At 45.3% G+C, this 217,673-nt stretch overlaps 3 protein-coding genes across 3 annotated transcripts; 2 read left to right on the forward strand and 1 right to left on the reverse strand.

Annotated features, from left to right (window-relative positions):
- Positions 1–77,833: 77,833 nt before the first annotated feature.
- On the forward strand, positions 77,834–137,970 carry NPAS2 (neuronal PAS domain protein 2; the record flags this gene model as incomplete). The annotated part of the gene is made up of 20 exons (XM_082013722.1): positions 77,834–77,987; positions 83,420–83,568; positions 86,689–86,780; positions 90,066–90,155; positions 96,229–96,349; positions 97,371–97,484; positions 106,843–106,961; positions 109,261–109,343; positions 110,261–110,367; positions 111,544–111,691; positions 112,298–112,379; positions 113,079–113,220; positions 113,972–114,078; positions 114,265–114,357; positions 120,655–120,801; positions 132,651–132,845; positions 133,926–134,083; positions 134,681–134,773; positions 136,425–136,611; positions 137,794–137,970. Exons 1-20 carry the CDS (start codon positions 77,956–77,958, stop codon positions 137,968–137,970), a joined length of 2,436 nt encoding a protein of 811 aa, XP_081869848.1. The 5' UTR covers positions 77,834–77,955.
- A 3,870-nt stretch (positions 137,971–141,840) lies between these two features.
- On the forward strand, positions 141,841–145,922 carry RPL31 (ribosomal protein L31). The gene is made up of 5 exons (XM_081999288.1): positions 141,841–141,852; positions 142,553–142,669; positions 143,269–143,394; positions 145,182–145,294; positions 145,851–145,922. Exons 2-5 carry the CDS (start codon positions 142,563–142,565, stop codon positions 145,880–145,882), a joined length of 378 nt encoding a protein of 125 aa, XP_081855414.1. The 5' UTR covers positions 141,841–141,852; positions 142,553–142,562; the 3' UTR covers positions 145,883–145,922.
- Positions 145,923–147,002: 1,080 nt separating this feature from the next.
- Positions 147,003–199,243, reverse strand: TBC1D8 (TBC1 domain family member 8; the record flags this gene model as incomplete). The annotated part of the gene is made up of 20 exons (XM_082010830.1): positions 198,887–199,243; positions 184,948–185,103; positions 180,509–180,627; positions 178,468–178,696; positions 174,497–174,737; positions 166,339–166,546; positions 164,953–165,147; positions 162,877–163,059; positions 162,318–162,468; positions 160,425–160,639; positions 159,464–159,581; positions 154,874–155,159; positions 154,228–154,357; positions 153,829–153,927; positions 153,184–153,252; positions 151,419–151,659; positions 149,769–149,834; positions 149,067–149,156; positions 148,803–148,903; positions 147,003–147,461 (listed from the first exon to the last, which is right to left on the reverse strand). Exons 1-20 carry the CDS (start codon positions 199,011–199,013, stop codon positions 147,003–147,005), a joined length of 3,483 nt encoding a protein of 1,160 aa, XP_081866956.1. The 5' UTR covers positions 199,014–199,243.
- Positions 199,244–217,673: the final 18,430 nt, after the last annotated feature.

Genomic DNA, 217,673 nt, shown 5'->3' on the forward strand with positions numbered 1-217,673 from the left:
GAGGGGGATGGAGCTTTCTCTGATGTGCCGGAATAAATTTTCAAGTGTTATTTTCCCAGTCTGCCCTTTCTCCCTTCCAAAAGGAATCAGCAGGCACTGGGGCTGCAGCTTGCCGCGACTGTGCTCAGCTGTCAGGAGTGGGTTTCCTACGGGCTCAGGGTTGCAGGCAGCGCTTTCGTTCTGAGAAAAACAGAGGTGCTTTGATTTTTGAGAGACCTTGGCACTGGCTGCCCAGCTCGACCCTTTGCAGAGAGATGATCCTGCTCTACTTGGAAAAAGGAAAAGCACAAATGCTCCATCGATTTTGGGCCTGCTATGTGCATTCTGATTTTGGTGTCCCCCCCCGCGGCTGTCCCAAGTCTCATCTTGGGTAGGTCTTTTTTTGCAAACAGGAAAAGCATCAGGAATGACTGTCAAAACAAGGCAGAGTTTTGCCTGCAGGAAGATGAGTGATGTTGCTGTAACTCACAGTCCGATGCTATGTGAAATGCCAGTTAAAATAGAATTGTTTGCATAAAATGAAGCACAAAGTTTTCGTAAAGCCTGATGTTATTTACATATTTATCCCCTGAATAATAAACCCTGGGCACATATAATTTGTAAAATGACAAAAAAGTCAAATGATCACGCCAGTTTATGTTCTGCAGTGGATTTTTGGCTTGCTCATTGTCCCGACTATTAAATAACACCTCTGTGTTTCTGAATGTTATCAACAACTACCGTTTCCTTGACCAAACCATAAGAGAGAAATAAATCTCATAAAGAGATTGCTCGGCAGCTGTTCGCCAATGGCTAAATGCTTGCAAGAGTTACACAGTATTATCTCTGTGTTCATGCAGCTCAGCACTTGACTAGGAATCAGGGGATCTCGGCTCAGCTTCTCCAGACCACCGGGCTGCCTAGCAAATTTTGGTGCATTTACCAGCATTGGATCCCTTTCTAATGGAGTTACAAACCCAAAATCCTTCTGCATCAGTGCAGACAAAGACTCAGGACCCTTAACTGCTAATATACAAGTGCTTTTCTGTATAATAAATGAATGTATTTTATTTGGTAGGAAACTCTGTATGCTATCATGGAAAGCTGCTGCACAGTTTCTGCTGTCATGAAGCAGATCTTCCTTCCTGCTATCCAGCAAGTACATAGAAACAAGTATAATGGGGCATCTAGCACTCAAGAAAACTGCCGGCGGAGCTTTGGCGATGCCAGCGGTCCAGCAGGCAGCTGAACTGGACAGCAGCGCAGGCATAAGTGCGCCTGTGCTGCCTGCCTGCAGCGTCACACAAATGCAGGGACACAGCAGGGAGCTCAGCCCACCTCCGCCGGCCACCAGCCAAGGTAGCCCTGCTGACACCAGGGATGCTAGCAGCAAATCAGCCTCACCGTGGGTCGTGGAGCAGAACGGTGCCTGAAGGGGACGGCTAATCTTTGGGTACGCTGGGCAGCCCCGCCGGCCGCAGCTGCAGTCCCAGCGTCACCTCGCTCAGCGTCACTGCCGACTCGTGCGAGCTGAATGTGCTTGTCAAACCGCAGCTGGAGACGCTACACAACGGGCGATCGCCTGGGGCTCGGCTTCTCCATTGCTCCACACTGACCCCAAGCCTGTGCCGCCACCGGTGGGGCTGTGCATCCCTGCCCCATTCCTCGCGTCAGCACCAGGCAGCCGGCGGGGACCCCCATGCTGAAACACACCCCCTCGTCGCTGGTGAGTGGGCCCAGGGAGAGCACGTGGCCAGCGAAAGCGGGATGGTTGCAGCATGTCTGTGTGTGGTCGTGAAATTGCCCCGGCTAAATGAGAGCGGCAGCTTGCTCTCTCCAAATCCAACGATGGCTCTGAGAGGCTGGAATCTACAGTGGTAGATGGGGATGGTCTGCCCGGGGATGGTGTGAATCCCCGTCTCCAGTGAATTTAAAGAGCAGGCCATACAAATCTCTATTAAAAAGGATTAGAGTAGTGTTGACCCTGTCTCGGGACTAGAAGTGAGACTGGATGTCTCTCCCAACCATGCCTTCTATACTGGGGTCCACCAAAATGTTCATATAGGCAGGCAATAAAATCATTGTACAAATAACTGTGGTGCGTTACTGTTCCCTTAAAAGCAGAGCTGTAAGAGAAGACTTAAACAAAGCAGATTTGGGTTAATCAAGTGAAGCTACGCCAGTCTCATGCTTGACATATGCATGCACTCAGGCATGACTCACCCTTCAAACAATGATTCATCATTAGTTTTTCTTGTGGGTTTCTATGTCTTTTGTCCATCCTTGTTACAGTCTCTTGCCATCATCTCACAAGTGCAGTGATGATTAAAACAACATTAAAATTAGACGTTTCACTGGGGCCTGCTCTGTGGCACACGTGGTGAAGGACGGCGAGGTCGTGTGCCTTTTGTTCTGCTGAGAACTGAGGAAGCAGGCTGAGGTGATTTTGAGCGCGGGATGGAGAGAAGGAAAGAGGCTGAGGCGACTGTAGAAGTGTTGATGCTGGAAGGACAATGTTGCCAGGCAATGTGATCATACATTTGGTTGCTGCATAAGGAGCTGCAGCAGTTTGGTGAGCTTGAGAGGAGTGATTAAAAACCACAGGACCTGCGTAAAGGCATTCTACATTTTGCACTACATTTTCTTTGCACAAGTTTGGAGAGATAAGTTGTGCAGCTGACCCCCAGCCCGAGAGCCCAGCATGGTGCTCAGCAGGGATGACCCAGGACATTGTCTGCAGACCAGGACAGCACGCTGCTTAGACCATGGCCTTGGCTTCTCCTTTTGGGGTTGGCAACTCCCTCCTCCACAGGAGCAAAGGCTCTGCAGCCTCTGCTCACCGGGACCATCACCATCACGTGCCCTTGCCCAGCTCCTGTAAATGTGTGTGTGTGTGAGCAAGTCATATCCTCTGGACGCGCGGTGCTCAGACGCGTGCCAGATGAGACAGCACTGGGTACCTTGAAGTTCTTGGCTTCTTCCCTCCCCTGCGCAGCACGGTGCACGGCTCCTCTGCTGTGGGTGCAAGGGAGGAGCAAAGAGCCTTCCAGGAACCTGGCTAGGGGTTGTGCTGGGAGCAAGCAGCTCTTCCAAGCCATCTTATCACTTGAAAAGGAACTACCCTCTGCCAAATTGTTCAGTAATCCTCCACATGCCATTCAGTGGTAGTAAACAGAATAGGCTACTACATCTCCTAATAGTGGAGATATTGAATAGGACTATTTTCATTTTAGACAGACCCCGCAGCCCAGAATTTTAACCATTTGTCCTTTGGGAAGTGAAATTTGGCCACAAGAATAAGGGTCTCCACATGAAAAGAAAGAAAATAAAAGCCTCCACTTATTTCAAGCACCCAGGTCTGTTTGGGTAAGCAGAGGGTAAGAGTTTACAGTGGATTACAGGTCATCATTCGTAATGGCATTTGCTCTTAAAGGGTTACCAGCTTTATTATCTGTGGCCATTAAAAGCAGATTTGAAGGAAGGGATATTAACAGCAATGCCAGACCGTACATATGTTTCGTCTCATACTGTACAGTTCTAAAGAGAGAAATGAGCTCAGTAATAATTTTTTTAATCCAACTTCTACATTTAATAATATTTTAAAACTATGTTACATGCCCTGTTTCCTTTTGTTCGTCCTGCTTCCTTTTTCCACTTCATTTTCTTTTGCTCTCTATTACAGTTTATGCTTCTGCTTTTGTGTGGTAAGCTTGTCATGTGTTTCTTTAACGTGTTTCTTCAGATTCCAGTACTTTCCCCCCTTAGAATCAGCCTGCTCTCATCTCTCTTTCTCTGCAAGGAAGTCTCCTCTTTCTGACTGTGGCTTTCTTTAGCTCCTTGTTCCCCATCTCTTTCCTATTTAATACATTGCTAAGACTTGCTTTTTCTTCCCTTTGTTATATGTCTCTCCTAAGGTACTTGCTCCTCTTCTCTTTCCCATCTCCTCTTGCTCCCTCATTTACCTGCTCTTTCAAATGCTCAGAGTTTCTCCCCTTTGTTCTCTGCTTTCCATCCTTTCCACTCTTCACCTCTCCTTGTTTTCTCCTCACCGCAGCCTCTCCTTTCCCTCTCCTCACCCTCCTCTTGTCTCTTCAGCATTGCACACACTTTTCTGCACGCTCCTCTACTTTTTTCCCCCCTCAAGGAGGTGATCAAAGCCTGAGCACTCCTTTTCTGACTCCCCGGGGGTCGTTGGGGAATTTATCTCTGCTTCCAGAAGACCCCCCCAAAAAAGGAATATCAGGAGAGCTGGTGGGATCTTCTTTGTATTGCCCAAGATCCCGGGGGAGGATAAAAACTCGTGACTTGCTGAGAAAGTTTCTTCTCCAGGTCTGTGGTCTCTAAGCGTGAGCAAGGGCAAAGGCTTCTTTGGGACCACCCCACAGCCGGAGCAAGCGTCCCTCCTTACCAGCCAGGCGGGGACCTGGCCCTGGCCGTCTCCTCCACGCTTCCCAGCAGGAGAGGTCCAGCAGCGGGGCGCGATGGTGGCAGCAGGTCCACCTCTCGCTCTGCGCCTCGGTGCAAGGGACGCTCGCCCTTCCCCTCGGCACGGGCAAGCGGCAAAGCTGCCCCACAAGCCGCAGGAGCATGCATGCTCAGGGGGGCAGAAGGCAGGCAGGGCAGGATGGGGTTCGACCCCTCGCCCCACGTGCCACCTCCGGGTGACGGTCGATGCCCCAGGCTTGCCGTCGGAGGAGACCTGGGGTTGCCTTGTGCTTCTGTAACTGATTTCAAAATAAAACTGGCAGGCGTCTGGGTGGTGAGGTCCTGGGAAGAAGATACAGGCTCCTGCTGTTCGCGTTGTGCAGCACCACAAACACACGGGGCATAAGCAAGTTTTGGACATGTTTCTGTAACAACAGGAAGCAGTAATAAACAGAAAAGTAATGATTTATCGCTGCCGTACTGCTAAAGAAATTAACCTTCAGCATATCGCGCTGAAAGCGCCAGGAGGGACTGAAGAGAGGGAGTGGCAGCAGATGAGACGAGGCCACGGAGAAGAGAGGAGAGCGGCAGAGGGGAGCAGAGGCGCGGGGCGGCGGCAGAAGGGTCTCACCGCGCCCCGGGCTCCCTGCGGCCTGCTGCCTCAGAGAGCGCTCCCGTTTAGCCAGCGCGTCTAAGTAAAGGCTGAGCAATTACCGCAGGACCGAGCCAAGTGTGCCATGAAATTTAATTAAGGTCAACGGGCTCCGGTGTCTGATGGGGCCTGATGAGAGCCCTTTCCCCGCGTGTGCAGAGCAGCCTGTCATTATCGGTGTCCCGGCGCAAACAGCCCATTAAAAGTCGCTGGAAATGCTCCTGTCCCCTCGGTGGCTTTTCTGTCAGGCCTAGTGTGAATGTTACAAATTAAGCAGAAACATGCAACGAGATTCCCTGCAGACTCTTAATTAGCCTTCGCGCCGTGGCATTTCTCATCTGCAGACCCGCTGGTTGCGGCGGAAGCGGGGTGGGTGCCGAAAGCCGCCTTTCGCAGGGCTGGCGCGGCGGCACGGCCGGCGGCGGGCGGGGGACACCGAGCGCCATGCGTGCCGGTGTGCCGACGACCGCGGCACTGCTGCGTGTTTTACGGCAGCGCAGCAAGTTGCCAAAAGCATGACGGGCAGCGACAGGGCATCGTCCCCACCTCCAACGTAACTTTGGCGTCAGGAAACTTTGGGTCTGGGAGCAGACCCCATGGCGGGCTCGGTGGGGACAGGAGCGGTGCGGAGGACCGGGCTGCCCTGCACCTGCGACGTCCTTTCGTCACAGGGAGAGCTGCAGCGGCTGCTCCCTGAGCCGTCGGTGCTGCCCGCGGGGAGGCAGGGCCTGCTCCCTCGGCTCCCTCGGCTCCCCCTTCCCCATGCCCAGCGCCCACTTCCAGACCGTGGTGGGCAGCCTGAAGCCGGTCCAGCTCCGCACACAGCACCACGGGGGCCAGCAAAGAGAAGCACAGGTCAGAGAGCTGAAGGAGACAAACCAGGTTCCTCACAGAGTCTTTCTAACTTACAGGATCAGTATTTGTGTAATATTCATGTCGTAGGACTAAATATTTGCTGTAGGATTAAATCTTTCTGCACAGCTTTAGCGACTTCGCTGGCCTCTGGTTCCTGGGGCTGCCGGTGACGAGCTGGAATCACACACCGAACGGAATTGTTATTACTAACACGTTTAGATGCAGCCTCATACCTGATGAATGACACCTGCTGTGAGAAATGAGTGATGCTATTTTCGGAAGGTATTTATCTGCTGTTTGGAGGGTAGCTTTAGACGTACGCAATTCAAATGTATTTCTTTAGGTAGGATAACGATCCATACATTATCATATGCAATGAAAGTGTGTCTACAAGTACGTGTTCTGTATGTGCTGTATGTGTGCAAAATGTGTATCCTAGATACCTAATGGCAATGGCAGATCCAAGCTGTAAATAAACTGATAAGTCAAATGCGTATTAGTGAGCCCAGGTCGCTACAATCCGCACGAGCTTGGTCTGGAAATGAGCGCAAGATTGTATCAACTGTAGTGAAGACAAACGTTATTATTTCCTTTTTGGAAATTAAAGCAATATTACAGATAGATAGGAAATCAGATGACATTTTGCACACCATTCGGAAAATCATGTTGCAGATTTGCCAAGGCACTTTTAGCTTAAAACCACCTTATGGAAAGGTTCTTGATATTTCTTTTGAAAACTGCAGGTACATTCCCCCTCTTCCTCTTTCTTCTACGGCCCTTGCTCCTTCCAGTCGTGCTCCACAAGTAAAACAAAATAAACTGATAAAATACTTAGAGCCAATATTTACACCAGTAGGGTTTTTAAATTTGTATTTTTTCCTGACTTGCAGGGGAAAGTGGAAATTATTGGGGGGCACGAGTGTGTTTGCACAGCTGTCTTGCTTGATCCCTATTGATACAGACATTACCTGGACAACATTTAGAGAAGGCTTGAAGTGGGATAATGTGGCTTTTGCGATTTCTTTTCTCTAAAGTACTTGGACTCCTCCGCCCCTCTGTCACCAGGCCCAGCAGAGCCCCCCGCGCTGGAGACAGGAGCGGGGGACGCGTGCCTCGGCTCAGGGCTGTACGAGGGTGGCTGCCTGGCTTCCCAACTGGAGCTGCCCACCGGCCACAGTCCCAAGAGCCGGCAGTGCCTTTGCCCACAGTGCGGTGCGCGGGTGCATGCTTAGACTTTCTGCCCCAGCCATTGGGATAAGAGTGCTCGCATCCTGTTCAGAACCCGTATTTCTGTGCCTCACAAACCGTGGGTTTATTCCCGGTGTTTTACTTCGTAGCCTACTTCCATATGAGCGAGAGTTGTCTATGGAATGACATTCAACAACATGCTTTTGAGATGCACATGGTTCTCTTGCAAATTTGGGTTCATTTTTTCCCTCCAAAAGACAGCTAGGCTTTTATTCCCATTTTTTTTCATCAGCGTAGTTCAAGACAATCATTTTCCTCTTCTTAATTAGCAAATTGCTTATCAGCAAAGCAAAAATGATTTTACACAATTTAATTTCACAATTTCTTCTCCTTAGCGTCCAAACTAAACACCTTGCTTCACAAAACTCTTTTTCACAATGCCGTAATGGTTTATTATGGGATCTCAGATTTCTCTAAACAGCCGTAGGTGCTTAACACATATACTATTTAAATAATGTAATTTTACTTCTCACAATGGGAAGCAGGCATCATTCATAAAGCTCTTATTTCCTCAGGAGGTCAGCACCAACTAATGCTCTGTACAATTAAATATTTTAATATATGAGAGGTTGAACCAGGCACTTTTTCCAGACTGGGTCATGCTTTGAAAAACTGTAAAAAAGGCAAGTGCTTCAGTAAGCTAATTTCTTTAAAATGGTTCATTTCCCCATCCCACTCAAAATTTATCATATAATATAGCATGTCCCAAAAGAAAGGGTTCAGTGAAAAGCTGTGGTCCACTGATAGACTGATATGCATAGATCCGGGAGTCATGTGGGAAAAACAGGGCTTTTACACCAGCAACCCAAATTTGAGATCCCGAGTTTTAATTCAGACATGATGAAAAATCTGTGTTCTAAAGAAAATTGAGTCGTCTGCAATTTATGCTATGTTTATCAGTACTAATTTCTCATGCTCATCTATCAGTTTCCAATCTTCCTCTCAGAAATCTGCATTCAATTTTTCAGTCCATATTCCTGTTGACTGTTGAAATTATCTCTTGTAAGTACTGCTCAGTAGATCTATTAAACACATTAGAAGTATTTACTGTAAAGTTCACCTGAAATTCTTCTAGTTAGTTTCCTTATGTTACATTAAGTAATGTGTGAATAACAAAACAACAGAAACAGAGTATCTTCTCCTTATTTTACCACTGAATAGCACATTTACCCACCAAAATGACCTAAAAAAATAGATGTTCCTCAACATACAAAATGAGACGTACACCCTTTATCTAGAATTGCAAGTTAATGACCATTAGGGTCGTGCATTTTATTATGGCTGTATTCAAACTTTCTGTTAAGCGTGATATCCTGTGAAGACTGAAACTTGTTAAGGCTTTAAGTTAATGCGACTTATACAGACACAAGCTTTATCTAAACTAGTGCTTTGCGATATCCATTTACAAATATTTCTCATTTCTTCATTCCTTAGAAATGAAAACTGAAGATACCACTAGTAATGCATTCAGCTTGAGGGGGTTTTGTGAATGGATAAAGTTTTCATACCTTGGATCTCAAGTGAGAATTAAAACAAATGGAGAAAGAGACTGTAGTCATCTTCCGTCTTGTTTCACAGGAACCGACAACTCATGTACTGAGAATGTCTGACCAAATCAAAGGACTTTGTTGGAGGGAAAACCAGTGTTAGATCTGTGAAGGTAATTTTTTTTACACAGATATTTTATATTCATTAGGGATGTCTTCCCACAGTGAGCTCTCGTTCAAGTTCCTGGAGCTGATTCTCATATAAACTAATGTCTCTTCAAACGTTTGCAACTCATTATAAACAACATTTGTTCTGGCAGAAAGAAACTACAATAGACTTCTATAAAATCTGAAAAGTGATGGAGAACGTGAGTGGGCAATGATAGTTCCCTGTTTCTCCAGATGCTAGAACAAGGGAGCACCTCTGAGGAACACATCTGAGGCAAACCAAGGGAACGCCCATTTCACACAGCGTGTATTTAAATTGTGGAGCTTACTGCCACAGCAGTAGGGCCTGAATTTCTCATCCTGAAGAAATGCATGTCAAAGGGGTCCAAGGCATGAACAGATTCCAAAAAAGCTTCACGGAGAAGAGAGCAGCACTGCTCAAAGCTGCCTGGATGCATTCTCTTGGGCAATACCAATTGCCCAAAGGGTTGTTGATTGCTGAAGTTGCAATGGCACAGAAGCAGAAGGATCACTCCTTTTTGGACTGTGTCCTGACTGTCTGCATTGAAAAGTGGGTGTGAGGTTGAATGGACCTTGACTCTGGTCTAATTCAGCCTCTATTGCAGGCGTTGGTGGCAATAAGCACCGCTATTTAAAGATGACTATTTCAGGATCCTATTCTTTGAATGGTGCATTCAGGTATTCTTTCAGACATTTAATTGTAGTTCTCAGGAATTTGAAAGTTCAAATACATTTTGTCTATATAAAGCATATTCTTCAAGCAATTTATTCTGTTTTGAGACCTGTCACTTCAATGTTCAGTCTTGACAATATGAGAAGTTCTGCACTGAAATAATGCACACAGAAGAGAAGGCCACATACCTGCCCATATGAGTCTGACCTAATAAGACTTATAGAGGGGGATTTAGTTGCTGATATAGATACCTAAATTTAGGTGAATGCAATATAGATACCTGTATGTGGGCTAGGTGTCTAAGCTTCCATTAGAGTCAATGGAAATTTAGTCAATAGGGGATGGAGGAGAGAGAGATAATTCATAGTGTTACAAGGTAAGCTCCATCTGGACACCCACAAGTCTATGGGGCCTGATGGGATCCACCCGAGAGTACTGAGAGAGCTGGCGAAGGAGCTTGCCAAGCCACTCTCCATCATTTATCAGCAGTCCTGGTTAACAGGGGAGGTCCCAGAAAACAGGAGGCTTGCCAATGTGATGCCCGTCTACAAGAAAGGCCGGAAGGAGGATCCTGGGAACTACAGGCCTGTCAGCCTGACCTCTGTACCGGGGAAGATCATGGCGCGGTTGGTCTTGAGAGTGCTCACAGGGCACCTGCAGGACAACCAAGGGATCAGGCCCAGCCAGCATGGGTTCATGAAAGGCAGGTCCTGCTTGACCAACCTGATCTCCTTCTATGACCAGGTGACCCGCCTAGTGGATGAGGGAAAGGCAGATGTTGTCTACCTGAACTTTAGTAAAGCCTTTGACAGCATCTCCCACAGCATTCTCCTGGAGAAACTGGCGGCTCGTGGCTTGGACAGGTGCACTCTTTGCTGGGTGAGGAACTGGCTGGATGGCCAAGCCCAGAGAGTTGTGGTGAACGGCGTTAAACCTGGCTGGCAGCCAGTCACAAGCGGTGTTCCCCAGGGCTCGGTTCTGGGGCCGGTCTTGTTCAATATCTTTATAGATGATCTGGATGAGGGAATCGAGTGCTCCCTCGGTAAGTTTGCAGATGACACCAAGTTGGGTGGGAGTGTTGATCTGCTGGAGGGTAGGAGGGCTCTGCAGAGGGATCTGGACAGGCTGGATCTTGAAGGTCCTTTCCAACCTTAGTGATTCTGTGATTCTGTGATTCTGTGATTTGCTTAGCTGAACTACTCCTGGCTCCTCTGACTGTAGTCTTTAGATCTCAAGTGACTACTACAGAAGCTTAGACACCCAGCTGACATGTGGACACTTAAATTTGGATTTCTTCAATGGGGAGCTGGACTCATTCGTAATTTCCATTAAACCCTATAGAGTTACAAATAATTAACCTATGCTGGATGGGTTAGGTATGTTCAGGAGTCTCAGATCTCTCCCACACCAGTCCATGGCTCCTCCTTCCACGAAAGGAACAATTTCTTCAGGAGAGCTCAGTGCTTTAAGATGTATATAGTTCATCGAATTTCCTTCGTAACATCAGCTAGGAGTTTAGGTTAAACTAGCCCTGCTTGGTACAGAGAGGGACTCTACCTTGGCATCAGGAAGCCGGACCAGTAGTTGACAAACAAATGACTAGATATCAGGAAAAGTTTCTTTGCTGAGAGAGTGATCAAGCATTGGAACAGGCTGCCCAGGGAGGTGGTGGAGTCGCCATCACTGGAAGTGTTCAAAAAGCATTTAGACGTGGCACTTCGGGACATGGTTTAGTGGGCTTGGTGGTGTTGGGTTGGTGTTTGGACTTGATGATGTTAGAGGTCTTTTCCAACCTTTATGATTCTGTGATTCTGTGAATTCCTGAGGTTGCATGTAAGTCTTTTTTTCTGACTTTTTAGAAGATTGTTTAAATAGTGGATACTGCCTCTCTGAAAGGAGATACACTATAGCTATGTCTACATAAACAGCTTGCAATTTCCAGATGTGTTGGAGTCATTATCTGAAAGTCTCTAACACTGATTAAAACTTGACCTTGTCATTGACAACTGACTCTGAGCGGACATGGGTGCAGCAGGCAGGACTGGAGTCCTAGTTTGTGGGGCCATTTGAATGGAGAACATGCTCAGGACCCAAGGCTCAAACTGCAGCGCTTCGTCACTGTGCTGTGTTCATACGATGCTCAGCCTTTGAAGCCAAAGCCTATGTAAACAAACAAATCCACCAGCGCATTACAAGGTGCATCATCACATGCATGAGAACTGAAACCACACTTGAGTACATCCACGAGGACATAGCCTAGCTGATTTTGATTGTTAAAAAATAATCACAAAGCAGCACCGGCATATGTTGCTCCCTGAGTACTATTAAAGGAGCAGTTTAGGTCATTGTGGTCTGCCCCATCACACAGGAGGTGTTTCTGAATGTCCCGTCCTTCTTTAGCAGCCAAAGACCAAGAGAGATGGGCTTTATGTAATTCAGCTGTCCTACATTTATCTCTACCTCTCAATGACTTTGTCATACTGGCTGCGTGCTGCACATTCTGTACCTCATCCCCAGCATTGCTCTCACTGCATTTAGAGCTGAGAATATAACGATGTCAGATCTTCTGCTCAAAATCTGGCTGAAGGGAGCTAATGTCATCTCATTCCTTGCCTCTAATCCACACAGAATCATCTCACATTTTGACTCAGGCTCTGTGTCCTCATCTTTAAGTCCCAGCAGAATTTATCTTTCTTTTCCCATCTCTTGACAATTTGTTCTTGATGCTGATTTGATGAGCAGGAAAAGATGGGGGAAAATCTGAGACGTGGGGAGGTGAAGTGACTTGCCAGAGGCAATAAGGCAGCTCACTGAACTTCAGGCTTATGCTCAGATCTCCAGGGTCTCAACAAAGTGTTCACATCACTAAGTCACACCAAATCCCTGCAAGACCTAGCCCATACCTTCCACCAGCCCTCTGTGCATCTCATCCTGGCTTCTTGCCCTCTCCTTTTCTCAATGCCCCACAGGTCTGCAGATGGCCTCTTCACCCCTGCTTCATGCCCTGCCAATATATTGTCAGTACTGTTCTCTCCACCTGCCTTTCCAAAAGCTTCCTTCTCTACCAGGCAGGAAGGAGTGGCTCCATGCCATCTTTCCATGTCCATCTCATATTGTTGCAATTGCACAACACACTCAGATTTCTGTTTGAGTAGCAAACTGCTACTCAGCTTCCACTGTGAATAGTGGCTGCCTAGGGCAGGCATGCTCACAGAAAAGATCTTTGCCTTCTATCTTTCTAAAAATAAAAAACCAAAGAAAGGGAAAAGTCAGAAGCTCATCATGCCCCAAAGACATGTCTGCGTCTCCACGGAAGACTTACAAATACCTAACCCAAGACAGAGTAGTAGGGGTAGGAAATTTGCAGATCAAAGGTTTCGAAAACACAAAGTTCTGTTTGTGTGATGCAGACCAGAGCTATTTGCTCTTCTCAGAAGTAGTGAACAGGCCAGCACACTCCTGCCAATACAGCGTTGCCATCAGCTTTTGAAAGCTGAATGTCACTGCCAATTGTTGCAAGTAGAGTTAGAGCAGGGATTATTTTAATTGAAATGAAGCTCTCAGGCCATTTCACTTGCTCTCATAAAGTAGCTGGGGGGTACTTAGGCACAACTTTGGAGAGACATTTTAAGGCACAGATTTAATATTTGCACCCCATGGCACTCAGCTTGAGGCTATCAGACGAATGCCTCGGTGGCAGCAGGCAGTATGGCTGCAGGAGGAACTGGTGGAAAGCCTGAGGGTGGACATCGGCTGGGGGCTTTGGTGGTTTGCTTGGTGGAGCCAAGTAGGAAATAGGTATCGGTTACCCTGGAAGGAGGAAACATCACACAGAAGCTTAGCTCATCACTGCTGATTTTCTATAGTGCCTTGTCAGTCTTACTTAATAGCACCAGCCCAGATTAGATTACATTTGTAAGACATAAAATAATATACCTAGCAAGATTGTGAAATTAAAAGGGAAAACTCGGTAATTATGATATTTACAACAGTTTTCACGTAATACAAACATCTGACTACATCTTTAAGGGAAAGGAGGATATTTTTAAATAAACATGCTTCCTTCCTGCAAGTAATAGATTGCAATAGCAACTGGCAGAAGGATTCATCTGTTATTTTAGTTGTTTTCATGGTTTCATGGGGTTTAGCTCTAACAAAAATATTTAAAAGAAGGAGTACATTCTACTGCAGGGAAATTGTCAAAAATTTTTTTTTATATTATTCTATTCTATCTTATCACACACTCATTTTCACAAGTTTAAAACATTTTGAAACATTTCCTTTTGCTGTTCAAGATTTCTGTGATTGATCCCCCTTCCCCCTTCAGCATGGCTATTTTTTGTGTACATCACTTAAATATAGCTCCTCCAGCAATCTTGGAAGTTACAATGAATAAGGATACATTTTCTCCTTAGCAATATCCTAGTCATTCTTTTCTTACAATAGAACTAAATCTGTAGATAAGTTAATACAAATTTCTATTATTTTGGATTGGATTCAGCAGGGCTATTTAAAAAAATGTAAGTGGAAAAAACTGTTCTTGAGCTCATGTAACAGAAAACTACTATGAATCTGAGAAGATCTTAAAGACACAAGAGCCATTGCACCATGTTAGTAGTTATGACAGAAAGAAAAGTAAGAACATCATCATGCACCTATATAGATTTAGCATGTGCGCACTTGGATTGCCTATGTACTATGTGCAGTCCTGGTCCTGACCTTAAAGGAAATATACACTGGAAAATATTCAGAGAAGAGCCACAGGGGATGATCAAAACCATGGAGCAGTTTCCATACTTCAGCTCTTCAGCTGAAAGATGAAAAGTGATGATGAAGAGATGATATGGCACATGTCTATAAAACCATGAGTAGCACAAAGCGGGTGGAGGGGGATTGATTGTTCCCCTTCTCTTCCAACACAAGAATGAAGGGGAGCCAAATAAAGCTAGCAGGTTCAAAATGAGCAAAACCAGATGGCTCTTTGTAAAGTGTATAGTTAAGCTGTGGGGTTCCCTGCAGGAAGATGCTGCCCGTGGTGGTTACATGGGCATAAGGGGAGCTCCTGAGCATGAACTATTGATGGCTGAAAGAGCACTCCAGGGAAGCATATGCATGTGCTATTCTTATTCACTTCCTCAGACTTGTCTTTCCAGCAGCATACTTTGGTCTGTGCCTGCATTGCTGTTCTTATCTTCATAATTTCTTCCTGATAAAACTGTCCAAGTCCCTTTCTTTGCCCCAGCTACATCCACAAACTCAGGTAGGAATAGGGCTGTTATTGTGGATACATCTGTTTGTAAAGGGGTGCTGATGTCAATGATTTACTGAAATACACACAGTAAATCTAATCAGCAAACTGCTTTGGCATTAAGAACAGGAAAAGATGATAAGAGTGTCAAGAACGACGGAGTAATTCAGTTATTTTAGGGTCTTGCAACAACTGGCACGGCAACAATGCAGCCTGTGAAACTCTTGTTTTCAAAAGAAGGAGTCTTTTTCCATGTGAAGTTAGAGCCATCATAATATAAATGGTGGACTGCTGTCGTCTTTAATCCATCCCAGCAGAAATATGTGCTTGACCAATGTTAGCATTAAGAAGGCTGAGACTCACTCCTCGTCCAAATCACAAAGGTGCAGACTTCCCTTCAGAGACATACTTCCCACACAGAGCCTATAAATAGCCCTTTGGCAAAATATTTTGCTGTATTTAGCATTTTATTAAAAGCATTGTGTAAAATGAATTCTCCATTACTCTGCGCTGTTCATCTGCATGTAATACCAATGGTAATTGATTTTCTGATGGTGCATGAACTGCTAATATAAAACCTCTGCAGAAGACTTAAAGGTGGTATCTGTTTTCCCCGCAGAAAGCCTAAACAATCTGTTTTTATACAGGAGAAGTACATCTTAAAGGAAGCGGAGGGGACTGCAGTTCCCGCATCCCAGATACTGCTCCAACCTGTGGCGGGGAGGTAGGTACCTGCTCAGCCTCCCCATGCCCTCTGCAAAGGTGGCAGCAGCAGCCGGGCAGTGGTGATGGTTTAAACACTTTTTATTCAGTATTAAATTGCTAAGAAAAATTTCCACCAGCAGCTCCATTAAATACATATTCTTCCACTTAGGCCGTGCATTTGCATCCGCACACGCCGCTGTTTGTGCCTCTGTGCCCACCACTTGCACTCCCAGCGAACCTCCCGGCCAGACGCAGCTCCCACTTCCAGTGGCAGGGAGAGGGAGGACATGGGCTGCCACACTGGGCTCACATCTGGGCGCAATCCATGCGACCACATCAGGATCAGGCCCCGCGGGCTGAAACAACTCGCCGCCCTTCTCTTCAGATGCAGCTGAGGGCAAATATTGCCTACAGTATCTGCTGATGCTGGAACACTGCAATTACTTCTGAAATCTAACCTAATTACAGTTGCTGAAGAATTTTTCTCCATCCTCTCTGGCTCATTTACAGTTCTCCCACATTCTCCTTTATGTCTCCTTTCTTTGAGTCAATATTTACCTTTTTAACACTTTCTCTTCCTCTGCTTCCTTCCCTCCTGCGATGCTCCGTGCAAGCGGAACAGCGCAGCCTCTGTCAGCAGCCGTGTCTGCGCGCAGCCTGCCCTAACAATGGAGGCCAAATACACCTTCCAAGCTTTTACAGCCAAAGCTCTTACTTTGCAAAAGCAACGGAACACCGTACCTGATTTTGCATTAGCGAAATTGTTTTTAAGGGGTTGGTTTGTATTTCGACGCTCTCCTGGGGTGCTCACAACAAAATCAGAACCACGTTTGCATGAATATCAGGGAGAGGAGCTGACAGCCACTAAAAAGGAAGAGCAGTCCATGAAGCAGCCCGTTTTCATTGACAACATAGAAAGGAAATAACCTAGCTCAAAGGAAAAATGTTTTCTGGAATTCATTTTTTTAACTGTATGACTATGCTCAGACTCAGACTTTAAAACAGCAAAGTAAACTGTTTTGAAATGCATGATTTAACTCGGGGGGGGGTATTGTTACTAGGAATTTAGCATCTGTTTGGACAGGGGTGAGCACATTGCAGAATACTCCTAGTGCCTCATTGACATCTAGTGCCTACTGACTGCTGCAGTTTAAGCAAACCAGTCAAAACACGGAGACAATGAAGAAATTAACCCTTTTTTTTTTTTAAGTCAAGATCAATGTCTTTTTAAAACATGACAAGAAGGTACCTGGCCAGATGCACCAAGAGGAAATTTTATGTCCTGGATTTGTTCAGGAGGTCAGAATCAATGGTCCTCATAATCCCTTCTCATATGTAGGGCTATATAAGAGAAGATAATGAGAAAGATCTGAGCACGTATGCTACAAACATCCTGGAACAAAACCTTCTGAACTGATTTTTTAAAGTCAAGAAGTTAAACTCAGGCTTACACATTGTCTTGATATAGACAGTTGCTTACTGCTTTGAAAATCATAGATGGCAGAGCTGTATAGACAGTCAGGGCAGATCCATATACCCCCGAGTATGAAGACTTTTTCTATTTCCTGTTATTTACTTAACTTTCACATTTAAATTTTCCATATTTTTACTAACGTGTGTCATTATTAATAATAACATAATGAGCCTAAGATAGGTGCAAGAGTAGAGTGCTGCACGGAATCAAAGCAAGTTGGGAAGAATTTGAAAGAGCGACTGTGTGGTGGTAAGTAGTGTAACTAACTCCAAGGTTGCGAGCAAGAACAGTACTTGGGAAAGAAGAGAGGAGGGAGCAATTAGTGAAGAATTTGGAAAACTGTGCAGAATCCTGAAAGCAAGGATGAACTCCAGGCCTAACTCATCTCCTGCTGAAGTCAGTGGAGAGGGGGATCAGGCTGCCTGTTGTAAGGAGAGAGGTGATGGTTCACTACACCTTCCTGCTGCTCATCAATTGCTTCTGGAACAGGTAGAAGGTCTCTGTGAAACCAGCCAGGAATTAAAATATTTGTACAGATCCATAGAGATTGTGTCTTGCAAAAAAAAAATTACCGCAGTCCAACATTAATGCAGTTGTTTTTCTATGTCAAGGTAAATCTGAAGATGCTGCGTTTGCATTCAGACTTCTCCCAGCCATTCTTAATTCAGCTGTGGCACTACAACCCTTTATTATCTTCTGTTTCACCATGAGTTCCAGAGAAAAATAGCAGATCCTTTACTCCTGGATTTCAGTTTGAACTTAGTTTGAACTTCATTTTCTTGAACAGCTCTCAAAGCTGAACGAGCTCCATCAGCCCGATTTGAGACCAGAGCCTTTCTCCCAGGTAGAGCCAGGCCATAACTCCTCATTTGTATTAACCAGCGCAGTTCCACTGAAACCAGACTTTGCCATGAGAGGTGTTCCCGTCCTGCTGCGAGTGAATGAAATGTCTTGGATGGGCCAAGAGGTGCACTGGCACAAAGGCCACTGTCATCCAGAGGATAAGTGGATCATCTCTTTCTCATATGAGAAGGAATTATTTCCACAGCCTTGAGCTTTGGCTCGCCTGGCTGACACACACACACAGTATGCTCCGTGGCAATTGAGTGCATACGTACAGCTAAGGCTGCAGAGAATTCTGTTTCATAGGAAGGCTGTAAATGCTCAGCCACAAGATTGTCAGGCAGAAAGCTTTAGGGCTTTCGCAGCACCCAGCAGCAGTTTTAGTCCTGGCAGACATTAAGTCTACTCAACGTTTAGTCACTAATTTTTCAACCCATGCCTTCTTCCTCCCCACTCCGTGCATTAACCACCTAGAGAAAACCTGCAAACCCTTTTTTGAATAAGCTGTGAAAGTCAAGCCCTCGGGTAGGTTGTATACATGACTAAGTTCTTCAATGAAAACCCTGGCAATGGATAAATTTTTACTTCAAGATAGATCAGACTAAGGTAAGTTCAAAGCAGCAAATTGGCTCTTCTCCTGTAACAACCACACAGGAAAACAGAGAGATTGGTTTTCTAGCTGAAGAGATCCTGAAGACCCATCAGACATCCTGCTCCAGTGCTTGGGGCAGCACCAGTAGGATGCATCTGAAGTCCATTTCCCTGTGGCATCTCTCTGCCTTTCCCTGATTCGGAGGCTGTGCTGCTGGTTGATAAGTATGCACTGCCTCTTCCTCCCTCAGGAAGCTGCAAGCCACAGGATGAAAAATAATGTTGATACTCTGAAGACTGTTTCTCTCTGCAGAAATCCCTGCCAAAATCGGTTACAGACGTGTGTTACCCAAAGAAGGAGCTCCTCACATCTGTCCTTGTGCTCCCATGCTCGCCAGCCCTGCTGGGACGCAGCGCAGCGCTCCCAGCAGCCACAGCTGGTGTGACTCCTTTGACTAACAGAAGCCACTAGATTTTTTGCCATGTATTTGTCCCTGTTGCTCTCTCTTTTGTCACGGAAGGTAGGGAGACAAGTGGCCCAAGGTCCGTCCTGCCCCTTAATTAATATTAATCCAATTTATCCTTCTCCATCTCCTTCTTACTTACTTGAAAACTTAAGAGAATAATTTCCTATTCTGTGCCATTTGGTCAGCTCTTTGAGAGTCCTTTATTCTCTTTCATTACGCCCCTCTCTGCCTCGGTGCCATCCCTAACTTTTGCACCGTTGTTGTCATTTATGTTGCTTAGAGGATGATTATTTGGGTGACCTCTTTTTACTTTTACACAAACACTAATCCAAATGTAGGCTTCACATTTAAATCAAGGGCTGCAAATTGCATCTTATTTCCCCGCAGCACGTATTCGTGTCTGTTAAATGTTAAAAGAGTTGATACTGCTATGGTAATGCCTATGCTTCTAGGTTGTGGTGGCCGGGCTCTGGCTCTGGAGCTGGGCGATGTCCCAGGTAGCTCCTTCCTTGAGGGTTACGTCATGCGGCAGTGGCGGCACCGCGTGATCTGAATCCCTGGCAGTGGGAGAGAGCAAGGCAGCAGAGTTAAACCCGGTATGTCCAGCCTGAACTCGCACCCAACCCCACATCCCTCCCATCGGGCTTGCCACAATGGAGCAGTGGGGTCCCGGGGGAGCCGCTGTCCTCTCCCGCTCTTCCCCTTGGCCCTCCACCCTGGGAGGCACCTAGCTTGTGGTTCTTGGCCCATTGAAAGCCCTGCAGCGTCATTTCTCGGCCGCGAAGGTTGGCCAGCCTATTCTAGTTGAAACAAAAGGGATTGCGGCTTTGGATCACAGGGTCCTGGTGTCTGAAAAGTCACTTACTGATATTTCATGATTATAAAATGCTTTCATTTTTTTAAAATTGGACATTGGGCTCCTGCCCTAAAGTTCTTACATGTGGCATCTAGCGTAACCCTTTGGTTAATGTCCAAACCAAACGCAGTATTGACAGTATTGGGTTATTTTCCAGTTGGGCTGAAAGAAAGGCTGTATGTTTTGAATGGCTCGTGTTTCGCAACGGCGCTCAGGTATGCGCCGGGAAAAGCCTGCCTCACCCGCAGCCAGTCTGCTGTTTGTTGCCCTAATTAAAGTTTACACTGGTAACCTAGGGAATGAATTAAGAAACAAACCTTAGCCAGTCTCACTTCTTCACTTGTGCAACGGAGTCCTTAGAAATTCACAGGGAAAATGTTAAACCACGGTAGAGATGTAATTTCCTATACACACCCTGTGTCTCTCTGATTGCCTTTCTCAAAGTGGTGTTTTCCTCAGGGTACTTGGTTTCCCACCTTTTGAAAGTGTACAGTTGTTTTGGGGGCAGGGTTTTGGTACGTTTCAAAAAAACTGGAATATCAAATCATGTGGTGTATACAATCATGGGAAGTTCCTTTTCTCTATCCTTACAAGGCTTGAAGATTTTATGTTATACTTCATTGTGCAACACAAGAAAAATACCTCAGGAACAGAAGTGTCTTTTATTCCACTCCCCATGTATCTGATGCTTTATTCCCTCAGGCACTACTTGTTTGCCAAAGGATTGTTTAACCACTGTTTGACAATTTCCAAATGGGAAAAAATGCTGGGTTTCATCCAAAGGAAGGGAGGAGCTTTTCAAAGTTTTGTATTTAATCTTGGTTAAAAGTAAACAACTTTACCCTTTCAACATTAGTCATGCCTGTTGTATAAAGTACGGTGTAAAAGTGGTCAGCAAAAGAGCACAACGTTTTTCCATACTTTGTAATTATTAACATTTGCATTTGGCATTGAATCGGATAACTGGCTGGAGGTGGCGTACAGCGAGGGGGGCAGCCAGGCGTCACAGCAGGCTAACTGGGTGAACTGGGTGGTGGGAGTACTGGGTAGCCCCAGCAAACCCTCAGCTCACACGCTGCACCCACACACACACACCCCGCTGTGGGCAGAGCGGTCTTTGCTGGCTGCTGTTTGGCAGGGATTAACCTGGCTTTAAAAGGGAGGAAGAATGGACTGGGGGAGATGGGGAAACAGCCCCCAGCCCACCACCCAAACTCTGCTGGCACAGGTATGGCAGTGCAACCAGGCCCTTCTGGTGGGGCCAGAGCTTGCACCAGCTGAGGGGGCTTTCCCCTCCCCAGGAAATTCCTTCTCCGAACAAAAAAAAATGCAACTCTCCTAAAAAGCAAATACTCCTTCCCAGGAGGAGACCCCTTTTGCGGGTGGAAGAGGTGCCTACTCCAGGTGGCTCTTTGGCAGCGCTATGGGGAGAAGGGCGGGGGGGCTGGCCGGGTGGGCACAGCAGTGCCAGCAAGCCCCGGCTGCAGAGGCGGTGCGAGGGCGACAGCGGGCGGGGGGCAACGGCCGGCGGGGCCCGGCGCTGCCTCTGGCAGGAGGCGCAGGGGGAGCGGGATTTGGGAGGGACGGCGGGGATATCAGCGGGCTGCGTCCAAGCCGTGCCCCCGCTCCCCGGACATTTCTGCCCTCCTTGGGGGAGAAGGGCAACCCCAGATCCCGGAATGGCCCGCCGAGGCGAGAGCAAGCCTTCGGATCAACAGCTCCTCCCCAGCCTCCAGCACGCTGCCTTATCTCTCACTGGCCACTTTGCAGGAGGAGAAGGGGGGGGGGGAAGCAAAGTGGGGAATAAAAAGAATGACCTACTTTACAACCAAAAAAAAAAAAAAAGGAAAAAAAAAAAAAAGAGCTCCCTGTCAAGGTTTTGCTCTAATTGCCGGTGCGGTGTTGCATAACCAAACTGGGAGCTCCTGCCTGTGCCCGGGGAGGCCGGTAACCTGCCCCGAGGCAGCGCGGTGCCCTGCCCCGCTCCGGCTCGGCCCCCGCCGCCGCCGGGGTCGCGGGCAGCGGCAGGGCGCAGGGTCACCCCCCAGGCCGAGGTCCGAGCGCAGAAGGCGTCCCCCAGCCCTGGGAGCCGGCGACCAGGCACCTGGGCGCAGCCCCGCCCGGCGGGGACGGCGGCACCCTGGCCGACTGGCGTGGCGTGGCGGCGGCTCCCGGTGCAGTGCGGGGATGTCGCTGTACACACATGTACAGGCGGGCACGCTGGGGTTTGCTCGAGGCGTTGTGAAACCATCGTTGATGCGGCGCTGGCTTTTTGGTTGAGGTTTTTATTATTTCCCCCCCCCCGCGCTTCCCCTTTCGTTCTCTTTCCAGCTTCTCCTTTTCTTGGATCCCCGCCTGTCTCCTCCCACAGAACGAGAGAGAGAGAAAAAAAAGGTCACGTATGTTTGGAAAAATATGTAGGTCAGTGGAACATTCCCTGCACTTGTGCACAGGGAGCCGGGGCGGGAGAGCTACTCCGCAGCCCTCTCGCTACCCGCCGCCCCAGCCAGGCCCTCCCGCAGTCCGCCGCGGCGACGGGGGGAGGCGAGCGCCGGGTTCCCTTTCCCCCTCCCTGACCCATTTTGCGCACCGGCCTCGGATTTGGGCTCTCCCCCCGCGCCCCGCCGCCGCCGCCTCCCTGCCGGGGAAGGCGAGCGAGCGGCGGAGGAAGGCGGCGCGGGCGAACGGCCGCCGGGGCCGCGGCTGCCCATGGGCGCGGGGCGCGGCCCCCCAGCGCCAGCGGCTGAGGGCGCGGGGCGGCGGCCCGGCGGCGGGGGCGGCGGCGGGCGGCGATGAAGGGCCGGCGGAGAGGATGCCCCCGCCTCACCCGCCGGGCTCCAACTTCACGGAGAACTACCGGCCCCGCAGCCCCCGCGCCCGCCCTGCCTCTCCCGGCCGCGCGTCCAACTTAATGCCCCAGCGGGAGCCGCAGCCAGCAGCCCCCCTGGCCCCCGGCCTCTCCCCACCCCCGCAGCAGCCCGGGCTCCCGGCGGCCTCCCGCTGCCGGCGGAGCCCCTGGCCCCGGCGCGCGTGGGTCCCGCGGCGCCCGGGGCGGCGGCAGCGCGGCATGCGGCGGCCCCGCGCACCATGAGACACGGCACCGGCACCGGCGGCAGGCAGCAGGCGGGCAGCGACCGCGGCTCCTCGTCGGCAACGAAGAGTTTGCCGGCTCCCGAGGCCGGCCTCCTGCGCGGCTGGAGCAGCGGCGGCCGCTGCCGCAGCGGCACCGGCAGGCACCGGAAAAGCGGCGGCACCCAGCCCGGCGGCACAGGCACCGGCGGCACAGGCACCGGCACCGCCGGCGGCTCCCGCGCCCAGGTGGCCACCGCGGACAGCAGCAGCGGCGGCGGCTGGGGCTTCCCCGCCGCGCTCCCGCAGCACCGGCACCCCAGGTAACGCGCGGCACTGCGGCCCCTGCCCTTCCTCCGCCCCGCGGAGCGCCCACTCGCGACACCCGCGCGAGGGGGCGCCCGTCCGTGCCCCCCCCCCGTGCCGCCCACCCGCGCCCGCGGGACCCACGAGGGATGCCCGCCCACGCGTGACTCCCCTTCCCACTCCCCCCCGCGGCGGCGATCGGGGTCAGCTCCCCTCCGTCCCCGCTGCTCCCAGGCGCCGCGGGGGTGGCGGAGGTGCCCGGCGGTGCGGGGTGGCATCGCCTCTGCCGCGGGAAAGTTTCCGTGGGGAGAGTGCCGTGTGCGGCGTGCCTGTCCCGGGCGCGCTGGCGGGGTCCGGCCGGACTGGCCCCTCCCTTTGGCAAAATGAAATGCCCCCCACTCTCTCTCACCCATTTCGGTGGGATTGGCAGGTTCCTGAGGTTGGGGGTTCATTTAGGCTAGACTGGCACAGGGGCTGCGATGTGACCGGGCGGCGTTTGGTCAAGGAAAAATTTCCAGTAAGACCAGTGGGATTTTTGAATGGGTGAAGGATGCTGGTGAGAGCAGAGGTTGTCTGGTGTGCCCGGAGAGCCCCGCTGCTGCGGCAGCCCTGCGCCGCTTGTTTCCCTTGAGCGTGCGGAACCAGGGGGGAAACGATAAATAGACAGCTGAGCGGCCACACAGGACTGCTTTTACGAAGAGTTGTGCGGTGGTTGTTTTCCTCTCTGGTCACCGGCCTGATTTGTCAAGTAACAAGCATGCTCATCCAGAAACTTTCCTCCGTGCTCCTTAACTGTCTACAGGATGGCAGTTTACTTTCACTCAAGTGACTCAGACATAATTAGCGGTTATAAGCCTCACAGCCCGCAGAGGAACTTTAATCTTTTCACGGCACTAAATCTCCAAGAAGGGCTGTAGGGTTCCCTCGGACGGGGCACGGCGAGCCTGAGCATTCAGCTCAACAAGTGGCCGCCTCTTGAGGTGGAAAATTCTCTCGCTCTTACCCCGGTGTGAAACGTTAATTTGTGTCCCACCGTGGGTTTAGTTTGTTTGGTGATACTAAATAATTAGCGTTCACAGTTTCCAGACCCAGCCAGCTCAGCCGCTGATCCGTGTCTGATTCCACGAGCTGTCAGCTGGCGGAGGGCCCGATCCTGCATACATTTCTGTAGATGAACACGGACGCGGAGTTCCTCGGCAGGGATGGCCTGGAAACAGGAGTATTTGGAGGACCTAAGTGCCAAGCTGTGCACTGTCTCACTGAACATGTGAAAACGAAGGTTTTCCAGAACCAGATATCCGACACCAGGCTAATTCTCCCAAGCTGGCAGCACTTCTGTGCCCTGCTCCAAAGCCTGGAGATGATAGACTTGGCTAAAACTGCTTTCCCTCCCAAATAAAGGTGCCGCCCTGCATGTGTGCAGGGTTGAACCCACAGACTAGACTTTGCAGAATTATGGCTATTGCCCCATTTTCTAGCCTAGAGCATGCAAGAGCACTTGAAGGAGTTGTTATTTCATCATAGACAGTAATGTTGTCTACAGTTAAAATTACCTAGTGCTTTCCAGTACAAAGCTCTGCTTTCAGGTGCTTGTGCATTTGCTAAGCTTAAAACTAGGCTGACATTTTCCATGTTGCACGTTTGCTGAAGACAGACTCTTTGGGAAGTTTCATATAAAATGGTTCAGCTATTTTCTGAGAATGTGGCTAGAGGGAAATGTATTCTTTGGCCACGTATCTGATGAAGATGGTTTAATGCAGGATGCATTATCCTGCATTAGGAGACCTTGATATTTCTTTTTCTGTGAATGTGCATTTTTTGGCTATGTTGAGAAACACTTTCATTGAGACTGCTGAATTCTTGTGGCTTTGTGTTTTGGAGCAGGAAAAAGACACTTGGCTTGGGAACAATCTTGTGATGGGGGTGTGCCTTATGTTGAGCCTACAAAAAGCTTCCAGAACTTGTCTCAATTATCATTTTGCCACAACGCTCAGGTTGCGCGCTCTCGGTGAAGGGATGTTGAGGGCTTGAACATTGCACTCACTCACTGAAGACAGTCTCAGCATGGAGCACACCAAACACCCCAGCGTTGTTAGCAGATCAGCAACTTCTCATCTTCCTGGGAAGCATGAGAGCTCTTCAGCTGGTGGCTGAAGGGCTCAGTGGATTTTCTCCCGCAGTTTTTCTTCCCTGATGTTACTGCTACAGTGAGCACCGTAAGAAGGGAGCATTGAAGACTCTCAGCTGTGTCTTTGGTGGCAGGGTGTGCCTGCTGATGCAGAGGCAGGGTGGAGAAGGAGGAGGAAACTGCCTAATTCACACACATGGTGATAAGCAATGGTGGGGCTAGAATGGAGAAGAAGGAGTATTGGTGAAGGAGGCATGGGGAAAGTGAAGAGCAGGGACCTCAAATTAAGTCGAAGGACTTGATGGGGTCATAGATGACAAAGCTTGGGAACAAGGTGCAGGGAACGGTAGATAGAGGTGGAAAACCCAGACCAAGAGAAGGAATGGTGGGCAGAAAAAGGTGATGAGAGACTTGTGATGGACAGGGACAGGAGATCTGAGCCTACAAAAGCAGTGGTTTCCAGTCTTTCAATGATCAGGTCATGGGGCTACCGTGTTTTCATCCTTCTCATCTTCCTCTTCAAACTACCTACTGTGTTCTTCAGCTCTTGCCTCTGCTTCTTTGCCCCTCCGCTGGTCCCTTCACAGAAATTGTTGCTGTCTCCATGCCATGAGGAGCAACTGTTGTTGCTCCAGTTGTGAACCTTGGACCTGGAGAGGAGCTATCTCCATTGTGGAGCCTTGGCTCTGGAGTCACGCTGAGCCCATATGGCTGTTCTCCTCCTTATCCTGTACCCCACCATCAGACAGTACCCCAAGGAGCAGGACCTGGCACCAGGGGCAGTCTCAAGCCTCCACTGCTATGTCTGCCCACCTTCTCCTAGCACTAGGTTTGCCATGGACAGCATAGGAACTTTGTATGCCCCAATTAAGTCTCACACTATTTTTTTCTGCTGCGGCCTTAAAGGACTCAACCCAGTTGGTGACTGCTGTGGTAGGCTAGGGTGAGTTTTCCACTTTTTAAACTGGAGGAAGAATTTACAGCTCAGTGTATTAACAATACATCAAAATAGTGAAGCCCTGTGGAAAAAAACAGCATGTAATCATGTAACTGATGTTGCATTGTAATAAGATCATATAAGGAAGGAAAATCAAGATCAACAGCTGATAGTTTTGATTTCTAGCTCTAGCATTCTTTAAGGATAGGATGTTTTGCGCAGCAAATATAATGATTTAAATAATCATTGCCTGTGTTCAGCCGTAAGTTTTGAGCCATCAGATTACTCACCTCACTATACAATTGATGATTGTAAATATCATACAGTTAAAAATGACAGTCAAATGTGTGTTTTATACGCACCTCATTGCTTTGTTTTCTATGCTGGACAGTACAGAATTTAAGTAACTTTCATTTGTGTTTATAGTTTTGCTTTCAGGCTCTTAGGGCAGATGCACTTGAGTTACAGATTTTGTAGGGGGATCTGTATAAAAACCAGTCATTTTCTTACATTTGGCTTAGCTTTCTGTTGATCCTTGATCTTATTAAAACTTGTTTTTGAAAAAACTAGGCTGAGGCCATGCAAATATCTGTATTTTAGGTAATTTAATTCAGTCAGAAATCAGCATCGGCTGATAGGCTGACTTTATGAGACTCATTACTGAAGTTTGAAAGGGAGACACCACTACTTAAATAGTATTTAAGCAGAATGCATAGGTGGGGGTGGATTTGTTTATGTAGCAGTGCTTTTGTTATTTCACAGTTTTTTGGGAGGGACTAAAGCCATTACTCTTTGTTGTAACCTGCTATGGGCCACACAGGATATGTATACACCAGTACACCGCCAGCTGAATTCAGAAATACAAGAGTTGCAGGCAGGAAAGACATGGAGGTGAGAAGGGATGTGGTGCTGTAGGCTTGTGTTCTGAGTAAGCAGCTAAGAAAGTGCAGACATGGTTTACTCTCTGCTCCTTGCATTTATCTTGCGGCGGCTCAGGGATGTCGGAGATTAGGCTGAGGGACTTGGGGGCATGGCTTTCTTGGACTTGTGCACATAAATTCAGTGCACATTTTGGGGAGGTGGCGGGGTAAGTACTGTTTTTTATGCTTCTCTTCCTGTGTCTCTTCGCCCTGAAGGCAAACCATGAAGCACAACCCAGTCCAACCAAAATGTGGTGTTTAATTACGCTTCAGTAAAAGACATTTCTGTTCCTTTATCCAAGGACCATGGGAGAGATCAGTGTTTCTTGCATGCTGCCTGCCACACTTGGGAGGAACAGCCTTATGCACCCCCAACGCTAGTTTTATTCCTGCTTCAGTCTGAAGCTTCACCTGTGGCTTCAGAAAAATAAAACTCTTGCAAAAGTTAAGTCACTGGTGAGCTTGCACCTTTGTAGTGAAAAATAGTATAATGTAATGATAGTATAAAAATATAGTATAAAATAGTATAAAAATATAATAATAGTATAAAAATAGGAAATAGTATTGCCACATGCTTTGCCCCATACTCTGTCAGTACCTGCCTGCTGTTCCTTGTCCTGTCTTCTGCCTGCAAGCTCTCTGAGGCAACGCCATCTCTTCTGTGCCTGTGGTAGCATGGTAGCATGTGCCATTCTGTGGTAGCATGCCCAGGGCTCCAAGGTACTCCAAAAATGACCATGTAAATGGTGGGAACAGGGAGGTTATCTCACCTTCTCCTGCTTGGGCAGAAGTATGTGTAAAACAGCTGGTCTTCTGCTGGCCTGATTATGACAGAAGGTGTTTTTCATCTGTTTTACCACCGTTCTTAGGCATATGTGCATAAAATAGAAGATTTCTAGTCAAGTGAAATTATGATATGGGAAAAAATGTAAAGGATGCGTACGTGTATTTGAGACCAGAATGGAAATTTGGAAGTTCGGGTATGAAACCTCTTTGTCATTTCAAAACATACAAGAAGTGCTAGCATGGCAGAGCATCATCTACTGGGACATTTCAATCACCCTTTCTCTTTGAGTATCTTCATGTCAGATGAATGTAATATGTATGTCAGGTTGAAAGTTAATAGAAAGAAGTTTATGTATAATCATATATAAGTATATATATAATCGTAGAAATTCAGTGCTGCAGGTCACTGAAGATGCAGAAGCTTGGACAAAATCTTCCATAGGCAACTCAAAAAAAATCAGTGCAATGTTCAGATGTGAGCTTAAAAAAAAAAAGGCAAATAGAACATTCGGGTTTATTTAAAAAAGGATGGAAAACAATAAATTTCACTGCATAAACAATGGTGTGCCCACATCTTCAGTGTCGTGTGTTGTTGATTCCTTCACCTCAGAGGTGTATAGTGGCGGGGGAGGCAGCAAAGGGGATCGGAGGAACAGAGTGGCTCCTGCCTGAGGAGGGACGACGCTGATAAAGCGATGCAACAGAAATCTGTGGAATTAAGCAAAGCATGGAGAAGGCAAACTGGGAATGACTGTTCACAGTGATGGCAGCGGAGGCCGTCGGGTGAAACAGGCAGTCGTGGGGATGGAAACAAAAGGAGGTGGCTCTTCACGTGGCGTGGTTGGGCTGCCGAGCTCCTCACCACAGGATGTGGGCGCTGAGAGGTTACATCAGCTAATGAGGTGACTGGATGAGTTCATGGAAGAGAAATTCATCAAGGGGTATTAAATACAAAACCACTGCCTCTGGCTTAGGAAGTTTGGAGCTGCAAATTCTTGGAAGCTCAGTGAGTATCCTGAGGAAGTATCACCGTTGGTTTGCCTTGTTCTTGCACTCGCCCCTCGGCACCCGTGTCTGGCCACGGCTGGGAGGAGGTGCCGAGCCAAGTGGTCCCCTGGCTGTGTCCGCTCTGGGAAATGAAGGGGGTCGTTGTCTGGCCCCCCTGAGGCTCCCATGGCCAAGGGGCTTCCGGTGGCTTGCACCTTCACTGCCCGGGGCTGGCCCCGTGATAGCACTCTGCCGCGGGAAGACCTGGTTGGGAGAAGCCAGCTGAAGGGCTCCACAGCAGAGCCGGGCCGTGAGCTAAAACTTCAGCAGTGCTGCAGAAAGCCGGGTGCGGTGTCCGGGCTCACTCCCTGGTGTCCTGCTATGGAGCTGTGCCGGCACGGCGAGGATAGACAGCCTTGTCTCCTTGGGTCCCAGCAGGGTCGGAAAGCAATCCCCTCCAGGGACAGCAAGGTGCAAGGCCTGGGTGAAGGAGCCTCCGCTGAGAGACTGCAGCATTGCGAGGCGCCTGCCCTGCTCGCGCGGGCTTCCCCGGCCTTTGCTGCTGCCCGGTGTCAGGGGGAGGATTTGGGGCAAGGTGGTTGTCTTCCCTGACCTGGTGTTGCTGCAGTTACAGTTTTATGTCTGTGCGAGACCAGGCTTTGAAATTCTGAACTGAGAATGTGCGGATGCGCTGGAAATTAATTTTCTTCAGCTACCCACTGCGCTTGAGCACCGGTTAGAGCAATAGCGGTGCGCTGGCTGCTGTTTACTAAACCAGACAATTTGCTTAATCATCTGAAAGGCAGATTTTAAAGCCCCAGATCGTACTTACCACGGCTGTGCTAAACCAAAGCCTGTGTATCGCTGTTCACGTAAGCGGCGGTCAAAGCGGAGTGTATTCAAATGTGGCTCACGCCAGGGTATTTGCTAGCTTTTAGGTGAGATCTACTGCCATTGAAACGACGGCAGCAATCCCAAACTCAGCAGCGTGTAGGTCCTTCCGATCATTTCTTAAAATTTCTGGATGCTCACTGGTACAGAAACTCCAGGGCAGCACGTCAGCGAGCTAACCGCTGCCGAGCCGCGCTTTCGAGCCACCTTATGTAATGCAATGGCAGGCCCTGGCACTGCCTGCGCGCGCCAGGTTGCATAAGCAGCCCAGGGAAGCAAGCGGAGCTCCCGGCGCCCTCCCGAATCTCACATGTCGCGTTTGATCTCATTTAACGTTATTTAATAAGCGACGTTAACCTCTCCCCCCGCCCCCGGGCCGTCGCACGGCAGCGATACCGATTCAATTTCGCGCGCAGACCTCGCTTTTTAGAGAAGTCATCAAACTTTTCAGTCAATTGAGCAGTCTGATGTCCGGGTAGCCTTGAATTTTCTGTAATCAGCACTCAATACAGTTAAAAATAAAAACACATTAAAAACAAAACCTTGAACGGGAAAATACTTGTTTTTCATTCTCGGTTCCCATTTAGTAACCATACTTAAAGTTCATCACTATGGTTTGTTCTATCTTAGGAAAAACAATTTATTATTCAAGCAACTATTTTTTTTTTTTCTCTTTAAAAATAGACAGTACTGTTCAATCATTGGGAAGAAAACCAGCACAAGAAAATCGTAATCAACTTTAACAAGCTTACAGATGGCAATGAATTTATTTAAGCATAATTTTAGCTCTGCAAACAATAATAATTGTATTTGATTATTATTATCATTTTGTCATTGATGAGCAGAACCAGACTGTTTTTCTCTCGATCCCCTCTGTTAGGTGTGTCAAATTTTTAAACTGGAGAGCAATTTTAATAAGGCAGTTCCCACCTGTAATCTCTAAATCAACAGGTGGATGTAACTCTGCAAAACCTGAGAATTACTGTTTATCTGGTTGGGTCAATGGCTGAATGAATCCAACTTTGAGCGTGTCCTATGCTATTGTTTTGGATGGGACACCTCTGATGTCATGGAGAGTTGACATGGTATTTCCCATGCTATGGGTAACAACGGTATGCTTGCAAAATCTTGTCAACAAGAAGTGTTATTGCTGCAAGCAACGTGGTCAGCTGAAGGTGGGATATTTTTCTGCTATTCCTAGTTCTCACACAAAATATCTGCCTCGGTGTTTTTATTGGTAATTCTGCAGATTTTACGGGTGGTATTTTGTCTGTTCCTGGTTTTGACATCTAAAACAGTAAAAGGTTTTAAATTGGAGACTTTGCATTAGACATACCCACATTCCAATTACACTTTCAGTGAGAGGTCCTTTAATTTATGATTTATGAAGGGGAAAACAGCTACATGGTTTCTACATGGACCATTAAGGCCACTACTTACTTAGGCAGAATCTTCGTCCTGTTCATCAGATGAGCATTGAGGTTTTTTAATTTGCTTTATCTTTTGTTACCAAGCTGAGAAGAGTATTTTATTCTCCAACCTACTTATCTTAGGTTTCCTTTTCAATGTATTACTACAATATTTGGGAAAGGTACTTTCACACAAACAGCCTAACCAAACAATAGTTCTGTGAACCAGATGGGTGCATTTCCAACAATTTCAGCAAGAGCAACACTTGAATAATAAATGAATAGGTCACTCATATTAGCTCCTGGGTTTACTTTTTTTTATAAGAAGGGCTGAAGAATCTTGCTTGGTTTATGGGCTGTCACTGGAGTCAATGGAAACTTTGCTGGAATAATCCTGGACCTTAAATTTGACTGTTTGCAAGGTGGCACGCATCAGTTTTTAATTTTTTTTTCTTTCTTTCCAGCACAAAGGACCTTACTGTCAGCTGATGCACACTGATGTAACTCAGCTGGTAGTAGCAATTATATTTATACTGCCTGGCCCCTAATATCCATATTTCTTCAAAAATGCATCATCTTTTTCAACAACAGCATATCTTGCTTTTATTCAAGTAGAAGAAATAAAGCTGCATTTGGTGCCTATACTGCTGTCCTCATTAAGGCAAAACTCCCACTGAAATCAAGGAGAGTTTGGCTTGACAGGGAGTTACGGGCTTGAGCTTCTGAAAGGTCTAAACTTCCTCTGCCACTTTTTGGTTTTGAGGTTTTGGTGGGATTTTGTTTGGGTTTTTTTAAATTTTATTTTATTTTTAATCTCACCTTGTATTTTAACTATTCCCCTCCTTCTTTTTTATTTATATTTTTGAATCTTTACCTTCCTTCACTAGGATCTTTTTTACTTGTACTTCAGTTAGGCCTTAGGAGCTGCTACTTCCCTCCTTGCCCTCCCATCCTTTCTTCTTTCCTCTTACTATTTCCCTCTCTCTTTCAGTTATCCTCCTGTTATCCTCACCTTCACTGACTACAGCACTGTAAACAGTTTGTATACATCATGCATGTGTCCAGGACTCTGGTTTAGTTTGTTTAGACCCCTTCTACTTACAGGTGCCTATATCCAGGTCCTCGCCTTAGGGCAAAGCAGCCGTTTGTAAGATCGGTGCTATAGACAGAGATTTATTTGCACAATATTCATCTCTGTAATCTTTCCTCCTCTTCTGGGCAGGATCTTAGAAGTTCCTCTGAAGTATTCATGCAGGGTTTCAGCAGTAAATTGAGTTTTGGACTGATAAAATAAATGTTTGGCGTAGGATCGCAGTGATAAAAAATACTTAAGGATTTTGAAGTCTGTGTAAAAGGGGTTTTGTTGAGGGCAACAAAACTGGAAATCTCCAAAGAAATGGGTTTTATTCATAAATCTTCTACTGTGCAATGCTACAAGCTTAGACCACAAATGTGATGCCTTTGTGCATCACTTCTCTAATCCGTGAACTGGGGCAGCTTTACAGAAGGTCGTAGGCTGATCAACTCCAGGTGCCGTTCATAGCCAGGTATGGGAGGGGGGCACGCGGCGAGGGGCTCGGGGGGGCTAAATATGTCGCTGGTGGAAAGAGGAGCCACGGCGAAGGTTTTTTGGGGCGCTGGTCCATCTCGGTGGCGAGGCTACATTCGGCAGTACCTCATGCACCGCTTCGCTTCCAGCTGTGCCACACCTGACGGCGCTGGAGCTTTGCCCGGGTGTCCCGGCTCCGTCGGTGACCTGCAGAATGCCTCGGTTCCCCCCTGCTACCTCTTAATTATTTGCATTTTTCAGATGGAAAGCGTTTTGAAAGTGCCACGTATTGTTATTTTCTTGCAAGCTTGACTGAAATTCAAGTTCTTTTCCAGAAGACCCAGTTCGTGCTTGCGACATAAATAGTAGGTGTACAGCTTCTTAATGTATAGCGTAGCATTTCAAAGCAATGTCATCAGCTTACTGTTTCTTAGCATCTGGATCCCTGCAGACATGCTTCTTAAAGTAAAAGGTGTAACGCTGAACTTGCTTATTCTCCCTTAAATAAGCAAACATATTTTCTCTTATTGTAATGGTTACAAATAATTTTTCATGGTGTCCAATTGCCTGTGACTCTGGCAAACCTAAAATGTATCAAAAACTAGGCTATTTATAGAGTAATTCCAGTTAAAGAGGCATTTCTTCTTCTTTAATGCAATTTCTGTTCGATTTTCTCAAAACCCTCTTCTTCCAAAGAACAATTTAAACCACATCAGAACAATCGATTTATTGTTGTCGACTGAATGTGAAATTTGATAAAGATAGCTTTTCGATTTCATTAAAAATAGATTATTTTTTGGAGGACCTAAGGAAATAACTTCAATTTTTGACTTTGAATTTCACATTTCATTTGCCCGGTCCATAATATATATATTTGCAAAGTCCTAATTGGCATTAGACTTGGCATATTTCTCTGCTTTTTTTTTTCTCCATGTGAAACTACTAGGGGGTCATTATGCTGGTTAATGAAAGAAGGCTGACATTCTCTCTAAGTCTCGAGCATTTAAATATTCCTCTATGCAAATTTTGCCTTTTCATGAAAAAAAATGTTTAAAGAGACCTCATAAAAGAATTTCCTTAGAAGTGTTGAAAAATACAGGTTACATTCATTCAAAATCTAGATATCCAGTGGTGGGAGGTGATGACACATTTCAAATTCGCTACTGTATAATTAAGAGGGGATTCCATGTAGGAGATATAAGCATAAAAATCGGGTACGGCTCTTCACAATGCTGCTAGTTTTGCAGCTGAATTCCTCGGTACTTTTCTTAAGAGTGTGTAATCAGTTACGCTTGTGCTGATTTAATCAATTATTCTTGTGCACAAACAAACACGCACAAACAAAACCCAGTTAATTTCAGACTGTCTTTGAAACATCAGAACTAGAGATTTCACTTACAATGAAAGAAATATTATTTTCAAGCCCCTAGAATGATTTTAAAAATGGCAAAGATATATTTGGGAAGTATCATACTTTTGGGTACTGGCAGCTGCGTATCCTTATGCAAAAGTGGATTTGGCTGAAAGACCGATTCATAAATATTGTATCTGAAGATTGCAGCAAGCTTTCATATTTGCAAGAGATAATGTAAAATGTGCAACATTTTTTTTCTTCACCCTAAGAAGTTTCAGCTTAAACAGCTCAGTCTCCCAAATCTAATGAGTAATGGCCAACAAACAGAAGTGCCCAGGGCTTCTTGAATCGCGGGGGCCGGGGACCGTTCTGTCCGTGGAGGAGGAGAGGTCAGCCTGCTGCGGTCAGTCTGAAAACCCTCCTGCGGCTGCCGAGCCGCGAAGCGGCTTGGAGGTGGGAGATGGCAATAAAAAAACTTGACTCCTGCGCTCCGTAGCTCCCCACCTCACAGTCTAGGAGCTTCCAAGCAAGCAACAGACGGCTCCGAGCTGCATTGCTTGGAGGAGCCAAGTGGGAGATGGGGGAACCTCTCATGTCTTTGTTAGAAAAAAATCTTTTTTTTCCCGCTGTGGTCTGCTGTTTGGGGAAGCGAGGGCTGTGGTGGGGGAGGTAAGACTTATCTTTGATCCGATGGCTCCTTTCGTTTTGGGCTGCTCTCCAGGAAAATCTTCTCCCCCTTGGGGATGGGACGCAGCATTTTTCACGGCAGAGGCTCTGCGAGCCAGCGCGCTCTGGAGGATCCTGAGCTCGCCTGACGTGCGCTTGACATTTTCGCGCAGATTCAGCAAAGCAGCTTTATTCAGGTAAACACTTAGGCACATGCTTTTCATTACACATTTGCTCAGAATTTCATCTGAGTTTCTCTCCTGAATATGGAAAGACTTAAGCACATATTTAAGGGCTGAGTAGGTCCCCGGTCTGACTCACGTACAGCGTGGCGGGGATGGGTTGGATGGAAAGGGAGCGGTCATCGCGGTGGCGTGGCAGCTGGGAACTGGGACGTACTGGCTGAAAACGAGTATGCTACAAAGGGGCCTTGTTCTTTTGGGAGGCAGCTTTTTATCTGGATGTGGCCCCGAGAAGAGGAGCAGGCCTAGACTTTTTACTTTCATCTGCCCATTCATTCTCCCATTTCGCTCCCTTTTGAATTTCTCTGCATAGGGCTTGGATGATCTGAAGTCGGTTTATAACTAAAATTCGTTTGGTTGTTCTGCAACCTCGTGTTTGGCAGTTTTAAGATTTACCCATCCGGCACCGCGAAAAGAGGACAGCGTTCTTTTGCAGAATGCTTTGGGTGATCTTTGTGTAAAGGCGGTGCTGGATGCTAAGTCCTCTGAGGATTACTCAGACCGCGTCAGCCACGGAAGATTTCTGAAAATTATTAAGTAGCTGTCAGAAGTGAACACATACCCGAACCTTTTGGCTCTTTCTAGCTACTTTATTCATGAAAAATGTTGGTTCGTGTGTTTGCCTGCAAAACTTAAATTGGTTCAGGCATTGATGTAAGCTTTTTTGCTTCTTTTCAGGATCTGAATTATGAATCTAGATTAATGTTTTGCAACACAGAGAAGGAAAGAGAAACACGCTGCAGAGCGAGCTCAGAAATGCTTCTGCAGGAAGGTCATTTTGGCGAGCCAGGTCTTGTCTGCTGTTAAAGGTCTTTGCTGACAATAATACATGTAAGGGCACAGTGGTAACGTTCTCTAGCCAATACATATTTTGTATGCCATTACTTTACTGGCAAAACTAAACTGTTTTCCCCAACAGAATGAGCTATCACGGCAGAAAGTTGTTTGGGGCCAGTATAGTAGAGTCGGCACAAAGATGTTTCCAACACAGGGTTCACTGGAAGTTTTTCCACATTCCTCACTGACAATGCCACCCAAAATTTGAACTACAGACTACACCTGAATAGAATATGGATAATGTGTTCCAAAACCTCATCTGATGAATAGCTTTAATGGTTGCACTTCTTGCAATTTAACCAGGAGCGTGACTACAGTGGAGGTCGCATGTTTTTCAGGGATTATAAGGTAGGAAGTGGCTCGCTTCAGGCCAGCCTTTTTTTCTGCATTTTAGTCTGGAGTTAATAACTTTTGGGATGTTTCTCCCTAGTCTTGTTTCCCAGCTAGTCTACAGGTTTCTTTTGGAGAAGTTTGTTTGATGTGAAACTCCTCTCACTACCAGAGCGCAACACCTCTTGTAAGACAGTTGTCTTAAAGGGCAAAGCAATAACTGGGGAGTTGTGAGACATTTCTGGCATGAACTCAGGCAGCACTGCCCCCATACCATATTCTTCCATTTAAGACTCATTTTCCATTGCTTTATCAAATCTTACTCATTTTTGCTAAAGCCATAGTTGCAAGACTGCTTTAATCCATGGAAGTCTCTGCTGCTGCTGCTGCAAAGGATGATCCTGCCTTACTCCCAATTCTGGACACTCATTTCTGTTATTTCCCTCATCCTGGACCAGTAGGCCAGAGCCAGAAGCTGATCTTGCTGAAGTTTAACCTTTCTGTGTGTGGATGGGTTAATTTTCAGCTGTTGTGTTTCCTAAGCTGGTTCACTGTGCAGCCACACAAATGGTGGTGATGGGGTCAAAGGAAGAAAGTGGGACTTGCTTTGGGTCCAGGGTGGGTTTAAGCCACTTTACTGTGTCCACTGAACATTTTCCAGGACACACGAGTGTCATGGAGAAGAGAAGTGGGGCTGGGGTTTGTCCTGAGGGAAGCTGGTGAGAGGAGAAATGGAGGCAAGGCTGAGACTGACTGAGGGAAGTTGTACAGGTCAGGCAAGGAGATAGTGAGCTGGGGAGGAAAATGGACCAGCAGGAGAGGGAATGCAGAGAGTGGATGGAGTAAAAAACGATTACCAGCAGGAGAAGGAACACGGACAGTGGCTGAGGAGCAAGGGAGACAAGGAAATTCGAGCTGCAATCCATGGCGGTGGGGAGAAAGGAGAAAGGAGGGATGGAGAAAGAGCACCTAGTACAAGCTTGGATAAGGAGGGGATGCTGTGGACAACTGGAGAAAGAGAGTGCCGGGAAGGGAGCGAGCATGGAGCTGAGCCTGGGAGAGAGAGATCATGGTGTCAACATGGGTGCAGCACAGTAGGGAGAAAGAGGTTGGAGGAGAAGCCAAGGCTTTAGGCTTTTGCTCAGCTTTAGGCTGAGCAATGTCTGAAAGTGGGGCTGGAAAGCAAGGGGTGACGCTCAGAGTTGCTTGGGAAGCACCCAGGACTTGGAAAGCCAGAAATAAAGATGAGCACATGCTCATCCTGAAGTGTGGGGCTGGAGTGAGGAGTCTGAGGTACAGAAGGAGCCGTCAGGCTGGAGGTCGGGGGACAGGCAGGGGCTGCTCGCTCACGCGGGCACCTGGGAGCGGAGCCCAGTGCTGGCAAACTTGGTGCTCCTCTGCTGCCTCAGAGCCCAAGGGGAGAGCATCTCATCCATGCCTCCCACTGCTCCCCCTTGTCCCTACCAACAGCAGGACCCTATGACCAGTTCAGCTGCCACAGCTTGTTAGCTGAGGTGACTGGAAGACTGCTGATATTTTGGAAATGTCACAGCAACGCCGAGTAATGAGGTTTTCCATTTTTTTTAAAAGACCTAGCAAAGTCCCGCACTCACAGAAACTGCATTAAATGTTAACCGCCACGGATGCAAAGTTGAGCACTCAAAAATTAGGAAATAGTATCATTAAGTCTGCCTGTGCAATTTTAATTTATTCACTTCCTGCATATTCATTATGATTCAGTACTTAATGATTTAATGATCACACTATGATCAAATAATTTTTTTGTTTTGTTGTTGCCCGTCATTTTAAGTCAGGTTAATTCACTGTCAGTTCCCAATCAGTTCACTGAGTCACTGCACAACTGCTGGCGTAAGCTGAGGGGGCAGGGGAAGGATGTGACCGCTTTAGTGCCAGCAATGTTAGCTTAGCCTGGCCCAAACCAGTCCTGAAATGACAACATTAATCTCCATGTAGTAGGGTGACGACTTCAGTTTTATTAAACTTTGGCAAATCCAAAGGCAGATTTTTTTAAAAGGGGTTATCCTTGTTGCGAAGAGCCCACACACCTGCAAAGCAAGGACTAACTTTTCTCAAGAACGTATAGTCTCTACGTCTTAACTCTTTTGGCTGAAATCAGGAATAATTATAATTCCAAGGCAGACACCAGACTGCAAACTTTCAACCCAAGTGGTCTGATGATGGAAATGTTCTGTGTAACCAAGAAAGGTTCTTGTAACTGGAAGAACCAGGCAAGCCTTCGGGGCAGGCGCTGTCCCCAGACCGCTGCCTGGAAAAGGCAAGAGCTGAGGGAGGTCCCATGAGGCTGGCCCTGGAAAAAAATCAGATTTCCTGCAGCCAAATACATGAGCCTAAGTAAAACTCTGAAGACTTCAGATTGTCTCCATGATCATTCTGTGAAGCTGTAGGTGCGTTTACTGAGCAAAGCTTTTCTTAGAGAAGCTCCTCCATTTTCCCCTTAAACTTATTGTTTCTTTAACTTTGGGTCAGAGGCAAAATGGAAGGATGAAGTTCGTTTGTAGATCTACTGGCTGCAAGTGTTCCTGTACAAAAACAGGGCTAAGAAGTGGTATTTTACGCGCAACACAGCTGAATCGTGAAGGGCAGTGCCAGAGTACCTACTGCAGGTAGGGAGTAGGCACGCTCAACGGCTGCCACCACTAACGGCAGTGCCTAGCTCAATTATTTTAGCTGCTAACAGGCCCAAAAGAGAATTTGGAAGAACAGGATGAGCACAACGCAAAGATATTTCTGGGTCACGGCCAGTTCCCTTATATCCCCCGTGCCGCAGCAGGCAGGGGAGACAGCGCGTGGTGGCTGGCTGAGCTTTCCAAGCCGAGGCATTTCCAATGACTAGCTGCTGGGTTTAGATCTCCTTCGCACCAGGCGAGCAGGGACAAGCACACTGAAGATGAGATTCTGGCTCCTTTGAACTTCAATGTGACCAAAATTTTGCCTTTGTGACCCAGAGGCTTGGGGCTGCGCTGACGCCATTAGATGCTCTTTCCTGATGTGCTCTGTTCTTTCTGCTGCTTCTACTTTCTGCTACCCCTTTCTGCTACTTCGACTCAGCACGCAACATTTTTCGGCCTCTGTTTTTAAAAGCGGAGCTTTGTGGTTCAGCAAGCTTGAGGTACGTCAAAGGGGGAAAAAAACGCATTTTGTTTAACTGCAAAGCATTTCCCTGGAAACTTTGTTTCTAGTAAGTTATACAGTTAAAAAGCAAGCTTAAAAGATTAAATTTGACGTAGAATCTGCAGTCTGTATTTTGAAATGTTGATAATTGAGAAATAATAAATATTGAGCCCACAATGCTAGTTCCTTGTTTGTTTTCATGTGTTTCTGCTACTGTGGGATGTGTTTTGGTATGGTTAAATCAGCCTTTCGAGATTTTAAATTTAAAATTCTAACTGGTTTAAATAGACATAAAAATTTCTCTCACTAATAGCTAAAGTAATTTTTGTGACTACCTTAGTGATATAATTTTCATTTTAAAGAACTATGCACTATTTTTATATCTTAGAAAATATCAGTTGTTCACATTCAGAACTAGATAAAGCTTCAACAGTTCTTCTTTCTGATATGAACTAGTTCAAGTTTGTCAGTATGTAACCAAACTCTTGAGATCAAACAGACTTTCTAATTAGTTTTCTGATCTTCTAATTACATCTTTTAGAAGCAGATTGACAGCATTAATGAAACTCTTTATGTATATTTATAATTTACTCTCTACAAAACCCTTGTGCAAAAGGAATTTTATTGTCTGTTCATATACTCCTTAACCTAAGGAAATACAAAGTTTAAGAACCTTGCTGTAATGCTGTTGCTTCTTTCTTGCTGAGCTGGAGTTGCATGTGCTGTGTTGTATTATATCTGTAATACAACAAGGCACTAAAACTTGTGCTTAAGTTTGAAGTTATTTTTGTTGTTGAAGTGACTTGATTACTCTCATGCATCAATGTCTTCAGGAGAGTAATAGGTCTTGTTTCTATCATATATTTTTACGCTCCAAGCCTATATGTATGCAAAATATCATCCTTTAGTTGTGAGCTGTTTAAGAACAAATGTTTACACATTTCTCTTCTGCTGTGCAAGGCTGGAAAGCTCTGAGAAGTAGAATAATGTAAACAGTAAGAATAAAAACCTTTGTGATGTCCATATGTCACATCCTGTCAGACTGATGCATTAACTTGCTGGATTATGGACTTCAGTCAGCAAAAAGCAAAGCAAGCTGGTAAATAAAAGTTTGACCTGGTTTTCCATACAGTTAAAATAGTCAATAAATTTAAAACTGTTGAAAAGCAGTGGACTCTGCTAAAAGAGCAGGCAGAAGTTGAAAGCAAATATAAGTTACCTCTCTCTTCAGGAGAAGGAGTCATTCTTTCATTTATCCTGGTATATGGAGACCACAAGCTCCCCCGTGGACTTTCGAGGGATCCAGTTAACATCTGAAGTCCATCTATTATAGCTACAGTAAATACATTGTTGTCATGGTAATGCAATGATCAAAGTCTGAGGGAAAAACTCTGGCATTTCTATGGTTCATAGTGTGGGATGAAAGGAAGGCTTGACAAGAAATAAATTTGAATTGATAAGCATTTAGTTTAAGTTGATTTTGCAACCTTCCAGAAAGACGTTATGACTTTTAATTTTAAATTAAACAATTGAAATTTAATCATGCGATTTTGTATAGTTATTCTGATATTTTTAGTACTCGGAATAATCCTGTCGCTGTTGCCTAGGAAAGGTGGTGGTTTTCTTCTCCAAATCAATTTCTAATTTTTCAGGGCAAAATTGACCCAAATTGACCCAGTTTGGCCCCTTGCGAGGCCATGCAGGGAAGCAGCCGTGAGCAACTGGGATGATTCACAGGCGGATCTACCGAGGGATGAAAGGTGAGGTTTCACAACAGAATACAGCTTATTTACGTCCACCCTACCACTGAGCGCACTTAAATGGTGGAGGGCTGGTCCCATTTGCAACAAATCCTTCCCTCTGGCTTGTGAATCCCACCCCAAGGTGGCCTGCTTGCCCCGTTACGTTGCCTGGGACACCTGATTCAGGCTTCTGATTTCCACTCCAGAAGGAGCTGCTGGAACATCGGGCCTGGCTGCACAGGATATTACCCGGCTCAGATCCCTTTCCGGAGGAATCGCCTCCTTTGCCAGTGTCCTCACAACGTGTTTCTAGCCCCAGTCTACCATTACTTGTTCACAGCGAGTATCTCGTTACTCCAAAGCTGCGTCCTTCACTTGAGTGGTGTAGCTTAATGGGGCGTACGCATGCGTGCCCATAAATCTTGATGGATCAAGCTGTGCAAGCTTTAGTCCTGGTGGAAGGGGGTGACTCACCTGATGAAACGCTCACTAGTCAAAGCAAAAGCCGCACAAAGGAAATCTTAAGTGTTAAAATAATCTTTTGTCAGCAGGGACAGATTCTGGCCTCCTTAATCACAGTGACTGCATCTTACAAGTAGTCCCAATGAATGAACTGAAACTACTTGCAGAGTAATAAAGTAGCTCTCCTGGGAGAAATGGTACCGAATTCCAGCTATAGGTCGTCAACCTCCTGTTAAAGTCTCAGTCCATCTAGTTGATGTCTCATGGTTAATGTTCCGTGACAGCCTTCTAATACACAAGAAAACAGCCTCATCTGAGAGCGCGCTCCTGGCACGCTAGAAGTTTAATCAGCATCGAAGGGACCACTGAAATTGCAATTACAAAAAAAGATGTGAAATATCACATGACATGGTGATGATCAGATGCTGAGCGCCTTCCTAGCTTATTTCCTGGACGCTGGAGTAGGCCCACAGCCATTGCCCAACAGCCTGAGATAAAGGGATAAATACGGAGGGGAGGGCAAACACAAGAGCAAATTGAAAGGATAAAGTGCGAAACCAAAAAGGAAAGTAGTAAGGGAGAATTTCACTTCCAAAGTGCTTGATTGTCTGAACAGAATTGATGAGAGTTTTGAAACCACAAGGGTGGTCTCCATGCAGGATTAAGACTGCTTTCTTTGTATTTTTTAAACATAAGCAGTACAAAAATTGAGTGCATGTGAGCCATCGTGCATAAGACCTGTATAAACACTGTGACTACTAATCTGGAGCCCTCCCTGGATTTTTTAAGAAAACCCCTGACAGAAAAGGACTGGTGACTTTGATGTTATTTTATTCAATAGTTACTGTGTCAAAAAACAATTTAACTCTGCAGACCTAAATGATGAGAAAGTGCTTGTCCTGAGGATATTACTGCCTCATGCAGTTTTCAACCTAAACAAATAAGAGAAAAGTAGTTTTCTCTGAGTAGGGACTTTATGATATGCCCCAGAGGAATTAAAACTCCAGGAAAGGAAATGGAAAATTCTAGAAAATGAAGAAAAACAAGTACTACAATTTAATAGCATGTTTAAAGCATATACTTATTTTAGAATATGTGCTCAACCTCTTCCCTTACTGGGTGTTTAGGATGTACAAGTAAGCACCAGATGAGGTATATTGCTAAATTGCAAGGCAAGGGTCAATAAAGGTATCTGCAAAACTTGCATTTTTCCTGGAGTGCAGCCTGGATATGCAAAAAAATAATTAAAAGGGAACAAGGAAATGAAAGTATTAAATGCACTTTTTAACCTCCAAATAGACTGCAAATGAAGCATACAAGAAGCTTTCCATCAGTCTTAAGGAAATCTTAAGCATCCAAAAGGAAAGATCATCATTTCCAAGATGCACCCACTGTTCTCATTTGTAATTTATCCTGTAAAAATACAGCAGCAGATAAACAGAGATAAAAAAATACAGAATGTTAATGCTCTTTGGTTCGTTTTTTAAAACTCAAGAAATACTGAAGTCAAAAGGACATGTTCAGTCTGACAGCCTGATATTTTTTAAGAATGAACTCAAAGTGATTTCAGAGACTTCCCTTACTCCTGAATCCCCATCTCGTGCTTTTGCGATTCTGCTTCTGAGCATTTAATATATTATTTTTCTCTCTGTTTCTGATAGGCCCATCCAAGCAGAGGGCAAGCTAAATGCCAGGCCACGTGTATGAAGGAACAGTAAAATAAGGGGTCATCGTATAAACAAAGGAAACTTTAAAAAAAAACCAAAACCAACCAAAGATTTCTTTCTTTTCCTTCAGATGATTGTCCTTGTACATTTATGGAGGGGAAGAGAAGAATTGCTAGCCTAGGTGAACAGGCTGAGGCCTGAAAGAGGAAAGAAGAGGAGTTTGATTTGTTTAGGAAGGCGAGGAAGCGTGCACAAGAAAAGGCAGTAATGGGGTTTCCTGAGATCCTGGGGAACTAGAGAGGGGGAGAAGGGCATGAGCCTGAGCCTGGTCCTTTACTGCCAGCTGGCACGTCTCAAGCATGAAGTATTTGATCGGTTTTGATAACTCTCTTAAAATTAACTGTGCCCTAAGAGTTCCTGTTTCTCTCCGTTGACTACAGAGGCAGTTCTGACAGTCACCCCTGCTGCCAGCATCCATGCTGCAAAGAGGTGTAGTTAGGTGAGATGAGTCGCAGCCCAGATGTATAAAAGTTAGACATTGTTACCTCCAACTTACTTCAAGATTAACAAAGATTAACTCTTTGTTAATCCTTACAGGGCCCAGTCCTTGCAGCCTGCCTGGTCTGGGTATTGAGGTAACAGCGATGATTTTTCTTGGGGCAGTGAGGACCATCTGGTCATGTTTAGTGTATGTGGTTGGTTGTGTGCATTTTGTGTGTGCCTGTCTGGCTATCTTCTGAACCTGCTGTCCAAATTGTTAAGTTTGAGGAAAAAGGTAAAGATCTCAAAACTACTGAGTTTCTTCAAGTTTTGTGACAACAGATACCTGCCTGTGGACACTAGAGAACCTGTACCAGAGCTTTCTGATGGAAACCAGCAAGCCATCAGCCTGTATTGGTTTACTGCTCCCAAGACTTAATTTATTATCTGCAAATGCTTCTTTTTGGATCTGGATTTGGTGGAGAATTAAGTGGCTCACATCTGCTGTGAGTTGTTCCACACCTGTAACATTGCTCTTAGTGCAAGTAAGGAGTTTTTTGGGAGTAAGGTGACATGGAGCTGCTTGCTGCTAGTGCTTGCTTATGGCCAGCCTCTGCCTACAGCCATCCTTGACGTGGGTCCTGTCATGCCTAGGAACACCATATTTTTGTGCATTTGGTTTTAAAAGATAAACATTTTAAAAAGAAAAAGTCAGCAACCAGGAAAGAAAAGAAGTAGGAACCATTTGGAAATTAGGAAAGGTAGATGGGCATAGGGCCAGGTTTCTTGAGTTCATGGTGGTAACAGTTTTGGCAGATGAAGCATTATAGTAGTGGTTGCTCTGGAGAGGTTTTTGTGCGGTGACTGCACACTTGGTCTCCTCTGGCCACAAAAAAAGAAGTCACAAGTGGAAGGGATTACTAATGGGAAATGCTGTATTATTTTCATAGGTCTAATAGATGATGCAAAAAAGTGAATGCTCAGGGAAAACCAAAGTCTCTATGAACACTGCAGCATTTAGACCTGCTCTTGGCTAATTGCTGTTCTAGAGACATTAAAAAAAAAAAAAAAAAAGCTAGAAACGTGGTGCTGTTGATTACATCAGTAGGATCCACCGATCTGGGGACTCACAGGCTGGCTTCTCTTTGACCTTTCTGAGGACAGCCTTGTCAGTGGCACATGAACTGGGTGCAACAGCAGAGAAAGGCAATCGTGATGGAAAGTGAGGAGATAAAGAAAACGCCTGCTGAGCGCTGAGCTTGCTGCTCACAGAGCCGATGATAAATATCATGGGTTTTATGTGGAAGGTCCAAGGTCTTCCCCGTGACAGATTTATAATTTTTCTCCTCCTCCGCTGCTTAACGTTTCGGTTCCCCTCAGAGCAAGCGGGAGCTGGCTACTCCACTTGCCCTAGATGAGTCACTCCTCTAGATAAGCCTGACTGGCTTCAAAACTCAAGTTACTCTGCATCGAGTGTAAAATGTTGAGACAGAAAAAAGCAGACTGTGAATGAGGAAACGCTCCTGCCAAATTCCAGTCCCCGTCACATAAAGCCATGCTATTTCATGTGTGAGGTGACGTGCTGTTTTGAACTGACTTCAGCTGATCATAAAACAAAAATGATGTTGTAATTGCCACATAAAGGCTCCTGACATAGCAGGGGAGAAGACTTCAATCTGTCGCAACCTGTTCTCTTTGAGGAAGAAAAGGTGACTGAGAAAGTGTTAGTTCCCACAGAACAGCGAATCAGAAGCAGAAATACAGTCCTCTCTCATTTTCTGGAAGCATTTACACTTGCTAATATGCCACTCGGTGCTCTTAAAAACTCAACTCTTCATTCCTACCTGGCAGCAAACTGAGAATCTACTTTCCTAGAAATGTGCCAGAAAAATTCAGCTTCTTCAGAACCAAAAGTTTCAGTCAAATGTGCAATACAGCAATTAAAAAAATGTTTCACTGACCCACAGGCAGGCTGCTCTCCATGTGGGATGTCCTGGCCAGGGAATTCGTGCACAGACGTGAAGCAGAAAAATTGCCCTTGCCCCTTCCCATCTCTGCACTTCTAAAAGTACCCAGCCCACTGCCAGGAAGGTAGTTCATGTGACAGACGGGGCTCAAGCAAGATATAAAGGTGGCTATTCAGGCCCTCAGACTTTGGTTATAACACCTACTTTATCTTTAGGAAGGCTGGGGAGGAGCGGGGAACGTCAGTGTAGGACCGACAGTGAACCTTCATAGGAGCCTCCTGAAGCAGAGCAGTACTGCTTTATAGCAGTGCAGTCAGACAGCACCAGGCAGCCACGTCACCGTGAAGGATACGAGCTGGGGCTTATTCAAAGGAATTCTCCGATGAGTCAAAAACTGAGTGACATTTATTTGATATTTTTTCAGAGAAGGAAGAGAAAGAGGCTGTATAAAAACATTTAAAATCTCTTCTATATTCTAAGCATAGCCATAACCAGGCAACATCCTGGATCAGAAGAACTTGCAGGACATAGCAGTGAATTTAGCTCTTCAGTCTCTGCTTCTCCTAATCCTGACCACAGGCCTACCCATAACTATATGGCCCCCACCCAGCTGAGACTGTAATAACATGCACGTCTTATAGCACCCATCAGTGAACATAACCGCCCCGGTCCCAAACGCTCATGGTCAGATGGTCCAAGTCAATAAGACATACCACGCTTTATGCTACTCTCAGCCCTTTACTCCACATAGACCAACTTCTCTGCTTGGCCTTGGGGTATAAAAAATTAAAACTAGGATTAACATTCAGGTTATTGCTAGCAATCACAGGGGCAGAAGAATTCGGTTTATTGCTACAAGAAATCACAGAATCACAGAATCGTTACGGTTGGAAAAGACCTTTAAGATCATCAAGTCCAACCACCAACCCAACACCACCATGCCCACAAAACCACGTCCTGAAGTGCCACATCTACACGTTTTTTGAACACCTCCAGTGATGGTGACTCCACCACCTCCCTGGGCAGCCTGTCCCAATGCTTGACCACTCTCTCAGTCAAGAAATTTTTCCTAATATCCAATCTAAACCTCCCCTGGTGCAACTTGAGGCCATTTCCTCTCATCCTGCTGCTAGTTACTTGGGAGAAGAGACCAACACCCACCTCACCACAACCCCCTTTCAGGTAGTTGTAGAGAGCGATGAGGTCTCCCCTCAGCCTCCTCTTCTCCAGACTGAACAACCCCAGTTCCCTCAGCCGCTCCTCATAAGACTTGTGCTCCAGACCCCTCACCAGCTTCGTTGCCCTTCTCTGGACACGCTCCAGCACCTCAACATCCTTCTTGTAGTGAGGGGCCCAAAACTGAACACAGGATTCGAGGTGTGGCCTCACCAGTGCCGAGTACAGGGGCACGATCACTTCCCTACTCCTGCTGGCCACACTCTTTCTGATACAGGCCAGGACGCTCTTGGCCTTCTTGGCCACCTGGGCACACTGCTGGCTCATATTCAGCCGGCTGTCAACCAGCACCCCCAGGTCCTTTTCCACCAGGCAGCTCTCCAGCCACTCCTCCCCAAGTCTGTAGCGTTGCATGGGGTTGTTGTGACCCAAATGCAGGACCCAGCACTTGGCCTTGTTGAACCTCATACAGTTGACCTCGGCCCATCAATCCAGCCTGTCCAGATCCCTCTGCAGAGCCCTCCTACCCTCCAGCAGATCAACACTCCCACCCAACTTGGTGTCATCTGCAAATATACCGAGGGAGCGCTCGATCCCCTCATCCAGGTCATCAATAAAGATATTGAACAAGACCGGCCCCAGAACCGAGCCCTGGGGAACACCACTTGTGACCGGCCGCCAGCCGGATTTAACGCCGTTCACCACAACTCTCTGGGCTCAACTCTCCAGCCAGTTCTTTACCCAGTGAAGAGTGCACCTGTCTAAGCTACGAGCCGCCAGTTTCTCCAGGAGAATGCTGTGGGAGACGCTGTCAAAGGTTTTAGTAAAGTCCAGGTAGACAACATCCACAGCCTTTCCCTCATCCACTAGGCGGGTCACCTGGTCATAGAAGGAGATCAGGTTGGTCAAGCAGGACCTGCCTTTCATGAACCCGTGCTGGCTGGGCCTGATCCCTTGGTTGTCCTGCACATGCCCTGTGACCTCCCTCAAGATGAACCTCTCCATAATCTTCCTCTGTACTGAGGTCAGGCTGACAGGCCTGTAGTTCCCGTATCCTCCCAGATCACTGGGGTATACTTTAATACTAGATGATGAGAGGAAAACCTAGGTTTATTGCAGATTGAAGCCCAGCTCTTGGAGTTGTAGGTGCAGAGGCTGACAGCCAGCTGTGGAGGAAAGGGGGAGATACTGGGCAACTTTTACACAGTGTTTGTGTTAGGAGATATGGTTAAATTTTAGATGTGGAAATACTGAATGAGGAGATATATTCCTGGATTGCACAAGGCCAGAAGGCTGGTATGAAGGGACAGCTGACAAGACCAAATGCTCTAAGGTGAATTTTGGCCCCATGAGGGTTGCTGCAGGACAGGTAAGGAAGTGTGTGGGTACACGAGGAGTGGGGCTGAGTGGTAAGAATTACAGGGATGGGCAGTTCAGTTTGTTGCTGGATCCTACAATATCTGTAGGGGGACAGGCAGATGAGGCAAGAGTCAAGCAGTTTACATTTGCTTTTTTAACTGTTAGGAGTCTTCAGGTGATAATTAAAGATAGGATTAGGCTTACGATGGTGGTTACAGTTGAAAACAGGCAGGACTGAGGTGCTCAGTCTGCTGGTTCAGCCAGCAGGGCCTGTTGGGCTGCAGTGAGAGCCAGGGACCTTCGCTGAGACATAGCTGTTCTACTGAGTACTCTACTGAGTACTGGCTTCGTTTTGGTTGGGGTTAGGGGAAAGAGGGTCCGAAGGGTTTAATTAATTTTTGGGTCAGTGAAGGCCCAGGGTGGTAGGATGGTAGCAGCTTCCCCCAAGGTGCTTAGAGAAGATTAGTTTTCATTTGGGGTTTAGGGGGGACTGCAGAAACTGAAGCCCCCAGATTTACAGCCACAATTAATCCTCGGTCATTGGCTCATTCTTGCCCAGGCCTTGTCCCAGCCTTACGGATCCAGTCAAGTATGAGACTCATATCTCAGTTGTATCTCTAAACCTAATGTCACATCAAAAGAAGTTCACGTGCCCTTCCTCACAGTACAAACTACCTGTTCTTCAGCCCCACCAGCTGCTGTCATCCAGCCCTGCTGAACTTGCAGGGTCTACCAGTTAACACTCCTGAAGCCACTGCTGCCTGCTACCCCATCCTTTAACCCTACCTCTAACGCTAACCCTCATCCTTGTTATACTCTAGCAGCCCATATCTACTCCAGGGTTATTCACAAGCCATTTGGTCTGCTGGCATTTGTGCTCAGTCCAGCTACAAGGCTTTCTGACATTGCTCGTGGTGATTTCCACTGCGACATGGACACTTGTGCAGGACCCAAGACAAGAAAGGGTTCGTCCTAGCACCTGCGATGTTCCAGCCAGAGCTGTTGTTTTGTGCAATTGAGGCAATGGCAGAAGACAGGCAAGAACCCTAAAAATCTTTGCTAAATGAGTGTGTGCCACATACAAATATAATGAAACATAGAAAGCTGTAAGCTGCTTGGCTCCTCACATCAGTGATTGATGCTCCCGCTTGCTCATTCACTCAGAGGGAACAAGTCACTGACCAGACACCGTTCTCTACAGCAGCAGAGACACGGTCTCCAGAAATGGTTCCTCTTTCTGCTTTCTTAATGTGGTCCTACTGCCTTTAATAGTATCATTCCTAAGCTACCTGCATGCAAATCCTCATTAGCGTCTATACACATACGGCCAGTGCATGATCGGCCTTGACAGAACGTGTATATTTGGCAAGACCATGAAGCTGTACTTGTTTTCAGGTCACCTTGTCCTGGTTTAGTATCAAAGCTTTTCATATCAACAGCAGTTTCATTTCAGTAAGTTAATAATAGCCCTTGAAAAATCCTGTGTATCAGCAAAAAGACTCCCCACAGCTGAAAATCAAATTTAAGAGTTTATGCTGCACAAGGGTGAGTGATGAGGAAGCCTGTGTGCTGGCCCAGGCTACGCCTTATGTTTGCGTAGGTTTTGCCGTCGTCTGCAACTGGAACATCAGTTAAGTCCTCTGAGATCCAGTAATTAACTCAGCTCTTTGGGTCCAAATTCTAGTTCTACCCGAAGCCATTAAGCCCCAGGCTAACATAACCTAAAGCACATTATTCCCATCCAGCCCTACAGCTGGTCATGCTTTACTGTGCTTCCGCTCTTCTGAGCTTTATAAGCTTTGTTCTTCCCAGCAACAACACTTGCTTTTCATCCCCACCAGTCCTTCGCCCCAACCTCCGCTCCAGCCGTACCATTAACAGACCTGAGCAACTCGGGTCTCCAGAATTAATAAATATCAACCTAGACTGAGTCACAGCCCCGTGGTCTGGAGGAGCCAGACAGAACTCTTCAGCTCCAGCTTTTCTGAAGCAAGACACCAGCCGATGCTGTTCCTAAACTTGTATTCGCGGCCATGCTGGACAACCTGTGCAGTCCTTGAGCCATGAACCACTAACACAGAACGACGCTCTGGGAAGCAGTTTAGTGGCAGACATGAGCTTTGTTCATAGTATGAAGTTTGTCCTTTGAAAATGCCAGTGGAGCATGGGCAAGGTGCATTTTAGTTTGCCTTTTAACTATAGCCCAAGAACAGGCCCTTGTGTTACTTCCGAGGTTTTTTTATGCAGAAGTACCTCAGTAACTGCACATACGACTCAAGAAATGTTTGCGGATTAAGATTGTTTTTCTCAATGCTTCATTGTAAAATGGACACCTCAGAAAACAGACATATACATCATGCTATTGTTGGTATTTGGGCACTGCTTTTGAGAAAGCGAGAGTGCAGTTAGTTTAGTCAAGGTCATTACAGCAGTTCCATTAGGATGATACACATTTTCCTGGGCGAATAATTGTAGTACTATTTATCTCCAAGCTATGTTTTCACAATAGAGCTGAATCAATGTATCTGATTCCAGTTCACATACATTCATTTTACTTACCAGTGGAAACTGATATTACCAGTCTCTGATAAGCACTTAAATTAATTCCTTCCAGAGATTTCATTTAATGCCTTTCAGCCTGATGGAGTTAAATTACAGGACTAACTACTTAAGAGTACCAAAAAAAAAAAAGGTAAAACTTTTTTAGGATTAGATATTTGAGACAGGTTTAGACATTAGCATGTTAAATCTGTACAATGCAGGTGTTAAGAAGGGCTTCAGTTCCTCCCTAATTAGAAGCAAACCTTTGATAAGAGCAGGGTGTGTGCACCTCGAGACAACTGCATCCCCTGTGGATGGGAGAACCGGCATCGCTATGCAGCTGCACGCCGAGCTGCCACTACGTATTTCAAATAGCACCGTGACATCACTGTTATTTAGAGGAAGGGGTGTATTCTCAATGTAAGTGGAAATTTAAAGGTATTGTTTTCCTCAGTTTGTTTAAGAGCAGTATTCAGAGCTGCCTGGCTGCTCCCACTCAGCAGGACCATTTCCCTGCTTGAAACCTGGGATCGGGCACCCAAGGACACGGTACTGCCAGGTCTCCTGTCACGCCAGGGAGGCCAGGTGTGAAGCAGCACCGTTCTACGGCTTCACCGTGGCTCTCTTACTGGAAATTATGGGTCTGGTTGGCACCTCAGCATCTCCCACCACTTTGGGGGAGAAGACCCACAAAAGCTTTCTGACTGAAAGGCATGAGCCACCTCCTAGTGGACCACCATCCCTTGCTGGTCTCCCGGAACTGGCAGCCTGTGCAGGCAGTTCACGTTGTGCCCACATCATCTCCTGGATCAGAGTCTCAAGGTGATGATTACCCAATGTGGGGGAAGAAGCAACAGGTCGTTTAGGAGTTTTTATTCTGAGAAGCACCTCCACCAGAAGACACTGCCTGCAAGTAGCTTGAGAGTTATGTGCAAATGAGACGCTTCTAATATGAAATTCTGGAATATTTATGTATCTTCCTGGTTGTTACTTTTTACTGAAAAAGTCAGAAAATCTGAATTATTCCAGTATAGAAAAGATGCATTCCAGTTTTCCATAAAACCACTGTCCCAAAAATTTCTTTGAAAGATACACAAAGTGACTCTGGTGTTAGGTTTTTTTAATCAAAATATACCATTTTTCAGGTAGAAAATGCTGTCACCTGTTTGGCCGTCCTGTCCTTAATTCATATTTCATAAATAACATTTCACCCTAACCTTTGTTTAAATGTGCAAGGCCTAGATATGTGAGGATCTGCAAACAGGTACTGAAACCTTAAGTAAAAAAAAAAACATCTCTACTCTCCATTCCCTCCTCTTCTTTTTTTTTTCCCAATGCGAAGTAGGAAATACAAGGTTGGAAAAATTGGGAAAAGCTTGAATTGAATGCATTTGCAAAATGCATTTTGTCGGAATGAGCAGAAAAATGTGCAATGTTTAAAATAAATGTTGAAATTTAATTCTTCAAAATATTTTCCATACAATAAGGTATTTCCAGTTAGGTTACTATGAAGTTACTATGCTGTGTTAGCTGTATCATGCATATGGATGTTTATTTTCCAAGCATTTCTTCTAGGAGTATGTGTTTGTGCTGTATGACTTTGTGCATTATAGCCTTCAGTCTACTTACATTGTATCTGTGAATCTTATGGAACCCTCTTGTTAATGGGTCAGTAAAGGTCGTACTCTCGATTTCCATCTTTCTGGTTATTTACTTAGTCATTTTACTGCTTGAGAGATATGTCAACTAGCAAGAAATATCAAGAAGCACTTTGTGTGCATTACAGCTCTGTCTTTAATATTGGTCATTTTTGATGGTGTTCAACAGGAATATTTTCCTGTTTCTCAGAGATATAGCTAGCAGAAGTCTATATGCACTAACAAAATTAGGCATAATAGAGTTCTTATTCATAAAGAAGTAAATAAAAATTAGATTTAAAGTGAAAGCTGCAGCTACTTCAGTTTTCCCCTAAAGAGGAAAATCTGTTACATTTTATAGGTACAGACATTTCCAGAAAATTTAAATCTCTGGTTTAGGCTACACTCTTTTAACAGAAGTCAGAGAGTAACATACCCTTGACTCAGGGACTGCAGGTGTAAAGCAAGTGTGGAATTAGGGAGGAAAGTTTGTGAATATGGTGTTGCTTCTCACGGCAACTCACGAAGAGTACAAGGATCTTGTTAGGTCAAGCAGGGACAAAATTAGAAAGGCAAAAGCCCAGCTAGAGCTCAGTCTGGCTACAGTCGTAAAGGATAATAAAAAATGTTTTTACAAATATATTAACAACAAAAAGAGAGGCAAGGACAATCTTCATCCCCTGCTGGATATGGCGGGGAACATTGTCTCCAAGGACGAGGACAAGGCTGAGGTACTTAATGCCTTCTTTGCCTCAGTCTTTAATAGCCAGTCCAGGTATCCACAGGGTATTCAGCCCCCTGGGCTGGAAGATGGGGATGGAGAGCACAATGTACTCCTCATAATCCAGGAGGAAGCAGTCAAGGACATGCTAAACCACCTGGACACCCACAAGTCTATGGGGCCTGATGGGATCCACCCGAGAGTACTGAGAGAGCTGGCGGAGGAGCTTGCCAAGCCACTCTCCATCATTTATCAGCAGTCCTGGTTAACAGGGGAGGTCCCAGAAGACTGGAGGCTTGCCAATGTGATGCCCATCTACAAGAAAGGCCGGAAGGAGGATCCTGGGAACTACAGGCCTGTCAGCCTGACCTCTGTACCGGGGAAGATTATGGAGCGGTTGGTCTTGAGAGTGCTCACAGGGCACCTGCAGGACAACCAAGGGACCAGGCCCAGCCAGCACGGGTTCATGAAAGGCAGGTCCTGCTTGACCAACCTGATCTCCTTCTATGACCAGGTGACCCGCCTAGTGGATGAGGGAAAGACTGTGGACGTTGTCTACCTGGACTTTAGTAAAGCCTTGGACAGCGTCTCCCACAGCATTCTCCTGGAGAAACTGGCGGCTCGTGGCTTAGACAGGTTTACTCTGCGCTGGGTGAGGAACTGGCTGGATGGCCGAGCCCAGAGAGTTGTGGTGAACGGCGTTAAATCCAGCTGGCGGCCGGTCACAAGCGGTGTTCCCCAGGGCTCGGTTCTGGGGCCAGTCTTGTTCAATATCTTTATAGATGATCTGGATGAGGGGATCGAGTGCTCCCTCGGTAAGTTTGCAGATGACACCAAGTTGGGTGGGAGTGTTGATCTGCTGGAGGGTAGGAGGGCTCTGCAGAGGGATCTGGACAGGCTGGATCGATGGGCAGAGGTCAACTGTATGAGGTTTAATAAGGCCAAGTGCAGGGTCCTGCACTTCGGCCACAACAACCCCATGCAACGCTACAGGCTTGGGGAGGAGTGGCTGGAGAGCTGCCCGGAGGAAAGGGACCTGGGGGTGCCGGTTGACAGCCGGCTGAACATGAGCCGGCAGTGTGCCCAGGTGGCCAAGAAGGCCAAAGGCCAACAGCGTCCTGGCCTGGGTCAGGAATAATGTGGCCAGCAGGAGTAGGGAAGTGATCGTGCCCCTGTACTCGGCACTGGTGAGGCCGCACCTTGAATCCTGTGTTCAGTTTTGGGCCCCTCACTACAAGAAGGATGCTGAGGTGCTGGAGCGTGTCCAGAGAAAGGCAACGAAGCTGGTGAGGGGTCTGGAGCACAAGTCTTATGAGGAGCGGCTGAGGGAACTGGGGTTGTTCAGTCTGGAGAAGAGGAGGCTGAGGGGAGACCTTGTCGCTCTCTACAACTACCTGAAAGGGGGTTGAGGTGAGGTGGGTGTTGGTCTCTTCTCCCAAGTAACTAGTGATAGGACAAGAGGAAATGGCCTCAAGTTGCGCCAGGGGACGTTTAGATTGGATATTAGGAAAAATTTCTTGACTGAGAGAGTGGCCAAACATTGGAACAGGCTGCCCAGGGAGGTGGTGGAGTCGCCATCTCTGGAAGTGTTCAAAAAATGTGTGGATGTGGTGCTTCAGGACATGGTTTAGGGGACACGGTGGCGCTGGATTAATGGTTGAACTTGATGATCTTGAAGGTCCTTTCCAACCTAGTGATTCTGTGATTCTGTGATCCACTTGTTCATTCTCTGTGCCGAGAACCAAAAAAGTGAGGGTAGAGAAGGTCAGAGGGAGGAGATGGAGAAAGTGAGTCTCAGGGTTTCCTTAGTTTTCTCTGCTGCTCCAGAAGAAGCTTTTGCAATCCGAAGAGCACATGCTAAAGCGAAGAGCCAGACAGCCAGGCACCAAGCTGGTTTCTCAGCCCTGAAAGGTGCTGTCAGAGGCGCGTGCTGCCCCTGCCGCGCGGTAACCGTCCCCTTTTTAGTAATGCCAAAACAAAAGTTTCCAAATCAGAGCAAAGGCCAACCTGCTCCTGCGCTTGCGAAGAGCAGGAAGGGTGCATGTAAGGCTGGACGTGCTGGGGTGCGAGCGCTCATTTGGACGGGGGGCTGGCAGCAGCCATGGCGGGTAGAGCAGAGGGAAATAAACCACTTCTGGAAACACTTTGGTTTGGGAACTTTTTGCCCAAATTGTTCAAGATAACATGCCTTGAAAGAAAAAAAGACGTTTGCATTTGTGTGACTTGAGTTAGGGCTTAATGCAATACTCCTGGGCATCTATCTCTGCTGTCCCGCAGAATCAGAATGTACGTATTTGAGCTCTTTCTTGTGTCCCCTCTTTTCTGACTTGTCTGCTGAGAGTCATTCTCCCTAGTCTTCTAAAGCGTGATGAATGCACATCAGCATTGCATTGCAGGCTAAAGGAAATTTAGGGGTAAAGGGAAAAGAATTGCTTCTGTGGCACCTTTGCCCTGCAGGAACTCTAAATTAAAAAAAAGAGTATAAAGCTCCAGGAGGAAGTGGTACCATGTCAGAGCACTTAGTTTCCTAGTCCTGAGCTTTTTGCTCTTCTGCTCTTTTTGTTAAGGAACAAGTCATCTCTCAGATTTGTTTCTTTCCAAGAAGAGTCACATCTGTCTTTGTAGCTAAGGAGCATCCAGCTTGGTTTAGTCAGAGGATCTTACAGTAATTCAGATGTTGATTGGTCTCTGGTGCATAGGACAGCTATTTCAAACAGGCTTTGATTTACACCAGAGGCTGGCACCCAGAAGGAGCCCGGGCCATGCTGCTTCTGCCCTGGCTTCGTTCTCTACCCATGCCCTCGGTGGCTGGTGGGAGAGCCGCACGCTGCTCTGAAATCCAAGGGCTTCCTTGCTCGCTCTGCTGTGGCACAGCTTGCGCTGGCAGGTAGCTCCAACACCTCCATAAGGTCCCCGTCCCTGAATCACAAGCCTCAGAAAGCCGGACAGCCAGCGGGGGCTTGCTCTCTCCCTGTGCTATCTTACTGTTTTCTTTACAACTTCGCACTCCTCCAAGACGGGACAAAATACCTCGTAATTACCCAGCCCTCCTGAGGCTGCATTTTCCAGGGATGGCGTTTGCCACCCACCTGACAGGAGAGATGACAGGGGCAAAGGAAGCAGCGCTTGGATTAGCTGTTGCAGTGACCAAGGTGCTAAAGTTGCTTGTGCATGCTTAAGTAATGCCAATGCTGAGGATAGTGGAGAAGAGTCCCCCAGGAACAGAGCATGAACATTAATTATAGGGGGGAAAATATATTATTAACATCAGACCGCACACTACAGGAGATCCCAGTGTGACTATTAAAGGAAATTAATTACCACCTCTCTTTACCTTTCAGATCAACTCTTCTTTATAATGAGAATAATTCCTTTATTGTTACCACTAGTATTATCAGCTGTAAGGGAATAATTTTTCCTGGTATTCCATTTACTGCTAGTGTGCATCTGTACGTTTGAAAATAAATACTTTCCATGGATGCATTGCACCCCCTTCAGAGGGAAGTCCCACAGGCTAGGCTCAGGCTCTGTAAAACAGAACGATGGGCTAAAATACTCTGCACTGGTACGTCTGAAATAGCATCAAAGTCATTCAGTGCAGCAAAACCAAGACCAGACTTTAGGAGGGAGCGTATCAGGACAGTGCAGGAGACCTCTCTTTCCCATAACTGCTCCTCTTGTCATATCAGCCACATGTGGCCGTCATATTGAGTTCCTAAATTCTGGGATTCAGGTATCAACACAGGCTGGGGGATGAAGGGACTGAGAGCAGCCCTGCTGAGAAGGACTTGGGGGTAGTGGTGGATGGAAAGCTGGACATGAGCTGGCAATGTGTGCTCGCAGCCCAGAAGGCCAACCGTATCCTGGGCTGCATCCAAAGCAGCGTGGCCAGCAGGTCGAGGGAGGGGATTCTGCCCCTCTACTCCGATTTGGTGAGACCCCACCTGGAGTCCTGCATCCAGCTCTGGAGCCCTGATCCAGCTGAAGATGTCCCTGCTCATTGCAGAGGGGTTGGACTAGATGACCTTTAAAGGTCCCTTCCAACCCAAACTATTCAGTGATTCTATTATATGATTCTATGATTCTATGATTCTATCTCTAGAAATAACCTTTCAGAAATAGTTAGACATTGATCCCTGTGAAGCCAAGTAAAAAAAAATTAATTTAAAGATTCTTAATCTGAATTATTTCCCATGTACCCCACTCTCCTAAAATAGAGCAGTTAAAAGCAAGGAGATACTCTTACTTTTTTAGATTACTTCTGCTTCACAACCCTCATTTCCACATCCCAGTCTATTTTCCAAATACATCTTGCCTAAACTCACATGATAAATTTTTGCTGGTAAAGTCAGAATTGAGGTCAAAACTGGACTAAAAGAAAGCTCATTACAACTTTAACATCCGTAATCCACCCTGAGGAGAGAGATGAATGCAGTGAGCGGGCTATGGATGCATTGTTTCCATTGTGCTCTTGATTAACTTATAATTCACAAGTGAGGGAGTGTGAAGGAAACTACTGACTGATGGAAGGTCACCAATTCCAAGAGGAAATAAATGATATATAGGCATCCCATTCATCACTTTATTTGTGTAACAGCATTTTGGATTCTGTCTCTCTAGGGTAATGCCCATTTAAAATCTTTTAATATTTCTGCAAAGACAAGGCTGGAAAGCTTGTGTAATCTTAGTTACAAAAGAACCATATATAAAATCCACATCATCCCAGGGCAGCCAGTGACTTTTTCCTTGAAGAGGGTGCTAATGCCCCAAATTCTTCATGATTGTCCTTGGCTAGAGGCCAGTAATTATCATGATTCTTTCAACCCCACATGAAGATCTGCCATCACCCTATTATTTCTAGTATAATAACAATACTAAGCTTTACTCTAAGTCTCACCTTTGCATTACAAGGAGTGTCAGCTTCTCAGAAAGCCCTGAGTACAGCCATGCCTCTAATTAGTATCAGGTTCCCAAATTCTGGCATCAAGGAATATATAAATGTGTGCATGATACCCTTCCCTCCATCCACCCTCATTTTTTACAGGAATAAATTTATTAATGCACAAAAGGTCTACAGCAAAGATATTGCATTTAATGGCAAGAGATTGATTTGTAGAGAAGATACCCCTCAAATACGCATCAAGGTCCTGAACCAGTATCTCACTTTATCACATTGAAATGGAAGCAGTGCAACAGTAGCTAGTCTAAGCCTGGAAGAAGTAGCAAGAAATCAACGTACCCCACCTGTAAAGGCTGTAGAGAGTTTGACTAAAATTAAGAATCAAAACCAGAAAGTGGTCAGTAATATAGACATCATGGCCAGACAGACAAAAGCCCTGGGCATGTATCCCTATATTTACTTCTCCTGTTAAGTAACACCATGGCAATAGGGCGGCCAGACAGGAATGAAATGCTCTCCCACTTTACTTTCTTCTACAGTTTGTTGCAGAAATAATAAACACTGTGCTGCACAGAGTCAAATTGGTGCATGCAATCTTCTGCATTTTTGATGGCGAATACGGCTGCTTTGGAGCAGGTCAGTGCACAGTCTCACTTTCAGTTACTTGGGACAAATGCAAACCAAGTGTTCCATGAAAAATTTCACCACATAACATGGCGTCCAAAAGACGATGTGTATCTCTACTGTGATATTTTTATTATGCCTCAGAGAAAACCCATTTTAATGCACAGCTGGAAGAAGAACCACAGGTCTTACAGAAAAAAAGACACGCAGTAACCGGTGTGGACTAGCATTTTCTGTCATGTAAACTGTCAAGAACTGCAAAATGCATGAGGTGGGACATAGCCACATTTTTCTGAGTGTATTTATTTTGCAGCGGTAAATTTTAATTCGGTTAAGGCCTGATGCTGGATTTTGTAATAATGCCTGTCTGGAAGGACTGAATTGCTAGAAAAAGAAACAAGGGAAAGCTATGGCATGTCTACGGAATCCCGGGATGTGGAGGAATCAAGACACAATATTAAAATGGATTCTTAAGCTCTGCAGAGAGTTTCTTTGTTCAGCCTACTACGCAACAAATCTGACACCCAGTATTAAAAAAAAAATCTTCAGCCAAATTCTGACTTTGTCACACCTACGGCACGCGGCATGGCTGGAGCTGCGCGGAGCGGGCGGACTCCTCATCCGACCCGCGAGTCCACGTTAGCAGGAAACCTCTTTATAAAAGGGAATCGGCTGCTGCGCTCGGTCATTCCAGCTGCCCCCGGGGCGGCTCCAGTTGTGCGGAGCGTTAACTCCGCTCATTCCGAAGGATTTACCGTCGGCCCTCCCCGATGCGAGCGAGAACGGAGACCGGCCTCGTTGCTCCGCGCCGGGACGGGGCCGGGCCGCGGGGGGAGGTGGTTCTCGCCAGGGGCGCGGGCAGGCGGGGCGGCAGCTTGAACAGCTTCCCGCACGCCGGAGAGGGGCGAAATCCAGACTGAGCCCAGGATAATTGGTTTGATAGTTTAAGAGTAAGGGAACAGCAGATGTCTTTGAATACATTATAAGAGCAACAGGTCAGAGACTTGGCTTGTGGCGACTGGGTTTGGAGAGAGAAGCAGCAGCCTGTCTTCTGAAAATTGGCACAAAGCTTCAGCCTGTTTTTTGAACATCTCTTTGGGATGACAACCTATGATCCTTTGGCGGGGAGGGGGGGGTGTGTCTTTTTTTTCTTTTTTCATTTTTCTTTTTTCTTTGTTTTTCATTTTTCTTTTTTCTTTTTTTTTCTTTTTTCATTTTTCTTTTTTCTTTTTTTTCATTTTTCTTTTTTCTTTTTTTCTTTTTTATTTTTCTTTTTTCTTTTTTTCTTTTTTCTTTTTTCTTTTTTCATTTTTCTTTTTTCTTTTTTTTTCTTTTTTTTTTTCCTTTTTTTTCCTTTTTTTTTTCCCCCCTATGGTTTCCACATGAGAGTGACTGCTTCGGTCTGCCGTTTAGTTCCTCAGGAGTAGACTAGAGAAGGAAAAGTGCCCGCATCTGTGAAAAGGGGAAAGGCTCAGAGTGCCTCTGTTTCCCAGGGAGCCTTCTTAATGTACCTTGCCATTGTCTCAAAGATAGACTGCAATCCATAGCGTAATCAGTGTTATTCCTAGCACCACCTGGATTTTCTTTCAAGGTTTCTTATCCAAGGTTTGGCCAGCCTCTTATTGCTTATCTGTACAACTGAAAATCATCCTAGCAGCCAGGGAATTGGAATGCAACACAAAACAGCTGAAAGCTAGCTATGAATTTAGGAGCTGCGCTAGCCGTTTGGAGATTTATTGTCTTTTTTTTTTTCTTGGTAATGGGCAAGTTAGAACCTTTCGATATTTCAAAAAGAGAGCAGCAGAAATACCCCTGAGGACAGGCTGCATAAGCTCTGATCCTGTATCTGAAGTCCAGTACCAATGTTTTTTCTCATAAAAAAAGTATTCCTTCAGCTAAAAGAGAGTGAGGTTGACTTTGAAAATTAAAATCAATGCTTTAATTCAATACACATACAATTACCAGCTGTCAAGTGGCATGTAATGCACTTTTACTGAAAAAAAACAACAGCACAAAAGACCAGAAAGGAGGCTTTGACAAATGTTAGGATTCTCATAATGATTTTTTTTTTTTGCTGGTTTTGAAAGCAAGACTGCAAAGTTAAGCACTGCAGATGATAGGGCATTATGCAGAGTGTGTGAAAAGACCAATGGTGTTTTTCAGAACACATATCACTGCTCCCTGTAATGCTCTGTTGTCACAAATATATAGTGATTAGCTATTTATCAGCGTGAAAGCATATCATAAAACATTCCACATATCATTGAGTTTCTAATAATCTGTGTCACTGTGAAGATTAATACATTAAGTCAGTCCACATAACTTCATGAAATACCTTCCTTTGCCAAGATTTGTGTTGGGTTTGGCAAACAGGGGATGAAACACTGATTAAATGGGAACGTCTACTTTTGTTGACTGGTCTGTGAAATAACACACTTGTTTTTTCACTGTGGGGTAACATTTTTTGGAGGTGGTAATAAGAATGCCCTCGGTAGCGTTGTCAGCATCCAAAATATCTCACCTGCCTGCTTTACTACTGCAGTCCTCCTTAGACTGTGTTTTGAGACATGACTTACCTGTATTGGACCTCTTCAGGTTTTTTTGCCACGTTAAGGCACACTAAAGACCAGCACTGCATGTCAAGGTCAATATTTTCAATTTTGGATGTTGAAAGGTCAGCACTTAAATCCATATTTAGTCATTTGACTAACTACCCTTCCAAGCATCCACACATCCTTCAATTCCAGTGATTTATCACTGTGTTTCCACCAATACTTCCCCAGAGCTCCACTGTATGTAAGGATATACTGGAAATCATATTTTCTCTAAAAGATAGCCAGTGTAATTACTGTTTCTGAAAAAAAAAAATGAAAACAAAGAAACAAACCAACCTTAACATGGCAAAAGGGGAATTGTTTCAAATCACAGAAGACCTCTGAAAATCCTTCCATATATTCAGGTGGCTAAATATACTGCCATCACTAGCTTAAAAACACTATGTTTGAATATGTTGCCCTGAGCCCACTCAGAAATGCATGATTTGAAATGAGATTAATGATGAATTCAAAGGAAATATAACCTTCTCAGGTTAGAGTGTGACTGATGACACCCATCCCCAGTTCAGGGGGAAGGTGGGAGTTCATTTAGATTGATTTATTAATGTTTTTCCCGGAGTCAGTAAAATACTTGGTAATTAATGGCACAGAAATATGAGTTCAGCTGAAATCCTCCATAAATTAAAAGTATTTAATTTAATAGTAATTTAGAGGATTTCGCAAAGTGCCAGAGGAAGATAACTGCATTTGCAGTGGAAACAAGATTGAGAGAACTGTCTCCTGGACCAATGCAAGTAATGTGTCTTTATAGCCATGTGGGTCAGAATTCAGTAGTAGTATTACTATCCTTCACATCAGTATTTTCATGGAGAGAGAGAGAAAATATATCAGGAAAAACATTCCCTCGCATTTCACTCCTCTCTCTTTAGCCAACTAAAAATTTACCGCGTGCTTCACAGTATAGTTTAAGACTCCTCATTATTCCTTGGGATAATGTCGGTTTTAAAATAGCCTAGAACTAGACAGTGGACCAACTGAAGCACAGCTGCAACTGCGTTGCGGTTCATTCTAGTAAAGTATTTCCAAGTGATAAAGAGATAAGAGCAAATCTAAGGAATGCCAGCCTTTTAATGGCTTTCTGTTCCACCTTCCCTTGACCAACATCAGCTTAAACCCTTTTGGCCACCCAAGCAAGAGCAGCCAAACGCCAGTTCCTCATGGCCAATGCACACACCAGGCTTTGGCTGGCGTAGCAGCGCTCCTGTGCTCCCAGATACCCAGCTCCAACACAAAAACCAGGTTATTTAAGGCAATGCAGAGCCTCTGACCCGGGCACTGGATCCAGGTCAAGGAAGGGGACTGGATGTGGTGTGTGCTGGTGCGGGAGGAAGGCAGCGGGGTGCCATGGCCCCCGGGGTGGTTTCCCTCGAGGGGAGAAGGTGCTGGCCCAGGGTGCCACGGACAGTGGGGGGAGCAGGGCAGGGAGAGGCTGTTGCTTCTGGAGGGACAGAAAGCCCATAACTGCGTTCCCAAAATGCACATCTTGGCCCTTTCAGCTTCCAGGGGTTGGACCAAGGTACCTGTTTTTCTAGACAACAGGTCAGTTGGTTAGACATTAATGGAGCAACACCAACAGATGGGCGACACAGACAGACTCCGCTGTGCGCTGCAAAAGCGCTTATTAAAGTTTCTGTGCAATTTTTCCCAGGAGTTAAGGGAATATGGAGCATTTCGTTTAGCAAAGGTGGGTTTTATTTTTCCTGCCCCATGTCTTTGAGAGTGAGGTGATTAGAAGCAACAAGGTACGAATTTTCAAAGGAGAGAGCTAAAGGGCTGAGACTGAGCTGTGGATGAGGATCTCCCTCTGTTTCTCATACCTGCTTGAAAAAGCCCCACTCTGCTTTGGGTGATTTGAGAGACTCCCTGCCGCAGATTTTAGGAGGACTGGAACATGTTCAGTCATGGTCAGAGAGGATAAAGTGTACTTAATTCTCTGCACTTTAGGTGGTTTACATTGGCACAGACTGAAAGGTTTAGAGTTCCGAAGTTTACACATTCACAAAGTCTTGGTGTTCGGATTTAACATCGTGTACTTTTTTCACTTGAAGTAGGAAACAATAGGAACCAGCAGAAAAGTTTTCTCAGGAGCTTGCCTTTTGAAGTATCTAAAGGAAGGAGGATGAGGGGGGAAAAATCACCCACAGGGAACCAAATATTTTTCTGTTTAAAAGCAAAAATCCCCAGACCCAAACACCCCTAAAATAGCGTGACAGTAGGATGAAATAGAAGTCATTTAAAGTGAAGTGCTGTGATATCAAATTTTGTACTACCTTTGGCGCAGTTTCTATAAATTAATGTCTTTTCTGCAGACACTAAATTTCTACAGGTTCTATAGCCACCCTTGAGCCTGCTTTAAACCCACCAGACAAGGAGCAGCAATAGCGTCTCTGCAACCAAACATCCCAATCCATCCTGTGACAGCAGCTTTTTTCCGGGGTCCCCAAAACTACCTTCAGGGTCCCTCTTTTTGTGTGGATTTTAGAAACAGGACACGGGACTTTGCCTTTCCTCCCCATCTCAACCCATAGCCCTGCAAATTTACCTCTCCCGGCTGCGTCACGCGGGGCTGTGAGCCAGAGGAACCAACCCGACCTCAGCCTCAGCTCCCTGCCAACTGCTTCTCTTTCTTCCCTCCTCTTTCTCTTTTTCCTTTTTTTTCCCCTAAATGGAGCTGCCCTGAACAACCTTTTTTTGGTGACACGGGGTAAATATGTAAACCAGCAGACCTGCAGTGAGTTGCATCGATGCTTCACTACTTGTTTAAAGCCAGACCAGATACACCTACAAGAGCTGCAGTCACAGTTCTGGCTACAGAATAGATGGGAATTAGAATACCTTACTTTCTGCAGGGTAGTTAATCCTGATTTTTTTAGATTACTGCAAAATTCATGGCCCATTGAGGGTTCAAGTCCTATTTTTCCGTATGTGGTGCTCCAGTAGTGGCCATGGCACTCTGAAATAAAATGTGATTCAGCATGTGTAGAGATCTAAAATTATGTCAGGTTTTTTTGCTCTCCTAGTTTTTACAGTCATAATTATGAAAGATAGGTAACGGTGTGCAACAACTCAGGCCTTTGGGACATAGACACATACTTAGTGTGTCTGTATGAATATTTGACACAGATGGCAAATAAAATAGCAAGTCAGCTTGACATTCTGACAGCAAATTTTCTTGCGAGTGGAAAGGGAAAATGCACATTCGGAATGGAAAGCAGCACCCATCATAGCCAAGATGCTTTCCTACCAGTATCATTTGGCACACAAGAGATACATTATTTTGCAGTTCTGACTCGCACAGTACATAAGCGCAAGGTGAATCAGCACATCAGTATTTCACTGTGGTTTTGAGAGTGTCTCTATTCTTTCTTTTCAAAGTTAATATCTAGCAGAGGCATGATTTGATATTTTGCTATGGGGCTTTTAATGACTTCTCTGTTTCTGAAACGCCACAGTTGAGTGAATATGCTAAAATTTAAGTGCACTTTACACTCTGTGGACTATATCCTGCATTTAGCCTGTGTTCAAGAGGACATTAGCCTGAGACTTTTTGAAATCTCTGTTTCATTTTGGTCAACAGGGAGAGTTTAATGTAGAATATGAAGTAGCAAGATGCTGGTGTATGAATAAAAAATATAAACAAAAGCAGTTATAGTTCTCTCTCATTCCCTCACTTCATCAGTTTAAAGCCGTTTTTATGCTAATCGGCCCTGGGTCACTGGAATGCACTATGGATAAAAAAATCAAGTTTTTCAAGGTGTTTCCTTGTGTAGGATCCAGAGGAGGGTATCTGAATTCTGGAGCCCGACCAATTTTAACTGATCCTAAATAACCAGATCCGGGACCAACTATATATTGAAATTAATTATTTCGGGCTCTGCAATTTAAATTGAACTCACAGCTGAAGCTGCAAAATTTGTTGTCTTCAGCGTTCTTCGGGATCCCCTCCGTTCAAGTGACACCCATCTAAAGGGGTGCCTGGGACGGGGCTATTCCCGGAGCACCAGGGTAGGGCAAGGCTGGCTGCCTTTGCGAGCTCCCCGCGCAGCACCGCCACGCCACGCAAGACAGCGGTGCCGCGCTACGAAAATAGAACATCTGTCAGTTATGGTCGAGGAGACAAAACCGCCCTATAAAATTCAGATAAAGTCCCCTGCGAGTGTGGAAGCCGATAGCGGAGAAAGGGACACGAGGTGGAGTAAGAACTGATGAATCAGAGAATTTCCCATGCGGGAAGGCGATAGCGCCTGTTAAAGCCGGACTTCCACTGGAGAATAATTATGCACAGATTTATCCTTCTCTGTAGAGGTTTTGGGTTTGTTTTCTCTTCTTCATGTCTTATTTTCTTGTTGCGCTGACCCATATGAGGTATCATTACCTGAAATAAATAAAAAAAGAACAGGAAATGCTACTCGCTCAGTACAGTAAGGATTTGAATTTTTCATCTCTTAACATTTTGTTTTTCAAATCACTGTATTCCCAGTAGCACAGCAAAAATAATTTGCTTTAATGCAATTGCTAATAACGATGATATCAACACAAACCTCTGTTTGTTCATATGTTGATCTCATTGAATAAAGCAGCTTATCATTTATCTGTGTAGAAGCTTTTAATTAGTTTTCTGAATTTACTCCAGAGATTAATGGGCAGATAATATTCAATATATGCTTTATTGTTTTCATTTCTTTATTGAGATATCTGAATTTATATGCTCTTCCCTCTTTGATCTTTTACTTTCTCTGTGTGTTAGTAACTGTGAAATATTTGGCTGCAGACAGAGTCATAAAAAAATTCCACTAGTCCATTCCATCGGGGGGGGGGGTTTATAATGCAGGACGCAGCAGCAAATTCTACTCCGTCAGGGATTATAAACTGTACTCAGAAAAGACCCTTTATACTGGCGTCACTTGCTGGCACTTGCCAAGAGTTCCAGTAGCTGGTAGGGTAGGAGCCTTTTCCTGCTCACGCACCGGATTAATAGTTTGTGAACTTAGGCATTTCTTTTTCATTGAGGTTTCTTTTGACCTTTCCCCCCAGCTGCCGCCTTCTCCCTTGACCCCGACCCTCGATTTCGGCGGGGCGCGGTGCCCGACCTCCCCTTGGCCGCTCTCTGCTTCGCGCCGCGGGTCGCATCCCCCGCCTACTCGCAGGCTGCGCACCGTCCTGCTGAAGTGCCGGGGCTGTGCCCTCTTGTTGCCAGGAAAATAAGGGAAATCGAGCCCAAACCGCTGAATTCATGTTTGCTCTTCTTCATTTCTTGCGTCTTGGGAGGAAGCGCACCTTCGAAGCGCAGGTAGAAGGGGATGGAAATCCTAAGCAAACGGTGCATCGTTCTTATTAAAAATAGTGCCCTGTGTAAATACAAAAAGTTCAACGTTGTGGTTTTGTTGGCCTAGCTGGAGAAGGATTAAAATTGCTCATTAATGGGATTTAAAAGCAGGAGTTCAGTTATATTAGCTACAAAAATATAATTATCATAATTAAGATTGCAAAGCACTAATGAAGCTCTTTAATAATTATCCTTTTTCCTTAGAGATTCATTTGGTAAAACCTGATTTGAATTTTGCATCATGCTGGAGAAACTTTATCATTGTAAAAATGGGAACCATTAGTGTCAAGAGGCTGAGAAGACTGGCACTTCGCACACCGGTGGGGACGTGCCGGCACCACGGCTGGAGAGTGGCTCGGCCCGAGATGGGAGGGACACAAGGGCATAGATCTTCCAACGGTGCGAAATACAGGTGCAACCTTTTGTCTGATGCTGCGTCTGAACTCTTGGCAGGTTTAGGGGCTCAGGCACAAAATCGGGGGACCGCAACCAGAGGGCATTCATTCGCAAGGTGCCATGCAGCCAGGCAGGTTGTGTGTCTCTGGCCTCCCTGTGTCTTTAGGCTTAGTCGTGCCCAGCCAAACCCTGAGCTGACTGCACCCTTCTACTTTGGTCTTGTCAGAAATGACCTTAAAACCCCATAGGTGACATGGTTCACCTAGACGGGAGACAGCAAGCTGTACAGAGCAATAGTCTGTATGGTCACAGGCTTGCAGGGTCCCTCCTGAGAAGAGAGAGACAGCAAGTTCTCAAAATTAAATGACAACAAATAGTCTATTTAAAAATATCTCCCCAAAACAGATTTTCATGATTCATCTCCCCAGATGATTAAACATTTAGTTCTGCTGACAGGGATATGATAGTTACTATAGAGCAGAAAATTTAGTGCAATGTGTGAGTTATAAGCAGATATGTTATCAAGCTGTTAACACAAAAGTGATGGGATTATTGGTGTTGATATCTGTATTTATTCCTTTATATTGTGTAGGGATTTTTATTCCCCTCTACAGCAGCAGATTTAGGCCACAGCTTTGCCTCTTGCACAAGGCAGGGACGTTGTTGCTTCTTGCAGGCTCTCTGCAGGGGCGGTCGCGCTTCCCCCCAAACCTTCCACCTCCAGCCCCCATCAATGGCAGAGCAGCTGAGTTCCCATGGGTGTCACCACGCTAGGACGCCCATGAGGATGGGGGAGGCCAAGGAGAGCACTCACTGCCTGGCTCAAGTCCCAGTCCACTCCTTGGAGCTGGACCCGCTGGTTCTTGCTGGTTGAAGAAGCAAGCAAGGTCCCACTGGGGCAGGAAGAAGGCGAGGACACTGAGGGAGGACAATCCTTCACCTCAGGTCCTGCTCAATGGCGAGGGAGCTGCCACATCAGGTTAGGTGCCTAAAACTAGAATAAAGTTTGGTTTCATGTTTTGTTTCTGTTTTCCTGCTGAAAAATCACCACAGAAATGTGTGGCCTCTTACTTCAGCATCTTATGTATAGAGGGGACACCATCGCAACTGGTGTAAGTCGTGACAATTAATTTGACAGCACTGTCAGAAATTCAGAATTCCTTTCTGGAGTAAATTTTTCTGCTGTTAGCAAAATTATTCCCAGGCCCAGAGCTTTTAAAAGAAGAGTAATTTGGTTCTTTGAGAGCCATCCATAAATGGTTAACAAACAAAAACCAAACAAACAAATGAGTGGGGGGAATGAGACCAACCTATGTCAGCTCCCAGACATCTTGCTTTATACTCCAGTGCCACTGTAGCCTGTTTAATTGCATGGAAAGCATTATAAGGATCTTGTCAAGGCTATTGCTGCCAGAAAAAAAAGAGTGTGACTTTGACAACCGTCCCATCAAAAAAGACTGATTTTCTGCTTGTGTCAGTGTTTCCCAGGTAGTTTGTGCCACACAAAACAACAGTTCTTGAGTTTTTGACAAATAAATCTTTATGGTATTATACTCGCAGACTCTGCAAGTTTGCCTGTACTGGCTGAGCATTTGACCATCAGAAGATTATAGGTCAGATGTTTGTTATATTATTCTACTTATTTAAATATTTGCAGAAGCAAATAAACTTTAACGGATTTTTACTATGGAGAATATTTTATAACTGAGAACATTTTCAAGGGAAGATTTCAGAGCTAATAATTGCAAAATAATCTGTGCAGCTTTTACCTCCACATTTAGGTCTGGATTTTGCAAAGAAACACATACGTGAGGGACTTCTTATAGCAGTATAGAGTTAAGCACATGTTAAAGTCTTTGTACATTTGGGACTTCTGATACAATGAGGATTAAAGTTTCATAAATAACTAAAACAGATTAAGAACATGAGAAGTAGAGAGAGAAGGATAACAGTCAAGGGCCATTCTCATGAGAGGTATTTTTCTTCTTTTTTTGCTAATTCTATCCTAAAGTGAATGGGTTTTTTAAATCATTGTCGGAAAGTGACATGACAGACACGTGTCATACGGACATACGATGTTGATGTGTATCTCGCATTCTTTTCTCCTAGATGGCAGGTTTATCAGGCAGGAGGGATGTCAGTGTCGGGGAGACAGTGCACGAGCTATTCGTAGCACAGAAGAGCAAAAGCACAATACAATAAATTTCAGGGACATGTATAATACAGGAACTAATTCAGGGAGACTGACAATGCTTAGGATGTTCCTGGTGGTAGCCAGCTCAGTAGATCCAGAATCGCAGGACAGTTCAGGTTGGAAGGCACCTCAGGAGGTCTCCAGTCCAACCTCCCGCTCAAAGCAGGGCCAGCTTTGAAGTCAGACCAGGCTGCTCAGGGCTTTGTCCAGTCAGGTCTTGAAAACCTCCAAGGATGGGGGTGGCACAGCCTCACTGGGGAGCCTGCTCCACTGCCTGCCTGTCTTCATGGAAAAAAGTTTCTCCTCTCTGCTTTCTACTTATGCCCATTATTTCTCACCGTCTCATCCTGCACCACCATGAGGAGGCCAGTTCTGGCTCCGTGATTTCTTATAGGCACTGGGGGGCTGTAAGGTACCCCAAAGCCACCTCTTGTCCAGACCAAACCAGCCCAGCTCCCCCCGTGCCTCCTCACAGGGCAAGTGCTCTAGCTGCCACTGCCTTGGGGGGTTAATGTATATATTTTCTGTGCTGGGGGGCACAAAACAAGACACGCTACTCTAGATGTGTTCTAACAAGTGCTGAGTCAAGTGGAATAGTCCCTTCCCTTGATCAGGCTGTGCAGTCTATGCAGCCAGGGTGCTGTTGCCTGTCCTTGGTCACCAAGGCGTACCACCGGCTCATGCACAGCACGCTGCCTGCTGCCTGCCAGGACTCCCAGGGCCTTTCCTGCAGAGCTGCTCCCTGGTCAGTCCCCAGCCTGTATCAGAGACCAAGGCTCTTCATTCCCAGGTGCAGGACTTGGCAGTTGTCCCCACTGAATTTCATGAGGTTCCTGTCACCCCTTGCCTTCAGCCTCTCTGGATCTCCCCCATGACAACAGTCCTGTCTTTGAGCGTGAAGCTTACATAAATAACATCCACTGCTGTCTCCCATCCACAGATCCTGTCATTTCATCATAGCAGGCAGTCAGGTTAGTCTTGGTAAATCCATGCTGACTGTTTCTGATAACCTTCTCGTTCATATGTCCAGAGATGTGCTCCAAGAGGACTCGCTCCATGATTTCCCAGGGACTGAAGTGAGGGGGAGTGGCCCATTGTTCCTTGAATCATCCTTTTTGCCCTTTTTGAATGCAACATTTGCCTTTCTCCATTCATCACAAACCTCCCCCCATCTCCACAACCTCTCAAAGGTGAGGAAGATCAGCCTAGCAAGGACACCACCAACTCTCCCAGCACCCATGAAGGCAGGTGGTAGGGCCCCATCAACTTCGATGGTCAACTTCCCTCAAGCTTCCTCAAATTCCCTGAGTTGACCCTCACCCACTGCCAGTCCTTCTGCTTCTCCCTTGCCCTGACTCCAACATAAAGGCCTGGTAGACCTTGCTGGTGAAGACTGCAGCAAAGGCGGCATCAGCCTTACGTGCGTTTGCTGTCACTAATTCACCTCCCCACCCACCCTCAACACTGCAGCAGTCCTACGCTTTCCTTGTTCGACCTTTTACTACTGATGTACCAGCAGAAGCTCTCTTGCTGCCCTTGACATGCCCTGTAAGCGTCAACTCTAGGTGAGCTTTGGCGTTTCTGCCACGATCCCTGCACACTCAATACAGTCAATACAGAAAGACAATGCTTCCACTGGGTGATTTACCACCCCTTGTCATTTTGCTCACGCTTTGACAAATGTTTGGCTGTGCACGAACTAGTAATAACTAAGCCTTTAGCTGCCCCGTGCCTCAGTTTCCGTGTTGAAACGCACCCATTAACACCAACGTGCCGGCCAGGCTTTGCAAAACGCCGGCTTCTGCAAATGGCAGGTGTCACCACGCAGGGACGCAGGGGTCTGCGCCGCCTCCTGCGCCCCACGACAAGCCCAGGTGCTTCGTCTCCGCGGCTCGCGCAGAAGGTGAGCGGGCTGCCAGCAGCCCATTGCAGTCACATCCTCCTCCGCTCGTCGCATGGAGCGGTGTTGCCGAACTGACCTACTTTCCTCGTCCGCCCACGGAAGGCTGATCCTGTTTAGCATTGCTGGAAGGGGACGGGCACGCGGAGAAGTGCTCCGAGTTACACAGATGGCAGTCTTTGCTGATTAATGTTAGTTTAATTTGTTTACCCTTCTGTTTCCAGCCGCGCAAGGGGAGAGCAGAGCAGCAGTTGAACCCGGGGATTCGCTTAGCCTGTTCACTGAAGTCTGAATGGCTTTAGTCATTCAGTAATAACAACAATAATAGTAACAACAATAATAATAAGGAAGATAACGAGCATGTATGTACTGATCTTCATCAGAGGTCCCAAGCACCGCACAAACTTTACACGCGGCTCACAAGCTAGAGATAAACGACGCTTCTCGCTTACCCTGGCCGTGCTCCAGCACGCGCTGCTGACGTCAGCGGTCTCACTTCTGACTTAAACTGATGAGAATTACGCCACATCTGTAGAGGGTTCACAGGCTGCACACCCTAAAATTCAACCGGCACCAGGGTGGAGGGGGGAAGCCGTCTAGCAGCACACGGGAATAGGTGCAAGGTTTCTGACATGCGGGAAAGCATACCTCGTCCCGCTAAATGGGGATACTGTAAGAATAAAACCAGAATATGCTCGGAGTCTTTACTTCATCATAATCTCATAATACTCAGCTGCATCACCTGTGAGCATCTCCCTGCCATGCCCAGTTCAGAAGAGTGGAGCATCAATTTACATCAAATTCCATCATTTTCACTGTCTCTATTTGGATTATTTTTTAACGTCTGTTTTGCTTTAAGCCTGTTACCATCTAAAGATTCATTGTACACATATGTATGAAACATGAAGAAGCCCATGAGGTTCATGAAGTTCAATATTTTCTCAAAAAGTCGTCATCTTTTCTTTTCTGGAAACCTCTAAAAAACCTTTTCTCTAATATAAACAAACTGTAGTAATCTACTGAATGCAGGAAGACTAAGCTGCACACTGTCAGGCAAAAATAGTCGTAACTCTAAAGCTGGACATTTACCATGCTACTCAATTTTTCCTTTAGTTGTAAAAACAGTAATTCCCATAACAATCACAGCATTACATGACCCGTAGTAACTGCAGACTGCCATTCTCCCACTGAAAAGTCACAGTCCCTTCTTAAATAACAATGTATATCATCAGGAAAGTGATTTTTTTACTATCTTTGCTTGAATTTTCTTAAGGCTCCTCTTTGCATTTTGATAAATCAATTTTGATTGCTACAGGTGGGATTGTGCTGTATTTAGTTAGGGACTCCAGCATGTTCTTGTAACAGCACATAGGTTTTCATCTGAAAAATAAGGATGGAGGGGCACAGTTCAGTTTGATTTGTCTATGAATCTGTTGATTTATTCTGATTTGTGTTTATAGAAATCCTTCCTCTGTGTGTTCGCACCATAGCCCTCATGGTGGGATATCCGAGTGTTCCACCCACATGAGAGAAACATGGAACAAGGCATTTAATGTGGTCAGATGGTCACTTCTTGCCGGCCACCCTGGGACCTTTCCTGCCACTGTCCATTTGCTAATCTTTCTCTTTGCCCCCCAGCAAGCCTTGGAAGGGAAATGCTTTACTTGTTAGTGTGGTTTACTTCGTTTCAGAGCTCTGCCTTAGCTGAAAAGAAGCGGGTACAGCTGCTAGTGCCAAGCCACAGTGGTGCTCTCCAGCGTGGGCAGGTGTGCATCTAACCCACGCTGCGGAGCACCCATGGGACAATGCCATTGTCCAACCATAGTGCCCATCAGACACTGTCCATTGTCCCTGGGCAGGGGACCTGGCAGTCGTGCCAGTGCAGCGACCCAGCCACACTGTCCCCTATGCTAGTGGGTGGACAAAAGCTGTTGCCCCTGGCTCATGCCCAGAGCCTGTGCTCCCTTTCAGTGCCTCCTTCCTATGTCTTGGATCCTACTCACTATGCACGGGATGTCATGCATGGGTAGATCTGGCCTTTAAATCCTGAACCACTGAACATACTCATGTGCCTCCTTTATAACGCCGAGCTCTTTAGTAACAGCCTCTTTCCTCCCCTTCAAGGAGGGAACTGGAGAGTAACTCTCTGTTGAGGCAGTGCTCGGTGTCTTGCAGAAGTAATGCTCAGCAGAGATGGGCACTGGAGGATGAGCGATGTGTCTGGAAGACATGGGGGCATGTCTACCTTCCACTCTGTTGCTCTTTTTCTTCTCTCCTCTCAAAGTTAGGAGTTGTTGGGGAGGGTGTGCCCAGATGCCGAAGGTAGTTCAAGATGTTTCTTCCCAGTGTCCCAGTTTTCCATACAACCCTTGCCCATCCATTACCTGTGAGAGGATTGTTCTCTAGCTGCAATATCATGATCTTAGGATGGTGGTGTTGTACCAGCATCCTAAGTGGTCTGAGAGTGAGGTCCAAGGGAGGGCTCAGGTGTAATTGGTAGTGGGTGGGAAGCAACACCAGAGTATGGTGGGCAGCACCCCTCTTCCCAGGGCTGATCCTAAAATCATAGAATGGTTTGGGTTGGAAGGGACCTTCAAAGGTCATCTAGTCCAAGCCCCCCTGCAATGAACAGGGACATCTTCAACCAGACCAGGTTGCTCAGAGCCCCGTCCAACCTGACCTTGAATCTTTCCAGGGATGGAGCATCTACCACCTCTCTGGGCAACCTGTGACAGTGTTTCACCATCCTCGTTGTGAAAAATTTCTTCCTTATATCTAGTCTAAATCTACCCTAATTTAAAACCATTACCCCTCATCCTATCACTACAGGCCCCGCTAGAGATACCCCACCATGCCAGAAAGGAAGGGGAGGAAAATCCCAGTCTTCCCCCCAGTCCTGCTCCAGCAGGGCTGGAGGAGCATTAGCACGAGGATTTCTCACCAGGCTTCCCCAGGCACATCCCAGGACCTCTAATGCAGATTTATGTCTCTGATTTAATTTAGCTGAGTTAAGCAAATATGATTAAAAACTCTTGTTAAATGTCAGGCTGATTTGTAGGAACTGAGATCAGCGGGCCACGTGGCAACTTACTGGGAAATCAACAGCGTGAGTACTCACAGTTGAGTGTCAGTCATTTTATAGCATATCCTTATGAGCAGTAGGAGAGGAAGGAGAGAAACCAACCTCACTGGCACAGAAGAGTAGTAGTTTAACTCACTAAAAAACATGTTTCCAGTGCAGGATGAGGTGATCAGTGCCAGATGAATTTTATAGTGCAAGCTCTGAGTCCACTGGGAATAGACTGTATCAAAAAAAAACCATGTGCAACCTTTCTTCTGAAGAGTCCCCGGAGCGAGCTGGCACTCTGCCTGAATTACTTCTTTCCCAGGCAACTATTCATTGTATGAATGAATGTGGGGGGGATGTTTGTGTTATAAATCTCCATCTGATAACTAAGCCAGGGATACATGGTTAACAGTTTTAGCCAGTCTTTTGTTTCCAAAATGCCACTCAAAATTCCAAAATACCCACCACTGGTGGATGTGTGTCTTTTTGTATGTCTGTCTGACTACTGTCTTGATGGGAGTACATGAGCTTTCTCCTCCTTATTCCAGGTGGTTTCCATCTTTATGAGTGATATCTTCTTCAATCCTTGTTGATAACGATGATATGAATGAAGCTCCAAATGTAACTGTCACTGTTAAATACTCCATCAGCAGGAGTTAGTTACATCATGTATTGGTGTTATCCGTAGGTTTCCAAATTCTTTTTGTTAGCATGAAAGGGTTGTTCAAATTTTGAGAAATCCTTGCGCTACTTGTTTTTGATGTCACCTCTTTGCAGGGGAATCGTGGCACTGAGCCACGGCAATTACTGCCTGCCTCTGTCATTGCAGCGAGCCAGAATTGCCCCCTAAACCCGGCACGGACAGGGATGAGAGAGTAGATTTCCACTTTGCTCTCTGGGACCCTGCTGGCTGAAGGACTGGGAGGATAACGTAAAGCAAGCAGGTTGCACCAAGCACATAGCTGAGCTCCATGCCGTGGGTTTCTCCTCCAGGTGTAAGCCAGCATCTGGTGTGGCTCGGGAGAGGGATGGCAGTGCTGGTTCACAGCAGCTGTATACTCTGTCGTACCTATTTTATTGAGAACGGTTTTAATTTCATGTGGTACATATGTACTGGCAAACGCTGTTAGCAATGCTTACGATGCTCTGGAGATTTTGCCATGTGAGCAAACAGAAGCAAAATGACAATTAGGTATTGTCTAACACTAGCAACAGCACAGCAGGTCCAGAATTCCATGTCAGTCAGTGAGAAACCTTGTTTACTGGAAACCGGCCATGAATTGCTTCACAGATCTAGCCAAATCCTTGGCAGAACAGACCAGTTAGACCTGTTGCACTCTCATAAGGGGAGAGGCTTCCCAGCAGTGTAATTCCTTGACGGTTTATAGGGTACAGCTGTAAGAAGCCCCTTTCCATTAGGTACGTCGTGCCTCTCCAAAACCTTCAGGGTTGAGCAGCACTGATGCTGACTGCCCCATCCACCCCCATCCTTCCTCAGAGACACCCGGAGCTCTCATCCCCATATTCCTGCTTTCTACTGGGAATCTGTTAGGACAGAGGTGCTCTGTCCTCTGCCGTGGTGCAGCAAAGGAAGACCTTCAGGGATCCAGAGAAAGCGACTTCTGCTGAAACTGCCCCATTTTGCTTGTCATACCCTAGATTCAACACGGGTGCACACAAGAGAGCGTTTTGAGCAAAGGTCTAGCAAAGAAAGGCAGCGAAATCCTAAATGCTAACCCTCGCCATATTGCTGATGCCTTCTTTATTCTTGAATAGCATAGGTGAACATTTTGGTTGCAATAAGTGAGCGAATAACAACAAAGAACCCCTGAACTTTGTCACTAGATTTTAGCCTTAATTATATGAAAACGCCCTTGTTGGGCTAGCAGTCTGATTCTGGGACTGGGCAAATAACCACCTAAAGTATTTGTACAACACTGGTAAATAAAGTTTAACTGAGTCTATAAATTTTCCTAGTCTAAAATATGGGTTACGATATGGCTGACTTGGCTGTTTTGCAAGGCCAAATAAATATCTGAAAAAAAAATCTAAAAAATACATGGTATTATTTGTTATTTTGTTCTGTACAATAGAATTCAGCAACTTAAATTTGCCAGTTATGACTAAAAAAGCCGGTCCCTCGGCCTTCATATTTCCGATTTATGCCTCTCCATCAACGAGCTGAATGCCATGAAGTAGTAGCTTTACCCTCCTATCAGTGACCTGTGCCTTTAATTCCTCATTACTCTTTTGTTTGATAAAAAATTACAGGGTAGTTTCATGTTCTTAGCTAACTGTTGAGTAACGAGCAGGTGGAATACTGCTGTAAGAGAACTAGTAGCAGAAGGAGGGAATTTATCCACTGTTCTTACTATCCATAAGTTTTCACTCCTGTTTTTTCACAAAATGTTCTTTAAACAGGCAAATTTCTGTGTGACTCATATGTGGAAAATACCATGAGCTTAAATAATGCCTAGCAATTAACTTCCCTCCTCACCACCTCCAATTTTATTCACATCTTACGTGTTAAGGACTCATTAAATGAGAAACATTGATTTCTGAAAACGAGTGTTGTCATTGAAATTACTGACTGAAAGAGTGGTCAGGCATTGGCACAGGCTGCCCAGGGAGGTGGTGGAATCACCATCACTGGAAGTGTTCAAAAGATGTGTAGACGTGGCACTTGGGGACATGGTTTAGTGGGCATGGTGGTGATGGGTTGACGATTGGACTTGATGATCTTAAAGGTTTTTTCCAACCTTAATGATTCTGTGATTCTGTGATTGCCTGTCTTTACACTGCCACTTGGGGAATGACGCTTTGACAATACCCAGGCTTTGTAGCGGCACTGTGCTGCTGGTTTGGAAAATGTTTGTGTGGGATGCGGCAGCAGGCGGCTTTTGTGCTTTGACGTGGGTGCGAGGTGCCGTGAGAGGCTGCAGCAGCACAGGGCTTCCTCCTCGGGCTGAAGCGCATTACGGCTCAAGCATCGGTTTCTCATCAGGCCACAGAGCAAAGGAGAGGAGGGCAGTGAGCTGGCGACAAATGTTTCTGAAGATCTCGGTCTTCCCTTCGCCTTGCCTCCACAAATTTACTTAATCTACCCTATTTTACTCTGTGGTTTTATGAACACATTTTGTGCTCAGGGTACTTTCTCCTTACAGCCCAAACTGCTGGAGCAATGGGACTATAAACCTGACTGCAGGTCACAGCGTTTTGGTGAAGATTAGCAAAGAGAGTGATGGGGATGGCACGGTCCCCAGACCCGGTGCCGGCACCGCCAGGCAGGTGGTCTGTTGGCCGCTGCTGGCTACGGGAGAGTTTTTTCCCAGTGCAGCTTAGGCAGCGGGATTTATGAGGACACTTTGAATTTGGGGTGTAGTTCAGTAGAGTTACGACTGTCTCTTTGGGCTTCGGGTCAGGGCCCACAGAGGAGGATGCCTCCCAGTAGGATGCTCCACCTGAGGCGTTAGAGGCGTCAGTGGTGCCGGCTCTTGTACCAGAACCGTTTTTTTGGGGAACGTGGGAGTGCTGAAGATGCCTTTTCAACTTGCACAAGGCCCCAGGGTTCACCCAGCCTGCAAGTTTGCAGAGAGTAACCTCCACACCAAAAAATCCCCCAAGAAGCGGCTGGTTTTGTGCTGTGCCAGCTCACCATGTTGTGCCTGGGAGCCTCGATCCCCAGCTGGAGCCCCTAAGGCTAGCATGGCCCTCAGGAATGGCATTATCCACAGTGGCTGTTTCCTAAAATCCAGGACTGTGGCATAAAGCACTGCTGACACATTTATCTGACCTGGATATCATCACTCTGTTATTAAAATGAAATAGAGCGGCTGTGAGGTTAACCTGCATGTAGAGCTAACAAAATGACAATTCATAATGATTCTTGCATTCCTTCAACAGAAAAAACTGCTTAGACAATCTAATGGATGAAGATGAGAAAGACAGGGCAAAGAGGTGAGCACTTTTTCTTTTATAACTCTCTGTTTAATTTGTGATGAGCTTGATACTGTTTGTTGCTGCTGAAGCTGTTTTATCCGTAATCAATTAATCGAAGAGGGAGAGAGGGAGTAAAATACAGCCAACTTGAAAAATACAACTTGAAAAACTGCCATCTCACAGATCCCTGTTCTTGGCTACTCTGTAAGAAGAAACTAAGGTAGCAGTGTTTCCTGTGGAAAATGTCAAAAAAGCCGAGGCATTGATCGTTTTCTTCGCATTACCGCAGAACACGAGAACCGAAGGACCAACAACGTACTCCTGCTGCTATAATACATCATCTGAGCTTCCCGAGTGTATAAAAATGCAGGGTTTTTACAGAAACCGTTTTGCAAAAGATCTAAAACCGTTGGGTTTTTTCCCTATTATGATGGTCATTTATTCAGCGACGCCTGTCGCAGAGTAAGGAAAACACCCAGAAGTTACCTTCAGAGCAGAGAAAGGCCACAGAAAGTGCTGTGTCAGCCCCAAACCGGCACAAACCTTTGCTCACACACATTCCGCACTCCATCGTCACGCCCCGGTTGGCGGGAAATTGTTGTGGACTCTTTGTGGGGAGGGGAAGGGTGTGCTTCAAGGCAGAAGGCCCGTGGCCATAAAACTCTTAATAACTGTCAGATCTGAACGGCATCTGCAGAAAAGCTGTTTTGAAGCGTTTGGGGAGGGTTTTTTTCCTGGACACGTTATCAATACCGCAGCCCGCATTGCTTTAGAGGGAGCTGTGGGTTGCCCGCCTTTTTCCCCTCGGTTCCCTCTAACGGGAGTATTTCCAGTCCAGGCACAACTAGTTGATCCGGTTTCATCTCTTTTGAGTCCTTCCCCGCTTCTTTCCTCCCCGCAGCTTTTTCTCACCAATGTAGGTCAGCACAGGCTGCAGCCAAGCTCAGCCGTTCCCCTTTGCTCCCTCCTCTCGCCGCGCGCGCTCAGGCTGCGGAAGGCCGCTGCCTCTGACAGCGGCAGCGACGCGCTGACCTCACCGCCTCCGTGTCGGGCCGGCGGCCCGCCAGCCCCCCGAGCCCCGCGGGGGCTGCGCCGGCGGGAGGGGGCCGGCAGGCGCCCCGGCCTCGGGGCAGGGGGGAGCAGGGGGAAGGAGCCCACCTTGCGTCGCCGCTTCACACGCTTACGGCCTCGTTACCTGCAAGAGATACTTGTGTGCTAATTGTGTTGGTTTATTTTTTTTAAAAAATGCATTCAGTGAATCCACGTAAGGCAAAAATGGGATAACACGTATCCTCGCTACCAGCCACTGGCGTCACCGTCTGGTACGGTTTTCACGCCGTTCGTTCCTGGAGGGAATTTTTGTCATGCCCTGGGGCAGGCCTCTATCAAGGTGGATAAAATAACGATAACTCTGAAAATGAAAAAAGGAAATGGCTTCTTTAAATTGTAATTTAAGTACGCTTTGCTCTTTAGAAATAAATCTAGATTTGAAATTAAGTTTGCAATCACGAGAGGCTTCACAAAGGTCTAAAGTATACTAAAACCATCCAGATTCATTTAAAAGCTGCAGGGTTTCATCCAAAGCTGTAAAGAGAGTTAAACTGCGGAGAAGGCATTGGCTGAACATTTTGCTGTTGTGTGTTGAACACTGAGGACTCTCATCCGTCCCTTGCTGCAGGGGAAACGCTTTTTTTGTTTCTTCTATTTGGTACAAGGACCGGGTCCCTCAGTGCTGAGCAAGCCAAGAGAATTCTCCGCTCCTTTCCTTTTCTGAGTGAAAAGTAGGTGAGGCTGGAACTTTCCAGATCGAACTCTTTGGGGACGGACCCAAGCCAGGAGCTGGGCTTCTCGAGTTGGAAGCGTGACTAGCGTACACACACACACACACATTTACTGCCGGCTGCCATTTATTAGGCACGTCGTGCAGGTTGTGTTACACAGACATCCCACCCACGCTGAGAAGCGGGTCCATCCTCTCCCGAGGAGAGGCACCTGCACTCCCACCCCTGGGCCAAGTGTTTAGTTTTTGGCCAAGATGCATAGCTCTGCCTTCAGGACACTGGCTATTTTGAGCCCCATTCTGCATCCTCTGACTCCCTCAGGCACTACTTCACTCCAGAGACCTGAGGACTAAAATGCGGATGTGTTGGCACCACACTTGGGAGCATCGAAGACTTCTTTGAGGTCTACTGATTTTCTGGAGATCAGACACCATCATTTAATTTTCAATTCATTGATGTTAGACGAGGCTTACTTTGTTTTATAGATGTATTCATCTTAAACAAAAAGCATGCTTTGTGCACTTTTTTCCTCTATCTGCTTTTCTTTTAGCTTGCTTTAACAGCAAATTGTTTTAAAACAATATTTTTGCAATTCAGTTGGATTCCAAATTGCAGGCAAAACCAGCTTGAAGTGAACCATAAGTAAGTGCTTAATAAATAAGGACTACCATCTGCCATTTTCCACCCCAATAAAAAGTAAATTTAAGAATCTGAATGAGGTATGTGGTATGGTTTCTTGCATTGATGCACATATAGTGTGTCCCACCAGACAGCAAAAAAAAACCCCGAAGTTTAGTGTAAAGCCACATTTCATTGTAAATGAGCAAGATGTAATGGCTACTGGTCAGCAACTATCGGTCTCTCTTTAAGACAATAAGAGGCAAATATATAAGAGAATGAAAATGGCTATTTTGAACACATTTGAAATGGGTGGTTTTGATCATTTTGAATTCAAGCTGTCCTGCATTGCCTTTAGCTGTATTCACTAAAAATCCAGATTTTATTCATATGGTGTCTCCTTCTTCCCCATGGATATGCCATATATTTTTTTGAATAGTGAGGACGGAGGACAACTAGGACGAATAGTATAGAATTAAGACACAGAATGTTTTGGCTTACTGTAAATTATATGCCCTAGCAGTGAAGTAAGCAAGGCTAGGGAATAATCTTCCAAGGGAAGTGATGAAAACTGTATTATTTAAGACATTTACAACTGGACTGAACAAAGCATTTACAACTGTGCAGGGATAGTTTAGATGACCTGATTGGCGGGGGGGGGGGTGTTTCTTTTTTTTTCCTTTTTAAGATTTTACTGTGATCATTGATTCAGATCTTGGTAGACTTATTTCCACTAGAGGAGTTTTTATATTTCCTTTGTGAATAAAATGTCAAGTGTTAAAAATAGATACTTTATATTTCTGTCAAGGAGGTTTTTTTCAAAAGCAACGCTTTCCCTATAGACAGTTGGTGTTTTATTTTATTTTCAGGGAGATCAAGACCCTTTGAGCTTAAAATGAACTGGGTATTGAATTATGAGAAAGTAAAATGTTGATGTTCTCACCGTCCCCTTGAACTGTACGGAAATAGGATAAGGCTGGAGCTTTTCACATCTTGTTCTGACAGCCTTTTGCACTGTAATAAGAACAGGCTGAAATCAGTCAGGCAGTATCCACACAATCTCTTGTGTTCAAAGCTGTAAAATAATCAAGTGTTGGTTTCTATCCAGTGTATCTGCAAGTGTTGTTCAGGGTTGAGAGCAAGACAAACAAAAACTACCCCTCTGTCAGTAGTACCATCCAGAAGCCTCTGCAGTGATTTCTCCGCTGAAAATGTTTATTGCCATCCTGGTCCTTGGAGGGGGATGTAGATGCTGGGCTAAATTTTCCTCTGCTTTTCAGCAGTGTGCACCCAGAGCTGCTTATGAGGTACAACAGAGTTAGCTGGGACTGAGACACTCAGAGTGAGATCCGGCCTCTTGGCTTTTCTTTCCTGTCCACATGTTACCAGATTTTTAGATCTTTACGTAATTAACAAGGCAAATCTTGTCTGCTTGAGGACCTTTCAGAAGAACAGACGAACCTTCTGGATTGTATTTATTTCTATTTTCACATGGCTACAGAAGTCCAGGTGATAACCTCTGAGTAGAATGATTGTCATATTCACGGGAACAATTCAGAAAACACTTGTTCATGTATAGCTTGACGTATAATTTAAAAAAAAACAAAGTGTGCACGCTGAAAAGATTATCAACAGCCTTAATGACAGTATTATGATGGTGCCAAATCACCCCAAATGAAATCAGGTCTTCCTATGAGCTCTTCAAACACAGCAGCAGAAGCAGACCCTCTCTGAGGAGTCTGGAAGCTAAACAGACAAGACACGAAGGAAGCTGTACATTTTTTTAAAACTCCTCATTTTCCACCTAAAGAGTCAGGGAACTGTGACCTTAAGTGATTTTCCCAGTGACACACAGAGATTAGGGGCAAGCAGGGGACCCCTGCAAGCACTTCTGAGCCCTCAGGTCTAGGAACACATCCCAGCCTCAGACCCAGTCCTTGCTGGGATGAGATGTGCTGATGCCCTCTCTCCTGCTTGCCCCTGTCACTTTGGAAAGGAGACTCAACTAGATGGGAGCTGCAGCAACCTCTGCTCAGGTTCCTGATCTTAATGACTGGAAGATGTTAAAAAGATACTAAGAATCACAGAATCAGAATCACTGAATCATTAAGGTTGGAAAAGACCTTTAAGATCATCAAGTCCAACCGTCAACCCAACACCACCATGCCCACTAATCCACGTCCCAAAATGCCACCTCCACATGTTTTTTGAACACTTCCAGTGATGGTGACTCCACCACCTCCCTGGGCAGTCTGTTCCAATGCTTGACCACTCTCTCAGTAAATAATTTTTTCCTAATATCCAATCTAAACCTGCCCTGGCACAACTTGAGGCCATTTCCTCTCGTCCTATCGCTAGCTACTTGGGAGAAGAGACCAACACCCACCTCACCACAACCTCGTTTCAGGTAGTTGTAGAGAGCGATGAGGTCTCCCCTCAGCCTCCTCTTCTCCAGACTAAACTAAAGAAGCACGATTCCTCTCTGTAAGCCAGTCTGGAGGTAGCCAGAGGACCTGTGACCAAAGCAGGCAGGTCCCTCTAGGTGGACCTAGCTCCGGTGCAATGGCTGAGCTGCAGGACCAGGGTCCCTCTCTCCTGTTAAAACTGCACAGATGGGTATGACCCATAGTTTTACCAGTCCCCACTCTTCTCCTTTATGGACCACTTTACTGTTGTCACAGTATTCCTATTTCTTCTTGCGTGAACTTTCAAGATGCTGTGCATGCCTAGGAGATGGACAGAGCTCCTTCACCTGCAGGCTTAATGCCAACCTGATAGGCTTGACTGGAGTGTCTAGAAGCAGCACAGAGGGGCGAGCAGAGCCTCCATCTCCCCGCTGGACTCTAAAGGAGTCCCAAAGACAAGAGCAGGAGGTAGAAACAGCCGTTTCCTACTAGTCTCTGCAGCATTGCTGGAGGCCAGTGTTGATCTTCACATACTGAGGCACACGGCAAGCTCATTTCTATGTGTATACATCGCAAACAGTAGGTACATGATGATTTTTCCTCTTGGTCTGCTCATCAGTTTGTTTTTTTTTTAACCCGTCTACAGGGCTTCGCGTAACAAGTCTGAGAAGAAGAGGCGCGACCAGTTCAATGTTCTCATCAAAGAGCTCAGCTCCATGCTTCCAGGCAACACTCGCAAAATGGACAAAACTACTGTACTGGAAAAAGTCATTGGCTTTCTGCAGAAACACAATGGTAAGATTTACTACAGTTCTTCATGCACTTGCCAGATGGTTACTACAATATCCTATTTCCTTCAGTGATTATCAGAATGGCTCAAGAGGCCTAAAAGTTCCAACATAAGGTTTTTTTTTTTTCTATTTCATCAAAAAAGATCATTTGCAGGCACTGTGCTGCCCAAATCCATCTCCTTGACAGCTCTTTAGTTGAGGATGACTCTCAACCTGCGAGAGAAGGGGGTGAATGGCAGGAACCGAGGGAAGGAGGGCAGCAGTGCCACATGTGAAGAAGAGGAATGCTTTGAACAAGAGATATGGGACCAGAGGGAAGAGTCCCTTCCTTGAAATTTGCAGTAATCTGAGCAGAAGAACAAAGCATTCACCCCAGCTTCTCTGCAGAAAAATGCAGGGAAGCAATCTGTTCAGCCCCCCTGCTCCTCAGTGGACTGCGTAGGACTCAATGTTCCACAGTGAGCAGAAAACTCAGACCAGAAAAGGCCCCAATTTTTGAAGTTGGCTTCAGCAAATTGCATCCACAGACAGCTGACGTGCTTCCCCTGGCTTGCACAAGCAGAAGCTACGTTACATTTGCACAGCCTGTGGTTGCGACAGTAAAGTTCAGCCTTGGAAAGCCAGGAGCATCTTTTTAAAATGCACGCAGCAGTGGCAGTTAGCTCCCTTAGAAACGTATCCTCGCAGAGGGCAGAGGAGATTTCTGACCCTGCTGATCTAGTCCGGTCGGTCTAGTTTCCAGCTGGCGAGAGGAACGCGCGCTGTGGGCTCCCTGGTGCGTGGACATCTGCCAGCAGCAAAGCGGAACGCTTCTCCCGTGTACCTCAGGGTGCTGGTTTAAAATGGGGCTCTCTTGTTCTGCTCCTGCGAGGAAGAGGCTTCAGCGAGTGGCCGTGGGGAACATCACTGGTCCCACAAAGCAGAAAGGGCTCTGGTGAGCTGATACACCGCATCACCAGGCTCACCTTCACTCATCCAGCACCTCCTGTCCTAGCTCTCCGGAGAGCTCGGGGTGAAACGGAAAAGACCATAAAAAACTCTTATATCATCACTCCCAGCATAATGGATTCACAAATGTCAAACTTATTGAGGAAATAATTATAGTGGTTCTGTTGTTAGAGAGCAGTTTCTCCTTAAATGAATTTTTGCCACAGACAAGATGATTTCGTAACAGGAGGGCATGACTAGGACATCTCAAAGATTAATAATTGTATATACCTATTAAAAAATGACATTAATAACATATATATTTTTTTTAAGCTGCCCAAGGCAGAGTAAAGGAGGATGTGAATATGCTCAATTATAAAGCCAAGCGAAGAACAATCACACGAGATTTGAGTAAGGGTAGAGAAGTGTAGCTGATAGCCCAAATAATTTACTCCAAAAGGCACTTCATTTCTGGAAGAACAACTAGGTAAAAGAAAGCTGGCAGTCACAAATCCTTCCACAGTAATTGGGTCAAACTGTGACTGGGTTTTGTGCACTTGCTAAAAAAAGCAAATGGTATCTATTTTTAAACTAGATTAGTGGTCACACGATATAACACAAAGCATCAGCATTTAAAAATGTTGATTAACTTCAGTGTACTTTGGATCTGGTTTATTCAATCGTATTTCCCTTTCATTTAGTAGGCTAAACCAAGATTTTAGTTATAATGGAGGAGAAGGTCAATTTTCAGAATTTTTGCTTCATAAACAGACTCCTTCTTTATAATCCAGAGAATCTCCCAAATCTCAAGTAATTCCTCTAACAGTCTCTGTTTCATGTGTATCAGCTTTTCCAAGCTATGGATCTGCTGAAAGTACCCTATATCCTGAGACTGTATAATAAAAATCTGATCGGGGCTGATCTCTCTTTTTCCTTACTGTTTTCCAAACCTCCGTAGAAGACCATGGGGGCTGCGGAGAGCCCCCAGCAGCGCAGAAAGTGAGCCGAACGAGCTGCTAGACGCAGACGGCCGCATCGTCTCCGCTGATAAAGCCTGAACGGAGGCTTTCGATTTCTTTCTGGGCGGCAAATACGCACAGGCGCTGGTGTAAATTTACCGCCTTTAATTTCATTTAGCCGCTTGCGTTTCTCTGGCCGGTTTGCCTATGTGCTCCGAATCGGGAGCGTTGGGTATTGCATGCTCTGGAAGTGTTAATCGATAGGATTAATTAGCAGGCGGTGCCAAAAGGAGAAGGCAGGCTGTGCTCAGCATCCCCTCGCTACGAGTGCTGAATGAGGGAGCGCTCTCAGACCCGCAGAGCCAGCGGCCAACAGAACCAGCGCAAGTCCCTCTGAACTGTAAGGTCTGTCCCTGTAACAGTCTGACAAGTTTATTAATGCGTTACTCAGGCAGAGCTAACGCCAGCGGCTGGTTTTTGAAGGAAACGGCTCGCCGCGGTGCAGCCAGTACCCCCGGTGTGGTCCCCAGCTTCAGTGCCAAGCCGTGACTTGTTACCCCAGGGCGCCCGCGCCCCTCCACGGAAAGCCCAGGACTGCCCGAGAGCGGGGCAAACCCCCTCCCCGGGTGTCTCACACAGCAGGGTCGTCCGCACGGGCCGACAGCACAGGAGACCCTCCTCTACGGGCAGGATTTGGGTCGAGATGCCGGTGCTCCGGCGCAAGGCTAGTGCCAACGCTCCTGTTTCGCTTGCTTTTTGGAGAACAGAGCAACAGCTCTGCTGTTTGGGGACACAGCCCTTTGGGGCTCCTCTGGAGGCATTTTCTGTGTTTGGCACAGAAGCTGTAGGCTGAACCCTCGCTCTCTGACATCCTAACGTTGAAGCTGTAAATTGTAAATATCAGTTTGACACATGCTGATCCTCGCCTTGGTTTTAATTTCATGCAAAGTGCTTTTATCTTTTGATCAATACTGAAGTAAGGCTGATGGAGGACAACGGCCATGTGCATACAGGCTCCCGCCGACGTCAGTTCAAGCTGAGCTGAGTAAAAAATGAGGAAAACATTTCAGCATTGGGCCCAGATTAGATCGTTGTTATTGTCTCTGTACGCAAAACCTGTCCTTGAAAACTGCAATTTTTTAATATAAAGGCGATTTCTATCTTTTCATAGCAACTCATAGGCTTGCAAGGTACAACTTTCTTTGAATTTAAAAAATTGAAATGTTTTATTTGTCTAGAAGTCTCGGCACAGACGGAGATTTCTGAAATTCAGCAGGACTGGAAGCCTTCATTTCTCAGCAATGAAGAATTCACCCAGCTGATGTTGGAGGTGAACACGCATATATACCTTTCCTAATTTTGTCTAGCAGTCATGGAAATGCCCATGCATCTAGAATAAAATGTCATCTGCAGTTCCAAAAGAGGAGGTTTCAGGTACTGCTGTATTTGACCGTCAAGCAGAGCTGTCACTGGGGCGAGGGATCAGAGTCCCCGCAAATTGCTTTTCACCCCTGACGGTGCCGCTGCGCCGTGCTGCCGCAGCCCGCAAAGCTGCACAGGGACTCCCAAGAAATGCAGTCCCGGGGAGAGATTCGAATCACAGCTTACATTTTCTTTTTACAAACAGAGGTGAGGAAAAGGGCACGCGGCAGTTTCTCTCCTGTTCTTGGAAGGCGTTATTATTACCTGATATTTACGCAAGACCAGCACCTAAAAAGCAGCAGCGTCGCATCGTTCTAGTGCTAGGTGCTGTACAAGTAGATAAACCCTGACAGCTCCTCTTGGTTTGATACACTTAATACTTCCACCCAAATGATTTTCAAGGCCCTTGTCAAACACTTTTTTTTCCAACAGGGAGCAGGGTTATTTTGCAATGACATTTTTAAAATTACCTTTAAATTATACCATAGGTGCTTTTAACACTAGCTGGGATTTGAAGGGAGGTGACTCAGTGGCATTTATGTAGGTTCAGGAAGAAATACAAATGAGCTGCTAACATGCACTTTTCTCTCTCAGTAACAGCTAGAACCTTCTTTAGCAAGGGTCTTCTCCCCTACTAAACACGTGGAGATTGCATGGCCCCACAGTGTCCTTTGAGAGCAAGCTTCTCCTCCCACAGCTGATGTGAACGTGGGGTGTGATCCAGGCTCCGGCGGCAGGCAGGGAGGGAGGCTGGGGAGCAGCGTGTCCCACCAAGGGGTGGCACGAAGCCGGGGCACGCTGCCGGCCCCCAGGGGCTGGCAGTCCCTTGGCCGCTGCAGTTCATTGTGGTGAGACTCCCCTGGTCCCGTGTTACGAGACACTTTGCTCCCATTGCTCTGACAACTGCCCATTCGCATCTCGGTGCGCAGGCACTTAACGTACATAGCTCCTTCGGTCTGCACTGAAATATTTCCCTCGGATAGCTATAAATTGGCAGTTGTCTCGACTGGCTGGGCCTTTGTTGATTCTACTTGTATGGCACACAATTTTAGATTAAAACAATTGCTTTTAGTTTCCCAGCTTACAAATCACCTTCTTGCTGCTGTGATTTTCCATGCCCTTCAAGATAACATTGGGTATGGAGGTGTCCTGTTGAGCCAGCTGTTCATCATTCGCTTCTTTTTTGCCTTTCTACTAATTTTGTTTTATTAACATTTGGACAAGACTGCTTGAAGTTTTTCCCCGTCCTGTTATTAGATGATGGTAAGGGTTTTTTCAAGCAGTGATTCAAAAGAATCAGAGCATAATTGACTGCGCTAATACATGAGCTTTCCTGAAAATGGCCTTTTCTTACTCCATTGAAAAGGCTGCCATCAGATGACATAGGAGTGGGTATTAGGCTCTGTTTGTCCATCTAGGACTGTTGCAGTAGAGAAACCTTTGAAGAGGGATATGCCCTCTTAATGTTGGAAGGACCAATTGCAAGTAAATAAAAATAGAATTATGTATGCATACATTAACTTGATTTTACCACAAAATTCTGATGTGAGTCACTTTGTATAATTTGCATGGGATATGAAATAAAGACCTGATTTTTTAAAAAAACCCAACAACCTTCACCATAGTAACATGCACAATCCAGCTGCCTTGTAAAACCACTGCTCTCTTCTACGAGTTAACAGCTATCATGCTTTTTTAGAAAACAGCTTGAATGTACTACAGTAAAGAAAAACATATTCTCTGCGCTTAGGTTAACAAAATCAAACTAACTATAACAGCTGGAGGGTTTTCAGAGATGCTAAACACACGCTCTTCTACTGGGGTATAAGTTATTGACCTGCTTTTCAAAGGACTGTAGCACCAGCAGATTCCCATTGACTTAAATAGTTATGGGTGCTCAGCATTCTCTCGAAAAAGGAACATATGTTTGTGTCATTATTCAAGGCTTTGTGTTTTCCTTTTTTCTTTCTTTTTTGACAAACAATTAGCATTTTCCAGTGTTCTCAGAATTCTTTCCCTTATTGAAGTCAGCGGGGGGGAAGGATGTGCTGCGGCTCACAGGATCAACTGCTAGGCTGGCGTGGAGGCATGCCGGGGTTTGCAGTAAGGTTTTGTAACGCCGTGTCACCAGGGCCAGGCTGTTTGCGGTACACCTGTCTCCTGACCACGTATTGCCTCTGGAGTATAGTCGACCTCAGCTCGGGTTCAGTCGTGCTTGCAGTGCCCATACTGCTCAAATACTGCAGGCAACACCAACTCCAGATCACCAGTGAACTGACAGGCAGGACCCAGACCTGCCCCACTTGAAGGCATTGAGAGCTTCACCAGTGACTCCTTAATTACAATGGGAAGGTTTTAATATCATCTCTGAGCACCTACTGTTGACTTTTAATTTTGGGGAGGGTTCTGCTCAGAGTAGGTTGCTTTAGATCTGGAAATGTACCTATATTTAACTTTGAACAAGATTTAGCTCAAAACTTTGCGGCTCAGACTAAAGAAGCAGCTGATTTTGAAGGAGAAATTGCTCCTGTGCAGAGGATGGAGATAAGGCTGAGTTTCCCCTTCAGTTCTAGGAGTGAAGGGGCTTACCGCAAGGTGGGACCAAAGTGAGGAAAAAACTCCACAGAAGGGTGAATTTCTCTTGGAATGAGTAATCTAATACCATGACCTTTAAAATAAAACACTCAATTAAAACTTGGGCCGAGGATTATTTGATCATTTGCATTGCTTTTACTTACATGAAAGCCCAGTAATATACAATGTTACATTAATACAAACTGAGATTTATGGGGTTTGCAGAGAACTACCATTTTAAGATAGGACCGCATCCTTTCCTCGTCCTTTGATATTTACACAGAGCTCAAACGTTCATTTTAATAACTTCCAAGGGATCCAGTCTTAGTCATTTTGCATTATTAAAATGTGTGATTAATTTAAAAACCCAGACATGAAATGTTCCTGTGAGCCCTTTGTTGCTTCAATAGTAGGTTTTACTAGACTACAAAGAGTGTTGTAAAAGTTAAATCAGACTGTAAAATCAGAGAATTACTGTTCTGCAACTTGAGATAACGTTCCTACAACTCGATAACAACACGGTGCTGAAGTCAAACCGTTTTGATCAACACGGGATGAGACGCCCTGTTTACACCCCCCATTCCTATTAAAGCACTCCCCACTTGTCTGTTTTCCTTAGGCATTAGATGGCTTCATTATAGCAGTAACCACAGGTGGAAGCATCATCTACGTGTCTGACAGCATCACACCTCTCCTAGGGCATTTACCGGTGAGTAATTCTGGCATTTGCTTTTCTACTACGCATCGTAGGATCGGGCCCAGCTTTTTTAGAAATGGATGTAAAAAGCGGGGGGGGGTGTGGGGGTGTGTCATATTTTGCTGAAAATGCGGCGAGGGGGTTTGTCCCTGCGTTACGCCGGTCACTGCTGTCGATCAGCTCTGCTCTCTCTTCGTCTGATTCATATCCTTCAGGTTTTTGTTGCCATGAGGCACTTTGGCTTGAACGGAAAACGCTCTGTGGGAATACTCTGGCCAGGGGAGGGACAGGGTGACCTGGCTCATCTTTTCCATCTCTGATTTCCACGTTAGCAGAGAATAGCACCAGAGCCGCTGGCAGCCCGGCGAGGAGCTTGTTAGGGGCCTTATTCTGCTCCCAGGGAGGTAAAAGGCAAAACCCCCATGGAATTCAGAGGAGTGGGCGTTAGCGGGTGGCTGCGGCCGAGCTGCCCCCGCAGCGCAGCCGTGCTTTCCCAAAGGCAGCGCGCCCCGCTCCCGGGAGGGGCTGGCGGAGCCGGTGCTCGGCGCTCGGGGCCGGCACGCGGGGCTTGTTTTATCTGCAGGCTGCTGGGTCTCGCTGTGGAAGACGGTCCTACGTGCGCTGGCTCGGGCTAGAGGAGCAGGGGAGAGGGGCTGCTCCAAACCCTCCTCCCGTTGCTAAGGCTGCTCTAGGAGAAATGGCACGACAATGAAGGAATAATCCTCACGCTCATTTTTAGTAGCTGGGTCTCGAATAAATACATGCCCAGGAGAGTAAAAAAAAGCTGCCAAATCATTATTGTACCACATCCCCCTCACCACGTTCTTAGGAAAATTACGATTCTTTTTCTCTCATTTACTTTTTCACCAAATACGTGTTATGTTTTCCACCCAGACAAATGTATTTCACACACACCACCTTGCTGTAATATGAACAAAAATTATTTTCCTCTGAGATGAAAGGAACTTGATGAAAGGCGGCAGCTCCTGGTAAACGCAGGAATATTGCTATGCAACAACAGATTGAACTGAATCTATCTACTTCAGTTTTCTTTAATCCTCAACAGTTGAGAAAACCAGGAGTTGACTATTTTCTGATGTTTGCCTTTACTTTAAAGGCAGAGAGAGCCCTGTCCTGCGTGCAGTCTGTTCGTTCTTCATAGACTTACTGATTTCCATAGTAGTTTTTTGTCTTTAATGGTCTGTGGGTTTTATTGCTATCCCTTCCAAATACTGATTCTTAGTGGAGACAGTGGATCTGCTGCGGCAAAGTACTGCTCTTCAGTGAGACACGTTTCAGACCCTGTGTGTAAAACCTTAAGCCCTGCCTGAACACAGATGGATTCAGGTTCATAATTCCTGAGCTGGACCATGAGAAATTAAATTGTTTTCCCTCCCAAAGTCATGCCTTGTGTGATAATCTTTGCCCAAACCAAGGACAAGGATGACCATTATTTTTTATTCGTACGGAAGCAGCACATAGCAGCCCAAGCCAGGGACCAACCTGCTGGGGCTGGAGGTGGAGCAGGAGTTCCCACAGACCTTATCGGTGCTGATGGAGTGAGAACGGTTATCAGCTGCCCCACCAGCCCACGGGTGCAGGGTGACTGGGTGCATCCCAGAGACCGCACCTGAGCAAGCGATGAAGGCTTCTGCCTGCCTGAGGTCAGCAAATGGCTACGGCCATGGGCAGGGGCCCAGCTGCGTGTGCAGTTAGGTGCACACTGGGAATTTTAGTCCCATGCTGTCCTTTCCATATGTCTTTCTAAGTTTTAAAACCGATCAGGGTGCTATCTGGAAAATCTGCGTGTGTGTCTTTGTTTACCTCCGGGATCTATTTGTAAGCTAAATCCAGTCACTGTTTGAGGGATAAAATACCAATTCTTTCTCCTCTATGACTGCAGGGAAAAAAAAATAGTCTGCAAATCTTCTGCTTTGAGTACTGAAAGGGAAGCAAAACTGGGCAGAACACAGAGCAGAGCTCTCTGAGGGCCCCTATCAAGAAATGTGGTATATTTTCTTTCATTAAAATCATGAAAGACTCTGGTGCTGAGAACAAATATATCCAATTCTCTTTAATACAGTTTCCCAAAGTTCCACGAAGCATTTTCAAACACAAACTTCCCCTGTTGTAATTCTAAATATTACAAGATCTGGAGGCTATTCCTAGGGTAGACTATGTAAAGAGAAGTTAGTTCACACGGTAAGATTGACTATAGTTGAAGGGAAGCGAACTCCTGGAAATCTGGTCACAACTCACAGCATTTGCCAGATATATCGTACGCCAGTCAGAGAGCCCCAGTCTTGGGGCTACGAGCCCAAGGCTATGCAGTCTCTGGAGGAGTGCCCTCCCTGTCCCTTGCCTGCTTTGCTGAGTGAAACGGTTAAACACAGGCAGCAGAGAGACTGCAGGACATGCAGCTTTCTCACGGACGTTGCCTGCCCACGGACTCAGGCAGAAGGTGCTGCACCTGCTCAGGGACTGGGAGAGTGGTGTCCATCTCCAACAGCGCAGGTCCGCCCTCGGCACCTGCCCACACGATGGTCCACGAGGGATGGTGGGGAGGTAGCTGTGCAAGGGCAGGAGGTCCCTGCCAGGGCTGAGCTTCCCTGCTCTGGGTTGATGGGAAGGAAGCCTGTCTCATTTGCAGCCCTCCACCTTCCCGTTCTTGTAGTGACCGTGTTTGCTCAGTTCCTGTGGTTTTTTTCCCTGCAGCAGGAATAATTCATCATATCTCCTCCTCACCGCCTGCCCCCAACCCCCTCACCAAAAAGCAATGAAACGGTGAGGAAGGAGCTCCATTTTGCAGTACAGCTGTCTCGTTGAAACTGCAACAGCTATTTCAGCTATGCATCAAATGCTTGCAGAACTTGCTGTGTGGTGTTTAGAGCGGACCAGCACCCACGTATGCCAAGGAGGTGTTTCTTTGCCTGCCACAGCTATCACGGGTGAATACTCAGAAGCTTCTGTGAGCGGGATCCATAGAGTCAAAGGTGCAGAGTAGATTCCAAGCTTAGCAGCATAAATATGCATTAAGGTAGTTCATATAACCACTCTACACACGGTCACCGTAATTTATCTTTTATCTGCTTTGCCCGACTCATTCAGCAATGGGCTGTGGCTGTGTCTTGCCAGTGGGGCAGAACTGCCGGCTGCAGAACAATTAGAATAATTAGACAAAGCTGCAAACCATTCCCCTCCAACTGATGCATTTTTGTCTGTGACGACCAAATTCTGTCCATCTCTCCGGTCACCTTTTTACCACAGCACTAGATGTCTGCTCTTTGGGTCTGGTGCAGAATGAGCTCTGAATTGCTTCCCTGGCATTTCCCACAGCTCCAGTGAGACTGTGGAGTATTTGCTTCCTTCTCTCTGTTTGACTGGTCAATATATTCTTGATCGACATATTGATTCAAGACCATTGCTGGAGTCTTGGTAGGTACAAGATCCAGAAATTCTGTTCTGCGCGCTGCTTTACAGGTATGCCTAGCCTCTGCAGGAGGCGGGAGCTGTGAAACACGGTAAGACGTAGATACCTTATCACTTTTTTCAAACTCGTTTCAAAAAAGTTGGTGTTACCTAACAACAAAGATGCAAACCAAACATTGAATTCTGGATATGGTACATGATGGTGGCAAAAAATATAAATGCCAGGACTCGCTCATCAATGAATAGCTGGTGCTCAGGGCAGGAGGTCGCTCTGAGGGGTGCGTGGAACAAAAGTCTCTCGCGACTCCGACCGCGGGTGTAGCCGCAGGCCTCTGTAGCTATCACCAGAAACAGAAACGGCACTGCGGAACTGATGCGAGGTTTTGAATCAGAGCCTGGTCACCGTATGGAGACAAAAGGTGACTCAAGGTGACTTCAGGTCACTGAAGAAGCCATAGGGAGTTTGAGGAGCGGTGACAGCTCACGTCTAGTTCTCCTGCAGTTACTGCTGAGTGGATGGGAGATTAATTAACCTCCATGAGACTTATGTGAAACTGGTAGATAAGTATCATTATCTACCATTTACAGATAGAAAGTGAATGAGAAGGAAAAATTACTTTTCTGAGATCGCGCCATAAGCCTTGAACAGGACTCACCACTGCAGCTTCCCGTCAGGTGCTCTTTCTTCATATGCCCAAATTACATGAACAATGTACTATATTTTATATAAATATAAATATAAATATAATTCTAAATAGAAATAGAAATAGAAATAGAAATATAATGTGTTTATATAGATATGTGTGTATATGTACAATAAATATATATACATGATTTAAGTAGAATGTATCTATATATGTATTTATACATATATATAAATTTAATCATATACTGCATCAGTAGGATGCATATTAATAAGGTATACACTAAAGTCACAAAATAATTTTCAAGTATTCTTCACAAAAGGAATATGCAAGTAATGAGCACACACAGTAAATACTTACAACCGAATAATCTAAGGTAATATATTATTGCATTGAGATAAGTGTATAAAGCATAACGCTCTGATTTTTGAAGTATACTCTACGCATTTTGCTACTCTAAACAGGAATTCCACGCAGAACAGCAGGCATGGGTAGAAAGCAGAGGGAAATCAAAGCGCAATCTTACGTAAAAACATAAATAAATGATGATAATTAATAACTTGCCAGTCTCATACAGGGCCAACACATTTGCAACACGACTGTACAGCCTGGTGGCAACTGCTGCGACGACACACGAAGCTGTGTCAGTGTGCCAGCTCAGTCCCAGGCAGCCTCAACTGGGGTGGGTGTAAGTCAAGGCCATCAGAGGGACATTTTAGCTTGGCACTTGCTTTCAGATACGCTCCTCTTGTGCTTCTGTGTCTTCAGTTAGCCACCATGCTGCACGCAGCGAGACCTTCCTGGTGGCAACCCTGTGGCAGACTCTTTTTTTCTTCTCCACCCTGGGCCAGTCACAGGATTGGGGTTTTTTTGCACGAATCCATCTCCTCTTTCTGTTCCCAAACTTCAGTACCTAGATTTTGGGTGGATGTCAGGTTCATGCCAGCTGACCGTGGGGCTGGAGACACCTGGGCATTCAGACCATGGGTGTCCAGTGGCCTTGTGCCAGCGGCACCATGAACTCCCCTTCCCTGGGGACGAACTACTGCTGCTGCAAAGCGATGTCCAGACTGGGGCGTCCCCTTCTCCCCGCTCCCACCTGCCGGGATGCGGGAAGGGGGGTCCCCCAGAGAGGGGCTGGATCCAGGACTGACCCGGCTCTCGGGGCAAGTGGCCCAGGGTGACTCCCAGCCCCACTGCTCCCGCTAGTCGGGGTTTGCCAGGGAGAGAATGAGCTCCAATGGTCCACAACAGGGCTGTGCATGGAGCTGGCGAGCGGTATGGGGAGCCAGGTACCCATTTTCCAGCTCACTCCGGGGTCTCATCATTTAATTGTATGGATATAGCCTATGCATCTGATGGTCTCTGGGAAGCATTAGAGGAGCATCACTGGGTGCTGAGAATTAAGCTGAGAACCAGCCCACAGAGAAGCAGCCGCTCGGTTTGCCCAGCAGTTTCCCCCCTCTTTTAAGCTTTGTCAGGAGTCCCTGGAAATCAGTGGGAAAACCCCAGTCAGCTGCCACAGGCTTCACAGAATCACAGAAGGTGATTAAGGTTGGAAAAGACCTTTAAGATCATTGAGTCCAACCATCAACCCAACACCACCATGCCCACTAAACCATGTCCCAAAGTGCCATATCCACACGTTTTTTGAACACCTCCAGTGATGGTGACTCCACCACCTCCCTGGGCAGCCTGTCCCAATGCTTGACCACTCTCTCAGTCAAGAAATTTTTCCTAATATCCAATCTAAACCTCCCCTGGTGCAACTTGAGCCCTTTTCCTCTCATCCTGTTGCTAGTTACTTAGGAGAAGAGACCAACACCCACCTCACCACAGCCTCCTTTCAGGGAGTTGTAGAGAGCCATAAGGTCTCCCCTCAGCTTCCTCTTCTCCAGACTGAACAACCCCAGTTCCCTCAGCCCCTCCTTGTATCCACATTGCTGTGCACCTCTGCAAGCATTGCTCGTTGTGGTATTTCTGTTTTTCTCAAAGGTTCTTTTCCTTTGCAGTGTGATGTCTTGGATCAGAATTTGTTAAATTTCCTCCCAGAACAAGAACATTCAGAAATTTATAAGATGTTATCTTCTTGTATGCTTATGACAGATTCTGCCTCGTCGGATTACCTAAAAAGTAAGTTTTACTTTATCTTCCCCAGTAAATGAAAAAGCATGGGTAGGATAAAAATTTTCTCTCAGAAAGAGATTTTTATGTGATGTGCAATATAAAACTTGTGTTCATAGCCTTTTAAAAAGATCTAGCCACCTGGAATGACCCTTTGGTTCTATTTTTAAATGAAACTCATTGCTTTTATCTTACTAGGCTAAGACTACTTGCAGTTATGTTAATTATTAAATATCGTATCTTTTGAGACAGCTAAGGAAAATAGGTTAGCCGATGGAAACTGAGAGTTCACCTGAGACAAATCACATCTTAATTGATATTTCAGCCTGTTCAAGAAAGATGCTGCTCAGAGATACGCTAATGTCGCATACATTTGCTTTGCATTATAGTTGAAAAGTATCTGTAAAATTGTTGTAATTCTTTTTCAAATTGATTTTTTTTTCTTAAAAACGCTTTTTCTTGCCTCATCCTTATTCACCCTAGGAGGTAAGACATAGGAAACCAGAAAACACACAATAATGTAAGAAAGACATACAGCTGCTTAATCTACTGTATCTACAAAACCTGCAGCTGATAGCTAATATGCCAAAGTTAATTTAATAGCTATTTTGAGGTAATTAGGCATAGTTTTCCAACACAAGATGTAGAACAGCTGTGAGTCGTGATAAAGCCTAAATAGAAAAAAAAGCTATCAATGAAGGATCCGATGCTCTCCTCCGCTACACGGATGCTCTGGCAGCGTAACTCCTGTGACGAAGCTGGTATAAGGGCAGGGCAAGTTAGTCCCGAAGGCTGTCCCTGAGCTGCAGGCAGACCTGTGCACGGCGCTGAACAACCTGCATCCCCGCAAGGCGATTCCTTGCAGAGGCCCCGATCCTCCAATGTGTAGCACATCGGCGTGTAGGACTCTGAGGGGGAACAAGCTGCTCTCCTGCGGCCAGTTGCACGGTTGTGGGTTGGAAGGCACCGTTGGTTGTGTTTAGCTTAAATAGTATATTTATTTCTTCTTCTTCTTCTTTTAACAATCCAGCTGACAATGAACTAGAGTTTTATTGTCATCTTCTGAGAGGAAGTTTGAACCCAAAGGAATTTCCAACATACGAATACATAAAATTTGTAGGAAATTTTCGGTCTTACAGCAATGGTAAGCTTTAATCGTTGTATAAATGTTACTTTAGCTGCGTAAAATAAAATATAAGTATTGCTCCATTGAACAAGACAGGCTTTTAACTGGAAGGGCTATTTTTGATGTTATGGGTTAAATTTTCCTTCACAAAATCGGATCTCGCGGCCGATTTGCAATAGCTGGACGAATACCTGTGAAGAGTGAAATTGTGTTAGTTCCTTTTGTTACTGCCCTTCACCTGTTAGCAGTGATCCTGGACTCTGGGTAAGTTTGCAAACAATGACAGGTTCAGAGGAGGGTTTGTTTGTGCTCACTAATACTGCGTGCTAAGACTCTACCTCTTAGCTGAATAATAAGCTTGCTACCTTACCTGCTGGCTTACGTTAAACACAAATTCTGTGCCAGAACTGATAATCTGCCACATCTGCTCTGCACAGTTTTGGGGAAAGGCGGCGGCACCACGTAACTGAGTGCCTGCGCCTCTCGCTGCCGTGAGGGGTCCCTGCCGCTGGCATCCGAGCGGCTGAGGACGCTTCCACCCACCTCCCTCTCCAGCTGCCGTTTTGCATTCCTCTCCAGCACCGCAGAACCCAACACCCTTCAAAAAAAAAAAAAAAAGGGAAGAAATACAGTCCGCACAGTCGCTACTGCACCACAGTCAGTCCAGGGAAACCATCTTTCAAGGGATGAAGAGCAGATTTCCACCTCGCCCGTTCCCTAACAAACAGATTGCTGCATGGCCATTAGTGTCAGAAATGAAATACTCTTTTATTACGTTCCCTTCTCCTGCCTGCCCAAGTTTGCTTTAGTTACTTGCCTGATTGAACTCCAGAGTGGCATTTCCAAAGTTGCTGGTGTTGTTCCAAATAGGTCATCCTCAGCAAAAAAATTCCCCACCGTGCTTTCCAAAAACCGCACAACACACTGCGAAAAAAAACCGTCCCTGTCCCCATTTAACTTTCTGCTCTTGCTCCACATGACTAGAATAGAAACCTACGTGCAGGATGGAGATCTGTATTTCTTGTTTGGTGCCATCTGATTTGAGGCTTTATTTGTATAAAAAAATGTAACTGCCCGTATGCTTTCTAGTTTGAATGAAGCGAAATGCGGCGGCCTGACAGGCGCGCACCCCAAGCTGTTCCGTTTTCTAGAGCAGAAACCGGATTTCAGGTGCTGACTCATAAGGATACATTTCTACCAGGGGAATTTCTGATCCATTTTCTTCAAGGATTTTCAGCCTTTTATTTTGGCGTGACCTTAATATTGCCCTCTTATGCGTTGGGATTTCATATCCCAGCATTTGTATCAGTGGCTATTTCTCAGAAGAAAGATAAAACTTGCATTACAGATATCTTCCCTAGCTTAATGCATATAGACTAAATGGGAACATACTGATTTCAGAAGACACCAAATCATTTTCCAAAGACCCCAGCTTATAGCTTTCAAATAAGACATGTGCTTTCTGCTTCAATTTTTTTTTTTCCCCCCTTTGTGTCACATTTTTCTATATCTTCCACTTCCTTTTGTCTCTTCCGCTTTCTACCCGTCTCTGCTGCAGTCTGACCCTCCGGTCAATCGGGAGGGGACAGCCCTTGGCCCCGCTCTGTGAGGTGGTGCCTCCTGGCCCCCTTCCCCTCTTCCCATCGCAGAACGGCAGCTTGCCCATCCTGACCGTAGTTTCCCCAGTTCAGTGCGGAGCCCGGAGGAAATAATACTTGCTTCACCAGCGCGTCCCCAGCAACCTCTGTTTGCTTGCGAGCTGATAACCTTGGGCCAAGGACAGAGCCAGCAGCCGGAGGAGGGTGCAAACCTCCGAAGCGGCTGTCATTAGCTCCACCGGGCTTCTTGCGTCAGCCGGCTGCACCCTGAGCAAGGCGTGGGGGACGTCAGCTCCGGAGAGCGCCGCAGGAGCGCAGCCGCCCTTCAGGCAGCTTCCCAGCCCCCGGGGCTGGGGGCAAGCAGCTGTGCTTTGGCACGGGGACTTGCGGCATGGGCACCTTTAAGCATCTGATGGGTGCAGCGGTGGGCTGGGTTCCTGCCTCTCCTTGGCTCCCCACACTCCAGGACGCCCTGTTACCGGGCACCACTGTCCCCCCAGCCCACGCTCCCCAGGGCTGTCACCTGCTGGACCTGCCAGTAATTGCTCTCTTCTTCCTCCCATTAAATAAATACCCGTTCTCCAGCCAGCCCCCCGCCAGGTGAGAGGCCAAGCAGGCGAGAAAGACAGCGGTGGAAAGGGCCGGGGGGGAGAGATGCATCACTCACAGGGCAGCGCTTGTCCTGCGTGCGTAGGATCAGCTGGCCCCAAATTCTGCTTTTCGGAGGTGTTTGTGGAGGAAGGAGGCTAAGCTAAAGATAAGAAAAGAGTTAGCTGAGCATACTGTGGGGGGAGAAAGACAGAAATTGCAAATTAAGCTTAATTAGCAAGAGACGTTCCTTATGAATGTATTCAAGAATGCTTTTCCCTGTGGCTTTTCACAGCAGTGGAAGTGTGAGCATGTTTTTACACATGGGAGACTGATAGAGGATGTTCACCTCTAAATACAAATCTCTGCCACTCCTTTTTAGCCGCCCGACACCAAATCCTACCTTTGTTTCCAACGGTTTGCCGAGTGTACTCTGAGTCCATCGTGGCAGTGACAGTCCTAACGAAATCTTTCACCTCTCCTTCTCACCTACCTTGCTCATTGCTCATATAATGATCATATAAGTGAGGGAAGGGGGTCATGGGTCTTGGAGTCCCAGTGACCTAACACCCCCGTCCTCCTCCCTCGTACCTTCTCCGTTAATTGCATTGTGACCTATGGCTGAGAACATCATACAGGGATGGGTTTGAATGGATTAATTTGAAGGACTGAGGCTTAGAAAGCCAGTTAGGAGCTTAGCTGCTCTCCCTAACTTTAGCAGGAGCTCTGGGGCTTTAAAGGCCATTGTACTGAGATGCCAAGGACATTTTTTTTTCTGCTAAAGCAGAACAAATACCTGATACCACCAAGGTGACTTGTCACCAGGATTGCTGTCAGGGATCCAGGTCGCACACAACCTACTTTGAACCCATGCTCACGCCCCCAGAGGAGCAGTCGCTGGCATCTTCCTCCATCCCAGAAGGGGCAGGGACATCCATACGCAGCCCTTGGAAATTGCCCGGGAAGGTTCACATAGCTCATGGCATGTGCTCAGTCTTTCAGAAGATCACCGTCCCTTGAGCTCCTGGGCTCAGCTATAGCTGGAGGCTAGAGGAGCTGTACAGCCCAGTGCCAGGGTTAGCAGGAGGTCCATGCTTGGGCTGGTCCCGGGGATGGTGTGCGGGAAGCCGTACCCTGTAACCTCTGCTGCAACGGCATTTCTGCAGCTGTATCTACACCAGGGATGTGACACGAGCCGCCTGCATATGAGCGAACCCCCCTCGAACTAGCTGTGCCCAAGCGAGAGCGGCCGATCAGCGAAACAATGCAAGCTGTGCGGAGTGACTGCATGAGTCACTGGCTGTGCTAAATCAAATACAAGAGATTTGATTTTCCATTTGGGAGGATTATATAATCATCATTAATTAAGCTTCAATGAGAAAAGCAGGACTGTAACCTGACGTGAAGACTCAGTAGTCCCTTGAGAGAAGGGGAGGTGGCCCATGGGCCACTCAGAAGAGGAAGACAGAGCTCCCTTTTCCGTGAGAAATGCCTACTTGCTCTCAGAGCAAAAGGTGGGGGGGTTTATCTGCAAATAGGAACTCTTTCCAACATTTTTATATATTTCAGGTTCTGGTCCTGTAATACAGATTTTAACAAGAGAGATGAATATATGCAAACATCTGAGGGAGCCCAGTGCCATCACTGTACCTGTTGACCAGTAGTACCTGACCAGGGAAAGATGTCAGCATCACCGATGAATAATGCAGTGCCCCCCATCCAGTTTTGCCTGAGGGCTGAGAGGGGAGACAAGTAATAAAGATAACCCTCCAAAAAATCCAAGGAAATGCTTAGCTCCCAGTATAAAATGTCAAATTAAGGAAGATTAATTATTTTACAAAGCCACTTAATAGCTCACTCTGATAAGAAAAGATAAGGCAGGCTGGATTCATCCCTCCTGTGAAAGTTGTTTGTACATTGTAAACAGAAAAAGATCTCTCATAATTATATAACCAAATACTGGCTTTGGTATCCTATTTCTGAGGTGATATACTTGCTTAAAAATTCCTGAGGGACAAAGCCAGAGTTCTGCCTTTCAAAGTGTTCACCAAAAGGAAAAAGGACCACCAGCATCTTTAAAGTGGCAGCTCCATCCTTTCATCCAAAATGCCTGAAGTTTTCCTCTTAAAGGAGATAACCGTTATGTGAAAAGAGCTCCCGATCAAGTAATATAATAAAATATTATAGTGGAATTTAAAACTGTGCATTTTTGTTCTTAGTTACAGGGAAACTCAGGAAGTATCTGGTTACTGGATACTAATAATAGCAGATACTCTACTGTTAGCTGATCTATCTCTTAGAGATAAGAATAACCATCAAGAAAGTTATTACGCTGGGGAGAAAAAAAATGTTTTTACTCCCAGAACAATTAGTTCAATCTGAATTCCCTTTTAAAGGAAACAAACAGATTTATACAGAAGATACATTGATCTTGAGCCTCCATAAGCATATGCAGAAACATCTGATAACAAGAATAACTCAAACTGAAATGAATGTGTTGATCAGAAACGGCAGCCGCATATTATTATTTACTATTAACAATATCATAGGAGCTGCAGCTAGTGATCTGCAGCACTTATGCCGGGCTCTCTACGGACACTTACGAAAAAAGGCACCATTCCTCTTCTAAAGAATTTACTTGGGATTCTGTTGTGGTTTAACCCAACAGGCAGCTAAACACCACACAGCCATTCGCTCACCCCTCCATCCCCGAGTGGGATGGGGGAGAGAATCGTGGGGGAAAAAAGTAAAAATCGTGGGTTAAGATAAAAATAGTTTAATAGGACAGAAAAGGAAAGTGAAATAATAATAATAATAATAATAACAACAACAATAATACAAAATAAGTGATGCACAATGCAATTGCTCACCACCTGCCAACCAATGCCCAGCCAGTTCCAGAGCAGTGGCCCCGGCCAGCTTTCCCCCTAGTTTATATATGGAGCATGACATCATATGGTATGGAATATCCCTATGGCCAGCTTGGGTCAGCTGTCCTGGCTGTGTCTCCTCCCAGCTCCTTGTGCCCCCCCCAGCCTCCTTGCTGGCAGGACAGTATGAGATGCTGGAAAGTCCTTAACTTAGTGCAAACATTGCTTAGCGACTAAAACATCAGCATTTTATCAACATTATTCTCACCCTAAAGCCAAAACACGGCACTATACCAGCTGTTAGGAAGAAAATTAAGTCTATCCCAGCCGAAACCAGGACAGATGCATATCAACAGAGGATGGCGAGTGGAGAAACAGGAGGAGAGAACAGATCAAAGTAGACAAGTGATGTCTGGACATTGTGACTGTTACTCATCCGAAGCTACTGAGTGCAGTCTGGCTTGCCACGAGCACTTTAGATTTCTTCATTATATATATTAGATGCTGAATATTCTGTTTATTTGTGGTCTGAATTTATTTATAGAAAGCAATCTTGATTTTATTCTGGTCTGTTTGGCTTGTGTTTTTTGAAATCACTTTTCAGTTTGTCTGACAGTCACTAAGACTGGTTCCTTAAACATTAACATCTACTGACAAAATAGGAAGGAGGGATTTCTTCTTTCAAATGGCATAAATGAGATGTTTGCTGTTATAGGAAGAATATGGTTTAAACAACCTAAGTTAAAATAAGATGACCGAGCAACTGACTGCTGTACTATTATTAACTGAATAATGTGGCATCTGGGGTTTTGTGAACATGTTTTCATTCATTTCATGTGGCATGATTTATATCCCTAAGGATAAAAAATTTTTTGTCTATGGTAGTTAAGGGCTTAGTTCCTTACATATATTAGTTATTTTTAACATCTTGTCCTTATTGCCCTGGTCCTTTTTATAAGAAAACAAAACCAACCCAACAAAAAAAAAACCAGTATATAGGCAAACTAGTTTCTTTCTCTCTTCTTATATGGTATTTGCAGGTAATTTAATACTTCTTCTACAAAAGAATTTTGTGGTAGCCCTAGGAGCAGCAGGTCTGATAGGTAACCACAAAAAACTATTAAAATGTATGCTGAGCAGCATCAGCTGAGTGATACATATGAGACAACTGTTTCACCCTTCTGATTGTGTATTTAGCTTTTTCACACAACTTTATGATTCCCTACTCAGGATATTTTGTCTAGATGATTTAATTATGAAACACACATGCCCTCATTTACCCAAGCCCACCTGTTTATAGCCAGCTTGACATTTTCATCAGATGCCTTCTGACAAAAGCACTCCAGGACCTGTATTTGACTTATAAATGTTAATATTATCGTAGCCTCAGAGGTCACCCTATATTTTCCATTCCACTATTTTTCTGTGGTGCTCTCAGAAAGTTCGCTACTGAACTTTGCTACTTCAATATGTCGTATGTTTCTTTCAGAGAGACATCAAGGATTAAAAAGTATGATTTTTCAGAAGGCGTGCTTAAAAGATTATACCGGGGTTTTGGGGTTTTTTTCTTTCATGTAATGATCTCTTTTTTTAACTGCACGTTAAAAATTATCAACAAAAAAAGCTGAAATTTGCTGACCAGCTGCAAGAGCAGAGCAAAGCAGGCTGTGCAGATAGAGCTGTGGAAAGAACAGATACCAACAAAATAAGTCAGGCAGCAAAGTAATTCAGAAACAAATGTGGGGTTTTTTTCTCTCAGTTATTGCAGTTGTTTTCAGATCAAGATGTACATTTCAAAGTGGTGGCCACCTGCCTGCATCAGCGAGGCTTTTAGTGCTTTGGGCTTTGTGCAGGGCAGCTGAGCATGGAGATGGCACAGTAGCTGTTTGAAGACGGGATGACTTTCAGCCAGGCCCAGCTCCATCTCATCTCCTTGGCCTAAGTTCAACATTCTCGAATGTTGTGACGAAAGCCCAGAGTTACCGCACAGCTGTCCTATATGATCATTATTATCCTTTCAGTGGTGCGTTTACCCCTTGGAAGTAGAATCCTCTGTTGTAAAAGCCACGCTCAGGGCTGTATTCTGCTCTCTTCTGGGAATGCGACATCTCAGACCCGTGGCTGTTTACATCAAACAGCTGATGTAAAAAAGCCACCCGCTCTTTGGTGTAATTTGTCCTCCACTGGGCACTTCTTCTGCAACTGGTGTCGTTTGCAAGCCCATGGGTTTAATAAGGTAATTTACCATGCCTATACTTCAGAGGCCGAAGGTGCTTATCTTCTTTTCATATTTTAGAGCCAAGCCTGCAAGCATTTGCTACTGAACTTGGCTACTACAGACAGAAACAGCTCCATTGACTTCAAATGTGACAACATGTTACGTAGTAAGCTTGGAACTAACTTATTACCATGTCCGTAACGTGGGTTTATAGCAACCTCATTCATTTTTAAGCAGGACTGACCACAGAAATTGACAGAATTGCACAAAATAATTGTATCAGAGAAGAACGAGTAACTCTTTACTCAGGCTTCTCCGGTTTCCTGGCAGCTTCTAACTTTTTCTTCTTTTTTTCCACCCCTTGTATTAATAATCCTATAGAAACCCTCACATATGTACATAACCCCAGGAGCAGAAGGGGAATACATATTCCTAGGAAGTCCCCAGAGCAAGCTGGTGAAAGGAGGAGAATTTTGCCCATATTTTTAATCTCAATATCCAGTCAGCAATGCCCTCCAGACTCAACTGCAAGAGAGGGCTGTAATCTCTGTGGAGGTTCACATCTGTGCTGCCTTCTCGAATGAGGAATCTTTCTTCCCCTTTTTGGAGCAATATATATTGGGCACACAGTGGCCTAAACCAGTTAATCACAGGTGTGAATTCTTATTTTTCTGTCTTATTTTTCAAGGTACTTATTTTTCTGTCTCATATCCTGTTATCCTTGTTATCAGCTATGTTATCAGTTATGAAGCTATGTTATCATCTTATTCTAAGGCTTTTAAGAGGTTGAACTGGGTTCCAAAAGCACATGTAATAAGTTGAGGCTTCTTCCATCTCTACAATTTATGCTAGTGAACTAAAGCCCAGTCCAGAACCACCCCAGAATAAAAATTGCTAGTTATCTCCTCCCAGATAGATACAAAACTCTTTATTTTCACAGCTTATACTTTCTTTGTCCTGTGCAGAAAAGATAAACTGTAGGAAACTTCATAAAGTTGGATATAGGGGCCTAATAATAAGGAAAGATAGTTTCATATTAGCATTAATCCCTATTAGCATTGGATTAACTCATATTGGGGAACTCTGGCTGCAAGATGGGACCTTCTCTGCCCCCACGGGAGCTATTTGGCTAGGCAGGGCAGGAGCCCATGGAGCCAGCCCAGATCCCACTGCAGCTTAGCACACAGTTTTCTCTTGCTGCTGTGGGAGAAGGATTACCATCTCTAAACAGCTCAAATTTGGATGAAGAATTTGCATTGTGACATTCTAACATGGGATGAACATGTTAGAATGCTTAAGGCAACACATTCTTTTGGCAACGCATCTCTGTGGCAGGAGGTGCTAGTGGGTCCTCAAGGCAACACAAGAGCCATGCAATCGCGAAAGATAAAAAACATGCACAAAATCTGTAGCCACATCGCATCCACTTTTTCCCTCTGCCCAGTGTTTCAAGAGACAGCAGGCCATCTGCAGACTCACCAGAAATGTCCAGCTCTGCAAGCCAGTGCCATATATGAGGTCCTCTTTGCTCTTCTTTAAAACAAGGAGAACTTGAGCATGCTGGGGACGGTTCTCCTTAGATGCAGAAGGGGAAGGTGCACTTCAGCAGCCGAGAATCACAAGCAGCCTCTTGCTAGCTTGATGAAGCCTTGCTGGCTGTGCGCCCCGGTGTTTTGCCATTGATGACTTGACGAACTCTCTTCAGCTATCTATCTCCCTTGCCAATGCTTTTTTTTCACTGCCTCTTGGAAGTTATGGCACTAGGCATGCTGCAGCATATATTTTTTCTTGAGTGAGTGGTAAAAAGAGCAATTGGATGCGTGGGGTTTCTTTCCAGAAAGCTGGTTTATGCTCTGTAATAAGGTTTGTCCTTATTTTTATCAGGATTAACCTATAAGATTCATACTTGAAGTTAAGCTCTGATGTCTTTCTGCCTAACATGACTGACTTGGATTTATATATATGCATATCAGCCTTAAAAGCTTTTAGAGCACTTCTCTAAATAAAATTAGCATTAGTATGCTTCAAGTGTGCAAAATACTCAAGGGAGAGCAAATCTCATGAGAGGCATGACTCTGCATCCCCTTTTTTTCCCTACCTAGTGCCTAACTCCACTTGCAATGGCTTTGACGAGGCTGTCCCAAGGGCTTACAGAACATCTCCGGGAAAGCAGATCTGCTTCGTTGCGACTGTGCGTTTGGCAACACCTCAGTTTTTAAAGGTAAGTGTTTACCTTGGGTCCCATTTATTTCCAGACTTCTCAAAACACTTTCAGAGGGGGTGACACACAACGTTCTTAGTTTTGCTAATTGAATGGATTACAGATATCACATTTCATGCATCCAGTGAAAAGGATTATCAGCGTGAGCCAGGATCTGTGGAAGCGGTGTCATTTCTGCACCCCTTGCATGGGAAATAGAAACCCTCCTTTGCATTGCAAAGTCACTTTGAAATTGGGTTCTTCATTGCCTTCTGTTCCTGTGATGGGACAGTATACAGATGGCCGCCAACACTTTCATTTGTGCCCCCTGGTGTCTTTGGGTGACTGCTGCTAGTTTCCCTCCTCTCAAATCCTGGTAGTAAGATAGCTGCTTGTGGAAATAAGGATAGACCACCCAACCTTGTGCCTGGCACTGCGGTTCCCTAATTAACAAATGTGAGGAGGTGTCCTGTCCTCAGAAGTTAAGAGATTTTTTATCTAATTGAGACCTAGCTGGTATGAAATCACTGCTGCCTTGGCCTGGCTCTGTTACTGCTCCGGGACTTGTAGGGTGCTCTTGACTGATTCACGGCCCCGGCAGGCAAGTAGAGTCCCTTCTAGGTAAGTGAGGACACTTCCCATCAATCTCAACCACAGTAATTGTATTAGCAGTAGGGGCCGGAATTAAGGTTCTCAGGGAACCCTGAAAGCAAATTCCCTTGTCTTTGAGTAGCTAACATCTCAAAATAAACAAGGAGGCAAAATGGGCTACACGTGGCAATGAGCTGCCCAGTGCTAGGGAGGAAGCAGATGCTGAACAACCTGGAGAAGGTGTTAGCCGCCACGAAATCCTAGACGCTGCTCTCTTCAGTTCACCTGGTGACTCACTTAACCCCCGCTCTTGACTTCCTCCTCTAAAATGAAGGCAGAAACATTTATCTGACTGGCTAAGGAAGGCAGAATCAGGATTTTGGTTGCACACAGCCATGTTTGCATGCTGCACTTTGAATTTCAGGGTATGTTCTTGGCATCAGGACGGATTTTGGTGTAAACTGGAGAGGGGAGGGGAGAGGAATTTAAGGTATGCATGAAGCCTTTTGGCTCTGTACAGCCAGCAACTTTAATCAACTTCGTTAGCATTGATATGTATCAAAGAAATGCTTGATGGCAGCATGCCTCAGCTTGTCCTCTGCTCCCAGAGGGTTTAAAACATTGCTGGCCTGAAAGTCTTCTCTCCCCAAGAGGGTCAGCAGAGAGAGAAATGGCAGTGGAGACGATGGGAGGGTGTCGCTGAGCCCGCAGCACAGGGGGACGTGGCACCATGGAGCAGGGGACAGCAGCACTGGGGGCCAGTGGACAGGCTCTCCTTATCAGTCATGATGGAGACCCTCCTGCAGGAGAGACATGAGGGACACAGTAACCCTGGATGCCACCAAATCCTGAGCGCTGGTGTTGGCAAGCCCCAGGCCGGGGGTCTCCAGGCTGACTCTAGGCAGCCGGTGGAGCTGGAGCTGCCCCGGCAAACCGCCAGTGGGAGAGGAGAGGTCAGCAGAGGGGGGCTGGGAGCCAGCTGTAGGGCACGCAGCCAGCCCCAGCCCACGTGCGGGCCTGCGCCACGGTGCCGTGCTTCTCCCCTTCCCACCGCCACCCAACGACTAATCGCCCCCGACTGCCTCCTGATCCTCACGGGCAGCCCTGTGCCCTGCCTCCTGAAATACACTTCTTTTAGTTATTGTCAGTAAGGGCTGCTGCACACCTCAAGGGCCAGCTTCTTCACGGTGGGAGTGAAGCGCAAGGCAGAACCACCGCCCTTTCCCCGCCCGACAGGCTCCCTGAAAAGACATTTACTATGGAGCGGGAAGGAGAGTCTCCCCCTTTCCCAAAGAGGGGAGGGCAGATGTCCAAAAGGGCCGAGCAAGGGCAGTGGGTATCTTAAGTAACACAAAAGAGAGTAAGGAAAGACGTGGCAAACCCAGGTGGGACCAAGCACAGGCCGGATGCCGGGGAAGGGCACTGCTGCTCGGGGCCATCGGGAGCACAGCCATCACAGCCCGGGTACCTCTCAGAGCCGTAAAAACTTTGGCACCCCGAGGAACAGTCTCAGCTCTTAAGTCCGTGTGCATCACAAGTCCGTCTCCCCACCTCCTGCAAAAACGCTGGCATTGCTAAACACAACAGAGTGCTCTCTGGAATTGCCAGGAAATGTCCGAATCCTCTGTTTTCCCCTCCCATGCACAGCGTATTTATAGCTAACGAAAGCTAGATGAAGCAGAGGGGTGAAGCTGCAACTCTCAGCAAGCCGGTTTTCTTCACCATACAGGAGATGTGCATCGTGGAAGAACCTCTAGAGGAATTCACATCAAGACACAGTCTGGAGTGGAAATTTTTATTCCTGGATCACAGGTTGGTGACAAGAAAAGCACTCCTGGTTGTGTTCAGTGCTTGTCTACTGCTAATTTTTTTAATACTCAATACACTCAAATAGTGTTCTGTTTCACATCTAAGTTGCATGAATAGGAGGACTGCCAATGAAATTCCTGCAAAAACTGATGTTTACTATTTTACATTTATTTTTGCACTTATTTTTACCAGTCTTCTAAAACAAAACTACTCTTTTTCTCAGGCCGAATTTGTGATAAGCTTGTTCTTGTTTCTTTTAAAAACATCAGTCGACCAAAGACTGTCACATGGCAAAATGATCTAATTATTATACAGCTGCAGAAATCATTCTTCCCAAATCCAGGCATTGATTGTGTGTGTGCAATTCCCACCGAGTTACAGAAGGAAAGTCTGTGCTGGCCTGAGGCAACCATGCTGGCAAAGGTACAAAGCAACTGCCTCAGCACGCCACGGACGAGCTCTGCAGGCACCTGGAGGGAAGCTCCACAGATGATCTCCCCTCCTACCCCCCTAGTCCTAGCAGATGAATGCTTCCTATCACCTCGCCACACGTTTTTTTCCTGTGCAGGGACTGCAGGAGCCACAGCAGAGCCCCTGACCAGGGAACAGCCAGGGAACGGCTCCCCCACAGCAGGTCTTTGAGTCCCTGAGCAGCTGAGTTTCTTTCCACAACCACATTTTCCCAGGAAAGACGGGGTTGTCGTGGTCTTGTCCTTGGGGGGACGGTGCCCACCGGCACTCCCGTGTCCAGCCTGGCATCCCAGGCACAAGGCAGGGGAAAGTCAGGGTCTAGTCCCCTGGGGACAACTGTACACCGATGAGCGAGAGCTGGTCTGGGCTTTTTACATATCCGTGTCGACATGCAGAACTGCTGTTTCTTTTGTGGTTTATGAATTCACTCGTATTGTGCCTAACCGCAGAGCACCGCCGATTATAGGATACTTGCCTTTTGAAGTGCTGGGTACTTCTGGCTACGACTATTACCATATAGATGACCTAGAGCTGCTAGCAAGGTGCCACGAACACTGTAAGTATCGCATAGACCAGGTTCCTGTGGAGTCACTTGGGACACCTCTTTTCACTGAAATGTAGTTTCAGTTAAAATTGATTTAAACTTGTAAGCGGACGTTTGACCCTTGCCTCATACCTGGTGGACTTAGAGCAGATTGGGGGCACCGCAGCTGACCAGCGTCTGGGCCAGACTTATCAAGCTCTGAAAAATACAATTTTACTTTCTGTATCCCCAAAAGCAGTCAGCGAGACTCACTGAATGGATAAAATACATCAGATTAGACTCCTGCCCTACTAGTAAAGAACGTACAGGAATAGTTCAAGCAATCTCAGAGGAGATCCTGTTTTGTAAAATGCTGGTGGATTATTTACCCTAATGTTGTTCACCATGTATCTGAGATTACTTGTGATTATTTAAATAGTCTATTAAGATGTAATTGAATAATTCTTTCACTAAGTAAAGAAAATGAGTCAATGCTTTTCAAATATTTGCTTACAGAACTGGCTGGAACTTCTCAGCTAACCACTTCTGGGTGTCCTGAAAAAATCCCATCAACATTAGTTTTTATATGTTGACATTAAAATATAGAAAGGCTAAATATGTTCATGTTTGGTTAGTTTTGTTGGTGAATGTTTAAAACCTTCAATACACCCCGGTTTACTGCAGTTTGAATTCTTGTCAGTCTGGGAATTTTTTTTCAGTTTCAAATGATTTTTATCTTTGCACAATGTTATCTCCTATACCCCCTCCGTTCTGAATCTGTCTGCACACAATACTCATCTTTTCAAACATTTTTATCCTGTACTTTTCTGCTATAGAATTTAAGATGATCACTCCTAGAAATTAATCCCAGATGCCTAATTAAGCAGTATGTGATCAGCACATAAACCAGGGTAAGATCTGTGTTTAATTTGTAGCAGACACTAATGCATTAGTGTCCCAAGTTAAGGTTAATTGTACTGTGTTGTGTAGGAATGTACCGTTCAAAGTGTCAGAAGAAGATACCTACTGACCTTTATGACCTTTTGCTCTATCATAAGACTGACAGGACCACTCACCGGAAAGGTGCTTAGACTCCTGTCTCCCTTGGGAATCAATGGGGCCACAGATATTTTTGTCACTCTTTTCACATTTCATGTCATTTTCACGTCAGAAATTGTGCTACAAGCTGTGTGTATTTTCTGCTGACAGTGATGCAGTTTGGCAAGGGGAAGTCGTGCTGCTATCGGTTTCTGACCAAAGGACAGCAGTGGATCTGGCTCCAGACCCATTACTATATCACCTACCACCAGTGGAACTCCAAGCCAGAGTTCATTGTGTGCACACACATGGTGGTAAGGTATGGAAAAGCACATCAACTGGTGGGGACACAAAGGACAGTAAGATAAGGGCATCCTCATGACTGTCAACATTTTCTCTTAAAAACTTAATGTCTTTTACATAACAAAAAAAAATAAGCCTGAACTCTCTGAAGGAAGTATGTTCACTATAGAAAAATCATCAGACTAAACCTTGCTTTATGCTAAGCTTGATTTGTCAATCATGAGTTTAGGGGCAGATTAACTCTTGCATTTTTCCATTTTGTGCAAAAATAGAGAGTAGACAGATCCCTTAATTATTCATTTCCCCTAATCCTTATGTTGTTTTGAAAGAGGTGTGTGGAAGCTTTCCAGTGAAGTCATAAAATGGTTGTAGGATGCAAACTTGACCTTTATATATACCTCTTTAATATACTTCTTGATTTCAGGAAGATAGGAACAGAGCAAAAAAGGAAAATTAAAACAGTCTCTCATATGTTATTTAGAAGCATTTGACTTAAGTGTTTTTTCAGCTGTTCATTTAACCTGTAAAATGTTACAATAATTTGTTTCTCCACTTGCTTAAAGCACAGCTTATAAAATATGACAATACCATGTTGATACATAGAATTATATTTTCCATTCAGTTATGCAGATGTTCGGGTGGAGAGGAGACAGGAGATGGGCTTGGAAGAAGTGTCTTCAGAGGTTGTGTCCTCAGCACTAAAGGTACAATGAGAAAAGTTTTTTCATGAATATATGTAATAATCACAACTTGTTCCTATGTTAATGTCACTGAAGACTCCAGCATTGTCTGTCTGGGTAGATTCCCTCCACTTCAGAATTCGTTGCTCACTTGAATAATTTTAACGTAAATTGGGTAAGTTCATGAAAGGATAAACCTGGAGATCAGTAACAGCCACAAATGAAGTGGAATCATGGGCAGGGGCAATGTGAGAGATTTCCACCTTTCCTTGGCAAACTACTTCAGTTTAAAGATCCATTTGGACATGTTCTGGCAATCAGCCTTCTTGGCTACCTCTCAGCAATCTGCTGAGGGAAGAAAGAAAGGCTCCTCCTCCGTGCACGGCTGAGCGTCTCACAGAGGTTGCAGTTGCTGTCACATCCAACTGCACGCAAAAGAAAGATTCAGAAAAACATGTGAAGGCACAAAATGACTATGGCAGTAGCTTGCTACTTATTTCCAATTCAGTGATAGCTCTTTGTAAAATGCGTTAGTCAGATGCTATTTGGAAGGGACGTTGAAACCTGTGCCCCAGATCTTCTGCTGGCCTACCTGGGATTAGCTCTGCTCAAGTCATTTTAAGCCAGCCAAAGAACTGGGTGTGGCACCATTACTAGATGCATTTCAAAATGTTTTTACCCTGACAGATGCAATAGCTTTTCCCTTTTTTTGGTCTGTTTTAGGACAGTGGCACCAGCTTGGATCCTGAACAGCACTTTAATGCACTTGATATTGGTGCCTCAATCCTCAGCGCTAGTCGGACACCCTCAGTATCACCCAGGAGTTCACCAAAATCTTCCCACACACCCAAGTCAGACCCAGCATGTGAGTGACATTCCTGGGTTACTGCATTATTTTTAATTCAGCCAAGTTACAGAATGTGTGCCTATATACCACAGCTCCTAATTTAACAGTTATTTATTAGGTATCGATGATGCGTGTTTGTCTCTGACAATGAAGTGCATAATCTGAAGTGGTAACATACAAGAGGGACGGTTCTAGTGCAACCACCTATACACTGGAAAATGAGTATTGGGACTAGCTGTGAGACCTGCTGTTTCAAGCGGGCATGAAAATAAGGACTTCTGTCTTCAGATTTGAGGGCATCAGTATGGGCAATATCAGGCCCCTCTAGACTTACATGAGTAATAACAGACTGTGGGTAATTCTCTTCTGACCAAGAATCAGGATGCTCCAGTCTTGACTTGGGCACACCTTATACACTCTTTCTGCTCCCTGGCCTGGAAGAAAAGCCAATGAGCTAACCTAAATTTACAATAACTGTAAATAACTTCAGCCCATCTGAAGGGAATTCTAGCTGTTTTAGAACAGCTCTTGGGTCCTTTTGCTATGTTCATTGGAGCACGGAATCATAATCTGTCTCATTTACTTTTACGTTTGCTCAGACCCTCCTTACAAGTTTAATTTTACTGCCACTGAAGTCAACAAGAACAGCCTTGACTCCAGCTGGAATTTAGCCAGGCCGTAGTGATTTCTAGCCAGGTCTCGTTGTAATACCCACTTCAAACGGGGATGATTTCCAACATGTGAGAACTCACCAGTACTTTTCTTGCAGCTACACCAACAAAGCTGATTGCAGAGTCTAACACTCCCTTGCCAAGAACACCAAGCACACAGCAGGATTTATCCGTGCATAGACTCAGTCAACCTACTGCTCTTCAGGTAACCTCACAAAGAGTCATCAAAATAGGCAGACTGTATAAAGCGTGTGACATATGCAGCTTTACAATTAAAACCTACTTACACAAAAGCCATGGCATTAAAAGAAACCTAAAATTTAACGGACCCAAACTTGTAAACAAAGTTTAGCTTAGTTTTTTGTTTTGTTTTGTTTTGTTTTTAACCTAGGTTTCTTTGCCTTCTCAGCCTCCATGTGAGCTTCTCCCACAGCAGTTGCTGCCTCAAGCAACTCTGCAAAATCAGCCTGCACCTCTTGCACAGGTTAGTCGGGGATTTGGAAGTGGAATAGATCACTTGCTTATCTCCTGATATTTTCTCCTTTTGGGGCTTTTAGGTTACTTCTTTTAGTAGCTAAAATCCCCAAATCCACCAGCTCACAAAAGCTTAAAATATTGTGGGAAAGCAATCTTGAGTTGTACACTTGTGTGTTAAACATGTATCTGCATACAGGCATTCAGAGCAGAAGCCCAGGTGCATGTAGGTTCAGGTACACACACACATCTGTTTCACAGGAGGACAAAAAAGAGATGGAAGAAGAGTTCTTAACTTTGCTTCTACAAGTCCCATCAAAATCAAAGCCACAATGAGAATTAAAACCAAAAACTAACAAAGACACCTAACCAGCAGTAAAGGACATGCAAGTTCAAAAAAATCCATTTTGTGAGTGTGCCAGTAATGGTGAAGACGCCACTGGAATGTTTCCTCCAGTGAAATCTATTAACCCGTATCTCAAAAGCGGGTGATGGCCCAAAAAGCCACCTCAGTGTTTCATTTGCAGTAGATTTTGAAGGAACAAATTCGAGTACCATGTTCCCATCACATTGTTTCTCTCCTGTGGTCATGCTGTGATGATACACCCCCTCATCCTCCGATTTTAGAAATTACAGAGTATTCCTGGACCTAGGCTGCTTCTACCATTAGTACCCTGTACTCCCTCACAAGATCCCACAGTTTCTTCCTGTAGCAGGTAAAACACATAAAGTCCTGATGATCCCTGCTTTAAAATAACAAATTCTCATTTATCTTCTATGTTTAATATTCTTTTCACGACTGCACACCAGCATGCGGCAAAGAAACAGCATATCAATTATCTGCTCTGAGCATAAATTTTCTTTTACAGATATTTCTCTCCGTTATTCATTAATGCACTTCCAAACATCCATTAGTTTATTATAAACCCGCGCATGTTTTGTTTGACATTTTTCTACTTCCCTTTCTTCTCCATCAAAGCTCTTTGTGAAGAGATGCTTTCCAGTCGTTTACCGAGAGCCTCGCTGCCTTGCCCCTTCCCAGTAAAACGCTCTTACTGGCACGCCAGCTCCATTTCTTTTCTGTCAAATCAGAGCGCCGTCCAGTTGCACAGCCACTGGTTCAGCCTCTTTGGGCCAGCTAAGTCTCGGTGAAAGGAAGAGGGTGGACTCGAGTCTGTCTACACAGGCAGCCCTCTGGCAGCCCTCCTCTCGACCAGCAGCAGAGTCACAGCAATGCTCCTGGCAAAGCTCAAGATGGAGCTTGATGTGGAGCAGGGAAATAACACTAGGACGTTGCAGCTCAGGTTGCTGATGCTCACACCCCATAGTGATACTCCTGGGAAAAGTATCAAATCTCCACACACTTGGGTGATTTGCATAAACTATTATGAAAATTATGAAACTATTCTTGTACCGCCCACCTTAAAATAACAAACATGTTGGCCTACAGTAAGATAATCCATTATTTAAAAGACAAGGTGCCTGCAGCACTAAGCGAGTGACGGACCCAGGTACGCGTGCTTCCCCCCATGAACATTTCCTCGGTTTCCTAGTTGACTGTTTTGCCGCAGTTTCGTGGCAGAACAGAAGCTCATCGCTTTTAGAAATAGCGTAGCCAGGCGCCCCGCTGCCAGCCCATGAGGAGACCTCATCGCTCTCTACAACTACCTGAAAGGGGGTTGTGGTGAGGTGGGTGTTGGTCTCTTCTCCCAAATAGGATGAGAGGAAATGGCCTCAAGTTGCACCAGGGGAGGTTTAAACTAGGTGTTTGTTAGGAAAAAGTTCTTTACTGAGAGAGTGGTCAAGCATTGGAACAGGCTGCCCAGGGAGGTGGTGGAGTCACCATCACTGGAGGTGTTCAAAAAATGTGTGGAGGTGGCACTCTGGGACATGGCTTAGTGGGCATGGTGGTCTTGGGTTGACGGTTGGACTTGATGATCTTAAAGGTCTTTTCCAACCTTAATGATTCGGTGATTCTGTGAGAAGGAGCCGCGCAGGTTGCTCCCTGCTGCCTTTCTGCTGCTTGCCCCCAGCGGAAGGTGACCAATGGCAGAAGCGGAAAGGAGCATTGTGCCGAGCCTGGCCACGCAGGGCCCCGGCACTCTGACGGGAGTCCTTGCAGCTAACATTCAGCTATGGGGCAGCAGTGGCAGGGAAGGACATTTTAAGCAGCCACGACCACATCTGCAGCGAGCAGCTAGCTCCCACCTCAGGCACCATCTGCTTGAACTTTGATTAGTTTTATCCCGAGCGAAGGCTGCAATGGTTTTGTCTCTGCCGATACGTGGTTTTAGCTTCTGCCTTGCTTGTCTGAATGACCAGCCAGCACAGTATTAGATATCGCTTGAATGTAAACGGTTTACTTTAAACCAAGTGCTCCCTATTAGAATATTTATTTGTTTGCCTTCCTCGTTGTAATAAATTAAAATCCACTACAACACAGCAGATGTTGATGACTGAATAATAATTAGCACTAATAATCCGTCTGGGATTGCGCAGGTGTTATTCAGAAGACAGAAAGAATGAACAAGTTGTTCGGTGAGCTGCACAACTCATGAAACCTGGTTTCCCAGGGGCTGCACCTTGCAGGACTGGTGCAGGGACCCAGCCTTTCCCGCAGGAGGAAGGGACAAGTGGATCTCTCTCCTTTGCTCAGCTAAAGCTTTCAAGAAATTACAGCAACCTGGTATTTCTGAGACTCTCACAACTCTGTTGCATGTCTCTAGCATTGGCCAAAAGGATTGAAAGTTGGAAGGTAGACAGAAAGGAAAGGCTTAAAGGAAACCGAGCTAAAAAAGAAATAGGGTCTCTCTTCTTTACCCAGCTACTTATTGTCATGAAACTTTTAGGAACAGAATGTCTTCGAAGTGTCCATCTCTGTTCATCCCGTCTGAAATGGGGGACCATCCTAACAGACACAGGGGCCATAGGTGCCCTCCCCTGGCTGCAGCCCCTCAGCACCTGGAGAGGGGGAGTAACCCTGGCACCCTGGGGTGGCACTCGTGGAGAGAAACGCCCCTCCTCGGGCATGGTCCAGCTGGCCTCTTCCAGATGTCCATGCTGGCGGAGAGGAGTCGCAGCCCAGAAGTGCCGGTCCCTCTCCCTGGGCTGTACAGCCTGTCTGGACCATCAGCGCTGCTGCAGTGAGCTCGTCCCTACCAGAACATCTGCTGGCATGATCCCAAAAGCATCACTTTGTTTCTTTGTTTGTTTTTAAGAAACCAGACTAAAATTACTGCTGTGGGGTTTTTTGTTTTGTTTTGGGGTTTTTTTGTCTGCATTAACAAACCTTGATTAAACTGGTGCAATTATAGATTAAACTGGTGCAGGGGGGTTGGACTAGATGACCTTTAAAGGTCCCTTCCAACCCAAACTACTCTATGATTCCATGCTAGATATTTCACAGGTGTAGTCTTCGATATTTGACTGTATCTGGAAAGCTGGCACTTTTCTGTGTGTAACATGCATTTTTCTGAGGATCCTACGGACGTTTGTAAATACCTAAGTGAGATGAAGAGCAACTTCATCTGATGCCAATGGCAGAGTTAAAGCTGTGCAGTGTTTTCTGTGGAGCATTTTAACTCAAAAGAGCTTAACTCAAGCTCTTTTAATTTATTATACAATTAGAGATTTCTCTCCTAATTAGTAGAGCAGTTAATGATCTTGAGATAAATACTCTCTGGTGCAGGTCAGTTGCTGTTAGTGTCTCACTGTGCAAAAACAATAGAAGCTCTGTAATCACAGGGGTCATGGCTAGAGTTATCAACAGATTTGGAGGTTAGAGTGGGAAAGGGAAAAAAAGGAAAAGAGAAAGTTCCTTGTCTTCTTCTGTAATGGCTTTTCACTCTAGTGTACCAGCTAAGTGTTGTTTTTAAGTGTATTAATGCATAAAGCACATGAAAAAGAGAATAAAAAGACAATACTGGATGAATATGCTAAATATAAGAAGGTGCTGAAAAAAATTAAGGAATAATAATTTAAAATCAACAGTAATATGTTTTTGCATGCAAATTTGCAAAGCAAATTCAAGTTTGAAACTAAGGCCTGGAAATGGATTTTGTTTCTTATTGAAGTAGAAAATTATTATAAAATTATCTGTTACAAAATTCCTTACATTTATTAATTGATGAAAAGTCAAAGAGTTCGCACATTAATGAAAAGTCTGCCATCAGCAAGCTGGGCAGGTAAAATGAAGATTTTGGCTAAAATTGGTTTTAATTCTTTTCTGATAAGGACCCTTTTAAGACTTAAAAGTAGTCCTCACTAGCAGAGTTCCTAGAAGAGAGAATTAGGTTGCGAGACTTGTCCTTTTAAAAAATCCTTCTGCACAGACCCAGGCTAACGCAGGAATTAGCTGCATCTGATCTGAGCAAGCCGTTGCTACATAACAGCATTCCGCTCCTAAAATCGGGGTACCTGGGATTCTTCAGAAACACAGAGTCAGGCTACAACAAACAGCACCAAACGCCCCTTTGAGGCCCTTGTCCTTGTTCCCAAACATCAGCGGCTTCCACGCATCCGTTCCTCAGGTAATACTTTATACAGGGACCAGAAAAAGAGAGAGACCCCGCTCTGACTTCTCCCCTGCAATGCCAATTAGGAGTAGCACAGGCTTCCCTTCGGGACCTTTGACGCCATTTTTCTGCGCCGGGGCAGGACCGGCTTGCAGAGGATGGCGCTGCTGTTTGCGGGCAAAAGCGCCGTGGGTCGCGGCGCCAGAGGCCAAGGGCTCACCTTGGGCGGACGGCACAAGCTGCGAGCGCTCGCAGACGGGTCTGCCACCGCAGCGGGCTCTGCGGGCCTCCGCCGGCCGCAACGGCGCCTGCCACCGGAGCAGCCCTCCCTCCCCCTAAGCAGGGCCGGCCGTGAACCTCCCCTCCACCTCGCCACCACTCTTTGAGCAGCCACCACCTCCTGGTTTGTGCGGGAAAGCCGCCCTCCACCTGGTAACTAGAAATAAACCCTCTGAAGTTCTCGTCCTTTCTCACCTAAAGGCCGTTTACTTGGAGATTTCAGCTTTGCTAGAGGGAATGTAAAGGTACTTTCACATATTTAACTGGTTTAAGGCAAAATGGTTAGCTGATACAAATCTGACCTGTCACATTTCGATCTCTCCAAGTAGCCAGAAATTTCATTTAACTGTACAGTGTTGCTAGCAGCAGAGCGCTCCTTAATTCCCTTCTTGTCACCATTTTTGTTTTCCCATTCAAAAGGCAGAAACGGCCTAAGCCAGTGCACCTCCATGGAGCAGGAAGGCTCCAGCAGCGTGCATCAGTTCTCTCACTAGCACAGAGCCACTGGAACAACCACAGGAACAGGGCACACAACACCATCATAGCAAAATTATTATTTTTCTTTTGCCTGGACACTCACAGCACCACATATTTTCAGAGAGGTCTTGGATGCCTTGATTACAGAAAAGCTTACAGATTTTTTGAAGTGTTTTTTTTTCCAAAGACTGTTTTTTACTGTTGGAATATGAGATCATGGAGAGCAACTCTTCCAAAGCCTATTAAAGTAATAATTAACTTTGGTGGACTTTGCATCATACCAGAGAACACCAAACAAAACTAGAAATTTTTTGCTGTGTTAGTCCGCTCCACACTTCTTGAATGATTCCACTTTGTGCCAGGTATTGCCGCTACTAGAGGTTGCACTTTCTTCTTGACCTTGATTAGTGATCTCCATTTTATATTATTGTTTAGAATAGCCTTTCTCCCACTGAGCTGAGAGAAATAACGTCATTTTACAACACGTATAAAAATAACTTAATGAGTATTCTTGTAGCTTGACTACTACTCAGCTGTAGAAATCTAGAAAATGTTTATTGTGGTCAACTGTTGCGTGATGCTATAGTAAGTCATCAGCAGAATAAACCATTGCAGCACTGCTATCTCTGTGCAGAAAAAGGAAAGCATTAGTAAAACACGTCCAGAATATACAGTTATGACACACTAAGGGCTTCAAAGTACAGGCTAATAAAAATAATGCACTCATTTGCCATCCAGTTAAGATGCTCTTGATATTTTAAAGTAGCATACTCTCAAAAATGGTCCTTCTGATAATTCCCTAGCAGAACAGGGTCAGCTGTAAGCAGATCACTCTAACTGGGGCAATTTAATATATGTGCGTAAAATTGAAAATAGACAAGATTTATCTCTGCCTAGATGTTAGTATATTACAAACATGTCTTCTATTCCTTTGGCTGCACTTTACAATCAAGAAACCAATAACTTCTTACAGAACAATGTTCTACTGAGGCCTGTTTGCATTATAATGACTGATTTTTTTTCCCCTTTTTTTTTAGTTCTCAGCACAGTTCAGCATGTTTCAGACCATCAAGGACCAGCTAGAGCAGCGGACCCGGATCCTGCAGGCCAACATCCGATGGCAGCAGGAGGAGCTCCAGAAGATACAGCAGCAGCTCTGCCTGGTCCAGGACTCCAGCGTACAGGTGTGTTACTGCTGGGAGGGGCAGAGCGAGCATGGCCGTAGATAGGCTTGGCAACTTAAAATTAGCTCCAGGGTCCAGAAAACCTGGACATATGGAAACCAGCTCATCTGACTGTTGCCCTCTGAAAGTCTCTTGAGTAACCTATGTCAAGAAAGATCTAAGAGCTCTCTGGAAGAAGAGAAGGAAGAAATGCCTCAACCTTAGGAGGAGGAGAAGAATTTGGGTCATTTACAGTAGCATTTTAATACTTTATCTACTGAGTCTTCAGACTGAACAGCTGTAATAGAAAAGTGTTCAAGTTCAGACTCGGCAATGATTATGTCTCTGCAGTTCATTAGCTTCCATCCAGTCACTGCTTGCTTCATGTTGGCATCACTGGTGCTCAGTATCTCGTCTGTCAAGCTCTTCCTTAGCCAACAGCCCTCCTTCAGGCAGTGATGATCTCTTTCATTCACTCCCTGTTTTCCTGACCCTGCTCCAGCCTGGATACAGAGCACAAGAGATTAATTTCCTTGTCACATTAAAAAAACCCAAACCTCTGCTGATGTTCATTTATTCACACCTGGGAGGTGTCTGAATTTGTTCTTCACTGGACCAGCTTAAGCCTTTAGGGTGAAGCTGACTGAGCCTGTTCTTCTTCTGCCTTTGATACCTCCTGCACAGAGCTAGAATTCACTAAGTACAGTATTTGCTTTCAATTCACCAAGTACAGTATCGGCTTTGTACTACCCCTTATGTCTACCAAAGCTCAGAAATAATAGCACGTGCAGTTCAGCACATCGCAGGTTTCACGTAATGACAAATGGAAAAATCATCCAGTTTTATGGAATTCTTCTGAACATGGGGTGATTACTGCTATGTTCCTCATAATTTAACTATAAATGCCAGGTTAAATGACCCTTGCTACAAATGTTGCATTGGGGACCCACTGTGAGTATTGTAGTAACAGGATTTTTTTAGAAGACGAGCTCTATCACAGAAGCTAATGTCTCAAAGAACATTTTAAGCACAAGATGAAGACCTGGGACCTGCTGAAGTCAGCAGGAATTTTGCTCCCAACTTCCACAGAATGGACTCTCACCCATCATCAGCACCTGTGAAATGCAGTTTCACATATTAAAACAAGCTGGGAATGTATATAAGGGATCACTGAAGCCTTTGCCACCTACATTGCTACATGTGCACTGCTGTAAGACAGCACAGTAATGGTGGGTCCCAAAACCAGGACTCTCTGTTCCTGGTGCCATATAAGCATAAAGGTAGACCAAGTTTAACTTCAGTCCATTTCTTCTCTTGGTTCTGCGCTGACTTTGATTGATGGGAAGGGAAAGTCTCTGCAATTAACTGGCCTTCAGTTCAGAATCATATCATATGTCTGAAAGCTATTATTGTTATGATGAATATCAAAAGATGTGATATTCTCACTTACTCTCTTTTTAACCGGGTGAAAACCATCACTCTCTCCTGGTGAAGTCTTCAATAGTCACACACACTCATCTTTTCTTTTTTTTTTTTTTTGCATAATTCAGGCAAAAATAGAAGATCAGAGCACATTCTTCTCTTCTTCCATGCAGGAAATGGATTTTATTTTTACATAGCTCTCCCCCATATGCACTACGGTGCATTCAATAACCCAAAGCCCGGGTTCTCTTAATAACTCAAAGACCGTGGGACGGATTCTCAGATACGCTCATAGGGAGCTCAAGCAGAGAGAGGAGGAGGCCCAGTGGATAACTGGTGGGTACTTCTGTACTTTCTGTACTGCCCACCCCATCCCAATTTGCAGGTCTGAGTTCTACCATCTGGGTGATCCTCTCCACCTTGAAGACTGTACCAGGTTGGGCCAAGTATTTTCAGACCAGTACAAGTTCTCTGGTGTCAGTACTGACCATTGCCCAGCTTACTGAAGATGCCAAAGTGAGAGGCAGGGGGGACTAGAGGGCAGCTCGGAAATGCAGGGCTGTGTATCTGCCCGAGGGGGCAATGCTGGACGAGGAGGGTCATTGTCGTGGTTTAGCCCCAGCCGGCAACTAAGCACCACGCAGCCGCTCGCTCACTCTCCCTCCCACAGTGGGATGGGAGAGAGAATTAGGAAAAACCTCGTGGGCTGAGATAAACACGGTTTAATAGGACAGAAAGAAAGAAGGGAACAATAATGATAATACCAACAAAGGAATGTACAAGAACAAGTGATGCCCAATACAGAAATTGCTCACCACCCAGTGATCGACAGCCCGTCCCCGAGCAGCGATTTCCGCCCCCCGGCCAACTCCAGTTTATGTACTGGGCATGACATCGGATGGTAGGGAATATCTCTTTGGCCAGTCTGGGTCAGCTGTCCCGGCTGTGTCCCCTCCCAGCTTCCCGTGCACCCCCAGCCTGCTTGCTGGCAGGCCAGCACAAGAAGCTGGACTGTCCTTGACTGCTCAGCAACAACCCAAAACATCAGCACATTATCAATAGTTCCTCATCCCAAACCCAAAACACAGTCTCACACTAGCTTCTGTGAAGAAAACCAGCTCTATCCTGGCTGAAACCAGGACAGTATCCACCCCTTATTCCATACCATTTACGTCATGCCCAGGTCCTATACTTTTCAATACATTCCAATTATTCATTATTACTCTTCCTGTCTTTTAATATATACACACAGATATCACTTTCTTAGTCCATGGGCCATCACTTTAAAATGTCTGTGGAGTTCAGTCAGTCCATGACTCTGGGTGGGCTTCATCCATCATAGCAGTCTCTCAGGGCAGGGGAGATGGTATGTGGTCTTGGATTGTCATCTGGAATGGTCCATGTCCATGATCTGCAGGTCGAAGATGTCGGTCTCGAGGGATTTGTTGGGTGCAAGCTGCTGAAGCCAGTTCTGGTTTCATCACTGCTGCACGTTGCTTGGTTTCAGTGAAGCTCATTCTTCATCAGTCTGGGTGATTCTTACTATAATACCATTGATATGGTAGATAGCAGCCATAGTAGTAATGTCATACTGAACAATTAACATAATACAATTCAAATCATTGACTGTTTTCACCCAAAATCAAGTCTCCTTGAGGTACACATCGGACTTCCCCATCCTTCCGCATTACCCACCAAGTGCACCCAGGTCCCTGGGCAAAGGCAATCCCACGAACGGGTTTGCCTTTTCCTAAGGCAGGAGTAACCCAGACTGTCTTCCCCAGCATGTTTCTCACATGCACCACAGGGACTTTATCCCCTTCTACAGTACGTAGAAGTTTTGATTGGGCAGGGCCGGCTCTATTAGTAGATCCCCTAGTGTTGACTAACCAGGTGGCTTTGGCTAAATGTTTATCCCAATGTTTGAATGTCCCATCACCCATTGCTCTCAGTGTAGTCTTTAACAGTCCGTTGTATCGTTCAATTTTTCCGGAAGCTGGTGCATGATAGGGGATATGATACACCCACTCAATGCCGTGCTCTTTGGCCCAGGTGTCTATGAGGTTGTTTCGGAAATGAGTCCCATTGTCTGACTCAATTCTTTCGGGGGTGCCATGTCGCCATAAGACTTGCTTTTCAAGGCCCAGGATAGTGTTCTGGGCGGTGGCATGGGGCACAGGGTATGTTTCCAGCCATCCGGTGGTTGCTTCCACCATGGTAAGCACATAGCGCTTGCCTTGGCGAGTTTGTGGAAGTGTGATATAGTCAATCTGCCAGGCCTCCCCATATTTATATTTCAACCATCGTCCTTCATACCAGAGAGGCTTTAACCGCTTGGCTTGTTTGATCGCAGCACACGTTTCACATTCATGGATAACCTGTGCAATAGCATCCATGGTCAGGTCCACCCCTCGATCCCGAGCCCATCTATATGTTGCATCTCTTCCCTGATGGCCTGAGGTGTCATGGGCCCACCGAGCTATAAATAATTCACCCTTATGTTGCCAGTCCAGATCCACCTGAGCCACTTCAATCTTAGCAGCCTGATCCACCTGATGGTTGTTTTGATGTTCTTCGGTGGCCCGACTCTTGGGTACGTGAGCATCTACGTGACGTACTTTTATGACGAGATTCTCTAGTCGGGCAGCAATATCTTGCCACAATTCAGCAGCCCAGATGGGCTTGCCTCTGCGTTGCCAGTTGCTCTGCTTCCATTGCTGCAGCCACCCCCATAGAGCATTTGCTACCATCCATGAGTCAGTATAAAGATAGAGTACTGGCCATTTTTCTCGAGGAACCTGAACCCCCTTTTGTAATTGTTTTTCCTTGCAGCTCACGTACTCGTGCCTCTAGGGTCGAGGTAGGTTTTCTATCCCACCTCCTCATGTCCTCTCCGTAGTCACGCAATTGAAACCACAGGGTGGCTCGTGGTGTGTATCCTCTATATCTTCTCTCTTGAACAGAAGAGCGCTTACTCCTAATGGCTGAGACACTGGTCCGTATGGGTGGAGGGTAGGGCATATCCTCTTTGAATTGCTGGAACTCCCGGGACAGTTTCTCTACAGCAGAGACGCAGGCCCGTAGGGAGGAAGAGAGACTTTCTTCGTATTGCCGGAGTTGGCCAGCCAATTCATCCACCGTTGGTCTCTCTCCGTCCTTCCAGGCCATTACTGCTAATGAGTTGGCATATGATGATGGTGCACTCCGTACAAACTTCCACCACATAGGTTGCGTGCAATTGACTTCATCTGGATCTTTGGATGATTGTCCATTGTCCAAGTCACCATAAATCACTTCCAGCACCGCTAGCTCCCTCAGGTACTGGATACCTTTCTCCATGGTGGTCCACTTGCCTGGGTGACATAGAACATCTTCCTTGAAGGGATACCTTTCCTTCACACCCGACAGGAGTCGTCTCCAGAGGCTGAGGACTCGTGCACCTTTTCCAATTGCTTTGTCAATGCCCCCTTCCCTAGAAAGGGATCCCAGCTGCTTGGCTTCCCTACCCTCTAATTCCAGGCTGCTGGCCCCATTATCCCAGCATCGGAGCAGCCAGGTGACAATGTGCTCACCTGGACGACGGCTGAAATCCTTTCTCATATCTCACAATTCACTCAGGGATAGAGATCGGGTAGTTACCGTCTCTTTTATGAGTTCTTCCTCTTCCTCCTCTTCAAGTGATGACTCGCTCTCTTCCCTCTTCCGTGCTTGTGATGGCCCTGCTTCAGAGCACTCTGCCTCCTCACTCTCTTCCTCTGGCTCCTTCTTAGCAGAATCTTCCTCCTCCCTTACTAAACGAGCTGACTTCCGCTTCCAAGATTTCTTCTTTTGTACAGGGGCAACTGATACCGGGATGGGCCGGTTCTCTGGTTCAGCTGCAACAGTCTGAGTAGCTACAGTGCCCGCCGTGGGGGTTGGAGTAGCTACAGTGCCCGCCGTGGGGGTTGGAGTAGTGACAGTGCCTGCCACAGGGGTTGGAGTAGTCACAGTGCCTGCCACATTGCCATCAGACCCAGAGAGCCCCTCTCCCCTTTGCACAGTGTTAAATAGGGTTCGGTAGGCATGGGCCAGGCCCCAGCACATGGCAATGATTTGTGTCTCCTTGGAGCTGCCAGGCTGACAGCATACTTCTTCCAAATATTCTGCTAGTTTATCAGGATTCTGCACTTGTTCGGGAGTGAAGCTCCAAAACACCGGAGGTGCCCACCGCCCCAGGCATTTGCCCATGCTGTTCCACACGCCCTGCCATTCATAACTATCCAGCCTTGGGGCAGATCTCCCGGTGATATTCTTAAATTGCTTGCCAACCTTAGACAAAACCGAAACAATGTTCCCCAGAAGTAGCAATAGAGGTATTTTAACTACCCAAGGGTGTTCAAAATACTGAAAAATTATTGTGATGAAGGAGGAAATGTTATGATAGAGGGTAGCAAAGGTACCATTCTGCATTTCCTCCATAAAAAACCTTTCAGAGGCAGAAGTATAATTGCTAATCGTCTCCACAAGACTGTAGCCAAAATACAGTAACGGCTTTAGTACAGAGCTCAGATGATACCACATTAAGCTCAAGGTCAGTGTTCTAAAAACAAAATTCACAGGCGAGACATTATTAATCATTGCAGAGTGCAGCAGCCCGCAGAAACCAACACCGATCCTTAACATGTACAGCAAAGACGAGAGCATGATGCAAATCAAATAAACTGATATTGTGACCTGCAACCGTTATTATCTCAAGCCTCGTGCCCCACGTTGGGCGCCAAAAAGGACTGTCGTGGTTTAGCCTCAGCCGGCAACTAAGCACCACGCAGCCGCTCGCTCACCCCCCCTCCCACAGCGGGACGGGGGAGAGAATTAGGAAAAACCTCGTGGGCTGAGATAAACACGGTTTAATAGGACAGAAAGAAAGAAGGGAACAATAATGATAATACCAACAAAGGAATGTACAAGAACAAGTGATGCCCAATACAGAAATTGTTCACCACCCAGTGATCAACAGCCCGTCCCCGAGCAGCGATTTCCGCCCCCCGGCCAACTCCAGTTTATGTACTGGGCATGACGTCAGATGGTAGGGAATATCTCTTTGGCCAGTCTGGGTCAGCTGTCCCGGCTGTGTCCCCTCCCAGCTTCCCGTGCACCCCCAGCCTGCTTGCTAGCAGGCCAGCACAAGAAGCTGGACTGTCCTTGACTGCTCAGCAATAACCCAAAACATCAGCACATTATCAACAGTTCCTCATCCCAAATCCAAAACACAGTCTCACACTAGCTTCTGTGAAGAAAACCAGCTCTATCCTGGCTGAAACCAGGACAGTCATCCTCTGTAGTTCTAGTGCCTTTCAGTCTCCTCAGAGCAGTCAAACAACGCAATGAGATGCGAGCGGTCACCCTGACTCATGGCCAGAGCCTCTTCATTCTCCCACTTTCTCTCGATTAAAAAAAAAAAAAAACACAAGGAAATTACTGTGCTGTTGCAGGGATACAGTGAGACCAGGAATTAGCTTTGTCTTATTTGGCTAGGGGCAACTTAAAAGAAAGCCTCACACTTTTGCATGCAGCATTTTTGTGACTCACAAGCAGCTAGGAGTAAACTGTTAAACCAGAAATCCAACCACGTACTTTGCCACACAGATTTCATCGTTCAGGGAGCTGGATGTCTGCAGACATTGATCTATTATCAGAGCTACAAAGCATAGTAGCAAACAGGCAAGCATTACTATCAAGCACATTTCTGGTCTCTTTAGTATTCTTCATAGAAGAGCTGTAAGCTTGGGGGAGTGCCATAGGCTGAAAAGGGGGAAGTGTTCTCCAGCTTTCCCTCGTTAGCTGATTTATTAGCATATCTTCCCCACTGGTTCGCTCCCTTCCACACAGAAGCGTATAGGTAGCTCTGTGGAGAATTAAGCCCGATTTCCATTTCCTTCAGAGATCTTCAAAACTGCAGTATGGCAATCCACCAAGAAACGCTTTCCCAACCGGACAGATGTTGAGCACGGCAGCCTGCATTAGAAACTATTTCCAGGAGCCTCGTGCAGTGAAAGATGAAACAGGCAGGAGGGTTGTGGGCCCTGAACAAAACTGTTCAAAACCCCATTAAATCCCTGTTACTCCTTTTCCTGACAAACTGAAGTATGAAGGACAGAAGCAGCAAGGGTAACGTCAGAAGTCTGAAGGATGCTGTGTCTGCTCCAGATTTGAACACTCTAGCTAATGAATTCTGGATGGGGAGGAAGGCAGAAGGGCTGAGCCTGACCAGTCTGCAAGAACTACAAATGAGACCATCCACAGCCACCCATCATTTGCAAACCAGGCTCCCTTCGAAGTCAGTGAATCTCAGCCTCCCAGTGCTGTGCTTTTCATCTTTCTGTATTTTACATAAAGAAAGAGTCTTGATGTCTGTAATGACGAGCCCAAAGGCTATAATCCCCTGATTATCCAAAGGACAGGTAGAGTCAAAGAGCCGTTTTCCTCATGGTATCTTGCCAATGTGATTCATCCATTAGCTGTAGGGACCATCTATCTTGGAATGAAGTGGCAGCAGTGTCAGAGGCTCCCTCCCCTCCCTCGCTGCATTCCTGCATATGTTAACAAGCTGGCCAATTAAAAAATATTTGTAAGATGCTTCACTGACCTTGCAGTCCACAAAATCAGCCACGAGACACATCATTAGCATCAGTGCAGTTAGAGGGCAGCTAATTTATCAACTTGGATTTGCTCAGACTGAGAAAGATTTCAGTCTTTATTAGGGGGTTACTGTTGGTATTTAAAACTGTCATTACTTCAGTGTTTCAGGGGAAGTCAGGCAGGACTATCACAAAAGAGGCACATTATGAATAAACACTGGTAAGTTTTGCACAAATGAAGCATGTCCTTCATCAGCAATTCCTCATCTACCCAACAGTCCACCTATCAAATTCATATCTCTCCAATTTAGAGAGAAGGATGTTTGAAACATGTTTGGTGGATGAGGAATCGGTTGGGTGGTCGCATCCAGAGGGTAGTGGTCAACGGCTCCATGTCCAGATGGGTATCGGTCATGAGTGGTGTCCCTTATGGGTCTGTGTTGGGACCAGAACTCTTTAATATCTTCATCAATGACACAGACAGTGGGATCAAGTGCACCCTCAACAAGTTTGCAGATGACACCAAGCTGAGTGGTGTGGCTGACACGCCTGAGGGATGGAATGCCATCCAGAGGGGCCTGGGCAAGCTCGAGGAATGGGCCCATGTGAACCTCACGAGGTTCAAGAAGGCCAAGTGCAGGTCCTGCACGTAGGTAGGGGCAACCCCCAGTATCAATACAGGCTGGGGGATGAAGAGATTGAGAGCAGTCCTGCCAAGAAGGACTTGGGGGTACTGGTGGATGGAAAGATGGACGTGAGCTGGCAATATGCGCTCGCAGCCCAGAAAACCAACTGTATCCTGGGCTGCATCCAAAGCAGCATCCATCACGTACCTGGGATTCTGCCCCTCTACTCCACTCTGGTGAGACCCCACCTGGAGTCCTGCACCCAGCTCTGGAGCCTTCAGCACAGGAAAGACATGGACCTGTCAGAGCGGGTCCAGAGGAGGGCCACAGAAATGATCAGAGGGCTGGAACACCTATTCTACGAAGACAGGCTGTGAGAGTTGGGGTTGTTCAGCCTGGAGGAGAGAAGGCTGCAGGGAGACCTTATTGCAGCCTTCCAGTACTTAAAGGGGGCTTCTAAGAAAGATGAAGACAAACTTCTTAGCAGGGCCTGTTGTGATAGGACAAGGGGCAATGGTTTTAAACTGAAAGAGGGTAGATTTAGACTTGATATAAGGAAGACATTTTTTACAATGAGAGTGGTAAACCACTGGCCCAGGTTTCCCAGGGAGGTGGTAGCTGCCCCATACCTGGAAGCATTCAAGGTCGGGTTGGACAGGGCTCTGAGCAACCTGGTCTAGTTGAAGATGTTCCTGCTCACTGTAGGGGGGTTGGACAAAATGACCTTTAAAGGTCCCTTCCAACCCAAACTGTTCTGATTCTGTGATTCTATGATTCTTGCTTTTAGGCTTAATTAGCAGGTAGAAATTTCATGCTTCAATCCTCTCTCAGGTTAACTCTTGTTTTGATGAGGCATCTTGAGTCTTCCAGTTCTGTGGGGACATGGGTTAAATGGCATCATTGCTTCGTGCCCTGAGCTTGTTTTTTCCAAGACATTTATGTTCAGATGGTAGTAATGTTGCTTTAGCCATTATAATGCAACAGCAGGTCCCTAGGTATGAAACACTCGGAGCCTTCTCAGGATACGAACACACTAACAAACAAAATTGGTTTACTGGAATAAACTTGGTTGTAAATTTATAGCGTATTAGCTGCCAACCATTAACCATGCATGTTCCTACCCAGTGGCACACTCTGGTAATTGCAAAGTAGGTTACTCTGCTTTCTTTCAAGGATAAGCTCCTTGGCCTTCATCTGGAAGTAAGGCATGCACACAGGCGGGTCCCTGCAGAGTAAGTCATTTGCCACAAGTTCACACCATGCCTGACATTCACATCAATAGAAATTGACTTTGCATTGGATGAACTTAGTATTTCTCCATCCCTGTGTGCCACCTACAGGGAAGACACTTAAGATAGTCCTCATAAAGGTCTTAATTTGTGGTGATCTGGCCAGGACCAGTGGGCTCACAATCCCCATCACATTTTTGAAATGCTTGTTTTCCCTGTTCTGAATTTTATACCAAGTGTTTTATATAAAATTTTATAATAATGGCGACCAGTTTCATTGCTAGAGCTAATCAAGGGAGTTCATTTACCAAACATGTCCAGAGCTTAGCTTCTATATACAGAAAATAAACAAGAAAAAGAATTTTCATAATTTCTGTCTTTGATTTATTCATAATAAGACTTATTTACTTGGCAGAAGTTTCAAGACCATCTGTCTTTCTGATATGTAATGGCTCAAAACTCAGTGAGCAGTGTTTTTAAAAGAAAACACTCGGAGCTAGTTTCAGACCTGCTGTAAGCAACCCCAACTCTGTTACTTGACCCATTTATTTCCATCAGACATCTTTGAGATGTGGTTAGCCTACAGCACCTGAAACAAGCCATTGCTTTAGGTCCATTAACGTTTTCATTAATTGCCTCCCTCTCTCAGCTGATTAATGTAAGCTTTGTCCGTACCTTTCTTCTGAGTAAAAGCTTGGCACACAGAAATTCATTAAAAATTTATCATATTTAAATGAAAACTGTGTTTTAAAAGCTAGATAAATAAGGACAAACGTGATGGATCAACCCGTACTTATGCAAAGAAAAGCAATACAGTGTGCCAGTCCTTTGGAGAAAGGTATGGGTTTTTTCCAAGAAAAATTAGAAGGGACATGATAGTTTAGGGAATTGTTAATATAGGAATAAGCTGCAGAAAGGTGTACTAATTACTGGGCGTACCTCAGACGTACTACTAGGCATGAGACTGATGGATGAATAATGAAGAGAATAATTGTGATTCTGATTTCATTTAAACCCTAAGTAGCTCCACTTAAATTAATGGAGTTCCACATGTGTAGCAGTGGTATGGAATCAGAATCAGATCCAAAAATGTTTTCAGCTAACTGTGATGCGTACCTCCATACAGTCCTTGGTGGTGAGAGGCTAGATTTGAAAGATTGCAAATATAGCTCATAGCATTAATAATTCATATTTTTAAAATATGCCTTTTTCCTCTGTACAGCTATAACAAAAGAAATAGCCCCTAGAAAAGCAAAAATTCCCAAGCCCTACAACTTTTAAAGAAGAAAGCCCCATCTTGCAATGCAAACATGGAGAGTAGATCGTTTACAGAAACACTAGCCGAGGAGCTGCTAGCTCTTTTGCACAAGTCAAATGCATGGCACAGTTAGGAAGAACACCAGGTGACAGTTACCTGATGGGAAACCAGATAAATGACAGTGACTGTTTACACATCTTCTCAATGATAAGGACACAGCCATTCAACACGGAAATCTCTGGCCTGACTGTGGCCTCATTAAAAACCTTCGACAACCCAACTGTATGTAAGGTGTTGAATTTCCAGAGATAAATTCAAACGCAGCCCTCTCTGAAAGGCAGCCTGATTTTGTTGAAATGAAAGGACTGAAAAGACATGGAGTTACTCTCTTCTCTCTGATCAGGATGCCCCAGAACATGGTGAATGTACAGGGAACTGCTCTTACGAAGGCTGCACCTGCCCCACAGAGAGAGGACTGTACCTTCAGGACACATTTCATGAGTAATGAGTGCACTTGCAGAACAAGAATTCAAGAAACTAGAGACAGCAGAACCATTAATGTAGGAAAGATAGGCGATTTCCAAATAGCACTAAATGCATAGTGAATCCAGAAACGTGGTAACTTTATTTTAGAATACATCTTTGGATTTAATTCTGTCACCTTCATTATCCATGACAGCTGATCTATATAAATAAACCCTCCCTTCTTCTTTTCCAGATGTTCCTACAGCAGCCAACGGTGTCCCTGAGTTTTAGCAATGCTCAGCAGCCGGAGCCACAACAGCTACAGCAGAGATCAGGGGGCATTCCTCAGCAGCAGCTTGTCCCCAGTCCTCAACTTCAAGGGCAAATTGCATCTTCGCAAACAGCGAACCAGCAAGCACTGAGAGAAGCAAGCGTGATATCAAGCCAGGTAATCATTTCTTTGCATAGAGAAGCATTTATATGGAAAGAAGACACCGAGCTGTTACTAAGCAAGCAAGTAAAATCATGTCAGTCCTGCAAGTGTGCCCTTGCCTTTCCTTTCCTGTTCTCCTATATAAGGTCTCCCTATAGCATTGACTTTACCTTAAACCCCTTTTTTAAGACCTCAGCCAGGAGGGTTACTTGAGCAGCTGTTTCAGCTTGAAAACTGAGCAGGGCAGGATGCAAAAGGTGTGGATGACTTACTGTTCTTCCGTTGATCCTGAAGGGAATCTGACCACACTGGAAACTAGCAATAGTGGTGTCGGCAGTGCGACCTCTCAAAATGAGCTCTACCCCTGCTCACTCCCTGAATCCAGTCGGATCCCGCCAACACAGCGAAGCCTGTCTGCTGTGGTGGCACACAGCTGGAATACATTGAGATTTGTGTAAGACCCCTGGTTGTGAGCGTAACAGATTCCTGCACAGGGAAATAAAGTTCAGCCTCAGTTAATAGTAACGGAGATCTGTGAAAGCTAGTAGGTTTGGCATAGCATTTTTTTCCTTATTGCTGGTTTCTTGGCATTTCCAGTTTTTGTTCTTCCACCCACCTGTTGTGCCTCCCTTCACAGACAGCTTCGCTCCTATTTCTGCTACCTGAGCGTGCGGCAAATGTAGCTGCACCATTATCTTCAGACCCCTCAGCTGTAGCTTTTAACCTCCTACATACCTGTATTAGAATGACTCTATTAGTGTATAAGGATTATAACCAGAAAAAAAGAAAAACGACCACCTTTTTTTTTCTTTAATAAGGCTGATTCCCATCATTGGGCTTTTACGGCATTGCTAATCACACCTAACTTTGCTCTTGCGTCTTGGTGGGGTCTCGCTTTGTCTCCTCGGCTGCTCGAGGGCACGTCGGAGGCAGCTTTGAGAAACGCTCGGGTGGCCGGGGTTTGCAGGCCGGCTAGGCCAAGCGCGTTATTAACGGCCACTGTACCCACCGCCGCGCTGTCACGGCCCGTGTCTTTAGGTTCTCTCCACGCAGCGTGACCGAATTTCGCTCTCTCCCCCCTCTCCTCTCTTCCAGGGCCCGAAGGCGGCGAGAAGCGCGGAGCTGGCGCCGGGCGGCGGCCGCCCCCACCGCGGCGCGCCCCCGCCGTTCGCCGCAGCCCCCGCCGGCGGCGGCACCGCGGCGCCCCCTGCCGGTCCGCCCGCCCCCGGCTGCAGCCACGACCAGCAGCTCAGGTATGGCCCGGCCCGGCCCGGTCGAGGGACGGTGCAGAGCCGGGCCGGCCCGCCCGCCTAGCCCAGGCTTTGGTCCCCGTCGCTGCGCAGGAGGGCCCCCAACTGCACTCGGTTTTGGACCCGGCCTGCGGGGTCAAGGCTTCTGCGCCTCCTCTGGCCTGCCAGCCCCGGGGTGGTGGGATGTCTGCGCTTTCACTTCACGTCCCAGGCCGCCCTGCATGGGTGGTGGAGGGCCAGGACATTGGCATCCAGATAGACATGTCAACCAAAACCAGTGCAGTCTGATATTCAGAGGGCACAAACACAAGCCATTCACATCAGCAGAAGCAAACGAAATTTCACTCCACCTAAGAGAAATTTCAGAAATCCTAGCGCCCAGCCTCTCAGCGAGGCACCCACTTCACCAGAAAGAGCATGCACTGCCCCAGATCTCCTCCTCGCAACGCAGAGACGGCACCTGCCACAGCTGGGGCCTGAGGTTAGACCTCCAGCCTTGTGCCGTGCCTATGAAAGCGTCCTGCCTCTGTTTTGATAATGTGGGATTTGTGTGGTCCTTCCGTTACAGCAGTGTCACTTTTTCTCTTTCCCCGGTGCCAGGCTGTTGCTGAGCCAGCCTATTCAGCCCATGATGCCTGGGTCCTGTAATGCAAGACACCCTGCAGACCTCAGCATGGCGGGATCCCAGGCTAAGTATGTGACTTGTCAAAGATAAAACATCAGGGTTGCTTTTGAGCAGAAATAGTTGTCTTTAGTAAGATGAGAAAGTAGTTACAAATATTGGGAACGTGCTATCGTGCTGAGCCTGCCTTCCAGTGTCAGGGTCAGCCTTACCCTGCCTGGTCACATCGGGAAGGACGACAGAGAAACACAGCGTGCCAGTGGTGTTTTAACAAGCCTAGGCTGGGGGAATTTTTTTCCCTCACATGGTGCCTGCTTCAGGGCTGGAACTTCTGACCCACCAAGGTAAATGTGAGGGAGAAAGTCAGTACTGGCCCAATTAAAGTGACCGGCGCCAAGAAAGCTCTTGCTCTGTGGGCAATGAGGTGCTGGTGTAATGCCAGTGAACTATGCCTAACCTACACCAGCAGAACTGAAACAACCAACAGGCCCCTGCGCCTGAGCACTCTTGGAAAAGCTGCTAAACAACCTTCCTCAGTTGTTTAGAGACAACTTTTTGTTGTCTCCTCAAAACGTGGATGAAGGAAGCAGAAAACATCGGGTAGAAAATGCCCTTTTTTTTCTTAGTTGTTTTTTGTCTCTGTACTTAATTGTGAAATGCTAAAATAGTAAGACAGCTGTTTGCACATCACTACTTTAAAAGTAATTCCGTATGTCACCTCAGGAATGCAGGTATTCTGTACTTCTTTTTTTAAACATAGCTATTGCTGTTTATCTCAAGTTAAACTTTTCAGCTTTAAATATACAGCATTTTAGATCTGCTTTTAAGCATCTAAATAAAAGAGGCCTGATTTGCAAAGATACATTTCCCAGTTCATGTAGACTTCCTGAGGCACAGGACCCTTTTTTAGGAGCTTACATCCTAGAACAAGTACCCAAACTGCAGCATTTCTGACTAACCCCTAATGTTGAACAGCTGTTGAGCGAACACACGCCACACTATGATCTCATCACCCATTACAGGATAAACAGAATTAGGCTGGGTTGGCAATAGTTTCATTGTGGTTTTGCCCACAGCCTTCCACAAAACAACACATATTTAAGTTTTGCTATGCAAAAGCAGACTGGCAAGAGGAGATGAGTATTTTGTTTCTGTCCCATCCCTCGCTCCAGCAGACTTCTAGAGGCTTCTTCCGTTCCTACAATGTGGCTCACAGTGACAGGAACTGCTGACCATACTTGGCAATATGTGTATGTGCAGCTTAAGAAGTAATCAACCCTAGCCATCTTTCTGCAAGAGATTACCACCCCACAGGCAGTCGCAGGGGAGCACAGGCAGCAGAATGGGAGGTGTATTTACTTCTCTCTTGCTGCAGTTCAGATCTCAGCATATTAATACAGAATCAAAGGCCATTTGGTTTAATGAGCCTGGGATGTGAATGCCGTGGCTGAAGAGAAGACATGCATAAACCAGAATCTTTAATGAATCTAAAATCTGGTCTGGATTTTGAGGTCAGGCATATTCTGCCCTCCAAGTCCAGCTCATGCACAGAGTAAGGGAAAACAGTACTGCAAACGGTGCTGTCATTCAGATTAGCAGGTCCCGTGCACTGGAATCCTTTATTAGGAATTATTTATGAAGACTAGGGACTTCCATCCCTATCCGAAGAGAAGACCTTTACTTCCAACAGTTTATTTTTTATTGTTTTGCTTTCTTCCACAGGTATTCTCAAACTCAACAGATGTTTCAAAGTTTGGAAGTGCAGACTTCCAGCAGCAGCTCTCCAATTGTACTGATGGGTCAAGCAGTGCTAAACCAAGGGTTCGCCACTACACCTCCTTCCCAGCCATCCTCTCTGCCACCTATGCAACTCCAGCACCAACAGCATCAGCAACAACACTACCTGCAGGTAGGGTAGGACAAAGAGGACGACATATAAAATGTGCATGCGGAGTAATAAGGCGAACAGGCTGTGCAAATGGGGCTCCAGGTTTCAGCGGGAACCTGATCATGGCAGAAATGGCCATTTTAGAAATACTGAAATGCGCAAGACACTGGTGCAGTGCCGTGTACCCTTCCAGTAGAGCAAGGGAGCAGTGAGAACAGTCAGAATATTTAAAAGGAAATTACCAATTCTGTATATTGGAAACATAATCAGATTATCCTGGATATATTTAAAGTGTATTTCTAGATGGAGAAAATTGCTGCCTTAGGATTTATTCTGTACTCTTTATTCAGTATAAAATTTGCTTAGTTTACAAGTCAAAAAATGATTTTTAATTACCAGCATCGACATAAAATGAGATCTGGACCAGATATCTGGATCCCTTCAGTAAATTAACATATTTTCTCAACTCCACAAGGCAAAGAAGATAAACTGGAGCACATTGCCTGGAAGAACCAGGTGATTTGAAGATGTAAAAATACTTATTTTTTGACCTAATTCAACACATACTAAAGCAAAGGGGAAGGGTGGAAATGAGGTGTCTCTGTATTAACTCAAAAGGAGCTGAACTGAGTCTATAAAACCTGATCACATATCCACCGGCATCATTGAAAGAGTATCATCAACCTCAACTGATTAAACTCTTGTTATTGAAATGAAATCCTCATCATAGCTGAGAATGAATGAAAAAACTATGGCAGATACCATTCCCAGTAAAAGCATCTGCAACATTTACATCAACTTCACCACTGCAAGGTAGCACCTACTGTAAACTCACAAAAAGGAAGGGACAGCCTAAGGTACACTACCATCCCTTGTTTCATTTGTGTTTAATTTCTATCATCTATCTGTGTCATTTCTGGCGCATTCCCCCACCCTGTTGCTGAACAAGCTTTTCAGGATAACCTGCAAATCCTAGGCAGTGCATTCCTATCAGAAAACCTTCCTCAATGCCTAATTGTAATGTTCTTTGTTGCAATTTATGTCCCTTCCTTTTAGCCTTAGGTAAGCTAACCCCATGCCAAACAGCCCCAGAAATAAAAGCCAGCAAACTACTAGTATTTTTAAGCACCCTGTACATTGAGGACAAAGACCTTTAATATGTGAAAGAATCAAACACCACGATGAATTTTATTTTATCTGTAGGTGCAAACACCAAGTTCTTTGCACAATGAGCAACCCGATTCTTTGCTCCTGCCATCTTACTCGCCACAGCAAGGAAACATGGGGTATCATCAGACACAGCAGCAGCAGCAACAACTAACATCAAGAAGAAGCAATAGCTTATCAGAATCATCAAATTTACCACAGCCACTGCGATAGAGTCCCACTAGCACAATCAATGCACGATTAGCTTTAACCAATGGGCACATGGGGCAGAAGAGAATGACTTGACTTTGTACTTACTGTTTTGGCTTTTGCACAAGCATTTCTTTCAAAGCTCTATGACAGAAGTACACCACAGAGTGCAGGATGCTACAGACAGTGCATTTACGGCATGCTGGATTCAGTTTGCACTGTCTTGTGAGCACAGTATGTACTGACAGAGCAAAATAAAAAGGAACGCTATCCTGTGCAGCCTCCATCATCCATGGGTACATGGGAGGAGGTGTTCATTCTTGGCATGGCACTCTGAAAGCTATCTGGCAATTCCAAAAGACTGTTGACAGACTCATGAGGTACTTGGCCTTCACTGTTTCAGTTCTTCTTTTGTGTATGAAAAGCACTGCGTCAAAGGTCTATTGAGGAGAGAACAAGAGATTATTTTTATTATGATTATTGTTATTATTTTGCACAACTGCACAGAGGACAAAACCTAGGCACTTTCTGTAAAGAGAAGTTTGTTTCCTTATTCTTGTGGCCAAATTAGCACATCCAATGGAGGAGAAAGCCCAGTCATTGGTGAAGATGGTCTACAGCTCACAGCCCTTGATTTAGAATCTGAAAAGTATTATGCAGCTTACCCTAACGTTCATTCATCACGACTAGGAAAAAAAATCAAACACCAAACCACACCACAACCTGCACTGGACTGTTTTCTATATGAATTGTGATTGCAAAGGAGAACTCAAATTGTAAGCACAATCATGCAACTCTCCAATATTACAACACAGATCCTTCTTCAACTGAAATAACTCACCTACTGCAAGTCTCTGAGAAATATGCACTGTGTTTTGGCCCACTGACTTGGGATGCTGCAGACTATTACATATCTCTTTCATTATAACATTTAGGATTGAATTTTCCTTTGGGGGGAAAATAAGAAATGCACTTTTCGCTTTTTTTGTATGTTTTCTGTTGATATGTTTCTAAGAAAGATTTTATGTAATTATTAAATAAAAAGTAGTGTATTGTACAGCTGTTGTAATAATGACCTATTTCTATATAAAATAAAATTATATGGAATTATGTGGAAATTATTTTGTATATGAAATATCAACTCATTTCACAAGTATAAAGATTGTGCTTGTGCTTTTTTGTGAGTGGATATTTTGTAATAAACTAATGAATTAGAAATGTTTTTGTGAAGGGAACTACTGTTTCATGCTCTATACAACTCAAACTATTTTTTTTCCATTTAATGATGGACAGTTGTCTTTATTTGTAGAATAAAAATAAAATAGCCAAAAGGCTTTATTGCGGGACTTGCACATATTTTCCTGTGGCTGTTCAACTATGTGATTCACTTTAGATTGTTAATATTAGCCATAGCCTGCCAAGGTGTTTGGAACCCAGGTAGCAAAAACAAGTATTATCCTATGTGACCTTTGTCATGGCATAGACAACAAGAATGATAGGTCAGGAAATTATATTAGCTGCTAGCCAAGGCAGCTTGTTTTAAGCTCCTTTAAAACTTTAAAGACCTCAGGCAGCTCTGTACTTCCAACCAACCAGTTTTAGATTAGGACAAGACAGATGGTTTAAAGAATGATTTGACCCAGCACATACAAGGGCTTTGACCCATGTCCAGCTTCAGTGTTTTAAGACATAGCTGTCCTGAGTTCCATGATACACCTCTGCTGGAATTGCTACCATGCCCACACTGTAGACAGTCTAGTTTCCGCTTTGGCATCCTTGTGCAGACTCTTTTTCATGTTAAATTCAAATTGACTACAGGAGTGGGGCAGGCAAGGTACAGGTCTGCTTCCCCTCTGCTGACTCTCCTGCAGGAGCAGCAACCTTCAACACAGAACAAGGCCAATAACTGAGCATAGTAATGTTTTCATTCACTGCGGCAAGACTGAAAGGGTATGGCCCTCAGAGCAGCTTGCAGCCATCCAAGCCAGTGTTAGCTTCAAGAGAGCGCAGACCATGCTGCCCTTCCCACCCTTCAGTACCAAGGATCACATCCCAGGGACCCATATTCTGCTCTCGTTTCGATGCCATAGAGGAACAATGGAGATAATTGGGCTGGGACATGGAAAGGCTATAAGTAACTTTCAGGGAAAAAAAAAAAAAAGGTTAATTTGCTCCCAGTACTGAAAAACCCTCTAAAAAAAGCTAAAAATCTCCTGGAGAAAACCCACCAGCAAAATGATCCTGCTGTTTTCACAGCAAGACTGGTTGGTAGGACTGCTTGGTGCATGTGTATTTCAGGCCACACAATCCCTTTGTTTTACTTCCTTGAAGGAAGATGAGGGAAGCAAGTACTTGGTCTCCAAAAAGTGTTTAGAGATCATATCTGGTCTCCAAGAAAGTGTTTTTAGTCCTAACCTTAGATACTAGTCTGAGTTAGCCTGCTCATTTCTTTAAATTCTTGCATTCAGTGAAGCAAGAGTGACCCCACCTGATGAAGACTAAGGAGCTAAACCTAGGGTGCTTTCACTTGATGTTTGGAGGAACCTCTCTCTTTCCATTTGTTATAGACACACCTTAGCAAAGGCCACTCACCTAACTTAGAAGCTAACTTCATAAATGCCACCTGCTCCCGTAAGGGCTTATTCTGGGAAAGGGGAGGAAAAATTTGTCTGTTTGTAGGCCACAAAGTTCATGTAGGGAAGAGGGAATGAAGGAATGTGAGCACCTCAGAGGAAATACCTGTGGAAGCAGCACTTGATGGATCTCAGCTACTACAATGGAAGTCACAGGAAGAGAAAATTCCTTTAAGAATTTGGTTTACTCTCGAGGATAGTTATAATACATCGCCATCTCTCCCGATTGCCAGTGGGTATGTCCAAACCAAGCTCGGCCTCAGAGCAAACACCTTTCTAAAACCAGCTGTACTGTAAGTTGTGAACAGGGAGAAGCTGTAAATAGGGTGGGGTTGCTTTCTAATAAACAGGATTATTATATTGTTTGGAAGGATACAGAGCACTTGCAAGAACAGATTTGCATCAATACCCAGCTTTTCATGCTCTGTCTCGTTTCTTCCCTGTACACACATTCCGGTTTTGGATTATTGCACTTGTTCCCTGTCGCACACACACGCAAGGCCAGCCCTCTTCATACAGCTGGGCTGTTGTTCTAGTTCGTTATAGCCCAGATCTGGCTTGTTGCAACATAATCAACTTGGCTTGGGCCGTTTTTCTGGGCCAGCGGCCATACGGGGAGGTTACTGCAGACCACTGCCTCATGCTGGGATTCCTAGTTCCTGGCTCAGGAGTAGGAGCTGCAGGCCTAAGCAGGGCAATCCGCCAGCTAGCAGCGCAACCCCCACGCCGAGGCCCCCGCCCGCAAGAAAGATTCCTGAGCAGGGGGACAGGTAGGCAGGCAGCGAGTCAAAGCCACCAGGGCCGAACCCAAGGAGGCAGGTTTATTTTCCTCAGCGGCGAGGGGATACCTTTCTGTTAAGGTAACGGTGCTGTGAAACCTTTCCTGCAACCACCTCGGACCGAACGGGGCGCAGGTCCAGGGGCTCGGAGCACGCGGGCGAGGCCGACTCCCACCCGAGGGGCGGCCGGTCCGTCCGGGGCCGCTCACCTCCAAGGGCCAGCAACCCCCTCAAAGGGAAGCGGCCGCAGGCCGCCCCCCCCCAATGCTGCCCGGTACCGGCAGACAAGCAACGTACACACGGTCAAGCCCCCACCTCCCGCCCGCAGCTCGCACGCATGCGCACCACCGCCTGCCTGAGTCCCGCCCCCTCCCCCTCCCCCTCGCGCGCACCTCCGGCTGGCGCCGGCGCAGTCGGCCCTCACCCGCATCCCGGAAGGGCTCCTCGCTCCCACAGTCCTTTGCGAGCTCTTTTCCGGCCTGGGCCCGGGCAGGGTGAGTGGTTGCTCGGGGCTTGGGCAGCCGCATCCGCCTCCATCCGCCTCGCAGACCCCGTGGTGGAGTGATGTCCTTGGCCTGTCCCGGCTCGGGGGGCGGTCCGGCTCGGGGGGTACCGGGTGGTTCCTGTCGGCGGCTTCGCGATCGGGGGGGGCTGGCGCCCATCTCCCTACTCCCCCGGGCCTGGACTGAGACGGGGAGGGTGCAGGCCCGGGGAGGCCTGGGGGGCACTTGCGGGGGGGTTACGGCCCGTGCTGGGACTTGGTGAGGGAGGAGAAAGCCGTAGGCCGCCGTCAGTCCCTGGAACGAACCTGTCTGGCACCGTCGTCTCCTTTCTGGGACGGGCCGAGCTGCCCTTCTGGGTCGCCTTGCAGAAGGAAGGGCCTTAGACATACAGAAGCAAAACGGGGTGCTTTTAAGGGTGCATGGGGCTGGCCGGGAGCCTGTTCGTCTTGGGAAGTGGCCGAACAGTCTCAGATGTGTTTCACGCCCCTGTCAGGGAGACCAGATTAAAGCATTTGTGATGCTGAAAAGTTGCTACTTAAAATCTGCAACTGGTGCGACCCCGGGGATAACCTAATCTTAAAGAAGCTTCTGAATGCGGGAGTTGTGTGGCTTGTAAGGGAGGGAGGTGGGGTGGGGGAAAAGTCTGAGGGAAGTTTGGTTTGCGTTTGACATGTGCACGGATGGCTTTCAGCGTTACTTAAATGGCTCCTGCAAAGAAGGGTGGTGAGAAGAAGAAGGGACGCTCTGCCATCAATGAGGTGGTAACTAGGGAATATACCATCAACATTCACAAGCGGATCCATGGCGTGTAAGTTCTTGGGTTTTATCATTGAAATTGGCCTTGTGTGAAGTGGAGTTTGGAAATGGCTCTTGTAGGTTTTAAACTGCAGAGAACAAGGGTCTGTACTGGCACTGATGCAGTGGGTGGTGTTTAGTCGCTTGTGCTACAGTTGTGTCCCGAGGAACCAGCTTTGTACCTGTGCAGATCTATAATTGCAGGTGGCTTTCAGGAACAAGCTTGGGGGTTTTGGGGTTTTTTTTATGAATGTTCCTGGATGCAGTTGAAATTAGAGCTATTTACCTGTGTGCATGGGTTGTCATTCTTTCCCAAGTGAAGTTTAAAATTTAGTATAGTAAGTTTTAGAAATATTGTTCAGAAATTAAATATTGTTGTAATCAAATGATTGGCTCTGTTTATTATTAATGTCTGTTAGGCATAGACATTAAGGTTAGCAGCTACCTACCAGAATAAAGGACTGATCATACTATGATACAGCTATTGAACTGCTGTTGAACACAATTCTTTCAATTGTATGTTTAGAGAACGTCAGTGGTTGAGTCCTGCAACAAGTGTCCAATGCTGACAGTTTCCTGAAGTTAAAGAAATTGCTCTTCCGTCTGTCCTAGGGGCTTCAAGAAACGAGCACCGCGTGCTCTCAAGGAAATCCGCAAATTTGCGATGAAGGAAATGGGTACTCCTGACGTTCGCATTGACACCAGATTGAACAAAGCAGTCTGGGCTAAAGGAATAAGGTAGGTTTCTGCAACTTTCCCTATTGGGTGAGGAAGAACCTTTTAACTGTGTATGTGGAGGTGCAGGACTTATGGGGGCAGAACAATTTGTATCCTTCTTGCAGTATTTGCACTTTCTTTGGAAATGCTTTCTTTCTTACACTGTGCGTGCCAGGCTAATCTTTCCATCACCTCTACGTTCTGGCCAGCTCCCTCAGTGTACTTGTAGCAAAGCTTTGGTAAACTCTGGAATTTAAATAACTTTGTTCTACCTCTAATAATAATAAAGCAAAGGAAAGAAGGAATGCAGGTGGGGATGGGGGGAGGATTGGGGTATTGTAATACTATAGCATCCCAATCCCTATAGTAGCAGACAGTTTTTAGAAGCATGGCTTTTTAGTGCTACCTGCAGTCCTAGGCTAAGTACTTGGGATTTCTGTAATGTGTCTGAACAGGATTAGGTTTGGAAGCATGTGGAATTGATAAATGCTAGACAAAGTAATAATGAGGTATGTTTTAAGTAGGGCCATTAATCTTGTCTTGAAAGTACAAGTAGTTCGGGGGCCAAAAAAATCACAACTTCTGTTAAACCACTGCTACAGAAGCCGCTGATTTGGCATGTGTGAAGATGGTCCAAAGGGTGGGAGGAATGGGACAAGTTAAACCATAATAAACAGTTTACTGGTAGGGATTAATACTGCGAGTGATTCAGTGGGTGTGCATGAACCCTTGTTTTAAACCATGTCTTCTAGGAGTTAGATTCCTGAGTCTTACCTGTGACATGTTTACAATCCTTTACCTGGAGTTGTGTGTTCAGGCCAGCCTTTCCTTCAAAAACAGAGTGGGAAGATGGGAATAAGTTACTGAGTGTTCTTGCAGGGGTTGTCTGTCCTTCCCGTTGAGCTTGTTTCAAGAAGGGAGTAAATCAAAGCAAGTTCCTGTGTCTTAATTACTGCATCCATCTGATTTAGTAAGTCTGCTCTGAGAACATAGAGCAAGGAGGAAGTTCCTTCTCGTAGTTTGTGGAGCCAAGTACTCTGAGCAGGAGTTTCCCAGAATCCTGAGTTCATTTGAGGTGGGAGGTTGCTTTAATAATGGTGTGGACAAATAATTTTGTGCCTTCCCTCAGCAGCACATTTTGGGCAGTATTAGGGGAGGATGCTAAGCTGTGACTTGCCTATTACAAAGAAAACCATCTAAGCAATTTAGTTGTGGTTCCACGGGCTTTGTGAGGAAGAAATATTGATCAACTGTATGCTCATAAATAAGATCTTGGTTCAGGTCTAATGCTCAGTAGAATTTCCACATGACTTCAAGCAAACAGATTGGGCAGTGCTCTGACTTTTGACAGGGGCCTCAGGCTTTCAGAACAGATTCTTGGGTTTTTGTTTCCTCACTATTTTCTATTTAAGACAAGCTTGTTAGTAACAGCTGCTCGCTGATCATATTCACACTGTGCTTCATGATAATTTTCATAGTGTATTTCCTGGATCAGTAGTGGACTGGTGGTGCACTTCTGACTTTATGCTGCCAGTGGATTATGGATTCATCTTATTCGAAGCTCAATTAAATCATAGCTGCTCACTTCAACAAAACAAAACACGCCTCTAAGGCAAACAGTATAAGGATTTCGCTCTTGTTATGATGCTGAGATAGAAATAGAATTGACTCACCATGTCTTTGCACAAATAGGCAAAGCTTAAGAATTTGGCATGGGGGCAGTAACCATGGAGCAGAGAACTTTTCTACAGGTGAGCAGGTTTCAGTACATATTTCATTGAAAAATTAATTTGTTGTCTCCATTTTAGGAACGTTCCTTACCGTATCCGTGTGCGTTTGTCCAGAAAGCGCAATGAGGATGAAGATTCCCCAAACAAGCTATATACACTCGTTACCTATGTACCAGTCACAACATTCAAAGGTAAGGTTGCATGCAGTCTCTTTTCCTCTGTGCCATGTTTTTCTGAAAAAGCAGCAAAGTGGGACAGCTTCTCCTGCAGTGCAAAATTCAAGATGAAAAGCATGCTGAAGGGGTCAAACTGCTGGGTCAGACTAGCTCAGCTGTAGAGAACAGGGCTGCTAGCTTGCCTGATCAGCATTAAAAAGCAAATACAGAATTTAGTGAAATAATCCTGTAAATTTTGAAAGAGTAAAAACCACTGGCCAGTTTAAGGTTTGTGTTTTCCTATATAAAGTACGTCCTCTGATGTCAAAAGCTCAAGCAGGTTGAACCTTTTCTGCTTGTCATCTGAAAATTATCTATCTATCTATCTGTCTTATTTGCAGAGTTGATTTAACATGGAGTTTTTGTTTAAGATTTGGTGAAATACTTGCCTGTATAGTGTGCTCTTCCAGAAGCAGATCAGTAAACTAGCTTTGAAACTGTCGGTGCACTTTCTTGTGAATATACATATATTGCATTTACATAAAGAGAATTGTCCTAGTAATAGGTGGTGATAGAATTTCTTGTTTTGCAGGTCTACAGACGGTCAATGTGGATGAAAATTAAACTGATTTTCATTACAATAAAAGGATAAAAAGAAAGTTTACTCCTAAGTTGTTTTATTTTATTGTCCAGTCTCCTCAAGCTCTCATCTGTGAAGTGCTGAGCTGAACAGGTGGCAGACTTAAATTGGGCTTGTATGTAATGGTGTAATTTTCTTAATTAAAGATACTGTAGCTTTCCATTACACGTGAAGGGAATAAGGAAGAGATGCCACTGTTCCTATGTGGGTGACAAAGTGCTAGTGTTTTTGTTCTGTTCCTGTGGGAATAAAGAGCCACTACACAGGTATTTTAGGTTAAGGCCAAGTTTTTTTAAAAAACAAACCAACGAACAACACCACAAAAAACAAAACCAACCCCCAAAACCGTTAGGTCAATACTTCTTTTATGTAAGCTCTTGTGGATAAAGTAAACTCCCTGGATTTGGACCCCTGCTGGTCTCCTAGGCAGAATCAGAAGGCTTCTCCCAAAGCAGGTCTGTGCAGTACACTGAAACGTGGGGTTCTGACCAGTGAGTTAATTGTGAGCATGCTAGCTCAGGGAGTTTGTTTAATGAAGGAGGGACTAAAGGCACTTACTTACCTTCCACAAATCAATAAATACTGTCAATGCAAGTCTGGTACAAAAAGGTTTTATTGAAAAGTGCATGTTTTCACAGACCAACATCAGAAGCACAGTCCATGTACACTTAACATTTCAGCACGACATACAAATTGGAATACAATCAAATATATTAAAATAGTTTCAATTACCAGCATTGAAACAGTTTTCAGTATTAGTGCAAAAAAGGCAACCCAAACAAACTGCAGACAGTAGCTGAGAAGTGTTTCCCCCTGTTTTAAAAAAAAAAAACAACTGGAGCCAGCCTCTGCTCTCCCAGTGCGGAAGAGGGCTTCAGTGTCTTCACACTGTAGACAGATGTTTCCTTTTACATTCAAAACAAGAACATAATTAATAAATCAATGGCACAAAACAAACCTACACACCCTTTAGCTTTTAAAGCTCTTAAACTGAAAACCACAGACCAACAAACTGTTTATGAAAAGTCCACTGATAACTGAAAGCCTTTTACAGTATGTGCTTTGGCATAATTTCAGTGCATTTCATTTTTGACAGGTTTGCTACTACTGTGTGTTTAGTTTTGTATGTTCACCCCGTGACTGGCAGTTCATTCCATTTGTTTTGAGACTATATTGATTTAGCTTTGCGGTCTCAAGTTTTGGCTTCAGTTCCAAGGGTTTTTCAAAGAAGTTAACTAATGACTGTTCAGTCAAGAGGGATGCTAAAATATGTTCAAAAGAGACAGTCCAGTCCCCTGTAGTCACAGGTGAAGGCTGAGAGTCTTTGTGAGGGGTCTTCACAGTGTCAGTAAAAACAGCATCCTGTTCTGAAGCAGAGGCCTCAGGCTGCAAGTCCTCGGTGAACTCATCTGATCCGCTCCCCAGGCTGATGCTTCTTTGTCCTACTTCTCCAATCTGAAGTAACAGCGTGGTCACGGTGGCAATGGCTTGATACAAATCATTCTCCTCTGGATCTTCATGAAACATGCTATACAAGGTTTTACAGAACTGAATGAACTCCCTCTGTAAAGGAAGAAAACCCAAAATCAAACTATTAAAGAGCCACTCTATAGATAACTGTAGGAGCCAGGCGAGGACACAGCACTGCAAAGGCAGGCAGAATGCTGTGTACATTTATATGCTTATTTATAACTTCTGCCTGGTTTTAAAAAAATGCTAGCGAAAGGATTTCAAACCCCACTGACACTAGGAAGCCTTGGGTCTGCAAATCAAAAAGGAAACTGAGCAGAAGAGGATTTTGCTGGCTTGATGAAGGAGATCAGGACCTCCCAGATGACCAAAGGGCAAGGGATACAATCTGTTACTTGGGGGAAATGTGGCTGTTACACAGAACGAGTTACAACCGAAGTAGCCATCCCCAGGCCTGCAAGCAACTTCCCTTCTGCTGTTTCTCTCCCATCTTACCGCAGCTCTTCTACAAATAAAATTCAGACATCTTCCCTGCCCAGCCCCTTTCTCTCCTTCCTTCCCTTGCTCACCCATGACAAGAGGAGTATCAGGCTAGAGAGGATGTTTCCATACCCTGTTAGAAAATTTATGAGACCTCAAGTTTTGTACAGTCACAGGATGGCTAATTCAGGGTAGGAGGGACTGCAGGAAGTTCAGTCAAGTGATGCCTTTATGAGGGATTGTGTGGCCCTGCTGAGCTGACAGGTTAGGTACGTGCTACCCGTTTAAAACTTTATTTAGCAACTCAACACAACAGCGATTCTGGGTGTAGGCCCATCTTTCTTCGCATGTCTATATACATTTGTTTTACCCTTTTGGGAACCTTTTCCCTCCAGTAGATTTCCTTATGCCAACAACACACACAAGGCTCTACTGGCATGAGGAAGGAGATGGTAAGATGATGAGAGCCTTCAGCTGTGTACATTCCTCATATACATACACACTTCATGCAGTTCTAGTCAGCATTTATCTTAAGACAGGGCAAGTCCCAGTTGGTGATGGACTAAGAAGTTACTGGTTTAGTGGAGAGGAGGTCAGGAAAGAAGGAACAGCAATATGCATTCTCAGGAATTCTTTGGGCTTAGAAAGAAGGCTTTCTCCAGCCGGCATGAGCCTCTTTTCCGGCCTGTTAGGCTGTAGGTGAGAGTGAGTCTGAAATTCTTTCTACTCACCAGCCAGTCTGAGGAGAGGGAGCTGCTAGAAAGGTAGCTGAGAGTTTTTAAACATGTGCTCCCTAGATCAGAGGAGCCCGATCCTCGATCGCTAAAGGACTGAACCTAAGCTCAGGCTGAAGTTAGGCCTCCTCAGAAAGAGCTAAACTGTTGAATCCAGTCATTTCCCGTTTGAGTACTCTCCAGTTCTTTAAAAGCAGACTACGGCCTCTAATGTACATACCTGGCTCATTTTTGGCAATTCTTTTTCAGTTTTAGTATCCTTTTCTTTGGCTAGATCCTTCAGCATCTGCTTCAACTGCTTTTGGTAATCTACTGCATCACCTTTTTTGGAGCAGACACAAAAAGGAGAATTAGTTTTCAAGTCACTGAAGTAAACTGACATTTCAAAATAAACCCCAGAGAGCAGAGATAATAGAGTAGGGTTAACAAATGGAAAGTTAGTTAGCTCATATGCACACGCATTAGAGAACCATTTTGGACATACCATTTGATTTTCCAATGACTAGCGGTCTTGAAGTTGACAGCAAAGGATTCTTTAATGGTGACTGGCTGTCTCGTTCATTTTCTGTGAGAGCTATCCAAAAAAAAGTGGCAAATGTAATGATTAATCCTTCAAATGCTGCATAATGCTTATTTATGCTTTTAAAATTTTGAAGAAAACAAAATAATTGGGCAAAGACGTTTTTAAACAGTACTTCATTAAATCATACTGTAAAATTATGTTAATGTAAGTAAGACCGGTGCTGCAGCGAGAGAGTTGGAAGTTTGCCAAGTATGGCACATTTAATTAAAAAATCTGCACAGAAAAACTACCACAGAATTTTGTCACCTAATCAAAACTGGATCAAGATGTGATAAGGAGATTTGCACTGTAGATGGAGTACAAGCCATCCAAAAATGTTATTTCAGTTCATATTTGGCTGGAAGTAACCATGTAACTGGCTGCACGAGATCTCTGAATGCAGCAGATGCGAGCCTTGATATTGTGTACCTGTATTTTCATCCAAAAAGGTTTTGACTGGAGTAATTTTTAAAATGCGATGAGCGTAATTACAAATGCACATCCTATACGCTCCCAGCTAAAGGAAGCAAGACCGGGTTCTTCATCAAGCAGCCTTTTCCCAAAAACTTTAGGCAAGAAATTTTTGGGGAAATTGAGGTATTCATTGCCTTTCAGATTTCTTACCTGGTGGGATGTGCAGCTTATACAGCAACTTTATCTTTTCATTCATTTCTCCATTATACATAACATCTGCACGGAAAAAAAAGAACAAGAAGTGGACCAGAGCATTTACGTCCACAGTTTAAAATCAGTTGGGCATCTCTCTGTGCACAAAAGATAATTGTTTGCATGGACAATACATGAAAACATATGGCCAGTATAATACATTGAAATATTTTAAGTTGTTCCTGTCAATGAGGAACAGCAGGTGAGAGCCATCTGGTTTGGTCTTTGTTCTTCTAAAATAGACTGGGAGTACCTAACCCTATGGAGCTTCATCATCATTTAAAAATATTAAGGAGGATGGCAGGGAATCTAGCAAAAATCTGCTGACACAGATTAACAGGAATGTGAGAATGGAGAGACAGAAAACTCCCTTTGGGGCCATCATATTCTTAATATTTCTTCCCTTCATCCCTTCCTGCTGTTCTATACAATAAGCCCAAAGGAGATAACTACTTCTCATGTAATATGATTCATTTTTTCAATGACTAGTAGAAATTAGAATCTAAACTTTCAAGTGCACTGAAATACTGTGAAGAACTTCTTTTTCTTTTCAAGTTGTATATCTCTAAGAATCAAAATCAAATAACAATGTAACACAGGGTGCCTTGGTTCACATGAAAAATTTCTAAAGAGCTTGAAGTGGTGAGAATACGGATTTACTGATTTTTACTGAAGCTGATTCAGTTTTTTTCATTTGGGGTCAGGCAATACAGAATCATTAAGGTTGGAAAAGACCTTCAAGATCATTAAGTCCAACCATCAACTCAACACCACCATGCCCACGAAACAATGTCCCGAAGTGCCATGTCCACACATGTTTTGAACACCTCCAGTGATGGTGACTCCACCACCTCCCTGGGCAGCCTGTTCCAATGTTTGACCACTCTCTTAGTAAATAAATTTTTCCTAATATCCAGTCTAAAACCTCCCCTGGGACAACTTGAGGCCATTTCCTTTCGTTCTATCGCTAGTTACTTGGGAGAACCCGAGACCAACACCCACCTCACCACAACCCCCTTTCAGGTAGTTGTAGAGAGCAGGAGTTGAGATGTGGCACTGTCTTTGTCAGACAGATTTTGGGACAGGCAGCCTCATCTCATTAGAAGAGCTGGTGGCCTCAGGACCAACGCTACTGCAGCTCTCAGTCACTGCTGGACAGATCTTTTTTGTTCTTCTTACTGTCAACATGTACAGCAAGCAGCAGTCGTTTGTATAAGATTAAGTCTTCAAGTAGCAGTTAACAAAGAGCTATACTGAGATTTCAGAGGCATATTGAGAGCAACAATCTGGCAGAGAGGTTTTCCTAGCATTCCATGCAGACCCAAGTATAATTTTAATTCATAAAATATTTTCAACAAAATTACTGTTGTCTGAGAAATCAAATATTTAAATACAATATTCAACCATGTCCTTAGGCTGTCTTTTAAATCTAATCGACTTCAGGTGACTGGAACACAAAAAAGGTCACTGGTTAGGCTAATTACAAGCCCAGGAAAACCTTCTGCCCGCATTGTCCCCTGCCAGCTATACGGCGTTTTAACATCCGTGTCTCACCCGCGTGCAACCCCTCAGCTCTGCCCACCTTCCACCCCGCAGGGGAGCCGATACCTAAGCAGCTGGCCAGCCCCTTGAATTCAATCAGCCGGTCCATGTTCTCATCCAGGAGCCGGAAGGTCCTCTGGGCGAGGACGACGGTGTGCTCCCCGCAGGTCCAGGGCGAGACCAGCCTGTACAGGTTAGCGAACTGCTGAGCGTCGATGCGGTACTGCTCGGCGTACGGTCTGCTGGGGTCGTGTCGCTCGACAACTGGACTCGTCGTTTCCCAGTAACACCTTATTAAATGTTCCCTCTAGGAGAAATCAGAGGCGGGAGAGGGGGGATTGCGGTGTGCGGTATCAGAGAGCGTGCAACCGGCAAAGGCATTCATATCAGCGCATGCTGGAAATGCTCAAAATTCTCTTTGCGCGAGGTGTTATAACGATACCAAGACCACTCCTGTGAGAAAAAGCAAAGTATGAGTCTTTAATTAGAGCAGCCAAGTGCTCTCATGATTTCCAATTAAAATTAATAAATTTGAAGGGAGACTGGGCAGATTCTTGGAAGAAATTCACTGCAGGCTACGGAAACTCCATTAGCCACCTCTGGCCTGGGATGTCTCTAACTAGCCAAAGGTAGCGAGGGTCGGAGAAAATCCAGGGTAAGCGTTATACAGGCTTCACCTGGTCATTTATTCTCTCTAGGACCTCTCCATTTGGATACTGTCCCTATTAGTCTTCCCTTAGGGACAAGTTGATGCAAAACAAATGGTCCTAACAACACGAGCTGTCCCGGGGGAGCAAGGGAGCTAATGAAAAAGGAACCACCACCAAGAAGTGAAAAGAGGAAACAGGAGGAGTGCAAGCCAGTCAAAGCTCAAAAGCAGAGCAGCAAGGAGCAGGAGGGAAGCACTGAAGAGCAAGCCCCAGCAGCATCGTCTTACAACCACTAATGGAGGGAGGATACAGCTGCTCTTAGCCAAAAAGCTACACAACATTAAGAACATACCACAGTCATATTCTCGGTACCTAGTATTTATGGCTATGAACAACACACAAAAGAAATGGTCCATTAAGGGTGATAAATACAGTGATAATTACATGCTTGGACTTCTAAATCAAGTATAGTTGTAGAAGCTTAGATGTCCCTGTCTCCAGATAACTTCTATACAGTTCATCAAACGTCAGCTTGACAGCAAGGAACTGAGGTAGAAACTGCTTTTAGTTGTAAAAACACTGGAACAGGTTGCCCGGAGAGGTGGTACATGCCCCAGCCCCTGGGTGGATGGGGCTCTGAGCAACCTCATCTAGTTGCAGATGTCCCTGCTCATTGCAGGGAGGTTGGACTAGATGACCTTTAAAGGTCTTTTCCAACCCAAACTATTCTATGATTCTATGAAAAAAATTAAAACTATTAGAAAATTGGGAACAAATAGCAAGGATACAAGTGCATGGAGGTTTTTTCCACCATGGAAAACAGAGCATTAAGAGAGCAGGACTTAAAAGTACTGCAGAGCTGCCAGTGAGCAGAGCTATATATTATTTAATTTATTCTGCATGTGAATGTTACCAGAACCTAATTTCTCAGAGGCCATTTCCAAGTGGCAAGTTAGAAAGGAAACTGAAGCAATTCTCCTTTGAAGGATCAGTACAAAGAATTTGTACTCTTCCTCTTTAACAACTGGGCAACCACAGAAAGGACAAAATGACAAGGTCCCATCTGAATAGTACCGCCCAGGCAGAGGACACGAAGTCCAAGATGGCTCTGCAAAGCGACGGCTGGAAGCTATGCCCAGAAGCCTCAAATAGGTGCATCCCCTACTTTTCAGAAGACCAACCTTGAACAAGTCATACAACTCCTCTAAGTCTTCAGGAAGAATCGAGACATCTGGGATGACAACTCGGAGCTTAAGAAGAAAAAAAAAAACATGTTAGTGACAATCTTTTCTCCCGTTGTCACCGACATGGGCAGGCCTGCGAGCCCCGCAGGGACTGTATTCATGCGGTACAGCCGAAAACCGCAGTATTGAAAAATCTTTGCAATTTTTCCCCCTTCCTTAGGTTCACCGGTTGGACAGATCCATGAAAAGAGAAATCCCTCAAGGGCTATTAGAAACAAAGACGGGAAGTCCCTAAGCTACAGGTCACAGGAGGCTGGGGAAGCATCGCATCACGCTCGCTCTCTTCTTACACTCAACCCCGGGCATCTGCCTAGGGCCACGGTCGGAGGCAAGGCACTGCGCTGAACAGTCCTGCAGCTTTTCTTAATGTTAAAGCCACCCTAGAAAATAATGCACGTAGCCACAAAAGAAAACCCAAACCCATCAGCATCCCAGGAAAGAGTTTTTTCTAGAGTCGGTAATGATTCTTCCTGTTTTTCAAGATCTGGTGGTGCCTTTTAAAAAACAAATGCCGGCTGCCTGACAGTGCTGGGGGAGAGGGGAGATGTTAAGCTACCTCAGTCAAAACAATACCCTACTCACCACGTTTTGCTTGGTTGTGTCTTCGTGGCTCTGGAGGACACGGATTCGGTGTTTGTAGCGCATGTGCTCTATCTGTGCCACAGAGTGGTCTCCAAATTTCTACAAGGGAGGAACAGAAACATTATTTTTATAGTATTTTATGAGATTTGTATTTCACATTTACTGGAAATAGAACTTTTAAAGTATTATAAGTCTTTGGAAAAAAAGCACAGGCAGTCTCTAATTGATACCCTGTCACTGTAAGTATTTATATTACACCTAGCCTTGTACATTTCAGCCCTTAGTCAAAGGACTCTGTAAAAATGTGTATTAACTTTCCAAACATCCATGCTGAATTTTACCTTTTTCTTTTTTAAAATTCTAACTTAACTGACCAGTAGACACGGAGCAGTATTTTACCTCATAGGAGTCATGAATCAAGTTGGCTATTTCGGTCACTGGAGAGGCTTCCTGGTCGTCGCTGAAGAACGCATGGTGATTACCAATAGGTGGCAGAGGGCTTTCTTCGTTTTTGACATGCTCTAAAAACCTGAAAGGAAGAAAAATAAGCAACACAGATTACTCTGCACTGTGCTCTTCTCCACATAAATAAGCAAACAAGTCCTATGGCTCAGATTTAGAAATAAATTGGTTTTCGGGCTGCTAGGCTTTTCAAAAAAGCCTTCATGATTACTCATCCGAGGGACGGCAAGCCAGCCAAATGACTAAATGCTGCCTGAGGAAGAAAACTTCTGTCTCCTTGAAGTCTGGAGCAGGAAGCCCGTCACTCTAGGGAAGGCACGAAGAGCAGCAGTAAATATTGCACGCTGACGCAGTCGATGCAAGTCTTGGCGGTGCCAGGAAATTTCACAGGACATCTACTCATCCGATGTACAAAGCCCATTGTTTAAGGCAGACACTGCGAAAGCAGCAGCAACAGCAGCAAGGTAACATGAAAGGTCCCGCTGGTGCCTACAGAGCCCCGCTGATACCACAACAGCACCCAAATGCCTCTGTTTTACAGCACAATGGTCTGCGGTGAAGGAGCACTCCTGCGTGGCCATACCTGCTCAGGATCATCAAGGCCTGCCCATCATCCTTGCTCTTACACAGATCCACGGCGTTGGCCTCCAGTATGGCCAAGCCCAGTTGGAAAATGGCTTTGATCCCATCATAGAAGAAGCAGTCCACAACATTCACAGCACTTTCCAGGGGCATGATGCTAAGGAAAAGGGTAAGGAACCACGAAAGAGAAATGGAAGCTAAGGTTGTCAGATCCTTCATATGTTCAGCCAGCTCTGGAAGTTGCTCTTTTATAAGCTCTTCAAACACCGACTGGTCTACCTGAGCACCTGCAAGTCATAAAGAAACAATATTAGCCAGGACTGACACAGGAAAAAAATATTCTTTAAAGCTAATCATCACCGTCAACTATGAACCACCAGACTTTCTTAAAATTTGAACTGACAAGATACACACACATCTACAATAAAATATCCCATTATCCTCCTGCTGTCGTCTCAGCCCCAACCCTCACGTCCGTAATCCTCACTGTACAATTTTCTGCAAAAAGACTGTGTTGATTCTCCTAAGTGCCTTTGGGGTGCAATGAAATAGTAATAGGAGCAGCTGTTGTTTTCGGCTAAAAAAGCACATAATAATTAAGTGCTAACAAAAGCAATCTTAAAGCATTTTACTGTTCAACTTGGGATCTAAGCAATGAAAACGAGACTGTACACATTCGTCTCCAGCGCACGCACTCAAGCAAGCGGGCAGCAGAGCTTTCACTCTAGGTAAGAAAATGTAGATGGAAATTCAGATATGGCTACACACATTAAGCAGGAAGAAAAATTGTTACACACAGATGTATGCGCATATAAAAATATATACTTACATGCATATATAGATATATTTTAAGAACAAAAGATTTCTGCAATGCCCAGATATAAGCTTTCTTAACTGTCCCAACCAGTCTTTTCAAAGCAGCAGATTTGGGCTCTCTTCCTTCTGTGTTAGCTACTAGCTCAGTCCTGCTTTTGTCAGCAGCTATTATAGAACCAATATAGTTTCATATTGTTGAAGTGGCCTATACCTACAAACCAGATCTGCCACATGAGGAGCTTTAACCAGACGCTAGAAGTTAAAAATGTTCCTGAACATAAAATGTAGTTAGCTTTTCAATTATTTTGTCTTTCCTCTCAAGTTATTTAATTTCTTTCTCGAGTCCATATTCTGCTAATATTAGGAGACAACTATAATTGCTATGAAATTCCTGAGACATATATCTCCTTAGCACTCAAAACTTATGTTGTCCAAAAGCAGAATATAACCTGGACAATTTGTGGCAGAGACCCAGCATCTTTTGGCTTTGCATCCAAATCAGAAGAAAAAAAAAAACAAGAACAGATATGACATTTCTCTGTCTTTAGAACTTTTCACATCAAGCCACAGAAAGCTTCTGCTGGTGGCTGAACAAACATTACAGCACCACAAACCAAAAATAAGCACCGAGGGACATGCAAACGGTTTTTGTGAAATGCATCAAGCATGGTGCTTTGCTTTGAAGAGATAGCCTTCTCACCTCAGATGGTCATAAATAAGAAAGGTAAAGAAAACAGAGAAGAAAAGGGACCGGGGTTGCTCAACAGAGGACAGTTTTGGGTTTGTTTTTTTAACAAGCTTAATACAATTTAATAGCCACAGTTAACACAGACCCCCAAAAATAGAGCCTGTTTTAGGGGTATTTGAAGGAAGCCAGCGCCAGATAGGCAGACACATATAAAAAGATCATTCCAGGCTCAGAGGAAGCATGGGAGACACTGGCAAAAGCAGAGGTTTAAAAGGAATGTGCGGTGCTGCCCAATCTTTTGCAGAAGATCATATTATAATTAAGTGTTGACACTCCAGATGAAAGTCGAGCAGGTGTATTCAAAGTGACTTCTATGCCCACCTTTTCATTAGAATCCCAGAAACTATGATACCTGAAAAACTGAACCTCTAATGTATTACAGCATGAAACCATAACAAGGTAGGAAAATACCAGGGTACCCATTTGAAAAATGATGACCCAAGACACAAACAACAAAAAAAGACCAAAACAAAAATTACGTCTGTAAGACTGAAAAGGCAAATCAAAGAAGTGAAGTGAGGTTTTGACTGCCTCAGGAATTATAATAGCAAAATGATGACAGCCTAACAGATAAAGTGGGGTAAGATGGCCTGCTGGTTTACGTAGAGGATGGAAAAACGATGGTAACGGGAGAATAGGATATACATGACCCTTGTCACCACTCTTGACCCAGGTACAACTTGTTTCTATCTTGCAGCTATCTGCCTATAATTCCCTCTATGCATTGCGGAAGGGAGAAGGATGGGGGGAGTTCCTGAAGGAGGAGAGACTGAGTGCCAGCCCTGCCTGCAGGATTTTCCCATTTGCAAGCAAGTGAAATGATAAAAATGCTTGTTAAAAGACAGAGTGGTCATAGCTGGCAAGGCTGAAGGAGGGAGACGGTCATGTGGTAAAAGTACAAAAGTTGAGTAGGACTGAATTGCCTAAGTCTTGAAAGCAAAAATTTAAAATAAATGTTTAAAATATTCTGAATGTCATAAAGAAAAGGCCCAGGACAACATGGAGCTAAGAAGAATTGGAATACCCAAGGTCATTAATTCAGTCGCTGTTTTGACCGTAGAGATTACTGGCTGATGCTGAAGAGGAAAAGCACAGTGACGGGCACCAAGGTCAGAGATCACCAAAGTTACAGAGAGATCAAAATCTGGACAACAGTGTTGGCAGTGCGGACAAAGACAAGAAGTTGGGTGTTGGAAGTGTTATGCAGGAAGAAACAATGCAAAGTTTAGACAAGAGCTGGTTGCAAATCAAAAAAAGAAGGTCAACTGGCATGTGAAGCCAAGAACATTAACTGAAGCAACAGGAACCAGAGGAGGGGCAGGGTGGACAACATCAGTAGCACAGATTTGGCCACGCTAAGGTCTACGGTAAATCAAAGCTACAGAAGGAACCGCTCAGTGAAGCAACCATGCTGCAAAACTGCACTGCTGCCATTCGACTAGGGGGAGTAGGGGAACTTCTGAGCGAGGCCCCTGGCTCTTTGCACTGCGGTGAGCCATGGCAGTAGCTCTTTTAGAGTCACGGTACTACTCGCCCTTTCCTTTAGGAAAACAGAGACAGGGCAACCAAGACTAAAAGCACTCAAACAATATAGGCTGTAGCCATGGTGAGTGACAGGCAAGATAGAAAGCCCAAATTAAGTACAACTTAGAGCAGTGATATCCATGTGGGACCATTCAAGTTTATTTGGGTGTGAAGAATGCTACTTACAGGCAATAACCCTGCAAGCACCAAAGTCATCAGTAACTCAAGGCAGGCCCTAGGCTGATGATATCTAGAAATGTACAAGGACACATAAAGCTGTGTTTCTTTTTTAATCAAGGAAGGAGACAGACAAACATGGAAGTAAGTCATGGAGATGGCAGTTTAAAGTCACATTTGGAGGCAAGAACCAAAGTTCTGACAAGTGGGACAGTTACAATGCCCAATCCACTAGCTGAAAACACCAATGGCATTCAAAGCACCACAAAACATCGTAAGCATCCAGATAACTTCGGAATAACTCTGCTTTAACTTACCTTACCTGCCAGTTCAGTGACAAGACAATAACTGCTGCAGCACAGTGTCAGGAGGGAGGTATGGCAATCCCATCCTCCAAGCAAATCATTAGAAATCTTCTCAGACATCTCCTCCGGCTCCCCAAGCAGTACACGAGTGCCTGCACCATTTCTAGCTCCCAGAACCACTACTGCCAGGGATCTCCTCCTATCCCCCCGCTCCTCACAAGTGACCCTGATCCCTCCCCTACGGTGACGGTGTAACAGCAGACACTCTAACTAAAGGGTAAGCTTAGCGTTAAAGAGGGAAAAGCTATCAAACATTTCTGTAAGAGGAGGAAGTAAAGTGACTGCAAAGAACAAATACTCTTTCTTGTATGCATACCTGCAATCACTGTGCCAAGCTGTGCCCTCTCCTTCTGTGCATTAGGCAGACGTTTGCACAACAGTCTTAAAAATAGTTGCATTGCAAAGAATTGCAGACATAGCACAATGCAGTACAAGGCATGCACTGTAAAGGGACTGGGCTTATTTCTTAATGCTGCTCCTCATATTCAGAGGGTTTTGTATCAGCCCTCATTACAAAGGGCCAGTTTAGACGCAAGCCTGTATTACTCCAGCAGCCGGGCAATGCAGACATGTCAGATCAGAAATAGCTACCCTAGCAGACCTTTTCTAGGTCCATCTTAAACAGCTTGAGTCTCTAATAAAAGCACTCCTAACCAAGACACGCAAGTTCTTCTGTTTTCACTTAGCAGGCAAAAGTGCCACCGCTTTCTGACCAACAGCAAGAAAAAGACAAACTGTAAAGTTAAGCATGTATTTATAGATAGTTCTTGCAGTTCAACCCTTCGAACACAAACCAACCCCAGCTGGAACCTGAGCAGCCACCGCTGCGGTCCCTGCACACCGCACAAGTCGATGGACCACCTCACCCGCGGGGTCTGGACCTCAGAAGACCTGCGTGGTCTTGCCCCAGTGCCATTCGGCTGCTCCTTGCCAGTTAGCAAGAAGAGAGACACAAGCTCACCTATCACTCGGTGGTTGAAGTAATCTGGCAGCATTCGCTCACACACAGCAACCAGCAGCCAAAAGGCTTCTTCCTCTTTGGCATACAACAGCAACACGGAGGTCAAAATATTCATAGACTTGCAAAGGCAAAGAAGAAAATGGGATTTATTAGTGACAGCAAATCCTACTGACAACAGCTGAACTGTGGCTATTTTTAAAGAAAGAAAAGTAGCCTAACGTAATGTAAACAAATTTGAAAAAAAACAGCAAAAGAAAGGTAATAGACAGTGAATACACAATTGCAACCCAAAGGCATAACAAGTTTTTCAGGCTTATGTATACTGATTTTTCCTATAAGCAGTAGGAACCAATGGAGAAAAGCACAGTACTGGATTTGCCCAGATACAAAGTAGGTAACTGATAGTGCAAGGGCTGCTTTCCCCTCCCTTCCTGTATCTGGACTGGTCTGATGTTAATCAGAATTCAGGGAGCTGCACAGAAAGGGAGCTGCACAGAAGGTAAAGTTGTTATTTTATCTGGCCAGCTGGGCAAAGTACTTCGTAATTTGTCATCAGTTTTGGAAGAAAGGAGCAGACCTTTGGTTCATTAAACCTCTGTCCCAGTGCTCTACGTGAATCTCATCAGTGCAGGCCAGTTTACTTTGCACTGTCTCCCAAGTGTTGGGTAAGAAACGCACTTTCGAACAAACAGAAGCATCAGAAATGTTTTCTTCCTTCCTTTAGCTTTACATGCAGTTTGCAAAATGCTGAGGGAAGACTTTCGTTAAGCCAGAGTACCAGCCTATGCACTTGTCTTCCAGACTGAATGACATTTAATATCTAAAATTATGTATTTTTCATAACTAAAGAGAGATTATTTTTCAAAACCACCATTAAAAATACTCCCAAGAGAATGATAAAACTGCGAGAGCAAAAAGAGGGAAAAAAGCAGCGAGCATTCTCCCGCTGGGAGTTTTCCACCTGGCAGTATCCTATTTTGGGGTTCCTGTGTGCGTACGCCGTGAGGACCCTTCTCAGGGCAGCTATCCCCGTCTCGCTCTGGAAGGCGGGGTGTTCAGGTAGTGAGCGGTGGAGGTCACGCTCAATCTCCTCTGTCACCATACAGCACTTGCCCATGGACGCCTCCACCAAGTGTACATAGTAACCGGGATGCGAGGCAAGATCCGTCACAGCGTCTGATGGCAGCAGGGAGAGAGAAAGAGGAAGACACAAGCAGATTAAGATGATGCTAAACTTATTGTGGGTAGGTATTATTGCTCAAAAGGATGTAAGCAAGATGGTTTTCCCCAACGTCTGTGAATTTAGTGAAATCTCCAGACCTAAAAGAAATTAAGTCCTACCAGCATATATGTCTTGAAAACAAAATAAATATTAGCAAAGCTCATATGATGCAATATCATTCAAAGCACCTTAATATTGACATTGAGCAGGTAACTTACCCAGCAGAAAGTATTACTGGGAGAAATGTACTCAGCACTGTTCAGACCCTTCAAGGAAGAATGTTTGAACATGTCATATACTGGATTAAGGACTAAACTTGAGATCAAGTCAACTGATTGGCCAACTGTATGAGGTTCAACAAGGCCAAGTGCCAGGTCCTGCACTTGGGTTACAGCGATCCCATGCAACGCTACAGACTTGGGGAAATGAAGAGTGGCTGGAGAGCTGCCCAGTGGAAAAGGACCTGGGGGTGCTGACTGACAGCCGGCTGAATATGAGCCAGCAGTGTGCCCAGGTGGCCAAGAAGGCCAACAGTGTCCTGGCCTGTATCAGAAATAGTGTGGCCAGCAGGAGTAGGGAAGTGATTGTGCCCCTGTACTCAGCACTGGTGAGGCCACACCTCGAATCTTGTGTTCAGTTTTGGGCCCCTTGCTACAAGAAGGACGCTGAGTCACTGGAGTATGTCCAGAGAAGGGCAATGAAGCTGGTGAGGGGTCTGGAGCACAAGTCTTATGAGGAGTGGCTGAGGGAACTGGGGTTGTTCAGTCTGGAGAAGAGGAGGCTGAGGGGAGACCTCATCGCTCTCTACAACTACCTGAAAGGGGGTTGAGGTGAGGTGGGTGTTGGTCTCTTCTCCCAAGTAACTAGCGATAGAACGAAAGGAAATGGCCTCAAGTTGTCCCAGAGGAGGTTTAGACTGGATATTGGGAAAAAATTATTTACTAAGAGAGTAGTCAAACATTGGAACAGGCTGCCCAGGGAGGTGGTGGAGTCACCATCACTAGAGGTGTTCAAAAAATGTGTGCACGTGGCACTTCGGGACATTGTTTCGTGGGCATGGTGGTGGTGGGTTGATGGTTGGACTTGATGATCTTAAAGGTCTTTTCCAACCTTAACAATTCTGTGATTCTATAATCATACTGTAAGCACATTCTGGCTCTGCTAGATCTGTGGATGAATTGACTTGTTTTTCCCACCTCCAGTTTCTATTACCCCTGCCAAGATTCAACAAGAAGCAGGAGTTGGACTGCTGACTTTAAAATGTAATTATTTCGCAATAATTTGATTTGTCTAGGGTTAAATCAATCCTTATGCTACAATCTAATTGTTGCTTGAAGATGAACATTATTTTATGAAAATATGATGTTAATTTTAAATTACACAGATGAAGCAGATGTTATTTCAATTCTTCTGCATATCATGTCATATTATCCAGAGACAAAATTTTTATAAATCTACCTAGGTACTTCCTTGCACTTATTAGTTCAGTAGCTGATCATCTCTCTTCTGTAAGCACTATCATATGCTCCATGTAAATGACATTTAATTGCCCTTGGGAGATTTCTTCCCTAAATATTTCACCATGTTCAGAATCAGATGATGCCTACAGCCAACATTTCTAAGAGTGCTCACCTGAGAAAAGCAGCCAGAGTTTGCCTCTTAAGGATTCAGGGATTCCCATTGCAACAAGTTTTCTGATCTTCTCTGTGCGAAACATGCACACAGTTCTGCCATACTCTACAAAATGGTCATCCCACAGGCTCTCCTTGATTTGCTCCCTAGACTGGGAACAAGAAAGAAGGTAACGTTTAAAAGAACAAACCCTGTGCATGTGAGAACTGGTAAACAGAAACATTTACATATTAGAAATTCTGCAAGGTATTTCCATTACCAATGGATATGGGAAGTCTGCTCTAAGGACTACAACTTTGCCCATTTTGCATGCAGAATTCACTACACAGGGGTGAGCAGAACTGATCACAGAGGGAAAAAAATTATAAATATTCACCAGAAAGAATTTGGGGGGAAGGAGAAGAAAAAACTCCAAGCAAACAGAAAAGCCTTTATGCCATATCTAACTTCTCCAGCCAATACAGAGTTCATTTTACTAATGGGTATCTGTTTGAATGTCAACCCAGCTTTTTTAAAAAAAAAAAAACACTCCTAAAAACCTCCCCCAAATGTTACATACCTTTCCAAAATCAAGGCCCGCCATTCCTGACTGATGAAAGTCTGACCTCAGTGCTTCTGCACTGAGCAAATAACTGCTCTCCTTTCCGCATTCGCTTCTCTCCTTGCTTTGTGAAGCCTCTGCTCCTGGACGCGCAGACTCGCTGTCCCTGAGCGTGCACATGGATCCCAAGGCAGGAGTGTTCTGCAATGCAGAATCAAAGTGGTAACAACTGAGAAGAGGTTAAGAACTATGTCCTCAACTGTCTTCAAGACACAGAACTGGGTTAGCCTTTGCCTTTTGCATCAAAGCCTTTAACACTTTTCAGGAGGAAGGGCCTTACTCAAGACTTTATACAATTTATCATTCCTTTGTGTAGAATCATGGAACCTTTGGGTTGGAAGGGACTTTTAAAGGTCATCTAGTCCAATCCTCCTGCAATGAGCATCTTCAACTACATCAGGTTGCTCAGAGCCCTGTCCAGCCTTACCTGGAATGTTGCCAGGGATGGGGCATCTACCACCTCTCTGGGCAACCTGGGCCAGCGCTTCACCACCCTCACTGTGAAAAATTTCTTCCTTATATCTGGTCTAAATCTCCCCTCTTTCAGTTTAAAACCATTATCCCTTGTCCTATCGCTACAGGCCCTGCTAAAAAGTCTGTTCCCATCTTTCCTATAAGCCCCCTTTAAGTATCGGAAGGCTGCAAGAAGGTCTCCCTGGAGCCTTCTCTTCTCCAGGCTGAACAACCCCAACTCTCCCAGCCTGTCCTCACAGGAGAAGTGTTCCAGCCCTCTGACCATTTTGGTGGCCTCCTCTGGACCCACTCCAACAGGTCCATGTCTTTCCTGTGCTGAGGGCTCCAGAGCTGGATGCAGGACTCCCGGCGGGGTCTCACCAGAGCGGAGTAGAGGGGCAGAATCCCCTCCCTTGACCTGCTGGCCACGCTGCTTTGGATGCAGCCCAGGATATGGTTGGCCTTCTGGACTGTGAGTGCACATTGCTGGCTCATGTCCAGCTTTTCATCCATCAGCAGAAAAAGGGTTGTTACTTCAAAACAGAAGTTGTTAGTAAATTCTAAGTGTCTTCATGACAAGCTACCAATCAATCTTCTACTTTGGTTAAGGTTTCAAGAACAGAATCAGAGAATAATTTCACTTGGAGGGGACTGTCTTCTTCAATCCCCTGCTCAAAGCCGGGCCCCCAGACCAGGTTGCTGGGCACTGTGTCCAGTCCAGTTGAGTAGCTCCAAGGAAGGGGAGTACACAGCCTCCCTGAGCAGCCTGGTCCAGCTCTGCCCATCCTTGTGGGGAAAGCTGTCTCTTTTTATCTAATCGGATTTTCCCTTGCTGCAACTTGTGACTCTTGCCGCTCACCTTTCAGCTGGCACCACCAAGAAGAGTCTGGGTCCATCTTCTCTGTAACTAGTGGAAGACAGGCTGAACAAGCCCTGCTCCCTCAACTTCTCCTCATAAAGCATGTGCTCCAGCCCTTGACCGTCTTGTGGCCCTCCACTAGACTTCCTCCAATTTGTTAATGCTTTTCATGTGTGGTGGGGTAGAGCCAAAAGTGGACAGAGTATTCCCAACCAGCCTCAGAAGTGCTGAATAAAAGGGAATAGTAACATCCCTTGACCTGTTGGTTACACTCCTGCTAGTACAACCCCATATGCTGTTGGCCCCTTCACTCTAAGGGCACACGGCTGACTTACAAGCTTAACCAGTTGTCGACCGTGATCCCCCCACCTTTTCCACATGGCTGCTCCCCAGCCAGCCCACCCCCAGCCCCTCCTGTTGCATGGGGTTACTCTGTCAGGCTTTGCATTTGCTTTTGTTGAACTTCATACGGTCTCCATCAGCCCATTTCCCCAGATCACTGAGGTCTCTGTGAAGGGCAGCCTTGCCCCCCAGCATATTCACTGGGTCCCCTCAGTGTGTCAATCACAACCATGCTGCCGGGGCACTCCATCCCATCAGGCAGGTCATTAGACATCAGACAGCACTGGCCCAAGATCATACCCCTGAGGAAGGCAGGAGAAAAGACCAATGGATAAATGTACTGAATAATAATTAAAAAAAAAAAAACAGAATTTCAGTACCTGGTTCTTATTTTGCAAGTTGTTACAGTGCACTGGGTTGCTGGAGTTCACTTCTTTTAGCCTCTGGAGCAGGTTGTCCACCAAAGTATCGCGGTCCTTCAGCTCAATGAACTGAAAGGCCGTCTTGCTCCTTATGCTAACAATGATGGGATTAGGGAGAAGGCTTGTGTCCTCCATCTTCTCTATACTGATTACCTTTTCCAGAAACATTATAGAAAACACATTATGTGCCACATCCACAGAAACATCTTCAAATATTCTACATGTACCAAAATGTACAAACACAGCATTCATTTACACACATGCTTTAAACATGGTTATTCATATTGCCTTTCCTTGCTCAGACACATCCTACCACCTGAAGTTTATGGTCTCTTTAGAAGCTCAAAGGCGGCACCAAAAAGTATCTCATGCTTTTTTTTTTTTTCCTTTTTTAGAGGACTCTGAGGCCCACTTCTGCAGAGTGGACTGAGGGGAAAGAAGGAAAGGGGAGCGATGATTAAAACAAGATTTAAAAGGATCAATTTGATCAAATTCTGGGGGATGGAGGAGGAAGTTTACATTCACACTCCCAAGGACAGAGGAAAGCAGTTGTTTTGTTGTTTTTTTGATTAGGTATATAACACTGTTCTCTTATTGTTTTCTATTTCTGTAATAGTGGAAGATTAGGATATTTTGATGTTACTCTGTTATTAGTCGAGGATGAAAGGGAAGCTTTAATTAAAAGATCTTTAACAGCCTTGTATCCACAGCAGATCAGGCACATGTTTGCTGACAGCTTCCTTCTCCTCTTCTACTCCCACCACCATCCCATGCATCCTCCATTCCATTTAAGTAAGTCTCTGACTTCATGGAAAAGTGGCAGCTTGTCACCGCCTCCAGAACATCCCCTCTTTCCCTCTGCCCAGGTTTGCAAAGTATCCCCAGGCTTGCTAGAGTTTGTCTGTGGAGGGAGAGCTTCAACAGTTCTAAGTGTTGATGCCAGGTAAGGACACTTTTATATTGCTAGAAGGGTCCAACCTGAGGTCACCATCAACATCAAGCTGGACATACGCATTTGTGGAGCTGCGCCTGGAGCACTGACTGAGTCTTGGACCGAGCAGGCTCTGCTTTTGCAGTGCTCTGTCCTGCTGCATTACCTACCCATACCTTCAGTTTGAGGTTGAACCTTCACTTTGGAGGTTCACGCTGAGTTACCCATACATATTTTTAGGAGCTTATGCCCTAATGAGTCCTAGAACAAGCTTTACAACAATTCTGTAGGCACAATACACACAAGCATCCTACTCTTTTCCATCAAACGATAGTTTGCAGGTAAGTCAAGTGACGCAGAACATCAGAACAAGGCAGATACGGACCCAGAACAAAACAAACGAACAACTCTACCTCTCTAAGTGGGATGATAACATTGCAGCAGCCATTTTCTTTGCTGGCAAAACAGATGTAACTGTCTGAAGTATACAGCCTTCCCACTGTGTGACAGCGACTAAACGGCGTCCAGAGAGAACAGTCTACAACTTCATGCAGCTTCTCCTTCCTGGGCAATCTGAAGAAGGCCCGAAAGAATTCATTCTGTGCTCTGGCTTCCAGACCCCTTAAGAGAAAGCAGTAAGAGCGAATCACAAGACCCCGAAGGCCAGGACATCCAGCAAATGTTCGTTTTCTTGTTAGCCTCACCAAGAGCGAGGAATATGGAATAAAAGCACCGTGCACAGCAATATTCACTGCCTATATAAACAGACCGATAAAAGACCGACTCTGAGATACCAAAAAGAATCATCATCAACACTTGCTTGTTTAACAGCAAGGTCAAAGTAACTACTGTAGTGAGTAGGAAAGGAAAAGACACCAATTCACATCAGCTGGGGTTTTGGTTTGGGTTTTTTTTTTTAATTATTATTTAACCATGCATTTTCTATGGCTGCTGTACCACTTTCCACAAACTCAAAGAGTTACAGGTTTCAATGCCCAGGAGAAAACTAAATCTTTCATCTGATGAACATAAAGCTAATCTCTGTTGCTCAATGTATGCTCCTTGTTTCCCTTCCCAGTAGCATTACCAACATCACCCCAGGGATTTGCACCTGCACCCAAAAGTAATGCATTTGTTCCATGGGTATTTCTGAAGTCGTGAGGAATAGAAGAGTTAATGACAGTGGCATTTACATCATCGCATCCTTGACTTGCGGAGGTATCGGCCTCTGAGAGCCCTCAGACCAGTTGCAAAACACACAACAGTTTCAGGTCTTACTTACAGACTCAGCTGGGAATAACAGCACCAGCTACATTCAGTTTGGACTTGGCTTCCTTCCTGTCACCCATCCACATTTATGCGGAGAGAAGAAATTTAAATAAATGAAGCTTTCATTACTGAGCTATGGTTATACAGACTTGGCTTTGGGGATCTTTTTTTTGACTCCTTTTTTAATGAAGAAGTCTGCATTAATTTAGAGATCTATGCAATTACATTATAAACAGGCCACGGCTATTAGCTCACCACCAGCAGCTCCAGAAATGTTAGGGCTTAAATTCTATCATTTTCTTTACAAGAAGTCAATTTTTCCAAACATGATTCACCTTAGGGGGGAAAAAAAAAAAAAAAGCTTGACTTGGTTCCATTGAAAGAATTTAAAGCGTGGGCTGAAACATAAGAGGGAGTGGTACCTTGGTGCTGTAAACCCCCTCTCCGCTCCTTCCTTCATCCTCCTCTTCTGCATACACTCTCCTCCTACCCCAGCCCTGCTGTTTCAGAATGAGTTGAAACAGATAAAGCCTCGGCTTCAGTAGGTAAATCAAGGGCGGGGGGGGGAGGTATTTCAGTTTGAACCGTAGAGAAACCTAAAGCCACGTGAAGCAAGGAGGAAGACAACCTAGAACAAACTGAGACCTGAAAAGGGAGGATCTGTGTCTGCGCCCAACAGAAACGACAGAATGCGCTTGACCAGCGTTCAGCTGCCGTTCCCTTCTCAAGCATTATCTTCCTTAATAGTATTATCCAAGGAAAACAGATAAATAGTCTCCTGTTTTTCACAAAGAACAAAGAAAAACCCTCTTCGTGAAGGAAGACAAAAAGGTTGCTCCCGAGTTAAAATTCCACAGCGAGAGCAACTCTGATAAGTGCCCGCAGCGATCTGCTATTGTGACAAAGCTGGATCAGGATATGCCTCCTAGTTAACTCACCACTAAAATATTTTCCATTTCTGCACAGCGCAGATGAATGCTGCTGATAGCATCTGCAGTCAGGTCCGGGTAGAGCCGTGCTCTCCTGCTATTGTGCTGAGAAGGTAAGACCCTCCCTGGATCTGCTCGGTTGTGAAAATTTCTGTACCTTTATGCGAAAAGAGGCACTATATAGAAGAGCGGGACCTCCGTTGAAGCAGAGATTGTCTGTTATTTAAGAGCTGACTGTTTCTAATGCTGCAAAATCTGCAGTTTCTGAGCTTTCAGGATTTTGCGGCGTCTGTTGGGGCTGCAGGCTTCTTTCAGACAAGAAGCCACAAGTTTTTAAGCTGAAGAATGACATTTCCCGTATCTGAAGCCAAGTAAATTCACCAAGCGCTGCGTCCAGCCCCCTCATCCCGCACCGGGGGAAGGCTGCCAACCCTAACACGCCTGGAACTGCCTGTCCCCCCGTGACTCACGCCACCGGGTCACGCAGGGCCACCGCAGAGACCACAGCGCAGCCAGGGCTGCCCCAGAGACAAGTGCCGAAACAGGGGCCAGCCTGCTGGTGGGAGGGATCCCGGGAAGAAAAATGGTAGCACGGGGATGAAATGCTGTCAGCACCTACAGCTGTGGGCTCAAACAAGAGGTTTTATTAGAAAGTGGCACATCATGAAAATATTTCCTGTTAGGCAGGCAAATTCTAGGGCTTAAAGCAATTGCTTCCCTTTATAAATACAGCCAAACAAAATTAGAGCTGGTTAAGAAAACCCAAACCCTGTAACTCCAAAAAAACCCACAAAAAAAATTAGCTACTAAAACAAGACAGGCAATTGTTTAAACATGATCCAGCAAAGATGTAGTGACTGGCCTGCATCACCACGTCCCACAGCTTCCATTTTGAGTTTCGCAACACCTCCAATGCCAAACAGAAATGCAACCTTTCTACGGCCCAATCCGTTTGAAATTTTCTCCTCTAACTTGACCATTTCCATGTTGGCTTGCTTTTTAAGCAAATGCAGTGTACTGAGCTGTACCGAAGAAAAAGGAATGCTATTGTTACCAAAAAAAAATGTTTACCAAGTATTTACACATGCACCAGAAGAATAAAAGGCGAGAAGACGCAATTGCCTTGTTCCCTACCTTTCAGAAAACTCAGCAATTCTTTCCAAGCGCAGCTCCCAACTTGCGCGTTACGGGATGCTGGACTGCCTCCAACTCCAGCACTTCAAAGTGAACGGCAAGTCTGAACTGTGATAACTCCTTGTGTGTGACCCCTACATTACCTTCCAAGAGTTTTAAATTAAAGGAAATAACATACAAAACTAACAAAATTCCTAAAAGTATCAGGACACTTAAAATTATGTCCTCACTGCCAAACGTTTTTCTCTGCTTTAAATCTGACAGAAGTCAGCTTGGGAAGATCTTAGCTCTGCTGAGTCACTTGCTGCCTATCTAACATCTAAACAGTCTGGCTGACCTCTTGCTTTTAAAGACCGACTACTAGACTCTTCTTCCTACTCAGACTCCAGAAAGTTACAGATTTTGGGAATAATGCATCCGATGATATACGTCTTATTTATTGGAAGAACTGCTAAATTTGCATGGCAAGAAAGGCTCCTCTTAAGCAAGCTAAGAGAAGTTATCTGACAAGAGCCAGCATGGACTTGTCAGGACACATGGAAACTGAACATCATTCCCTTACGTAGCAGGAACACTGGACTCGTAGATGGAGGAGATGCAATGGATATTTTAGCCAGACTTTATGAAAGTTGGTATTTCCTCACATAGAACTAATAAAACTGGATCAAAGTGAAAAACTGTTGTACCAAGCCAGTTGAAAAAGAGTACCCAAAAAAACAGCCCTCAAAGGCTCCCTGGTAAATTGGAAGGCTGTATTGATAAGACCTCCTTGGGGGTCTTGTCCTGGAATAGCTTCTGTTCAACGTCTTCATCAGCAATCTTCACGATGAATCAGAGATTATCGTTATCAAACTTTACAAGGGATCACAAGGCAAACATGAGCCAACAACTTCACACACCCAGGAGGAAGAGGAGCACTGCACCGGGCTGCAGAACTCCATGGCCAGCAAGATGCATAATGGCAGTCCTGGAGCTGCTGCAGAGATGGTCATGCTGCTCCTGCCCTGGTCAGCGCTGGTAAGGTGTTGGGGCCAATCCTGTACCCCACTACCCCACGCCTGCAGCCGCATGGGATAAGCGACGAATGTCCAGAGAAGAGCGGCCAGAAGGGCTAACATAGGACCAATAGGAATTATTGGTCCTAAATTAGGACGAATAAGAAAAAACGGGCTGAGCTACGGCAGTGAATTTTAAAGAAGAAAAGAGAAAGGAGATCTATACCGATCTCCAAATACACAAAGGAGAAGGAGGAACGAGAGAACGTCTGATCTATTCAGGAGAAGAAGTAACAGACTCAAAAAGCAGCACTAAAGATTCAAATTAGACTTCAGAAAGACTTTTCAATGACAGGACAGTGAAGTACCAGTATGGATACTAATACTTCCATTACATTTCCATTACTGGAAAGCCTTAAAAACAGGTTAGGCAATCATCTGTCATGAATGACACTGGGATAATCCAAACGCTGCCTTTTGCTGGGCAGATGATATGAGGTTCTTTCTAGTCACATCCTCCTTCTTACTGAAGGTTTATGGCATTCTCAGATTCCCTCTGTGAAAGAATTAATGTGGGCTGAAGTGACATTTACAATTCAAGACACTTCAAACAGTTTTCATTCAGCTTAGATCAGTGTTAAAAACCTTCTCTGCCTTCATATGAAGCAAAGCCATCCTCACTGGCAACTCACAGCTAGCCATGAAGAAAAGAAATCAAGGTGGTTAGAACCTGGAGAAACATATCATACTTTTGAAACCTTATTGACACCAGCACTGAAGCTTTTAAATCAACATGAGCCGGCAACATGTTCTCGCAGCCCAGGAGGCCAACCACATCCTGGGCTGCATCCAAAGCAGCGTGGCCAGCAGGTCGAGGGAGGTGATTCTGCCCCTCTATCCCACTCTGGTGAGACCCCACTGGGAGTCCTGCGTCCAGCTCTGGAGCCCTCAGCACAGGAAAGACATGGACCTGTTGGAGCGGGTCCAAAGGAGGCCACCAAAATGGTCAGAGGGCTGGAACACCTCTCCTGTGAGGACAGGCTGCGAGAGTTGGGGTTGTTCAGCCTGGAGAAGAGAAGGCTGCGAGGAGACCTTATTGCAGCCTTCCAGTACCTGAGGGGGGCCTACAAGAAAGCTGGAGACGGACTTTTTACAAGGGCATGTAGTGATAGGACAACGGGTAACGGTTTTAAACTGAAAGAGGGTAAAAATTTAGATTAGATAAAAGGAAGAAATTCTTCTCTATGAGGGTGGTGAGGCACTGAAACAGGTTGCCCAAATAAGTTGTGGATACCCCATTCCTGGAAGTGTTCAAGGCCAGGCTGGATGGGGCTTTGAACAACTTAGTCTAGTGGAAAGTGTCTCTGCCCATGATGGGGGTTGGAACTAGATGATCTTTAAGATCTCTTTCAACTCAAACCATTCTATGATTCTATGAAATTGCAGGTTCTGCTCTGGCCAATTTCCTCATTACATTTGAGGAATGCAACAGATATGCTCGCATCCTGAAAGAGATGGAAATAAGAAGTACAATAAACCAATACCAGATATTTTAGTGACCTTCTTACTAGAACAGAAAAAATAGTTACCCTATGGTCCAGTATAATGGCATGGACGTGAATCTATCTGCAAGAAATGGCATTTGCAGTTGTCAAACACCTCAGCTTTACTTTGCTTTTTATGGCAATTAACTTAACTACCATTAATCCCTTTGTAATCCACTGTTCCACACCTTATCCTCTCATTAAGCAGCACGGAAACTTGTATATTAACTTGTTTGACTCGGGCCATGATATAATTTCTGTCATAGACTGTGGGCTTAATCCCATAGCCTCTCTGAGCCCTGTCCCTCCACTGCTCAGCAGGATGACCTCAAGAGCCTCAGGAACAGCAGCAAAGGTTTCTGGTCTTCAGAATGTCGAATATGCAGACCATGACGACATTAAAAATGCATTTTTTAAAAATATTGAGATGAGCCTCTTGCAAAACAAAGCCTAACAAGCAACTTCATTAATTTGACACAGCTGGAATAATTTTAATGATGTGTGGATTATTGCTTTCATTTTGATAGACTACTATTTGCTTTCAAATCATGCACATGAATTAACATAGAGAATTATTAGGAAAAAAAATACTGAGAGAAAAAGTGTTGTTCTTATAGTACTACCAATGGCTGCAGGAAAAAAGCAGCAACAAAAACTTCACACACCAAAAGAGTTCAACCCCCCAATATGTTAGCCTTAAAAACCAGTTTATCCACTATTCAAACTACAGTCTTGCTTAATCACGTTACATCAAAGTGGTTGCCGAAGTGTGACAAAGGGCACCAGAAACAGCAACTTATCCAATCACTACCTAATTCATGCAGGGGAAATGGGATTTTGGCATCTTCCATGTTTCCATGTTTTCCCTTCTGCCATCTCAAGTTACAGCACATTATCACAGGCTGGAGAACACCTTGCCCAGGAATTCTGCAGTAAATATATTTTTATCTTTCCTTCTCCTCTGCCCACCCCCCCAACATTTTTCTTTTTTTTTAGGTTGGCAAGAAGGAGAGGAAAAAACCTGTTTGAATAAATGTGTGGGATGGTTTCTGTTGCTTGTTTGATAATAGACATACTACTTTTCAAAAATGCCATAAGGTACTTACAGGTTGATTCCCTGGGAGCCTCCTTATTATAGCATATTACTAAGCTTATATGTTTTCTTTGCAACTGTAACTTTAGTTTCTTTGTAGTTTTCCATTCAGTTAGTACCCTTGATTCAAAGACTCTTTTGGGAAGTGACAATAATGAGTTAAAAATTAGTAGATGCTGAAAATACCTCCCCCCAGCTTTTTGTTTCATCTCCTCTGGATTTACATGTCTTGTTTCATGCATCTAGCTTTTCAGTCCAGAAGCGGGAGAAGGGAAGAAAGGTAAAACATGGAAGGAGGCTTAGATACGACCTATTACTCAAAGTCATACCCTACATTAGTTGAATTACATATCCTACATTTTTGGGGCCAAAAGCCTACAATGTTAACAACATCCAGTTACACATACATTGTAAAAACAACAGTAGCTCTTCTGCTTAAAAGGAAGCCAGGCTATGAAAAAAAAAGCCTGCAAAAATGTTCGCGGCTGCTCACCACTGTGTCACCGCAAATGAATTCCTTGATGATATCATGGATGAAATCCTGGTGTCAGTGATTTTTCTTATCGTGTATACATATGAAATTGCAGAGAAAGTGCATTTTATTGTTTTAAGCTCCATTATGAAACTTTGCAGAAGTGTTTAGCTGAGAGGGACACCCAACACCACTGCAAAAACGCGCCTCAGAAACAATAAAATAGCTACTGGACATGTCTCTCTCTTTTGGGAAAGGATACCACACATTCCTTCTGTTTTAGCCAGGAAGCAACACCTGGGTAATTCCCTCCAAACCGCTGGCAGAGGGAGAGGAAAGAAGAGCGGGAAAGGGTATGATTTAGGAGGGGATAAGCACTCCACTCACATCCCATTCAGAAAAGAAGTATTTTAAACCAGCACCTTAACCCTGATGCCCCAGGCAAATTCCAGTTTGGGCTATTCCATCCTGCCCACCTAAAATTCCTCTGGGCGGTTTCCCTTCCCCTTTCCCACAGCAGCAAATATAACACAAAGTTGTGTCTTGTGCTACCAGCAGAGAAATAGTTATCAGTCTTTCCCCTGAGAGCCCAGCGCATTTCTGTAGTGGGAGAGGAATGCAGAGATGCATTTCAGGGACACATGGGGTAGAGCTGACAACAGCATATTAATCTGCTGCAACAGCCTGTGGGTTTTTCAGTCCTATAACTGCTTGCTTAAATCAGCTATGGCAATCACGCTAGTGGGAAACTCCGCGTTTCAGGTATGATCAAAAGCAGTAACTCTACAGAATTGACGGCCCTAGGGAAGCCCACGCGTAGCCAAAATTATAAACAAAATAAAGTTGCTCTTCACGGAAGATGGAAAATATCCCTTGCTGCAATCTACCCTTCTGTGGGGAATGGTACTTCTAAAACAAATGAACAAAAAACCACAGCGATGTTTAAGGGCAGAATATAAAATGGAAAAAAGTATCTTGCACACAAGTTAAAATGCACCTACTGAATACATGATAATACCTTATAAAATCTCTTTTGCACCCAATCAAGTAAACCTTTGAAATCTTACCCAGCTAACAAGGCAAACCATGAAGCCCACCATCGAACCTCTGCTCATACGACGCTTCAGCTTTTTACCTCTTGGTAATCTGAGTAGGATCCTGTAAGCCTGGATCCAGTTCAAAGATCTCATTATCCAGTAGCCTTCGGAGCGTCACATCTGCCAGCTGCTCCATGATCCTGAAAGCCTCCGCGATATTGAGGAACGTGGAGAAGTCACGCTCTTTATTCGGAGTGGTGACGCGGACTGTGTCGGTCATGAAGACGTTGGAGGTTCTTTCCAGCTTCTGGACCTCAACCCAAGGAATGATAAGTTTCACTGCCATCGGAGAAAAAGCAAAAGTGGGTTGGAAACTCTGCTTACATTTTTCAGATTTGGGAAATAAGCAAATTCGGAATGAAATGCAAGCAACCGAAGAGGAGAGAGACCCATTTTTACAAAGACCAAGCAAAAGCTGAAATGCCTGTTATTACTCTACATTCATTCTCCCCCACTCTAAAAGACTGTCTTTTTCAGAATCTCTCCCTCAAAATTTTACCTATTTTCCCAAGAAGTGCCGGACCGGGGAGTCCTACCTCTGCGGAACACCTGCCATACACTGTGCTCCTGCCTCCTTTACAAGTCACTCCTGCAGCCTGCGTTATTACTACCAGAAGACACAGTTCATTTCAAGAACAGGAAGAAAATAGGGAAGGGCTTTGTAATCGCCCAGAAATAAAACCGTAGGCAGGTGGAAACCCAATTACACGCACGGTACTTGAACTTTTAAAATAAAGCTAACTCACATACAAAAGGAAGCTTTTGCAACATGGACATTTTTATAAAGTTGAAGTGTTACTATAAACGGCGTTCACAAAAAAAGCCACCTAGGCATTGGGATCTTTCCATTTCGGTTACTTTTTACATAAAAGGCGCACAGGCAAATCTTGTCCTGAACATTAACTGTAGTCAGACTTGTTTATAGAAAAGAAGAAGTATAGGACAGTGTTGTCTGCACTTAAACACTGCTGAATCATAAAAACGCACATGATAAACAGAATCAGCTTATTTTATATAACCACTGCAGGATGTTATTTGCCTCTCTCATACAAATCTCTGGGTAGAAATTAGGCTGGAAAAGACTTTAAAATAGATTAAATTTCTACTTAACAACTGTTGGAAGCTTCCCAGGATTCTCTGTGCCAATAGCGTCAAGACTACACCCCCTAACATCCCGCGCTGGTCTCCTGATGCCAATAAAGCAATAAAAAGGCAGTAATAACAAACATTGTCATATATATACGACACTTATCCATGATCATTAATTACCTGAGGAGCTACCCTCAGCAAGTTCTCTGTACTACATGAACCACAGCTGTCAAGATTACTTGCAGATTACATTTTCTCTTACTCAAATAAAGCACAGCTGCGTCAACACGCACAAACTGTTGCGCATGGTCATAAAATCGTCCGCACGGGCACAGCCAAGGGAAGAAAGATTAAATAGCGCCGTAGCAATAGCACTATTGTGCACGCAGGTCGGAATCACATAGGCTCTACAGAGTTGGTTATAGCAACAGCACAGCAGACTGTAAGGGGCCCAAACTACTGATGAAAGGTACAAAGTCTTCAAAGTTTTAGGAAAAAAAAAGTTTAATTAAAAAACGTGAAGAAACCCTGGCACGTCTGTTCAAGAAATCTGACGTTCTAAGCCTCCGAAATTCTGCAAATACTTAGAGGCTTAGATAAAAGGGGACTTGTCCTAGAAAAAGTGTTCCACGGAGTTCATGCTCGCATAAGCCGTAAGTTAATTTTATGAAAAGCCGACAACAGGTACCAATATTGCATTCCAGGTCATTTCAACATAAAATAAAACAAGGGGAAGGGGACAGACTTGCCAGAAGCAGAAGACTTAACGCTTTGCCTATAAAGAGATTTCAGTCTACAATTCGAGGGGATTTTTGTAGAGTTAAAACACACTTAAGAACTATTTTTATTGCAACTCATATATTGTTTTTTTTCCCGTGCTGTATTGAAGAATGCAATAAATGTGATTTCTTAACAACATTTTCAAGACCAGATTTAACCAATTTAATTTGTGATTGCTACCTGGAAAAAAAGACAATGAATCACTTGTTCTACATGTAATCATCATCACCTTCTCAAATAGTAACAACCAGCACTATAGTAAATCTGGATTACTCAATGTAATACAAGTATTTCATAAATGTGACAAAATACTAGCTTTGAAAGCGAAGCAATCAGCTTTGTCAGAATTGGGGAGGTGGAAAGCACTTCAACATATAATGCTTCTCACTGAGCTAGAGAAGTTTTGTTTAACCAAAAGAAAATTCAGGTTTTTATTTCACATTTCTGTGCAAATGCATGGGAACACAAAGGCAATGCAACTGACTGCAACAGCGAATGAACAGCGTATTGTCCATGGTCAAAATGAAAAGCTGCAAATGTGTAGTTGTTTGGGTGGGTTTTTTTCATTTTCGTAATGAATTATTATGAAAAGAGGTGAGAAGCGATCTATTCTTAAATAATACAGTGTGACGCTGTACTTCCAGTATCATTTCACAATCCGTGGTATTGCATAAACAAAACTTTTGAAACACTATGAAGGATTTTTCTCTCTCCCTCCTTCCCCCACTATCTATCATTAATAACTATCATGTTTGCTTTGTGTGCTTTGGCAGACTGGATATCTCAGTTTTAAGGAGGGAAAGCCTACAATGATAGCAAGAAGAAATAATTCACAAAGGATATTATTCGATACTAAACAGAAAACAAGGAGATTAAAGAAGAACTCAGATATGTCCTATGTATCAAGAACATCCATCACAGTCTTCCCAGAAAAACTCAACTTTTGTTTTTATGACGAATAATAAATTTACCAGCATTTTAAATGTAATTCTGCCACCTTTTGCAGATATGACAAAATAACTGGCCTGAAATAATACAAGTGAAACAAAGACCTCTAAGCATGTATTTGTTTGTATGTTTTAAACCTTAGAAATTACCAATTACTCTCTTCCTTATTTTTAATGTACTTAATTTTTAAACCTACAGTTTTATTCGCCTAGCCCTCCCAATATTAAATCCAGACAGTACATGTTAAAGTTTTCCCAATTGTTGTAACTGACAATTCTTGCTGTCTTTATAGCAACATAGGTTTATGTCACTGTCCTTGATGAAGCTGAAACAGGATGAATAGGACTTAAAATGTTATCAGCTCATGCACAGTCTTACTAAACAGAGAAATGCTATAGAGTTTAAATGGTAACATTAATTTGAACTAACTATTAATTTGAATTAACGTCTGTTACATCCATTTTTACCTTCTGACATCTATCCTGACACAGGCTTTTCATAATGACATGACCCTTCCTCTGCAGAGGAACACCACGACCATAACTCACTTCTTAAAAATGTACATTTGTTGCAGTCACTATCACACACAAATTTGCCACAGCCTGAAGGTCTGAAAACCCCGGGAGACGCTTCTCGTGACGTTCCTGTGCTGCCCTCCAGAAACACAAAGAAATCCCTACATTGCTGTCGTTTTCCCTTAAAAACTCTGAATTTTCACCTGGCACTGCCCTGTTATGTTTCCTGGGCTACTTTCAGGCAGGCAGCTGGACCCCGGCATCCCTGGCCCCACCAGCCGTCCCCTGCCACCCGGCAGCGATCCCTGTGCTTCCCTGCCGGTGGGAGGGACCCGTCCCTTCTCACCGTTTTCGGCACTAAAAGTCTCTATTTCAGAATCTGTAGGAGGTCTGTTACATTTTAAGGCTGCATCACCACGGCAAGAAAAAGAACCAGATAGCAGCTATGTCTGCAGGCTCTTATAGTCTCATTTTTATTACTGGATTCATACTAAAATATAAACATGAAGTGAAAACTAAATTAAACAGGATCTTTCAGCTGAACAACAAAACACTCAGAAACTAAACTTCAGAGGCAAACTAGGCTTGTCATAAAAAAATCTAGCTATTCTTGCTTTTAAATACAGTTATATTTATATCTCTCCCCAGCGTTAGATTTCTTACGCATTTACACTTACATTCTTTGCCCAGGAAGAAGGAATAAAAACAGAGATGATTGATGCTCAAATAAAGCCAGCCTTGCCGAGGAACTTTTCCTTTCCAACAGCAACAGGAATAATAGGTGATCAACTTCTCTGCTTCAGGAAAATTAAATCTGGATTCAAATTTCACCAGGGCTTCTCGGAACTTCTCAGGGTCTTCCTCCTGCTCGGCAAGCTTGCTGCTCGTTTCCTCCGCAATCAGCGCCTGAGTCCACAACGAGAGAATACATGTGGATAGAGCTACGGCATTCACACTGGAGCAAGTTGCTACAAGCCACCCATCCAAATTTTAATAACACAACCCTTTCTTACAAAGAAATTCAAGTTGATTTGCAATTTTCACAAATGGAGACATTTCTGCAGCATTTGCATGTGCCATACATTTTGAATGCTTCCAAAGAAACACTTTTTTTTCCCCCCCCCACAATGAGTCTGGCAGAACCATATATTTACAGTTTCACTATGGCTTGTGATTGCTCTTACTCGGTGTATACAGAGCAGAGGCAGAGTAACACTTGTGTGTACTGACCAGCACTATTTCCCAATGAAGAGGCAATGCAGTGAGATGTGCCAGTAACTTGTAACACGCTTGGAACCACTAAAAATATGGTTTCAAGAACATCTACATAAATATAATTAAGTGTTGAGAATTTTAATAGTGGTATTACAACAAAGGAGTTTTGCACCGTGCAGACAAATAATCTGTACGTTACAGCACCTGGTATAATTTGCAATTCCCAAGCAGCCCTAATATGCCGAAAGCCTAGACCAGAGGTGAGGGTCCAAAACCTGGACTTGGCATTAACTAATGAAACCCGAAGAATTTTAAACATGTGCTGTGCTCAGTAACAGGCTGCCACAGTGCTATCAAGAGAGATTACTTGTATTTGAGGCTTTCAGTGCACTTAGGCAAAGTTGTTGTTTTTAAGAAAGCAGGATAAACACCAAGATTGACACAATGACTTTTTGCGCCTCTGTTCGTCTTCCTCAACTTCAGAGCCCGCTGAGATCACAGCGGCAGGGGTTGAAATTCGCCCAAAGCATGACGTTCCCACAAATTTTCCGGACCAAAAAAGCGGGTGTAGCGGGGAGGAGCACCTCACTAAAACTGGCAGCGCGGGAAGGCCCGCGGCAGGACCCGAGCCGCAGCAGTCACCAGCAGACCCGCACCCCCGCCGGGCTCCTCTTGGAGCACCTATTTTGCGGGAAGCAGAGCTCAGGACACCAGGCTTTCTCCGCTCTACCGCAGAATTAGATAATCTACGCCATTATTATTTTAAACCTGGTCTCCAGTCACCAAATTCCCCAACTTTTAAAATTCTCCGGCCTTCCAAAATGACGCTCATTTCTGCAGCCCCGCGGCCAGCCGCGCAGCTCCACCGCGGCGCCCGGCCATGACTCCCACGCCCCGCAAAGCCCCCGCAGCTTCCACGCCGGACCCTTCTGATGCAAGTGACGGCACGCGAGGGCCTGTCCCCGTGCCACGGGGACGGCGGTGGCCCGCAGGGGTGTGCCGCCAGCAGATTTGGGCACTGCGGCTGCCGCCTGCCGACACCTCTGAGCCCCGTCGAGAGGGACGGGAGTAGGGAAACGGGCAGGAGAACCCGGTGGGATAAAGCTCGGGAAAAGACGAGAGACAGGAGGAGGAGTGTAGTAAGGAGGAAAAGCTGGCGTATCGGAAGGGAACGTGACGTTTTGGAGAGGCGGCGGAACTGAAAGCAGACGCTAAAGCAAGCTCAGCTGCAACACCCCCGGGAAGAGAGGAAGAGTGAAGCTGGAAAGGGACAGGCGGGATAAAGATTAAATCAGATCCTTCGGTTCCAAGATGTTTCCAAGGAAGTGCGCATGGAGGTGTGGCAGGTGCCAGCCACACCAGGTGCGAGTGCCACACAGAAAACCCATAAACAATGTTTAGAGGGACAAAACCAAACACGAATGACAACAACTTAATGGCATTATTTCTAATAAAACGCATGTAATCAGGCAGGGAAGGGTGAAAGTAAGACAGTTTCCTTACCTTCACTTTCCCTTTGACAAAACTGACAATATCTTCTTTATTGTCAAACACAGACAAAGTATGGAGCAAGTTTTGTTCCAGCCATTCCCAGTGCTGGTTTATCTCCTCTGCAGTGGCACCTAGAACAGGAAAAAGTAGTGTATTGAAACTCATCCTAGAAAATAAAATTGAAAGGAAGAAAAAAAGTACTAAAATCCACTATTTCATAAATTCATTATGAGAAACTGAACTTTCAACCTCAAAATTCTTGGTAGCAAACAGGTCAAAAAGGTCTCATTCGTAGCAGTATAGTTAGACAAAACCAAAAACCTCATTGTTTTAGGGCATTAGTTTTAGTGCTTTTAGTTTTATCTTCTCAAATGCTCTCAGCCAGCAAATGTTGCATTAAAAGTCAAAGCAGAAAAAACAGCAAAACTTCATCCTCAGGCTGCTAGACTGCAGCTTATCTTGACATGACGTTCCTTAAGCAGCCACTGGAAACCTTTCATTTACGTCCTGTTCCCAAAAGTCCCTGATCTTCCTTTCTCCCTCCCTCGGTATGCACAGGCATACACACACACATGCAAACGCTTTGAGGGGAATTCACATGGTCATAATTGGCATCCTATGTGAAAAGTTGTCTATAATAAGTAAAGTACCTAAAAATAAAGGAGCTTGGTTCAGCAACACCTGAAAGATCTACAAGAGCACATTTCTGCAGTTCGGGGAAGAAATACAGTGAACAGAAAACCTTTGACAAATACAGCTTTTCCAGTCTTTAAGGTTTCCTTATTTAAAGACTTATTCAAGAGCTTTGCTGCTGTTGTTTTAAATGTAATGTGTTCACACTAACTCCAGAAATAATATTTCAGTCACCACCTATTTGCTTTGGCTGTTTCTCCTTGAAACTGAACTTTCACTGCACTGCACGATGCAAGAAAAGTCAGAGCAAGATGGGCAGCATACAGGGAAATTAGGAGAAAATCTGGCCCCTCCAGCTCTTACTGGTCAGTGATTAAACGTTAAGAGGTAAAAAAGTAAAGGCAGCAAAATTTGCTTTTTCCAATGCCGTGCTAGTGGAAGAAAGGAGAGTAGCTGGATGTAAGAGACATACAAATCACAGATGAATGCAATTATAAAATTAATCTCAAACAGAAGACACATTATCTCAAAATTTGATTTGTGTGTACATTAGAGATGCATCACGTTGCCTCACAACAAAAAATGATAAATTTAGCTAAGGATTTTCCACCTTCCTCTGCTCTATTTTCCATGAAGAATGCCAACTGTCAGGGAAACTTTCCAAGCTTTAACTTCCTTGACAGGAAGGACTTGTGATGGAACTTCATAAATATCATTAATCAAGGTTAAATAATTAAAAAAAAAAAAACAAACAAGAAAGAAGAGACACTTACATATCTTTTAGGTAAAGAAAAATTATATCAATGGTTAAGGACACCAAAAATAGTCATTTTATATTAAAACAGCTGTGCAAAGCAAACACTGAGTTAAATTTTTATTTCTGAGCAGCCTAAAAGATACCAACTGTATGGCAGAGCTGGCGAAACAAGTGAAACAAGCTGGGAGCAAGATGCCTTTCACAGCAGCATCCACACTGCTCTGAGCCTGGGACCTGGTCTGGCAGTGGCTATCTGTCTCCCACGGGGGCTACCGCAGTCTTTCCTGCCTGCCTTTAGGTATCTCCAGGGATTCTGCTCAAATACTGAAAGATCTCTTTCCCTCTTTTATTTGGTCAGGCCACCTCCTCAGCTTTTTGGGTCCTTTCTTTATTCTTAATTTCCGTTTCATGGCTTAAAGTCATCCTGCGATTTCATCCAAGCATTGCCGATCTCTTCCTTATTCCTCTTCTGCGCTGACGCTCTGCACAGCATTTTATTCCACCTTTTACCCACCTTCTTTACGTGCCTGTGCCAAATGTATATTTAGTCTAACCACAGCCTCACTCTTCACAGTCTCTTCTTTAAACCCACTTCTTACCAATCCCTTTGCTCTCCCTCTTCCCAAAACTACTTCATTTGACTGGAAGTTGGGTTTCTGTTTTGCCCACAAGTCTTCTGAAAGGAAAACTATAAGTGGCTCTACACTAGGGCTGAGGTTAGGCTTTTTTTTTCTGCTGTACTGGTGTGACATGATAAACCACCTGGATTAAAACATCTCTGCCACAACAGCCGTGCCGGGCAGGGATCAGACTTCCTAGCAGCCCTTGGAGGTTTGTGAGAGTCTGTAACACAGATATGACCCTTACGCATGTATTATCATTTAAGCCTACAGCTCCTGGAACAGAAGACTGCCAACGTACAACTGAAAAATCTCATTTTAATTAACCGCCCTAATGACATGATGGCTATCCCTAATGAAGTTACATCAGGAGACTGGAAGGAGCTCCTGGAGCTGCTCCTTGTCCTTGCTACACAGCAGGAACCTTAATTTGACTCACCGCTCCTTCCAAATCCCGTAACAAAACTCTTTAACGTCGTGTTTGTGCGAAGCACCTCGCTCGGGCAGGGCAGAGCTGGGCGACGGCCGCTTCTGCGCGGCCAAGGTCCTCTGCAGAGCTTGGGCTTTCTAAGAAAAGAGTCGGGTGATGCTGTTCCTCTGACTCCTGTCGCCAGCGCCAGCTCCCCCCGAACACTCACATCAGGGTTTCACAGCAGAGATATTATTCAGAAACAACTTCTGCTACCATGGTTCTTCATTTCTGTGCAGCTCTGGCAACTGTGTGTCTTACCCACGCTGCATACAAACCAGAGCCCTCTGCTTTCCACTGTTACTATAAATCTCATTTTCTCAGGGCTGAGCATCCATCCGGAAAAAGCCAAAGAGAATTTTAGGAAACATTAATCAAGTAAGTTTCTCTCAGCAAAATCCTTAACCACTCCAACCAGGCAAGTCTTTGATTTGTAGTTCCTTTAATACATAAAGGAAAACATAAAAAAAACTCCTATAAAAAACCACCTGTGGGCAATAAGAGTGTGGCTAGGGCAAGGATCAGCCCCAGAAAGGAGTATTACATATATTCAAATGATCAAGAAGCCCGTGACAGCAAAAGTGAGCTTGCTTTTCCGGTGAAAGCTACCTGGCTTCATTAGAGGACTATAACAGCATGAAGCTCTTAAATTTCTCCATGAGATGGCTTTATTTAAATATAAAAAGGAGGGGGGTAAGGATATAAAACATAGAGCAATTACAAAATGAAGAAAACCTAGCCGCAACACAAATAGCACAAATAGACTTTATGCAAGCTTCTTCACACAGATCTGGCACAGGAAAAAATTCCCAGTAGTAATGGGGAACATGCAGAGGGGTCTCTGCTGAACCAAGGAAGAAATGCTGAATGAGCTTGTACAGAGCAAGGAGATGAATATATAGACTGCCCCTTCCATTTAAAGGACTACTTTGTCAACCACTATCAACAATATGTCAACACTTACATTAGCTAGCTATTTCATGGCTTGATCCGTATAAGAAAGGAAAGAACGGAACAGAACAGAGTTTTTCAGTTGGAAGGGACCTACAAGGATCATCCAGCCCAACTGCTTGACCACTTCAGGGCTGGCCACAAGCGTGGTATTAAGGGCATTGTCCAAATGCCTCTTAAACACCGACAGGCCTGGGGCATCGACCACCTCCCTAGGAAGCCTGCTGCAGCGCTTGACCACCCTCTCAGTAAAGAAATGCTTCCTAATGTCCAGTCTAAACCTCCCCTGGTGCAGGTTGGAACCATTCCCAAAGGAAAACCCGCTGTAAATTTCAATGCTAGGATTTTATAGACTGGAGAAGGGGACGAGAACAGCCCTGCAGACTGGCCAAGCAAGAACAGGATGAATGGAACAAGCGCATTGAGACGGCCTTTGCTCTGCCATGGCAAGGTTGCCGCAATTCACATCGGTATCACGTTCCTGAAGATGAGCTCAAACTTCAGAGGTTGCAGAAACACTGCAAATGGGATTAGTGCACAACAGACCAGGCAATTAGACATTCCCCCCAGCAATTTTACCTCCTAAATCATGTAGCATCTTCCAAATGTACCAGTCATATTTCATTATAACCAAGTGTGGCAAGACATTTCATAGTAGGCAAGCGAAAGACTAGACTGGTAAAAGCCAGTAGCTAAGTAGCTTCCTGCTGGAAGGAACTATTACTACTGTCTGAAAAGATACGCGTGTGAACAGAACCACACTACTTTGCAAGAGACAGAAAATTAACGCAAAACGTCCTCAGCTAAACAACCTTTCTACAGAAATTTAAGGTTCCTAGTCAACACTCTTTCATAATTCCTATCTGGGATTTTAACCTGAGGTTAATTTGGTTGTTAAACAAGCTATAGGCAATAGCTTTCCACACACACACACTACTAGCTGGGGTTACCTTGAGCTTCTTGGACATGCAGACACTGACCATGCTCAGAATCAGTTTGGGTTTTTTCATCTGTGACTCACCAATAGCTACGGCCCAGTAAACTTCTGATCCGTTCAATAACTCACCACATGCAATGGCAGAGTAAACCTGTGAGCCTGGAACTTGGAGTAAAATTCGAAACGGAGCAACACGTGCGTTAGAGTCTAACACGGCGTCCAGGGCACCAACCAAGCGACCTGCAAAGAAATAGGGGGGAAAAGAGAATTAGCACCAACTTTCACTTCTGTAGCCTACAAGCCTTTTCACATCTAAAGCCATAAAATTAAAATACAGAATGCAACAGTAACAATTCTTCCCCTATTTTATGCTGCGATGTACAGGTGCTCAAAATGCAAAAGGCAAATGAGATTAGAAGATCAAAAGCATATCAAGTTCTTTGTGTTTCCAGTTTTGCCTCATATATATGTATATAATCACAGAATTGAAGTGGAAACACCTGAGGGCACCTAAGAAGTTACTGTTCTAGCCCCGCTCTGAAGCTGGATAAATACACCTATGCCACAAGTGGTGTTTGTCTAACCTGTTCTTCAAAACCTCCCACAACCAAGAGGTAACAACTTCCCCAGCTAGCCTCTTCCACTACTTTCATTAAGTATTCTTACAGCAAAAAAAAAAAACCAAACAAACAAACAAGCCAACCACCACAATCTTAAACTTTCTTGCTGGAAATTAATCCTGCTCCCCGGAACACAGAGAGTAATTGGCCACAGGCATTTCTGCTGCTAATGTCTGACACACTGAAAAAGCATCATCGTACTTGCTCACCCTTTAGTGATTTCTCATTTTTCTAAAGAAACTCCAATCGTCTCTTCTCATCCTTATGGGTCAGATTTTCCAAACAGCTCATGGTTCTTGAGTTCAAACTGGAATCTCTCCAGTTTATCTTTAAGCAGGACACTCCAAACTGGACATGATACTTACGACCGGTAAGGTCTCGGCCGTAAGAAGAGTGGAAAATCACCTCCTGTCCCCTGCCTACACACCGCTGCATCCAAGACGGCTTGCAGCAGTATCCCCTGTAAACTGGCACTTGACAGAAGTACGGGCACACTCGGTTTGGAGAGCTGGAGCAACTGCTGTCCCCCCGAAAGACTTTCCAGTCTGGAGGCCAGCTGGACTTGCTGGCCTTTCTTGCTTGCTAGCTACCCCCGCAGCAGGCAGAACCAAGCTATGCATGAAAAAGTTATCCAAGGGCCATGATCTGCAAGCTGGCATATTAAAGTAACTCAGAATTGGTTTATGGCACCTACAAATACCAATTCAGAAGCAGCTTTATATTCACTTCACCTGTGCTGTACGTCCTGCAGAGACTCAAGCTCCTACGGAGCGGGAGGGCAGACAGCAAGGAATGGCTTTGCCATGTCTGCTTAAGCCACTAGAGTATCTAGAAAGTTTTCTGCAAGACTGTGTTTTCCCCTTGCATATTTAATTTTTCCAACCTGTTGTATTTTTATTCCTCCACCATTAACCCAACACAAAACGAACTGTTCTCAGCCTCCAAAAAGTTTGCCAGTTTTTATAATTGCACTCCCCAGTCCATCATCTAAAGTGATTAATGGAACCAATAAAATGAGACCTACAAAGTCCTCATTTGAAACGTCTTCTCACTTGGACAACAAACCACAGCTAATTAATTTGAGTATCGCACAACAAAGCAGCAGTGTAACCACCTTCTGGTCTAGGAGGTGTAAGCAGCTCACATGGAACAGCATAAAAAACCTTCCGAGAGCAAAGAAAATTACATCAAGTACCTCCTCCTTCCATTCACACACACCACCGTTGATGATGCCTTCAAAGCCAAGCAGAAGTTGGACATGGTATGTTTTAAAACTGTACGGTGCGATATTATTCAGCACCAGTTTGCTTCTCAGTGAAATACGTGTCCAGCTATTACACCCATATGTTTAATATGGTGACTTGAATTTGTAGACCAGTAACATGTATAATACCAGAAAATGCTAAATGCTCTCATGTAACTGCAAGTCACAAAAATTCATCCGAGTCTAAAAGGTAGCAAATTGTCGGTGCTCACAGAAAACAGAGCACCAGCTTCTGTGTGCAGTCTTCAAAACAGCTGGATTAAAGCCAGTAAGCATCAACTGATGCAGAGAACAAAAACAGGGTTTAACTTTCAAATTTCAAAAGACTTGAGACATTACAAGAAAGAAAAAGAAGAAGAAAAATATGAAGTGCTGTGCATGTTTTCCCCGGTGGTAGATCTAGGAGAAAGATTTCTTTTTCATTTCACTGAAGTCATGGAAAAAAGTCAGCTAACAGTAAGTGCTACCAAAATCCCAAGAGAACGCTTAATGAACACCTGATTTGTGAAATACTTTTATTCAGAAATCATGAAAAAAAATGCATGAAAGCACAGAAGTAGCTGCAAAATTTTGTTTTTACTTCTTAGCCTGTGCAAAATTAATTCCTTTTTCTGTTCCTGAATAACTGACCAGAAAAACCAATTCCTCTTCTCACTGTTTACTTCTGCTTACAATTTCCATTTTGCTTACCAACTACTAAAGTTTCCTCCAACTGCACAAAGAAAAAAAAAAATCACCTCCCTTGTCTAAACTACCCATAGTTAAAACACTAACTAAGGAGGACAAAGAGGAGCCAGAACTCAGAGTCAGAGGGGGGAGTACTAAGAGTGCGTTTGCAAGAGCGTGAAAAGGATTCAACACTAATAAGTACACCCAGGCCTAATACGATAGTTTAGTTGAAACTGAAGTAGCATGAAAATTACTAAAACTAGAGGCAAAATTTTTCCAGCCGGAGTTGCCTCCTACTCATTTGGGGTAACTTCCGAATCGTAACACTTGTGTTACGCGGCTCACCGAAGAATCAAAAAACAAACAACCTAAAAATCCCTGAACAAACCAACCAAGAAGGAACTTTACACAGTACACTGATTTTGAAACATGCTTTTAAAAACGCCTAGCTTGTGAGCAAGCACCTTTCTAACAACATGTCCTAACAGCTTGCTCCGTGGAAGGGTCTCTTCTGAAATAGGGTCTGTTTATAAAATAAAAGGGTCTCTGGCTCACAGGCACATATAAATTATATCAGGGGTCTCTGCCTCCCACGTTGATGCATTGGCACACCTTCAGTTAGACGCAGCAGACCTCTTCCCTGTCACAGGCAACAGCGAAACCCCTTACACCTACAGGACAGTCAAAAATTAAAAGGGAACAGAAGCAGAGGGAGAAAAGAGAGAACTACTACACTGATTTCCTTCCCAAAAATCTCATCATTTTGTGTTTTGGGTTGGTTTTTTTTTTTTACTCTATGTGGGGCAAAATTTTCGGGAGGAACTTGAAATCCAGCGCACCTCTTTCCCTTTAACAAGCCACTCCACCAACTTCTTGTCCGCTTTTTGACCTCGCAAGACACAGAAGTACTTCAGGAAAGCAGTTAACTGTACAGCAACCGCTCTATGGAAAGCTGCAGACGTAGGTTTGCAAAGCCTTCTGCTCAACACCACTGACAGAACACAGCAGGTGCCTCAAAAGGTACAAGTTTGTGCATGCAGAAAGAATTATCCCAGGCTAAAATTCATAAGCAAGTTACGGGTCTAACGTATTACTTCGGACAAATATGGAGGAGAGGACAGAAGAAGTGGAAAAGGACACACTTTACTGAAATTATATGCTTCTCAACAAATCTGATTACTTTGGCTGTAAGGTGGATTTCAGGTAGAGGGAACAATTATCTGTATTTTTTCAGAATTAAGTCTATAAAAGAAATCTGGAAAACTCACTACAAATCCCACGCCTTACTTGGTAGTTTTTGTTTCACTGCTTTGGTGCATATCCTGTTGCTTCAATACTGGAAATTGGAGTATCTCACAGTGAAACAAGAGCGTCAAAAATCAGTTTGCAATTAGAAGTACATCAAATGTACGTATGTATTATGGATACAATACCACAAATAAACTCAAGTATAAAAATTAGGAAGGAACCACTTCAAATTCTGCAACAGGTAAGGAGCGTCTCCCTTTTACAGCGGTCAATCTGTAACCAAATGGGGTGCAAACGGGGCATCATGCACAATGAACCTGCTGAGCATTTCTTCACAGAAAAGAAAAAAGTCAAGGATATGTTATAACGAGCGGCTTCCCAAAGGAACTATCGCAAGTGCACCACTCTTCATCTTTAAACACTCGGTTCCTTATACACCCCCAGAAAGATAAAAGATCCCATTACAAGTTATCCTGTGTCATGTTTACAGTAAGTTAATTTAACACCAATTCCTACTAAACATACTGTATCTTTCAAACTAAAGAATGCAGGCTCCTTTCCCAGATCGGTGTTAATTATCCAAGTGGTATTTCAAAAATTCTTTTAAACTTCTGAGATACTGGGCAGACGGCGACTAAAGCTGAACTCAAACTAAAAACCGGAACTGAAAAACTATCTATTATTTCCATCTTTTAGGACAATACTCAAGAGACAGTCCAAAGCACTAACAATTACGCCTGGCTCAACAGCACAGGAATTAAGGCACCCTCTACACAGAGCAAGACGATTTCTGCTTACCTCCATCATGTTTTAAAGGCCTTAAAGGGAATTTTTTCAGAACTACTCAAATGCCTTCCCATAAATGGGGTGGTCACTTCAGCAGCTAAGCCAATGCTGCAAGGCAGAGGGGACTTGGACTGATCACTTAGAGGAATCTGGGACCAATAAATTAATAAAATCCTCAAAAATAAAACAAAAAGGCAAAAGGCCAAAGCTGCTACTGGTTTTTTTGGAAGGAAAAAAAAAAAAAGCAGCAGAGTTAAATCTAAGTGACACGGAAGCCAGCAGTGCCACAATACTGAGCAATGTTACCCTCATAGTTTTACTTTGTTTTTAAATAAGACATCTGGTCCCCACAGCCAGGATCTTTGGTTTAACACACTCATAAATTCATTACCAAGTGGGAAGTGAAGGTCAATGAATTTCAAAGAAGCGACAACATGTGATATTTGCAATAGTTGGCAAGAAATTTGGACGGCACTTTTAAAAGCTGGGGAGCGTCGGGCCAGATGCGAGGCACAAGGAGGCACCTCATCCCACCCACGGGCCACGGCCATGAACCTCCCAAGCCAAGCGCTTACACCTGCTCTCCCAAAACCAAAGGGGTCACACAGAAGACAGAGTTCAACCTGCATCTCCAGCATCCTGGGGAGCATCTTTAGCCACTGTACAAGCAAACCAACCACTGCAGAAATTTGGGGCGGAGAGAAAACTGCCTTTCCACTTCTCCTTGGTCTACTCAGGGGGAAAAAAAAAAAAAAAAAAAGACTTGAGGCTTCCACTGCACCTGAGACCAGCACAGCTGGACAGATGTGTCACAAGGTCTGCCTTAAGAATATATTCTGCCACATCAAGCCCTTCGGAGCAAGTAGGCAGAGGACCACCACCACAGTACCTGGACCCAAACCAATTTGCCGAGCTGCTCAGCTCCTCCAAAGCCGAGGCTGCTCTCGGCCGCAGGCACCTGGCACTTCTGAAGGTCCGAAAAGTGGTGGCACCACGCCACGGTCTCTAGGGACTGCAGTGACTGCTCGGTGGCTGCTCTGCAGGGCCGTGCAGAAGAGCACTTGGTGGCTACGCTCACCTGTATCATGCCAAAGCCCCGTTTTAAATACTCATACCCTTCTTTCCCCCCCCACCCCAAGGAGCCTAGGTCATTTTTGTAAGACAAAGCCACCAAACTGAGGGATTTATGATTACAGCCACAGCCCAGCATGCTGCCAGGCTCCCGCTCCAGCACAAAGCCACCAAGCACAAAAAGCATGCCTCGGAGTTCCTCACTGCTGCTTGTCGCTGCTTCTGCTCCTCCATCAGAAAGCTGGGGGCTGAAAGAACAAAGAGCCCAGGAAGCAAAAGCAGCAGTGTGACAAAACCAACCCTCTACCCAAAAGGAAAAAGGTAAGTGGAAGGAGCGAACAGTACAGGTTGCTTCCCAGCGGACGCAGTGTCACGAGGAGAGCTACTAGCGGCAAGAGGCACTCCAAGCTGTTCAGGCGTGCAAACGGGGTGAGAAGAGCCAAATCAAACAATTCAGATAATCATTTTAAAAAAAAAAAAGTTGGGTATTTTTTAGGACAGTGAAATTGAACTAACAGCTTCAATAAAGTAGAATTAATCTTGGTTCTTTGAGGCAGAAAGCACTCCAAACCCTGAATCCTAATTACACTTCTTCACGTGGTTTCCTCCATCTCGCAATGATTTGCGAACAATTTGAGTCTCACAATAGCCATGGCGGTAGCAATTAGCCGCACTAGCTACGGCAACCAATCTGGCTAAACAATCAGCCCACCACCAGGCAGCTGAACACAGGGAGGGACATGTGGATGTCCTCGTTCCCCAGCCCACCACCGTCCCTGTGCTCCAGCTGCAGGTGGTCTTCACATCAACCGGGGTCATCCCAGCCTGCCAAAAGGGCACTCCTGGGACGGCACCAAATAGCAGGGGTTGCTCGCCTGGCTCCGCGAGGCATCTCAGAAGTTCTCCCTAGGAGCAATGCCCTTGCTGAGAGAGGGATGGGGGCGGTTCTGAAGCTGGCTCCCACCTGGCCACAACCACACCACCACGTAGGAGCCCTAACTGTTGACCACAACACCAGCGCTGGCCCAAGGCGAGACCCAGAGCTGGGATGCACTGAGGACCACCGCTGTCTTCATCCTCACTTCTTACAGCCCAGCCAGAGAGCGCTGCTCATCCCACAGGCACCAGGCATTATAGGCTAGGGCGGAGGCTTTCAAGATGCACCGAGGTAGGAACTTGAGCATGAAGCTACTGCTGGCCAGTGGTGGCCCCCAGCATGAATGTTTGGGGACAACTCTAGGTCTCTCATACCCTCTTGATCTGATTTCTCTAAAAATTCAGAACTCAGATGTTTAACAGGTTGTTACTTTCACTCAGGCGTCCCACAAATCCATGTTTTTGCTGGATAAGAGCACCATCCGTTATGCAAGGCCACTAACGACAGCGGCTCAACACCTTGGCTTTACACCAGCCACTGCCTTTGCTGAACTCTGCAAAACATATTATATATTGTCTTGATACAATACAGCAGCCATGAGAGAGTATTTCTTACTAGGCTTCCCCCACCAAAAAAAAAGTTGCAGAACTTATTTGGGCAAGTACATAAGAAAAAGGATGGAGGACTCCTGCAAGGGCTGTAGGAAGGCTGAGTTTCCTTTGAAACGATAAGGGCTCGCCCCATTCAAAGATCAGCACAGACAACATCGGATTTCAGCATAAAGACCTAATGCTCCAAGCATTTATTCAGCCAGGGAAATATCGGCATTCAAACCCTTGCTTCCAACATGGGCTTTGCCAGTCCAAACACTGCCACTAGGTAAATTGGATTTTGTTGGGCTTTGCTCTTTTTTTTTTTTTCCCCCCTTCAATCTGGCATGTAGAAACGAATCGAAACAAATTGTTTAATCGTTATTCCTCAGTCCCAGTGCTCCAAGGGAGGCTGGACACGAGAAACGAGGGGACTTTGGGCATTTCGCTGCGGAGGTCGGCGTCCTGTGGTCCCTGTGACTCCTGTACGTGACTCCCAGATCCCTGGGTGCGATGCCGAGATCTTGCTCCGGCGTCAGACCACGGCGCGGGGAGGGAAAGATGACCCGGGGGAAAGAGAAGCGAGCTGAACCGTGCACCCGCTCTCCTGGCACGGCAGAAGCAGCACAGCGGCCCTGGGGCACTGGTCGTTTCCCCTCGCCCCCACTTCCCCGCTGGCCGTTTCCCCCCGCGGACACGCTGCCGCGGCAGGGCTCTTGCAGCTGCTTATCTCGGTCCTCTGCCGCCAGCACCGCTCAGGCCGAGCCTATTTTTATAGCCCCGAAGGCCGCAGGGCCAAATGCTTCGATTCTCACGTTACAAGTGAAAATACCCGAACCTGTTTTCCACCTGAAAACGGACAGGAAGGTGGGACACAAGCTGCTGCAGTCCCGTAAACTACCTGGACACTACCTGGGGAATAGAAAAGTCTCTCATTTTTGGTGGGTGCTGTAAATAATGCTGAAGAGACCTATCTAGTGCTATGCAAACTCTGCCACCACAGACATACTCAATTAATTATAAGGAAGATGTTTTTTACGATGAGAGTGGCAAGACATGGGAACAGGTTGCCCAGATGTGGATGGCCCATCATCGGAAGCGTTCAAGGCCAGGTTGGACAGGGGCTTCGAGCAACCTGGTCTAGTGAAGGATATCTCTGCCCATGGCATAGGGCTTGGACTAGAGAATCTTGGAAGGTCCCTTCCAAGCCAAACCATTCTGTGATTTTCCTGCCGCCTTCTGTGCCATTCGGCCTCCATAACATGAAAATAAAAAGCCATCGCAGCTGTTCACTGGATTAGTTTTGCGCAGGCTAGTGGTCAGTGTCTAAGCAGACACCACTCAGACCCCCATCTCCATGCACAGGTACATCCTTGCCTTTAATATCAGTGTTTAACACAACCTTAGCACTCCAAAAAAAGCACCTGCATTTCACCTTACCCACCTGAGCACCGCTCAGGAGCCAGAAACCCACCCCAGAAAGGCGAGCAGAGGGAGCCCGAGCAGCACGCACAGCTCCGGAGGTTCAGGGGTCGGGAAGAGAGAGCGCTTATAAGCATGCATTCTTCTTAAAAAATGTTACAGTAAAATAATGAGGGAAAAAAAATAAAAGGGGAAAAAATCCTGCCATTCTGAATTCCAGTTGTGGGCAAGGCTAGATAACATTTTGACGAGAGTCCAAGCTTTCAGTAAAGTATTTGGATTTCCCCCTCTCCTTGTGCAAGGCTTCAGAGAGAGCTCTTCCTTAAGAAAACAAAACCATGAATATAGACAGTGAGTACTACCAATATCCTTTATTAACATCATTATTGTGGCGTCCTCCTCGTCTCAATCTGCTGCATTTAAAATAACTTTTTTTTTTTTATTAGAGCTCAGAGTGAGCCTTTATCTATTAGTAACTTGTTTTGGTATCTTGGACATATTTTAAGACAAAAAGGCAAGCTGTTTTGAAGACTGTATTGGGACAGATCTTTTAATATGCTACTCATTTTGCCTTTCACCCCTCCAAAAGGTAAAGAGGTTTACAGGGATACCCATCTGTATTCTCTACTAAAAATCCAAGTCTTCACCATATTTTTGACTCTTTCCTGCTACAGTTTAATGAACAGGAGCAATTTAGATGGGTTCCCCATGTGAGTCGTGGGAACCCTCAACCTCTGTGGTCCCCTCGCTGACTTTCTCTGAAATAAACTCGATTATGAAATTATTTACCCAGACCTTGGGAGATGCACCAGGCTACTAGAAGCTGATGTATTTATAATGATTACAGTACTGTTTGAACTGGAAAGTGTGAAAGAGCAGCTAAAAAGATCTTTTGCTTTTTTAATTTCCAGAAAAAGGACATAGAACTTAACAATAGCCACTTTTCTGTATGCGTTAAAAAATTAAAAGCCAGGCAAGGGGAAAATAAGGAAGAGAACTCTTATCATGTAACTAGTCAGATCTCCATTCACAACCAAGAGGTGCTCCACAGATCGGTTTGAAAGCTGTTGCCCTGCAAGAATTTTATTTAAAAGAAAAAATAAAATCCTAAGATGGGAGTTTATTTCAATTGCTGGCATATAGCTCAAGGAAGTGTACTTATCATGCCTACCACATTTATATTTATTAAAGGAATAATAAGGTTCAGATGCATATACAGAAGACGCTTCTTTTTGCCAGTGTGTTAACTTAAAGTTGTGAACCATAAAGATTTATATGAGCTGAAGAAGTTAATTTATTTTCAAAATCGTAGAGTGTTGTGGGTTGGAAGAGATCTTAAAGATGATCTAGTTCCAACCTCCCTGCAATGGGCAGGGACACCTTCCACCAGAGCAGGTTGCTCAAAGCCCCATCCAACCTGGCCTTGAACACTTCCAGGGATGGGGCACCCACAGCTTCTCCGGGCAACCTGTTCCAGCGCCTCACCACCCTCATCCTCTGCAAGTTGCAACGATGTAAGACCACATCCAGCTTGGAAACGGCCCTGAGCTGAAAATGGAGGCTGGAAGAATAATAGGGGGAAATGCCATAACTAAATTAAAAACACAGGTAAAATAGGAACAAAACATCTTCTTTTATTGATCCCCTTCAAGCAAGAAGTTAAAGCAGCACTGTATCTCAAAAAGTAAAGACAAAAAGCTGCTTGAAACAAGAGTTCATTTTAAAGTTTTATTTAGCCTTGTTTATAAAAGGGAAAACTCACAAGTATTTAAAAGAATCCTAAGTGGGTTTTTATATACTAAGAGTGTGCAATGTGAAGTACTGTGTAAACAGCAACCACAAAGCTAGCTGCTTGGGAAGAGTGAAAAACCTGCTCTCAGTCCAGTGCTCACGATGAAATCATTCCCAACACCTCCCAGAACAAGCAGTTTTGCTGTCAAAACGCACCAAACTAATCTAATCAGACAGGAAGGTGAATGAAGCTTTCAACGTCCCCTAATAAAAATGAAACTAGTGATTCACTTACAGGCTAAACCATCTTGCACTATTCTACCATAGGGGATTTGACAGTATTTTTGACTGATTTGAATGGCTGATGATGGCATCTGAAGCTTATCATTAATATGTAACCTCAGAATCAAAGACATCAGCAAGTACCAAATCCAGCCAACTTTGACCTGTTAATCATGGCTACATCACAAGTCTTTTCGTAGGGATAGCTAAAGAGGTCTCCAATTGGGGGGGGAACAACCCAGAACCAAGAGACATTGCGGAGCTAAATAATTTTAAAAAAACAAGCTATAACTTCAAATTAGTTTAAAAATTTGTTACTAGTTAAAAAATTATCATTCCATTTCTGTAAATTATTTCTAAAACATTACCAATTTCCTTCTTAAGTCTCTGATTTAACAGAGCTCTCAAGTAGAGCTCGAGGACAGGCGGCAAGTTAAGCATTTACTTGAAAAGCATATCCCTCAAGAAGACAGAAACCAGAATGACACTGGTCAGGCAACAAAGAGTTAAACACAGCCTCCATCATTTTTTGTACCCGCTGCTTGCAAGCCCAGTGTGTATTCAGTAACTGCCCTGGGACGCAAATTAAACAACAGTAGTAAATATGGTCTCGCTCTTACAAACATCTGCTCAGAGTCAGACTGAAACACAGTGCTCAAAGAAAGAAATGTAGATACGGAAGAAAAGCGCTTTTGTGTGAGAGATCTTCCCTAGTCCATCCTTCAGGAATTAAATCTACATAAACTATACCCTCCAGCTGTGCTAACTTACTCTTACGTAATGGATGAAGTGCCCTGGTAAGGAGAGAGAAGTGTCCTACAAGAAAAAAAAGACATGCAAATATGAGAATAGGGCCATAAAACAGATGCCCCCCCAGAGGTTCAGTGCAAATACCACGTTACAGTAACACGCATCACGGGTGGTCCGCTGCCCCATCCGCACTCTTTAGTTAGGAAATCTAGTCTCCTGGAGGTTTTGTTCTGCTGATCTCACATGGGTCTAGCACAGCCACCTCCTCCTCACCAGAGGAGCCACAAAATCCTCTTTTACCATGGCGCCTGCTTTCACGTACAGGATCTTCACATCCTTGAAACGTCTACCTTTCCATCCAACTTAACTGCAATTGGCCAGGGCTCAGATGACTAAATGAAAAAGAAAAGAGATAGGGACGTTGTTCTCGCTTCAGCTTTGCTTCCCCAGTAAAACAAAATCTTTTAAATTACAGCTCTTAGAGCTTGGTAGACCATACTCTGAAAGGTGGTAGTGCTTAATCACCCTTTATATCTAGGTAGTAACAAAGGGTCTCTACAGTCACGTAAAGCAAGGATCAGGAGATTCTTTTTGCACGCAAAGCAAACGGTTACCAGCAAAGCCCCACTCTTTCTCAGTACAGGTCTCCATTTCGCTCGTCCCAAATAAAAACAGTGAATAAAAAAATTAAGCTATCCATCTGACTCCAGCTATGCTTGACACTCCTCCACGCTTGCTTTTTGCTTATAGGTCTCTAATTTCTAAGCCCTTTTAAATCCAAACATTTCCAAATGTTTTAAGAGACTGTCAGAATCTACAGTTCCCTTGGAAAACGTTGTCTGAGACAAAGGAAAGCCGCTTCTGCCAGCCAAAAGAGATTTATGCAAGCCCGTGCACTGTAGATTCAGCAAATGATTCACCTGAAACTTAACCAGAGAGAAAAGCAGTTTGTTTGGTTTAAGCTTGCAAATTTCTGCCATGGAAAGCTCAGACGCGAGGAGTTAACATTTGTGGATCTGAACCTCATGATTGTCCTGGATCTAAATCAAGCAGCTGTAAACGGTTATTTTTAACTCTGAAAATTAACCCACATCGTCCTTACAATCACAGAAGAGTGGCCTATGGCTTCTACACAGGGGGCAGGGGAAAATACGAGGGCAAACGTTTGTTTAACTCACTGGCAAAACTTCCATTAACCTTACCAGGGCTAGCATTTCATTAGCAACACATTGGTAACATGGGATCTACCAAGCCACACTTAAGTTTTGTACTCTTTATGACTCCACAGCTAGGACAAGCTCTGATAAAAAAAAAAAAAAAAGTGGAGAAAGTAGTATTATCGAGTGGAAAGGGTCTGTGGTTTGGGAGCAAAAGGTTTTAATAAAATATATATCAAAAGTGGTAATGTAGCTTCTTAAACTGTGTAGAAAATGTTGACTTTGAAAATACCTGACCTTCCTTTCAAATAGATAAGCCACCATTTAAAATTCTAATTTTTAAAAGGTACAAAACAGCCTCATCTGCTTTTCAAGAATTACACTGTTAAACTGTATTATTTCTCCAAAGTATTATTTGTTTGAATTCAGTTGCTGATGTCTTTGAACCAAAAAGTTTGGCCCAAATTCCTTACTCGGTTACTCTACAACATAAGAGGAGTACGATGATCTCACTGGAGTTATTCACAGATCTATACTGTTGCGAGGGTAGAGCATGACCCTTCTTCTTCATATATATCCTTCACTACACGTACCGAGCGCCACACGGGTATGACGTGCCTTATCGACAGCCACACAAGCCGTAGTATAATGAATGCCAAAATAAGTCAGAATCTACTTTTTCCACAACACTGAATTAACAACCCCCTCCCCGTAATGCATGGCTCGGCCGAAAGCCAGAAGCCCTACACGCGTTTATACTTATACTTAGTATAGTATATATATAATAGACTTACTATAGGTCCCATTTATGGGGGGGGCGGGAAGGCGAGCCTCCGCGCAGGTCGCGGCCGGGGCGGGGGCACGGACGGGACACGGCCCAGCTGGGGGCCCCCAGCGGCCCGCCGGCACCCCCCCATACCCCCCGCCGAGCTCCGAGCCCTCCGCCCGCTCCCCGCTGGGGTTCTCACGAGGGGCAGCCCGCCCTGCGCGGAGCGGGGCCGCCCCCGCCCCCTCGGCGGATCACCCCAGCCCCACCGGCCGCGGGCTCCGAGCTCGCCCTCAGTCACGTTTAAGCAAGCCACCGGGCGGGGAGGGAGGGGGACACCAGAAGTGGCTGTAGCGGTGCTCAAGGCTTACAGAAGCACCACGCTGCTCCCGAGGCAACTCGGGGGGAGCCGGGACCGCCCCCCCCTCCCCAGCCCGATCCCCGGCAGCCTCCGCACCGCCCGCGGCGGGGGAGCCGCGATGCCCCGGGGCGGCGGCGCCCCTCGCCCGCCCCGCGCCCCCGCCCGCTCCGCTGCGCGCTACCCCCCGAGCAGAGCCCAGCCGTGCCGTGCCGTGCCGTGCCGAGCCGAGCCGGCCCGGCGAGGGGCCCCGCCGCGGGCCGAACAAAGAGGCCGCTCCCGCCCCCCGCAGCCCGCCCCGCCGGCGGGTCCCCCCGTGCGGCCGAGCTCCCGCGGGGCACAGCAGAGGCAGGGGTGACCCTCCGCCCGGCCCGGCCCGGCCCAGCCCAGCGCCCCGCCGAGCCCCCCCCCCCTCCCCGCGCCACCAGGTACCCGTGAAGCGGCCGCCGCCGTCTCCGTGGCCCCGACGCCGCTGCAGGATGAAGTAGCCGCTGCTCTTCTGCGTGACCCACAGCTTGAGGGCGTTTTTCAGCAGCACCTCCTCGGGCTTCAGCCACATCTTTCCCCGGCTCGGAGTCTCTCTCCCCCCACCCCACCCACCCCCTCCCTCCCTCCCACCCGCCCGCTCGCCGCCCCCGCCGTGCCGTGCCGTGCCGTGCCGTGCCACGCCGTGCCACGGCCGCCCGGGTCACATCGCCCCGCGCGGGCTGCGCGCCTCCGGCTCCGGCTCTGGCTCCGGCTCCTCCGCACGGGCCCGGCCGCCGGGGAGGGGCCGAAGGCGGGGCCCGGGTGCAGGCCGCCCTCCCCGCCGGGCCGGGGGCTTTGTGCGGCGGCGGCTGCCGCCACCCGAGCCGGTCCGTGCCGCCGGCGCCGGGACGGGGAGGAGTGTCCCAGTTCTCTCTCTCGGGGGCCCATGGCGGCCCCAGCCCCACACACAGCACATTGGGGTTCCCACGGCACCCTGGGGTCCTGGCGTATCCGCTGCCACCGGCAGCGCAGCCTGGCGTACGGCAGTCCGGTACCCGGCGAGGTCATCCGCCTTTTGTACAGCGGGATCCAGCCCCCAGGTGTCTCCAGCCTGTGCCCCATAGGTGCACACCCACACCCGTGGGTCTGCGTCTCATGGGGCCCGCCGGCGGGCAGGAAAGGGTGCCCTGGCTTCGGCGGGGCGGGGTGGGGGGGAGCGGTGCTCTCCTGTTTTCTGCTGGATCACGGCCTTGAAGCGTGAGCCCACAGCTACTTTGGTGTTTGAACGGCAGTGCTTGAAACTCCTTTTCAGGTCTCACCTGAAAAGTCAGAATCTTATTTCTACAGGGTTTGTTTGGGGGGTTTTTTCTCCTTTAAAGAAATAACAGGCACTGCTTGTGGTTGAGCTGTTCAGTAGGATTGTTTGTGAACCTGCCCAAACGGTTACCGCTGCAGCACCTTGTAATCCTCTGACACTGTATTTTTTATATTTTCATTAACCCAAATTGCCATTAAAACATGACCCGTGTATTTTCTCTCAGTCACGTTCCACTTCTGATTAACAGCAAATATTCAATAATGTCTTTATAATCACTGCAGTAGCAGGCTGCTAAACCTCACACTCTCTTCATTTGGACTAAAGACCCCCGTCAGTGTGGGTTAAATCAAGCACTCATAATTTGGGCAAAGATCCCTCTAAGTAGAGAATTTTGATTAGGGAAAAAGACCTGAGCTTTGCTTTAACCAAGTTCAGCCTGTTGTTGTGTGAGTTATGAACTTCCCAGCTCTTTGAAAGGGACTGATGCTGCAGCGCGCTAGTGAGCACAGCCAGCAGTAATTATTAACTGGGATTTGGAAGGTGCCCATGCGGACTGGTTTCCAGCTGCCAGCGGGAACATTTAGCAGGCAAAATAATGTACTCAGCTGCAATTTAGTAAAGACTGTGTTCTTTACAATTTCGATGCAAAGCAATGATTTTATTTCCATACATAGAATAGCAAGCAGGTATTGCAAGCATACTACTTGTCTGATATAAAAATAAAAGCTGTTAAAAGGAGGAGATGATGGACATCCACAAAACAATGTATTTAAAAATTAATGAGAGTGTAAGAAGGAGGTATTTTAAATGCTCTTTCAGGATAAGCATAGCTCAGAGGTTTCCCCTGCCCCCAAAATGATCCTGAAGACATGTTAGGTCTTGAAAGTTTAAATGCTTGGTGAAGTAAGATAGTGAATATTTCTTCCCTTTTCAGATATTTGAACATTAATTTCTGTTATTGTTTTTGGAGTGTTTTTTTACATTCAACCTTGGCTTTTGGGCAGGCTGATTTGAGACATAATTGAGAAGAGGACCAAGCAGATTGCTGACCTTTGAGGTGCTTTTGAACTTGAGAGTTAGCAAAAGAGCAGGATCCGGTGTCGTGCACACTCACCTCTGTTAATTACATCTTGAGACATGCTTCTGGTTGAATGCCATCAACAATATTCCCTCAGAGTCACAGGCTTTGTAACCACATCCAAGCTGGCCTGACAATCATTCAATCAAATTGTGATCATCCATGCTTTTTAAATAAGGAGCTTTTTGAACCCATGGAACCGGTGGAAGAAATGAGAAACGGCTTCAGCGGGGGAAAAGGGGGATGGGGACAGATGAGATGAGGGAAAGCTGATCCAGGACAACAGAGTAAAACAAAGCACTTTGTAATATATATTGTAACAAACACATCTAACTGAAAGTAGGACCATACTTCTCCCTCAATGTGGTGTTGCGTGCGGCATTCCCTGGCATCCCAAGGAGGCTGCAGAGAGACGCTCGCTGCCAAAACACCCGTGAGCTTTAGGATACCACCACCCTCACTCCCACCCCCCGAGGATCTCCTTTCCCACGGAAGTCAGCAGGACGCGTGAACCTACCGGAGCCACTTTGAGCACCAAGCCGTCGGGCGTGCACCACGTCCCTCGCACTGCCAGGCCAGGCGTTCCCAATGGTCCCTGGCCTTGGCTGCGGCATGGCTGAGGGCCCTTCCCGGGGCTCTTCTGCGCCGCTCCTAACCTCGGACAGACGGGCAGCCGCAGGCATGAGGAAGCAGTAACGCAGCCGCTTCGGCACCGAAACCGGCGCTGATAACCTCGAGGTCAAAAAGGCTCACAGAACGAAGTTGAATGTGATGATTATATTATTTAATGAAAAAACAGTGAGGCAAAACCACCCCACACATGTATGTCTCATCACCAAATGGTGCAGCCTCTACCTGCTACCTAGAGAGCCTTCGGCAACAGCTAACGAAGGGTTTACGTTCAAGGAGAAAGTCCTGCAGCAATGTATTTCCACAGCCGGTGTTAGGACAGGATTTGGATGATCTGAGCGTCTTCGGAAATCTCCTGTGGGGCAATAGTTTTATGATGCTGGTGTCTAAAGAGGTAAATGCAATCAGGGAGAACAGGAACCTAATAGATTATTAATCAAAAAACAGGGTGCTGTGAGAAGTTATACACCTTTTTATTTGTTCTCTGATATAGTCTAGAAAAGATAGCACTATCTTACTCAATTGCCTGAAGGTACTTAAGGTTAGTAGGCAGGAGAAAAATAGCTTTAGAAAAAATGAAGATGTATTTGAAAGAACTGAAAGAAAATGGGTTTTCTGGCCTTATGCCACCCTTAACACGCGCTCTGAAATGACTGTGTGTGGGTTATTTATGATGCTATGTCTCTTTCCTAGATTTCAGTACCAAATAGGACAAGGCAGGGAGTCTGCTGTTCAGAGTACGTTAGAGCACAGCATCGCTCATACCTGGAGTAAACAGCAGTTTCGTGGGGAGTATCATAAACTGCGGAGAACCCTGAGCATCCGTAAGATGGAATAGAGACCGCACAGGGCGCAGCGGGTAGGCACAGTGAAAACTTGGCTTTCCCTTCTTGCTTTTCGCGCGGGTCGCCCTCCCAACCCTGGGCATGCCCTTTAACTTCACGCAGCTTCATCTTTTTCATCCATCAAGCGCATATACAATTTTCATTCCGGATGTCACCGAGATGCTTGGGAAAGGCGGATTCCTCATGTGCACAAAATGAACGATGCCTCCACGGGCAGGAAACAGGCAGCCGCGGTGGCCTGAGCCTCCTTCCTGCCTGGCCCTCTGCGGAGGGTACCGAACCCCCGAACCCTCTGAGCCTCCATCACGGGGGCTGGCAGTGCTTGAACATACTCGGGAGAGTGTGCCATGCTCTAGGGTAGGCTCCGAGGCTTGCAGAGGCATAGTTGAAGCTGATACACGTACGGGCTGCCACCAAAACAGGTTGTCTGTGCTCTCCTCCCTGCAGCCAGACCTTCTGTAATGAAGCGCATTAACTAAACTAGTCAAAACCTAACTTTTTTTAATATGTTTTGGATAGGCTAGTTCTTCAGTCACGTTGTGACTGTGGGAAAACTAGGGTGAAAATGCATGTCCTGGGCTCAGGGAAAGAAATAGGGTGATCTTTCAGGCAGGGGACCGTAGGGAGATTCATTTGCATTTATCGTGAACTGAGAGCCTAAAGATGGAGCTTAATTTATTTATACTTATAGTAGCAAATTAGCTGGAATTTGCCTAGCATTCTGCAGGTGCACAGTCCAATCACCTCCATGTTTCCAGTTTTGAGTCTTTACCTTGTGTCTTTATTAGTGTCTGAAAAAGCTCAGTGAGCTAATTCGATTCCCAAGACACAGTTGATGAAACTCCGAGATGATCCCAAGTTTGGATGTACTAGAGGCAGCAGTGAGTGCACAGAAATAATGTGTAGGGTGCTAGAGAAATAATACACATTAGTGAAGATAACATTGGAAATTCAAACTGCTGGCTAATACATCTAGGGAAAAATAACGAAAATATACTCACTCCAGGGGACAAAAAAAAAGCGTCACAGAGACTAATCAACAGCTGCTGTTTTCAACCCTTTATTTTCTGCAGCCCCCAAAGTTTTCCACGACAGCTTCAGCCTCCTGTAGTTGTCAGCTGGCATCAATACATTTGCTTTTCTTATTGGCATGTCCCCTTGAAGCCACCCACCAATGTGAAGGTCTGCACCCCTCTTGCTGAAAACCACCGAGCACTCTGACAGCAGAGGAGGGATTTTTCTGAAGAACTGAGGCCACAAGTCTTCAGATTCTCCATATTGATATGTGGCTGGATTTTGAAAAGACCTTATGTCCCACCTACACCGAACTAAGGAGCAGACGTGGTGACGCACTTGGTCAGTACCCTCAGCATGCTGCTCCAGGCACAGGGTCACCCTTGAAAGGACCCTCAAGATACAAAATTCCCACTGCTAAGACTGCCAGACTTTCCGTGTAACGTAGGATGACATTTCCTGCATTGTCGAGACAAATCCCCATCACGGACGAGGTAGGTAACAGTCCTCCTCTACAGAAGTCCGGACAGACCATTCTTGATATATCATATTAATTTCAGAGTACTTCAGTGCTTGAACGATGTAGATCTAGTGGAGACAGCTTAAGAAAAGAACAACAGAAATGATTAAGGGTTTAAAGCTGACTTATGAGCTCAGACTGGATGGGTTTGATATATGTGTACCTCGGCTGGAAGTGACAACTGAAGTGGAGCACAAAATAGCTGCCTACAAGTATGAGTGTGTTAAACACAAAGAAGATGATGTATTTATTGTGTTTAAAAAGCAATTCAGTAAAAGCAGTAAGACAGACTTTTTTTTCAAAAAGGAAAGGTTAGATTAAATACTAAGTAAATCCTGCTGACCAGGAAGTTTTTTACTGTGCTGAATAGTGTATTGAGGGACTAGAGGCATCTTAGAAATAGCATGAGATGAATCATTTTATGTAAGAAGGAGTTACTTTCTAATGTAACTCTGTGATCAGAAAGATTAGGCAACCAAGTAAGATGCCTTCTGCCTCCTATGCCCAGCTAATGACTTTCTTCACTACAAGAAATCCCCCTACAAGAGGGGATTTTTTAAGATGCTTTGAAAGGCTCCTCTGCAGGATTTTTCACGTCAGACACCCTCCCAGACATTGTACTGCTGGAAAGGGGCCATGTTTGCTTCTCACTTGCAGAAAATCCACTTCAAATCTGGCAGAAATGAGAAGGCCCAAAGGGAAATCACGGTAATTCACACGCAGCTCCCAACTCCTGGCAGCATGCCTCCATTGAAACCACGCTGCAAAGACCCCTCCTGCCAGACATGTCAGATCCCAGGAATCTGCAAAAGCAACTCTTAAGCTTAGATCTTTTAAATAGAATCAAACACAAGACGCATTCGGGTTTGAAAGGATCCAGGAGATGGCAAAGGTAGTCAAGGTCTCCCGCAACGAGAACTGCTCTGGAAATGCCTGAGCATTCTCGGCTACATTTCCAAGTAATTTAAGCTTCATCGTCTTTCTCCTGTAATGACTGGGCTGCAAAAGCCGGTTAATGTTTATGGGTCCACATGTTTCTGTCTTCCTGCCTGCTCTAGTAAAGTAACAAAACTGTTACGACCTGTAATTAACTCCAGAGGTTTCATTTATTATCTCTGATTAAATTAATGCCTGTGTAATAATGAAGACATAAGAAGATATAATACTCTATCAGGAGCAAGTGCAATTAAGCTACAGGCAACACTGTGAAAACACATTAGAGGTCTTGACTCACAGTTTTGTGCAATATTTCATGGCTTTTTCCTGTCAACAACATTATAATGTGCGTTTTTACATTTCAACTGGCTCAACTCATTGAAGTACTAGGTCTTTTGATGAACTGTTTAGGACAGCAGCGGCCAAAATATTTGTGCTGCTGAGTCCACTTCTTGTTTTACTTCCAGCATCACTCCCTGACTTCCAGTTGCAAAACTCACTTCTGCAATTTAGGGCTGCCAAACCTCTTCTCGGAACCACACAGTTACTGTGACACTGGAAGGGCCATCGCATTTCAAGGTGCTTGACAAGAAGAGGACAGCCCTTCTCAGGACATGTAATTAAAATAATACATACATGTGATTTAAGGCAGTAATTCTCCAGCTTTTTTCTTGTCGCTCTCAACTTACAGTTCTCCAAAACGCTGGAGGAAAAAACAGTCCCTTAGCCTTATACTCACATACAGCAAACCCCTGCAAAGCATGCAGGTGATAGAAGGGAAACCCAGGCAGGGGCTTCATGGCCACTGTTTCTGCAAAGGAGGAGTGTGACTGTGACTTGCCCTGCCAATCACTTGACACCCTGACACCAGTGCTCAATAATGCTTCTGCACTCTGCCAGACTTGTCACACCTGCTTTCTGCTCCAGCTTCAGCCAGTGCAGAAGACCTCTCTTCATCACAGCCTGCCCAACCCCATTGGTAATGACCCTGGGAAGCCAAGAGAGGATGCTTTTGGTGACTTTTGGTATGATGGAAAGAAGAAGGTACCTCTCACATTACCACTCAGGATACCCTCCCCCTCCGTCCTCCAGGGGCCTGACCCCTCGTCTCAGTGGCATTTTCATTCTCAAAGACATAGCTACGGATAGACTCCATCTTCTCAGGATTTTTATATATTACCCAGTTTGACATTGAAATAAGACCCTAAAATTATTCTGGTACAAAAGGAGAGGAATGCCCAGCCCTATACAAGAAACTGCCTTCCAAGAATACCATTTGTTTTTGGCATGGCAGAGTCGCTATAGTGTAGTCGGAACGTAAGAGCTGGCCTCCTAAAATGCATCGAGTGTAATGAATTAAACTTGGTCATACGAGAGCTTGAACAACAGAGCAAATTAGCGGTGCCACGAACAAAGGTGGCAGAATCAGAGGTAAAGGTGCAAATGCTCCATAACCTGTGACGAGGTGAAAAGCCCAGAGCAGAGAGGAACAAAACTTCCTAATCAGAGGTTCTGACCTGCCCATTCTCCAATTTTCTGTAGAGCAGCGGTGTTCCAGCAGCGAAAGCAAATGACCTTGATAGGAAAAAGGTATTGCTGCACTAACACGCTACTGAACGCGTAGCTGCTGGCCTTCACTCGTGGTGGGCAGTCTCAAAGGAAGCCTGAAGTGGAGCGGCCAGTATTAGCAGCAACTTCCTCCAAGGCTGTTTCCTGATCCAAAATCCCCATTCTAATTCATCTTCCAAGATCAAAAAGTCTTCAGGAGTTCAGCAGTAGTTACATGATTTTGGGAAAGAAAACAAAACCCAAATCACGTCCAAAAGTACGACAGCTTTGTTTACAGTGCTCCATCTTGTTTCCGTATGAAGATGGGCAGTGGTGTTTCTACCACAGCTGTCTTTTGCTGGATCTGGGTACAATATGCCTTCGCTAAACGAATGGCCTGGGAAGCTGGCAGAATTTCCACTTTGCTCTGCTGCACTTGGAACCAGAGGCTCTTGTTGTTTTAAAGATTTCCTCTAGGTGCTTACCCTGTTTTTCCTTTGAACACCCATCCCCTGGAATATCGTCCGTGTAGACCGTAAAACCCTTCTGAAATAGTGAAATAACCATGTCTTTTTCTCAGACAGAGATCGAGGCATCTCTGGCACGCCAGGGTTGCAGCACAGAAGCACCCGAAAGTATACCGTCACGTTAAAGTTGTTACGGTTTCCGTCCCGCCTACGCGCAGCAGGGTCTGACGCCGTACTCCTGCTCCACGGCATCCCCCATAACCCTGCGCACACAGGGACCCTACGACCAGCTCGAAGCCGCGCAACATCCTACCGCTTTCCCTTTTTGCGAATCCCGTCCCCCTGTTTGGCAGATGCGGAGGAGTCAGCATCTCCCCCCGGAGAGCCCGGCGCTGCGTCACCACACGAGCAGCGTCGGGGTGAGCGCGCCGGGGCTGCCGGGGCTGCCGGGGCTGCCGGGGCTGCCGGGGCTGCCGGGGCTGCCGGGGCTGCCGGGGCTGCCGGGGCTGCCGGGGCTGCCGGGGCTGCCGGGGCTGCCGGGGCTGCCGGGGCTGCCGGGGCTGCCGGGGCTGCCGGGGCTGCCGGGGCTGCCGGGGCTGCCGGGGCTGGGCACGGCGGCGCGGCAAGAAGACACAGGGAGGAACCACCGCTCTCACCTCCTGGGGATTAGAAACCACCCACGGGGAGATGCCGGAACGGCCAAACTGTGTCACAGCACAAACCTGAGTGTCACAGAAGTGTCAGCGCTTTGAGACAAGCTTTAAAATGTGTATGTGAGCGGCTTTGAGGTGCTCTTTAAGATCTCTTTTTCTGGCAATTTTTTATTCATTTTTGTGCACTCGGGATCCCCAAAGGAGCATTTCTCTTGTGATTCTTAAACCTTCCCACTGATCTGTTGTGACATGCAGGGTTATGCTGAGACTGTACTCGGCACATTGCTGGTATTGCTGGGTAGGAACCTTGCTGCAGATGCCCAGGACTGGGTTTGAGTCCGCTCTCTTTGATCAGTACTGCATTTCTGCTTCTAACTGACTGCTATATTCTGAAATATAGCTCTGTGATTTCCTCCTGTTTTGGCTGCTAATTTAAATGTGACACCCTTCACTTCTACAGAGTTTGGAGGCTTTTTCACCACCCATGTTTTTGCAGGTAGGCAAATAAGACGTTAGTCTTTGAAACAAACATGGCCACAGGACAATTAAAATTGGGAAGGCATCGTTCCAAAGAAAATAACTATAACTCTCTCTTCCTTTTTTTATTATACTGCTATAAACAAATTTATTCTTTTTCTTCTCTGGACTACCAATTCACATCATTTCTAATGAAGTCCTGCATCATTTTTCCTTAATTTCAGTGAAGCTGGTGGCTACATACACGTTCATGTTTTCCATTCATTTCAGAAATTAAATATTCATCACACACTTACAGAAGTGCACCCAAACCATCTGCCTAGTCTTCAAGGGAGATGTAGAAAGATTTGAAAACATGCTCTACTTCCCTTCCCATTTGCACAGATGAATGGATTTACTTGGAAGTCTTTTCTTTTAATCTTTGATTTTTTTTGCCTTTTTTGTGTCTTAAGCCTGCAAAATCTTTGTTTCCATTCTTGTCATGGTGCAATAGTGACAAATTAAAATGTTTTTACGTATCTATTTCTCTCATGAACCAGCCTCTCCTTACACACTTCGGGAAAACCCAACAAGCCAGCACAACCTGAATTTTCAGAAGCTATTGCTGCTTTTGAATGCGCGGGTTTGGACCTGGCTTTGCAGAAGTAATCGGATAGTGGACAAAAATGTATAGTTGACAAAAAAGTATAGTTGACAATGATGGAAACTGTGAAATCAATCTCTTGGGAGTTCTGGTGCTGAGCGTCACGGGGAGCTCTTAAAAGTAGTTTCTGCTTTTGAAAACTTTGGACTTAAGCCAGAGCTTTCATCTTCTAATCTATGAAAATGGAATACAGCTTCAATAGCTCTCCAACAGCTCATGAAGGTTCATTAATGTTTATAAAACACTTGGAATTGAAAAGCACTGAGTATTACTGATTATTTATTAATTCCTGTTGTCTTGCACCTTCACATTCCTTTCACATGTCAAAGAAGAGGATTTTGCGGACAGCAGAACCAGCAAAACCTGTAACAGCCTCCGCTCTCTCCTCTGACTTCCCTCACTGTAACAGTCTCCCAGGACCCCCCTCCACAGATCCCCACCTTGCCTTTACATCTTCAGCCCCCCTCCCACGATGCCTCCTGTCTCCCCTCCTTCTAGTGTGGTCCAGGACTCCCTCCCAAAGGCTCTGTGCTGAGACCGGCTGGTCCGACACAGCTGCAGAGTGGCCAAGAGGTGAGAGCATGAAAATTGATTAGACTTGAGAGACCGAAGAGCAAAAATGAGGGCAGACTCCACAGTAGAGCCCTTCTCCACCAAGATTCATGCCCACAGAGCTTGTAAAGCTCCATCTCTTCCAGGCCTCTGGCCTTCTCTCTCCTTTGGTTGAAATTAGCCACAGGTTTAAGAGTTACTAGGAAGGGGGAGGTTGGTACAAGATTGTGTAAATACAGAGTTGATTTCTTCCCTTGTTGATCAAGTAGACATTTGAAATGCTCCGAATGTTCAGATCGTAAACAAACTGCACTGAGCAAACTCCCTTTTTCCGCTTGAAACCATTTATGTAAGTACAGTATTGACATTTCTCTGCTGCTTTTTACAAGGTTGTACTCACAGTGGTGGTTGTATGTGAGTTGATCCATTTGTGGTACAGATTAAGTCTTCTGTCTTGTCTCAGAAGTGCTTATGTTCTCCAGGAACAAGACTCAGGACCTTAACGAAAAAGCATTTTCATGCTATCAAACTATCCTGTGGTAGCTCTCAGCCCAAATACCTTGAGCCAATGTGACATAAAGTTTACTCTGCCCTGGCATGGCTGGTGGAAGCTGCAGTAACTCCTTCTGGCCAGAGGAAGGATGTTGTAAACCAGGGAGCTTGCTGGGGCATGCTGTCTTCTAAAAACAAAGAACATACCTGCAAAAATACAGGAACATGTACATCTGTACAGGCACTTTGTATACCTCCATGGAGAAAGCAGTGAACTAACAGGGGAACCGAAATTAAGCTAGTCGTGTTAGCATTTCACCCTTTTTTTGGCTGAGGAGCAGCCCTAGGACTCGGAGGACCTGATGCTTTCAGTTCTGCCACGCATTCGCAGCTCTGGCGAGTCAGACCTCTGCCCGCTTCTCGCTGTAGGATTTACCCTGGCTTACCTATGTAGGTGTGGGTACCCAGACAAACCAAACTTGCCCAAAAGCACACATTTGACTCACAGTTCTATGTGCAAGTCCACGCGAGGAGTTTTGGGAGGGTGAATAGGACTTCAAAGCATCACCAGTACGAACTACCTAAGGAACTGTTTCACCGCGTGCTGCGGAAAGACGTGTTTGTCTTTCCTCAACTCCTGCTCACAGACGTTCCTCATCCATTATTAAACTACCAAAAATAAAATATTTCTGACTCAGCATTTTCTCGCTTGTGTCCTCTCCAGCTGCTGCCCAGGCACGGATCTTGCACCAGTGAATGAGCTGTTCCTGTTTTGGACTGTGATGTTATTTCAGAAGGATGCACACAGAAGGCTCTGGCCATGAAGGGCAATTCAGCAGTGGTTTTTTTAACTCTTACTTGACGGCGATAGTTCCTGGCAAAGAAATGGTGCTGCTGACGTAGCAGGAGGCAGCTGTTGTTTGCCTCAGCCCTCGCCAGCTGAGGTCTCTGGTGCCACAGGGTTGTGAAACGGCATCAAGATCTAGAGTAGGGGTGATGAGCAGCAGCTACAGAGTTCTTGCATAGGGAAAAACCCTGTGAGGAGCTTGCTCTGGCCCACAGGTGCTATAATAAACCAGGGAGGGGGGCCACTGCACGAATGGGTCATCACTACTAACCGGGAGAGGGCTGTGCCAGGCTTAGGTAACCGTTTTCCTGTTGATTAGACAACTTCTGATGGTGAAGTGTTAGTAAGATGTTTGTGCTGTGGTTGCTGATGCCAAACCACAGGCTCCGGTGGCTAATACATGTGAAAGAGTAGCTGGCTGAGGCAGAGTGCACTTTTCCAGCCACACCGACTGCATGTGTGTGTCCTTGGTGTGATCTCTGCAAGAAACACAGGAATGATTGGCAGTCAGGGACATAGATCTGCAGATGGTGACTGGTCACAGTGAAACATTTATGGATACAGGCACGGGATGCATAGTGCATGAAACAAGGATCCTGAGGAAAGCTAGGGTTTCCCCTTTGCAGAAGGGACTCTGTTTATTTCCAGTAATATACTTACAAATAGAATGTTTATGCCCATTATTACATTATTTGACCCACCTCACCTTCTTCTGTCCTAGCATGCAAAGTTATATGCTGAGGTCAGATCACTTGATGGGAAAAGAAGGTTTAATTATATATTAAATACTTGCAGAAAGGTTTCAGCTGCTGAAGGCAGAATGGCCCAGCCTTCAAACTTGTTTGGATGCCAGTGTGCTCCATGCCATTTGTGTTAACACAGCACTCTGCACCTTCACAGCTTCTCTGAGGGTGTCAGTTAAGGACGCCAGTCTGCTGTGATAGGCGAGGGCAGCAAGAGAAATCAGGGATGCCACAGGGTTTCATATCTCTGTACTGCAAGTGGCACGATTGTGCACTTGTGTGCATCACAATTTGTGTACGTGAGAGGAAGAGTTTCATGCTGTAGGTACTTCTTGACTTTTCTTCCTTTCCCGTGCACTCCAAGGACAACCACATTCAAAGTAATTCGGATCTGCGTCCAAGATCACCAAGCATTTGCAGGAGAAGGGGAACCTTTATTCCCCCCACCACAGATTCCTGACCTGTCATCTTAGCTAAGAAGAAAACTGTATTCTACTCCATCTACTAAGAAAGTTTCTTTTTTTGTTGTTAAGGGGGCAGAGGAGGAAGAATTTTCTTATTTACATTGTTCATCACAATAGGGTCACTGCTTTTTTGGTATCTCTTTTATTTCATCTCCACCCATTAGCCTGTTCCAAATCCCCTGCAAGACAGTAGTTTCCAGACACCCAGATACTTCAGATATAGGCTTGAAAGAATTTGGGAGACAAGTAGCACAGGTTTAATAAGGAAGGGTAGGGCAACTGAAGAAAAGGCATGTCACCAATCCTGGTTTAAATACATTTTTAGGGTACTGACTTGTTAGAATTCCCTAACAGAAGCAGCTGCTGTGACAAGAGACTTTATCTCTTTGCTAAAAAGATGTTTAAACATTATCTGCTGATCAGCATTTTAGTGAATTGGGAAGAACTAAAGAAAGCTTAGTCTCTTAAATGATCTTAGCAATTTCTCCATTAAAAAAAAATTCTCAGACATCACAATAAGGATGCTTAGGAAGGCATTAGCAGATGTCAGATTAAGTTGGAGAAGTTGTCTGAAAAGCAAAACTGCTTTTCCTTTTACCTGTGTGCCCTTCTGCCATAATGTGGCATCACGCTACATATCTCTAAGGTGTTTATGCACTTCCATTGCCACTGAGACTTAAAATACAGGTCACTGGGGACAATGCTGTGATGCTGAAATAGAAGAGAATATGTGTCACAGTGGAAATATGAACTCATATTCACAGGCTTATAATACTAGCTTTATCTTAAGACTATTTTCCAGGCATCTGGACTATTTTCCAGACACCACTGCCAACACAGGTAGAGTAAATAATTAATTATGCTACATACTTCCCTCCAACACAGAAAGACACACGCTGCTTAGGACCACATCTTACAGTGGAACAGGCAGGCTGTCAGGCAGCCAGGGGACAGGGTGGGCTCCTGCCTTGGTCCGAATATACTTGGTACGTTCAGTAGGTAAAAGTCTCCCAACAGTAACACTGGAAAACTTCAGAGACTGTCCATAACTTAGCACGCTGGCAAATCTGCACGCTCCGTTTGAGACAGCACATGCACTTGCAAAGGGTTTATCAAAGGACTGGTTAGATGTGAGCCTGTCCCCATTTCTCCAGTGCGTAATGATTCTCCATGACAGGAATTGCCTGGGAAACATCTGTCAGGTAATGGCAAAGACAGTGATGACCACTTCTCTAGCACTGGCTTTGCATTTCTGTTCTTTGAGCCACTGCTGAGAAGCTCCCCAGAACATGACCTTAAAATTCAGTCACTTTGGGATATAAAGAAAAACCCCAAGCGTGCTCTGACCCCTGCCTGCCTCCCACATGCCCACCAACCCCGCTCCTTCCCTTCCCCTGTGCCAACTCTCTTTCCCCACCCCTGAAATACTGCCAAGGACCCCTCCAGAAGCACCTCTGAACTGCCACCCCAGCCCCTCTCGTTCCTCCACCTTCAGGAGACAACATGCGTCGTGGCAGTGTCACAGCCACGCACAAGCTGACGTGCCAGCGTGTCGCTGCCTACCCGCTGAATTCAACCTGTACTTACTTCTCCAGCGAGGGAACTGGCAAGGTCTCTCCTCTGGCCCAGCCACCAATTTTCATAAAACTTCTGTGCATTTAACACTTTTGAAAGAATTTTGCCTTTCTGTCAGATCTGGCTGGAAAGATTAATGGTCAGAAGTTGATGGGGGGAGGGAAGGGGGGAAGGGGGCTGATTTGATAGACAGACAAATAGACAATGTGATTGCATCAGTCTCATTTCCTTAGGAAACTGGGCTAAAAATAAAAGGCTTTATTTGCCCCTGGGAGTAAAGCAGAATGTCTCTCACATCTTTGCAAAACATTTGTTTCTATGAATACTGAATACTTATAAATAGTCGGGATGGGAGAGGAAGCTTGCACTGGATTTTCAGCAGAGAATTAAAAGGAAGAGCAGGAGGTGTGTGAATTTCAAACCCCGGCATCCTTTTTGACATACAACAGCACAGCAACAAACCCAGGGTCTTGTACACCAACGCCACACCACCCATGTGTACACATTGCGGGCCTGCAAACCAACTGCCCGTTGGGCAATTTTTCACCCAGGCACAGAATGAAGGCACTTCTGCACTGCTGATGGATGATGTGCTTTAGACCAAATCCTTTGTGCACTTTGAAGTCAGCAGACTCTCACAGGTATAAGTTAGCAACACGGAAATTGATATATTTGATCGGATTTATGGTCTAGAGATTCCTGTCTGACAGTGACCAAGACTAGCTTCTTCAGCAGAAATACTCCCCAGAAAGGTCTCATCCATCATTAATAGATTGTGTAAGCCAAAGAAGCACTTATACTAGATATTTTTGTTATCTTTGAGAATGTCGTATGCCTCCTTACAACCTTGGCCTCGGCGACAGTCTGTGGCAGTAAGTTCTTTTTATGCACACTGTATATAACATGCTTTTTGTTCACAGGATTTGAATTTTACTACCTTTTGGTTTCATTGATCTGGCAGCATTGTGGACTTGGGCTTTTACAGTCATACGAAACAGCAGAAAGGCTCGTACAGCAAGAGCCACGGGGGACTTCCCCCGTAGCGGGTTGGCAGAACAGGGGTGGTTGTACAGTCCACTTCCTTTGCTTTTGCACTACCTTTTAGTTTTTGCTTCAACGGCCTATTGCACAGAAGCCCCTTCTTCCTGAGACATGCTAGAATTTCCGTGACAGGGATACTTTGCAGTCCCAGCAATCACTGTACTGAGGACTATGTAAACATGCCACTAGAGGCAGTCCTTGTCCTGAAGAGTTTAAGTTTAAAATATGAAAGACCAGCACAGTCTGGGAAAAAGGGGTGCAATACACTGAACCTTATCTGCAGGTATAACTGGGGGTCTTACCTGGACGTAGCCTCAACTCGGCTTCAGACTTGATCTCGCTTCCCCAGGGATATCAGTGTGGTTTTAGGGATGGGATTGATCTGTCCTAACTTAGAGGTCAAAAATGAGACATCTGAGCTGATCATTCTACAATCCCTCCGCAGTCAGCAAAGAGAATTAGGTACTTCCAGGAGACCGTTCTTGTGTCCCATCTTAAATAAAATGATAACAGACATTTCTTCTGTCTACAGTTATATGCACCTGAGATTTCTTCTCAGACTGGTTTAAAACCCAGGCTCCACTCTACTGCTTTCAGCAGAGTTACTCATTACTGCCACCATCTATTCAAGATAGGCTATTTTTCCCATTTCCAAATTTGTCAAACAAATGAAGATGGTCTTCCTGATCACCTCTGTCACTAGTTAGAAGTCAGTGTCTCTGGTTTGGGAAGAAATAGAGCTCCACTTACATTTTAGTCACAAAACATGTGCCTATGTCTGTCTTAGGTACCTTATTTGTTAAATAGTTTTGAATTTCTCTGAGAATCATGGATCTTAATTTCAGCCTAACTTGCACATTGGTAACTACTACTAATTCAAAAAACATTTTTGACTTCAAAATCACTTACATATGCTCAGAAATATTCTCAAGATCTTGAAAGCAAAGCACAGAGATTGGAAAAAATATGAACAAAATGGTAATCAAAGCAGCTGATTTTTTTTTTTAAGCTCAAAAGCAAAAACTCCGTCTAATTATACTCAACTGCAATAAAGTCTGAGTCATGACTTGTCAGATGATCCTCTTGGTTGATGTGGTTACAAACCAACAGCTGCACATCGGGAAAGCAAGCGAACTGAAGACCTTACAAAAGCATGTCTCCCTTGTTTCCCTGGTCCTTTGCTTTTCTCTCTCTCTCTCTCTGTATTACCCTATGTTCAATCAACCCGTACAGAAGAAACTGTATTTCCTAATATCTGGATAGTGTAATGTACATTTATGTTGCCGTACAGATAACCGATGTGTAAAGAACATGAGCGATGCTGTGAAAAACCAGAAGGGTAAGGTTAATACTTGATGTAAACTTGACTTGTATTCGTTTGTTATAAACACTCCCTGAAAAAACATGTCACAGCACTGGAAAAAGGTCGTCTTTACTTGTAACACAAGGAAGATATATGGCTGGTGCAGCCTGGAAACGCTGCTGTTAGTTTTGTGTCCAAGTAGCCACACATGCAGGCTAGTCAGGGCACTGTACGGCTGCTTCACATCTTGCTCATTGACTTCTCAGTAACCTCTCCTGAAAATGGTACTCCTCAGAGCATGCAACTACTGAGTACTCATCAAAAGGAACTATTATCTTATTTTGCGTTGATGTGTATGTGTGTTGGTTTCATTTTTCCTTTTTGTGTTTCTTAGTCCACCCACTGAACCTGAGTTAGGGTGTCCCATAACTCAGCTATCTCCTATCTAGAGGGCATTCTTGGGCAGTTTACTTCACTATGGAGGTAACACGCTGCATTCTCTGACTGGATCCAGATCATTAACATCTTCATCCTGACCAGAGCAGATAAGCAAAAGTGTGTCTGGATACAGAGATTTTGTGTTTTTCTCTTTTATTTCCTTCTAGCAAGGATTATGGCTTGCTTGTGTTAAGGCACTGAAAATTATGCACTTCTAATGCGTCTGATTGCACCAAAGAGATTGTGGGCGAGGTGGGGAGACATTCAGTAGGTAGAGATTGTGGAGTTTTTTGAGTAGGCAGGTATTGTGTTGCATTTGCCTTGTCTTTGAATCACATTAAATATACACACTGTTAAAAGGCTATTGAAATGTTCAAATGTCAGTGTTTCAAATGAAAATCAATAGCATGCTATTAGGCTCATTATGTTGCTGTTATGCATCATTAAAATGTATTTAAAAGCTTTCAGCATAAAACAGGAGATGGGGTGAATAACAAGACACTTTGAGGATGTGCAGCATGCTTAGAAGGCAATAAAGAGTCAAGTACCTGAGAAACTTTGTAGGCAGCTGGAAAGCAAAGAGCTCACTGGGTGTTTGATACATATGGGAACATGAGAAAACAAATGATGCAGAACTCCGAGGATACAAATCACTGGAGCTGCACCACTGCTGGAGGAAAACAGAACCGTCAAGTATTTTTAAAGATACTTTTATAAATGGGTCTTTGCAGTTTGAGGATCTCTCTTTGCCTGGTCTATATATATCACTATACCACAACGCTCAGTACTGCCCCTAAAAATACTGCTGACATTTTGCCTTCTTGCACAAAAGGATTGTATCAGGTCCTAAAAGCACATTTAAAAATTAGCTTTTCAAAGCATCTTTCTGGTCAAACATCATGTGGAAAAGTGTCATGTCATCAGATACTCTAACGTACTTCTTCCCTATCTGAAATAGATTTCTAATGGGAAATTTTTGGTTTAATATTTAAATATGAGTGTGCATGTTTATACATGAATAAGTGCATAGGCATACAATTACATACATATGAGAGAATGAGAACTTCCTTACTAAATTTCTAAAATTTTCTTTCTAAAGGGAAAGAATGGGAAGAAGGGACTCTCCGAATGGCTGGGAGTTTAAATGGGTAAGTAGGACAACAGATTTCCGGTCACTACACACATGTATTTTTATGCTTTTATACCTGATAGTCATTGAGCACATGCTTGCCTTGTTCCCGGAGCAGGACTAGAACACAGACCACTGTGCTGTGTCTCACCAAGCACACTCTCACTAAAACCATCAGGCCCTACTTTTGCTCCCTTTCCCTTGCAGTGAATCTTTAATCCCTGTAAACAAAGCAAAGTAACTTCAGCCAGCAGAGATGAACACTCCCCTCTGCTCCTAATAGCCATAGCCTGGGCTGGAGTTGAAAACTCGACAGGCAGAGGAAGAAAGAGAACCTGAATCTCCCACTTCCTTGACAAAAGCTCTCTAATCAGCTCTGAATTATTGAATACTCTTTCAAAAGGTGGATTTCAAATTCGTATCTTAAGCATAAAGTCCTTCCTCCTGCAATTTTATCTGCATAGGTAAGGAGTCAACTGAAATTGATTTTGGATGAAAACAGAAACATAAAGCATAAATCAAGTCATCGAGCCAGGGAA

Source organism: Phaethon aethereus (genome assembly GCF_964289735.1).
Source record: "Phaethon aethereus genome assembly, chromosome: 1".
Classification (NCBI taxonomy): Eukaryota; Metazoa; Chordata; class Aves; order Phaethontiformes; family Phaethontidae; genus Phaethon; species Phaethon aethereus.

Excerpts from the sequence above, each read along its gene's own strand:
- RPL31 (XM_081999288.1), top strand. The coding sequence starts at position 142,563 with ATGGCTCCTGCAAAGAAGGGTGGTGAGAAGAAGAAGGGACGCTCTGCC. Across the intron at positions 143,395-145,181 it reads GTCTGGGCTAAAGGAATAAG|GAACGTTCCTTACCGTATCC; the intron begins GTAGGTTTCTGC and ends TCTCCATTTTAG. Across the intron at positions 145,295-145,850 it reads ACCAGTCACAACATTCAAAG|GTCTACAGACGGTCAATGTG; the intron begins GTAAGGTTGCAT and ends CTTGTTTTGCAG.